The following is a 256,113-nucleotide window of genomic DNA, read 5'->3' as shown; positions in this document are numbered from 1 at the left end:
TTCTTTTCATTTTGCTATTACCATTAAAGAATTTTAAAATTTATTTTTATTGTTTATTGGTACATTTTAGGTATAGATTATGATCACATTCATCACTTGGAATTTGTACTTGTACATGATATATATTGGTTCTTTTTTCCCCATTCCTCTTCCCTCACTTCCACTCCCCTACCCCTCCCTATTTACAAATGACTTTGTTTCCGTTTTTTCCTTCTTTTCTCATCATTTCTTTCTTTCCCTTCTTTCCTTTCCCTTACTCTACCTCCTTATTTCCTCATCCTCTTTGGACCCTTTCTTCTTATTTCACATTACCTATTATACATTTTAGTCCTCATTTACACTCTCAGTTTTTCACACCAGAGAAACTATTTGGCATTTACAAATGTGTGTTCTATTTATTTCACTTAAGTGTATGGCCTCAATTTGCATTCATTTAGCTATAAATGTCTTTAGTTTATCATTTTTTGTGGCTGAGTAGTACTCCATTTCGTAAAAAAAAACACATCTCCTTTATCGAGTCACCACTTGAAGGTCAATACTTAAAAATCAATAGGCTTTCTGTAAACAAACAACAGAATCACTGAGAGAGGAACTGGAGAAACAACTCCTTTCACAATAGCATCCAAAAAAATGAAATACCTAGGAATCAATCTAATAAAGGAAGATCTCTACTCTGAAAATGACAGCACTCTGAAAAAAAGAGATTAAAAAGGGTATCAGAAAATGGAAAGACATCCATTGTTTTTGGGTAGGAAGATCCAGTATAGTGAAAATGGCCATATATTAAAACTTCTATATAGATTGAATGCAATCTTAACTGAAATTCCAACAGCATATTTCACAGACCCTGAGAAAACAATCCAAAAATTCGTTTGGAACCAGAAGAGACCTAGAATAGCAAAAGCAATTCTAGGCAACAAAGACAAGGCAGGGGGAATCACAATCCCCAACTTGAAACTATACTACAAAGCTACTGTGTTAAAACAGTATGGTACTGGCAAAGAAACAGACCTGAAGATCAATGGAACAGATTAGAAGATGCAGAAACAACTCCAGACATACTCAGCTATCTAATCTTTGACAAAGGAGCCAAACACTCTCACTGGAAGAAAGGTAGCCTCTTTAATAAACAGTGCTTGTCAGTTTGTAATTGCTAAAACTTGGCAACAGCCCAATTGCCCATCAAGTAGAGACTGGATAAAGAAGATGTGGGTTTTTAAACATAAAATGGAGTACTACTCAACCATAAAGAAAGAGAAACTAGAGACATTTATAGCTAAATGGATGTACATTGAGGCCATACTGTTAAGTGAAATAAATAGGACAAACGTGTAAATACCGAATAGTTTCTTTGGTATGAAAAACTACAAGTGTAAATAAGGATTGAAATGTATAATTGATGTATGAAATAGGAAGAAAAGCCGGGGATTTAGCTCAGTGGTTCTGTCACTTGTCTCAAAAGTGCAAGGACCTGAGTCTGATCCCCAGTATCAAAACAAAAAAAAAGAAAAGAAAAAAAAAAATAGGAAGAAAAGGTTTAAAGGAGTAGGGGAAGTGGGAGGGGTAGGGGAAAGGAAAGGAGGGAAAGAAAAAAAACATGAGAAAAGAAAAAAATGGAAACAAAGTCTTTGTAAATAGGGAAGAGAGGGCAGGGGAATGGGGAAAAAATAAGAACCAAGATGCATCATGTAAAGATACAAGATCCAAATGATGAATGTAACTCTATTGTATACCTAAAATGTACCAATCTATTTAATTAAAAAAATTTTTTAAATGGTGTTGGAAAAATTGGGTTTCAACTTGCCAAAGACTAAAACTAGACCTATATCTCTCACCATGCACTAAACTAAAATTGAAATGCATCAAAGATCTAAATATTAAAACACAAACACTAAACCTGCTAGAAAATAGGATAAGTAGAATACTTGAAGGCATTGGCGTAGGAAAAGACTTTATGAACAAAACTTCAGTTGCACATCAACTAACTCAAAGAATCAACACCTGGGACCCTATCTTATTAAAAAGCTTCTGCACAGCAAGAGAAACCACCAACAGAGTGAAGAGACAACCCACAATGTGGGAAAAATTTTTTACCAGCTGTTCCTCAAACGAAGGTCTACTATCTAGAATATATAAAGAACTTTAAAAAGTCAGACCTCCCAGATTTAAAGGCCCAATCTAAAAATGGGCACCCTGAGCCAGTCCCAGCACCTGGAGGGAAGCTCCCCCACCACCATCCCAGGCTCCTAGGGCAGAGAAGCTCAGCCAGTCCCAGAACCCAGAAGGAAGCTCCCCCACTGCCATCTCAAGCTCCTAGGGCAGAGAAGCAGAGTCACGTGGGCGCCAGAAGCACACCCCCCCCCCATGGAAATGAGAAGACACATAAACAAGCCTTAAAAACAGACTTCTTGATCACCTACAGCAACCCCAAAGGGAAACGAGATGGAACACTCTGATACTCAACCACCTGGACTCTCTGAACTGGCAACAAAAGAGGGTCTGGGAAAGAAAAATGAAATCAGAAATAATTACTCAGATAACAGCAAAGATGTTGCTCGTGGTGCAAGACATGATTAATAAATCTAGAGAGGACACAGATAAAAAAATAGAGGATCTGAGGAACATGATGGAATCCCAACATAGGAAACAAATGGAATCCATAAAACAGATACAAACAGATTTCCAAGAGATTAAAAACTCCATCAAAAGTCTGTGCAGCAGAATGAACCAATGTGAGGATAGAATTTCACATATAGAAGATAAGACTGCAATTAGTGAGGAGGAAAAGAAAAATTGCTTTAAAACTGTAAAGGAACACGAGAAATCAATCCAGCAGCTGCTAGACGATGCAAAGAAGAATAACATAAGACTGATTGGAGTCAATGAAGAAAGAGGGGAGAGTGCAGATGACATAAAAAAACTCTTCACAGAAGTGATGGCAGAAAACTTCCCAAGGAGGGGAAAAGAACTTGACATACAGATAAGTGAGGCATATAGGACTCCAGCTAGCCTTAATAAAAAAGAATCTACACATAGGCATATAATAGTTAGGATTCCAGAAATCCAACGGAAGAATAAAATTCTACAAGCAGTGAGAGAAAAGAAACAAATCACATACAAAGGAAAGCCCATCAGAGTCACAGCAGACTTCTCAATGCAAACCCTCAAGGCAAGAAGAGCTTGGAGTGATGTATTTCAAGCCCTAAAGGAAAACAGCCTCCAACCCAGATTGATGTACCCTGCAAAACTATCTTTCAAAATGGATGGACAAATAAGATACTTTCATGACAAAGAGCACCTCAGGAACTTCATGAATACCAAACCATCACTCTAAAAAATTTTAGGCAATACCCCAGGAAAAGACAATGAGGATCACAACCCCAGGAAACCCAGCAGAATGAATTCATTGGGCGTGACAAATTAAATGCAAAGCGGGAGAATCCAACGAAAAGAAAAAGTCATGACAAGGCTTTTAAAACTTGACTTCATCTCCTTAATGAGTGTATAATTCAATCTTATTATTGTACTGATTAGTATTTTTCTGATTCTAGAGTTGCACACCATTCCTTGTGCTATACTGGCTATTTATCATCTTCTTACGTCTACCTTTTAATTGGGTTGTCTATTAATGAGCTGTAAGGGTTCTTTATATATTGTGGTCATAGGTTATATGCATTGTAAATATGGTCTGTTTAAGGACTACTTTTCATTTTAATGATGTCATTTCAAGTTCTAAATTTTGATGGAATCGCATTTATCAATATTTTCTTTTATACAACATTTTTTTGTATCTTAGGTAGTTCTTGCCTACCCTGAATTCATAAATATTTTCCCTTATAATTTCTTCTTAAAGTTTTATACTTGTAGGCTTTCTTATTTAGGTTCATAGATCTCTTCAAGTCATTTTCACGTATGGAAAAATAGGGTTGAGGTTAATTTTTTATATACGGATACCAGGTGTTCTAGTGCCATTTGCTGAAAACACTATCTCTTCCTTGGCTCTTGAATTGAGTTTATATTCTATAAAATGCTAATGTTAAATAATCTTTCAAAACTCAGGGGACCATATATGTGTGGCTCTATTTCTAGATTCTCTGTTTTATTCCAATGATCTATACGTCTTTCCTTACACCAACACTGCCTTGATTACTGTAGCTTTAGAAGAAGTCTTAAAATTAGGTACTAAACATCTTCCAACACTGTTTTTGTTTTTGTTTTTGGCTTTTCTAGGTCCTTTGTAGTCCTACATAACTTTTAAATTTCAATATCCAGTTCTTCATTTATAACAAGTATACACAGACCTGAATTTTTATATATACCTTGTGTTTTCTAATCCTGCTAAATTCAAATACAAGTTCTAGGGGCTCCTAGAGATTTCTTAGTATTTTCTCTGTAGATGATCATTTCATCTACATATAAAGATTTTGCTTCTGCCATGCCAATCCTATCCTAATTGTGTCATTTTATTGCCAGACTATTTTGGTGGGGACTAGGTTTCAAAGTTTAATGGACAGATAAAGAGTAAGCATATCTGCCCTTGTTCCCCACCTTAAGGAGAAAGTATTGTATCTTCTCCATTTATATAAGGCATTCTCGCTGGAAATATGCCTTTAATTTGTTGAGAAGTTTCTGTTCTACTTCTAGTCTCCTGATAGCTTTTACCATGAACAACTCTAGAATTTAGTCCAATACTTTTTCTCCAACTAGTGACAGGATCATATGGCTTTTTCCCTTCCTCTGTTTAAATGATGACTTTTAGGGGTGGATCTTCCAATGCTGAACCAACACTGCCATCCCTATAACAAAACCACTTTCTACATCCTGCCAGATCTGACTTCTAATAGTTTGTTTTGTTAAACAAATTTCTATCTATATTCATACTTTTTTCTTCTATTATCTTTATCCAGTTTTAGGATTAGTACAATGTTCAGTTCCTACAATGACGGGAGAAGTGTTCCTTCTTTTTTCTGCTGTAAATGTTTGATATAATTTATCAGTTAAAATGTTTATGAGCTGGCTGTTGTCATATAGGTAGGTTTTCAAGCTAGGAATATACTTTCTTTAATAGGTGCTATTCAAATTTTATATTTCCTCCAGAGTTAGTTTCATTAATTTGTCTTCCAAGGTACTTCTTAGAAGTTGTCAAATTTATTTCAAAAAAGTTTTTTGTAATATGCTTTCTATATCCTTTTAAATTCTGTAAAATCTGTGGTAATGTCTCCTAGATCTTAATATTGTAATTTAAAAAATGTATTACTGATATTGTGTAACAGGAAGAAAAGGTCTAAAAGAGCAGGGAAATTGGGAGCGGTAGGGGAAGGGAAAAAAGAGAAAGGAAAAATTATGAGAAGAGGAAAAAAAATGGAAATAAGGTCTTTGCAAATAGGGAAGGGTGGAGGGGGTGAAGGGAGGGCAAAGGAAGGGGGAAAAAGTAAGAACCAAGAAACTCGTGTAATGGTACAAGATCCCAATGATGAATGTAACTGTATTTTATACCAAAAATGTACCAATAAACTTAATGGGAAAAAAAATAAAATAAGAATAGGCACCTGAGATGAACAGACATTTCTCAGATGAAGTAGTAGAAACACCAAATAAACATATGAAAAATGCTCAACACCACTGGCCATTCGAGAGATGCAGATGAAAACAACGCTGAGATTCCACCTCACTTTAGAAAGAATGGCTTACCAATAACAAATGCTGGTGGGGTTGTGGTGGGGCGGAAGGAACACTTCTCCACTGATGGTGGGAGTGTAGACTGGTGCAACCACTGTGGAGATCAGCCTGGAGATTCCACAGGAAACTAGGATTAGAGGTCCCATTTAACCCAGCTATTCCCTTCCTGGATTTCTTCCCTTTCTTAAAGTAATTCTGCTTAGAGAATGGTTTTCAATTAGTATACTTAAGATAATATTTTAATTTTGATGCTTTACCAAAACCTTTATCTCTTATTGACTAATCTGCATATCTATCATCTATCTATCAAATGCACATCATTTTAAATTTACACAATTATTTCTAGTTTGGATTTTGATTCAGACTACATTTCAAGAAGAGGGAAAGAGAGAAAGATTATATTCATAGCGGGCATAAGGAGACCTGGGTTCTGGTCTTGTTTTTACATTCAACCTCTTGTGTTTCTGTGTCTTTTACAGCCTGGGGTTGATGGCATCCAATGTTCCTTTCAGTTTTAAAGGTTCAAAAGTGATGACTTGCATCTTTCCCTCGATGAATCCAGCACTGCCCCCCGGGAACAAAGGAAATTGAGAGAGTAACCCAGGTACCAGAAGGAGGGAAGAAAGGATGAAATTTGGAGCCAGGGATGGTGGTGTGTGCCTATGATCTCAACATTCTGGAAGGCTAAAGCAGAAGTATCACAAGTCTGAGCCTAGCAAGGGCAACTCAGTGAATAACAGAGACCCAGTCTCTAAACAAACAACCAAATGAAAAGTAGAGCTGAGAAGGGCCAGGGATTTAGCTCAGTGGTTCCGACACCTGCCTCGCAAATGCAAGGTCCCAAGTTTGATCCCCGGTACCAAAAACAAACAAACAAAGTAGAGCTGCAACTATAGCTCAGTAGGAAGGCCCTGAGTTCAAACCCCAATACTGGCCCATACAAAGGATTCAGTAACATTTTCTTGGCCTCGGCTTTCTCAGCTTCCTACTTAAATGATATATGATGTGTAGAGAGTTCCAAGTTCAGAGCTACTCACAGCTTATAGTATATCTGATTCCTTCTCATTCTCAGTGAGTGTTGCACTCAATCTTAAGTATATAGAATCATATCCACAACATACACAGATATCTAAAATATCTAAAGCTTGTTCAGTTTGGGTTGAGTTGTGTCTACAAATAAGCCTTGAGGGTGAATGAAGTGAATTCCAAGGACCTACCAGAAGGAAACAGGACACAGAGTGAAGAATGGTTCTTTCCTGTCTAATTTCAGAGCCAGAAATCTGATCCAGCTTCTGACAGCCACATGCCCATAGTTTGCCACTGGTTCCCTTTCTTCAGACATTTCCTGTCCAGGTCACACACTGATTCTTTTTTCTCAAACACTCCACTTACCTTATTGCTTCCCTAGGTGCTGATTTATAATGCATCCTGTTACTTGTCACATCTCATCTCTATGCTGTTTATTTACTTATTTATCCTTATTGCGTAGATTTAAGGTGTACAGCATGATCTTTTGATATATATGATAAATTAACTTATAGTCAAGCAAATTAACATATCCACTACCTTGCATAATTATCTTGTGTGTGTGTGTGTACAGCAAAGGCACTTAAAATCTGTTCATATGTATTACAAGCATGTACTAATAAAAAGTTCTAAAAATCTATTAGCAACTTTGTAGTACACAATATTTTAAACTATAATCAACATGCTGTACATTAAATATCTAGACTTACCCTATATAGATCAAAGATCTCTGCCTCTACACCTATTCCCTAATTTATCAGTTCTCAGACTTCAGCTGCACGGAACCACCTGAAGGCCTTGCACTGAGTATAGCATATCTTGAGTGATGGACTTGTGCTAGGCCTCTCCTCCAGAGTTTCTCTCACACCAAGACTGGAGTAGAGTCCTAATTTGCATTTCTAACAAGTTGCAATGTAGTGAGAACACAGTTGCCCTGATTCCTTTCCAGGGGAAACAGTTGAGTTTCTCTGACTTGTATCAACTCCACTACTTATCTTTAGGACCTCTTCCAATCTTCTCGACACCTGAACTTCTATTCCTGATCTGGGTTTGTTTGTTTGTTTGTTTTGTGGTATCAATATTTGTGCCATTGAAATTTCCCCTTATTATGTCCTTCAAGTACCCTGTTATCACTGCTATTCTAATTAATCTTTTTCTTGCCAATATAATCTAGCTCTAACTACCAACCCAACCATCTTTTCTCCTGCTGCAAATTTTCCTGAACTTGAACTTGTAATCTTCACCTGCTGTTTTAACTCATTATTCATGATTCCCTTTCAATTTCCAGAAATTTCCCAAGTTGCTCCTCCTGTATAATCTGAAAAGTTAAAAATTATTCTCCTTTTTCCTCATATCCAATGGATTTACTTATCATATAGTAATGGCAATCAATATTTTCTGACTTCCCATTGTATTTCAGGCACATACTATGCACTACATAATTATATACAGAAATAGCTCACGTGAAGATCATCCTTATGTCAATTTTATGAATGAAGTAGTATTACTTTACAGATTAAACATAAATTAGGCTCAGAGAAATGACATATTTCACCCAACAGCCCAAGTGAAGAAACCAGGGTTGGACTTAGTTCTAATTCTTCATCCAATGTGTTTAAATATTTCTGTAGTCTCCCTTTATCCATGGAGGATATGTGCCAAGACCTCAGTGGATGTCTAACACCACAGATAGAATTGAGCCCAAATATACTGTTTTCTCCTATACATACATGCCTATATACAATGAAAAAAGTTATGTGAATGTGGTCTTTTCAAAAGATCTTATTGTACTGTAAATTTTTAAAATTAATTTTATTGGTACTTTTAGGTATACAATACAATGACATTCATCATTGGAAATTTGCACCTTTACGTAATCACTCTTGGTTCTGATTTTTCCCCCATTCTCCTGCCCTCCCTTCAACCCCTCCATCCCTCCCTATTTACAAAGACTTTGTTTCCATTTTTTCGTTTTCTCATATTAATTCCATTCCCTTCTTTCCTTTCCCTTACCCTCCAATTCTCTTCTCCTTTGCCCCTTTTCTTCCTATTTCACATTATCTATTATACCTTTTAGTCCTTATTTACACTTTCAGTTTCTCACACTAGAGAAACTATTCAGTATTTACACGTGTGTCCTATTTATTTCACTTAAGAATATCACCTCAATGTGCATCTATTTAGCTATAAATGTCTCTAATTTCTTATTTTTTATGGTTGAGTAGTACTCCATTTTATTAAAAAAACCCACATTTTCTTCATCCAGTCTCCAGTTGATGGGCAATTGGGCTGCTTCCAAGTGTTAGCTATTACAATTGTGCTGCTATGAACATGGGTGCACATATATCACTGTGGTATGATTCTTTTAATTCTTTGGGGAAAATACCAAGCAGGGGAATAGCTGGGTCAAATGGGACTTCCAGTCCTGGTTCTTTGAGGTATCTCCATACTGATTTCCACAGTGGTTGCACCAGTCTATACTCCCACCAGCAGTGGAACAGGGTTCCTCTTTCCCCACAGCCCCGCCAGCATTTGTTATTGGTTGATTTAATGATAGCAGCCATTCTTTTTGGGGTGAGTTGGAAAATCTCAGCATTGTTTTCATTTGCACCTCTCAAAGGGCCAGTGATATTGAACATTTTTTGTATGTTTATTTGCTATTTCTACTTCTTTGTCTGAGAAATGTCTGTTCATTTCAGATGCCCATTTTTGGATTGGGTCGTTATTTGGGAGGTCTGATTTAATAAATTGTGCTGGGAAAGTTGGGTTTCAACTTGTCAAAGATTAAAACTAGACCTATATCTCTCACCATGCACTAAACTAAAATCAAAATGGATTAAAGATCTAAATATTAAAACAGAAACGCTGATCCAGCTGGAACAGAGGTTAGGTAGAACTCTTGAAGACATTGGTGTAGGAAAAGATTTTATGAACAAAACCTCAGTTGCCCATGAACCAGCACAAACAATCAGCAAGTGGGATCTCTTATTAAAAAGCTTCTGCACAGCAAGAGAAGCCACCAATGGTGTGAAGAGACAGCCCACAATGTGGGAAAAATTTTCCACCTGCTGTTCCTCAGACAAAGGTCTACTATCTAGAATCTATAAAGAACTTAAAAAAATCAGCCTCCCAAATGTATTGTAAATTTCAATCTCAGTATACAATTATTTTTTCCTTTTCTTATTGAAATCTTTCACTTTTTCACTTGATATATTTGACATATCTGAATTGCTAGCACCACTACTATTTTACTTCGGAGATTTATTTATGCAACATAAAGGTTTCTTGAATCTAGACACTGTGTTACTACAACAGTCCATCTGATAAATGAGGCAGGTACTAAGTGACTAACAGGCAGGTAGCATATACAGTGTGGATGCACTGGACAAAGAAACAGTTTATACAGCAGACTGGACAGAGCAGAATTGGGTGAGATTTTATCATGTTATTCAGACTGGTATACAATTTAGAACGTATAAGTTGTTTATTTCTGGGATTTTTTCATTTAAAATTTTTGGACCCCAGTTGATTGCAGGTAACTGAAATCACAAAAAGTGAAACTGCACTCCAGAATAAGCATCAGAATCACTAAGTACTTATGTAATTGCCAAGTTCTGTCTCTAATGCCCTATTCTTAGCTGAGTGTGGTCACAGCCTCAGAATCTGAATTCTTAACAGTACCCCCATCATCAGGTGTTCTGAGAATATACATTTTGAAAAACAGTATTGACATAACTGGCCATGTCCTCTCTTTAACACTTCCCTCTGTTGCTATGATACAATTTTTTTTGGTTCTGTGGGCTCTCTCATTCTGTTGCTCTACATCTCCTGTTTCTTCCTCTGCCCATATCTCTGCCCCTCAGACTGCCCTCCACCTGCTCCTCCCTCTGTTTTCTGTCCCCAGGAGTAGTGCTCCAATTTGGGCAGATGGTTCCCAACCTTACCCTTCTAGTGCCAACCTCCTGGTGGGAGCCATGGAGCAGTATGAAATGATTTTGGAATAGAGATGAGCTTCAGCCCAGGTCCTGGACAAAGCTATGAGGCAGATAACATTGATCCTGTTGCTCATTGCACCACTTTACCCTTGATCTTTCCTATTGCCCATGAGATCTCTGTGCTTTGCAGTTTTCTAATCAAATCAGCTCAGCAAAAGAGCTGATCATTTTACACTGTCACACTAAAGTGTTAATTCTTTTAATCATTTACATTTTTAAAGCCCTTTCTCACTCTGTGGGTTCAACTGTTGTTCATGTATTGAAGACATTTCAAGCTTCACTTAGCAGATAGGGAGAAATTTAAAAGGAAATCCTGACTGAGAAGATAGGAAGGTGAGCAGGTTAGGGAGGAGGTTTTCTCTTCCCCTGACAGTCTTTTGGAGCTTTGACGCAAAAGCAGCTAGAAACACTGCTGGGAGGGCAGGACTTGGCCTTTCTGGTCTCTCACAAACCCCAGGACCCTGGGCAGAGACAAACAATAACTGCAGCTGCTGCAGGCCTGTCCCTAGAAGCACAGAGGATGCGGATAGACTTTAGAGATGGCCATTTGGCTGGCTTCCTGGCACCCCTACCCCCTGCACCCAGAATGGTTGACTCCTTCATCTCAAATCTCAGATTTCTATTATGAGCAGCCAATCCTGACCACCAGCTTACAGAGGCCCCTCTTGGTGATTTTCTTTGTCAGCAGCTGTCTCCCTTCATTGGCTTGATCATAGTTTTAATTATTTTATTTACATATTCTTCCTGTCACTTACCTGGAAAATAAGGCTCAAGAGAGCAGGGACTATGTCTGCCTCCCTCCCAGCTATGCTCATAGAATCATTCTGGTTCATAATAGATAGTAAGTCTTTGTAGCAGGAATGGCTGTGTAGTTATACCTCCCCAACCTGGCACTTACACAGTCCTTGAGAGCAGAACAGTACTACTCTCAGTAGCTAGCCTGGTGCTAAACAACTAAAGGGGCAATAGAGAGCAGCATGTTTGTTTATCTTACTGCTGGATTAGGGTTGGGGAGGGCCTTGGAGGCGACATCAGGAAAAATTGCTAAAAGACTTGGAAAGCAAAATACATTACTGTCTATCCTGTCTAGCACACTACTGAGTTGTCCAGGTTTTCATTGTCTTTGAGCTATTTGACAACTTTGTAAAAAACTGATAGTAATGCAAATGATTCTTGACCATAAAGATGCAAATTAATTTTGTCTGGTGGAGGAGCAATCGATAAATCTGTGCTGGACACATAAACTGGTACACATCAGTATGTGGATGATCCTTGAAGTCATAGGAATGGCTGATAGATTAAGGTACAAAGAATACTTGGTCGTAGCCTACCACACAATAAGAGCCTCAGAAGGCATCTGAGAAGAGGGAAAACTAAGTGTGATGTCATGGAAGCCACGAGAGACAAATGACCTTACTCTTGACCTCTATCACCTCCTTCTCCTATGATCCATTCAGTGGCTGTTTAATTCTTGTCAGCATCCAATAAATAGGACTTATGTTCTTAGCAGAGGATTTTCAAAAGCATACTTCCTTTTCAGCAGTTATGCTACTTAGGATAAGATGCATATAGACATTGTCAAATAAAAAGCAAATTTGACCTTAATAAGAAGAGACTGTTATTTAAAAAAAGATTATTGCAAGGGGGAATGCTGTGACTATAAGATCTGCCAGTGTCTCAAGAACTAGGCACAGGGGATTTCATTTTTATTTTTCCTTCCTTCTTTCCTTAACTTCCCTCCTTCCTATATTAGGAATCAGGATATTAAATTTAAAATCAAGATTTGTAAATTCTTTTGAAAAGTGTATTGCTCCAGCAATTCTGGCCTGTTATATGTCTCCTACATTACTAAACAAAATTCCTGATGACAATGTATGTTACTTAAAAAGTTATTTTTATGAATACAAGCATTACTTTGGATGCTATTCTTTTATGCAGCCTAAACAAAGACTGTCATATAATTTCCATCTCCTAGTTACTGCTGCTCACCTGAACCTATTCAGTCACTTGTGTTTTCTGGTATGTTGAAGTTTTTCCATTTCCTACAACCAGTTGTCATCTCTGGTACCAGGATAAATAGCCAAAGAGAGTTTACTGTCAGAGAATTGTTAATCAAGGCATTATTTAGAGAAATTGCTTACTAGTTGGGTGTGGTGGTGCATGCTTCAAATCCCAGCACTCGGGAGGTTAAGGCAGAATTGCTGTGTGTTCAAGACCAGCCTGGGATAGTGAGTTCAAGACAAGCTGAATTTCACAGCAAGACCCTGTCTCCAAAAAACCTTTAAAAAAAGCAAAAGAAAAAAAAATAGAAATTTCTTACTATTTATGTTGCCTCAACTGACTGCATAATAATGATGACATGTGTCCCTAAGTGCATGCCTTGCTTCATTGGATATTTGCCTTGATCATACAAGCACACTCTCTATGTGGTAAACTTAGTGCTCATAAACTTTAAGATCATATGATTTGGTCAGTTCTTACTTACACCTTATATAAAAGGTTGTTGTTGGTGTTTATTGGTGAAGGTGGGAGGCCTGGGGGGACATTCTCATACTCCTTTTCCTTTGGATGCAAAGTCAGCACAGTTTGGAGTACAGAGTTGAACCCTGTAGTTTAAGCATTTTTGAACTTAAACAAATCCTCTGTATCTGAAGCATTTTTGGTCTTCCAACCTTCAGGATTAAGGCTTCTTTCCTGGTATTTCTATATCCCTCTGGGCTGTCCCTATTACCACTTACTACCACTGTATTGTAATTGTCTGTCCCTGTGTCTGGGTCTGACCTAGAGGTGAATCTTGATGGTGGGGATTATGTCTTTCCCATGACTATAGCCTCAGGCCCAGCCAGCTCTTCAGGAAAGATCCAGAGGCACAGCACCTATCAACCTTCATTATTACAGTGGATCTCTCCCCTTTGCAGTTACTGGATGAGGCATGAAATCTTCATAGCTATAGATATTATGTGACAAAAAATCAGCACATCAGTATTCCAGGGACATTTAGTATTCCTATTTCTGCCTCACATCTTATATGTCCCAGTAAGTGCCTCTCTGTCTTTATAGGCATATGCCACCATGCCCGATTTAGCCATCTATTTTTTAAAACTCAAATAAATGTAATCTATCTTGTTCTAAGCCAGGTAATAGTTTTCCTGGTGGGCATAGGGAAAGTGACTAGAAACAGGGACAAGGCAAGAAACACGGGGGTCTGGAAAAATAATATTCTGCTTCTGATCCTGGTGTTCATTATATGAATGGTTCATTTGCACCTATGCCATATATATATATATATATATATATATATATATATATATATATGAGCAACTTAGTGAAACACTGCCTCAAAATTAAAAATAAAAAGGGTTGGGTAGGGCTGGGGATTTAGCTCAGTGGCACTGCACCTGCCTCGAAAGTGCAAGGTCCTGAGTTCCATCCCCAGTACAAAAAATAAAGGGGGGGAGATGGGGATGCTTCTCAGTGGTATAGCACTCAGTGCCACAAAAACAAAACAAAACAGAAAACCAACACTCCAAAAATTGATAGATAATATTTTATGTATTTACTATGCACAGCATATTATTTTAAAGTATATATACAATGTTGAATGAATAAGTTTAACTAATTAATATTTGTATTACATCATATATTTATCATATTTACTTGCTTTTATTTTTATATAAAGGGGGTCATGTATGTATTCTTTTGCATATGCAATACTCTTTTGCTCAGCATTATGTTTTTGAGATTCAGTCATACTGCTGTGTATATAGTCCTAGGTTGTTCACTTTCATTGATGTACAGAATTCCACTATGCAAATAAACTACAATTTATTGTACTTAACCATTTTTCTAATGTCAATAGACATTTGGATTGCCTTCAGTTTTTTCCTCACAAACAGAGTTGTTATTAGCATTCTTTCAGTGACTGTATATAGAGTTCCCTGCTGAAAATATACTGAGTGGAATATTTGAGGCATAGGATATGTATATTCAGCATTAGTAGGTACTACTGAACACTTTTTTTCCACAAGTAGTTGTACCCTTTATATGCCCACCATCAGCATGTAAAATTTAAAATTATTCTACAGCTTTACCAGTTTTATATCTGTCCCTTTCATTAAGCCATTCTGGTTGGTGTTAATTTGCACTGTGTTCTTAATTTTCATTTCTTAGGTTTCTGCCTTTTATATAATGATTTTTAAAGTTCTTTATATATTTTGATAATTTGTTGGATATATCAGACATTTTTTTCCCTTGTGACAGAACTCAGGACCTTGCGCTTCCAAGGCAGGCAGCAGAACCACTGAGCTAAATCCCCAGCCCCCCTTTTTATTTTCTTAATAAAGTCTTTTGAGGGAACAGAAGTTCTTAATTACTTATTTTTTCCTTTATGGTTAGGTCCTGGTGTGTCCTATTTAAGAAAGTTTTTTCAACTCTAAGAAAGATATTGCGAGGTTGGATGCAGTGGCACACACCTATAATTCCAGCTATTCTGGAGGCTGAGACAGGAGAATTGCAAGTTTGAGGCAAGCCTGGGCAACCTAATGAAACCTCATCTCAAAATGAAAAACAGAAAGGCTAAAGATATTGCATGCACGAGGCCCTTGTTTCAATACCCAATCCTGCAAAAAGAAATTTTTTAAAGAAAGAAATTATGGTGCCATTTTTCTGTTTTCTTTTGTATACTGTTTGGTAGAAATCAGGAGTTTTAAAAACCATATTATCCAGTCGACCCAGACCTGTTTATTTTAGAAAAACCATAATTAACCGGAGGTCATTGATTATGGGACTATATATATATGGATATGTTTCAGGACCATATTTGAGGAGGAGTAAACTGTTAAACTTATTCTCTGAAAAGAATGCCTGTAATCTGATTCTTTCCTGATGTAGCATTTATTACACAGGTACTATGAACCAGACATCATTTTACCTGCATCATTTAACTTTTAATAGGTCTTCATCTTTCAATGATGTTTCAAAGTCTTTGTTATGCTTACAGGATTTGTCTGCTTCATTTAATTTTAAACTTCATCAATATCTATAGATACTATCACTATCTTATTTTATAAATGAGGAAATAAAGTCTCAGAAAAATAATTTGCCCAAAGTCTCCTAGTTCGTGAATGACAAGATCAGATTCCAATGCAGGTCTGGTTGACTTTGAAGTCAGAAAAGTTTTGATGCAGAGGACAACAATAATGTTGTGTTGGAGGGGTGGAGGATGGAAAGGAATGGGGACCCACAAAAGAGATGGAACAGATAAAGAGTGAAGGGGTGGAGAATGCTAGAAGAAAGTATACAACATTATCATTTTGCATGGAAGAAGTATTTTAATCTTTTATATGTTTTGGTATAGTTTCAAATTCCCATCCCAACTCATCATTTCCCCAAGACAATGTCAGTTTTTCACTTACCTCTTTCAGGTTCATCAAGATACTCATCTTCTTTCAGGTCTCTTCAGCTTTGAAAGCATCTTTAACTTCTGTGCACTTTACCCAATATACCCAATGACTCATAACTTCTACCCTCTATTTCTTCAACTCACTCTTTTTTTTTTTGGTACCAGGGATCAAACTCGGGTCCTTGTGCTTGCAAGGCAAGTGACGGAACCACTAAGCTAAATCCCCGGCCCCTTCAACTCACTCTTCAATTAAATTCTTCATTTCCATTGCCAGCACTTCCTGCCAGTTGTTCTGATAAACTTATCTGACAATTTTTCTTCATGAAAAATAGATTCTAATCTTCTAAATGTCAGAAATTACCATAGGCTTTATTGAAAGGCAATAAATAAGGTGTTCAGTAGTATGAACTTTGGAGTCAGTAATAACTGTGTCCCTATTTACTTGCTCATAACTCTGGGAGAATTAATTTCTTTAAGTCTGTTTCCTTATATGTAAAATGGGGACAATAGTACCTAAAAGTTTTGAACTATTATGTGTGCCACACTGTGCTGAGCAATGAGGACTAAAAAAGTAGAGGAAGACAGACACTACTAAATTATTCATATGTACTTATGTAGTTAATTGCTGCAGAAAGTAATATGTGTACCATGGTAATCCTACCCAGTCTGTGAATTACAATGACAATTTGGTCATGAAAGCCTTCTTTCATCTAAGCTCAGGTTTGAAGGATAAAAAGGAATCAGACAAATATGGAGGGGATTCCAGGTGGAGAGAAAAGTAAATCTGAAGAGGCTGAAGTCTTAGCAAATGTTGTGAGAAACACGTGGTTCTGATTATCTACTGATATATAACAAGCCACTACAAAACATTTAATTTAATTTGCTTATGAATCTGCAATCTGGGTGGGTTCAGCAGAGACAGCTCATTTCTACTCTATTTTAAGTCAGCTACAGAAGGAGACAGAAGAGCCAAGCAAGAGCTCTATTGTCTTTTGCAATTTAGTTTTAGATTTTTCTCTCTCTCTTTTTTTTTTTTTGGTACCAGGGATCGAACTCGGTACCTTGCACTTGTGAGGCAGGCAGCAGAACCACTGAGCTAAATCCCTGGCCAGTCTTAGATTTCTCTTGACATTATTTGTACTGTACTCACTGACATTCCTAGCTGGGTCCATAGGTACCAGCTTGCCATGGAGGAGTAGTGTCATAAGAGAGCATGTGTAGGCCTGGGGATTTAGTTCAGTGGTTCCATCACCTGCGCAAGCGCAAGGTCCCAATACCAAAAAAAAAAAAGTGTAATGGGAAATACTGGTGTGATCATTTTTGGAAAATGAAATCTCAAAGATATACAGTATTAGTAGAATAGACATTTATAGTTTGTATTTCAAAAATTACCTGGTATTATTACCTCCATCACCACCCAATTTCCCTCACCACTACCTCATATCTACCATTTGTTGCTTCATTGGAGTTATACAACATTGATGCATGATTACATTTACTTATTCATTGAAATAACACGTTTTACAGATTGTGAACCACAAGTTCATGCCACTTTCTAGGCATTGGCACATGAAAGAAAATATTGTGGTTACTATTCACATAGTCTGTTTTTCTTATTAGTCAACCCTCAAGGTTAAAGAATGGCGTTTATATGTTTATAGCCCTGATAACCATGCGAATCCTTTGCCCAGAGTAGGCACTTAATAAATATTTGTGTGTTTTACTATTGTTGAGCTATAATTGCTAATTTGAAATTTTCTGATCAGGTAGATTTTACACCATTTTCATTGTTTTAAATTCAGATCACGTGATCTATCCCTAGCATGTATTTTCACTCTACTCCTTTTCAGTAGCTGCTCAAAGCAAAAAATAAAAATCTTTGCTTAAATGGACTGTAGTGACAGAAATGAAATTCTTAGAAATGTTGGAACCAGAAGCTACTTCCCACACAATCCATTCGTTGGGGGCGGGGCTCTGGGTCTTCAGGAGAGGCAAGTACCACCCAGTTTTAAACCCTCACTAGGTTTGCACCTCTCTTTCCTTATTTATTTAAAAACAAGGCTCTTAGCAGCACAGAGTTGTTGGAAGAGTAAAATGAAGCAACAGTCAAAAAGATACTAGAGAGGAAAGAAAAATGCTACTAAATGTCTAATATTGGTAGAAAGGAAATTGGATACAAGATACAGATACGTTTAGTTTTATTAGTAATAAAATTAAAGAACAAAGTATATTTTCAAGATATTTGCCAAAAAAGGATTACTTGACAAAATATTTCAATATAGAATAACATTAAACTGTGAAGCTTCCCATTGCTTTAAATTTTTATGCAAACGTTTCTATTGAAGTATAATCCAACTGCATTTGAAATAATTGCATTTGCAGTTATTTAAGTTACAGCTTTTCAAGATCACATTCACTGCGCTGGGTAAAGCAGGATGTATTTACTGTCAAGGATAGGAGCCTTGAACTGAGAAGGATATTATCTACTGTTTAGGGCAAAAGATGTACAATGAATGTGCATTAAGTGCCAAGGTTTTCTGTAAAAAGGGCCTGTTGCAGACGCCAGAGGCATGCCAATTCAATTGAACAAATATTTAATTAGGGTTTGTGATTTCCAAGTCACAGATTGGGTACTGAGGAGGAATCAAAAATGAATTACTGCAGATGCCTGAGGGAGACAAGACCTGAACTCAGTAACCAGAGTGGAAAGCAGAGTGGGCGTCTTGATGCAGAAAAGGCACAATTCAGGGAGAACCTGGTGGAGCTTAATTTAATTTTTCTTCTTGAATTTTTTTTAAAGATTCTATTTTGGATCTCTTTTCACATGTGCCAGGACCCTGGTTGGCAGAGAAACCACGACTCTGTAAAATCTCTCCTACTTCCTGTTCTTTCTTTCTTTACAAATTCGTTGAGTTCTCCTGCCACCGACACTGCATTTAGAACAGTGTCTATTGTGTGGGTGGTGAAACGATGGAAAGTTATTTTTGTTCTAATTATGAGAACTGTTTCACTGGGAGGAGAGGGGAAAGGGAGAAGCTGATCTGAGGCTGAGATGCTGCCTGAGTATGCTCTGAGGAGGCGTTACTAAGGTTACTAGGCAGAACGGCCGGTGATAGGCAGGCAGGCTTTTTCTTCTAAAACAAAGTATATTTTTAAATGACGGGCGTAGGCTGAGCTGGAGGCAGTATCACACGGTACTACTTGGTAGATTCCTTACAGGGGAAAGAATGGAACCCCAGAAAAAGTGTAGAGGTTGCGCTTCATGAAAAGCTACCAGTCTCGGCTTCCCCTTTCGGGCCTTTTCTTCGGCCACCCTTGTTTCCCATAGGTGTCCTGGTTGTAGCACAAAATCGACGTACCCGGGGACGGTGCCTTTTAGGTGTGACACGCGGCCAAGTCCGACCGGAAGTGGCTCCAGGTCGGAGCCCATAGGGAGAGGGACGGAGTGAGCGGCTGACTTAACGGCGGTGACAAGCTGCGCGGCTTTGGCGTAGGGGGTCGGCCTGTAACTCAGGCTTGATCTATGGTCGCTGCAGCTGCAACAACTCACGGGTCGAACTTGGCAGAGCAGGGAGGCACAGAAGGGAAGGGGTGTGTAAGGAAGGCCGCGAGTATATTTGGTGGCGGGAAGAAGGACCTCGAAACTTGTGCCTCCTTCTTGTGGATTGTAAAAAAAAATTTTTCGGTGACAGATTCCGGAAATACTCGGCGTCTCCGTTTTCGAGATTTTCTGACTCTCGTCAGTTTATTTCGTAGCTTGAAGTGAGTGAAAGCTTTTTATTACAACCACTGAGTATGGGACGTATAAAGCTGCCAGCGGAAAAGAAATGGGGGAGTGGGAGCAAGGGCAGGAAGTGGTAGTGCAGGTAAGGGAGCAAGATGATGATGGTGCTCATAGTTAACATTTACAGGGTTTACTGTACCAGCCACTGTTTTAAAACCCTGTAGATGTGGTAAGTCATTTAATCTTTTTATTAGCCTTATTTTATAAATGGGCAAACGGGCCCAGAAAGGATAGGGACATGCCCAAAGAAAGACGAGCGGAAAGTGCAGACCCAGGCTTTGAATTCTGGTAGACTGATTTTAGAACATGTCGCTAAGCTCCACACCATGTTTTTCCTCCATCAACATAGGAAGAAAGGGAGGATGTGGAACCAGTTCATCTTTGAAGGGTGCAAGCCAGGGTAGGGGTTTTTTGTTTTTGTTTTTGTCTGCCTTAGAGTGTGTCCCAAATTCAATGTAATGCTGGAGCCAGGAGTTTCTTTCCAACACAACTGACAACTGAAGTCTTACAGCATTTCTAATAATGCTACTTAAAAAATGAGTTGAAACAAGATAAAATTGACTAAGCCAAAGGGTAAGTTAGTTTACCTTGAATAAATGTAAAAGAAGGTAGAAATCTTTAGATATGTTGAAAAAGGTACCAGGACAGATTTCACTACTTGATAGTGTATCATTCACAAATACTGTAATTCCTATGGATATGGCTAATCATATTCCAGAGGGGCAATTAGGAATAGTTAAAATTGTGGGCATAAGAATCAAGTAGATCAGTTTAGCTGCTTATTTGCTTTATAAAATTGATTTACTTGATTCATGTCCTTGATTTTTTTCATCACTGGAATGGAGATAATAGCTCCTAACTTCAGAATCATAGGCACTGTTTGTAAAGTACTTAGTACAATGTCTGGAACAATATTGGTGATATAGTCATGCATATCTTAATGATAGGGATACATTCTGAGAAATGTGTCATTAGTTTCAACATTGTGTGAACATCATAGAATATACACAGACTTACATGGTATAGTCTACACATCTAGGCTCTATAGAATAGTCTATGGCTCCTATAAACCTTTACAACATGTACTTAACATTGTAGACACTTGTAACACAATGTATTTGTGTACATAAATGTAGAAAAAAATAATAAAAATACTAGGCAATAGGAATTTTTCAGTGCCATTTTAATCTTATGGGACCAAAGATATATATGATTTGCTATTGAATGAAACATCTGTGGGATACATAACTGTACACAGTAACTTATTAATCTGAGTCAAATAAAAGTGAAGCATTGCTGAACCTTGTATGCAGTCACCTTGCAGTTTCTGGGCCTAAGTTTCAAAGGGAAGGCCAGAGTAACCTCCCTTTTTCTTCTAGTGGTAATTAAAGGTCAAAAATGTTGTTGCCTTTTCTGAAGAGTAAGTTTGTTTCAAAATAAGTGAAAGTTTTAGATGGCTGGAAAACCCATGAACAGTAACCTGCCTACCATGCTTCTTTAAAACAATTGTGGCTTTTTAAGATCTCTTGTTTTTTAAAAATTCTGTTCTTGAACAATTGGCAATTTAGATTCTAAACTTAGGTGTTATACTCCTTTGCAGATGTATGGGCATGGAGGCTATGACTCTGATTTTAGTGATGATGAACGTGGTGGAGAATCCAGCAGAAGGAAAAAAAGGTAAGTAATTTTATTGATCTGTATTTCACATTCTTTCTAGATTGTTATGAGGTATAAATAAATAATACTGAACTTTTTTGGATTGTGTTTGTATGTATGTGAAGGCAGCTGCCTTACTGAATTAATTTTTGTTCACTAAACCATAATAAATTGATTCAAAATTAGAGAATAGTTGTGGGAAAAATAAGAAAATAAAGTTTTGTGATGGGAAGAGGTTTATTGAAAGAGAAGGAGGAAAAAGGAAAGAAATTATAGATCTCAGATTTCTCTTTTGCATGTATTCTTCATTCACCTGTTAAGGACTGTGTACTTGGAAATGTCATAGCTCAGAAGGGTCTTGGTTGGTGCTCTCTTCCTAGTACTTGCCTTCAAGGTGAGGTTAGTGTGGAGGATGAGATTGTAATGAAAGATGATTCTTTTTTTTTTTTTTTAAACCATATCTTTTATTGGTACTTTTTAGGTATGCAATATAATGACATTCATCATTGGAAATTTGCACCTTTTCATAAACTCTCTTAGTTCTTATTTTTTCCCCTTCCCCTGCGATTCCTTCAACCCCTCCATCCCTCCCTATTTACAAAGACTTTGTTTCCATTTTTTCATTTTCTCATATTAATTCCATTCCTTTCTTTCCGTTCCCCTACCCCTCCCACTTCCCCTTCCCCTTTGCCCCTTTTCTTCCTATTTCACATTATCTCTTACACCTTTGAGTCCTTATTTACACTTTCAGTTTCTCACACTAGAGAAACTATTTGGTATTTACACATGTGTGTCCTATTTATTTCACCTAAGAGTATCACCTCAATGTGCATCCATTTAGCAATAGATGTCTCTAATTTCTCATTTTTTATGGTTGAGTAGTACTCCATTTTATTAAAAAAACCACATTTTCTTGATCCAGTCTCCAGTTGATGGGCAATTGGGCTGCTTCCAAGTGTTAGCTATTACAACTGTGCTGTTATGAACATGGGTGCACATATATCACTGTGGTATGATTCTTTTAATTCTTTGGGAAAGATCCCCAACAGGGGAATAGCTGGATCAAATGGGACTTCCAGTCCTGGTTCTTTGAGGTATCTCCATATTGAATTCCACAGTGGTTACACCAGTCTATACTCCCACCAGCAGTGGAGCAGTGTTCCTCTTTCCCCACAGCCCCACCAGCATGTGTTATTGGTTGATTTCTTGATAGCAGCCATTCTTTCTGGAGTGAGGTGGAATCTCAGCATTGTTTTCATTTGCATCTCTTGAATGACCAGTGATGTTGAACATTTTTTCATATGTTTATTTGCCATTTCTACTTCTTTGTGTGAGAAATGTCTGTTCATTTCAGATGCCCATTTTTAGAATGGGCCTTTAAATTTGGGAGGTCTGATTTTTTAAATTTCTTTATAGATTTGAGATAGTAGACCTTTGTCAGAGGGACTGCTGGTGAAAATTTTTTCCCACATTGTGGGTTGTCTCTTCACACTGTGGGTGGTTTCTCTTGCTATGCAGAAGCTTTTTAGTAAGAAGAGATACCACTTGTTGATTGTTTGTGCTGGTTCACGGGCAACTGAGGTGTTGTTCATAAAATCTTCTCCTACACCAATGTTTTCAAGAGTTCTACCTAACCTCTGTTCCAGCCGGTTCAGCATTTCTGTTTTAATATTTAGATCTTTAATCCATTTTGATTTTAGTTTAGTCCATGGTGAGAGATATAGATCTAGTTTTAGTCTTTGTCAAGTTGAAACAATTTCTGCAGCACCATTTATTAAAGAGGCTATCTTTCTTCAGGTGAGGCTGTTTGGCTCCTTTGTCAAAGATGAGGTGGCTGAGTGTGTCTGGAGTTGTTTCTGCATCTTGTAATTTGTTCCACTGGTCCTCAGTCTGTTTCTTTGCCAGTACCATGCTGTTTTTATCACAGTAGCTTTGTAGTATAGTTTCAAGTTGGGGGTTGTAATACCCCCTGCCATATCTCTGTTACCTAGAATTGCTTTTGCTATTCTGGGTCTCTTCTTGTTCCAAATGAAGTTTTGGATTGTTTTTTCAAGGTTCATGAAGTATGCTGTTGGGATTTCAATTGAGATTGCATTGAATCTATATAGAAGTTTTGGAAGTATGGTCATTTTCACTATATTGATCCTTCCTACCCAGGAGCAGGGGATGTCTTTCCATTTTCTGATATCATCTTCAGTCTCTTTTTTTCAGAGTCCTATGGTTTTCAGAGAAGAGGTCTTTGATTTCTTTTGTTAGGTTGATTCCTAGGCATTTCAGTTGTTTGGATGCTATTGTGCAAGGAATTGTTTGCCCTAATTCTCTCTCAGTGAGACTGTTGTTCGTTTAGAGGAAAGCTATTGATTTTTGTGTGTTGAGCTTGTATCCAGCTACTTTACTGAATTTGGTTATTAAGTCTAGAAGGCTTTTGGTGGAGTTCTTGGGGTCTTCTATATAGAGTATCATGTCATCTGCAAATAATGACAATTTGACTTCTTCATTTCCTATCTTCCTTTTATTTCTTCCTCTTGTCTAATTGCCATGGCTAATGTTTCCAGAACTATATTGAACAGGAGTGGTGATAGTGGACATCCTTATCTTGCTCCTGATTTTAGTGTGAAGGATTTCAGTTTTTGACCATGTCATATGATACTGGCTGTTGGTTTTTCATAGATGGCTTTGATCAGATTGAGGTAGAGACTGTCTATTCCAGTTTTTTGTAGGGTTTTTATCATAAATGGATGTTGGATTTTGTGGAATGCTTTTTGTGCATCTATTGAGATGATCATATGGTTTTTGTCCTTGGCTCTATTGATATAGTGTATTACATTGATTGATTTGCATATGTTGAACCATCCCTGCATCTCTGGGATGAATCCCACTTGGTCAGGGTGTATGATCTTTTTGATGATCTTCTGCATTCTATTTGCCAGTATCTTAGTAAGTATTTTTACATCTATGTTCATTAGTAAGAATGGCCTATAGGTCTCTTTTTTGGTTGAGTCTTTCTCTGCTTTGGAGATCAAGGTGATGCTTGCTTCCAGGAACGAATTTGGGAGTCTTGCTTCCCTTTCAATTTCATTGAAGAGTTTAAACAGTAGTGGCAGTAGCTCCTCTCTAAATGTCTTGTAGAATTCAGTAGTGAAGCCATCAGGACTTGGGCTTTTCTTAGTTGGTAAGTTTTTAATTATGTTTTCAATGTGATTGATTGATATTGTGTTGTTTAGAATTTTTAGGTCCTCTTCGTTCAACTTTGGTAGTTCATACGTGTATAGGAATCTTTCCATTTCTTCTGTGTTTTCCATGTTATTGGCATATAGGTCCTCGAAGTAGATATTGATGATCCTTTGGATTTCTGCTGGGTTTGCTGTAATTTCAACCTTTTTTATTCCTAATTGCATGGATTTGGGCCTTTTCTTTCCTTTTTCTGATAAGGTTGGCTAGGGGTTTGTCAATTTTGTTTATTCTTTCGAAGAACCAACTCTTGGCTTCATTGATTTTTTTTTTTGTATCATTCTCTTAGTCTCCATTGCATTGATTTCTCCTCTGATCTTTATAATTTCCTCCTTTCTATGGGCATTGGTTTTCTCCTGCTCTTCATTTTCTAGAAGCTTGAGGTTCAGCATCAGGTTGTTTAATTGGGCTCACTCTGTTTCCCAAATATGAGTATTCAGTGCTGTGAATTTCCCTCATAAGACTGCTTTCATTGTGTCCCATAGATTCTGATATGTTGTCTTGTCATTATTTAATTAAAGGACCTGTCTGATTTCTTGCTTAATTTCCTCTGTGACCCATTGGTTATTCAGAAGTGTGTTGTTCAATTTCCATGTGTTTATGAAATATTTTGAGTTTCTTTTGCTATGGATCGCCAATTTCATCTCACTATGGTCTGATAATATACAGGGGATAACTTCAATTCCTTTGCACTTACTTAAATATGTTCTATGAGCGAGTATGTGGTCTATTTTGGAGAATGACCCAGTGTACAGCTGAAAAGAATGTGTATTCTGATTTTGTGGGGTGAAACACTCTGTAAACATCTGTTAATTTCATTTGTACAAGACTTTGATTGAGTTCTAGTATTTCATTGCTTGTTTTTTGTCTAGTTGATCTATCTATTTGTGACAATGGGGTATTGAAGTCCCCTAGTACTATTGTATTAGTGCTTATATGACTTTTCATGTCCGTTAGGATTTGTTTTATATAGTTGAGTACACTAGTGTTCGGTGCATAGATATTTATGATTGTCATCTCTTCCTCTTGGATTGTTCCCTTTACAAGGATGTAGTGTCCTTCTTTGTCTCTCTTAATCAGTGTGGGTTTGAAATCCACTTGGTCTGCAAAGGAGATAGCTACTCCTGATTTTTTTCGATTTCCCATCACATAGAGTATTGTTTTCCCCCCTTTAACTTTGAGTCTATGAGTTTCTTTTTCAATTAAGCTTGTTTCTTTTATGCAGCATATTGTTGGAGTTTGCTTCTTGACCCATTCTGCCAGTCTCTTTGTTTTGATTGGTGAGTTGAGACCATTAACATATAACTGATACGTATTGAGTTATTGTCATGACTTTTTCTTTTTGTTGGATTCTCCCCCTTTTCTTTTAATTTGTTGTCGTGCCCAGTGGATTCATTCTTCTGGGCTTCCTCGGCTTGTGATCCTCATTGTCTTTTCCTAGGATTTTGTCTAAAATTTTTTGAAGTGCTAGTTTGATATGCATGAAGTTCCTAAGGTGCTCTTTGTCACAAAAGGATCTTATCTTACCATCAAATTTGAAAGATAGTTTTGCAGAGTGCATCAGTATGGGTTGGAGGTTGTATTCCTTTAGGGCTTGAAATACATCACTCTAAACTCTTCTTGCCTTGAGGGTTTGTGTTGAGAAATCTGCTGTGATTCTGATGGACTTTCCTTTGTATGTTATTTGTTTCTTTTCTCCAACTGTTTGTAGAACTTTGTTCTTCTGTTGGGTTTCTGGGATTTTAACAATTATATGCCTATGTGTAGATTTTTGTTGATCAAGGCTATTTGGTGTCCTATATGCCTCACTTATCTGTATGTCAAGTTCTTTTCCCCTCTTTGGGAAGTTTTCTGCCATCACTTCTGTGAACAGTTTTTTATGTCATCTGCACTGTCTCCTGTTTCTTCATTGACTCCAATCAGTCTTATGTTATTCTTCTTTGCATCGTCTAGCAGCTGCTGGATTGATTTCTTATGGTCCCTTACAATGTTAAAGAAATTTTTCTTTTCCTGTTCACTAATTGCAATCTTATCTTCTATATCTGAAATTCTGTCTTCACATTGGCTCATTCTGCTGCATAGACTTTCAGTGGAGTTTTTAATCTCCTGGAAATCCATTTGCATCTGTTTTATGGGTTCCATTTGTTTCCTATGTTGGGATTCCATCATGTTCCTCAGTTTCTCTCTAGATTTATTAATCATGTCTTGCACTATGGGCATAATCTGTGCTGTTATGTCAGAAATTATTTCTGATTTCATTTTTTCCAGATTGTCTTTCGTTGCTAGTTCAGGGAGTCCAGGTGGTTGAGTATCAGTGTACCATTTTGTTTCCCTTTGGGGTTGCTATAGGTGATCTGGCAGTCTGGGTCTGAGGCTTATTTATGTGTCTTCTCATTTCAACTGGGGGGGAGGGGTACAGTGCTGCTGGTGCCTGCATGGCTCACCTCCTCTGCACTGAGAGCTGTGACATGCTGATCTGGAATCCTCCTCTGTGCTGGGAGCTGTGGCACATTGACCCGGAAGCCTCCTCTGCGTTGGGAGCTGTGGCATGCTTACCCAGAAGCCTTCTGTGGCCTGGGAGCTGTGGCATGCTGACCCGGAAGCCTCCTCTGTGTTGGGAGCTGTGGCACGTTGACCCGGATGCCTCCTCTGCGCTGAGAGCTCTGGCACATTGACCTGGCAGCCTCCTCTGTACTGGGAGCTGTGGCACACCTACCTGGAATCCTCCTCTGTGCTGGGAGCTGTGGCACGTCTACCTGGAAGCCTTCTCTGCACTGGGAGCTGTGGCACATTGACCCAGAAGCCTCCTCTGTGGTGGGAGCTTTGATATGCCAACCCAGAAGCCTCTTCTGCCCTGGGAGCTGTGTGCAAGATGATTCTTATATTTACATGAATGAACACGTGAAAGAAGAAGACCATGGAAGGCTTTATTGAATTGGAAGGAATAAGAACTGCCTGCACATAAAGGCTGGATATCATGAAGAGGATACATCTTGGCCAAGTTTTATGTTTAGGGTAGAAATTTGATTTTATGCATTAATCAGCAGTTGTTTTTAATTTCACAATGAGAGAGCAATGTAGTATGTTAAAACTCATGCATTTGATTGTTTATCTTCTCTGTTTTATAATTTGGTTTTGTTTTGTTTTTTTTGGTACTGAGCATTGAACCCAGGGCCTTTGCACTGAGCTACATCCCCAGCTCTTTTTATTTTTTAGTTTGAGAGAGAGTCTTGCTAAGTGGCCTAGTTGGGACTTAAACTTATGATCCTCCTGCTTCAGCCTCCCAAGTAGTGGAATTAGATGTGTGTGCTACCCATGCCTGGCTTCATCTTCTCCATTCTATAGGTATTAAATAAAATTAAGGAGGTGTAAAATGTCTCATTAAAAATTAGTGTCTTGGGCTGGGGATTTAGTTCAGTGGCACTGCGCCTGCCTTGCAAGCACAAGGTCCTGAGTTTGATCCCTAGTACCAAAAAAAAAAAAAAAATTAGTTTGTCTTTTGTAAGTTAAGAATTTTGTGGGCTGGAGATGTAGTTCAATGCTTGCCTAGTTCTTTAAAACATGCTTAATTATGAAAATATAAAGAGTTAGGAAACAACCTTTAAGAAAAATTAACTCTAAATAATTTTTCTTTTTAAAATACCAGGAAAATCGAAGACGACTTATTGCTCAAAAAGCCATTTCAGAAAGAAAAACATGGAAAGGTGGCCAGTAAGCAAGTTGCAGCAGAATTGCTGGATAGGTATGGTATTTTGATATAAAGTACTTTCTTTGATTTAAGATGTTTAATAAACTCAGAGACTAGTGGATTTGAGTATATGCATTAAAACATAGACATTTGAATGTGCTTAAGATAAACTTTTCTTTTAAACAGGGAAGAAGCGAAAAATAGAAGGTTTCACCTCATAGCTATGGATGCTGTATCCTTTTTATATTTCTAGATATTTTAAAATCTACTTTGTTATCCTACTTTAAATTTTTATCATAAAATCTTATACATTAAAGTAAATTTATTTTACTAATACATAGTAAGGATTTAGAGGCTAAAATAATAAAACATATTAATAGTATTTTATAAATAAGCTTATTAAGTCTGTGAACCTGGAAATATTTTTTCCAACTTGTTTTTGTCAAGTTTTCATCATTTTCCTTTTGTGTACTTCTCTTAATCTTTAATCTCATTGTAATTTATTCTCATCCTACCTGGATCTTGGCTACTTAGAGTTTCTGTAAAACTTGTATTTAATATTAGATCTGTTTATGGATTGTCCTGACGTCTGCTTTGGCTTTAACTCTCATATGTAACTATAAGCAGTTTATAGTCTGATTACCTGTTGAAGCCATATTTCGACTTGATTTTTCACAAGACTAAGGCTCATGACAGTAGCTATTATTCTGGCCACCCGTATTGCTGCTGGGAATACTGGAGAATGAAAGAGAGACCAAGCAAGACCTGATGTATATCTGAGTATTTATTGCTATGATCTGGATTGAGAGTAGACAATATCAATTTCATCCCCTACCAATAGTCATGTTTCTTTTTTTTTTCCATTAAGTTTATTGGTACATTTTAGGTATGCATTTTGATCACATTGAACATTGGGAATTTTTACCTGTACATGATATATCATGGTTCTTGTTTTTTCTCCATTCCCTTTCCCTCCCTTCCACCCCTCCAACCCTCCCTATTTACAAAAATTTTGTTTCTGTTTTTTTCCTTTTTTATCTGTTTCACTTTTTTATCATTGTAATTTTTTTAAGTTATAGAAGTACCACGATGTTCATAATTATGCCTTTTAGTAGTTTAGCTTGACCATGGATCTCATCTGCCACTTATTCCTTTAGCATTTAAACATCTAGTCTGCTTCTCTGACACCACTGGGGCACTGGGGCATCTCGTTACAGCCTGGTGAGCCTGGAAGTCCGGGCATTTTTTTCTGGGATGGGGGGGGGCACTGTTTTTTTTTCTGGGGTATTTGGAGTAGAATAATTGTCTCAAAGTTACTGGTCTCATTAGGCTGGCTGTTGGTCATTTAGTTAGAGAACAGGCTTTTGTTGAGGCTGTTTAGTATATACTTACTAGCATTTCCAGGTTGCCAATTTCACCTCCTACTCTGAAGTCCCTGTCTGGTATACCTACTTCTTTCCAACTTCCTGAGTCTTTTTATATTTGTTTTTCATATACTGTCCAAGGTTATTAGATGTTAGTATGAAGAATAGGGAGAAGTGTATCTTTGTTCCATCAAGCACCTATTTTTGGACATAAGAAAATTATATTGGAACACAGCCATGCTTACTCATTTACATGTTGTCTATGGTTGCCTTCATGCTAAAATGATACCACTGAACAGTTGCAAGAGACCATATGACCTACAAGGTCCACAGTGTTTCCTATCTGGGCCTTTATAGAAAAAGTCTGCTGACCTTGCTCTAGTAGGGTAAGTGACTTGCCATGGTCAGTTAGTGGTAGTTCAAGAGCTAGAACCAAGATCTCTGGATATCTTGCTTTTTTTTTCCTCTTTCTCTCTCCTCTCTTTCTTCTTCCCCACCCTTTTCTCTCTCTCAGTGTTATTCTGATTAAGTATTTCTATTAGAATACATTGTGATCAATTAAATCACTATATGTCTGAGAGAGAGAGAAGAGTGTGTGTGTGTGTGTGTGTGTGTGTGTGTGTGTGTGTGTGTGACTGAGGATAGAATAGCAGAACAACCTGGGGCACTTTACCACTAAGCTACATTCCCATCCCTTTAAAAATGTTTTTATTTTTAAATTTTGACAAGGTTTCACTAAGTTACCTGGATTGGACTTTTTATGGTTTAGATCTAAAATTTCCCCCCAAAGTCTTTTGTTGGGCGTGGGCCAGGTTGGAGGTGGCAGGTCACTGGGGATGTGACCTGGAAGGGTGTATTCTTCCCCTGTCTCCTCCCTTCTTTCTTTGCTTCTTAGCTGCCATGGGTTGAGCATCTTTCCTTTTCAGTGCCCTTCTACCATAATATTTCTGCCCTGGAGCTAGCCATCCATGGACTTAATCCTGTAAAACCATGAGCCAAAATAAACCTCTCCTTCTTTAGTTGCAGATGTGTGTATTGTATCCCAGTGATGGGAAGGTAACAAGGTGGCTTGAACTTGTGGTCCTCTTGCCATAGCCTCCCTTAGTACTGGGATTACAGTCATATATCATCATTTCCACCTTTGTATCTTTAATGGGATATCGTTATAAACAGTTATAAAAGCTGAGTTTTCTGTTGTATGCATGTTCAGCTCTAGAGTTTAGCACTGAGCTCTCTAAAACAAGTAAAGCATATCTTGTTACACTGTATTGAAAATAAACATGCATGGATTCTTTTAAGTATTAAAAGAAAATATTAAAAATGACATCTGATTCCTTATATTTGCTTTTTTCAAAAGCTTAATATTAGGATTTAATATTATAAAAGTATATCTGCTATTTAAAGGCTTTATCTTTCCTGAAATAGCAACATAATATTTTAAAATAATGAAAGATAAATCCTATTCCTTACCTTTAATTTTAGAAGTCATAACTTCTTTTTCTTACTTTGATTGTTAGAGTGAATGATGGGGTAAAGTTGTTTGCAGTCCAGCAGTAGAATAGGAAGCTCTCTTTCTCCCCTGATGGTGATGTATTTTATCACAAGAGTAATATGTGATTGAAAAATATTCCAAACATTACATTTCACATAGTATGTTTGAAAAAGTGTTCAATAGAAAGTGGAAGTCTTTCTGCTGTACAATCTTTATTCTTAACAATTTGATATATATCCTCCTAGATTTTTTGAATGTATAGGCATGTGTAGTATATATTTGGATATTTAGAAAAGCTGAAATAAACTCATACTATGCTTTTATCTTAGTAATATATCATAACATCAAACAACTTCTAAGCAAATAAAATCCTTAATTTCTTGCGTTTCAGTATCAAAGGCATACAAAGTTTGTAAATGACTATATTTTATACTATGGTGGCAAGAAAGAAGACTTCAGGCGTTTGGGGTAAGTATCATGAAGTTTACATAGAGTGGAAGGGGAAGTGTAGATAACATTTAAGACCTACAGCTACTGTGTCTTTGGATTTTGTCACTGTTCCAGTTTCCTTGTCATATCATAAGGTGGAGAGGCCATCCACAGTCTCTAGCTAAGCCTGTCTTCAGAAATCTCATTTCTTTGGCAACAGGACTCATGTAGCCTCCTCACCTGCTGAGCTAGGTATGACCCTGGCAATAACAGGTTATGTGAGTAATACTCACATGTCTTATTGGCAAGGATCTTTGAAACAATGATATTTTTAGACCTTAATGTTTAGGATTGCTTTTTAAAGGGAGGACAAATGAGAAACCTCATTCCAGAATTTTCTACACATAAAAGTCCTTTCTGTATTTAGGGCTCTTCTATTTCAGCTTTTTTTTTTTTTTTTTTTTTAAATCTTACATGGATTTCTTTATTTTACTTAATTTTCTGAGTTGATAGGGCTCTGTAAAACTTTAGTACTGTCTCATCTTTCCAAATTTATCTCCCCTATCAGGTTAGCTTGTATCCCTCAACAGTCACTTATTCTACCCCTAAACTATATCTTGACAGATAATCTTCAGCACTTTTCCTCCCTTGCTAAGTTTTCCTAGGAAACTAGTAAAATGAGGTAACTCTCCATGTTATTAAAAATTAGATCTCAGTAGACTGGTATTACTCTCTTTTATTAGATTCTGAAACTTATTTAGTGCTTATTCAGGTTTCTCATCCTAGCTTTGGTAACTTAGTACCCTTTGTATAATTGAAACCCTTGCTAGGGATGGATGGATTCTTTTATACATTTAATTTGCTTCTGTAGCAGAACTTTTTATAATTACCTTCTGAAAATATTGAAACATTTTTATAAATATAGGCACACATATATTCACCTAAAAAACTATTAGTGTTATGTATTTTTCAAGTTTTAAAAAAAACTCACACCATTGTTTAACCTCCTAAATTTAACTAATTTTGATTTCATATTAAATTTAACTTGTTTTATTTTCCAGGGAAAATGACAAGACAGACTTAGATGTTATACGAGAAAATCATAGATTCCTATGGAATGAGGAGGATGAAACGGAGATGACTTGGTAATTTTAGCTATCAAGACTTATAATGCATCAGATCCTTTAGTCCTGTCTTTTATGTTTTGTGTTTTCTTATTTGTCACTTATCCAAGGCATTCAGCCCATTCATAGTACAGTTCTGAATTGAAGACATAAAATCATTTTTAGGATTCTTGTTTGGTTCATTTGATAATTTTAGCAGTCATTTAGAAGTCATTTTTAAAAATGACTTCTCATTGTGACTTAGTCTTTAAATAATTACTAGTTTATGACACTGTATATTGTAATATGCTATTATATACTTTAAAAATTTTTTAAATAATCTGGGAAAAATTAATATCTGAAAATGATTTTTAAAATCTAAGATACAAAAGGTAAAAAATGAATAATTCTCCTTCCCATTTCTGATTCAGCCCTTTCCCTCCCTGAGAGAACGATTATTAATAGTTAATATATAGATATTTGGTACACATATAAGTAGTAGATCTTTAAAAACAATAATATTTATATAATAGAAGTTATGTATCTGACATCACTTCCAAGTAGCAAACTGTAGTTGGATTTCTAAACATAATAATACTTACTTTTTTATGGATCTAGGGAGAAGAGACTCGCAAAGAAATATTATGATAAATTATTCAAGGAATATTGCATAGCAGATCTCAGTAGATACAAAGAAAATAAGGTATGGCCTCTAAAAATTTATAGAAGGAAATTCTTATTCAAGCACAGTATTAATTTTTATTATACTATCTGACCTATGTTATTCTTTTAAAGATGCTAATTCTAGCCTTAGTTTTCCTACACCTATAAAGTATCATTTTGATAATTTAACCTGTGCACCATAGCATTTCCAAAAGATCTATGGAACTTATAAAGAGCAAGGGCGTTTTTTTTTTTATGTGAGCGGAAACATGAACAGTCTAAAATTAAACACAAGTGGCTACTGGATCCTGTTTATCCTAACTGAGGTCTAGAGCCTCTAGTGATTATAATGAATCTTTTAACATTGCAGAACAATTTCATGTTTCACAGATGATGTTTGAAATTGATAGAAATTTTTTAATAGATTACATTTATAGAGAAGCAGATGCACATCTGTTACATAACTACAACTATTCTAGTAAAATTAACTTTTCAACCAGTACTAATTAGTAATGGCAGATTTCTAGTCTCACTTTATATATTACTTTAGTTAATATTAAAGTTATTTTTATCTCTAGCTCAGACTTCAGATTTGTAGCTAAGACAGTCATCCAGGAATAGACAGTCTCAGTTGGAAAGATTAGAGGAGGGAATGTTAGATAAATAATATATGTTATGGGTAGTTTATGTTTGTAGTATAGTAAGAAAGACAACCTATTTAAAAAGCTATTTTAAATTCATATCATAAGGGGCCAGGGATTTAGCTCAGTGGTGCCATGCCTGCCTTCCAAGTGCAAGGTCCTCAGTTCGATCCCTGGTACCGGGGGAAAAAAAATTTATGTCATAAGGGTTTCTTTTTTATTTAAACAGTTGATATAGAAGAATTTATTCACTATAGACATATGTTGAGTTGGTCCTCGGTTTTGATTTAATTCACACAGTTAAATGTGATAGATAACTACCACAAATTGTCATTTTCTAAGCTGCATTTGATGCTATAGTGTTGCTGATTGTATCACTTGGGCTAAGGTGTTGTGATTGGTCTAAACAGTTGTCCTTCCTGGTATAATGAAAATGAGATAGCCTCAGTCATTAGAGACTCAAAACCTAAAGACCAGCTATATCTGGAAGACACCTCTGAGAAGCAATCATTCCACAAGGGTTTTAAATACATCAACAAAGATACTTACAATAAACAACTTCAAAATATCAACCCAGGAGCTAAACCAAGGACAGTACCAAAAACAAAAATGAGAAGACATTTAAGCAAGTCACAAACCCAGACTTCCACCCCACAAAAGGCAAATTCTGGGGGAAATGAGGTGCAAAAGTCTAAAAATCAACCACCTGGACACCCTGAACTGATAGCACAGGAAGTAACAAAACAGATGCATGAGGCTCTAGAAAAATTCAAAGCAGAAATAATCTCCCAGATAACTACAGAGATGGTGAGGAGAGTGAAAGACATGATTAGAGGCTCTAGAACAGAAACAGATAAGAAAATAGATGAGATCAGAAACATGCTGGAAGCCATGAATGCCCAGCATAAGAAAAAAATGGAAACCATGATTGCCCAACATAAGAAAGAAATGGAATCCATGAAACAGATTCAAACAGATATTCAGGAGATTAAAAGCTCCATTGAAAGCATGCAGAGCAGATTAAGAGAATCTGAAGAAGAATATCAGATAAAGAAGACAGGATCATGGTTAAGGACCATGAAAACAGAGATTTCTTAAAAATAGTAAGGGATCATGAGAAATCAATCCAACAGCTGCTAGATGATGCAAAGAAGAATAACATAAGACTGATAGGAGTCCATGAAAAAACAGGAGAAAGTACAATTGACATAAAAAAACTGTTCACAGAAGTAATAGTAGAAAACTTCCCAGACAGAGGTGGAGAATTGGACATACAGATAAGTGAGGCATATAGAACTCCAACTAGCCATAATCAAAAAAAATCTACACCTAGACATATAATAGTCAAGATCCCCAAAACCCAACAGAAGAACAAAATCCTACAGGCAGTTAGAGAAAAGAAACAAATCACCTACAAAGGAAAGCCCATCAGAATCACGGCAGATTTCTCAACACAAACCCTCAAATCAAGGAGAGCCTGGAGTGAAGTATTTCAAGCCCTAAAAGAAAATAATTTCCAATCTAGACTGTTGTATCCTGCAAAATTATCTTTCAAAATTGATGGGGAAATTAGATACTTCCACGACAAAGAACACCTGAGAAATTTCATGAACACCAAACCAGCACTCCAAACTATTTTAAGCAATATCCTAGAAAAAGACAATGAAGGTCACAACTCCATGAGGCCCAACAGAGGGAAGCCACCTGGCAGGGTAAGAGGCTAAAGGGAAAGGGGGAAAAATAAGAAATAAAAGAGCCAACAACAGTAAAACATCCTGACAAGGATGAGTCAATATCTATCGATTATAACTATCAACGTTAATGGCCTCAATTCACCGATCAAGAAGGAAAATCCAGCAATATGCTGTATACAAGAAACACATCTAACTCAAAAGTAAATTCATAGACTGAAAGTAAAAGGATAGAAAACAGTTCTCCACATGACAGGAACCCAGAAAAAAGCAGGGGTAGCAATCTTATTTGCAGACAAAGTAGATTTCAAACCAAAACTAATTAAGAGAGACAAAGATGGTCACTACATCCTTGTGAAGGGAACAATCCAAGAGGAAGAGATGACAGTCCTAAATATATATGCACCAAATACGAATGCCCCCAACTGTACAAAGCAAATATTAATGGACATGAAAAATCAAATAAGCACTAATACAGTTGTGGTGGGGGACCTCAACACCCTTCTATCACAGATAGACAGATCATCTAGAAAAAAAATTAGCAATGAAATTCTAGAACTGAACCAAGCTATTGAACAAATGAACTTAATAGATATTTACAAAGTGTTCCTCCCCACAAAATCAGAATGCACATTCTTTTCAGCTGCACATGGGTCATTCTCCAAAATAGACCACATACTAGCTCATAGGACATGTCTAAGTAAATGAAAAAGAGTGCTCGCTTCGGCAACACATATACTAAAATAGTAAATGAAAAAGAATTGAAATTATCCCCTGTATATTATCAGACCATAGTGCAATAAAATTGAAGGTCAATAATGTAAGAAACTGCAAAATCCCCACAAACACATGGAAATTGACTAACACCCTCCTGAACAACCAAAGGGTCACAGAGGAAATTAAAGAAGAAATTAGACAGTTTCTACAAGTAAATGATAATGCCAGTACAACATACAGGAATCTATGGGACACAGTGAAAACAGTTCTACGCTGGAAATTCATAGCAGTGAATGCTCATATTAGGTTAACAGAGAGAACTCAGTTAAATAACCTAATGCAGAACCTCAAGCTCCTAGAAGAAGAAGAGCATAACAAACCCAAAGCTCATACAAGAAAAGAAATTATAAAGATCTGAGCAGAAATCAATGCAATGGAGACTAAGAGAACGATACAAAAAAATTAATGAATCAAAGAGTTGGTTTTTTGAAAGAATAAATAAAATTGATAAACCTTTAGCCAACCTTATCAATAAAAGGAAAGAAAAGGCTCAAATCCATGCAATTAAGAATGAAAAAGGTGAAGTCACAGCAGACCCAGCAGAAATCCAGAGGATCACAAATTTCTACTTTGCGAACCTGTACTCTAATAAAATGGAAAACACAGAAGAAATGGACATATTCCTAGATACATACGAATTGCCAAAGTTATATGAAGAAGATATAGAAATTCTAACACCCCAATAACAATGAGTGAAATTGAAAATGTAAGAAAAAATTTATAAACAAAGAAAAGCCCAGGTCCTGATGGCTTCACTGCGGAATTCTACAAGACATTTAAAGAAGAACTATTGCCTTTACTCTTTAAACTCATCAAGGAAATTGAAAGGGAAGCAAGGCTTCCAAATTCATTCCTGGAAGCAAGTGTTACTTTGATTCCAAAACCAGGGAAAGACCTAACGCAAAACGAGAACCACGTACCAATCTCCCTAATGAACATAGATGCAAAAATCCTCAACATGATACTGGCAAACAGAATACCGAGGGTCATCAAGAATACCATACACCCTGACCAAGTCGGATTTATCCCACGGATGCAAGGATGATTCAACATCCATAAATCAATAAATGTAATACACTGTATTAACAGAGTCAAGGACAAAAATTATATGATCATCTCAATAGATGCAGAAAAGGCATTTGACAAAATCCAACACCCATTCATGATAAAAACACTACAGAAAATTGGAATAGAAGGTCTTTATCTCAACCTGATTAAGGCTATCTATGAAAAACCAACAGCCAACATCATACTAAATGGTCAAAAACTGAGAACTTTCACACTAAAATCAGGAACAAGACACGGATGCCCATGTCACCACTCCTGTTCAATATAGTTCTGGAAACATTAGCCACAGCAATTAGAAAAGAGAAAGAAATAAGAGGAATAAAGATAGGAAAGGAAGAAGTTAAACTGTCATTACTTGCTGATGATATGATACTTTACATAGAAGACCCAAAAAACTCAGTTAAAAGTCTTCTAGACCTAATTGACAGATTCAGTAGAGTAGCTGGATACAAGGTCAACACTCAAAAAACAATAGCCTTCTTATATGCAAATAGCAGACTCATAGAGCAATTTGGGAAATAATTCCTTTTACAATAGCATCTAAAGAAATGAAATATCTAGGAATCAATCTAACAAAGGAAGCAAAAGACCTCTACACTGAAAACTACAGCACTCTGAAAAAGGAGATCAAAAAGGATATAAGAAAATGGAAAGATATCCCTTGTTCCTGGGTAGGAAGAACCAATATAGTGAAAATGGCCATACTTCCAAAACTGATATATAGATTTAATGCAATCCTAATTGATATTCCAATATACTTCACAGAACTAGAGAAAATAAGCCAAACATTCATTTGGAATCAGAAGAAACCTAGAATAGCAAAAGCAATTCTGGGCAACAGAGACATGGCTGGGGGTATCACAATCCCCAACTTGAAACTATACTACAAAGCTACTGTGATAAAAACAGCATGGTACTGGCAAAGAAACAAACCCGAGGATCAGTGGAATAGATTAGAAGATGCAGAAACAATTCCAGACATACTCAGCCACCCCATCTTTGACAAAGGAGCCAACCACCCTCACTTGAGGAAAGATAGCTTATTTAATAAATGGTGTTGGAAAAACTGGATTTCAACCTGCCAAAGATTAAAACTAGACCCATACCTCTCACCATGCACTAAAGTAAGATTGAAGTGGATTAAAGATCTAAATATTAAGCTAGAAACATTAAACTTTCTGGAAGATAAGTTGGGTAGAACTCTTGATGACATTGGCATAGGAAAATACTTTATGAACAAATCCTCAGTAGCACAGGAGCTAGCACAAAGAATCAACAAGTGGGATTTCATCTTATTAAAAAGCTTCTGCACTGCAAGAGAAATCACCAACAGAACTAAGAGACAACCTACAATGTGGGAAAAAATTTTTAGCAGCTGTACCTCAAACAAATGTCTACTATCGAGAATATATAAAGAATTTAAAAAATCAGACCCCCCAAATTCAAATATCCAATTTGAAAATGGGCATCTGAAATGAACAGACATTTCTCAGACAAAGAAGCAAAAGCAGCAAATAAATACATGAAAAATGTTCAATATCACTGGTCATTCAGTATATGCAGATGAAAACAACACTTGAGATTCCACCTCACCCCAAAAAGAATGGCTGCTATCAAGAAATCAACCAATAGCAAATGCTGGCAGGGTTGTGGAGAGAAAGGAACCATTCTCCATTTTTGGTGGGAGTGCAGACTGGTGGAACCACTGTGGAAATCAGTATGGAGATACCTCAAAGAACTAGGACTAGAGGTCCTATTTGACCAAGCTATTCCCCTGCTGGGTAACTTCCCAAAAGAATTAAAAGAATCATACCAGAATGATATATGTGCACCCATGTTTATAGCAGCACCGTTTGTAATAGCTGAAGCTTGGAAACAGCCCAAGTGCCCATCAGCTGGAAACTGGATAAAGAAGATGTGTTTTTTTTAATAAAATGGAGTACTCCTCAGCCATAAAGGATGAGAAACTAGAGACATTTATAGCTAAATGGATGCATATTGAGGCCATACTCTTAAGTGAAATAAATAGGACACACGTGTAAATACCAAATAGTTTCTCTAGTGTGAGAAACTGAAAGTGTAAATAAGGATTAAAATGATTAAAATGAATAATTGATAATTTGAAATAGGAAAAGGTCCAAAGGTGTAGGGGTGGTGGGAGGGGAAGAGGATAGGGAAGAAGGGAAAGGAAAAATTATGAGAACAGAAAAAAAAATGGAAACAAAATCTATGTAAATAGCAAAGGGTGGAGAGAGTGAAGGGTGCACAGGTAATGGGGGAAAAAATAAGAACTAAGATACATCATGTACAGGTACAAACACCCATTGTTAAATGTAAATATATTGTATACCTGAAATGTACCAATAAAAGAAAAGAAGTAAATAGTTGATATAATTTTCTCAGTAGCACCTTTAATATAATATGTATGTTGTTTCTCAATTCTTTTTTTTTTTTGGCACTGGAGATTGAACTCAGGACTTTGCACTTGCGAGGCAGGCAGGGTGCCACTAAGCTAAATCCCTGGCCCTCTCAATTCTTTATAGACAATAGTAATATTCATTTTTGTATAATTGTTTATAAACTCATTCACTTGGTATCTCTCCAAGTGTCATTTGCTTGTGCACTCTAGAACATAGCTTTTATCATTGTGCCAACTAGTTATCACATCTAATCCAGAAAGCACCACAACAGTTGGGAGTTACTTGAGGTTACTACATTGCAAATCAAATATGAAATACTATCTTTAGAGAAATATGAAACAAAGCAGCTTTCTCAACCCTCACTTATTTATGGTTTATTCTTCAGTGTTTATTGACCTGGACTGGATACTGTGGATTAATGCATGGTGACTACCCTTCAGAAAAAGCTGCAGTCTTCTAGCTGAGAGACAAAAGTATACATAAATCAAAATTAAATATTTGAATTTTTCCATTAAAAACACCCAGTCTACTGTTACAAAAGCATATATGCATAAATGAATGGATGTACTTGTTTCAATAAAATTTTATTTATAAAAACAGAAAACAGGCCTGTGTGCCACTGTTTGTTAAACAAACATCTACAGTGTGCTAGTCTCTATTCGGAATGCTTTATATTACATTTTATCACATTTAAACCTCTTTACCCAAAGAAGTAGATACTCATTTTCTATTCTCCAGATGAGGAAACTGAGGCATAAAGAGATTAAATAACTTGCCCAATATTGTGCATCTGTTAAGTGGTGGAGCTAATAAAATAAACCTATATAATCTGACTCCAAATGCTGTACTTCTTTTCATTATAATGTACTGGCTCTTTGCTGTACCATAATCTCTTTATTGTCAGTACCATCAAACAGGATATATTAGTTTTTAACATAGATATCTTGGGCCCTGCCACTTATAACTTTAAGGCATTTTAAAAGTGGAAGAAAGTTGTTCTTAACAGATAGATTCATAGTTATTCAGTGATATTTTCAAGTATCTATAATAAACATGTTGAGAATTAGGTTTATTTTTTTTAGGGTGGTAAATGTCATTATGGTTGACATCATGTTTAGATTTATTTATTATTTAAATTTAGTGTTTTTTGACAGGCATGGTGGTACATGCTTGTAATCCCAGTACCTCAAGAGGCTCAGGCAGCAGGATCATCACAAGTTCAAGGCCACCCTGGGCTATATAGTGAGTTCCAGGCCAGCCTGAACTACATTGCAAGACTTTGTCTCAAAAAACAAAACAAAAGATTTACTTTTAAATTTACTTTGGCATGAATGTAAATTTTTTTTTCTTAGTTTGGATTTAGGTGGCGAGTAGAAAAAGAAGTAATTTCAGGAAAAGGTAATTTTTTAAAATTTCACTTTTACATAGCACACAGCTAATTTTGTTATATTGAATCTAAGACATTGGGTAAGATTATTCCTCCCATATACAATAAATTGTTGTCTAGAAAAGTAAAATTAGAAAAGATGTATTTGTGATACATTATTAGCAAAGGTCAGAATACTTTAATGATCATTACCTTTAGAACATTCAATGGAGGATATGTAGAAAATGTTTAGAGTTAAAGATTTAGCCAAGAATGGTGGGACTTCCCTGTAATCCCAACACTCCAGGAGGCTGATGCAGGAGGCTCACAAGTTCAAACCCAGTTTGAGCAATTTAGCAATTTAGTGAGACCCTGTCTCAAAATAAAAAAATTGCTGGGAATGTAGCTCAGCGTGAAGGCCCTGGGTTCAATCTCTAATACCTGGGTTGTAAGGTGTTTAATAGCAGGAAATAGAAGAATGCTTGGTTCTTTCACTTTCTTTAGTAGTTTTTAGAATAATAAATTGATATTACTGTATTTGAACAAAATCCATATTTTAAAAATAGAAATAATCACTTTAAATCTAATAGAATTTTTGTACAGGCTGGTTCTCATTTTAGGGAATATCTGAGATTGAGCCCACATGTTTAGTTTAGTCAGTAGCAAAGACCAGACATTTGGTTGGCAGTCAGTAAGTGTTTCTTCTATGCATTGATGTAATCTGTTCTTAAAGGTTTTCTGAAAACCATCCCTCTATACTGCCTGTGCTATAGAATTAGTTCTTTATACAATAGTCACATCTTAAATGTTAATATTTCTGAAAACTATATAGTGGCAGTTACGAATAATTTTAAACTTTAAAATCTAAGTTAAACTGAAAATAAAGATTACACTTTTAAATGACTAAACATGTATGCTAGCTGACGTGTTGTATAAATTGGGTATTCTTTGCATTAGGTGTGAAATTAGATATGCAAAGAAACAAGCAAAATTATGAAGTAGTATTTTTTTCTATTAGTTGTAAAAAAAATCAGCACTGAAGGAACTTCAGAGGAGAGGGGAAAAGAACAAATTTAAAGCCATTTTTAACTTTTCTTAGGATTACATTTTAGTTTATGTTTACCTAAAATAACAAGAGGTCCTGAAATGTCTCACAATTTAAAAATTTTGTACTTTTATTGAATGGGATTTTTAGACAAATGTATAGTGCTACCTTTTCAGAAATCAGTGAACATTCTCTAGATTCATATAACTGGGGAGGAGGAATGCTGCCATTTTGTTAATTACAACTTGTTTGTGTTTTACAGCCAAAACTAAATAAGTAGATTTAATAAAGTATTCATTTGGCATAAGTAAAAAGAGACTGATTTAGAAATCAACAGTTTGGATGATAACATTCTAAATTCCTTTTGGTAATTTCTTAACATTTTTATAGAAAAGAATTAACTAGTTTCAAATTTGCTCCTGATGGTGCAAATGATTGTAATGTAAGTTATTGTTTTTCTGTTTGTACAAGTAAAAGTTTGATTTTGACTTTTTATGTCAAATTAAATAATTGTTGAGTAGTTTCTTCTTTTTTCCCTCTTGGATCATCAGTCTTAGTTCTGTTGTTGGAGGTTTTAATATATAATAGACAAGATGATGTCATGTTAGCGTTAGAAACAAGTGATTCTAAAACTTAAGAGTATCAAGTTTGATTATTTATTGTACATTATTTCAAAGTGTTAGAATTTTTGTGTTCTTGGTGCCCCTTTATACTAGCACCTTTAAATCAGTGCCATTATATTAATACTTAAAATATTAATTTTAATATTACAATTAAATATTAAAAGGATTTACCTAGGTATAAGTGCATGTACTTTGGAAAATACATTTCTTATTTCAGGGTTTTAGTGTATAGATGTAATATTCTCACTTTTCAAAATGTAAAATTTCTTAGTAGGAAGTCACTAAAACTATCTAAATATAAATAATGAATTTATCAAGCAAAAATTATGACATTTTTTGTAATAATTCAGCTCTTTGCTTTGATACTTGTATACATATTCACTGAACATTCTATAATTGTGGTCAGTTATTTTTTAATACTACTGACTTTATATAGCTAAGATTTTATATATTTTGAAAGTAAAATTTAGAGCTAATAACAGGCCATATTGATAAATACTGTCAGCTACAATAGCTAATATTCCTTTCCTTTTTGCAGGTCAGTTTTTTTGTGGAAATAAATGTTGTGATACAAAAGAAGGCTTAAAGAGTTGGGAAGTTAATTTTGGTTATATTGAGCATGGTGAAAAGAGAAACGCACTTGTTAAATTAAGTAAGTTGACTTTAGGGGAAATAAGATTAATTTTGTCCAAGTTTATCTAATTTAGAATTGAAACTGTATGAATCATTTAAAACTCAGTATAAAAAATGTTAGCATATTTTCCTGGTTGTGCTCTTAGAGCTTTCCAAAGTTTCAAAGATCTTTTGAACCTAAAGTTTTTATATTCTTAGCATTATAGTGACATTTTGGTAACAGAATTCTAATGTTAAATGTAAGCTGATAATTAGAGAATGAAGATCTTTTTCCATTAACTTGAGTGTGTTACTAAGTTCCATGTCTAAGAGGCAGAGTCTCCGAAAAAGCAGTGTACATCACAGTGCCTAATTTTCTAGACATAATGTTGGAGTATGGATAATAGTAAGTCTACTCTCTTTGAAAGTGAGTAAAGAAAAATTTTAGGAAATTATAACTGTTCTCAGTGTCAGTCTTAACAACTGAGGGATATACTCTGTATCAGTTTATTTTACTATGCATGGTATAAAATCTGTCCTATTATTTTATTTTTTAAAGCTCGTCTTCATTATTTGTCAACTGCTCTTATCCCTCATCATGTAAATGGTCTTCAGCATTCTCTGGGTCCTAAGTAAATGTCCTTTCAGAGTTTTCTGCCCATTTCTTATAGAAGTCACCAGTTTACTCACATGATGTCAATCTGGTTTCTGAATTCTTCTTGGAAGTGCTTATTGGGAAAAAGCCAGTATAGCTAGATTAAAGCAGAAGAAGAGACACCAATCATGGAACTCCTGTCCTTTTGAGAGTTCTTAGAGTACTTTAGAGCACATGACTGTATCTAAATTATTCTTACTGTCCTGTAATACATATTATTACATAGTATTATTATTAGATATCTTTGACTTGACATGTTAATGTTCCCATCAAATAGAACACAGTTAATAAATTCACAATATCATTTTTAAAGTGATATTAAAAGTTTTTCAATTCCTCAAGTATTCTATTATTTTTATTATATATTTATTATACATATACTTTTTCTTTTGAGGCAGGATCTCGCTATTAGTTCAGCCTGGCCTTGAACTTGCTGCAATTTTTTTCCCCTTCTTATGGTAAGGGAAAACAAAGAAAATGAAGATTCATGATATTAAAAGTATAGTTGCAGCACAGTTATTTAAATTCAGCAATTTAATGGTATCTTTTTTTTTCTTTTTAGGGTTATGCCAAGAATGTTCTTTTAAATTAAATTTTCACCACAGGTAAGAATGTCTTTTAAAATGCCACTTTTAATGTTTAGTAATCTTGGACATAGTCATTTACCTGCACTGAGTTTCTAAATGTAGAGTTGGGTAGCATTTGGTATAGGTAACTTAAATGGGAAGTTCTGTTAATTTTTTTTAAAGTAATCCTGACATCTATCTGTCCTCCTCACCAGTCCCAATTTCAGTATTATCACTTTTTCTTATTTCCTAAAGTTAATTGCTTCCCATCCATGATGCTGACCAGCTTGTGAAACTGGCCAGGAAGAGACAAAACTACAGCAGCAAGAAGATAAATTATAAATGGTCTAAAGTTGACTGATGAATTATCAAACACCTTTCATCTTTATTCCATTATACTTTTATTGTATTCCTGTATTTTTAAGAGAAGAATTTCCTATTATTAGTGGTTTAAAGTTTTTATAGCAGTTTCTTAATTGTTTATGTTTTTCAGTGTGTACATAGATATGAATTATGTAAAAGAAAATGAGATTTGTTTTTGTAATTTAAAAAAATGTCTAAATGATAAAACATAGAAAGGATCAAGTAAAACTGATTTATATTTACTAAGTGTATATATGGAACTTGTAAAAATTGTTTGTCTCATATTTTAGGCTTCATTATCTTCCAAAATTATCTTATTATATTAACCTAAAATATTTGCAGACTCATTTAAGTTCCTTATTATGTAAGTTACGTTTAAGAAACTCACTGTTTTAACTGATTGAATTTTTTTGTAAGGTCAGTTGAAAAAATTAATCTTCATTTTGTATTCTTAATGTAAAGGAGAAAGGAAATCAAGTCCGACAAAAGAAAAGCCAAAACCAAAAAAGGCTATGAAAAGTCATCACATAAAAAATTCAGATTGTCTCCAGAAGCTTCCAAGAAGAAAGGTAAAGGTAAAGGGTATTAAGATGTAGTATCTCATCACATTTCTGAATGTGAAATATAATCTGCCATCTCTCAAATGTAGAACTCAGTTGCTGAATGCATTCAGGATTTTGTTTTATAGTGATGGAAAGGAAACTGGTTGAGAATTTAGATATGAATTTATAAGTGATTTGCAGGAGTTTTAATAACTGGCCTGGTGTTGATTCATTTTTGGCAGATAGCATATTATTGTATAATATTGTGAGCAGTGTTATAATTCTTGGCTTTATCCAAGACTTGTTACTCTGGACAAGGCACCATGTATTTTGGAGTAATGTGAATATTTTGTCTCTGCACACCAGTCAAGCATATTGTGGAGAATCAAATAAGAATGCAAAAGGCACTTTGAACACTGTAAAACATCTTTATGGTCATAAGAAAGTATAAAATTATAATGGAATGATTTATATTATAATGATCTGTGTGGATGTTTTTCCATGAGTTTATGAGGTTTTTGAAAAGAGAGACACTGATATATAACTGAGTCCTTAGAACTTAGCGTGGTTCTAAGTACATGTATACTTAGTAAATAATTATCAAGTTCAAATCTGCCAGTCAGCTGCTTACTTTTTCCTTAGCGGTTCTTAGTCTCTCTAAGCCTTGTTTTCTGTTTTTTTATATAGATTTTAAAAAAATTAGTACTTGTTTGTGATACATAATGAATACGTTCATTGTGGGGAGTTGGTACATACACATACAGCGTCTTAGTTCTTTTTTCTTCCCCTTCCTCTCCCTTCTCTTCTCTCTTCCTCCATCCGTAGATCCCCTTCCTATCTACAAAAGGTCTACCTCTTTATTTCCTACTTATTTTATTTAGCTCTTTAAGTTATTTGTACTTTGGGTTTCTCATGTAAGAGAAACCATGCAATATTAAACTCTATCTGATTTATTACACTTAGCATTATGGTCTGAAGGTGCATATGTTTTCTTACAAATGACTCAAATTTATCCTCTTTATGTCTGAGGAATACTACATTGTGTATATATACCACATTTTCTGTATCACCTCTTGATGGACATACAAGCCATTTCCAAGATTTAGTTACTATGAATTGTGCTGCTATAAACATGAATATGCATGTATCACAGTAATGTGATATCATTAGCTCTTTGGGGAAGAGACCCAGAAAAGGTATAGCTGGGTTGAATGGAATTTCTATTTTTATTTTTTGAGACTCTCCGTACTGATTTCCATAGTGATTGTCTTAGTTTACATTCCCACCAACAGTGTGAAAGGGTTCCTTGCTCCCCACAACCTTGCCAGTTTTTGCAGTTTTTTGAGTTTATGACAATAATCACTCTTTCTGGACTAAATGGAATCTCATTGTTTTGATATGCATTTCTCTACACCAGAGATGCTGGACATTTTTTTCCATATACTCATTGGCCTTTTGTACTTCTTTTGAGAACTCTCTGTTCAGTTCAATTGCCCATTTTTAAATTTTTTTTTAGAGAGTCTATTTTTTTGAATCCTATGTACATTCTAGATATTAGTCCTCTGTCCAGGAAGTGGCCAGCAAAATTTTTTCCCATTCTGTCTCTTTACTCTATTGGTTGTTTCCTTTGCTGTGCAGACGCTTTTTAATTTGATATAATCCCCTTTGTTGATTCTTGGTGTTCTTTCTTGTGCAACTGGGATTCTATTCAGAAAGACCTTGCCTACCCCTATGTTTTCAAGGGTTTTACCTATCTTCTAGCAGATTCAGTGTTGCTGTTTTAATATCTAAATCTTTGATGCAATTTGATTTTATTTTAATACAGAGTGAAAGACATGGGTCTAGCTTCAATCTTCTGCATGTGAATAACCAGTTTTCCTAGCACCATTTATTAAAGAGTATATCTTTCCTCCAGCATATGTTTTTGGCCCCTTCATCAAAGGTCAGATGGCTGAATGTGCCTGGGATTCTTTCTATTTCCTTTATTATGGTCCACTGATCAGCATTTCGGTTTTTATTGTGTTGTACCATGCTGTTTTATTGTTGTTATACCATGCTGTTTTTATTGTTGTTGTTGTTGTTTATCACTGTAGCTTTGTAATATAATTTGAAACTAGGATTGTGATGCTTTGCTTTCGTTGTCCAGGGTTGCTTTTATTATTCTGTTGTTTCTGATTTTAGAGGAAAAGCTGTCAGTTTTTCCCTATTTAGTGAGATGTTGGCAATGGGTTTGTTATAAATGACTTTTATGAGTTTGAGATAAGGTTGTTCTATACCTATTTTTTAAGGATTTTTAACATGAGTGGATGTTGGACTTTCCAAAATCTTTTCCTGTATCTGTTGAGATGATCTTGTCATTTTTGTTCTTGCTGCTTTTTGTTTGTTTGTTTTGTTTTGTTTTGAGACAAGGTCTCACGATATAGCTCAGGCTGGCCTTGAACTCACAGTGATTCTCCTGCCTCAGCCTCCTGAGTACTGGGATTATAGGCATGCACCACCATGCCTGGACATTGCTACTTTTTATGTGGTATATATTGATTTATGTATGTTGAACCATCCTTGCATCCCTGGTATAAAGCCACTTTAAGTTTATGATATATGATCTTTTTAATGATTTCTTGCATTTGCCAGTATCGTGAATATTTTTGCATATATGTTCATTAAGGGGATTGGCCTATAATTTTCTTTTTTTGTTAAGCCCTTGTCTGGTTTTGGTATCAAAGTAATGCTAGCTTTCAGGAATAAGTCTGGCAGTACTCCTTCCCTTTCAATTTTATTGAAGAATTTGACGAGTATTGGTGTTAGGTCTTCCCTGAAGTTCTGGTAGAATTCAGTGGCGAATCCATCAGGACCTGGGCTTTTCTTTGTTGGTAGAATTTTTATTTTTATTTTGTTGCTTTTTAACTCAGTTTGTTCTATTTAGAGTTTTTATAGCTTCTTGGTTCAATTTTGGTAATTGATATGTGTCTAGGAATTTTTCCATTTCTTCTAAGTTCTCCAATTTATTGAAATATAATTTTCAAAGTAGTTTCTTACAGCCCTCTGGATTTCAGCAGTTTTAGTGTGATTTCTGTTTTTTATTTCTAATTGAATTGATACAGGTTTTTTCTTTCTTTTTTTTGGTATGTTTGTCTAAGGGTTTATCAGTGTTGTTCATCCTTTTAAAGAACCAACTCTTTGGTTCATTGATCCTTTGTATTGCTTTTTACATCTCAATTTCATTAGTTTCCACTCTGATCTTTATAATGTTTTTCCTTCTGTTAATTTCAGATTTGGAATTCTGTTATTATTCTAGGACAGTGAAGGCAACCTTTTAGAGACAAGTGCCCAAAACTGCAGCCCAAAACTCACTTATTTATCACAAAGTGCCAACACTGCAATTAAACCTGAATACTGAGGTTTTAGTTTAGAAAAAACAACTCATACATTTACATCTTTTGTTTTAAAAGAAAAAAACACAGTAACACAGATGCCATATGTCTGCCACCTAGGATCTTGAGATGCATCATTAGGTTATTTATTTGGGATTCCTCAGTTTTTTTAATGTATGAATTCACAGTTATAAACTCCCCTTTTAGAACTGCTTTCATTGTGTCCCATAGCTTATGGCATGCGTGTTTCCATTGTCATTTGATTCTAGAAACATTTTTATTTCTTCCCTGACTTTCATGATCCATTGATTATTCAGTAATGTATTGTATTCCCCATGTGTTTATGTGATTTCTGTGAGTTTTTTTGCCGTTAATTTCTGGCTTCATTCTGCTATGATCAGTAGTATATAGGGAATTATTTCACTTCTTTTGCATTTAGTTAGGCATGGTTTATGGCCTAAGAGATGTTCTATTTTGGAAAAATTGTATGTGCTCTTGAGAAAAATATGTATTCTGTTGTTGGATGAAACACTCTATACATCTGTTGTCAATTTGTTCAATAGTATGGTTTATCTCTGACATTTTTGTTAATTTTTGTCTGGTTGATCTAATTGTGAAAGTAGGATGTTGGACTCCCCTGCTATGATTGTATTGATGTCTGCTCTTTTTTTGTTTGTTTTTTGTTTTGAGACAGGGTCTCACTATGTTCATTCAGAATTCACTATGTATCCCAGGCTGGCCTTGAACTCATGGGAATAGACCACCACAACCAACTATCCTTTTGTGTCCAATACTTTCATTTTATGAAGCTGGGCATGCCAACATTTAGTACATAGATATTTATAATTATTATCTTTTCCTGTTAAATTGTTCTCTTTACCAGTATGTAGTGGCTGTTTTTGTCTCTTCTGACCAGTTTCTGCTTGAAGTTTTATATGTCTAAAAATAATTAGCTATTCCTGCTTACTTTTGGGCTGCGTTTGCATGGAGTATCATTTTCTATCCTACCACCTTTAGTGTATAAGCTTTCTTTTAGATGAAGTGTGTCTCCTGTAGGCAATTATATGGTTGCATTTTGTTTTTTGATCGACTTTGCCACATTTTTTGTTTTGTTTTGTTTTTGTACCAGGGATTGAACTCGGGACCTTGTGCTTTCAAGGCAGGTGCTGGAACCAAGTTTTTTTTTTTTTTTTTTTTTTTGACTAGGGAGTTAAGACTAATGACATTGAGGTTGCTGGGGCGGTGACTGGGGTGGGCGCTGCCGTGGCCCAGGGGACCAGTGTGGGAGCAGCACTGGCGAAGCAACAGAATGATGGCTGTTTTAGTACTTCGGCTGGAATTCATCCTTTTCAACTTCAAAACTGGAAGCAGAAAGTTAGTCAAACAAAGAAAACAGAATTCATATGCACAGCAGAAAAATTTAAAAATAAAATTATTATAGAGAAAGATAAACACAGTCATTTCTACAACCGAAAAAATGACTTCAGAATTGAGCACAGTATGCTGGAAGAATTGGAAAATAAATTGATTAACAGCAGACTCTAGAAGAAATAAAAAAAGAGTCTATTCAGAATTGGAAAACTAAAAAGCATCAAAAGAGGCAAGAAATTTTCAAGTTAAAAGAGAAGGCAGACAGTATTCCCGTGCTTTTTCATAATAAACCAGAAGATAATCAAAAGCAAAAAGAGGGGGAAAAAAAAAGCAAAAAGAGGAAGAAAGGAAGAAACAGAAGTTGGCAGGTGAAGCTTGGAAAAAACAGAAAAGTACAGAACTGTCAATGAAATATGCTTCTAAGTTAAAAGAAGAGGAAGAGGAAGAGAAAGAGAAAGAGCAGCAAAAAGAATGCCAACGCCAGCTTAAACGAAAATTGCTATTAGAAAGTTACACCTAGCAGAAGAAAGAACAAGAAGAATTTTTGAGGCTTGAAAAAGAGATAAGAGAAAAGTCAGAAAAAAGGAAAACTGTTGCTGATGAAATTTCCAGGTTTCAAGAAAGAGATTTATATAACCTTGAATTGAAAATTCTAGATAGGCAAGCAGAAGAAGAGGAAAAGGCAGAGAAATGAAGATTGGCAAAATTAAAGGAAAAGGTTGAAAATAATGTTAGTAGAGATCCCTCTAGGCTTTACAAATCTACCAAAGTTTGGGAAGAACAAACCAAAAGTATAGGACCAACAGGCTCTGGACCACTTCTACATATCCCACACAGGGCTATTCCAACCTGGAGTCAAGGAGTATAGAGGAAAATATGAGATAATGGAAATACTATCATTTGATGAGAGTACTAGCATATTCAGTAATACCAGGAGAGCATGACTAACCATATTCTTTAAATATCACTAGCTTAGTCAGATTTCTTATTGTGCTGTATGTAAATTGAGAGGTACTGTAAGTTTTATTCTGCATCATTAATGGTTCCTTTTTCTACTAAGAGGGTGTTTAGGGAGGGTATATGTTGGTCTGTTACTGATATAAAAGTTATTTGTATAAATTTATGTTTACAAACATCCATTTAAATACCCAAAGCATTTCAAAGATACTTTGTTTTTGTCATGGCGTAGCAAAATAAATCAAGGCAGTCATAGAGAAGCATTTTTTAAACCAAAATTTTGTAACTTTTGTAATTTGGAAGTAAGTTAGCTTGAATAATAAAATTGTCTTTTTTTTAAGAATTATAAAATAACTTAGTTCTTTTTCTAAGTTCAACATATTGGTACTTTGTCAGTTATTACTTTTTTGTGTAATAAATATTTTGTCTTTGAAAAAAAAAAAGCTAATGACATTGAGAGTTATTATTGTAAGGTGTTTACTGCATTATTTTTCCAGCACTGGGGTTTTTTTTTTCCTTTTGTTTAATTATTGTCACGTTGACATGTATACTTTCCTTTGGGCTTCTAGATGCTGGTGGCCTCTTTGTCCCTCTGTCTAGGGTTCCCTGAGTATTTAGTGTTTAGTGGTCATGTATTTCTTTAGGATTTCTTTTTCATGGAAAATCTTCATTTCCTCATCAAATTTGAAGGCCAGTTTTGCAGGATATAGAAATCTGGGTTGACAATTGTTTTATGGCTTGAAAAACTTTGCTCTAATTTGGCCTTTAAGGTTTGTGCTGAGAAATCTACTGTAATTCTGATAGGTATGCCTTTATAAGTTACTTGCTTCTTTTCTAATAGCTTTTAATATTGTCTCTTTTTGTTGAATTTTTGGAATTTTGATTATGATACATTGTGGAGAAGTTCTTTTCTGGTCACGGCTATTTGGGATTGTTCATGCCTCTTGTATTTGAAAATTAAATTTGGAAAATGTTTTGCTATGATTTCAGTGAATTGTTTATACCTTTTGATTATCTTCTATTTTTTCTTTTATTTCTTTAATTTTGAGGGTTTTTTGAACCATCTAGCAGCTGCTGGATCCAGCTTTCATGGTGTCTTTTGTCATTTTTAGGGTATCATTGACTTTTTGATCTAATAAATCCACCTTGTCTTCAGTTTCTGACATTCTGTCCTTATCTTGGTTGAATCTGCTAACCATGCTTTCTGTTTAACTTTTTATATCTTATATTTCTTGCTGTCTTCTCATAATTTTTAATTCTTTACCAAACTGGTTGTTCATATTTTATATCGTCTTAACTGAGTTTGCTTGTTTCTTCTTTAAGCTTGTCAACAGTTTATTAGTAAAATCATTTATCTGTTTAATAAAATCCTCTTTAAGCTTGCAAAACATCTTACGAAATTGATTATGTGTTTTTTCTTTGAGCCCTTCAAACATTTTGACTATTTGGTTTTTTATTTCTCTGCCTATAACTTCTCAGCTTGATCGTGAGATCGGCTTTTGAGGAGCTGAGGTTTTTGGAAGCATCTTGTTACTTTACTTTCTCCTATTTCTATTATGTTCTATAGGTTGAAGATAATTAAGGTAGAAACACTATCTCTGTAATGGAAATCTCTTTAGCTAGAATCTTTGTCTCTGTGGGATGTCCTTATGTTTGGTTATGTTTTGATGTTCATACCCCTCTTCAGCCTATGCAGTATAATCTTTGAGGGTCTTCTTAGTGTCCAACCTTCTGAAGGGTTGGTCACCAGCCCCAACCAGAAAAGCGAAAAGGGTCTACAGTAATGGTGATGACACAAAGACAGAGTAGATGTTAGCAAACAGCAAAAACTTATTAACAGCAACAACTATGCCACCACTGGCAACAGCAAAGAACTCTTATGAGAACCAATCAAAGCTACAATAGGAAAGAGATTTGCAATAATAAAATGGACACAAAGACAAATCAAGTACTGACATGCAGTCAATATCTACTACATGCAACAACTATACTACCATTACCGATAGAAAAGAATCCAACAATAATAGCTTTTAGTCAACAAAATATCTAAAAAAATTAATAATACTTAATAGTAATAACAACAACAATGGAGAGGAAAGGGAAAAATGAAAGAAGTAAAATTTGAAAAAGAAAGAAAAGGAAGATGAGCAGGAGGAGAGAAAAGTGAGATAAAAATCCAATTAAAGAAGAAGAGTTCATAGAATTAGGTAAAAGTAACATAAAGAAGAAAAGTATAAGAAAAAAATACAGAAAAGAATAAAACAAAGAGCAGAAGAAAGAAAAAGAAAAAAAATCCCCCCAAACCAAAGAGAAATTAGTCCAAAAAATTCCTGTGGTTTGGGTGAATGGTTTCTTTCCAAGACCTGCAGTAGTGGAATCCACTAGGTAAGAGGGAGCGATAATAGATCACAACTAAGACCTATTTTGTTTCCATATCCACTTTTTTTGTGTGTGTATACTGAGTCCTATCCTACCTTTCCTGCTGTAATCCAGGGTTAATCAGTGGTATGGTGTCTTCCTTAGGGCTGTTAGTGTTTGTGCCCCTCTATTGCTGCTCTCTCTAGCTATACAACCTGTGGGCTTGTGAGTGGCCCCCTGGGATGTGGTAACCAACAGAGCCAAGGCTTAACCATGATCATGTTGGGAGATAGGGGAAAGCAAATAGACCAGTGAGCTCAGTGTTGGATGTCGGCAGTGGGGGTGGTATGAGGGTGTCAAACAGTCCACTGGACTTAGTGCCTACGTTTTCAGACCCAGCCCTCTCAGAAAACCATATGTACCTCCTGGCTCCTCACCATAGAGGGCAAGACCATGTGTTTTAAACTGAGCTCTCCACTGCTTAAATTTGTCAGGGGGGTCTATGTCTAGCTCTCACCCTCTCCATGACTGTCTCTTGTGGCCATCTCCCACCCAGTCACTGGTATGTGACTCCAGAAATCCTAAAGTGTAGTTGTCCTATGACTTCTGATTGTTGGAGTAACTAAGTCTTTTTTTTAAATTCATGAATTTTATTGGTACATTTTAGGTATGCGATATGATGACGTTCATCATTGGGAATTTGTACCGTTACATGATATATCATGGTTCTTATTTTTTTCCCCATCCCCCTGCCCTCCCTGCAACCCCTGCACCCCTTCCTATTTACAAAGACTTTGTTTCCAATTTTTCCTTTTCTTAGATTTATTTCTTTCCCTTCTTTCCTTTCCCCTACCCCTCCCACTTCCCCTTCCCCTTTGGACCTTTTCTTCCTATTTCACAATATCTATTAAACATTTTGATCCTTATTTACACTTTCAGTTTCTCATACCAGAGAAGCTATTTGGTATTTACACATGTGTGTCCTATTTATTTCACTTATGAGTATGGCCTCAAGGGGCTGGGGATTTAGCTCAATGGTGCTGCTGCCTGCCTTGCAAGCGAAAGGTCCTGAGTTTGATCCCTGGTACCAAAAAAAAAAAAAAAAAAAAAAAAGAATCGCCTCAGTGTGCATCCATTTTAGCTATAAATGTCTCTAGTTTCTCATCCGCTGTGGCTGTATAGTACTCCATTTTATCAAAAAACCACATCTTAGCACAGTGCTGAGAGCCACCCAGCAGGGAAGAAACTGGGATGACCAGCAAATTGAACATGAGTTCAACAATTATAGGAAACATCTAAGAAGTGAAGAGGTAGAGAAATGCTGTCAATATAAATTATGCGATCAACATGAAGAAATGGTTTTTGTGACTCCCAGTACTAATGTGCACATCAAACTGCTTGGTACAAAACCAGGTGAAAACCTTGCCTGTGGAAAGCCCCTAATTGGTCATTCATAAACAACTGTGCCTATCATAGCTAACACTGGACTCAAAACTTATGAATCATGGATTTGAACAGAAGCTGTCTCACAGTAACAGACATAGGAAAACCTGCACTGATTACCAGTCCTTTCAGAAGCATACAAAGAGAAATCCTGGGAAAAAGCCCTATGAATATAAGCAATATGGAAAACCCTACTCTGATTGGACTGAAGAAGCTTGGTTTTTTTTGTTTATAAGCAGGTAAGAAAGCCCTCAGTACACCCAAGTATCTTCAAATCTGGGAAAGAAATCACAGCAGAGTGAATATCTATATATGTACACAATGTGGGAAAGGTTTTACTTCTCACAGTGATATTTGGAAACATGAAAGAGCCCACACTGGACAAAAATCCTATGTATATAAACACTGTGGGAAATCTTTCACAAATGATGCTTCATTTGGTAATTACGAAAATACTCACATTGGAGAAAAACCCTATGTGTGTAAGCAATGTGGAAAAGCTTTCACCTCTCACTGTTCTTGTCAAAGACATGAACAAACTCACACTGGGGAGAAACCTTGTGTATGTATGCAATGTGTCAAAGCTTTCAGCCAACACAGTCATTGTGGAACACATGAAAAAATTCATACTGGGGAGAAATCCTATGTATGTAAGCAATGTGGGAAAGCTTTCATCTCTCACTGTTCTTGTCAAAGACATGAACAAACTCACACTGGGGAGAAACCCTATGTGTGTATGCAACATGGGAAAGATTTCAGGCAACACAGTTATTGTCAAATACATGAAAAAATTCATACTGGGGAGAAACCCCATGTATGTAAGCAGTGTGGGGAAAGCTTTTAGCACATGTAGTGATTGTCAGAAAGATCAAAGAACTCACACTGGGGAGAAACCCCATGTATGTAAGCAATTTGGGAAAGCCTTCAGACAACACAATCATTGTTGAATACATGCAAAAATTACTGGGGAGAAACCCTAAGTATGTAAGCAATGTGGAAAAGCTTTCAGCACACATGGTGATTGTCAAAAACATGACAACTCACACCGGGGAGAAACCCTGTGTGTGTAAGCAATGTGGAAAAATTTTCAGCACACATGATGATTGTCAAAAATATGGAAGAGCTCACAATGTGGAGAACCCCTATGTATGTTAGCAGCGTGGGAAAGCTTTCAGCATACCTAATTGTTAAAGACATGACCAAACTTACACTGCGGTGGGGGTGGGGGTGGGGAGGTATTTAAGCACTGTGGAAAACCTTTCAGTACATACATAGTTGTCAAATACATGAAAGGAATCACACAATTTAGAAATCCTGTTTATGTGAGCTATATGGAAAAGTCTTCAGTTACTCTAGCAATCAACATAGACATTAAATTAAGAAAAAAAATTAAAGAAAATTTTGTATATATATATATATATATATATATATATAGTGACTTGCACAGACATGAAAGGACAGTGTAGAGAAGCCATTTCTTTGTATGCAATATAAAAAATCTTGCAGTACATAAGTTACCATTATATACCTAAGGAAATTCATAGACGAGAGAATCTGAGCATATATGGACAGTGTGGGAAATGTTTTCTTTTTCTCAGTGTATTCAAGTACATAAAAGTCTTCACATGAGAAGGCATATGTATGCAATAAATGTGGAAAACAATTAAAAAAAAAAACCCACATCTTCTTTATCCATCTCCAGTTGTTGAGCAATTGGGCTGTTTCCAAGTTTTAGCTATTACAAACTGGGCTGCCATGAACGTGGGTGCACATATATCACTGTGGTATGATTCTTGTAATTTTTCTGGGAAGATAACCAGCAGGGGAATAGCCAGGTCAAATGGGACCTCTAGTCCTAGTTTTCTGAGGTATCTCCATACTGATTTCCACAGTGGTTGCATCAGTCTACACTCCCACCAGCAGTGGAGAATGATTCCTTTTTGCCCACAGCCCCACCAGCGTTTGTTATTGGTTGATTTCTTGGGGTGAGTGGAATCTCAGGGTTGTTTTCATTTGGATCTCTTGAATGACCAGTAATGTTGGACATTTTTTCCTATGTTTATTTGCTATTTTGACTTCTTTGTCTGAGAAATGCCTGTTCATTTCAGATGCCCATTTTTGGATTGGGCCTTTAAATTTGGGAGGTCTGATTTTTTTTAGTTCTTCATATATTCTAGATAGTAGACCTTTGTCTGAAGAAAAGCTCGTAAAAATTTTTTCCCAAATTATGGGTTGTCTTTTCATGCTGTTGGTGGTTTCTCTTGCTGTGCAGAAGCTTTTTAATAAGATGAGATCCCTCTTGTTGATTGTTTGTGGTAGTTCATGTGTGACTGTGGTTTTGTTTATGAAATCTTTTCCTACACCAGTGTCTTCAAGAGTTCTCCCTACCCTGTATTCCAGCCCATTTAGTGTTTCTGTTTTAATATTTAGGTCTTTGATCCATTTCGATTTTAGTTTAGTGCATGGTGAGAGATACACATCTAGTTTTAATCTTTGGCAAGTTGAAAGCCAATTTTTCCAGTACCATTTATTAAAAAGGCTATCTTTCCTCCAGTGAGGGTGTTTGGCTCCTTTGTTAAAGATGAGGTAGCTGAGTATGTCTGGCATTGTTTCTGCATCTTCTAATCTGTTCCACTGGCCCTCAGGTCTGTTTCTTTGCCAGTACCATGCTGTTTTTATCACAATAGCTTTGTAGCATAGTTTCAAGTTTGGGCTTGTGATACCCCCTACCTTGTCTTTGTTGACTAGAATTGCCTTTGCTATTCTAGGTCTCTTCTTGTTCCAAATAGATTTTTGGATTGTTTTCTCAAGTTCTGTGAAGTATGCTGTTTTAATTTAAGTTGGGATTGCATTGAATCAATATAGCAGTTTTAGAAGTATGGCCATTTTCACTATATTGGTTCTTCCTACCCAGGAACAAAAGGGATATCTTTCCATTTTCTGATATCCTCTTTAATCTCTTTTTTCAGAGTACTATAGTTTTCAGAGTAGAGGTCTTCGATTTCTTTTGTCAGGTTGATTCCTGGGTATTTCTTTTTTTTGGATGCCATTGTGAAAGGATTCTCCAGTTCCTCTCTCAGTGAGTCTGTTGTTCGTGTACAGGAAGGTTATTGATTTTTTAAAATTCTTTTATTGGTACATTTTAGGTATACATTTACATTTATCATTGGGTGCTTGTACCTGTACATGATATATTTTAGTTCTTATTTTTCCCCCATTACCAGTGCACCTTTCACCCCCTGGTTATTGATTTTTGTGTGTTGACCTTGTATCAAGCTAATCTACTGAATTTGTTTATTAAGTCTAGAAGACTTTTGGTAGATTTCTTTGGGTCTTCTATATAGAGTATCATGTCATCTGCAAATAATGGCAGTTTAACTTCTTTGTTTCCTATCTTTATTCCTTTTATTTCTTTCTCTTGTGTAATTGCTGTGGCTAACGTTTCCAAAACTATATTGAACAAGAGTGGTGAGAGTGGACATCCTTGCCTTGTTCCTGATTTTAGCATGAAGGATTTCAGTTTTGACCATTTAAGTAACTGAGTCTTAAACAACCCCTTCCCCAAATGGCTCCTGATTAATCACTCCCAAGTATGGCAGGTGCTTCAGTGGATTTCTTCTGCAACTCTACCTTGCCTTGCAGAAGGAGGTACTTTCAGAGTAAAATCCCACACTGTATTTGTAGTTTACAGTAACTGTGAGCTTTTTGAAGGGCTGAAGCTGCTGGTCTGTTTTTTTATCGTGGGGTTATCTGGGCTTCCCTTGTGTTTGCTAAGCCAGGTCTTTTCCCTAGAAATAGACCAGAATAAGCATTTCAGACTGCTTCATTCTTTTCTGTGCATTATCTTCATTTTCTCCAGTTTCTCTGTGGTTTCTAGTTTTTCAGTTGCCTTTTTCTTGTTTCCCTTTCTTTTCACTAGTTATTGTTTTTTAGATATCTAGACTTCAGGTCCTGCAGAGATTGTGATATGCTACTGGCCTTTACTCTGTCATTTTCTTTTCTGAGCCTCATTTTCTTCATGTGTAAAATGGTCATGATATTAGTAACTGTCTCAGGATTATTCAGAGATTGAAATGAGATACTCATTAAGCAGTTTGCATAGTACATTTCATATAATTAGCTATTATGCCTGTTACTTCCAGTTGCTTTTTTAATCCCATGTAGTAGAGTCAAATTGGCTGTAACTTACAGTCAATCAGACTTAAAACTAGGTAGGTAATGCTAGATTGAATTAGATTCAACCCAATATTAATACACTATTTGGACAGGAGAGGGCTCCCTTGCTCCAGCTATGAAAATCATTAGCTGTGTTGTGTTCACATGAATTTTTTTCTTCTTCCATATTAACATGTTATTATGTAGATAAAGTTAAAATAAATTGAAATATATGGTATTACCAAGGTTTTAGACTTATAAAATTGATAGATGATGAGAAGAATATATTGTTATTCTGGTGTTTATTGAGAGTTGGCATTTGAGGAAGAGTGCCTTTTTGTCTCTGTCATAATCATGTTCCAACTCTAAAGTAAATTTTAACTGATAAATGTGAACATCTCATTTGAGTTTTAGAATTTTTTATTCTGATATGCTAATAAAATATTTACTGTACAATTTGAGAATTTTCTTGCATTATATAATATGGTTGCATTTGTATCACACCTATTTTACTATAGTTATGTGATATTATTGATGTTAGCATAAACATGATACCATTTATACCAATTACTATGATACCATACCACTACATATTCCAAATTAAAGAAGAGTAAATCTCTACTTTGTAAAGGAATATTTAGTACCTTCAAAATAGAAGATTAGGTGGCTAGATACTCAGCATCAGGCTAGATACTCAGCATCATTGAGTTTGACTTTAAAGATTATATATGTACATGTAATCTTCCTTTATTTATTTTTCTCTTTTGTGGTACTTGGGATCGAACCCACGGGTACTTTATCACTGAACTATATCCCAAGTGTTTTTTATTTTTTCTTTGAGACAGACTCATTAAGTTGCCCAGGCTGTCCTTGAACTTGGAATCCTTCTGCCTTAGTCTCCTGAATAGCTGAGATTACTGGCATGAGTCCAAGTTTGAGGCCAGCTTGTACAATTTAGTGAGACCTTCTCTCAAAATAAAATTTTAAAAAGGTCTGGGCGTATAGTTCAGTGGTAGAGTGCTTACTTAGCCAAGCCCTGGGTTTAATCTCAGTATTGTTAAAAAAAAAAAAAAAAGGGAAGAAAGAAAAGAAAAATTAGTAAACTTAGGAAAACAGTGTAGAACTTTTTAGCATCATCTTATCTGAGATCAAATGGAACTGACTTTAATGTGATTCTTTCTGTTAGACTGCCTGAATCTGGCCCAAAATTATATAGTAATGAATAAATGCTTAATATTACTGCAGTATTGGAGCACTGATACTCCTCCTCAACTAATCTTATTGTCTTGATTTTATTTCTCTTTTTGGCTTCTCCTCAGCTTCTTTTGCCAGCCGCCCCTCCTTAGCTTTACATGTAGGTGGTTAGAGTTCCTCAGAGCTCTTACCTAGATATCTCTTTTTTTCTCCCTAGGTAATCCCATCTACTTCTAGGTTTTTAGGTTGCCATTATTGAAAATGTTAAATAAGTGAACAGGATAGCTGGTTGTTAGATGGCTGACCAAATGAATAGAGAGGAAAAAAATAAGACAAATCAATAGCTTCCTTGAGGACCTGTCTGTCTTGGCAGAAAGTTCAAAATCTTACCCTTCTCACTATTATCCTTTCCCAAAGCCTGCTTCTTTCTTCAGGGGACATTTTATCTCAGTTCCTCAAGTAGAACCTTCCTTCATGTCACCCTTCATCCTACTCCCCTAAACAAGATTAGATCCCTATTACACATTCTAATAGCACCCCACACGTCTCCATTACAAATACATAAAACTTTGAAATAATTTATTTTCTGTATGGAAAGGGACTTTGTGATTTAATTTATTATCTCCAATTCCTAACAAAGCATTTCCTCCACAAAGGAGACATTTAGGTGAGTGAGTGAATCAGTGAGTTCAACCTGTTACTCAGAGTTGAAAGGAACTTTAGAGATGAGTCCTAGAATCATGATTTAAAGGAGATTCTATAATTTTGCTTTTCAAAGTAGAGTCCTCTGGCCAGAGCATTGTCACCAGTTGGGAACTTGTTAGAAAAATACAACCTTAGACCCCTTCAGATATACTGGCAGTTTCCCAGGATGATTCAAACACACAATAAAGTTTGTGAGAAGCACTGCTATCTATCATGTGGTTGTTTTGCTTTTGCTTTGGTACTACCAGGGAAAAGGAGCCCACTACTATCCATAGTTGTTCTTACTGGTAGGTTTCTTTTAACATTTAGCCCAAACTTAAAACTTCCTCCCTTTGGTTCTAATTTTGTTCTTCAGCCTCCAGAGTAAACCTAATCTACTTATTTTTAGCTATAGACCTTTGAGTATTTGGAAGCAGGGATAATGTTCATCATATTAGAATATGCCAAGGAAAAACATTTCTTGTGTGCTTAACCTGTAGTTCTTGTATTCATTTTGGCCTTTAAAGGGCGATTGAGTTTGGCTTATGAGACCTCCTATCTGAGTATATTAAAATAATTGTTTTTCTTCATTTGTTACCTTTCCTTTTTTGCTTATTAGCCTTCAGAACCTTCAGAAGCATTCCCCTGAGATCTTATTGCAGGAGACTGTATAGTGGTGATTTTCAGATTTTTACGTTAATATGTCTTGATGCTTTTCTCTATTTCCCTTAATAACCATTGTAGAATTGAAAATTTGTGTTTTATGACATAATTATATGTTTTATCATCTGTAGATAACTGGAAAAGGTCATATTGTCACCTATACATGACCTCGGAAAAAATATTGTGGAAAATGAATATTAGTAAACTGCTTTCATATATTGAGCATCTCCACAAGTAGAAGAAATTATTGCTTAAAGCTGGGTGTGGTGACACACACCTGTAATCTCAACACTTGGAAGGTTGGGGCAAGAGCATCACTGTGAGTTTGAGAGCATCCTGGACCACATAGTGAGTTCAAGGCCAGCCTTAATTACAGAGTGAGACCCTGTCTCAAAAAACAAAACAAAAAGCAACAAAAAGATTATTGCTTATATTGTAATCTGTGAGAGGTTTTTCTTGTCAATATGAGCTTTCTTTTTATAGGCCCCATTTTTTAAGTTTTATGCTATCTATTCCACGGTATAGGAAAGCATGAGATATGATTCTTCCCTAAAAAGAACTACTATTTTAATTGGAGAAATATGACTAAGGAACTTAAAAGATTGGAAAACAGTGAGATGCTTATCTGTAAATAAACTAGACTGTTGGGAAGAATTATACTTGTAGCTCAAACTGTCACACCACCTCAAGATAATACTTAATAAAGTAATGCTATTTCCTTTTCAGGACATTCATCTTCAAAGAAATCAGAAGATTCTGTAAATAGTAAGTATCAAGTGTTTTTTTGAGATTCAAGGTATTTGCAATTTGGATTTCTCATAAATTGTATCTCAATTTGATGTGAATTATTTTTGTTTTTGTATTTCCTGGGAAAAATCATAGTAACAATGCCAAAAGTGAATATTTATTTTCCAAGAACATTTGAAAGGTTTTTTTTGGTACTGGAGATCGAACTCAGGACCTTGCTCTTGTGAGGCAGGCAGCGGAACCACTGAGCTAATTCCCCAGCCCTTGAAAGTTTTTTATTTTAAGTATAGAGAGCATTAAAAAATTTTTCAGTAAATATATTTTTTAAGTAAATGTAATTGAAACAAATTTTATTTTCACATTATAAACTGTGAAGGAAGAGAAATAGAGGTTAAGGTTGGAATGGAAAGTGAATGGGTTAAAATTTAAGGGAGGTTGCTTATATTGCATGAACCTTGAATGATAGGTGATTGTGATTGAATGGAGTGTATGGTTTGTGCATGGAAAGGAGGATCTTGACAGCTGGTTGCTGCTGGTTAGTATTTTAAGTAGATTTATAGTTTTCACCAGTTTGAATCAAAACAGATTGGATTTCACTGAAAACAGTGATATCTCATTTTATGAACTTAACTTGTTTTATGATTTGGGGGAAGATGGCTGTTTGTATTTGTATAGGGAAGATGGCTGTGGTTCTGTTTGTGAAGGGAAATAAAATTTTGCTAGACACTTTTGTTTGCAAACAGAAGCATTTGTGAACTGAAGTATTACTGTATTTGCTATAAATTTTATTTTTCTCCTGCAATATTACAAAAAACTCTCAATAACTTTTAAAATACATATGAGATTTTAAGGTAAAAATCATAATAATGGCAAAATAAGGTAAATAACAATGTAAAGATAAAGGTGAAATTAATACAGACAAATACATGCCAAAAAGTTTTTCATGATTGTAAGATATATCACAGATTTGTCATTGTGATGACAAATAGGTTCTTTCTATGGTAACTGATAGATTCTTCCTGTCAGCCAGACCAAATAGCAATACCATGAGTAGAATGATTCACAGTACCTGTAAGATAACAGAGACCTCAGGATTCAGCTTTTTCATGACAGTTTTGAGAGAAGAACCTCCTGTGGGTTTATGAAAGGGGATGTCCATTTGTGGTGATTATAGGCACCATGCTATATATTAGATCTCCTGAGAACTAGAGAATTTAATTGTAGAAGGTCAAATAATTAATGGCAGAGTTAGGATGAACACAAGTTTATAATTCCAAAATTTGTGCTCTCTACCATCTACTGTGCCTCAGTAAAGCAAATGAAATGAAGGTCCACTCTTTATACCCTAATTTTGGCAGGTACATTAAATAGATCCACATTAAATGATTTGATCCATCTGTGTCTCACTTCTGTTATAAAGTAGGTATAAAGAGACTTACTTTGTTGGATTATTAGTTATCAGAATCATGAGAAAACACATACTCAGAAAGTATGTGCCTGACACAAAGGAAGTCCTTGATAATCTGTAGCTATTATTGTTGTTTTATCACAAAAAAGACCAAACATTAAACAGAATCTGTGTTTGTTCTCTAGAATTCATCAGATGTAAGTCTGTAAACATCTGATCTATCCATTTTTTCATGATTATTGGAGACATTTGACATCTCTTCAGTGAGCAAGTTTTTAGATATCATATAATATCCACAAAAACCAAGATGATAGACCTCCTTTCATTATTTAAAGCACAAGGAGAAAATTATATGCAGTTTTAGGTACCACACTGTAAAGGGAACACTGAAGAATTGAAGCAGGTCAAGAAGAAAACAACCAAATTCTTGAAGAGCACTTGAAATGGTATCATAGAAAGAGTGTTGGCTGAACTGCAGGTATTTAGCTTAGAGGAAAGTGAAAGGATAAGAGAAGAGGTGGGGAGGTAGACCTGGAAACTAGATATTTGGAAGGCTGCTACTACGCAGAAGACTTATTTTTTTTATATCATGCTAGTGAGTTTTCGTAAAAAGCACAGAGGACTTTTATTCTCACATTAGTTTGAGAACTGTTGATTCCAGTGGTGTCTGTCATTGAGCAGGAATCTTCTTCCTAAGATGCTATAATTTTATCATTATTTGTTTATAGATAATTAGAAGTACAACACATACCTCTCCATTTTCCCCCATTTTTGTTAAAATCAGTGTCACAACAGATTAATTGAAGACTAAAGTTCAGACACACACATTGATTCAGAGATCAAGGTCCAGCAGGTGAAAGACTAGAACCACCAGGGCAAATCAACACTTTTATTTTTGTGTGGTGCTGAATGAACTAAAGGACATGCTGTACTGAAAGGCTAAATTTGTGTTAAAGTAATAATTCCAGTATTAACTTTTAGAATTATCTCAATATGATTGTCTTTGATTTATTCTTCTTTTTGGTCATACAACAGTTATTCAAGTTAAGATTTTTGTAGAAAACAGTGCCTCAAGAACAGTTCTTTTTTAGACAAATGGTTATTATTGGAGAGGAATTATTTGTTAATATAATTACTTTGTGGAATATGGTTTCATTACCCAATAATACATTTTCCAGTATTTAATATTTTTAGTTGACTAATACAGTTCATTTGAAACATGTCTGTTTTTAAATTTTCAAGATGGAAATATTTTTGTTATTTTTACTGATTTTAAAGTTAAGCTATATTCATTTTCTTAGTAGAAGCAATTTGGAAATGTTTAAAAGTAGAAAGCAAAAGTATCCAAGGCTCACAGGTAATATAATCAAATTAAATTTGGTTGGTCTTGACCCAGAAGGAAGCTCCCTGCCTCCATCCCAGGCTCCTAGGGCAGTGAAGCTCAGCCGGTCCCAGCACCTGGAAGGAAGCTCCCCCGCTGCCATCCCAGGCTCCTAGGGCCAAGAAGGTGAGCGGGTCCCAGCACCCTGAAGGAAACTCCCCGCCTCCAACCCAGGCTCCTAGGGCAGTGAAGCTCAGCCAGTCCCAGCACCCGGAAGGAAGCTCCCTGCCTCCATCACAGGCTCCTAGGGCAGTGAAGCTCAGCTGGTCCCAGCACCCGGAAGGAAGCTCCCCTGCTGCCATCCCAAGCTCCTAGGGCATAGAAGTTGAGCCGCGTGGGCACCAGAAGCACCCCCCCCCGCCACGGAAATGAGAAGACACATAAACAAGCCTCAAAAACAGACTTCCAGATCACCTACAGCAACCCCAAAGGGAAATGAGATGGAACACTCTGATACTCAACTACCTGAACTACTCTCTCAACTGGCAACAAAAGAAGATCTGGGAAAAATGAAATCAGAAATAATTACTCAGATAACAGCAAAGATTGTGCCCATAGTACAAGATATGATTCATAAATCTAGAGAGGACACAGATAAAAAAATAGAGGATCTAAGGAACATGATGGAATCCCAACATAGGAAACAAATGGAATCCATGAAACAGATACAAACAGATTTCCAAGAGATTAAAAACTCCATCGAAAGTCTGCGCAGCAGAATGAACCAATGTGAGGATACAATTTCACATATAGAAGGTAAGATTGCAATTAGTGAGGAGGAAAAGAAAAATTGCTTTAAAATTGTAAGGGAACATGAGAATTCAATCCAGCAGCTGCTAGACGATGCAAAGAAGAATAACATAAGACTGATTGAAGTCAATGAAGAAAGAGGAGAGAGTGCAGATGACATAAAAAAAACTCTTCACAGAAGTGATGGCAGAAAACTTCCCAAGGAGGGGAGAAGAACTTGACATACAGATAAGTGAGGCATATAGGACTCCAGCTAACCTTAATCAAAAAGAATCTACACATAGGCATATAATGGTTAGGATTCCAGAAATCCAACAGAAGAACAAAGTTCTACAAGCAGTGAGAGAAAAGAAACAAATCACATACAAAGGAAAGCCCATCAGAATCACAGCAGACTTCTCAATGCAAACCCTCAAGGCAAGAAGAGCTTGGAGTGATGTATTTCAAGCCCTAAAGGAAAACAGCCTCCAACCCAGATTGATGTACCCTGCAAAACTATCTTTCAAAATTGATGGAGAAATAAAATGCTTTCATGATAAAGAGCACCTCAGGAACTTCATGAATACCAAACCAGCACTCCAAAAAATTTTAGACAATACCCTAGGAAAAGACAGTGAGGATCACAACCCCAGGAAACCCAGCGGAATGAATCCATTGGGCGTGACAAATTAAATGCAAAGGGGGAGAATCCAACGAAAAGAAAAAGTCATGACAAGGCTTTTAAAACTTTTGACTTCATCTCCCTAATGAGTGTATAATTCAGCTTATTATTGTACTGATTAGTATTTTTCTGATTCTAGAATTGCACACCATTCCTTGTGCTATACTGGCTATTTATCATCTTCTTATGTCTACATTTTAATTGGGTTGTCTATTAATGAAGTGTAAGAGTTCTTTATATATTCTGGTCATAGGTTATATGCATTGTAAATATGGTCTGTTTAAGGACTACTTTTCATTTTAATGATGTCATTTAAAGTTCTAAATTTTGATGGAATCTCATTTATCAATTTTTTTCTTTTATACATCATTTTTTTGTATCCTAGGTAGTTCTTGCCTACCCTAAATTCATAAATATTTTCCCTTATAATTTCTTCTTAAAGTTTTATACTTGTAGGCTTTCTTATTTCGGTTCATAGATCCCTTCAAGTCATTTTCATTTATGGAAAAAAAGGGTTGAGGTTAATTTATATACGGATACCAGGTGTTCTAGTGCCGTTTGCTGAACACACTATCTCTTCCTTGGCTCTTGAATTGAGTTTATATTCTATAAAATGCTAATGTTAAATAATCTTTCAAAACTCAGGTGACCACATATGTGTGGTTCTATTTCTAGATTCTCTGTTTTATTCCAATGATCTATATGTCTTTCCTTACACCAACACTGCCTTGATTACTGTAGCTTTAGAGGAAGTCTTAAAAGTAGGTACTAACATCTTCCAACACTGTTTTTTTTTTTAAAAAAACAAACTTTTCTAGGTCCTTTGTACTCCTACATAACTTTTAAATTTCAATATCCAATTCTTCATTTATAGCAAGTATATATAGACCTGAATTTTTATATATACCTTGTGTTTTCTAATCCTGCTAAATTCAAATATAAGTTCTAGGGGCTCCTAGAGATTTCTTAGTATTTTCTCTGTAGATGATCATTTCATCTACATATAAAGATTTTGCTTCTACCCTGCCTATCCTATCCTACTTGTGTCACTTTATTGCCAGATTACTTTAGTTTGGGCCTATCTTTCAAAGTTTAATAGACAAATGAAGAGTAAGCATATCTGCCCTTGTTCCCCACCTTAAGGAGAAAGTATTGTATCTTCTCCATTCATATAAGGTATTTTTGCTGGAAGTATGGAGTACACGTCTTTGATCTGTTGAGAAGGTTCTGTTCTACCTCTAGTCTCCTGATAGCTTTTACCATGAACAGCTCTAGAATTTAGTCCAATACTCTTCCTCCAACTAGTGACAGGATCATGTATGGCTTTCTCCTTTCCTCTGTTAAAATGATGACTTTTGGGGGTGGATCTTCCAATGCTGAACCAACACTGCCATCCCTATAACAAAACCACTTTCTACATCCTGCCAGATCTGACTTCCAAGAGTTTGTTTTGTTAAACAAATTTTTATCTATGTTCATACGTTTTTCTTCTATTATCTTTATCCAGTTTTAGGATTAGCACAATGTTGAGTTCCTAAAATGAGGGGAGAAGTGTTCCTTCTTTTTTCTGCTTTAATTGTTTGATATAATTTATCAGTTAAAATGTTTATGAGCCTGTTGTTGTCATATAGGTAGGTTTTCAAGCTAGGAATATACTTTCTTTAATAGGTGCTATTCAAATTTTATATTTCCTCCAGAGTTAGTTTCATTAATTTGTCTTCTAAGTTACTTCTTAGAAGTTGTCAAATTTATTTCAAAACAGATTTTTGTAATATGCTTTCTATATCCTTTTAAATTCTGTAAAATCTGTGGTAATGTCTCCTAGATCTTAATATTGTAATTTTAAAAAATGTATTACTGATATTGTGTAACAGGAAGAAAAGGTCTAAAAGAGCAGGGGAATTGAGAGGGGTAGGGGAAGGGAAAAAAGGGAAAGGAAAAAATATGAGAAGAGGAAAAAAATGGAAACAAAGTCTTTGTAAATAGGGAAGGGTGGAGGGGGTGAAAGGAGGGCAAGGGAAGGGGAAAAAAAATAAGAACCAAGAGACTCATGTAATGGTACAAAATCCCAATGATGAATGTAACTGTATTTTATACCTAAAATGTATCAATAAAGTTAATGGGGAAAAAAAAATTTGGTTGGTCTTTATAATCCAGTGTTGCATTATATAAATTTACATGTATAAAACATAGTGTTTTAACATAAATTGGATTCTACTGGGCAAACTTTGTGTAACTTTTTAAAAATTTGATGTAGCATGGACATTTTCCTCTGGCAATACCTATAGATAGGTTAAGGTTTTTAAAAAACAGTCGTGTATAGTATTCATTTAATCAGTCATCACTGATTAGTGGGGAATTTGGTTTTCTTTTGTTAGTATACAGTCTGCATCTTTGTACATATATATCTGAGGTACTTATTTAAGTAAATAATGAAATTCTTAAAAGCAGCATTGCTGGTCACAGCACCTGTACCTTCTTATCTATAGTGCCAGATTTTCCTCAAGAAAAAGGGTTATAGCATTTTTACTTTGAACAATGTATGAGAATGGCTGTTTCTTCAGTGAAACAGGCTTCTTCTAATTAATGTAATAAATATCAGTTTGATAAAATGTCTGACATGTCTATATAATTTGATTGGCTAGTCTTAACAGAGTAGCTCAGTTCTTAAAGTACTGATCCTAACATAAATATACTCTGTACAAAAATCTTAGCTGAAATATCCGTTGTGTGACCAAGAAAAAGAATAACTAAATTTAAGAATTAATATTGGAATTGTTACTTTAAGTTAGCTTAGACAAGTTTTTCATAAGACATTCAATTCATGGTTTTTTGCTGAGGCTCAGATATTTCTCCAATTACTTCTTTTTAAAAGAATTTATAATATTTGGAAGAGTGAATTAAATTTCCAGAAAACCATAAAAATTGAAGCTGAATTGCAGTTAAGTCCAAAGTTAATTGCATTGGTGAGTAAAATGTGTTTTAAATATAACACATTATTTACAATTTTCTTTTAAATGAACAGAAATCTCTGATGAGGAAGAAAGTGCTTCAGAATCTGAGCTTTGGAAGGGTCCACTACCAGAAACAGATGAAAAATCACAGTAAGTGCTGCTACTAGAAGAAAAAATAGAACTTTTTTAATCAATTTAGATAGCTATGATCACAGAGCTTCTTGATAACAATTAATGAAAAAATTTAACATCATGAATGTCTCTTTAGGGCTAAGGACTACCTTGTCTGATAAGATGAGAGTTTATTTCCAGCTATTTTTGTGGCCATAAACAGCTAATGTGTCCAGCTTCCTTGGGTTGAATAAATCTTTCATCAGCTCACCTTAACAAATGACCCTTTGGTCCTTGTTTGGATTCCTTCAGAGAGAGCTCTTTACTAGCTTCCTGGACAGTCTGGTTCCATTATAACTGTGATTATCATAAACCCGTACTGAGGAGACCCTTGAATATTAGTACAGGTGTGTAAATGTCCTTGCCAACACCCACCTTAGGGCCCAAAAAACCTGTAAATCAGTGCACTACTAAGATTTGGGAGAGGAAATACTCTCTGGGTATGGACTGAAATGTTATCAGTTCTTGCCATATACTGGATATTTACCCTTTGAACCTTATCTGTTAAAAGAGGATAAAATACCTACCACATAGAGTTTATTGTGAAGATTAAATGAAATGAAGAAGGTAAATCATGTGATAATATACCTACAAATAAATATAATAAGTGCACAATACATTTTAGTCCCATTTATCAGTCTGTAATCGTATTGGTTCATAATAGAAAGAGACCTGTTGAATCAATTTTGATTTTTTTTTTTTGGTACTGGGGATCAAACTCAGGACCTTGTGCTTGCAAGGCAGATGGCCGCACCACTGAGCTAAATCCCCAGCCCAATTATGATTTCTTAATTAAACTGATTATAAGATATTTTGGTAATTATATGGTATGTTTTCAGTACAATAAAACCAGATATGTTATAAAGAAGTGTTTTTAAAAAAGATTACTTTTTCTCTTTTTTGTGATCCTAGCCTTTTATTTTAGCCAAATAAAGAATTGCCAAAAGTGTGCTTATTATAGATAAGATTATATTAAAAGCTGTTGCGTTAAATAAAATATTGCTGTTCAATTTAAACTACTAACTCCCAGCGATTTACTGAGCACTTCCCCTTGAGGAGCTGACTGAGAATGACAGAAGTCTTAGACTCAACTTACCTTTTTAGGCAATAAAGATACATGAGTAAATCCCATGAAGGATTTTCATAGCACAAAACTCTCTGTGTTTATCTCTTTTGACATTAAGTACTGAGCATCTAAGTCTATATAGAGATGCTACTGATTTCATATATGTATGTTCTTACTACTGTTTTTTAAATCTTAATGCATTTTGCTGTCATGATAGTGAAAAAGTAGCATATGGATAATACTAAGTTGCAGATAGTTCCTTAATGTATTTGATTTTGTAATTTTTTTCTTAAATTTGAACATAATGACTTGTGTTCTTAGTTATTTAAAACAAATGATAGAGTAAGGAGATTGGTAGGCTAATTTTTATTATCCATCTTAATTCTCTATTCCCAGAAGAAAAATAATTGTGTATTCATTTAATCCTTACAACAGTTCTATGAGGGAATGTAAATTATCTTCCTTTTATAGGTGAGGAAATTGAGTATAGAGAGTGACTTGCTCACACAGCTAATAAGTGACAGAGCTTGGCTTTATACTGTCTAACTTAAAACCTTGTGTTATTTCCAGTCTCATGCTGGCTCCCAGCACTAACACTTATTTAATACTTTACACTTTTCACAAATATTTTGATACATTATAATCAAATTAATATCTCCTTTCAGAATTCTAGTCTTTAAAACATTCACTGCTAAAATGTGCAATAAATTTACTGTTTTCAGAATAATAAAATACTGAAGCCTAAGCAGATTTTCCCTATCCTAGGAATAAGGCTTGTGTTTTTTGCTTATAGTTTATTTTTTATTCATTTCTTGAGTGGACTGTAGTTTGAAATGAGAATGAACAGAGGAAGTATAAACCCCCCAAATAAAGAGAAGTAATGATATTTCACAAAGTACTTCAAAGCAAAATCTTAGGTAATACATTTTAGAAGTGCCTAATCAATTAATTTTAATCAATCTGAAAATTATGATTACTCTAGAAACTAAGAATTGTTTAATGACAAAATCATAGAAATATATATTGTTATAAGATAATCAGCCAGTAGGTTGAATTAAAATATTTTATTTTTATGAATTTCATGTCACCTAATAATTTTTTACTTTCCTGATTTTAATTAATATATATACTTTTTCTTTTAAATAGGGAAGAAGAATTTGATGAATATTTTCAGGATTTGTTTCTGTGAGACAGGAGAGAAAAACCTGCATTCCTTTAGTGTGAAAGCTCATTTTGAAATTTCATAAAGGTTTTACCTGCAAGTTGCAGCTAGAGTGGTTGGTCTTTGGGAATAAAAATTTAGCCACTCTCAGGATGTCAGATGCTTCAGAAGTTTATTAGTTATGTAAGAGACACATTTTCCTGTCCCTTTCAGTTGCTTATCTATAAGTGTTTCATCTCTAGCCCCTCAATATATAGTATGCTATTTTAAATGAGATTTAAACATGGGATGATTATCATAATAAACTGCAAACTAAATAACTGAGTGTCTTTTTTATTTTTTTTTGTACTGGGAATTGAACTCAGAGCCTTGCGCTTGCCAGGCAGGCACTATGCCACTAAGCTACATCCTTGGCTCCCGAGAATCCTATTTTAAAATACAGCAGTGCCTAGGTTTAGGAACACATTTGTTCATGAACAGTTCAGTTTGCAAACAAGCATTTGGCAAAATTTTGCTTCCATGCTCAAATTCCACATTGGGTGGTGAACACAACTGTAGCCATCTTCCCCACATGAACATGAACGTGCCCATCTTCCCCAGAATTGTGGAACAAATTAAGTTCTTGAACTGAGGTGACCACTGTAGTTACTATCAGAGAATTTCCCTCCATTAAACAGTTGTGGTTTTTTTGTTTTTTGGTACCGAGGACCAAAGTCAGGTCCTTGCGCTTGCACAACAGGCAGCGAAACCACTGAGCTAAATCCCTGGCCCAAACAGTTGTTATTAATTCTACATATATTTAATCAGGCTTCTGTTATGTATGAAGCATTGTGCTATATAAAGGAACTATCTAGGAAATAATTCTGCAATAATTTTGAAGCTTTTATCAAAAAACAGAGTTTATTAATGTTAAACATCATGTGGAAGTCCCCTCATTTCCTGAAGCTGTTTTTTATCTTTACCACTTATAGTGAATAAAGAGAATCTTGTATTTCTGAGGAAAACTGAAGAATCCAAAGCAAAATTGATATCAGTTTTGGAATATATATAAACATGATTAGTTTAAACATTAATTCTAGATTCCGTTTGCACACTTTTTCTTGGTATAGTCAGTGGTGGTCAGTGGACCCTTGGTCTAAAAGGTTTACACTTAACACCTTCTCTAAAGCAAAGTTCTATATTGGCAGACTGGCAGTGGTGGCACATTGCTACTCTCAATTTCAGGTAACTGGGGAGAGGAGGTTTTTTGAGTTGATCTTGGGGTCAAAAACTACATAAAACTAATAGAATAATTTCTTATGTAGTTCCTAAAATAATAGTGATCCTAGAAGTGAAGTCTCAAAATTATTTGAAGTAATAGAAATAAAGTGCTTAAAAAGACCTCTACACTGAAAACTACAGCACTCTAAAAAAGGAGATCAAGGAGGATATAAGAAAATGAAAAATAAGGGGGCCGGGGATTTAGCTCAGTGGTTTGGCCACCTGCTGTGCAAGCGCAAGGGCCTGAGTTCGATCCCTGGTACCAAGAAAAAAAAAAAAAAAAAAGGAAAGACATCCCTTGTTCCTGGGTAGGAAGAACCAATATAGTGAAAATGGCCATACTTCCAAAAATGCTATATAGATTTAATGCAATGGTGATTGAAATTCCAACAATATACTTCACAGAACTTAGAAATAAATTTCACAAAAATTTATTTGGAACCAGAAGAGACCTAGAATAGCAAAAGCAATTCTAGGGAACAGAGACATGGCTGGGGGTATCACAATCCCCAACTTGAAACTATACTACAAAGCTACTGTGATAAAAACAGCATGGTACTGGCAAAGAAACAGATCCAAGGATCAGTGGAATAGATTAGAAGGTGGAGAAACAACTCCAGACATACTCAGCTACCTCATCTTTGATAAAGGAGCCAGCCACCCTCATTGGAGGAAAGATAGCCTATTTAATAAATGGTATTGGAAAAACTGGATTTCAACCTGCCAAAGATTAAAACTAGACCCATACCTATCACCATGCACTAAACTAAGATCGAAGTGGATTAAAGATCTAAATATTAAGACAGAAACACTAAACTTTCTGGAAGATAAGTTAGGTAGAACTCTTGAAGACATTGGCGTAGGAAAAGACTTTATGAACAAAACCTCAGTAGCATGGGAAGTAGCACAAAGAATCAACAAGTGGGATCTCATCTTATTAAAAAGCTTCAGGGCCGGGATTTAGCTCAGTGGTTTCTCCGCCTGCCGTGCAAGCGCAAGGACCCAAGTTCGATCCCCGGTACCAAAAAAAAAAAAAAAAAGGAAGAAATAGGGGCCGGGGGTTTAGCTCAGTGGTTTCACCGCCTGCTGCACAAGCGCAAGGACCCGAGTTCGATCCCCAGTACCAAAAAAATAAAATAAAATAAAAAGCTTCCGCACTGCAAGATAAACTAACAACAGAGCTAAAAGACAACCTACAATGTGGGAAAAAAATTTTAGCAGCTGTGTCTCGGACAAAGGTCTACTATATAGAATATATAAAGAACTGAAAAAAATCAGACCCCCAAATTAAAAAACCCAATTCAAACATGGGCATCTGAAATGAACAGACATTTCTCAGACAAAGAAGTAAAAGCAGCAAATCAATATATGAAAAAATGTTCAACATCACGGGTCATTCGAGATGCAGATGAAAACAACACTGAGAGTCTACCTCAACGCAGAAAGAATGGCTGCTATCAAGAAATCAACCAATAACAAATGCTGATGGTGTGGGGAGAAAGGAACCCTTCCCCATTGTTGGTGGGAGTGCAGACTCGTGCAACCACTGTGGAAATCATTATGGAGATACCTCAAAGAACTAGGCTTAGAGGACCCATTTGACCCAGCTATTCCCTTGCTGGGTATCTTCCCAAAAGAATTAAAAGAATCATACCACAGCGATATATGTGCACCCATGTTTATAGCGGCACAGTTTGTAATAGCTAAAGCTTGGAAATAGCCCAAGTGCCCATCAACTGGAAACTGGATAAAGAAGATGTGTTTTTTTTTTTAATAAAATGGAGTACTACTCAGCCATAAAGAATGAGAAACTAGAGACATTTATAGCTAAATGGATGCATATTGAGGCCATACTCCTAAGTGAAATAAATAGGACACACATGTGTAAGTACTGAATAGTTTCAGTGTAAATAAGAATTAAAATGATTAAAATGAATAATTGATAATTTGAAATAGGAAGAAAAGGTCCAAAGGGGTAGGGGAAGTGGGAGGGGTAGGGGAAAGGAAAGGAGGGAAAGGAAAAATTATGAGAAAAGAAAAAAAATGGAAACAAATTCTGTGTAAATGGGGAAGGGTTGGGGGGGGTGAAGGGCACACAGGTAATGGGGAGAAAATAAGAACCAAGATACATCATGTTCAGGTACAAGTACCCAATGATAAATGTAAACAAATTGTATACCTAAAATGTACCAATAAAAGAATTTAAGGGAAAAAGAAAGAAAGAAAGAAAGAAAGTGCTTATATCACTAGCCAAGATGATGATTTACCATTCCTAATTTATATTTGTTTGTTATAACATTCATTCAAAATATCATTCACTTATATTTACTGAGTGGTTACCTTGTGCCAGCCATTACTGTGGGTGCCAAGATGAAGTTGTGAACAAGACAGGCAAAAATCCCCCCTCTTGAACTTTACATTCTAATGTGAAAGGGAAAAATAACTTGTAAAAGTATTAGCAAATGGTGATTTATGTCTTGGCTGTTCACAATTGATCATTACGTTGTATAAAACAAGAATACTTGAGGTTCATAGATCTTAAATTTATTATAATTTAGATATTTTTGACAAAAAACTAGCAAAATATATGGAATTTATTAATGTTTATTCTGTTTTCTAATTTTGTGATTACAGATAAGTAAAAGAAGAAAATATGAATTTCTCTGATACTCAAACAGACATACACCATGTAATGGAAGTCATTGTTCGCTCTCCTTTGTTCTCTCTCTCCTGAGGGATAAACCTAGACACAGTGTTGGCAAACCTTTTAGAGCTTTCAGTGATAACAAACAGCCTGCTGTGGCACAAGCCTTAGGTTTGCTTCATAAGTGCTCTACTACTAAGCTTCATCCCCAGGCCTATTTTTTTTGTTTTTTTGAAATAAGAACTTACTAAGTTGCAAGGCTAGCCTCAATTTTATGATCCTCCTGTCTAACCCTCTGGAGTAGCTGAGATTACAAGTGTGCGCCACCATAGTTAGTTTCTTAGTTTCTCATCACAATTTAATATTTAGAATGTCTGCTGAATACTTCTGTTAGTAATTTTTTTAAAGTAGTCTAGGTAGAAGTCTTTCCAGGCTGCTTTTGATAAGTGAAGTTTCTGCATAGTCAAGGGCCGGGGCTCAGTGGTTTTGCTGCCTGCCGCACAAGCTCAAGGACCTGAGTTCGATCCCCAGTACCAAAACAAAACAAAAAAATCCTCTGCATAGCCAAATCATGCCTTCTAATGATGCAGAATATTTATGCACTGATTTAGCTTGCATTGGGTTATCCTTGTAGTGTCTTATAAACTGATAATTCTTCCTATGAGAATAGTTCTTAGAGTTAAAAATTGTATTTATGCATAACATTAATTGATTTTAGACTTTAAAGGGGGAGCATAAGACAATGATATTGTTTTTACAAGCTGCCCAGAGGGGTATGGTCTCCATCATTCCATTATCAAGGGTAAAATGTAAAGAGATAATAAGCAGTTCTGAAGGAATAAGATTAAATATCTTTTTTTCTCATTTTCTATACTGTATTTATATACCTCAATATATTCTACAATGTATTTAACATGTGGATGAGAGATTTTTAGTTCAGAAAGTAGTTTGTGGTATGAATCACAAAGACAAATGTTGTGGGCTAAATACCTCCCTCACCTCTCAATCATATGTTGAAATCCTAATCCTCTGTGCCACATAGGGCCATTAATGAAGTATTGAAAATGAGGTCATATGAGTGGGCCCTGATCCAACAGGACTGGTGTCCTTACAAGAATGAAACTAGTACACAGAGGAACAACCATGTGAGGACACAGCGAAAGTGGCCATTTATAAACCAAGTTGAGCAGTTTCACAAGAAACCAACCCTGTCAGCACCTCGATCTTGAAATTCTGGGTTCTAGCCTCCACAGTTGTGAGAAAATAAATTTTTGTTGTTTTTAATCTGCCCAGTCTATGGTACTTTTCTATAGCCCTAGCAAATAAATATAATTAATAACTTTTAAAAATTTGTGACTAGTTGTAGGATTAAGTTTTTTAAAAATTGGCACCAAAAACACACTTATTTTTGTCTTAACACTTTTGTTGAACTTTATTTTACCCTCAGAGTTTTCAAGTCAGCAGTATATATTCTCTTTGGTAGTCATGGTAATTTTTCTAAAGATTCTCTTAATAGTTGCTGAGTGAAATTTACTGAAGTTCTTTTGAATGTTTTCTGTTTCACTTCAAAACTAAGATAATATTTGAAATTTAGACCAGTTGGATTATATTACAACATTAAACATGTTTTGAACTTTTTGTCATCACCACCACCTCCTGAATCTTGGGCAGCTAGTTTAAAAGAAAGCAGAGAGAAAAGCAATATTATTAGGAGTCAGTATAAAGGTAGTGTTTTTACTCTAATACTCTCATTGTCACCTTTTAGCCTAATTAGTAAATGAACCTATGGGAAGTACTAAGGGTTTGACCATTCAAAAGCAAATTTTTATTCACAATTCTTTTATTTTTAAAAATATGTGGTTAGAAAATTAACAACTCAGTGTCTCACTGAGACAATACAATATAATGTTCTTAGTTCCCAGAGAATTCTCTAGTAGGAAAAAATTCAGAAGTAAATATGCAAATAAAGGGTAGATCTCTATCCATTATACTGGAAAATTAAAATGTCAGGAGCCACTTAAAGAACTGATGTTTTCATTGTAAATTTGTGATAAAGGTAAAATTTGGTAGTACTTTATTAGTAGTACCCTTGATCTTACATGCACAGTAAAAATCACTTGCTGACATGCATGTCAGATCTTACACTGTCCTATTTGAACCCCTACACTAACTTTGGAAGACTGAAATTCTTAGGTAGGCCTCAGATGGCATGATCTGGCAGCTGGCCACACTACCAGCTTCATCTGGTCTTGTGGCCCCATTGCTCTCTAGACTCCAGTTCTATCAGTTTTAAAATTCTTCAGTTACACCAAGCTTGTTCCCACTTCAACATCTTTTTTGCATATTCTGTTTTTTCCCTTCCTCCTCTACCCTTGCTCCTTTTGTGTGGGTCAGAGGTTACTGTCTTGAGACGGTAGCACAGACATCCCTCAGGAAAGCTCTTCACATCCCCCACATACACACCAGGCTTCAGTGCTTTCCCTGTCACAGATCATCAATTATGCATTGATTGTTTAATATCTAGCTCCCTGTTCAGATAGTAAACTCTTGAAGGTGAAGTTCCCCCTCTTCTTCAAGGGCTTGCCCAACAGGCATTTTATAGAACCTCCACGCATTGGAATACACCAGTAAATGGGTATCCAGGAGTCTGAAAGTGCTGTTTTTATTCTAGTGAAGGACATCCTTAACTTTGTTAATGAAAATGTTCTTATTTTCTATGAATTGATTTGAAGCCCACCAAACACTATAGAACCATCTAAAAGAAATATATCTTCTTTCCAGGCCTTCCCAGAGATGATTTCTTTGTCAATAAGAATTCCTTACAAAACTTTTAGAGTGCTAAACTTCGAAGAAAAAATTATCATTCCACTTTTAAGATCACATTTCAGTCATTTAATGAACACATAGTTGATCAAGAGGCATTTTAACAGGCCTCCTGAAAACAATGTTAAACCCAGTGCATGACTGGGGTAGAAATTTCAGGCCAGAAAAAATAGTACTATGTGGAGACATTTAGGGAACAAGCAAAATCTTGCAGTATCCTTCATGTCACTTCAATTAGCTGGCCAGCTTTACTGTAGTACTTCTTTAAGGTGGATATCCCTAAGACTTTCTTATTATATAGAGAAGAATATTAAGCTCAGAGATGTTAAGCAAGTTGCCCAGAATCTTACAGCTAATGCAGAATGTTGGGCTAAAGCTATATTCTCACTTATCCTTGATCCTACAGATTGGACAATTTCATACCCTAAAACCACTAATTAATTTTTTATAATTAGCAGTCTGCACCTGTTTGCATTTGATTTTTTATGCTTTTGTCATGCAATATTTAGTCATTCCTACTTCTGGCTACTTACACAGAGTGAAAGCAATTCCACTTAACTTTTTCCATTTATTTTTCCTTCCTGCTTTTTCGCCTCCTCTTGCATTATCTTCACCTTTTCATCATACTTATCAGCTAGAGATTTCCATTCCATTCGGTTATTCTGAAGACCATTCAGCATAGGTGTGGTTTCTTTGTTAAACCGTGAGAACTCCTAGAGAGAATTTGAGGTCAGAAACTACTTTAATCATACAGTTGATACTCAGTATTTTTCATATACAAAAAAGGTGCTATAAGGTATGGTGTGCTCAAATCTGCTGTTGAGCAGAACTCAGTGCCTACAGTTTGAGAAATACAGGTGCTTTCTCCTACCTGCCTAATTAGGTCTGTTTGAGTGGCTTACCTCTGAGCTCTCACACCTTTTATTCTACCCAGAATGAGATTAGGTCAAGCCTCAAAGTACTGTGGAAAAACAATGACACCTCTATAATGGCTTTCCCAATGATTACAGTTTGAAAGAAACATAATCATCTAAATGATTATATAGTTCACATCTTGAAGGTTTTATCCCCAGTGCAGCAGTGTTGAGAAATGAGGCCTTTTGCGGGGGGGGGGGGGGGGGGGGTCGGTCATGAGAGCTCTGACTTCATGAATGGATTAATCCATTTAAGAATTCATAATTTAATGAATTATTGGAAAGTGCTGGAAACTTGTCAATCAGGAGTCTAGTTGGAGGAAGTAGGTCATTGGGGGTGTGCCTTTGAAGGGTATATTTTATCCCCACCCCACTTCCTCCCTCTCTCACTTTGATTCCTGGCCACAATGAAATGAGAAGTTATGCTCTTTCAGTGGTCTCTCTGCCATAATGTTCTGCTTTGCTACAGCCCAAAAACAATGAAGCAAAGTGAACATGGACTGAAACCATGAGCTGAAACAAGTAAATTTTTTTTCTCAGGTATTTTGTCACAGGAGTGGACATCTAACACACTTACCGTACATACAAAAGTACAAACAAAATCAATAAATCCAACTTGAAGTTTAGGTAGTTCATCTTTTTTGTTTCTGTCCATCATAGGCTAGAACAAGAAAGAAATCTTTTTAAGATGCTTTTCCAAGAATAAGTGAACAAAATACACTGATTCGTATTGCTAATTTTTAATAAGTAGTGCATTCTTTGTTAAGGTCTTTACAATAGGTTGTTGCTGCAGCACTGTTCTCTCCAGATCTCCTTGTTCCCAAAATTCATTTGCAACCAGAAATGCTACCTGCAAAGAAGAAAGGTTTGGTTCACTAGAGAACTTGTATTTTCTTAGTATGAGTGACATTTAAGGGAAGAGTTTACAGTCAATGCTTGAGTAACATCAAACCAGATGCTCTTAAGTTTTAAAAAGATACCATTCACAGATTAGACTGAAATGGAAAAGGGGGACTATTTCTTTTTACTTCAGTGTTCAAATTCCAAGAGTGTCCATCTGCTATTTGTATTGCTACCAATTCTCAGCCATAAAGAGGGGTAATGGAGAGATGCTTATCTTCAAGCTCCAATCTTTCCCAAGTCCTCCTTTGTCCTTCACATTTAGTTTGTGTAAGCATCCAGCATGTACAAAAATTGGTATATATCTTTACTTGATTACATACAGTGCAAGAATATTCAAGATTCTTTCATTTAAAACAATCACGTTCGATGCCTTACATTGACATGAATCAGATTTGGCAAGAAGGGAAAGATGAAATTAACTTCTTCCTTACAAATACTCACAGGCTAGTGAAGACAGACATGAGCCAATGTGGTAAGTCACAGACTGAGGGGAGGGGAGGAAAGGTAAGTTTCATGAATAACAGAGGATACATTTATGCTATATTATCAAGAGTGAGTAGCAGTTTGCCAGGTAAAGAGAACAGGCAGGCCCTGTGCAGGGGTAAATGGAATGTCTAGAGCTTGTGTTAATAAGGCTAGAGTGTGCAGCAGTGACATAGGAAAGAGTGATAGGAACATCCTTGGGAGTGTAAGTTACAGACAAGTAGTGATAGGCCCTGTGTACTGTGCTGGAAAGTTTGAACTTGATTATCCAGGCCAAAGGTTTTTATTCCTGGAGCACTAGGGTTCCTCTCAAGTGTACCAGAGGCCCAAGAGGATGGAGGCCAAGAGAGATTAAAGCTAAAGTAGCTTTTCTTTTTTTCTCTTTCACAAAGTTATTTTTGAACAACTTTTGTGGGGACAGGGAATGGACTTTGTTTCTTTAAAAAGGTTGGAAATATCTGGCAATGGGGAATTTAGAAGGTTTTTAAGTAGTGGTGTGACAGAGGAGAGTTCTGCAAATAATCCCAGCAGCAATCAGAGATTGCTGGGATTGAGAGGCTGGGGAGTTTAGAGGAGATGAATGAGGAGGCCACCACCAGAGTTCTGATCAAAGCCTGGGGAAAAGTCTTAACCAAGCCCATGACAAACATGGTAGATGGAAATGGTTTTGAGACTGAGATGAGCTCAAGTGAGTCCCCAGGTTTCCTGCTTAGGTGATAGCAAAGATAAGGACACAGGAGCTTGACCAGACATGGCAAGCTGACTAAGCATTTGGTTTTAGACTTGATGGTGATGGATTTCAGAGCATGCTACCCCCAAATATTTTAAACTGAAAGAATTTGAGGAACTGCAGAAGCAGGAAGGTGACTCTACCTTTCCCCCTAGCTGTTCCCCCGTGAAGCAAGTCATAGAACCTAGGAATTACTGTTTGACTTTACCCCAAAGCCAATCAAAAGGGCCTCATCCAAGAGGTGCCCCCCTCTATACCTGCAGGAAAGAAGCCAAGCAGAGATGCCGAAAATAATCTGAAAAATAGGCTCTGCTAAGTTTCCCGAATTACTGTTAGTCATAACTCTTTGTCCAATTCTATTTCTCTATGACTGTCCACTTCTTCATCAAGCCCAGCATATAATATACAAGTTTAACTGCTTCTTAGGGTTTTCATTTCCTTATGAAACCGCCCATGTACAACCGAATACAGTTGTGTGCTTTTTTCCTGTTAGTATGTCTTTTGTTAAAAGGGGCCAGAGCCATGAATTTAGGAAGGGTAGGAGAAAGGTATTTTTCCTCCACTGCTGTGGGCTCCATTTATTTTGTGTTTACAGACACAATCCAGGTTTACAGTTGAACATGGTAATTCTGGGCTGTCTTCTGCTTAAGGTTTCCCCTGAAGTTTTAGAAGGAAAAATGGAAGCTTCTTTCTTCCAATTAGTAAGAGGGTAAGTTGTCAAATGTTGCCTCAGAGGTGCTCCCCAAGGTGACAGAGGTACAACCTTAACCTGAACCTCAGTGAGTGCTTTCCAGTAACTGGCAGCACACTGAAGAAGAGATGGGAGCAAAGCCAGCCATAACAGAGGAAAGCACACGTATTCTATTTTTTTGTTTTTGTTTTTAATTTTTGGTTATGGGGATCGAACTCTGGACCTTGCGCTTGCGATGCAGGTGGCAGAAGCACACATATTCTGATGTAGCACATCTATTAAAACACTCATGCATCTCCAAATAATTTTGCATACATTTTTACAGCCTATTCAATGGTAAGGGACTCTTTCAAGAAAGCTGCTTTTCCCCTTCCCTCCTTCCCTCCCTCCCTCCTTCCCTCCTTCCCTCCTTCCTTCCTTCGTCCCTTCCTTCCTTCCTTATCATTATTAGGAATTGAATCCAGGGTCTTTGCACTGAGCTACATCCCTCCCCCTTTTGGAGACAGGTTCTTGCTAAGTCACTAAGTTGCCCAGACTGGTCTTGAACTTCCAGTCCTTCTGCCTCAGCTTCCCAGAATGCTGGGATGATAGGCATGTGCCAGTTTCCTCTATTTTACCTTATTCTAGGGCCTGATGAAGTGATCTGTTGTCTCACTGACACTTATGATTTGTCAGAATAGGGTTCTGAGGTCATGAGAGATCTTCACATGGACTTTTACATGGGATTTAGACATCATCTCAGAGTGTGGCAGAAAAGAAAATGCAATGGGACTTGCCTGACTTTGTACCTCCCAGGGTTTGGATATAGCAGATGGGTCACATGCAGTCATCATCATTGCCCTTAGGAAGAAAAGAAAAATTGTTAAAATAGAAAGAAATACAAAAGATGTTGTTGTTTTTGATACCAGGGATCAAACTCAGGACCTTGCACTTGTGCAGCAGGCGCCAGAACCACTGAGCTAAATCCCCGGCCCCCAAAAGATGTTGTTTTTGCTAAAAGAGAAACACAATTTGGACTACTCACATGATAACCTCTTTTTTGGTTGGATCAATGGTTACATATTTGATGGCCTCCTCTTCAGTTTGCATTTGTTCACAAGCATCAACAAGTTTTTGAAACATGGTTCTCTTCCTAGGAAAAATATTGTTATGCTACAATTTTCTCATATAAAAGCAGATGAAAAATATCTTAACTATGTACTTTTCATATTTTATATTCCCACTTTGCTTTGGGACATTAACATAGCAGTCGAGGCTAGGAGATGGGAATAGCCAATGGCTAACTTTGGCATGAGAAAGGCCTGAGGCAGAAAAGGCACAAACCATAAAGAGGCAAACATAAGTAAGTTTCAAAACTTAAAACTAAAAATTACAAATGAGAAAGGAGATCATAATATAAACATAAAGGCCACAGATTGTGATAAGATAACAGCACATATAACCAACACAAATTTAGAACCCAAAATATATGGATGTTTGGTCTGACTGATAATCAAGACAAATTTGAACAATAGATACCATCTCACGGTCAATAGGTTAGTAGAATAAGCTTTAAATGTGCATGTATTACAGATGTGAGATCACAAGAATTTTGTTCACTCCTAGTGGGAAGGTAAGTTGGCACAACTACAAGAGTACAGTTTTGCAAAGTGGTACAGTGTTGAACAAATGCAAATCATGCAGCATTCTTATCTGCATTTGAAAGACTGGAAATAATCTAAACATCCATGCCTAAAGGAATGAGTAAATTAATTTTAATATATTTAACAGCTGAATAGTCTATACAGTTGAAACACATGAATTAGCTTTTTACTTATAACCAAGGGTAAACCTGTAAAACAATGTTGCATGAAAAAAAGCAGATTTCAGAAATCTGTCTGTAAATACTGTCTGTATGTACAGACAGTATGATATGATATACAAAAAATTTAAAAGACACTTAACAGTGCCATATAAAAAATATGAGTGGAAAAGATGAATACACATCAACATCAGATGGTGATATCTTTGTGAGAAGGGAAAGAAATTCCATAGTGGAATAAGAGTAGAGTACCTTAATCTCATCACTCACTCTTTTTCCTCCTTAAAAAATGAGATCAGAGGCAAATGTAGCAAAATTGAACATTGATTGAACCTGAGTATTTAATAGCTATTTTAAAAGAAAGATCAGAAAAGCATAATTTGAAAATGCTCGTCATTGAATATTTGGATCTTATTAATTATCTCACCTTGTTGTAATCATTGTTCACCAAGCAACTTTATATTTCACATACAAGAAAATGTGTGGATACTTGGAATATCTGGCCTCCTTGGTAATATCATAAATAGGCAGGCACACAACTTAGTTTTGTAGGTTTGACCCATGTGTGTCAGAATCATCAAGATCATTCAGCTTCCATGCTCTGGCAGGATCAAATTTCTGAACTTGAAACACTGCATGCCCCATTCTGGTCCAGGGTGTACTCACCAAGAGAAAAAGCCACCATATGAAATTTTTGACCTCACTCTTCTGATAATGAACAAATGAATTTCTTAATTCAAACTTCTGATAAAAAGCTATACAGATGAGGGACTTAAGTTTTTAAATATGTTTTCTGATGTATGGTAAATTTACTTCCAGGCCTCTACGTTGAGGATATTCTCATTGATAATCCGAAAAAACCACCAAACTTGTGTGCATCTGTGTGAATAAATGCCCTTTAACCTTAATGCAGCAGATAATTCATGGAAGCAGAACCACACATTGTGTGGGCCTCCTTTTGTATAGTCAGGTACTTACTTGAAATACAAAGCCAAGTCAGTTGCTATTATTGCAACCTCAAAGAGATGAATAGCTGTATCAAACTGCTGCTTATTTAGGTTCTGGAAGATGTTTAAACTCTGTAAGATGAAAATAAATCCACAATAAAGTGCAATCATTAATTTACCTTTGGTTCAAAAAATATACCAACCAAACTATGCTTAAGGAGAAGAAAATCTAGGCCTTGCAACGCTTGTTTTCAGCTTTTATGCCATAGATTGAGTAAACCCCTCTATGTATAGTAAGGTAATTTAAACTATAAAAATAGACAGAGTTAGCAAATATTAAGGTCATCAGTGTCTAAGAGTAAATAACATCTTTTTGAAGTAAATGCTATTAGTGTTTTCTACCAACAATATTAAAAATAGAGTAAAAATTTGCTTTAATTGAGGCACTTTAAGAAAGAATTTCTGTCAGATGTCCAGATATTAAACATGTTGAGTTATCTACCAGGTAATTTTAGAATGATCATAAAAGCCATTGGTCTTTCAGAAACTGGAAATTATACTAGTACTCATGTATGTGTAGAAAAAATAATGAAGCTCATCCATGTTGTCCTTTAAATATTTTCTTGAAATAATATTTTACAAAGGCTTACCTAGACCTTTCTTCAGAGTTTATTAATAATTAATAGTTTCCTCCCATATATATCAGCTTCATTTCTTAGTGTTCTGGGAAACCAGGATATAAAACTGGGAATGGTTGTTAAAAGCCCTGACATTCCAAATAGGCCATTTTAGTAATACAGACCAAAGAACAGATATAATGAAATCAATAATGCCAAAACAAAGTAAAATTCCACTGGAAGAAAGAGGACATAGTTATCCTATCCAGACATAGAAGTAGCACAATATAGAAAATAATCCTGGACTAAACAGTTCTTATTGCCTACTAGATTTAAGTGCTTTATGAATACTCTTAGTGCCCTTACAACAAACCACAGCACAGAGAGGTCAAATAACTTGCTTAGGTTAAGCAGCTAGAACAGGGCAGAACCAGTATCTGAACAAATGGAGCCTGCCCACAGAGTTTGTGCTCTCAGTCTCTACACTACACTGCCTCCCAACAAGGAGCCCAACCCAAGTTCCTGGCTTTGCTACTTTGCTTCCTGGACCCTGCCCTCAACTCCTGTGTTCTGTTTTCTCAAATGGGGTTGATAACAGCCGCTCTGCCTAACTGCCTAGCACTAAGTCAACACTTAAAGATAGGATCTGTGAAGCACCGACTCAAATGAAACTGTAATGGGAATGCATTTCAAAAATCCAAATTGCTATAAAATTGAATTATTGCCCTGTCATTATTAGTTATATAAAATATTGAGGCTACCACTAGGTTAGAAAAGAACTGCAAACCCCAAAACCAAATATGGCTCTTGGTCATTGTAAGAGATTGAAGTATTAGAAAGCAGTAACTAGACAAGAACTTGTTTATATACTACATTATACAAAATACAAAGCTTCACTTACATTGTCTTTTTTATAACACCTTCTAGGACAAGAAAAATGGTATTTTATGAAGCATATGTAAATAAAAGAAAGGGAATTTGTGACCACACCTCTTCAAGACATTCACAGAAGGGGACTTCAGGAAGTGCTTCAGAAAGGGGCAAAGACAGTGGGACAGGTGTGTTCAAAGTAGGAAGGAGGATTTTGAGGGGGATTCGTGGCAAGGTGTTTTTTTAAAAATTGTAATAAATTTTGAAAAATGTAAACATTAAAAAAATATAAAATAAAAGAAAGGAAAGCTGTGCATTGCTTTATTAATACAATAAGTTAATGACAGTGAGTATAGTTACCCTTAAGATTAATTAAAGCTATGACTATCGAACTCTCCAAATTACAATAAATGAAAAGGATAAATTGTCTGGTTAAAAACAATTTCTTACTTGGGACAGTTCACAGCAACCCCATTGAGCATATAATCCAGAATCTCTGTAACAAATCTTCTGGATCAAGTTATTTTTCACCCTGGTCTGCATTGGCCAAGGAAGGCAAAAGGAAATGGGGCATTTGACATTTTAATCCCTTTAACCTGCCCTGGCCGTACACTTGATCTTAGCCAAAGGCCGAGAAGTGATTGTCCTGGCTTTAGATTGATGGTGGCCTACCCTTTGGACTGATGGTCACTGGTATGGCTTGTGTCTACATGTCCCCCCCCGACACACACACACAAAATTCCTCATGCCGTCATCAGTGCGGCTTTTTCAGAGGTGGCTGAATCTAGAGTGTGTTATTGATTCATTGTGCAATAGGGATTGAGGGTGTTAAGATTAAAGGTGGGTGATTACTAAATCAGTCCACCGATTGGTTTGGCACCACCTAATCCTGGTAGCCAGGATAAAATATAAGGTGCAGAAAGAGGCTTGTTTTGTCTGTTGTTTGCTTTGCTACCTTCTGCGTGCCATGAACTGTTTCTACTCTGCAATGCCTGTCTGCAATGCCACCCTGCCTTGGAGCCAGACGGTTATGGACTGAAACCTCTATAAACTGTGAGCTAAATAAAACTTTCCCCCTTTAGCTTTGGCTGTCAGGTATTTTATCTCAGCAATGAGGAAAGTAACTAAGACATTTATCTAGTGGCACATTTATAGAAGTGAGTCACTGCCTTTATGTGTTCACTGAGGTACATTGCTATGCTCCCAAAATAATGTGCATCACAGGATTATTCAGCCACATATTTCACAGATTTTTAACTTTTTCTCTCTTTTGGTACTTGGGATTAAATTCAGCGCCTCACAGATGGTAAGCAAATACTCTACCATTGAGCTGTATCTTTGGCCTTTCAATAATATTTAAAACCAACCTTGATTTCTGTAATAAAAATAAATTGGAGTGAGGGCAGCTAGGAATGCAGAAAAATGTCTTAAATTTTTAGGTAAATAGGTTGTTATAACATATGGAATCATTTTAAAAAGCCATACAGACTGATGAATACAAAGAAACAATCCCTTAGGACAGAAATATCATTGCCTCTGCCAAATGTCATATTGTACAGAGCGCATAATCTACAACCATTGACCAAAGCAATCAATATTTATTATGCAACAGTTATTCTAGTGCATATCACTTATATTTGTAAACATGGACATCTGTTGCTATTTGAGAAATATACATGTGTGTGAAAGAAAAAGCCATCTAGAGAGGTAGAGAAATAAGACTAACATTGTTGCACTTCATTTAAGTCATGCCTTTTCACAATTCAACACAATAAAACAGCTGGTTTACATTAAACAAAAATGGTTTATATTCAACTTTTTAGTACTGCTTCCTTTCTATGTGACATAGTGCACCTGAATTTCACTCCTATCTTTTCCTTCTCATTCATTTTCACTTTCATCTAAAAACATGTACAAGTCTCCTAATTTAAAAAGCTTTTCTCAGTTTTACATTCTTTTATATATACAGTTTTTTTACCTGAGTTTCTTAAAAGAAAACCTTTGAATTGTTTTTAAGTTTGTGGATATAAATTCATGTAAAAGATCTTGTTTCTGTTTTTGGATTGGATTTGGATTGAGCTAGAATACTCTTGGCCAAACAGTGGCCGTTGTCTAATAAATGTTTGTGTATCATTGCATACATTTGGGATATATATATATAGGCTTTACCATGCTTTACCTAATTTTTCTTATTTCTCCATTAGCCTTTATTTTCTTTTTCTTTAACATTGTATGTATTTTGGGAAACTCCATTAAATCCTCTTGGAACAAATTTAGGACTAAACATACACATAAAGCTGGGGTTCTTTTGGATTGTTGGTTTAAAGACAAACAGACTCAGTGATGCTTTAATTAGAACAAGATTTCTCCAGTTGTGCACCACACAACGTCAAGGTAAGTCTGTCCCTCTGAGACTGCACAACACCACGAACAACAGCAGAAGAGGAGTAGGTGGAAAGCTGTGCCAACAGACATTGTACTGACTCCACTACTGGGTCTCCTAGGGTAAAGAGAATCACATGGGGAAGCAGACAGCGATGACCTGATCCCAATACAGAAAGCCTGAGGATCACAGGCTTTGCACAGTTTGAGCTTTGCCAACTCTGAAAAATCAAAATCAAAGAGGTGTGTTCCACAAATAAAAGAAATAGCACTGGTGAGAGATTATTTAAGACAACAAAGTGAAAGCTAAGGATTTTTCCAGCTCATTGCTGCCCTCCCCCCACAGTATTCTTCAGCAGTTGTCTGGCTCCATTCAAGGATGAGTAATTTCCAAAAGGGAACAAGAATATAATCATTTATATAAAGACCACAAAACATGCGCTGGGGATTTAGCTCAGTGGTGCAGTGCCTGCCTGCCTGTCAAGCACAAGGTCCTGAGTTTGATTTCCAGTAGTGAAAAAAAAAAAGACCACAAAACATGAAATAATCTATAGATTCAGAGCAATTCCAAACAAAATACCAGTAAGTCTGAGTATATGTGTTTGTAAATTGATTCTAAAATTCACATGGAAATGAAAAAGTTCAAAGGGTACTAGACCAATAAAAGTTGAATTAAGAATAAACAATAGGACATTATAAAGCAAAATATGAATTTTATAAGTATGTATGATACATACCTTATAAAACAGAGGTGAAAATGTGGGAAAAGTATAAATATCCTAATTGTTTTGTATTTCATAGCAGGAAGTTAAAAGACAACATAAAGTTAAAACTATAGTTTAAAAATAAATGCTTAAATGCTATAGATTTTTGTAAGTTTTCATGGTCATTTTAGAAGAGTCTTTGAGAATTAACAACTCATAATAATGACATAATTATGTAAAGTTCTACAAATCCTTCCATTTCAAACTATGTTTTCTGTTAAACTCAAGTGAATTGTTTAATGCTTTTGCCATTCATTCATTCCTTCATTCATCCATTCATTCATTCATTCATCCATTCATTCATTTTGGAGTTTTAGGAATTGAACCCAAAACTTTGAACCTAGGCAACTGCTCTACTACTGAGCTACATTCTCAGCCATTGCTTTTTATTCAAGATAGATGGAATTCTAATGAGCAATGAAAAGGAACGAATCACCAACATGGACAAATATCAAAATTAAGATTCAGTATGAATGAAGCCAGTACAAAAGAATGCTTCTAGTATGGTTGCACTTCGCAGAATCTAGGAAATGCAAACCAATCTATAGGAACACAAAACGTTTCAGTAGTTGTCTGGGGCTGGGGGTGAAGAGGAGCATACATTGCAAGGGGCATGAGTGATCAGTCATTTAGAAATGGTCTGTATATTGGTAGTAATGGTACTTTCCCAAGTGTATAAAATGATAAAAACTCCTGGAATTTTGCACTTTAAAAGGATTCAATACATACATCTGACTTTGTAATGTTGATTTAAAAACGTAGCTCTGACTCCAAAAATAGCTTTATAATGTGATCTTATTTTTCAAAATACTTTTTGTCTCCATTCTATCTGTGGATATGCACAGGGTGACTGCAATGAAGTTCTCTGAATGTTAATGAAATAGCTCTTGCTGTCTGGTAGGATTTGAAGCCTCCTTCTTTTTTTTTTTTTGAAGCCTCCTTCTTTCTATATTTGTCTATGAAATTTCCCTATTACTTGAATTTTTTAGTGAGTATATGTAATTCTTAAAACAATCTTGTCATTAACTTTAAAATATGTAAGTATGTAGCATTCCATTTTTCCCAAGTGCACCCAAACATGGCAGGGGGCTTTGTTCCCAGTTCCTTTCCAGGCAAGCCAATCCCTCCATGCTCAGCTGGTCTCAAGAGCTCACAGAGAGTCTATTTTTGTTCTTCTCTCTTAAAATGGTAATACAAATATGAATTCTTTGTTGCACACCAAAACAGATGGAAATGGTTTTAATTCATTCTGCTTGGGGATTGCAGGTGAGTGGAAGCCAGAGAAAGCACAGGCAGTTCTAATCTTCAGTGCAGTGCTTGCAACACCCACAAAAGAAGCATGTTCTTGCTTGTTAGTGGCTGTACACAAAGTATTTCATTTTTCTTCACTACTTCTTTGAATAACATGAGACAAGCTGATAGGGTATGTAAGAAAAAACACAAATATAATTATATGGTTTGTAAATAGATGTTCTAAATGACAATAGCATTCTGTTGTTCTATTGCTGAGCAATTTATTTGGCTTTATAATATGAAAATTAAAATGTCTGAGTAATGCTCAGAAATGCCAAAGTACTGGATAAATCCCAAGGATTTCTCTTATTTAAAGAAATGTAGTAAGTATATTTTTGTTATGGAATAAAAGAATAAAAGAACTACACTGCCTCCTCAAAATGTACAAAGCATATCTGATGGCTAAAAATGTCTTTTTTTAATGTTCAATTTGCTCATAAGCGAACTGACTGCATTGCCTAGCAACTCTATTGACAAGGCTTTAAATGTCTGCAATTAGCAGGCAAATAGAATTGTAGAGAAGTCCTTGAAAAGATGGTATGGATTACTGAGAGGCAATATTCCTTTTTAGAAAAAATAACAAGTCTTTGAATAGCCATCAAAGCCAGTTTAGACTGCAATGTAAATAAAATAAAAAATTGAGATGGAAAACTGTAACTCTGTTGTAAACTGTCAAAGTCCAGAAGAGAAAACACACAGATACTAGGAGCCTTCCCATGATATACATTTAGTTATTTTGCTGCAGTTTTCAAATGTATTTTGCTTCCATAAGTATGTGTATAATTAAATGGTAGACTATATATATATAATACATATATTTTTTATATATATATATATATATTTTTTTTTTTTTGGCAGTACCAGGGATCAAACTCAGAACCTTGTGCTTGCCAGGCAGGCAGGACACCACTGAGCTACATCTCTGGCCCTGGTAGATAATATTTGATGCTGCCTCAATGTGGTATTACAGAAACAGTAACGTGTTAAAAAAATTCTTACTCAGAAACCAAAGATTGTCCTACAAGTAAATTAGGCAATAACAATAAATTCAGCAATGACAATTTTCTCTTTCCTTCCTGAATTACTTTCAGTTCTACTCCTTTTAATTTTCATGGAACAGATATTATCTATGTTGTGAATTCTGCTATTGGGAGAGATTCTGTTGGCACATCAGACAGAATGGAGGCCTGATTCAAATGCAGATTTCCAAGCCCCGACTCTAAGGCACCTGCTCAGTAATTGGGAAATGAAGCCTTGGGTCTATGTTTTTAAGAGCACTCTCCTCCCTGATAAACTGATGATTCTATAGCGGTTAGTCCAGTACCCATGTCTGAGGACTGTCATCTTGGAATCACACAGATGCTATGGCTTGAATATGGTTTGTCCCCTCTGAAACTGATGTTGAAGCATGATTCTCAAAGTGAGGGTTTTGAGTGGTGTTTAGGGCTTTAAGAAGGGATCAGATAGATCATTAAGAGGGATTAATACCTATCTGAGAGTGGGTTCATTCTCACAAGCAGGTTGTTAAAAAGCAAGACAGACCCTTGCGTTTTGTGTCTTCCGCATATACCCCCTTGCTTTCCACCATTAGGCCCTCGGCAGAAGCTGAGCAGATGTCACTGCTAGATATTGGACTTTCCAGCCTTCAGAACCATGACCCCAAATAAAACTCTATTATTTAAAAATTATCCAGTTTCAGGTATTTTGTTACAGTAACAGTAAACAGACTAAGACTCAAGGTTAGTGCTTTGCCAAGAGCATTGCAGATTGAGCAAAGCTACAGCAGGGTTAGCATGGACATGGTGTTGGGTGCTCATCAGCCATATGTTATTAAAGCTGCTCAAGTTATTTTTTTCTTTCTACTTTTTTTCCTAGTTACTCTGCCTTACAAGATGTTCCCAATTGGCTGTGTGGATCAACTTGGCTTTTCATTAATAGAAGAATTTAATGTTTTGTACAGTGTCGAACATATTTCTGTATGTGCCCTCTCTGAGATGGTAATGAAAATTTATTACTGAAGGTGAGAAAAGCCCCACCCTCTAGATGATGTGTTTATCCTAAGTAATTCTAAACAAATTCTCTACCTGTGACAAGACAATATTCCCCTGAATCCTGGCTTGTAACTTTCATAAGAAAATGTTATTAGATTACATCTATGATTCATTCACATGCCTCTATATACTCCTTAAATAAAACTGATAAATAAGAATGATCACCCCCTGTGTTTGGGTCAGTAGTATACAATATTGTCCAGTCATAATGAATTCTACAAGTTTAAAGCTACGTCTTGCCTAAAGCCATCTCTAACCTTTCCATCTTCTCCAGTGAATGTGTTCTCTCCCTTTGGGACTCCAGAGAATGACTCAGTGCCTCTCTGATAGTAGGAGTTTGCTTCTGTCTTATGCCCCGACCCATCCTCATCTCCACTACCAAAGCCTGACTTTCTCTGAGGTACACACCATACTCTACAGTGTGTTGTTCTTCATGAAAGAAGAAAAGCAATGGTCACATAGCCTGCTTTCCCTGTTAATTTAACTTTCTATGGTCCCTTTTCTCCTCTGTCTCAGCTACTTCTAGCTTGGTAGTTCAAAAATACTGTAATCTAGTAACTTTTGTTAATCAACTTAGATAAGAGATACATGGCCAACGCTATAACCTAGGGCTGCCCCCTTTCCAAACACTTTCTGTGGGTTAATGCTGGAACTCACAAGCTACCCAAGAGAAGGGCTCACATACCTCATCCTTCAGGAGAGTCTTACTGTACTCCAGGTGGTGTCTCTCCAAAATAGAAGTCCCATGAAGCTTAGCTAGTAGAGATGTTGATCTAGGAGGAAAAGGATGTACTACAACTTCAGCTCTTTAAAATTTACACATAATCCATACAATACAGAATCTTTACTATCTCAGGATTCTTCTTCTTCTTTTTTTTGTACCGCTAAATATGGTTATCTTTATTTTCTTTTTCCTTGCCCAGCCCTATCTAAACATAAAATAAAACTACAGGACTGAAATTAACAATCCATTAAAATCAGCAATAAGTTATGAAGATCATAAAGCTTTTTAAAAGTGATTAGGGGTAGTTAAATTATTTAAAGTATACAAAGTCCAAAATGTCCCCACCAATGTCTCTGAAATCATCAAAATTATATATTAAAAATGTTGTTTTAGATTTAAAGGTGAGAATATGCTATTTTAAGGATAAAAATACATTTTTTGAATGCATAAATGATTGTTTACACTAGGAAATTTGATTCCTCCTTAAGTTCCTTGAAGTTTATGGTAATGGATTATGACTTACAAGAGAGATAGCAAACCTATGGAAGTCTATAGATTATCTGCATACAAAGTGTTCATTAAGAATTCTCAGAAACCAAGAAGAAAATCACTATAAAGTAACGTTTCACTTTTCCCCCAAGTTAGTGACATGAATGTAAACTTTCCCATTCATTAAGGGTTAAACTCACCCAGAGGCACCCTGATTTCTTCAAAGCTTCCTATCCCAGGAATGGGAGGCTACACTGAAAATATAAAGGAAGATAGAATAAAAGGTAGAAAGATGCTAAGGGCAAAGGTCTACACATGGGACGAATTTGTCATGGAAACATGGAATAAATAATTTTAAGGAAGGAAAAACTCAGAAACATAGATGACTGCCTTAGAAGTTTCACTTTACTTTATAGAGAGCAGAACTTCAGAGACAGGAGGAGCCATTGGAAGGATGTAGAAAACCAAACACAAAGGTAGATGAAAAATTAGACCATGTCTGATGAATATAACAATCATAATTTTAACAAATATGTAAATACCTACTGTTTGTCAATATTGGAGGTTTTTAAAAACTGAATCAAATTTAATTCCAGTTAGAAGAGAGTGCAATATGTAATTCTTTTTAGGTTTAAAATGATGCTTGAGGGCCGGGGATTTAGCTCAGTAGTTCTGCTGCCTGCCTCACAAGCGGAAGGACCTGAGTTCGATCCCTGGTACCAAAAAAAAAACACCAAAAAAACCCCCCAAAATAAAATAAAATGATGCTTCATCATCATTTTAACAAATCTTCGAATACCTACACTGTTCAGTCAGCATTGGATTTTTTTTTTTCAGTACTGAGGATCGAACTTAGGATCTTGCGCTTGCAAGGCAGGCTCAGTGCCACTGAGCTAAATCCCTGGCCCCAGCATTGCATATTTTTTCAGAAGTATTTATTTCTTTTTTTTGGTACGGGGGATCGAACCCAGGACCTTGAGCTTGAGAGGCAGGCGCCCGAAACACTGCCCCCGCATTGGATATTTTAAAAAAAAATGAATCAAGCTCAATTCTTTTAAGAAGGGAGTGAAATACTTAATTCCTTTCAAGTTTAAAAACATTCGTCAAATATGTAATTGGGAAACGAGATATTCACCCAGTCTCTAAATAATGCTTCACAAATTACTCATGAAAGAGAAAATACTCCTTTCATAAAGAGATCTTATAGAATCTTCCAGTAATAGTTTTACATAACTTCATAGCTAATGGACAAAATTATATCATGGCCTCCTGGTGGGATGCCCTGAGAAAGACACAAGATCATCTATAGAGAATTTCTGCCAGAAACATTTTCCTTGAATTTATTAATCAAAAAACATTTGCTGGAATTTACCTCAGTGGTTCCACCACCTGCTTTGCAAGTGCAAGGACTAGAGTTCAATCCTGCGTACTGAAAAAAAAAAAAAAAAGAAAAAAAAAGAAAAGAAAGAAAGAAAAAAAAGAAAAAGAGAAGAAAAAAAGAAGCAATTGAATAGAGGGCCAGGGATTTAGCTCAGTGGTTCCAGTGCCTGCCTCACAAGCTCAAGGTCCTGAGTTCGATCCCCAGTACCCCCTCTCCCCAAAAGAAACAATTGGATAAATCCAAATAGAGGGACATTCTGCAGAATAATTGGCCCAGGTTCTTCAAAAACATCAACATCCTGAAAAAACACAAAAAGATTGAGGAACTACTCCAGACTAAAGGAGACTAAAGATACTTGACAGGAAAATACAATGTGTGATCCTTGATTATATGCTGAATCAGAGGGGAAAAACAGATATAAATGACATTATTAGGATAATGGGAAAAGTTTAAGAAAACATTCTATGTTAGATAATAGTACTGTGTCAGTGTTAAATTTCCTAAAGGTAGTCACTAAATTGTATTTATATGGATGTATGTACATTCCCTTATTCTATGGAAGTATGTGTTGAAGTGTTTAGGAATGAAATGTCACATTGTCTGCAACTGACTCACATACAGTTCGGTAAAAAAAAGTTAAACATACACATTCATATGTACATGTATGGGAAGGAAGAATAAATTTGGTAAAGTGTTTTCTTAGAAAAAATAATTTTTGGAGAAGTTATTAAAGATTTCAGTGGGATCTGGAGGGAAAAAAGAAAAGCACAACAACTGTTAATAATGTTCTATATTTAGAATTCTGGCAACAGTAAGCTTGAAGAGTTGAAAATAGTTTAGACTTGACACTGCTGAAGCATTCATCAGGGAAATAACCAGAGGAAAGAACCTCATGCAAGAGAGGTGACAGTGTGATTTGATTATTTAACTTATCAGGTTTTCTTGACTTTCCAAGAATAACTTTTTGAGGAAGGGACGAGGCTAGTGCAAAAACACTCAGGGATCTTTTAACCTAGATGAGTAACATCTCAATTTCCTTCCGGAATTTGAGAATGTGTGTGGAGCAGGGAGACCACCATCTGTATTCCCTGGGGAATTTTGATCTGGGGCCGAGGTGGGTGAAGGCTGTGTACAAGCAACTATTATCTTAAAATTTAAGTAGTAGAAAATGGTGCAATTTGTGGATGAGAAAACAGTGAGATTTGTCTCTGAAATCTTTTAAACCAGTGATTTCTGAGGACTTACAGAATAATCACTAGAAAGAGCAGGAAAGGTGTGGAAAGAGCAAACACCAAGGCTGTATTCTGAGCACTTCTGTGAGAGCAGCCCGGGGCCGCCTGTGTTGGGGCTTCAGCAAGGCATCTGAAAGGGGACCTTTTCAGCCTTCCATACCATTTCGAATACTGGATGTATCTACTCAGTATTCTCTCAAATAGCTGGAAAGCAGAGCCCAGAGAGTGTTGCTTTGTCGATTAATTGATTGTCTGGAAGTAGGTTTCCAGCTCTGTGCCCCAGAGCTCTGCGCTTGCTCACTTTTAACAACCTCTCCAATAAACATTGACAGAAACAATGACTATCTAATTTTTGGATGACAAAAACTGCATAAAACTCCAATCATTCTTAGGCTGACAAGAGTATAACTTAAGTGGAGATTTTGACTAAGAGTAGAATAAAGAATAAAACTATAAACATGAAATTTAATTAGGATTAAATACGAAATACTTTAAGCCATTTCTGGATTATTGTGCCAAATTCTAAGACCTACATTTAAAGAATGACACAAAAACACTGGAGTGGGTTCAGAAAAGAATGGCAAAATTACATGTTAGAAACTGTTATTTAAAAATAATTTAAAACAGCTTCAACCTGAAAAAGAGAATATTTTGGGAAGATAGACATGATTATTCTGTTTAATATACAAAGGAATACCATGTGTGGGAGAAATTACATCTATTCAAGAGATCCAGAGAGCTGAACTATGAGAAACAGAAACCGAAGAGACCGATTTCAGTTTAGTATCATGGGGAAAATTCAGCTATTAGAATCACCCCAAAATAGAATGTGATCTAGTGTGAAAGCCTTGTGATCAAGTGGATTTGCCACTGTGGAAAATAATCAAATACAGATTAGAGGACAAAGGAAGGCTTACATTGGATGAAAGAGTGAAATGAATTCTAAAATTCCTCATAGTTTTTTCTGATAACTAGTGATAAGATGAAGAAGACCAAAAGACCAGAGAACTAAAATAAAGTAAACAGTGAAATGGGGTTGAGAGGGATAAAGAAATCTACAAACATAAAACCAGAATACAGAAAGCAAACTGGCTAGAAAAATAAAGAGAACACAAAAACTTGAGGAAATAATACAAATTTGAAACTGGCAAAAGTTTTAGGGTGTTGTCAGAGGACATAGTCTAAGGTTGGAAGGTAAAGTTGGAAGCCAGAACCTAGGAGGTCAGACATTTGGAGACAAGTAATCTGACCAAAGGCCACAAGGTTAAGCCAGCTGTGTTCCTACAGCTTCAGGTCACTCCACAGATTACCTCATTGGTACCATCACTGTGAGAAGAATAATCCAGTACTATTCAACCTCTTTATTAATCACACTTGCCAATATAATGTCTTAATACATTTAAGGATTCCTGAGCAATTCTTTCAACACAATATGGATACATAAAGAGTCTTGGCAAGGATAGTTGTTGAAGGACAATGTGCAAAAAGACTGATCCCAGGAGCTTGGAGGAGCTGCTGGAAGTAGACCATGTTAATTCTGAAGAACACAGACCTATCCCAGTTTGTAGTCAGGAAGCCTTTCCATCACCTTTATATGCGTGATCTTATTTAATCTTTACATGTTCCCTATGTCCAGCTTATAAAACAAAAATGACTTACAAACACTTTTGACTCCACAGTGCCAAGCCAATGCAGAGGTGTGGAGTGTGGCTGCATTCTTCCTGCAAACCTAGAGGTGAGCCATCACATTTGATCCTGCTTCTTCCTGTCAGTGAAGTTTGAGCTTGTTTCCTCAGTGGTAAAAGTGAGGGATAATAGTGCCTCCTGTGTGAATGTGTTGTGAAGTTTAAATGAGGTAATGTTATTAACTAGGTCTCCAGCATATAAGTGAGGCTTAATAAATATTAGCTCTTTTGGAACTGAATGAGCTAGTGCACTGCTGATTGGGAGGGAGGAAGAGAACTCCAATGACTGCCGAGAGACTTATGTTCAAGAGGACCGAGTGGCCACTGCGGGCTGGACCTTCCTGAGATGAAGACACACCTTGCCCAAGCCTCAGTGGAGATACTCTTTTAAGGTAATTGTTGAAGGCAGAAAGTCACTGTGAACAAAGTGCTTTTAATTCATTGAATACATTTTTCTTAAGCAATTACTATGTAAGTTTTACATCTATAATTTCATTTGCTTCTCATGATAATCTTTGAGAGGTCAATATTATACCTAGTTTATATCTAAGCAACTTAATTTTAAATAGAGATTAAGGAAATAGTTGGACTCCACAAACCCCATAGTCAAAAAGCCTTTTATCTCCAAAATAGCTTCATTGCCTCTGGAGAGGAGCAAGCCATGTGTCAGAAGTAAGCATGACGGTGGCTGAGACAGATCAAACATCCCAAAAAACATTCTCAATGGGCTGGGCTGGCCATGAGCACTGCTGATGAATTTTGAAGAATGCCAGTGATATCATAATAGTCATAATAATACCTAATAGTGATTAACAGCTAAGAGCTTATCATGAGTGAGGGCTTTATATACATCATCTCATTTAATCTTTACAACAGCCTTACATGTTCGATTCCATTATTATAGTTCCTGTATTTCAGATAAAGAAATTGAGCCTTAGAACGTTTAAATAACTTGTGAGCTCGTTCCCCACAGAGCACCACCAAGTGGACAAGGCCGGCTGAGTCAGAGAACCCAGCAGTCTTCCCAGTCTCACCTGGAGCAGGGCTATATGGGTCCACCTCAGGGTGGAAAGCTAAGCATAGGGGAGAACTGAAGCCAAAACATCAGCCCCTTATCACTGCCCAATGCATCATGTCTGGATTTTCAAGGCAACACTACAAAACAGGCATCTTTGAAGACTTTTTTACTTCCAGGGTGTTGTGTTTTAATGTGCTCTCCAAATTTCATGTGTTGGAAGCTTTGTCCCCATTGTGGAAACTTTGAGAATTAGGACCTTTGGGAGGTGCCTGAGTCCCGAGTGCTCTCTCCTCAGCTGTGTGCTAATGGGTCATCAAGGGAATTGTTTGTTATAAAGACCAGCTCTCTCTGGCAAGCTTCCTCTGCAGCACCATGCATTGTCCTGTGCTGTTATGTTGTAGGATGAAGACCCTCACCAGATGTTGAGGCTATGCTTTTGGACTTCCCAGCCTCCCAACCATGAGCTAAATAAACCTCCATTCTGTTAAAAAAAAAAAAAAGAAAGAAAGAAAGAAAGTTTAAATAACTTGTGATTCCCAAATCTCTCTGACCCTGATATAACATCCTTATTACTGCACTTCTTCTCTTGGGGCAAGAGAGGATGATAGCACTGATATTAAGGTGGGCCTACTAAAGAAGGGTTTAACAGAATCCAGAGGACCAAAAAGGAAGAAGTGTTCTCTAGCCTGAGCTGGGAATAGCCCCCGGGTGTACAGTAGTGTAAGCCTAGGATTAATACACCTTAGTATTTGAATTCAATACCTCAATTAAGCAAAGTTGTAAGAAGAAAAGGTGAAGGCATATATGAATGAGACAGAGCCCATTTGGAAATGGAAACAAAAGGGAAAATGGAATGCAGGCACCTAGGGAGAAAGAGCAGGTGTTGTCATAAGGGCTGAGGCTTGCTCAAGAGGGAACAGAATATAACTCTGAAATCTACAAACATGGTGAAGAAAAACTGACTAGGTTAAGGGACAGGAAATTATTTTTTCTCCCTTTGGGCATCTTCAAACATTCACCAGTACATGCCAGCACTGCTTTATGTTCACTTACTTCATTTGGTACAAATTATTGGTGCCTCTGTGGTCAATGTCATGGCAGAAAGCAGCAGCAACCATGGCAAAAGCTTCAAGATCAGTGTAGTATTTCTTTAGTCTTCCTGTCTAAAAATAGAGAATGATACATATTTACGTGGGTTTATAAACATCTATTCCCGGTGCAGCAAGACCTGCCTGCAGTGAAGGGGACCCATTATGTTTTTACTACAAGTTGGATTTTCTCTTGTGAATTTTGTAGCATTTTGTGCAATTCCAAAACCTAGCAAGTGATGGAAATTTTCTTTAAGAGGCAAATAAATGATTGTCTAAGTGATAATCCAAGTGCCCAGGGATACCCATGTCATCTTTAGGGGATGAGGATTGTGCTTGTGAATTTCAAAATGACAGATCTGAAATGATGGACCATATCCATTTGTCACCATGCTCAAGTGGGAAATGTGCAGATTTCCAGTGATTTCCAGCATGCCGTACTTACCATCAGCAAGGTAAACATGGTCTGCCCCACGTTGAATCCATGCCGCCAGTTGTGGTAAGTGATGGACCGGTACCCCTTCCTCACTGTGTACATCCATCTGGTAAGAACCTGTTACCCAAAGACGACAACACCATTCAGACTTTGGAACAGAACTCTAAAGGTTAGAAGTCTGTGACAATCTTATCTAAAAAGATGTGTCAGTCTTGTTGACAGAGTTTAAGCTGATGTATTTACAAAGTTAATGATAATTTAAAATCCAAACTGAGTTAATCTTTTGAGCCACAGAAAACATTAGTGAAGTACAGCAATGGAATCAAACAGCATTTTAAGTGAAATATCATCTGACCTCTACAGGTACTTTGAATTTCTCCACCACATTTATTTCAAAAAACAGTTGTAGTCCACATTTAATCAATTCATGCTCAGTAAAGGGAAAGTCACTGAAGTGGAATTCATATAGGTCTACTGCCTTTGGATCCGGCAAGTCCTCTTTCTATTGAAAAGACAGATTGTTTCAGAATACATTTATTTTTTCCCTTTACACTCACATACCCAACACTGAAGTAAAAAATTACGATAAAAGAATACCATAGACAAGTTACTGAGCCAATATATGTCAGACACCGGGTTATACAGTTTGCATAGATTACCCTCAAAACAAACATACAAAATTATCCCCATTTTACAGGTGGTTAAGTTGAGACTCAGCCGTATTTAAGCAAAATGATGGTTTCTGATCCTCTGGTTCCTGTGCCTGGGTTGGCCCCTCACATTCCTGTCCCTTCCCCATGGAGGCTCCCAGGGCCCTCCCATGCTCCTGTCTCTTGGTACCTACATATGTCCTCCACATTATGGATAAAGCAATCCCTCAAATATGCACTCCCATGTGGAGAGACAGACAATGCAATAAGCACAACTCTTAACAGTCAGAGTTATGGGGTAGGGGTGCCCTGTGCCACAAAGCCTTCCTGCTGGAGGCTTTCGCAGACTCACTGTTCTCTGAGGGTTATTTAATGAACAAAGGTAAATTACTCTGGCTGCATTGCAGGTTCAGTCATGCCAAAGTATAAATGTGCATTTTAGCAGGAAACAAAGTACAAATTTCTCAGAATTATGATTCGCAGTCCCCATTTACAGACACAGGCAAACCCATAAAATACTACTGTAATACAGAAACCACAGATTTTGAAGAACCACAGTTTTTCAGGTTGTGATACAGAGACTGGTAGAAACAGTGACTTCTTATTGTTCTTATACATGGGCATTCTGGCTCCCATCGAAGATTTTTTCCTCTTTGTAGGAATCATGCAGCTGAGGTCTGGTGGTGTACAGGAAGTGGCTACAGGCCATGAGGCTGCAAAGTGACCACACTCCAGCCTGCTTCCAGCCTGGCTGGCCTCATCTACTCCCAGAGGGGTTGCATGAACTCTGATCAGGTTATTTTCCAGGTCCCAGAATGCAGGCTGATCACAGTTTTGTCCTGCACCTATGCCAGGCCTCCCAAGTAGTTTTTGTCACTTCTCACCTCTACTCCAGCCACTTTCAACCACTCAGGTTTTCCTGAGACAACACACTGTCTTGAGTCTGAGTAGGGCAGTGGCCTTGGTTATGTTTTTCTCTCCCTAATCCACAAAGGGCTTTGTGAACCAGATCATAATATCTTTTGCCCTCAGCACCTAACATTGTCTCTTGTAGTATGGTGTGTTTCAATAATTAATGAATGAAGAAACTGAATAAAGAATGAATGAGCTGCTTCACTCAGAATTCCTCTCCAAATCTATGGTTGGGGAAATGTTAGCTGCAGGAGCCTCTGTAAGTGCCCAAATGTCCTAGGGAGTATGAAGGCACTGGTCACCGCCCCTACCTGAGTCAGAGCACTGTTACTCTGGCCCTTCCCAGCACAGATGCATGGAAGCCTTGTCATGCCTCAAAAAGAGAGCTGAGCCTCCCTGGGGCCTACAGTTAAAGGGTGAATGTGGAGAAAGAATCAGGGTGAGTGGAGATGGACACATAAGAATATGTTTGAGAAAAGATGCCAGTATAATTCTAGAGAGCTCTTCTGGTTTATTTAAATTTCTAAATTTTATGCAGCAATGATTTAGAATTAGCTCAGCATAGCTTTTACATTCAAAATATGCTGTTTTTGGTAAGTCTATGGTACTCTGCCTATTTATTGATTCTGCCACATAAGGTTCTTCCTTCTCTACAAAGGTAGCTAGAGAATTTCTAGTGTCATGCTTGTCAATGCAATCTTATTTCACAAGAAGATGCATATTTGAGGACAGGTAAGGAGGGAAGAAGTTTCCTTTTCTGGGCCAGGAATGAGAGGTGGCACTCAGAGGCTGAGCCCAGGAAAGTTGGAGAAAGAGAGGACATCTCAGGTAACACAAAAATATGGACGGGGTGAGGAACTGGTCCCTCAACAGGAGTCAAAGGCCAGTGGTCTATGGCGGGAGAGCAAAGGGCTAGTATGGGAGGAGAGAGCCTATACAATAGATAGGGGGCAGGTAATTTGGTGTGACGCCAGTTAGAACTCTTGTATCATGAATTGGATAGGGGCAGTGGCAAACAAGATGAAGTAGATTACAGGAAATTAGATGTGATATTACCTCAATTTCCATCACAGAATTTTGGCCTCAAATCTTGGTAAATATCCCAGAAGTTCATGAGATCACAGAAGAGCTGCACTCTAGAAACAGGTGTTCCACCCCAATAGTAAGGGCAAAGACCACTGCCAACAAAATCTCAAACCAGTTTTCATCTATCAGAAGAAAGTCTAGTCCTCTTTGTAGAAAGATAATAGCACTCAGAGCCCTCACAAGTTTTTATTTATAAATTTTAAAATTACAAAGCAGGTTTTAAAACAAGATCAAAGGACTGAAAGCCACATTTAAAAATAGACAATAAAACCCACACTTGAGGTGATTCAGGTATTAAGAGGGGTACTTTAAAGTAATTATGACCAACAGATTTTTAAAAATAGAAAGAAAAATAGTCAAAATAGATAAAGTGATGAAAAATTTAAACAGAGCTCAAACTAAAAAAAAAGAATCAAATGTACATTCTAGAACTGAAAGAAACAGTCTCTAAAATTAAAAATTTATTGAGTGTGTTTAATTGTAGACTGGAAGCAACAAAAGACAAGACTAGGGAACTGGAAGAGAAGTTCATTTCAACCAGAAATAATAGAAGTCACCTAATGACCACACACACACAAAAAAGCACCGAGTCTCTCCAAACGCCAGAAAAGAAGCTGGAGATGGCAGATGGTCATTGTGCCTTGCAGTGGTCTACGTTCTAGTGTCACTTTGGCATGTCCTCTGGGCAGCCATGGTACGAGCTAAAATAAACTATGCTGTGATATCCCTAGATTCTGTACCTGAGGTTCCTCATGCAGGAGCCTGGTTTAGCTTGTTAACTTAATTGTAGGGAACACAGAAGAAAGAAAAGCAGGAAATCAAAAGATCAGGATTTAGCAAAGATCTCCTATGTTTTTGGCCTTGAGAAGTGTCAAGATAAAGGAAACATAATATTTATTGAAAACTGAGAAAGCATGTTCTAATATATTTTATTAAAAAGGCATCAGAGAGAGAAGAAAAACACTTACCAAAATTTTAACAAGCTGTTTTTCTTCACAGTCTTCAATTACATCTATATTTAACTTCTCTTTAAATTTCTAAAATGTAAAAGCAGTTGAGGTGTGAAATGCCTATGAAGATTTCTGATATATTAAAATCAGATAAGATATATTTAAAATGTCCTATAAAAAAGTCCATGATAAATACATATTCTTTATACAAAAACCTTATTATGAACAATTCTATTCAAGAAATAATCAAATATTATTGATTTCTCTAGTCTCCCAAAGTGTAACAGTAGTCATCACAAAAAGAACAGCAAAAAGGAGGTGTGGATTATGTGTATGTAGGTAATAAAGAAAAAAAAATGAGTGGTTTACATCTGTTTTTCTAGTAGCTGATAGCAATTTCTCATGATTCCTCTATACTTTCTCATCTTTAATATCTCAGACTCTCAAATCAAGTATGTTTTAACTCTCAATCTTCCCACCCAGCAAAACCAAAACCAATCAAACAAAACAAAATCCTTCCACAAAACTACACACATTTTAAAAGCTAGGGAAATGCAAGGAATAGAGATAGTGGGTATGGGATAGTTTCCCTTCTTTGTGGTAACCAGAATGCTGAGCAAAAATCCACCAACTCCTCCATCATCCATGTCTTGATCATGTGACTTTCTTTCATAAATGATAAATTAAGTAACTGTAATGTGAGCAAAGATTTGAAATGTGCTTCAACAGTTGGGCTTCCTTTCTGCACTTCTGTCACTAGTGTGAGAAGAGCACTTATCAAGCAGTGGCTAGTCCACAGAAGAAAAGAGACCCAAAGAGAAATCCAAACTCACAGCTTAGAGCCACACTCAGTCAAGGTAAAAGAAAGCCTAGTCAACTCCCAAATGAGGAGTGAGAGATAGATGTTTATTATGTTATGGTTGTTTTTAGACAGCATTGTATAAAAATAGCTGACTGCTACACTGCTCTTCCTGGAAATATTTTTTTCCTTGTTAATATACTTAAATTTAGATGTTAAATTTAGAGCTGCTTCAGCTCTTTAGACCCAGGAACTGTTTTCAACCAAGCACCATTTCAACCAAGCAATATGGACACCAGTAAAGGTTTGTGTACACTGAGCCATTGAGCTCCACTTTTCACCTCTTCTTCTCTGTCTTCCTTTCTTTATCACAGGCTAAATCTCTTCTCATTTGTCAGACTCCTGGGTAATTAGGTGGTTTCCAGAAGCTAACATTCACATCACCTAATGTCCAACAGACTGAATTCACCACTTACCAAAACAGACTTAATTTCATCAGCAGAGGCTTTGATCTGGTTCATAAGCATTTCCTGAGCAATGTCTTTTCTGTTTTCTAGCTTATTCATTTTCTCATAGGTGTCAGTATTTAGAAGAGACCATCCAAGAAATTGTGTGAGAGTCTGAAATATATAAAAAGTGATTCAGATTCTCTACAGTTGGAGGAAAATTGATTTGGGGGCACATCTGCATGCTTTCCTGTGAGTCAGCCTCTATTCTACCATCAAGACCCCAGTTCTTTATTTTATTTTATTTATTTATTTTTTTGGTACCAGGGATTGAACTCGGGTCCTTGTGCTTGTGAGGCAGGTGGTGGAACCACTGAGCTAAATCTCCAGCCCAAAGAAAGTTTTTTTTTTGGTACTGTGAGACCTAACTAACTCCATTTTAAAATTCGACTCCATCTTGGAATAAGACAGTAAAGTGGCCTTGACATAAATTCCACTTCACTGAAGTCAACTATTCCCCTAGTCTCCTTTGTGCCCATAAACTAATGATAAAATGTCCTTGCTGTGAGACAACAGATAAAAAAAGGACACAGCTCCTAACTCAATCCTCTGTCTGCCCAGAAAACAGACGCTCCCGGGCCCATTATCTATAGAACATTCTGTCAATGTGCTGATTGTTCCTTTTTCCCATAAAATCTACATGTAGCCACCCCTCAACCCCCCCCCATGTACACCCCATACTTGCTAAATATCAACCAATCATGTAACTGCTAAATGGAAAATCCCCAAACCTTGCTATAGCCACAATAAAAACCCTGCTGATTTGGAATTCGGGGCTCTCAATCCTGATCCGCTGCGTCGGTGACAGTTGAGTGCCCCTGCTCGAGCTTGAATAAACGACCCTCGTGTGTTTACATCGGAATCAGCTCCTTGGTGGTCTTTGGGGACTTCGCGATCTGGGCACAACAGTACCAGGGATCGAACTCAGGACCTGGCACTTGTGAGGCAGGCACAGTGCTTGTGAGGCAGGCACAGCACCACTGAGCTAAAACCCTGGCCCCCAGTTCTTTATTTTAATATAAGAAAAACCACATGAGCTTATTACGCTAGACAATAAACTCTGCTAACCCCTTGCTTTTCAAAGTGCCATGTACTATGAGTCTCCTATTGCAGGGGAGAAATTACAAACACCAGTAGAATAAAACAGGACCTAAAAATTAGACAGAAGGCTAAATGAGATGAAAATGAGAATGAGAGTGAATAGTAAGGAGGAGGAGAAGAAAAAAGACAGAAATATTCTTTCCTGTTTTTCTAGAATTAGAAAGCTTTTGGGTTAGGCTACATTTCAACCTTTAATAAAAAATGTTGCAGTATGAAGAACTCAGGAAATCGAAACGACAAAACAACATTTTGGTTACAACCATGTGTGACTCATGTCTTAATTGCCCTTCAAAATATCATTTCAGAATAACAAATAATTATGCATCCTCCATTATTTCATGAATTTTCCTTGCCTCCATTATTTTATTATTATGCTTACCTCAGTAATGTGTTCATCATGCTCATCAAAGGGTTTTCCATCCTTTCTGTTGTAAAATGTAGCTACTCCCACAATATCTTCTTTCTTGTTGACAATAGGCAGGGACAATACATTTTTAATAACCCAACCAGTTTCATCTACAGGTCCTTTCTACAAACAATAAGAAAATAACTTAGTTTATTTCAGTTTTTTACTTTTAATTTGAAATAGTTATAGATTCATAAGGTGTTGCAAGAAAATGTATAGAGAAGTCTCATGTACCTAGTTTCTGCCAGTGGTAACATCTTGTGTAACTATAGTACAAAATCAAAACTAGATAACAGTATACAATCTACAGAGCTTATTTAGATTTCATCATCTTTACTTATTTATTTTTGGTACCGGGGATCGAACTCGCAGGTGGCAGAACCACTGAGCTAAAACCCCGGCCTAGATTTCATCATCTTTATATGTACACACACATACATATGTGTGTGTATATATTTGTATTTATAGTTCTACACAAGCTTATCCATGTATTGATTTTCAACCACTATTAGCATCAAGAATACAGAATTATTTCCTTACCACATGACATCCTTGAGTAGTCACTACCCTACCACCCACCATTTAGTTTAAGTAAATATTTCAGTGCTACATGTGCAATTTCCATTTTGTGTCAGAACATGACTATGACTGTACAACCATTATAAATGCTCTATGGCATCCAATCAGGTATAGTAGAACTAAAACCAAATGTCTGTTCTGACAACTCTAACCTTCTCCCTTTGTTCCCCAGCTCCAGGGATGGAAAGAGCCTCTAAACCCTATATAACTTCACTGTTGCCTTTTCACTTTTTTATGGCCTGAAATGCCTATTTAGCTAATTTATTATATTAAATTCTCTCTGTTGAAATATTTAATGTGGTTCTGTTTTCCTGACTGGTCCATCAAGACAGTCTTTTGTTTTATGGTACATTGGGTTTAGTAAATGTCTGTAAAGCCTTGTTGATGTGCCAAGGACCTGGCTAGTTGTTGGGGTTACAAAGGTGAATAAATAATAGACCCCACCCTCAGCCTACTTGCAATTAGTGGGGGAGGATGCAAGCATAAAAGTTCAAGACTGTTTCTCAAAGTGTGGCTCAAGGACCACATGCAACAGGTTCTCTTTAACATGTATATAGTCTCTGGGCATGCATTTTAAATCATTTCTCTAGGGAATTCTGATATCTTTCATGTATGAGAAGTACCTATGGCATCTGCAGAGCATGTGGCTAAGGCAAAGGGAACCATGCACTCACCACACCATACTGGTTGGTTCTTTAAGCCCCTTGTGACTTATTAAACATCCTTAGAGGCCTTTGTTAAGTTTTAGCCCTCACACGAAGCCTTCTTTAACTTTTCTAACTCATACGGAAATTTTCTTTTTCAATAGTCCAATAGCACTTATTTCCTGGATCATACAATTTAGCATCTAGATATTTTCTAAATGCTTTAAAATTGTTGATTTTGGTCTCTGAGTCTGTCTTTTAGTTATCAAAGGGCAAGCATTATTGCTTAAACTACTAAATTTCACATAAAGGGTGGCACTGTGCTAAGATATAATAGTAAACAAATACTATGTAAACAAATAATACAAGTAAGTTGTTTATTCTTTATCACTAATCTTTATAATTGAAATGAAAAGCAGAGAAAGCTAAACTTCAATTTGTATGCCCTAATGGTCAAAACTTTGGAAAATAAGATGCAGTATATAGTGTTCTCCAAGTCTTCAAGCTTGGAAAACTCTGAGAAATATTTATATACTTATACCATTGTATGGATCAGGGACAAAATCATTAACGGAAAATATATCCTGCATGTGTGCAAAATAACTTCACAACCTTAAGTACCTATTATGTTTCTTGAAGCTTTCAAAATAAAAAAAGCTTCATCGACTCCTTATTGATGTTTTTTGCTTTGTTTTTATTTTCAAAATGGGAGTCTCGCTCTGTTGCCCAGGCCAGTCCTGAATTTGTGCTGGACTCAAGTGATCCTCCTACCTTAGCCTCCTGAGTGCTGAGACTACACTTGCCATCTGCAGTGTTTTAGTAAATATTTAGCAGGGGATTTAGCTCAGTGGAGCCGCTGCCTGCCTTGCAAGCACAAGGTCCTGAGTTCGATTCCCGGTACCAAAAATAAAAAACTAAACAAATATTTATTTGCCACCTGTTTTTTTCATGCATTTTCTCATTAATTAGAGCTTTTGACAGCAAAGTGACAGAAGGAATCTGAGATTTAAGAAAAAATAGTAGGATAAAAATCTAAAACTGAGAAAATTCTATGTACTTTTCTTCTATGAAATTAGATCATTTTAATTGATTTTAAAGGAAGAATCCCTTAGTACATGTTAAGGAATAGTGTGGTAGAACACTCGTTCCCTGAAGATGTCTGCATCTTCATTCCTGGAACCTGTAAATATGATACCCTAACATTCCAACAGAGAATTAAAGTACCAATTAGAATTAAACTAACCTTGAGACAGGGATATTACCCTGGATTTTCCAGATGGACCCAAAGTAATTAAAAGGATTCTTTAAAGTAATAAGGGAGGATGGAGTCAAAATCAGAGAAAGAGATATGATGACACAGCAAAGGCAGAACGATCAGATTGCTCAAGCTTTGAAGACAAAGGAGCCATAAGCCAAAGAATAGGGGTAACCTCTAGGAGGGGGAGGAGGCAAGGAGGCAACTTCTCCTCTAGAGCCTTCCAAAAGGGACATAGTCCTGCCAATACCTTGATTTTAGCTCAATACGACCCATTTTGTGTTTCTGACCTACAGAACTGCAGGATAGTATTTTTTTGTGTTTTTTTAAGCCATTGAGTGGTAATCTGTTACACCAGCAATAGGAATCAAATACAGTGTGTCCCAAAAAGCATTATTTGAGAACCATGGCCTTTGCAAGTTTATCCTGACAGTAGCTCATTTTAGATTATTGGCTTGTTTATCAAACTTATCAGGTGCAAAAGGGAACAGTGAAAAGTGGTAGGGCATGAGCAGGTAGAGAACAAATATGGGAAAAGGAGGGGGTTGTTTAGGGAGAATGTCCTCCCCACCCTGGGGAGGAACAATGGACAGGTGATGCCTGTGAGGAAAAAAGGGAGGGAGACTCAGGGGGCTGAGAAGGCTGCTACATAGAGCTGCAGTTCTGGCCTGGGCTAAAGAGAAGGGGCAGAATGCAGGCGTAGCGGCTTAGACCACAGTGCAGTTCTAGAGTAGTCTGCAGGGCTGTCAGAGATTCCTGGCCAATGTTGCCTGTCAGGAGAGTCTGATTATCCCCTGGAATGGGCCTATATTACCATTTCTACCATGCTCAGTCACTGGCTGGAAGCAGCCTGGGGAGGGCCAGCCTCAGACCCAATGTGCGGATGGCCTGTGGAGCACAGCGGCAGCCAGATGGCTGGAGCTCTGAGGAGCCCCCTTCTGCGGGTGCCACACTGTTCCCTGGGAACTGAGAAATCACCATGGACTAGAGGTCTGTCGTACCTTGGGGAGTCCTGGGCCTCAGGGAAATCCCCAGCCTCCTCTTGGGGTCGTCAAGAAGGCTGCCCCTCTGTGTGTCTGCTCCTGCAGTAGCTGTGGTGTGGGATGGCAGGAAGCATGGCCCCTCAGGCTTTAATGAGCACTTGGTTCACCTGGGCCAGGTCTGTCCCTCTGCCTGTGTAGATAACACTGCTCAGCGTTCCCCTAGCACTGTTCCCCTTTTCTTGCTGTGCATTCTACTCTGGAAATCACTTTCCATAGACATAAACCTCAGGGCTGGGCACAGTGTGGTCACAAGTAAGCCTCAGTTGCAGGGAGGAAGAAATGAGAGCCAATACAACCATATGGTGTTTGTGTGTATCCATGTCAGTAAGTAGAGGGATGGCAAGCAGATCCTGGGAACCTTCCATATCACTGAGCAAGGAGTGTGACTTGCTGAGGTGCACCACTCACACAGCAAGGCTGACTTTTCCATCTAGCCATAAATGGATCTGGGGGGCAGGGAAGGGGGAAGCAGAGACAGAAACAAAGAGAAATAGGAAGACAAGCAACTACCGGTGCCCATCAGAGAGGGCATTCTCCACGTGTGACTAGGATTAAGACTAACTAGATGTTTGTTAAATGCAGGACACAGAGCAACTAGTGCCAGCAAGCAGAAAGAAGCTGCGGAGGCAATGCCAGCTTATCCTCCACAGTACAGTGGGAATGGTGGTGGATGGAACAGGTGGAGGATGGGCGGGGTGGCAAGTAAGAAGAAAGGATGTGTAGGGGCAGGATAGTAAAGGTGACAGCCTTTTGGTGAATTACGTGAAATTGGAAAGAGAAGAAATGAGCCCCCAAGTCCTGTAGCCAAATCCAAGCAGAAAGTCATTGTCTTAGTCTACTTTCTGCTGCTATAATAGAATAGACTGGGTAAATTATGAAGAAAAGAAATTTTCAGTTCTCAAAGTTCTGGAGGCTGGGAAGCCCAGGATCGTGACACCATGACCTTGTGAGGGCCTTCTCACTGTCTCACAATATAGCAAAGAGCATCCCGTGATGAGATGACAAGAGGTGAGCTTGGGTCTCTTTCCTTTTCTTATGAAGCCATCTTGGGGACAACAATCTCATGATCTTATCTAACCCTAATTACCTCCCAGAGGCCCATCAACATATGAATTTGGGGATTCAGTTTCCAACGCATGAACTTTTGGGGACACACTCAAACCACAGCAGCTGTGACAGCCAGGTCAGCAAACCCAGGGCGACTGGGTCAGTGGCTTGTCTGTGGTGAGCCGAGGTGGACTCTTTGGGAACTGGGTCTCTGAATGTTAGGAGAGAAAGATAAAATGCAGGAACTAATAAAAATATTTTCCTTTGCTGATTAGAGTTGTAATTAGAGGCAGGGAAGGATTGTTGAGAAAGCAGCCAGCAGGGCTGGATTCAGGTCATAGGATGTATCCAGCCAACTGTTCATGCAAAGCACATTTATTGAACTTCAATGATGTTCTAGGCTCTGTTGTTGCCACTAGAGGACCAGATGTGGGAGAGAATGGAGGAGTGGTGGGCATCCCTGTCTCCTCTCATATCCTTCTCTCCAGCTCCTTTTTCTTTCATTGAAGAATCTGCCACTTGGTGACTACTCGTCCAGCCAGAGTGAGTGGGGCATGGGCCCTTGGTCTGGCTGTAGGCCATATCTGACCATATGGAAGCCTCTGGGGACTGAGGAAAGGAGAGAGTGTTTACTTCCCACTCCAGCCCTGAAAGATGAGGCTTGGTTGAGGGCACAGTTACCTGGAATGTGAAGTATTCGTCTGCAGGGGCATTTAGCATGTTACATATCTGTAAGCAAGAGGAGACAAGAGTCCTGAAATATCTTGTAGTGGAGTCATTTAAACCCACAAAGGAGAATAAGACAGAGTGCATCAGGAGTGAGGGTTTCTGACACGATTCTTAACTGCTTATGGCAAAATTATCCACACTGGACTTCGGCTCGGCCACACTTGCTAACAACTCATTGAAGTTAGCTTCTCTTCTGCTTCGTCACTGAGTGTCAGTAAGCACCATCTCTGCTCCTTTCAGCTTTCAACCAATTCCTTTCAAATTCTAAAACACTAGCTGTTTAGGCCCAGGGGAGGAGAAACCTGAACAGAAAGGCCATTCTTCTGGGGCAGGTGTGAGCTGTGATGCTAGGATTGGTCTTCTTTTCCTCCTAAGTGGGATCCAAGGAAGAAGAAGGTGGCTTAGAGGAAGAAGGAAAGAGCCAGGCAGCCTTTCAGTTGCACCAAAGTAAGGATTCACTGGGGAGATATCACTTCAACTACTGAAATTCAGAAGCCATTGCTCACATCCATAAGGAGAAGCAGTCATTCCATTTTTACTCATTCTAACTTACTTGTAATTTAAGTTATTTCCACAAATGGATCTTAATAAAAGAGTATCTTTCTTTCTACCAGCGTTATAGTAGAAACTTAAAACCACAGAATTTTAAGGCTGAAAGGGCATCAATGATTAAGTTTAAGCTTCCTCATTTAAAGATGAAGAAATAAAAATCCAAAGAGGCTAAGTGATGTGTTCAAATTCATGGGAGCAAATCTTATCTCCAGAAGAACCAGCAGAATTGGCTCTCTTGGGCAGGGGTTGGGAGAACCCTAGTTTGTCTTTGTTGCCCATCTGCATAGTGTAAATACTCCCATCATGCAGTGTTTAAGTTGCCAATAGTTCTTAAAAATCTAACAATCTTGTTAGTCAATTTGAGTGGGCTCCTTACCTACCACAACGAACCCTCTTAACCCCATGGCCCCAAGATAAATTCTTTCTAAGAATACTTGAACCACATCAACTATTTTTGTATTATTCTTACAAAGAAAATGTGAAAATATTTCAAAGTTTTTGTGAGCATTTATAACCTAAAAATTTAAGGAATAATTTGTGCCATTCATTAATTTTATAAACTAACTTGAATGTATTACATTATTTTATGGGCAGATCATCCATCAAATGTGGTTTAAAGAGGTAAAAAAAAAGAAAAAAAGCTCATTTCTCTTTTCTGACCTTTCTGTTAACAATACATGTTTCATCCTATGTTTGGGCCCCAAGAGAATATTTAGAATTGAGTGAAGATCTTAGAAGCCCAAGCCCACAGAAGTTCTCGCCCTATTATCTGTTCATCTCTCTCTTTCTCATGTGTCAAAAATTAATCAAGGTACTAGAGATAGAATTAAACTTAGAATGAATCATAGCATTGACTATAAAAGCATGTCTGAAGTATGTATGGCTACAGAATAAGATGAGGGATGGATGAATCTTTTTCACATTGACTAAATATTTTTATACAGAGTTTCAGAGTCTCCAGTTAATCTGTATTCAACTGCCAAATCTCTTCTCCCTTATGTCCTGTTCTAAAGGAAGTGATCATCTCACCTTTCCTGGTGCTTTCTCACTTTGTCAGTTGTATCTATATTTTTGTTAATAAGAGTTTCATGCCATATTATTTAGAATTTATATTTGTCCAATAACTTACAAATCCATTTTCAGCAACATATGTTGGCAGCCCACTAATGAGTGTCCAGTGGTCTGCAGGAGGTGTCCTTGAGGAAGATTAGAAGAAAGAAAATTATTGCTGTATAGAGAAATGATTGTGTGCAAAAATAAAATGGCAACTCCTGTGGCTACTTCATGACAATACTCACGGAATCACTTTGATCTCGTTTCCATGTAAAATATGATCAATTATTTTATAAAAGATTATTTCCTAAGAGACAAGGAGATTATAAGCATAGTATTATTTCCCAAAGGAAATGCTTTTCATTGAAGAATCCATACTTTATTTAAAATCACACAGGACCTGATTTCCTAGTCACATTTTCCTGCATAATTTACATAAATTATGCAGAATTACATAATTACTACTACTCACATCCTAGCTACAAACTAACGACAAAATCAGAAATATTGACTATGTTCATTTAGGTGGAACTAAATTTCATTTTTAAAAAAGTTAAATTCACACAAACAGCTTTTGGGGAAATATTTGGCTACCAAATCACCAGCTTTTCTGTTTCTACTCTTAACTGATCCCTTTTTCTTCTCCAGAAAGACTTGATGTGATATAACTTCATGAGAACAAATCAAGTAATTTCTCAATTGCAATCAATTGTATATCATGAACAATAAGCTCTCAAACTTTTCCAGCACTGGCTTATCTGAACAGATGCATGAGAGGCAGGGTTCAACTTGTGAAAGCTGGAAGGGAATTGGCAACTGGCCTTTCTACATCAGGGGCAGATGAAAAGCCTGAGGCGGGACCCTCTCCATCTCAATAACTTCTCTTTCTTGTGTGGTGAGAAAACAGTGGTGGGTAAATAGAGAAGGTTCTAGTCCCATGAAACTTTCAGTCAAGGGTGAAAGTATAGTCATACCTTGGTACTCATGCTAAAACCAATGAGTATCAAACAAATTTTCCCATGAGAAATAATGTATTTCTTAATTAGCCCGCTGCAGACAGGCAGGTCTGTGGACTCGGTCCCGAGGTTGCCTGTCCCGCGGAAAACACCGAATCAACCCGCGCCCCGGCGCAATCCACTGCCCCCGCCCTGCGCTCCTTTGGCCTCTTCTCCGTACAGCTACCTGGTTCCACACAACAAAGACACAGAGGACACCGGACCACCAGACCACTGTACTGGAGCTAATCAAGTTCTCAGCATTTAAAGAATTCCTGCCCAGAGGCAGGGGCTTCTGAGCTGCCCGCCCACTGCTCCTGGTCCAGAGGAAGGGGCTTCCAGGCCGCCAAACATCCCACCGCTCCAGGCCCAGAGGAAAGGGCTTTTGGGCCACCATCCCTAATGCCGCTCACGGCCCTTGGCCCACCTCTCCCAGCTCAGAGGAGGTGAGCCGGACGTCAACAGCACCCCCCTTCCCCCCCCAGTCGAAATGAGAAAACACGTAAATAAATCTCAAAACCAGACTTCCAGATCACCTACAGCAACCCCAAAGGGAAATGAGATGAAACACTCTGATACTCAACCACCTGGACCCACTGAACTGGCAACAAAAGGGGATCTGGAAAAAATGAAATCAGAAATAATTTCTCAGAAATAATTTCTCAGATAACAGGAGAAATTGTGCTCCTAGTGCAAGACATGATTAATAAATCTAGAGAGGAGCTGAGGAACATGATGGAATCCCAACATAAGAAACAAGTGGAATCCATAAAACAGATGCAAATAGATTTCTGGGAGAAGAAAAACTCCATTGAAAGTCTACACAGCAGAATGAGCCAATGTGAGGATACAATTTCAGATATAGAAGATAGGATTGCAATTAGTGACCAGGAAAAGAAAAATTGTTTCAAAATTGTAAGGGAACATGAGAAATCAATCCAGGAGCTGCTAGATGATGCAAAGAATAATAACATAAGAATCATTGGAGTCAATGAAGAAACAGGAGAGAGTGCAGATGACATAAAAAACTCTTCACAGAAGTAATGGCAGAAAAGTTCCCAAGCAGGGGAAAAGAACTTGACGTACAGATAAGTGAAGCATATAGGACTCCAAACAACCTTGATCAAAAAAAATCTACACATAGGCATATAATTTTTAAGATTTCAGAAACTTAACAGAAGAACAACGTTCTACAAGCAGTCAGAGAAAAGAAACAAATCACATACAAAGGAAAGCCCATCAGAATCACAGCAGACTTCTCAACACAAACCATCAAGGCAAGAAGAGCTTGGAGTGACATATTGCAAGCCCTAAAAGAAAACAGCCTCCAACCCAGATTGATGTACCCTGCAAAACTATCTTTCAAAATGGATGGAGAAATAAGATACTTTCATGACAAAGACCACCTTAGGAACTTTGTGAATACCAAACCAGCACTCCAAAGAATTTTACACAATATCCTAGGAACAGACATTGAGGATCACAACCCCAGGAAGCAAAACAGACTGAACCCATCTGGCATGACAAGAAATTAAATGGAAACGGGGAGAACCTAACAAAAAGAAAAAGTCATGGCAATGATAAGTCAATATGTTTCAGTTATAACCATCAACGTTAATGGTCTCAATTCACCAATCAAAAGAAATAGACTGGCAGAATGGGTCAAGAAGCAAAATCCAACAATGTGCTGCATACAAGAAACACATTTAATTCAAAAGGAAACTCATAGACTGAAAGTTAAAGGGTGGAAAACAATATTGCATGTGACAGGAACCCGAAAAAAAGCAGGAGTAACTATCCTCTTTGCAGATTAAGTAGATTTCAAACCAACACGGATTAAGAGAGACAAAGAAGGACATTACATTCTTGTAAAGGGAATAATCCAAGAGGAAGAGGTGACAATCATAAATATCTATGCACCAAACACTAATACACCCAACTATATAAAACAAATACTAACGGACATGAAAAGTCATATGTGCACTAATACAATTGTAGTGGGGGACCTCAACACCCCACTGTCACAAATAGATAGGTTAACTAGACAAAAAATAAGCATCGAAATACTACAACACAAGCGAACTCTTGAACAAATGGACTTAACAGATGTTTACAGAGTCTTCCACCCCACAAAATCAGAATACACATTCTTCTCAGCTGCACATGGGTCATTCTCAAAAATAGACCACATACTCACACATAGAACATATTTAAGTAAGTGCAAAGGAATTGAAGTTATCCCCTGTATATTATCAGACCATAGTGTAATGAAATTGGAGATCCAAAGCAAAAGAAACTCCAAAAATTTCAAAAACGCATGGAAATTGAACAACATACTTCTGAATAAACAATGGGTCACAGAGGAAATTAAAGAAGAAATCAGACAGTTCCTTGAATTAAATGACAATGACAATAAAACATATTGGAATCTATGGGACACAATGAAAGGAGTCTGATGAGGGAAATTCATAGCAGTGAATATGCATATTAGGAAGGCAGAATGAGCCCAATTAAACAACCTGATGCTGAACCTCAAACTTCTAGAAAAAGAAGAGCAGGACAAACCCATAGCCCATATAAGGGAGGAAATTATAAAGATCAGAGGAGAAATCAATGCAATAGAGACTAAGAGAATGATACAAAAAAAATCAATGAAGCCAAGAGTTGGTTCTTTGAAAGAATCAACAAAATTGACAAACCCTTAGCCCACCTTATCAGAAAAAGGAAAGAAAAGGCCCAAATCCATGCAATTAGGAATGAAAAGGGTGAAATGACAACAGACCGAGCAGAAATCCAGAGGCTCATCAATACCTACTTTGAGAACCTATATGTCAATAAGATGGAAAACACAGAAGAAATGGACAGATTCCTAGATACATATGAATTACCAAAGTTTAATGAAGAAGACCTAAAAATTCTAAACAACCCAATATCAACCAATGAAATTGAAAACATAATTTAAAACTTAACAACTAAGAAAATCCCAGGCCCTGATGGCTTCACTGCTGAATTCTACAAGACATTTAGAGAGGAACTACTGCCACTATTGTTTAAACTCTTCAATAAAATTGAAAGGTAAGCAATACTCCCAAATTCATTCCTGGAAGCAAGCATCACCTTGATCCCCAAAGCAGAGAAAGACCCAACCAAAAAGGAGAACTATAGGGCAATCTCACTAATGAACATAGATGCAAAAATCCTTAAAAAGATACTGGCAAATAGAATGCAGAAGATCATCAAGAAGATCATACACCCTGATCAAGTGGGATTCATCCCAGGGATGCAGGGATGGTTCAATATATGAAAATCAATCAATGTAATACACTTTATCAATAGAGCCAAGGATAAAAACCATATGATTATCTCCATAGATGCAGAAAAAGCATTTGACAAAATCCAACATGCATTTATGATAAAAACCCTGCAAAAAATTGGAATAGATGATCTCTACCTCAAATTGATAAAAGCCATCTATGAAAAACCAACAGCCAATATCATACTAAATGGTCAAAAACTGAAATCCATCACACTAAAATCAGGAACAAGACAAGGATGTCCACTATCACCACTCTTGTTCAATATAGTTTTGAAAACAATGGCCACGGCAATTAGACAAGAGAAAGAAATAAAAGGAATAAAAATAGGAAATGAAGAAGTTAAATTGTCATTATTTGCAGATGACATACTCTATATAGAAGACCCCAAGAACTCTACCAAAAGTCTTCTAGATTTAATAACCAAATTCAGTAAAGTAGCTGGCTACAAGGTCAACACACAAAAATCAATAGCTTTCCTCTACACAAACAACATACTCACTGAGAGAGAAATAGGGCAAACAATTCCTTTCACAATAACGTCCAAAAAACTGAAACACCTAGGAATCATCCTAACAAAAGAAATCAAAGACCTCTTCTCTGAAAACTATGGCACTCTGAAAAGAGAGATTGAAGGTGATATCAGAAAATGGACAGACATCCCCTGCTCCTGGGTAGGAAGGATTAATATAGTGAAAATGGCCATACTTCCAAAACTGCTATATAGATTCAATGCAATCCCAATTGAAATCCCAGCAGCATACTTCACAGACCTTGAGAAAACAATCCAGAAATTCATTTGGAACAAGAAGAGATCCAGAATAACAAAAGCAATTCTAGGTAACAGAGGCATGGCAGGGGGTATCACAATCCCCAACCTGCAACTCTACTACAAAGCTACTGTGATAAAAACAGCATGGTACTGGCAAAGAAACAGACCTGAGGACTAGTGGAACAGATTAGAAGATGCAGAAACAATGCCAGACACATTCAGCCATCTCATCTTCGATAAAGGAGCCAAACACCCTCACTGGAGGAAAGATAGCCTCTTTAATAAATGGTGCTGGAAAAATTGGGTTTCAACTTGCCAAAGATTAAAACTAAACCTCTATCTCTCACCATGCACTAAACTAAAATCAAAATGGATTAAATATCTAAATATTAAAGTAGAAACTCTGAACCAGTTGGAACAGAGGTTAGGTAGAACTCTTGAAGACATCAGTGCAGGAAAAGATTTTATGAACAAAATCTCAGTTGCCTGTGAACTAGCACAAACAATCAACAAGTAGGATCTCTTCTTATTAAAAGGCTTCTGCACAGCAAGAGAAACCACCAGCAGTGTGAAGAGAAAACCCACAATGTGGGAAAAAATCTTCACCTGCTCTTCCTCAGACAAAGGTCTACTATCTCGAATCTATAAAGAACTTAAAAAGATCAGACCTCCCAAATTTAAAGACCCAATCTGAAAATGGGCATCTGAAATGAACAGACATTTCTCAAACAAAGAAGTAGAAATAGCAAATAAATACATGAAAAAATGTTCAACATCACTGGTCATTTGAGAGATGCAAATGAAAACAATGCTGAGATTCCACTTCACTCCAGAAAGAATGGCTGCTATCATGGAATCAACCAATAACAAATGCTGGCGGGGCTGTGGGGAAAGAGGAACCCTGCTCCACTGCTGGTGGGAGTGTAGACTGGTGCAAGCACTGTGGAAATCAGTATGGAGATACCTCAAAGAACTAGGACTGGAAGTCCCATTTGACCCCACTCTTCCACTGCTGGTTATCTTCCCCAAAGAATTAAAAGAATCACACCACAGTGATATATGTGCACGCATGTTCATAGCAGCACAGTTTGTAATAGCTAAAACTTGGAAACAGCCCAAATGCTCATTAACTGGAGACTGGGTCAAGAAAATGTGTATTTTTAATAAAATGGAGTACTACTCAGCCATAAAAAATGAGAAATTAGAGACATTTATAGCTAAGTGCAGGCACATTGAGACAATACTCTTAAGTGAAATAAACAGGACACACATGTATAAATACCGAATAGTTTCTCTGGTGTGAGAAACTGAAAGTGTAAATAAGGACTAAAATGTATAATGGATAATGTGAAATAGGAAGAAAAGGGGCAAAGGGGAAGGAAGTGGGAGGGGTCAGGGAAAGGAAAGAAGGGAATGGAATTAATATGAGAAAATGGAAAAATAGGAACAAAATCTTTGTAAATAGGGAGGACTGGAGGGGTTGAAGGGAGGGCTGGGCAAGGGTGAAAAATAAGAACCAAGAGAGACTATGTAAAGGTGCAAATTTCCAACGATGAATGTCATTATATTGTATACCTGAAATGTACCAATGATTAGAATGAATAATCGATAATGCAAAATAGGAAGAAAAGGTCCAAAGGGGTAGGGGTAGTGGGAGGGGCAGGGGAAAGGAAAGAAGGGAAAGGAAAAATGGAAAAAATGGAAATAAAGTCTTTGTAAATAGGGAAGGGTGGAGGGGGTGAAGGGAGGGCTAGGAATGGGGTTAAAAATAAGAACCAAGATGCATTATGTAAAGGTACAAGTTCCCAATGAGAAATGTAATTGTATTGTATACCTACAATGTAACAATGAAAGAATTTAAGAAAAAAAACAACGTATTTCTTTCCATTTTTTCTTCAATTCTCTCTTTTTGGGAAGGGAAGATCAAGATTTGGAGGTAGCAGGGGAGATGGACAGAGAAGGGGACAAAAAAAAAGATGTGTTATGTACATGTACAAACTTCTCAATGTAAATGTAATCATGCACTGTGAACATGTACTCGTCATAAAAAATGCAAAATTTAAAAAGAAATAATGTATTTATAAATAACTCATGAAAGTTTCCCATAACTTTCACATTTTACTGAGTAAATATTAGTCTTTTGCTGAGTTAATAATATAAGCCTTTTAGTCTTAGTGGTATCACTGAACTTTTTTGGGGACCCATGAATAGCACTTAAAATGCATATAAGTGTAAAACAGTCACAACAACTCTGCATTGTGAGTTACCATGAGATTGATGCCAGCGCTGGATGCTGAAACATTTTTTCTTATCAAAATGCAATGAACACCAGGCTTGATGAGCTCTAAAGTTGAGGAGTACTGAAGTATGACTGTAAATCTAACCCAGGCCTTCCCTGGAGATCCCAATCCAGCACAACTGAAGGGCCCTGGGCCTTTCTTTAAAAAGTTATGCAGATACCTAACATGTCCCTCCCTGTTGAGAACCACTGGTAGACAACATCCTGGCTTTAGGCAGAAGGAAACAGAGTTTAAGCAATAAGTTAGGGCAAGAGTCACCCAGTTTGCTGGAGCAGAGCCAGGACTTGATCCTCAAACTCCTTGTTCATTATTTTTTCTACTGCTCCAGGCTTCCACAGAAACTTACAAGAAGAAAATCCAGACCTTCCCAGGCCTCTTAATTTTAGCACCTGATAACATACACTGACAGCATCAAGGATGATTTTTGCATTTACCCTGCCATCTGGCGTCTTTGGACCTTTGTAAGCCTCCACTTCTCCAAACTTGATTGGCCATTCATCGTAGAATTCCTGGAGGCAATCATATTAAGCATTACTAAACAAACTATCAATGACCTACTGTATCTTATTTGACTTGTATGTTTGTATAGTTTATGTTAATTGATAGATATAGTTATGGAATTTTAGGCCAGTAACACTGCTTGTGAACTTGTCATTGTGGACAAGAGGCTTAACTTTTGCCATCTATAAAATGGAAAATTTAAGCTAGTGGGTTGTTGTGAGGATTAAATGAAAAATATATATGAAATACCTACCCTGGCATAAAAAGTACTCAATGTATAGCAGTTCTTTCACAAACAACTAAACTAGATCCAGGTAAGGTAAGAGACTTGGCAAAGGTCACTCAGAGCAGCTAAAAATATCAGTTTCTTTACCCAGCATCCATTCTCCTCCTTCTTTCCAGTACAACCTGATTTTATGTGCGTATCAGGTGGTAACCTGTCCATGGGAGATGGGTGCTTCATGGCCTATAAGTGGTCTAGTTGAAGTGCCTGGATTAAATGAAGGGCAAATATGTGGCCCATACTGGCCAGTGAAGAAGTAAAAGTCTGCTGAGGATGATTAGAGAAAGGTATTCCTCCAGTGAAAGATGATGAAAGTGACATTTGGAGAAAATATCTCCCAATTTGTCATGTCTGTGTACCATGCTTTGAGCTGTGTCATGTTCCCATAAGATGAGACCTCCCAACATGCTACAGGCAGCAAAAATCTTTCCAGGAAAAAATAGAAGGCACCTGAGACTTTGATGACTGTGCTAAGTTCTAAATGAGCCGTTCCTAGAACAGCCCTCTCTTGGAACTGTCATTTTGTTAAAAGCTGGATCTGATTCCTTGTAGCCAAAAGCCTTCTAACCAGTATACTTGGCTAGAAAGTCCCAGAGCCAGGCTCAGAACCCATCTCTAGTGAGTGATATCTGGTCTATGGTTGTCCACTTAAAACAAGTGGACAAATACTCTGGAAAAATAACTACCAATAACATGGGCAGTAAAAAAATAAATAAATAATACAGTATCAGTTATATTGAACTGCCAGACTTCCAACAGAATTAAACAAAATAAAGAACAAGTATTATATTGTAGTAGTAACTATTTCATATTTCTACTTTTAAATAATTTTAAACTTTTCAGAATACAAAAAAGTCAGTGATAATGATAGTATCATTTATTATGTACTTACTATATGCTAGATACTTTATATATGTTATCTCAAATCTTCACACTTGATAAAAAAAGCCTTTATTTTTTCAGATAAGAAAACCAAGAATTGGGAAGTTAAAAAAAAAAACTTGCTGAAAAGAAGAAAACAGAACTAACACTACTTGACTTCAAAACTTTCTATAAAGTTATAGTGATCAAGACAGTATGATATTGAGAAACAAATAGGTCAATGGAGGAGATTAGAGAGCCAGAAATAGACCCACACAAATATAAACAACTGATCTTTGGAAAGGAGCAAAGGACATTGAGAAAGGCTAGTTAGTCTTTTCAAGAAAGTGTACTGGGACAGTTGGACATCTACGTGCCAAAAAAAAAAAAAAAAAAAAACCTACGTGCAGACCTTATATCTGTCATTAAAAATAACTCAAATCATGGGCCTAAATGTAAAACACAAAATTATAAACATTCTAGAAGATGACATGGGAGAAAAGCTAGGCAAAAGACTTTCTAGATACAATGTCAAAAGCATAACCCATAAAAGAAAAAAATTGAAAAATTGGACATTATTAAAGTTAAAAACCTGTGCTCTGCTGATAAGAGAGCTAAGTTACTGATAAGAGAATGAAAAGCCACAGACTAAGAGAAAATATTTTCCAAACACAGATTCAATAAGAGCCTTGTATCCAAAATGTGTAAAGAATTCTTTTTTTTTTTTGAGATGGGGTCTTTTCATATTGCCCAATGTGCTCTTGAACTCCTGCATTCAAGTGATCCTTCAGTCTCAGTTTCCTAGTGCTGGGGTTACAGTTGCATGCCACCATACATTACCACACCCAGCTGCAAAGAACTCTTAAAACTGAATTATAAGAAAACAAACAACCCAATTAAAAATGAGGAAAAGAAGCTACTCAAATGGCAAGTGAGCCTATGAAAAGATGTTCAACCTCATATGCTATTAGGGGATTACAAATTAAAACAAACATGATCTCTCACCACCTCTATTAGAATTGCTAAACCCCAAAATACTGATACCACCAGCTGCTGGTGAGAAGGCAAGCAAGAACTCTCATCATTACTGGTTTCTACACAAAATGACAGTCATTTGGGATGACACTCTAGCAGTGTTTTAGAATGATAAACATAGTCTCACCATATGATCCAGAAATTTGCCTTTTTGGTATTTGCCCAGGTGAGTTGAAAACTAATGCATACACAAAAACCTACACACAGTGTTTATGGCAGATTGCTTCAAACTAGAATCAACTAAGATGTGTTTCAATAGATGAAATGAGAAACAGCTATACAGTGGAGTGTTATGATGACAAAAGAAATGAGCTGCACTCAAGATGTGTAATCATCCCTTGAAAGCGCAAGGTCCTGAGTTCAATCCCCAGTACCAAAAAAAAAGATGTGTAATCAGCCTAAGTATTTATCAAAGGATGAATGGACAAATAAAATGTGAAATATATATACTATGTATGTATGTTTGATATTATTCAGCCTTTAAAAAGAGGCAAATCCTGTCATTTGTGACAACATGGATAAACCTGGAGAACATTATACTAAATGGTACAGAAAGACAATTATTGCATGATTTCACTTACATGTGAAATCTTAAAAAAGCCAAACTTACAGAAGTAGAGAGAATAGTGGTTACCAAAGGCTGGTGGGGGATGACGAACAGGAAGAATAGAAGTTTCCCAAATGCTACAATATTTCAGTTAGATAGGAGGAACATGCTTTCAAGATTTATTGCATAAAAAGATGAATAATGTATATTTTAAAGCTTCTAAAAATGTTCTAAATATTTTCACTATAGAAAACAAGTATGTGAGGTGGTATATATCATCTTGATATACTAATCACCTCACAATGTATACATATATCAAAATGTCACATAAATATCTGAAATTATTTGTTGCTCATAATTTCAAATTTTTTAAGAAAAAAATTTCAAAACTGAGTTATGGAGACACCAAAAGATATGGAGGAAACTTAAATGCACATTATTAAGAGAAAGAAATGAGTCTGAAAAGTTATATAGTATATGATTCTAATTGTATAATATTCTAGAAAAGGCAAAATATAAAAGCAGTAAAAAGAATGGGTGCCAAGGTTTGGAGAGGGAGGAAGAGGGTTAAATAAGTGGAAATCAGGATTTTTAGGAACTAAAACTATTCTGTCTGGTATTTTCACAGCAGACATATGACATTATGCATTTTTCCAATCTATAGAATTGTACCAAACAGAATATACTGTAATGTAAATGGTGAACTTTAGTTAATAATAATGTATCGATATTTGTTCATCAACTGGGACAAGTTTACCACACTAATACAAGACACAACAACAGGGAAAACTGGTGGAGGGAAGGTGAAGGGTGAGTATATTTATGGGAACTTTGTACTTTCTGCTCAATTTTTAAATAAAACAGATATAAAAATTAAGGATTATCAGTTAATTTTTAAAATAAAAAAACTTAATGAAGACACAAATAAGGAGTTGAAATGTCAAAATTCAAGCCTATACCACTTTCACTCTCAAATGCACATTGTATCAACCTTTCTTGACATTGGTTCTTAGGATTTATCATAACTGATTAATTACACAGTATATCTATTTTTCATTGGATCATGTTTCATGTCACAGTACTTTATAGGTGATTTTGGGGGAGACAAGATGTATGGAACAATGAGGACCTTCTCTTTAGTCATGTCCAGCAGTCCAATGGCATATATTGTTCGCAGTTCAGATATGTTCTAACTGTGTACAGCACTTTATGAAACTGTCTCTCAACATCTGTGAGCTCTTCAAATACTTTATTGGCTGACCACATAAGGATCTGAAAGTAGATATTAAAAAGAAAACAGAACAAAATACTATGGAGAGGTAGAGTATTTTCTCAAATAAAAGGAGGTATATCAAATAAACAATACATACGTGAATTAAATAGACTAAATACATATCATTAGACAATGCAATACTATGTTTGAGCATGTATATATCCAACTACTACTCAGATTCTTTAAGTAGGATTATAAGTAGACTTTTGCAAGACCATGGGTTTATGAAGGGAGTGAAGCCATAATTAGTCTCCATGTCCAGATGTTTTGGATTCAAAGGAAAAGTGCTCTCAAGTTGGATGTAGAGATAGTTCTTGGGACGAGGGTCCAGTATTGGTGACCCATTGGCTCCTACTGGCCGTTGTGGATAGAAAGCCACATGACTTCTTCATATATCCAGAGCTAGTCAGAGGTAATCTGTTCTGGAGAGTTAGAATGGGAAGGGACTACCTACTCCTACATTGTAAAGATGAGTAAACTGAGACTCCAGGCTCAAGTATCCTGGCCATAAATATTGTTCTTTACCCTCTGCCTCATAGAAACAATGAACCTCAGAGCAACGATTTGCTCTTAAAACTAATAGTTTTGCCATGACCCATGAACTGCTAAGAGAGCACTTCATATGAGAACTAATGACTATTTAATAGCCTCAACCAGTCATATGAAGTAGGTATTAAAATTTTCATCACTATCTTGTAGATGAAGAAAGCAAGGCCACTGAAGATTTAGACAAGAAAAAGCCCAAAAAAGTTGTACATACAGATGGAGGGTTGAGTGGGAGGGGAGAGGAGACCATGAGAAGACACCAAAGATTGAAGTTTGGGGATCTGCTTCCTGGAGCTTCAGTCCCCAAGAGGAATGAGAGGGGTCTGGGCCTAGGTCAGCATGGAGTGACTGATGTCACTTTGTCTTTACCTGACTTCTTCTGGACTCAACTTTGTACAGGTAGTTGATATGCTGAAGCCTTAGGATGACAGAAACAAAATTGAGGTATTTGGAAAAGACCTACAAATGACAGAGAAGAAGAAACTATAGTTTTAACACCATTCTCTTGGTTATACAACAGAATGTCCTGCCCCTCTGACAGGATGCCCAGGGTCAGCATTACCTCTTCATCCTGTTTGGAAAACTCTGATGCATTTACTTTGTTTACTACCATAACCACAGCAAGAACCTCCTTGCCCATCACGATTGGAGTTGCCAGCAGGTTCCTTGTGACATACCCAGTCTTTTTGTCCATAAAGTCAGAAAAATGCTTGTTCTGAAAAACATATTCACATATTTGCCAGAACATCACAGAATCATGGAGCAGCAGGTCTAAGACATTCCCTCTAATCCAAAGTGTACCAATATATAACCAAGGCCCCAGCATGAGGATGCCGAAAAATTGGTGCCCCCCCGCCACACTCATCATTCTATGACTGTGTAGATCAAAACTGCTCATTTCAGAATAAGCAGTTCCTCTGAGCTGTGGGTTGTCCAAGTTAGTCTGAGGTTGGGTCGGGAGGAAGCAGTGGTATCACAACCTAGTGGAAAGTGAGGCGCTGAGAAGGGGAGGGGATGGGTAGTACTGCCACGGACAATAAAGAAAACGTGTAGAGAACAAGCTGGTGTCACACATATCCTTCTTGAATTGCAAAACTACAACATGCACTTGAGACCAGTCAACTCACATGTGATGTATAAAAAATTATTACGCTCTCAATCTTCCAGTTCACCTATTTAAGGAAATCAGTGTTAAGTGCGTGGTATGTCTCCTTCTATGTCTTTTGCTATGCTTGGACAAAGGTTTTCTTTTCTGTTTTTTATAAAATTTACTTTTCTGATTTTATACTTTCATTATGTAAAAACATCTTATAGACTTTGCTCCAGAGAAACTCAGATGAAAATGAGCTCATCTCCTGGAGTATTGTACAGTAGCCCACATTATCCTTGCTCTGAGATCATGATTCAGGCTGTTTATAGTTTTCCCTGCCACAGACAGTGACAACTGAACTAATAATTCTTGATTTTGTTTTTATGTTATAGATTACCAGAGAAGAAACTCTTTGGCTATGTCAATAGGTTATATGGAATTTTTTTTTTTTATACCAGGGATCGAACTTGGGTCCTTGCACTTGCACAGCAGGCAGCCAAACCACTGAGCTAAATCCCTGGCCAATATGCAATTTTTATTTTAAAAAATCATGTTTATGAAAGCTTGACATTCTTACTTCCATTGTATGAGAAGACCACCCTCTTGCCAACATCAGATACTTACCAGTTTCCTATTCTCTCTGTCTCTCTCTCTCCCTGTCTCTCTCTTTTTCCCTCAAACAGATAATCTTCCCAGATACAGACCTTCTTCTATAGTATATGCAGGAGATGATTCTAATACCCTGGCTGTGGTAAGAGCTGAGTGATGAGTCTGGAGAAGCTGCCATTTCCCTATTAGCTGCCGTGTCAGAGACTTTCGCTCTAGATGGATGGACACCTACCTTCCCTTGAGCTCTGATGTTCTCTTTCAGCCTGGGTCTTTTTCAATTAGTGATGAATTTTCAGCCTAACTCCGAGACTCACTGACTAAAATTAAAGTGACATTCTTTTCATAAGTTATACTATTTTCATTTCATTTATTGATGATGCTTCTAAAAGCAGCACAAATCTTGAAGGCTGGATTCTGTTTCATTTCCCAAGGTAAAAGTATGAGCACCCACTTCCCTGTAATTTCCAGGCCAGAATCTCCACCAGGAATAAGGGTTGTTTGGTTACTAGGCACAAGCCCAGCTCTGCTCCAAAATCCCCTGCAGATAAATCAGATACCAAGACCTTACATCAGAGCCACCAAATCCTACACTCCTAAGGTGGAATCTGTATTCTAAAATGTTTCATAAATTGGCAGAAATCTGTTTTTTAATCCTGTTATTCAACCTAATACATGAATTGCTCCTGTGGAAGACACCTGGAGATGGGATCATTCACAAGGCAAAAGTGATATTCAAGGAATCAGATGCAGCCCTTCACCCAGATCTCTCTCATTCCCTTCTCAAAGCAGACACACCTAAAACACCTATTTTGGGGGAGGCAATATTGAATAATGGTGAAGAAGATTCTGGCATCAGACTTCTGTGGCTGAAACCAGGCCCCAATCCTAGGTGTATCACTTACCCTCTGTGTCCTTGTTTTCTAACATAAAAATGGAGAGAATGATCCTATCTACTAACTAGAGTCTATGATGTGATGAAAGAACAACAGACTATGGGTAGAGCATTCAGAAAATTGTTTGACACATAGGAGATATTTGCTTAATACTAGGAAAAGAAACTTAGGTCTGTTTGGGACCCTCCTTCATAAAAAGCAGTTCTCTTTTTCAGTTACCGTTTTGCTTCCAGTCCTAGATTTTTAAACCACTTCTAGTCACTGAAGAAATTAGATGTCCTTAGCAAGACATAGACTTCCTGTGCCCAGAAGCATGCTGTACCCCATGCCACGAATTGCTGCATTTCTTTCCTGATTTATCTGCTACTTCTCTCTTTGTGCCTTGAAGCATCTTCACCCTTCAGCCAGATGTCTTTAGACTTTTTTAGATTCCTTCTCTAATCCACTGCTTCCCTAGGCCAATTTTCATACTGCTTTCCTCTTGCTCTATTATCCATTGCAGATTGTGATTATCTTCATTTAGGCAGCAGTCCTGGGCACTAAAAGAATAAATGAAATACCAAAAACCTGTACCACAGGATGCAGTTAGGCACCATTTCATACCAACACATTTTACTCTGCAACTTCAAAACTTGTTGCCATTTTATTCTGGACTCTAAACAAATGATATGTTCTTAAGTTCCATTGGATGTTTTGGGAAAATGGCTTGTAAGTTTCAAATTTTAATACTTGGTTTTTTATGCATGTGAAACTCTTGAATAAACCACCCATCAAATTACCAGGTAGGAGAAAGAAGGCTTCCTAGTTTTTATTTTCACTTGCACAAACAGTTCTCAGAGAAGTTTCCTTGAGTAAATCCTGTGTTCCTGATTCCCAGATTCTTTAGATGATCTTTTTCCAAAGAAGTTCCTGAAGGCAATTAAGGAACGTTGTCTAGAGCAGCAGAATGCTGATCCCTCCTGATCTTAGTGCAGCTAAATCCTGATTAAACACCATTAACCCTTGGGATCAAGAAGCAGAAAGAGAAAAAGGAAGGAAAAGAGAGGGGGGAGGAAAGAGATCTGTAAACACCTGGTTAATTATTAAAAATGTCAACCTTCTCTTATGGCTTTCTTCTAAACCATAGCCAGATTCAGGACCACCCACACTGTTAATGAAAGCTTTTCCAATAAAAAAGCAATAATTAGCTTGAAGAGGATATTTGTGTTTCCTGTTGTTAAGTTTTCCAGCCTTTAATCTGTTTTTTTTTTTTTTTTTTTTTTGGTACCGGTGATCGAATTCAGGACCTTGCGCTTGGGAGGCAGGCAGTGGCACCACTGAACTAAATCCCTGGCGCTAATCTGTTTTAAAACAGGCAGTAATCATTGACTTTTTTGATCATCTACACCAAGCTCCCAAACTCCTACAGCGTGATAATCATATCAGAACCACCACTAACTGAGCATCTATTTTGAGTCAGGCTCTTTACGTACATTTAATCTACACATTTGATTATCTTCATTATTCAGGGGTGGAAATTCAATCCACACAGAATTACTAAGCCTCAGACTTGGGTCTGTACCCAGTTCTTTCTGATGGTAAAGAACTTGTGCTACATCATGTGGCTTCCCTGATACGACCTTCATGAACCCTCAAGGTTGGGAGCATCTGGTATATTTGTGGAATATTCTTGTCTGCTGTCTTTATCCCACCTGCACCCCCACTGCTAATCAAAGGAAAGTCATGTGTGGTTAGTGGTGTGGGATAAAGAGGGAGGCATTGAAGAACTGGGTTATTGTTCCAGACCTGACACATCCTGCCTACTTAACCTTAAGTAGATCCTTACTGCATAGATGGAAATACAAATAATGATCCTTATCTCCTTTGTCAGAATCAAATAAGATTATGAATATGAAAATACTTTATAAATTACCAAGTGCTATGGAAAAGTGAAGAATGAATCCAAAATTTCACCTAAAACATTGCTTTCCACCTCTTTCTGGTTGCAGATTTTCTCTCAGTGCCTAAATCATGGTGAAGCAGGGCAAGTGGAAAGGCAGTGGCCAGAGTTAGAAGGTGCCCTCTCAACCCACATGTACCATGGACTCTGGGGGAGAGGCAACTCTGTGACCTCAACTTCCCATCTGCCATAGGAGATTTGGGCTAAGGCACACCAATCCTCCCCACCTCTAATATTCCACAGTTGATTTGAAAGTCACCCATTTCTCCTGTGTCTACTCACACAATAGACCTGTTTCTTTCAACACTGGCTGCATATTAGAATCACCTAATGAACTTTAAAAATAATAATGCCCATGTCCCACCCTCAACTCTGGTCTACTGACTGTTTTAAACATTGATATTTTTTAAAGGGCCACCCACTTGATTTTTAAAGTACAGAGCAGAAAAGCACTACTCCAGCAGAAGAAACGCTTAGAAGCAGCAGAAATGGAGAGTAAATAGAACTTTTGTCCTCCCTCAAGTGGGCATCTGTCTTCAATATTCACTTCCCACCCAGAACAACAAGAATCCACAGACAGGAGAGCTTCCCACACCAGGAACTGCCCTTTCCATACAACATGCCCACCATGGACAGCAACAGGCCAACGTTGCCTCATCTTTTAAGGTGCTTCAGTCTATTATTTTCCTCTCAACATGGAGAACTGAGCTCATTAAAGCATTACAGCAGAAATCATTTTACCCATCTCTCCTTTTAAAAATTCTCAGAAACAATTTGTTTGAATGTCAGTATCTTAAGTTTGCTGTCCTAGTCAATTCAGAAGTGGGCTCAGTTGGAGACTGAAGAAGTATATTCCCATGAGAGAAACTCAGGGTGTGAGGACACAGTCTAGAGCTGGGACTAAGAGAAGATATTTTTCCCACAGTACTGGGAATTGAACCCAGGAGCTTTGTACTGAACTACATCCTCAGTCCCTTTTATAATTTTTTTTTTTTTTGAGACAGAGTCTTGCTAAGTTACTAAGTTCCCCAGGTGGGGCCTGAACCTGTGATCTTCCTGCTTCAGCCTCCTAGAGTGCTGGGAATGCAGGTGTATGCCACTATGCCCAGGTAAGAGAAGCTTGTTTTTAAGAGCACCCATCAGTTTAGTCACTGGAAGCAGCTGCATACATCTCAAAAAGCAAATGTAAACTGGTTCAAACTCTTGGAAGGGTGCAATCCTAAAGAAGCAAGACAATAAGGGCCTGAGAGGTGTTCCTTGCACCTGAGAGGTGTCCTAAAGTTGTCTGCCCAGTGGTGCTAATATTTAACAAAGTTCTCCTCCAGGGTCTGTGCAGCCTCCTCCTGTAATCAGCTTTAGGAGGTATAGAAGGGATTATCCTCTTCCCTCTCCAGTTGCCCTCATTACATACTGACCATAGACCCTTGCACAACAAGAATTTCCTGGCTGCTCCTTTCCATTCAATTCTGCCTCATCACTATTCGTTTCTCCCTTTCTGTTGATAGTGAATCATAGTTATGGAACTTGGGTGTAGAGAAAGGATTTCCAGGAAGAAATCCTGGGATGGTACCCATGATCGTTGCTGGGTGAAGGGATTATGAATGATTAGTATTTTATAATTTTTTCTAAAATGAATATATTGCAGTAGTAAGAGAAAAAGAGTTATTTTTCTGTTTCTATAAGGGATATAACAATGTCTTATATGACTACAGTATGCTTTCGGTCTTCAAGAGGGTCCGAGTATCCATTTACATGATTGGAATTCATTCCTGATAGATCTGAGTTACATAGCAGGAGTCAGCTGCACTCAACTATCACTAGGTTCACATTTGTAATGATCTAAGTCAAATATCTGAACTTTCAAACAATGTAAGTTTTTCCTTTTTGTATATTTGGTCCATAGGTAAAACTCAGTCTATGAGCCAACCTATCTCAAAGAACTACACATCCTCTGAGGGTTGTGAATCAGAGGCATGAAGGCAGTTCCCCAGCCTTGATATTGGGCTTGTTGGCTGATCTCCAACTGGGCTGACCAGCTTGGCTGGTGGTTCAAAAGGAAAATACTCAAAGCAATGGAAGAGTTAGGGAAAGGAATGTTAGAGAACACACCAGTCGCAGGTAGAATTGCCTGATCAAATGTCAAACATCACACAGGGTATACCTATACTAAGAAACACTATTCATTGTTCATCTGAGATTCAAGTTTAACTGGGCAACTTGCATTTTTATTTGGTAAATCTGGCACAGCAAACCCTGGGTGCTCTTCTGCCCCACTACTCACCCTTCTCACATTTTAGCCATGAATGCCACATGAATGGTGCCATCTTTTTCTCAATGATTCCTTCCTAGACCCCCCCCCCAAGACCCATGTCCCTCTATCAGAGGGCTACCTACCTTTTTCACATCAGGGACATTAAGGGCTTTCTTTGTGTGAGCAACCCAACCCACTATCCCGATGTCCAGTGGAAACACAACTTCTCTGTCAGGGACCACCAGGTTGTCCTCAAACTTGGAGGATGTGGTGACATCCAGCAGCCTGGAGACTATCTCTGGAGTGCCGTTACGGGCACGGCATACGAACATGCTGCAGCGGTTAGCCTGCAGCAGCTGGGCTAGCCTTTGTAGGGCCTTGTGTGCCACCAGCTCAGTGCTGCTTGCTTCCTCCTGCACAGACCACAGCAGTTCCAGGCACAAGGCTGACTCCTCCACCTGTGTCAACTCAGGGAATGTCATGCTGGGCATAACCATGGTCTGGCTGTTCTTGAAGATTTCCCCCAGCGCCTCAACATGAAGCTTCTTGTAAAAGTACTCCTTGGCAAATCGAGGATTCTCCTCAAGGTATTTCTCCACAGCATCTTGGCTGATCTCACCCATGGTGTGGCTTGCTTTGTTGTTGAGAAAGGAAGACCCTCAGAGTGCTACCTGAGGCAGAGGACAAGAAAGAAATACATACTGGTCAAAATTACTGAGGAAAGCCTAGGCAGTACTTTGTAAGGCCACCAAAGGCAGAGCAGGAATGTTGCTTTGCAGAGCTCTAAAACTACCTGTAATTCTGGGGATGTGACAGAAGGCTCTGGATTATGGTGGGATTCGGAAAGCAGAGGATTAAAGAGTTCTTCAGGACACTAAGTCCCTGAATGTTATTAGACCCTAAGTCCTCAGAGGATCCTCAGAGCATCCTAGATCAGCCAGGCAACTGTCAGGTAGAAGTATCTATCCCAGAAAAATAACTGAACTGCTGCTGGCCACAACAAAGAAGAATCACTGACACATCCCTTAATTACATTACATTAGCATCGACTAGCAATTTGAATTGTTCTTGTATGATAAATATTGGAAATGTTTAGATCTTGGAAATGCTTAGGTTTTTTGTTTGTCTATATAGGAACTTAAAACATTGTGGGGAAATGAAAGGGCTTAGTATCAACACAGCATAAAAGTCCTTTTTTAAGAGTCTTAAAAGCAACTCAGGTTGCTTGGTCTACTCTTTTTGTAAATCCTTCCCCTCTCAATCATTCTCACTTTAGAAGCTTAACCTCCAAGGTGTTTTAAAGTAAGAAATCTTGGGCTTATTGTGTCTACACAGCAAAACATTTGCCTCCGAACCAAGCCTAATCAAGCCACAGATTGAACAATAACTCTTGTCAAGAGACATGATGACAAAGAGTGAACCATGTAGTTAACTGTGTTTTCCTAATAAGCACATCAGTTTGGATTTTATTTTTAATAGTAGTAGCTGGACATCATATGTTTTTGTGACAAGGTACGGTCTATTAAATCTACTGGTCAATAGCTATCTCATCTGTTGCTAGGATCTTTAACATCTCAGAGGCTACTGGCATGGAAAGAGCACTTACTGCTACTTAGTTTTGTTTAATGTTCAGTTTATTAAGCTTTTACATCTATTAAGTACATTTGCCCAAATATTTAAACACTATCATGGATCTAATAAGTCAAAATATGCATTTTATGAGCCAATTGTTTTGAATATTTAAGTGCTAACTTCAAACTTAGTGGAGGTCTTTTAAGGATTTCAATAAAATTACAAATCTAAGAAGACAAATTCTCTTAAGTGAAAGACACAACATATTACAGTGACTCTAAAAATCATTACATTTACATTTAAGTTTGCTTAAAAAAGAATATTCTCTAACTTAATTCTGTAAACTTGAAGTTTCACTTTGCTAGAATATTAATATTCTTGTTTTTGTTTTTGTTTTTTTTGGTACCTGGGATCGAACTCAGGACCTTGCGCTTGTGAGGCAGGCTGCGGAACCACTGAGCTAAATCCCAGGCCCTAGAATATTAATATTCTTAATAGCCACAAAAGAAAAGGTTGTAGAGGGTTCAGGTTCTAGGTCCTGAATTGAGAGACTATTAATTGGAATATGGTTTTCATAGGAGAATGACACTGAAGTTTGCATTAGTTGAGTTACCTTACTTCTTAAGACTGAGGTTCATCTGCTACCTCAAAGTATCTTGTGAAATGCCAACTAATGTCACACTCAAGTCTAATCTCAGGGAAGTCTTCCACCGATGACTATTCACTACTTTATAACATCCTTATAGCATCTCATTATAATTAGAATAATGAAAAGGTATATTTTCCAGGGGAAGGAGTTGAATCAACCAAGTCACCCCTCCACAAGACTATCATCATCTTCTAACACAGTTTGAAGAACTTTTTTTTACCTAGTTATTTTGTGTAACTATTGGCAGTTCCTACTTCTTCCAAGTTTGTAGTATACTCACAATACTCTAATTCCATCCTTCCCTTTCTAAACAGAGAAAGAAACACATATCTGTATTGCATGTCAGGAATTGGTTTGGATTAATAGGAATTTGTTTCCTTATAGGAAAAAATATGTTAATATTCTCCTACTTATAAAAATGAAAATTAATTTGAAAAAGAAGCACTCTATTATAGTCACCTTTATTTTATTTCTATAACTGCCTGTGTTAACTTTTTACTCAATGTTATAACATATGTCTTGATGCCCAATTATAAGCAAGCCGCCATAGTAGCTACTGCAGTAGAGATTCATGTTCCCCTTATAAGAATCTTCTTCCTTCCTACATGAGAAGACTCCTCTCCAATCCTTCCTCTAGAAGAGCCACATAGCTAATTTTAGCCAATGGGCTATAGGCAGAAATGCCACTTCCAGCTAGGAATAACAAATTGCCACTGTGAGACTCTTTACCTATGTTCCCCATGCTGCCATGTTATTTACTGGTGTAACCCAGAGTGAGGATGTCACAGAACAGAGTCCCTACTGATCTGCGCTGGACAGGTAGCATGAATGAGAAATAAACCTGTTTTGTTTTCAGAGGGTTGTCTGTTACTGCAGCATAGTTGAATAAATTCTGATGATTACACTTTTTTTAAAGGTTTCAAAACATTTATTGCTGACTCACTAGTGCAATCACAGTAACAAGATTCCCGATTAAGCATATTCAGCTGTCCAGCCAATGGTATTTTTTAAGCTTAATATGGTAATGTAACCTCAACCATGATAAAGAATGTATCATTTTGTGGCTCCAGGGAGAGAAATATGCTGCATCTCATGTTCAATTCTTTACAGTTCCAGCTTGGTCCTCCTCCAGTGTCTCCTCTTGGAGCTGTACCTGATTTTATTACCAGTCTTCATCCGAATCCACTGAGGAATGGGACAATTCTGCTTTTGCTTCTTGGCCAGGAATTGCTTGATTCTGAAAGTCTTGTGAGAAGACATGGTTAGTCTCGGAGGCAAGCACATGCATGCGATGGCGGACAGAAGCAGAAGAGTCAATATTACACTTTTAATGTAGGGGACACTGAGCGGGGAACAAGGCTTGGTCCTTGCTTTACTAGTGGTATATAGCTAAGGAAGTGAGACTGGTACATAAAAAGCCATAAGTTATAGAATAGACCATGATAAATGCAGAAGTAGGAACATACATGTGGCTCTGTAAGCTCACAACAGGCAACACATCTAGAGTAGGTAGAGACAGGGTAGAGGTTGAGCATGGTCCAGGTAGTATTAACAGAGCGAGGGTGTTTGGTGTAGGGTACCAGGTTGAAAAGTGAGAGATTCGTTGAAAAGATAGATTGGGTCTCAAAGGCTAGACTGAAGATTTTGAATCCTGTAAGTTTTTTTTTTTTGTACTGGGGATTGAACTTGGGACCTTGCACTTGTGAGGCAGGCATCAAAACCACTGAGCTAAATCCCCATGAATCCTATAAGTTTCTGAGGAGGGAAATAATATTACTGGCATTTCCTTTTCAAATTTAACATAGTACTACTGAAAAAGATAAATTGGAAAAAGGAAACATTGGACATTGGGATACAGAAGAAGAAGGTACACAGTAATTCCACTTTATTCATAATTTTACTTCTCAAGGTTTCAGTTACCTGCAATCAACCTTATGCCAAATATATTAAATGAAAAATTCCAAAAATAAATAACTCATAAGCTTTACATAACCTTTATTTTAGCACACTACACTGCTATAACTGTTCTATTTTATTTTTAGTTATTGTTGTATGTACAGGAAATATATCTATTTATAGGGTTTAGTACTATCTATGGTTTCAGGCATTTGAAGACCATCTTAAAATATATTCTCTGCCAGTAAGGGATGCTTATTACATCGGATTCCACTATCTCAAATATCATAAAAAATGTAGATAAGTATTGTCCCTATAGTTCTGATATATTATTAATTTACCTTATAAAATAAAGAAGGCACATTATTAATGCAGTTGCAAGGATACTTATCAAAAGTATGTTTATAAAACATTAGAAATAGCCTAGATATTCAATAATAAGAGGTTGAGTAAGTAAATATTATATCCACAGGATAGAAAACTATATACCTAATGATAACAATTTATTCTTATGAACAAATATTTATGATCTACAGTTAATTACAAACTAGCATAGCAGTATGATTCATTAGTACACACACACACACACACACACACACACACACACTCACAGGTATATAAACCAAAATGTAATTGTAATTATTCCAAAATGATGAGATTTAAGACATGAATTTTTTCTTTTCTTTTCCTTTCTTTCTTACCTGATTTTCTAAAGAATTTACAATGAGCATATATAATTTATGTAATGAAGGAATTCATAAACAAAGTTTTAGGGCTATTTCTGTCATCTATGGTTGAGTTACTTGGTCATGAAAAAGGAAGGCATAAATGTGAGACACAACCCAGTCCAGCAATTGACAGGACCAGGCCATTGATTAGTTAGAAAAACAAGCCAGAAAGAGGAGAATGCTGAGAACTGAATGTGTCTCCTCTAAATCCATGATGAAATTCTACTCCCTCATGGTATTAGGAGGTGGGGCCTTTGGGAGGTGATGGAGCTGGAGTCTTCATGAATGGGATCAGAGAGGATACAAGGAGAAAATGCAATTTGCATTCAGGAAGAGGAAGAGGGAACTGACCAGAACCCAACCATGCTGGCACCCTGATGTCAAATTTTCAGACTCCAGAACTGTCAGGAATAAATTTCTGTTGTTTATAAGCCACCCAAGTGGCACCCAGTGCCAGTTTCTTTTTGCTGCTTGAACTGAGACAAATGACATTTTATCAAGCAAAGATTGTAAATGGGGTACACTGGAATCCTGCCTTTTAGCACACACAGAAACATTCTTTCTTTTCTCCTTGTCTTGACTGAGCCTCATTATTTCCACTGCCCTTCCTCCTCAGGGCCGCTCTTTGCAAAGCTTCTGGCAGGAACTTTGCATTTTTATTGGCTGTTTATGCCTAGACACTCAAAAAAAATCAAGTTAGGAAAATATCGTATTTTAAAGTTAAAAATTATCAAACATAATTTAAATAGATTTTAACATACAAAATAATTTTTGACTTTACAAAACTTCCCTGCTTAATTTTTATGTCATCACTTTTAGTTGATTTAAAGCACAGATTTTTGTTTTGTTTTGTTTTAAATACAGTATTAACTAGTATGGAGAATGAGGAAAAAAAAGGCAAGATCTTAGATGCTATAGACTGTTAATCAATTCATTTGGATAAAACATCTCTGAAATGACAACTAAGTCAATGTGAAAACTCTATTCTATTTACATAGGTACTTTTTAGAAATATAAGCTGCATGGTAATGATGATAAGAGTGCTATAAGAATAGTTAAGTCAAAATAATATACACTTTACTCCCAAAACACTGACATAGACTATCTCATTGAATTCTTGCAATAATCTTATAAAATTGATGATATTATTATTATTATTATTATTATTATTATAAGGGAGAAGTTGAAGCACAGAGGGATTAAGAACTTTTCCAAAGTCTCATATAACACAGCTGGTAATCAGAATTTACCCTAAAACAACCAGCTTAACATGACAAGGTTTAAAAGTGCACTTCATAAAAGCTATGTATAGGAATACACAAAGACCTATTCTTAAGGAATTTAAAATCTGGACAAATATCCTAAAACATTACAAACTAAAACAAAAGTTAAATAAAAGCCATAGGAAACACTTCAAAAAATCTACAGATGTACCAAAGGATAGTTTAAGTTCCTTAAACTTTCTGTTTAACACACTGACATTTTTTAGAAGTATTCTATACAAATGAGCACAGGTAATAGTTTCATCTTTGTACAACTTTCCATTACATTTAACTCTTTTTACAGAAAGCTATGTTTATACAATAGCCACAAATACGCACATGAGAATGAAGCACCAACACGAAGCCAACGACAATGTCAAGGGTTAACTGATCATCACTCTTCAGCTCGGCCTTGGCCAGATTCTCAGTTCCTGCCAGAGTCATCACGGAAAGGGACTCCTGTAGGCAGGGATTCTGGGCACATCCTGGCAGGCCTTTCATCTGCACAGAGCTCTCAAGACAGCTGTGTGTATGAACCCAGCTGATAGGCATGACAAGTATGTCAGAGACAATTCAGTAGGTGGGGCCTGTACTATCTTTAACTAAATAGATGAGGTTGACTAATGGCTTTACAACTACTGAAAAACCCTTATTGAGAAAATTACTTTGACTCTTTATACTTGAAAACATTGAGCAACTAATCTTTTAATTTTCAACCATTTTGGCATCATTTAAATGTAGGTGGAAGATAAATGCTGCCCAATTTCCTTGTTTTTCATTTTTCTTGATCTCTCAGTCAGGATGTGGATGTAAATGTCATTTTGTGCAAAATGGAGTGGTTGGAAATACTTAATTTGTTTTGGGGAACTAAGGTAAATATATTACATTAATTCTTTTAATCATAGTAAAACATTTCCAGTATTTTCTAGGAGTTAGTGACTTGTTTGCTGCTGGTAATGTTAACATTAACTTCTGTTACAGGTAATTCCTCAAATCTCAATAGTTTAACCAAGTGAAAGTTTATTTTCTCATTAACATAAATTCAGTCACCAAAGTGGCCCAGACTGTTAGGGACTCTGCTAACAACAATGAGAGAAGAAAAGAGAGAAAAGAACATGGACGATCGGACACACAGCTTTTATGGATCTTTTCTGGGAATGACATAATGTATAGCACATTCCATTACTAGAATTTAAACCTGTGGCCTTATCAAGCTTTGAGAAGAGGGGACAGAGGAGGAAAAGGCTGGCAGTTATAGTCCCCAATTTTACACCATGAAAGGGGGATGCAAATTTTTTGGCAAAAGAACAAGTAGGCACTTTCCTCCAAGTGCTAAATCCTGAGAAAGTGTAACTGGAAAGGGCAACACCTGACCAGGTCTTTTTAAATAAATGTTTTATGAAGCATCCACAAGTGATTAATTTCAGAAAAATATTAAATTAATATCTGCTGTTTCAGTATCTGGGGTACCAAGATGAATGAAAAATGATCTCTCCTTAAGTGTGGCAAGGAAATGAACTTTGTGTGCATTATATGCCAGCTATATGGTGGAACTTAAAACCTCATTTTATTTATAGAAAAAAAATAAGGAAAATATTTGGAAAGAAAATATTTGTTTTATTTTCTGATTAAACATATTCCCTGTAGAAAAATTGAAAAACACAAAAAGGCACAAAGAAAAACAATCTTTAAACATATCACATAGAGCTAACCACTGAACTATTTTCTATGCATGCACATTTGAAAAGTTATTTTATGAGGATAAATTTCAAAGCATTGATTAAAAACATCAGTTGACCTAAATTCATGCATTTGTAATCATGAAGAAATATGGGAGAGAATGCCAAAATAAATTGTTTTTCTTTGCTGGTGTCTGAAACAACAAGGTTCATGATGTTTCATTAAAAGAGAAAAGAGGAGAAGGCAGGGGAGGGAGAGGGTAAGAAAGAGGAGGGGAGAGGAAGGAAAGGGAGGGTAGGTTATATCAACCTCTTTAAATACCTAACAAGTAAATACATGTTGCTGCAAAAACCATCACCATAAAAATCCATTGAAATCCCCTGCATTTATTCAACATACAGCATGGCAAGAACCACCAGAATGTATTCTAGAGAAGTGGTTCACTGGGCCAGAGAATATTAGAACTTTTCTACCCAAAGGCAATTGGGCTAAGCCAGGAACTCTCTATACTGGAGCACTTGGTGCAGAAATGGGAAGACTTCTACTCTGGAATGCTAAAGAAGCATGACAAACATTGGATGGGAGGTAGACAGGTGCCTGGAAGTCCTTCCGCACCCAGGGAGCACAGGTACACCCCAAACATAAGGCCAAACACATGGTTCCTGCAGGAGGGGTTCTGGAGTGTATTCTCTTCGAGTTGTTTGGTATTGCAGTCAGCCCTCCTTATTCACAGGTTCTACATCCAGACTCAACCAACATTGGTCAAAAATATTTGAAGAAGAAAATCCAGAAAGAGACAAAAAGCAAAATTTGAATTTTCTGCATCCCAAGCATGAGGTTGATTCCATGTGAATGAAGTGGTGTAATGTGCAGGTGCACCCTGCTATGGCCTCCCATCATTCCAGGGTACTCTGTCTCTCACCAGCACTGATAGTCTGAATATTTTTGCCTTGAGTCTTGCTTACATGTTATGTAGTTATGCCTATGGTGGCTACACCTCTACTAATCTTTCTCTTGTCATTATTTCCTAAGCAATATTGTTTACACAGCAATAAACCACAATACTGAACATGAATAGACTTTTGTTTCTGTCATTCCCTAAATGATAAAGTTTAACAACTATTTACATAGCATTGTGTGAGATATTAAGCCACTTAGAGATGAATCGAAATATACAAAGAATGTAGGTAGGTTATATGCAAATATTACACCATTTTACATAAGGGACTTGAGTATCAGTGGAATTTAGTATCTACAGGGGGCTGGGCACCAATCTCCTATGGATACTGAGGAACAACTATAAAACAAAACTACCCCCACAAGATTTGGTAAGCTTGGTAGTCAGAAACAGGCTTTGCTAACTCTGGGAAGACAGCTGGGGCTTACAGTACTAGAGAGGAAGGTGGAAAGTTGAAGCTGGGAACCAGGGAGTAATATCCAAAAAGTTACAGTAAGTTGAAGGGAGCCACAGATATCTTTTTTGGGGGGGCGGGGTATAAGGCTGGTCTGGGAACCAACCTATTTATTTATTTTGCATTCCTTTTTCTCCCACCTACTCTTACTTCAGGTGCAGCAAAATGTTCCAGATTCATCTGTTTCTTCGCACTTGAGTCATGGAGATACAACTAATATTGTATGGAAGGAATCCTTAAGGAAAGATTTCTTAGGCCAGGATTTAGCTCAGTGGTTTCGCCGCCTGCTGCGCAAGCGCAAACCCGAGTTCGATCCCCGGTACCAAAAAAAAAAAAAGAAAAAAGAAAAGATTTCTTTGCCCCATCATTAATTCTCATCTGGTCAAAATCTGAGTCTTGACTGCTTTGATGAGATTAGTGGAACTCTTTAACTTTGGAAAGAGGAAAAAACTATGGTGAGTACCTTGTGTCACGATGTAGGTAAAACACTAGTTAACAGCTTTTCGACTTAATTGTCCACCGTCATTATAGAATATTGGTCACTCTCATCCTTTGTCCATTCCTCTACCAATTCATTTGGCTGTTTCAAAAACAAAATAAAATGTTTCCAATATGGCTCTGAAATAAAATGTATCATGAATAATCCCTAGATGTGTTTCAGTGGTGTTAGGGAACTGCGGCAAAGTAAGTAGGCAATCAACCACACAACCACCCAGGCTGCTAAAATATTTCCTGTCCTGACCAGAGTTGCGTTTCTAGAGAATATTTAACAGGGGGCGTTTTAAGGCTTCTAAATGTTGAAACTAAAGAACAAATATTGACGCAGAGGACACCACAACTCGCCTCAAAGAGTAAAATACATCCTTTATGAAAAGGAAAAACCATTTGGCCAAAACACTCCAAAACCCCTGTGTAAGTGTCCCTTAGAAGGTGGAGGGGCCAGTTTGGCACAGCCAGGGTCTCGGCACTAAGGCACCAGGCAACATCACAGGGCCCCACTTGCTGTGAGGACACAGGTTTTCCTACCAGGCCCACTTGAGCCTCCCGCCAGGGCAACTGGGCCCGGAGGCCACCCCCAGCCGCCAGCTGCTGGCACGAGGGCTGGGTAACCGGGCCAGGGCTTGGCTCCGCGGCTGGTTGCCGCCGGAGAGTTCGGCCACCCTGCGCGGCAGCCCCACCAGTCCGTGGCGGCCCAAGGGGACCCTCCCAGCGCCCGGGCGGCGGTGAGTCAGGGAGCATTATGCAAGCGCTGGCCTGGCCGCCCCCCGCGCCTCCCCTAGGTCATTCACCCCGCGCGGTTACGAAAGCGCGACCCCCTCCCCCCGGAGCTATAAAGCGCGGGGCTGCCGGCGGGCGTTCGCCTCCCTCGCTCCACGCGCGCCCGGACGCGGCGGCCAGGCTTGCGCGCGTCTCTCGTGGTGAGCGGCGGCCGGGCGGGCCTCGGGGCGGTGTGCGGGGCGCGGCGGGCAGGGTGGTCCCGTGGCCCGGCGTTCACTGCAGCGCGTTTCCCGCAGGGCGGACTCCTGGACGAGATGGAGTGGGTGTGGGCGCTCCTGCTGCTGGCGGCTGTGGGCAGCGGACGCACCGAGCGCGATTGCAGGGTGAGCAGCTTCCGAGTCAAGGAGAACTTCGACAAGGCTCGCGTAGGTATCCTCCCGGGGCCCAGGTTCCCGCTGCCCCCAACTCCCTGTGGCTGGCCCTCCACCCCAGACGCCAAACCCCCGCTCGCTGTCATTCCTTGCGCAGTTCTCTGGGATCTGGTACGCCATAGCTAAGAAAGACCCCGAGGGTCTCTTTTTGCAAGACAACATCATCGCCGAGTTCTCCGTGGACGAGAAAGGCCACATGAGCGCCACGGCCAAGGGCCGAGTGCGTCTGTTAAGGTCAGTGGGCTCCGTGTTCCGAGTCCCTGGGCCCTTGTCTGGCTGAGTGCCAAACACTGGGGAAGGAGGGGAGGACCCAAGGTGAAAAGGAGCTAGGAAGCCCTTTTCCTGGTTTGGCTCAGAATCTCTTGGCTTTTGCAGTAATTGGGAAGTGTGCGCAGACATGGTGGGCACCTTCACAGACACCGAAGACCCTGCCAAATTCAAGATGAAGTACTGGGGTGTAGCCTCCTTTCTCCAGAAAGGAAGTGAGTAGTCAGCGCATCGGGACCTTTTAGGGGAGAGGAGGCGTACCTGGCCACATCAGTGTGTTTCTTCTGTAGTGGCAACCTCGGGAAGAACAGCTGTGGGAAGGTCTGTAAGTGGCAGAAGCCCTCAGCCCCGCCTGAAGTTAGGGTGTCGGGAATGGGAGCAGCAGGCGCCCCCTGTCCCACAGTTCCAGAAACTTGGCTGAAGCTCGAGGACCCTTGAACTTGCCAGGGGCCACTTTCCCACGCAGTCACTGTGTCAGGTGTGTAACCTGCTGCATACTGACCCTCTCATCTCCCCACATCACCACTCCGGCTGAATCTGCATTTCTTCCGATTGGGCTGAATCCCTGAGACAGCTTGACTGCCTGGGCCCCAGTGGAGGCTGACGTTCCCACACCCCATCCAGAGAGGGAAGGAGCAATGTGCAGAGTGGCTCCTTACCAAGGGCCCTGCCTGCCAATACTAAGATTCTGAGCCAGGGACCATGTTCAGCATGACAGTGACCACTTTTCCCACAGCACTGAAACTCTGGGGTGGGATTTGGAAACCCAGTAGAGCATCCTGAAACTTGGCCTAATCATGAGAACTTTCGTCTCCATATGCTTTCTAGCCAGCATCCCCATTTCTCAAATCTGGAGTCTTCTCTGGGTAGCTAGAAAATAATGCAGGTCAGGGAAGACTTATCATGGGATCTTAGAGAGGGAGGGTTAACCCTAGGGAGAGGTGGTCTCCTTACAGATGAATAAGCTGAACCCCAGAGAAGGTAGTGCTTTGTCCAGTCACATTAGGAGAGCCAGTGTCAGAAACCACAGTTCTAACGCCAAGGTCTGGGTTGTGTGGCCCTGAACTGCAGTCTCCAAGTATAGACCCTAGGGCCGTTCAGGGGGACTCTCTTCAATTGTGATCCAGGAGACAAATATCATTTGTGTAGCTTACTGCTCTACATGAGACACACATCGTTTGTCTTATTCTAAAGTCATGTGTTAGATGAAATGGCATTTTTTTCAAGTTATGTTTTTGATATTGATTTACACCATACAAAGGAATTGCTACACTACAAGGGGGAGAAGTTTTTAATCAGTAGGAGTAATAAATTATTTCAAATAGTGTGGTAAAACTTCCCAAAGTGATTCATTTAGAGTAAAAGATACATTTTTTCTTTGATACCGGGGATCAAACTCTGGACCTTGCACTTTCCAGGCAGGTGGGAGAACTACTGAGCTAAATCCCCAGCCCTTAAGATACATTTTTTTCTGATAATGAACTATAAAAACTAATACAAAAGGGCACAAAGTTAGTAATTTCTAGAAAACACAATTCACATCCTGGCAACAATTTTGGAGTGCAGATTTCTTTAAAAAGCTACTAGCTAGCTGTTTGGACCATGAATGGAGATAACACTTTTCACAGGTGGATACTCTTATATCCAAGGGTCAGGATCCTGGGATGCTTATGATAATACAGTGGTCCCATAACCAAAGCAGAGGTGACTTCATCCAGAGATGAAAAGACTGCCTAGATTCCCAGGAGCCCATGGTTAGGGCAAAGCCAGCAACAGCCCTGTAGCTTCCATTCCTGGTCCATATGCTAAATAACTTTGTGGTCACTGCTGAGCAGTCATTTGTCTGGGATGTCCCCAAGCCTCAGAAGCCCGGGAGGTGCAGAGGTGGCTCATTCTTCTTCCTGGCAGGTCCAGAGTGAGCTGCAGAAGGGTTCTTCACACCCTTCATGTATGATAACCCTCTTGCAGGGCCTGGGTTTGGGCTGAACCCCATTCTCAGTAGGGATTCTAGAGGTTCTCAGAGAATCACACCTAGAAGCCACTTAGCGTGAATGGTAGAGATGGCCTTACGGCCTCAGATGCTGGGCATCCAGTTCCTGCCTTCCTCCAACATGGAGTGAGCACTGCAATGGCAGATTATCCCTTGCTTCGGGACTGGGGTGTGAGATGGAGACACAGAAGCTTTTTGTTCCCTGTCTCCTGTTCCCCCCATTTACCAAGTGTCTTGAGACACTGTGGCGTAGAGGTTAAACTTGTAGACTATCGAGCCACAATTCCCCTGCCTAAATCTCACTTCTGCCCTGCTCTTTATGATCCTGGGTGAATTATTTAGTTTCTGAGTACCTCAGTTTCCTCATTTGTAAAATAGAGAGGAATAGTGTACATTTTGGATCAATGTGAGAAATATTTGAGAAAACATTTGGAAGTCCATACAGTGACTGGCACATAACTTAGTGCTCAGGAGGTCCCAGCCACAGTTACATGTCAACAAGAAGGTTAAATTAGGTAGAAACGTGGCACTTTGATTTGAATATAAGATATTTGGATAAATCTGAACACTTTTTTTCTCTGTGACAAATGACTTATACATTCCCAATAACCTTACTTCCCACCCTGCCTATGGGAATAATTTTTACCACCTTCACTTTTACTTACTTTCTATTGCTTACATTTCAGCTTGAGGAATAAATATGATTTGCCTTCTTCAAGGGTTGGGCTCTGCCTCTGCTGAGAGTTGTGAAGAAGACAAGCTGTAAGAGGGAGTATCTGATGCCAGATAGTGGTTTCTTGTGCTCCTGAGGCCAAAACTGCCTTGCCAGCTCAGATGAGCAGCTCAGTGAGCAGTGTTCCTAAGCAGGTATTAGAATGGAGCCAGAGAAGCTATGTGGTCAGTGGCTTCCTCTAGCAGATCCTGGCAGGAGAGCAGTGGGTGAATGAGACAGGTAGGAACTAGCTGCTACATATCATCAACAAAGATATCTCCTGGTGTTGGGGCTAACATAAGTTTTTGACCATCAGCTATTAGACAGACGCAGATGCTAGAGAGTGAATGGTAATGATAGGAGTGAAAAGGTTTGTTTGTTGGTTTTGATGGGGTCATATCTTTAGTGGTCCTTTGGAAAGATGCTCTGTCATTTATTGTCAGGGAAAGAGGGAATCATTGATGTGAATGAGGTGTCCTCCAAGTCAGAACTGTTTTCTCTAAAGAAGAGTGAAATCTTTTCTCATTTTCCCAGTTTTATAAAAGCTGTCAGAAGTCTCTGTAGGCTCCTGATTCCTAAGGAAATGCAGCCAACTCCAAGAATCCACAGATAGTGAGTTGCCCAAGCCCCTGGGCCCACTGAGGGCAAGGTGTTGGTTGACGCTATGGCTTTGTGGCTCACAGATGACGACCACTGGATCATCGACACAGACTATAACACGTTTGCTCTGCAGTACTCCTGCCGCCTGCTCAATCTCGATGGCACCTGTGCCGATAGCTACTCCTTTGTATTCTCCCGCAACCCTAATGGCCTGACCCCGGAGGCACGGAAGCTGGTACGGCAGCGGCAGGAGGAGCTGTGCCTGGAGAGGCAGTATCAGTGGATCGAACACAATGGTGAGTCGTGCTTCCCGATGGCTCTGGAGCCTGGGCCAGCCCAGGAATGTGCACATCTGCACACTAGAGAAACCAGAGAGTCCAAGAAGCCACCCTTCTAGGCCCAAGTTTTGGTCCTCTTGGCTCGGTCTTTTCCTGGGCTTATCCTAGGCTAGTGTAGGAGTGATCAAAGACCCTTTGCCAAAAACCTGACAATTAAGTGAAATGCCAGGGGACACACTTATCCATTTATTCTACCTCGGGCCAGTTTGCTCTTGGCTCCACTGCCCCACAAAACCATCTCGACCAAATTAATATTTGCGGGAATTAAGTGTCATCCATGAAGAACAGGGTAGCAAATGTGGTCACTGATATAAAAACATAAGTAGAAACCAACATAGTGAGTTCAATAGAGAATGGTAGTAATAAACATTGTTTATTCTCTATGAAACCAAATAATTGTTAAATTAACAATTTTGGGGAGATTTCTTGGGACAACCATAGCATCTTTTTATGGTATTATCTTTGTCTTATCTTGATTTAAGAACCAGGAACATGGTGGAGAAAAGTGTGCTTTTTGAATTAACACTCACTTATTCCTATGGGAAACTGGGTTTCAAAACCAAACAGGTCATGCTACAATAGACAAAAAAAGGCGGGGAAACTGAACATTTTTGTTAGGCACCTGACTGACCCTCTACACCAAACAGATATGAACTCAGACTGTGGAACTCAGACTGGGTCACCCTGGTAGGCAGCTCACATGTAGGGCTGGTAAAGGATTTTGTTGCTGCCAAACACCCCACTAAGTCCTTCACCTGCATTGCCTCAGTTAATCCTCAGAAATACCTTGTGAAGTAGATACTCTTATTATCCACATTCCACAGATGAGAAAATGGAGGCTAAGATTAAAAACATTGCCCGAGGTCTCCAATAGATAGCTTCATTGAATGCAAACTCAGATTTTTGTGACTCTGAAGTCTTGTGGTACCATGTGGCGACATATGACATAGGACATGGTGAACACTATAAGACTGCCAATAGTAGGGCTGAGGTTAGGCTGACTCAGCCCTCATGTCCTGAAATAGGAGGATGAATCCCCACCACTGCAAAGTGCAGCAAGACAAAAATGAAAGATGCACTGTTCACACAGCAGGTCCTGTGCTGTCAGCCCACTGCCGCTGGGGAATTTAAAGGGTTTCAGAAAGAGCCTTGAGGGCGTTTATGAGTTACAGCTACATCTAACTTTGAGGGTTTGCATTTGCTATGAATTTGAATTGAAGAAACATATGAATGAAGCCAGGCTCTAAGGCCACCATGGTATTTGTTATCTGTATAAGCCCTGGGTCCATCTTCTTGTCATTAATGGGTTTGCTTTCTGTATTTCAGGTTACTGTCAAAGCACATCGGAAAGAAATTTTTTGTAGCAACATCAAGGATGTAAAGTTTCATTTGAAAACTTCCACTTAACTCTCAATCTTTATCTCTATTTATCTTGAGAGTTTAGTTTGCCCACCTCTCCTTATCTTCCCTGGGTGAACATAAAACCTTCAGTACACATAAAAATGTATGTGGGAAGGAGAGAATTTGTTCACATCAAATGTATGTCCTACTGAAGTTTTCTGAGGGACTATTTGAGGGTTGGGATTCCAAACTTTGATTTATTAAAATATAGTCACCAGCTTCCTATGATTTGAATTTTATTTGTATTCATGGGCTGAAGGTGGGAGTGTATTTTTATATACCATGAGGGCATTCTTTCCTCCTGTTCTCTGGGACTTTTGGCCAGTTGTCATGCCTCATCTGCATTATTAAAAACTGTGGCTTCTCTCAACTTCCTGAAAAAGGGTTTCCCCATTAACCCAGAAAGCCTCAATCACCACCTTGGCCAAAAAGAGAGTGTGGCCAGGCCACACCAGCAAGCCCAAGGCTGTCAGCCCTGGGCCTTGAGTAGGCAGTGCAGTGGGCTCAGCCCTGGCTGGGCGTGAGAGGCTGAGATGCATGGGTCAGGATGAGCACTAGTAAGCAACCCCATCCTTCGCTGTCTCTAGTATGTGGGGAAGGCAGCCTTAGGTTTCTCTGGGGAAGTTGGGAGATGGGGCCCTAGAAGCCAGGTCTAGAGGAAAGAACACAATGCCCCTATTTGGAGTGGGCAGGGATTTTAAGTCTAAATCCAGCTCACATATTAGTGTGATGGGGGCTGGAAATGTGACTTCTCTGAGCCCCACATTTCTCTCTTGAAATGTGGGAAAACAACACCTGCCTGAGGGTGATTCAATGAGACACCCTCTTAGCCTATGTAGGAGCTGTCCAACACTGCCAGTTTGATGTCTGTAAAGGGCACTGGGAGGTGTAGGGTTAGGTCCTCACCCCATGTGCCTTAGTCTCCACCAAAAGTAGAGGAGACAGGTGGGAAAACTCTGCCTTTCGCTCTCATGGAGCAGCAGGCTCAGAGCCTCTCTCCTTGGCTTCAATCTGACGATCCCAAAGACAGAAAATATCCATGCATCTCTTCAAAAAGGAGCTTTAATTTACCGTATCAATTAGCTAAAGGTGAAGAAAGCCTCCTTGACCTCTTTTGTCCCTAAACTCATGTTCATCACCTTATCTCAGAAGCAAGCTGCTCCAGAATCTTCATGAATGATAGTAGCTACTGGGACTGACTGATTTGTTGAGCACCTACTAAGTGACAGGACCTGTGTGTTCTTATCATCGACCCAATATCCAAATGTTGGCATTGTCTCTATGCTCAGTCTTTGACTCTCTTCCTGCTTTCCATTCTCTCCAAGGGTATTTCATAAAACCATAGATCTCTAAACACCATCTCTATCTCCTAACAATGTTGTGTTTCCAGGCCCATCCTCCACATCTCTGTACCTTTTCCATTTGGATGTCTCACTGGGATTTTAACTTATTTTCTCCAAATGAAACTCTTGGCCCTTTCACTGGGCCCCCCCCCGCCCCGCCCACTTCTCTCCCAGTCTTCCCCATCCAACCATTGTCAGGCTAAAAAGCTAGAGCCATCCTGGAATCCTCTTTCCCTCAATTCTACATCCTTCCCATCAATAAATTATTTTGCGCCACCTTCCCAAAGTATATTCCAAGATCATTTCTCACAGTCCTTCATTAATGTCACCCAATTCCAAGAAGCCCACCAACTTTTTGTATTTAAGCAGCTACCTAACTGGTCTCTATTTTCATTCTTGCTTCTCAAAGTACATTGCTTGCATAGTAGCCAGAGTTATATTTAAAGTCATTCATCAGGGGTCATCAGTCTGCAGCTGCAAACTCCAGTGGTGCCCATTCAACACTGAATAACCTTATGGTGGCCTAGACCTGGAGCTTCTCTGGCATGCACTGATGGGCTCTAACAGGGCACCCTTCCATCCCAGCATCAGGGAGTGTGTGCAGTACAGAGAGGGCTCAGTCAGTAGTTAGTTTTTGCTTGAGTCACACCATTCTTCATTCTGACCAATAAGCAAGCCTCTGCACCAGCATCTGTCTCTCCTCCCTCCCCTGGATCCATACAGCTGGCTGGCTCTTCCTTGCAATTCACCTTTCAACTCCTGTCACTCCTCAGAAAGGTCTTCCTATACCCTTCCCACCCCATCAAAATGACCATCACTCCCACAGCATCCTCTACTACTTCAGGGGGTGCTTTTTCACTTTGTTTAGTATGTGGCTCCCATTCTGACAAGAACATAAGCTACCTAAGAGCAGGACCATGGCCATCTGCTTCATGACTGCAATCCCAGAACCAAGGACACTGGCCACAGCAGGTTCTTCAGAGTCTTCTGATGGGTGGATCCATGATGGTCATCTCCTTAGGAGACTTTTTGGAGTCTTCCTGCCTTCTTTCTGATTTCATGACTCAGCTTCTCCTGAGAAGGTCCATGGCATTTTTAATAAATGGCAAAAAATCATCCTTAATTGTTCCTAGAAAATGTCTCAAGCCCAAAATAGAGGCCTAGAGTGACCATGACCCTTTAATGGAGCAATCTGAGTCCTCACTCTGTTTCAAGACTCAATCTAAAAACCATAAGGGGTGGCTTTATATGTAGGGGATGTGATTCCTGAACAGCTATAAAAAACAATTTATTAACTTCAATTATATTACAAACACTGAAAAGTTCATATTAAAAGGAACCCCTAGTAGATCTTTTTATAAAAGAAAAATATTTTTATACTGAATAATCATCACTTAATTTGCCCATGCTGTAGATGTGCATTTGCATAGGTTATATTTTCCCAAAGCAGGGTACACTGGGGGATGGTTCTGGAAATTAATTTGTTTTAAATACACACTGTGGGTCACCAGAGAATCTTCCCAGAAAAGAGAAAAAAAACCACCTTAACTAGCTAGAAATAATGGACAGATCATTTCTTCTGACAGACGTGTCTGTAAAAATGGCTCCCTTTTCTGGGAGCAAGAAGCAGCAAAAAATTTTCCTCCATTCATTCCTAAACAGTGACATGTTGTAGAGGATGGGGTTTAGGGCTGAGTTGGCAAATGTGAAGGCCATCACCCAGAAGAAAAGGGAAGGCCAGATGACCAGGTCTTGCCTGAAGTTCTGAATCAAGATGAGAATGATGATGATGATGATGGGGCTCCACATGATGAAAAAAGAGATCATGAGCAGGAAAAGAGTGCGGAAGAGACGAAAGTCCTGCTTTGACACGAGGATCTGGTGGCTCTCTGAGTAGGCCAAGCTCATGGTGAGCCTCTTCCGTGATGCCTTTGTGATCTGCAGGAAATCCAAACAGAACAAGAGCCACAGGTTACTGCCTTTGTCAGGGAGTTTTAAGTTAGGAGCCTGGGAATTGGAATCCGCCATTCTTCTGCACCGGGGACATCTGTCTTTGGAACTTTCTGTGGAAAGAGCTGCCTTCTCAGAGGCCTAGCCTGTTTTCCACACTTGGCATGTGCTGGAAAAACAAAACTACCTACATTGTAAAAAGGGAATGAGGGGAGTGAAAAGCCTGAATTGACTGGTCTAGAGGAGGGACACGTGCTCAGAAGCACATCTTCCTTGTTATTGTTTTTTAAAGAGGCAAGTAAGTGTATACAAGCAATATGTACACAAGGTACAAACTCAAATGATAGACACCAAGGGGGATCAAATGAAAATACAAAGTCTCTTCTCTAGCCTTCTGTGCCCTCCATTTCTATTCCATAGAGGAGGCCAAAGTGAATGTTTTCACGGGAGACCTAAAAATATCCCAGCCCCACACACATAGGAAAAATTGTAGCTATGGGATCGTGGGCCTCTGTACTTGTGCTTTTGAATCAGATGAGACCACTCCATGCATGGTACTTCCTTTTTACACAGCAGTCTACCGTGATGCTCACACTGTGCCACCACAGAGAGGTGGCACCTTGTTCATGCTATCTTGTTAGTGCTGTGCTACAGTTTATCCAGGATCCCATTGATGGGCACTGTATTTACTTAGCTCTGTTTGTTTGCTTGGTTGAAGTGGCTGCACCCTACTCTTCCTCTCCTTTTCTTACCAGTTGCTGAGTGGGGGAGAGGCCATGGGAGATGGCAGAATCATGTGGCAAGGCCAGGCACAAGGGGAGCATCAGAGCCCCAAACTAGGTTCCTCTCCTTCTGCAGAGACAGGAGAAAGTGGATCTGGATCTTGCCTATTGGCCCCTGAGTTGGGGCTATGGAAGGGAGATGAGATTCAAGGCCACTGCTTTGCTAAGGCAGCTGCTGCCATGGTCAGCTAAGAAATGAAGCCAAGTCTGACTGAAGGGCCACCAATGCTTGTAGGGATGGATGCTGCCTGGAAGCAATTTCCTCACCAGCAGGGCCTGCTGACACAACCATGAACTGCCTGGAAATCAGAGACAATGGCCAACAGGAAGGGACAAGCTCCTCACATGGGCGATCATGTGAGTTCCTTGTCCTTGAGGGAGGTCAGAGGCACAGGCAGGATAGCCTGTCCTTCTCCTGCATGCCCCTCCTAATTCTGGCACAAACCTACCTACACTGCAGGCAGAGTAAGCTTTGAAGTGGCTAATGAGACTGACATTTTAAAATAAGCAGGTACAATCAAAAAGGGACTGGAATGTTCTGGAGTCAGACATAAATGTCATTGAACGTGCCTTTTCTCAGCAAGAAAGACAACCTGGTTAGAGCAATCTTGGTGACATTTATTGAATCCTGGTGACATTTGGTATTTGTGCCCCAGATGAGAGGTGGTGATTGTGGAAGAAGCATCCTCATGCATATCTTTGCACACCCAGGTGAGTGTATCAGCTGAATAACTTCCTCCCAGTGGGAATGCTGGGATCTCTAACCTTTTGCTTTAATGAGCAGGGTCATTATAGCAGAGGGATTGTGGGCAGTGGAGACAATCTTGGTTACATAGATTTAAGAGGGGTTTTGAATTCTTCTTTCAGGGGCTCTTGTAGGTATCACTCCCTGGTTCTCCTGTCCAACCTGGTCAGTTAGGAAATCTTGCTCTGTGTCAGAGAGAGTTTTTAGTTGTGAGTGGGCAGCCTTGGACACAGAAATGGCCCATTTACTGACCAGACTAAAATAAAGTTTTCCGTGCATTCTCCTCCCACCCATATCTCACATCAAAACAGTATGTGTGAGCCATAGAACAGCTTCATAACATCTTAGAACCAGAGTGCTATAGCTAGATGGGGCTGTGCATCCATTGAAGCAGCACTCCTCAGGTGTTTCTATGCCTAGAAGCAACTAGCACAACCTTGTTTTGATGTGGATTCTAAGCCAGCATGGTGGCACAAACCTGTAATCCCAGCAGCACTCTGAGAGGCTGAGGCAAAAGGATCTCAACTTCAAACCCAACCTGTGCACCATAGTGAGTTAGCAATACTGTATCATGAAATGAAATGAAATAAAGGAAGGCTGAGGATGTAGCTCACTGTGAAAGCTGAGGATGTAGCTCACTGTGAAAGCCCTAAATTCCAACCCCAGTGCTACAAAAAAGATAGATTCTGACTCAGCAGGTCTGGGCTCAGCTGAGATTCTGCATTTCTAACAAGCTCTTATAGTATACCCACTGCTGCTACTCTTGCCAGTCCAAAGACCATACTTTGAGTAGCCAGTGAGGAAACAGCCCTCTAAGAGATGGTTGGTTGAGCTAAAACCATTGAAAACAGGAGCTTTTCAAGTGTGCAAGTGTTCAGTGAGCAAATTCCCCAGGAGGCCGTGTCTGTGAAAAAGAAGAAGCGCTGCCATTTAAGTGTGACTCCTCAGTGCAGGGTGGTGAGAATGTCTGAGTGAGTGACCACTGGGATGTCTGGAAAGAGTCCAGTGCTCAGGCTCTGGAGGTCCTGGGGAGACAGACACCCAGTGTCCTACCTACATGCCTAATTCTAATCCTCCTCTGGGCACAGCCAGAGGGGAGAAAGCCTGGCTGTCTCCATCATTCTCCCAGCTTCTGTGATGCCAAGAGGTGGGGAGTGGTGTTGCTGGTGGTAGGGTAGGGCCTGGGTGTGAACAGCTAGCCTGGAATGCCACATATGCTGTATCCAGGAGTCTGACATGCCTCTGTGATCTCTGCCTTAGAGAAAAGCCAATTGAGAACATTCTTACCAGGCTACTGGGCCTTGCTCACTTCCACTTGCTTAGTCTGGCTTGTGTCCTGCTTTTCCTGCAGGAAGAACCTGATGAGCACACAAAGGTGCTTCATCATCTTGAGACTGGCCACGCTGTTAGCCCTGGGCTGGCTCCAGGGCCCATTCCCCTAGGAGTCCTAAATCTCAAGAGGGGAAGTAATTGGAAGTTAATTATCATCATTCATAATATGCCTAAGTTAACTCCAAGATTAGAATGTCTTAAACTGTTCTTAGAACTTTTCTAATTCTGCAATTAAAGGTAACTGTTTATCCCATGATTACACTTGATGTTTTCTCCCTTGTATAGCAGTTTAAGTCTGCCTGTTGATGATGGAAACTAGGACAGCAGGTCCTGAGTGAACAGCTCCCCAACACCAGGAATTAGGACCCCTGAGCTTTCCTGAGGGTTCTTCTCTTGAGGGCATCAAACTATCTGTTGTTTCATCAATTGTCACATTTAATCTTCACAACTCCTCTTTGCCATTTGTACCACTGTTATTCCTGCTTCATAGATCAGCAGATTCTCAGGAAATTTAAGTTGCTTGTTGAAGTTCACTCCATGGATAATAAATGGTGACAGCCCCATCTGTGAAAATTCACCTTGGCATAGTTAACGATTAGCCATATCATAAAAAGCTAAAAAGGTTGCCATGCTATTCAGCCCTCTCCTCTGCTCCCCTGCTCTGCAGATTGGGGTTGTTCAGCAGACATCATCCACCATCTCGGACTCCAATGTAGAGGTCATATTGGCACATCCAAGACTAAAGCTTCTATAGCATCAAAGTGAGAACTTGCATTCTGGTGACAACTGGTTAACCCTATGGACCCTACCTTGCTTGACAGATGTGGGAGAGGGACAACTGGGCAGGGTGGCAGGTGGGCGGCTTCAGGGGAAATGGCACTGCCCCTGAGTGGGTGTCCTAGGCCTGAGTGCAGCCTGGTGGGCACATAAGAGCTGATACCAGCAGCAGTTTCGTCCCTCATGCTGCCCACTTTTTCCAGCCAAGAAAAACAGCAAAGAGTCCCTGGTGTAGTATGTTATAAATATTTTTTAATAAATGAGGTTGATCAGAGCCCAACATTTACTGAGCACTTACTATGTCCCAGGCCCTTACCTGCAACTTGATTTACCTTTTTATACCCTCCCAGGATTCTATGACATAGGTACTTGGAGATTTCCATTTTATAGAGGAGGATGCTGAAGCTCTAAGAGCCAGGGAATTTGCCTAACAGGACCCTGCTGAAAACTTGCAGTGCTGGGCTTTAAACTTGCAGACTCCTGCCCATTCTCTTAATCTTGAACTAGTTCCTTCCCATACTTCACTATCTCCATCAATAAAAATCCTTCTCCTCAGCCTTTAACTCTAAGCTCTAATGCCAGACACTTTCAGGAGCCGTCCTGTTTCATCTGCCAGCTGGCATGCTTCAGTGTGCTACTCCAGGTATTCACGCAACACCTGCTGCATGTACTATGTGGTTAATGTCCATGCATCGCTCTTGCTTCCAACCTGAACTGGACTGTAGGCTCCCTGAAGCAAGACTTTCATTTACATTCTGTGGCTCAGGGCTCTAACAGGTGTCTGACAATGACTGTGACAGACAGCAGGCTGTCTCATGACCAGGCACATAAGAGGTTTGGTCTATTTAGCACTGGCAGATGCTACCATTTCTTTCTCTCCACAGTTCCCACAATTTGCAGAGTAAGGAGGAAAATGGGGCATATAATTAAACATGGCTCTTTCCCCACTCACCTTCCCACACTAGATGTCAAGGCTAGTCAACATTTGTCCAGGATTTCAAATGTCTCTATGATTGGGTGGAATGCTTAATGTGCTTTTAAATTAAACTACATGTTTGGCTAACTTCTGAGGGTTAACTCTAATCTCCAAACAACCTTCTGGAGTTACCTCATTTTTGGAACTAAATGGAGGCTCTGAGAGGTGAAGCAACTTGCTCTATTCTCATGGTCAAGTGAGGGATGGGTACTACACAGAGACACTGGATCTGGCCTCCAGCATGGCACACAGGAGGGAGGACTGTGAGTGTGGCTCCATGGACACTGGGCACGCAATAAAATGCAGATGTCTAATTGGGTCCATCCTTACACATTCTGATTCTGTGAGTCTGAGAAGGATAGAGATCTGCACTTTTCCTAAACTCCCCCAAGTGATTCAAGCTCACTGGAATGTAAGAGTTTATCTAGGATCACAGGCTTGGTTTGGAGTTTTCTCCGAAGTCCTCTAAAAGAGTCCCTTTAAAACTGTCCTTTTAGGACTGGCTGCCTTTACATCCCCATGAGCTTCTGAAGACCAGGAGGGAAACCTCTCCCTACCCCATGTCCCTTTTGCCACATCATGCCACTGAACCAGGGCTGCTGTCAAATGCAAGCAGGTGGAGGAGGCTCCCACCGACAGAGGTGAGGCTTCTGAAGGTTGGGTCAGTCAGCGATCTCCCAGTTAGAATCATCAGACCAGAGACTCCATCTTTCTGAAAGGTTCACCTTCCTTTCCTTGACTGGTGGGCAGTTGCTCAGAGCTGGAGAATGAGGGGCAGGCAAGAAAGAAGGGCTTGGTATTCACAGCCCAATGCCTTCATATTTAGCTGAAACCAATTTTGTTTCTTAGTTTTGTTTCTCTTGTTTCTCTGAGACAGTCTGAGGGTTTTCCAACTGCAAACCATACACTCACTGGCTCATTCAGCATATATTTATTGAGCCCCTATTATGTGCTAAGCATTTGTATAGGGTCTGAACACCCAGCAATAAGCAAGGGACCCCTGCCCACACTGCACTTCCATTCTGGTGTATACAAGGCAAAGGGAGGGGAAACAGTAAACATATGTGGTTACAAAGGGTAGAGGCATCCTGGCTAGTCATGGCAATGGTTGCTAGGGGATGATGTAAGCCAAACCTCAAACAGCTAACATTGACAGCCTGATAGAAGGCACTTAGGAGTTACTCAGAGCCATTCTCTTGGGAAAATTGTCACTTGGAAAAAGCCACTGAAAATGTATGGCATGTATGAGTCACAAAGAAAGAGGAAGCTGGGAAGGCAGAGGGCAAATATGGCCACTAGCCAGAGCACATGAAGCAGCTCCTGAAGGGTAATGGGAGGGGACAAGCCAAGATGAAGCCTGCTCTGAACCTTTGCCCAGGTCAGAACCAGTAATGAAGTTAAGAGCACAGTTCCCAAAGGTAGTTCCAAGGAGTATCATCCAAAGGGATGCTTTGTGGGAAAAGGGGAAGTAGGTGATCAGATTTAGCAGTGGTGCCTGCCTGGTCTATCCCTGTGTTGAAGATTCCCAAGGTATAATAAAGGCTCTGAAGTCCTGCAACAAAAATCCCAGTATTTCTGACTCCTATGACCAAAATCCCTCCTAACATCTACCATCACACAGAGCTCTGCTGAGCATTCTAGATACTGTCTTAGAACAACAGATGATCACAGTGACACAAGATGGGGACTTCTTAGGCCCAGAGATGACAGGACCTAGGTTAGGGTGGTAGAGACACGGCTGGTGGGGATGGGTGGGGGCTATCGTTCTGTGTCCTCTGAACATGGCTAATGAACAGTGGTGGGTTTTACAGATCATGCTTTTGACAGGAAAAGCTTGGGCAGAAAAGCTGGTTCAGTGCCTCTGTGTTCTGTCTACCTTCAGGAGAGAGGAGAGGCAAACTCCAACGCCCTGCCCAGATGCTGCATCCACCTGGAGGCAGCTTGCCCACTCCTGAATGACCCATCTGGCAAACTCACAGGTGCCAAGGGAAGACAAATGTCATAGTCCTCCTGGGAAATGGGCAATCAGTTTTGCCAGTAGAGTAGAAAGTAATTTTTCAACAGTCTCCTATTTGTATTAACATTGTGATTTTTAAAAACATCATATTTTATTTTATTTTATTTCATTAAACAATCTACCAAGGCCTATTTGGCACCAATGGAAAGACAAGCCTGGTTTAGTTAAGTCACTTCACATGGTAATAAAGCCTGGTCTGGAACCCCAGTGTCTTAAGACTTTCTCCAGTGATTTTCCCACTGCTCAAGAAGAGAAGGCCCTGTAGCCCCTGTTGGTGTAATCATTTAACAAATACTGAGCACCTACCGTGAACAAGCTAACCTGTGTTCTAGGCATGGGGACACAGCAATGGATAAAACAAAATATCTGCCCTCATGGAGCTTGCCTCTAGAGGGCAGGATAGATGATACTCAAATGAATGCACATCAGTGGAATATAACAGGGCTTATAAGTACTTCAGGAAGAAATAAATCACGGTAATGAATTAGAGAAAGACAAGGAGCATTTCTGAGGAAGGTGTTTTTGAGTAAGGACCTAAAACAAGTGGGTCATGGGACATGCAGCAATCAAGGGAAGAGAGATCAAGAGAAGAAATGACAGGTTCAAAGGCCTTGAGATAGCAATGTGTTGGCAAGTATGAGGAGCAGTCCCCAGGCCAACCTGGACAAGAGAGGGGGAAGAAATGAGGTTATGGGAACAGGCAAGGAGAGATCACATAGGACTTTTGGAGAGGGTTTTTATTTTACTGCCTTTGTGAGGGAAGTAACAGGATCTAAATTATATTTTTGACTCATTAATCTGTGCACCATTTCACAGCTGTGAGTCATGTAGACTTTTTGTTTCATCCAGGAGCTGACCTGGGGTCTCTGTGTGTGGAAGTGGGGTGGTGGGAACAGGCGGTTGTGAGTTTAGACACACAGTTCTTGGAGAGTGGCACACTGCAGTCAGAGGCAAGAGAAGAGGACCTTGCCTGATCATCGGGTCTCCCCAAGCCTTTCCAGGTGGTCCTTGAGAATAAGGTGGGCATGGGCAGGAAATCATTTCTCCCTCGTAGGAGGTTTGTAAGTGAGGCATCATGAACAAGGGGCATACTAGAGCCTCTGGGACTCTATGGGACTCAGGAGTGCACCCCACAGAGGGGGCTCAGATGCTGCTGCCCCTCCCAGCCAGCCTTGATCAGTGTCAGCTCCTTGTTCTTGCTGCCTCCAAACCTTGGCCTGCTGTTTCTTCTCGTGAAAACGTCAGCGTGGCGATTTCCCAGCATTCTCAGAGAGAAGGGCTGGGAGAACAGCCTGGCCTACCAAGTAATGACAGCAGACTTTACTTATCTCCTGCTGCGGCCAGGCAGACACTAAATGTCCCAGCTGCAGAGACTCTCACATGCTTCCCAACAACTTCACACTCCCACTATTATGACTGCCATTTTGCTAAGAGAGTGTAAATAATTTACCCAAAACCACACAGCAAGTGTGACTCAAAGCCAGGTTCTTGAAGTAGCCCTTTCAAGTCTCCATGCCTGTCTTTGTGGCCTTTTTGCCCCGCTCCTTTACCCTTTATGCACATGCAGCCTGTCACAGTGGGCAGTGTTTTCACACGGGCTGCACACCACTCTTCCTTGTTCCAGAGTTTCCTCCTTTAAATGCCAGTAGCCTTTGTCCGTCTGCCCTCTTAGAGAATGTACACATCCGTGTCCCTCCCTACCCCTCACCAGTACTTCACAGAGAGCAGACTCTTCATGAATGTTTGAGGATTTAAAGTGTTGAGATTCTGGGGCCAGACTGCTTGAGTTCAGACTGCCACTTATGAACTATGTGACCTTGGGTAAATTACATAACTTCTTGGTGCCTGGGTTTTCTCATCTGTAATTCTTTGTAGGACTAAATGAATTAATCCTTTGTACATGTTAAACACTACAGAAAGAGTTCTTACATAAATTTTTATTCATTCTATATTTCTCTTCCCCTTTCCCTCATGGCCTTCCTTTTAATAATAATTGTGCACATTTTTATAATATTAAATATGCCAGGCCCCTCTGTCAAGCACTTTCCAGGCCTTAACTCTGGGCTTGATCTGTCTCACACACTCACACTCGAGTAAGGCCCAGGTCTTTTTAGGGTTCACAGTTACCTGGTAGGGAGGATTGTAGGGTGTGACCTGGGAGGCCATCTCTCACAGAAGCAGCGATTAGTGGTCCTGGATGGATGTTGGCCTGGCTTTGGGCTCTGAACATCTAAAAGGGTTACAGATCCTCAGGTACAGAAAAAGGGCCATAAAAGTGGCCAGATGGTGAGCAGGACATTTCCATTTCAATAAGTTTATTTATCAGATAATCCACATGTGCCATGAAACCAAGATTCATCAAGTGCACCACCTCCAAGAGATGCAAAGGCTTTGGAGGAACCCTTTTAACATGCACCTAAATACAAGTACATAGTGTTTGCTGGGCCGCTACCCTCCACACAGATGAGCTACCAGAAGAGGCAGGAAGCAGAGGCAGGCTCTTTTTCTTCATGTCCCGGCATGTATTTGTTTGAGGGTAGACATCATTTCCTAAGTCAGGAGACATTTGAAATGTACCTTCCTGGGGTGCAAAGAGGGAGGGCAGTGAGAGGAGGAGCTGCCGGCAACACTGCCTTTCTTGATGTGGCAGCAGCTTTTATGAATGTGTGCAATTCGTGAGCAGAACACATAAACTGGGTGTGCTTTTCTATTAGTATATTATACTTCAATAAAGTCTTAAAAAGTGTATATTCTTGATTATTATTGTGTTTGTGTTAGGGAAACAATGGGCAACCCAAAAGTCCGTAAGATAAATTATATGATATTTGAATGATGGAAAGCCATTACAAATAGAGACATAAGGAACTAATATGGAAAGATGTTATGGTATAATACAAAGGGAAAAAAGGAAGTTATGGAGCAGATAGCATGATCTTATAACTGAAAAGAACAATGAACAGTGCCAACAGCTAATTGGCCAATTTAACCTACAATTTCATGTGGTTCATCAAATACACATACACAGTATATTATGATACATATGACATATGTAACTATACAGGAAATATAACCTGCCAACATGTACTTGAGCTGTTACATGGAGGAGAGTAGATTTTCAGTTTCTCTGCTACATAGTTCTGTCCCTGTTTTGAATTTAATTTTTTATAATGAGCTTGTATCACTTTAGTAATGAGAAAAAATTGATAAGGACATAATTTATTTAGAAAAAACAAACAAACAAATAGTCACCCCTGAGTGTTGCAGAAGGGGTGGCTCTGGTCAGCGAATCAAGAGTAGACAGGCATGACGCTAAGATGTCTTCCAACCTGGAAATTCTAAGTTTGCACTGGAAGTGCCTGAGCCTTAGTGAAGTTCAGTGCAGCTCTTGGATCAAACATACCTGCAAAATTTTGGAGTAACTGATCACAATGAGCAGCCCCGGGACCAGGAAGTTCAGGGTAACAAAAGACACATCCCATGAGATTTCTCCAGCGACGCTGGGCCAAACCAGGGTGCAAATCAGGATTTCCTAGTTAGAGAAAAGAAAAGAACTTTGTTAGATGCTGGCTGCATCTTTGGCCTACAGCTCAGTTCTAGCTGGCGGTCACCTGGCACTGCTATGCTGTTGTACTGCACAAATGGTGTGAATCCCCCACCCCTGCCCGCCACAGCCCCCTTACAGAGCATGTGCCTCTGACCCTCTGAGGAGCCATAATTACTGTTCCCATTCTCCAGAGGACGCACTGACCCTCAGAGCCACAGGCTGGAAAGAGCTAGAGGCTGTTCCCAGGGGTGGGCCTTTCCACTTCCCCAGGGTGAGATTAAGTGAGATAAATTGGACACACATGTTTGAGTATCACATAGTTTCTCTTGTGTGGAAAAACCAAAAGCACAAATAAAGATCAAAATGGAGGATAGATATGGGGAAGTAGGAGAAAATGTTCAAATGGGAAGGGGAATAAGGAAGAGGGGAGGGGAAAGAGAAAGAAGGGAAAAGGAAAAAAGAGAATAGAAAGGGAAAAAATGGAAATGAAGCTTTTGTAAATGGGAAGGGAAGAAGGGTTGGAGGGAGGGAAGGGGAATGGTGAAAAAAAAGAAGGATCAAGATATACTATGTACAGGTACAATTCCCTATGATGAATGTGATCATTATCTATATTTAAAAAAACCCAATAAAATTTTTTTTTAAAAAAAGAGAAAATTGACCCAAGAAAGGTTGCACAGGTTGGAGGTGATGTGCTACACACAAGCATATAGCAACAGGATCAAGGTTTTTGTACAGTCATACAGTACTTTGTATGCAACAGGGTCTGTGCTAAAGCATTAAATGTCTATTTGGGAAGAGAAGGCATTCAAGTGTCTAAAATGTGTCAAAACCAGGCACAGTGGAATGCACCTGTATTTCCAGCTACTTGGGAGCCTGAAGCAGGAAGATCACCTGAGCCCAGGAGTTTGGGGACAGCCTCAGCAATGTAGCAAGACTCCCTTTCAAAAAAACAAAGAAAACAAATGACAACAACAAACCTAAAACAAATCAAGTGTGTCAAGCTGCATCAAAGAACCTGACAATCTCTTGCTCCATGCTGGTCTGGTGCCTAGACCTGGGGCCTTTGACCTTGTGTATCTTTTTCCCAGAGGAACCCAGAAGAACCGCAAAGCAAAAAATCAGCCCCAGCTCTCAGCTCCAGATGAAAACCCCTGGAATATGGCAGAAGAACGTGAAGGTTTGTAGCCTTACAGCAGCACTACTCTGTGTTGATTTAAATGTTTAACACGAACTACAGAACTGCAATACCAGGTGGGGGCCTTCTTGGACAGTTACCAAGAGCTGCTGCAACAATTTCTTCCAGCAAATAAATATGTCAAAGAAAACAAACATACGTATCTCCCTTTGTGTGACTGTTTTTCCCCACACACCAAACTTCCTGTATGCACTTGACTATAGGAACAAAGCTATTTGGAAAATAAGCTGTCCTGAATATTTCTAGATATGTAGAACAGATTTTTAAGAGCATATGCAAGTAAAAAGACCACATTATTGTGGGGTACTGTGGTGTACAACTGTAATCCTAGCTACTGGGGAAGTTGAGATAGGAGAATCATAAATTCGAGGCCAGCTTAGGAAACTTAGAAAGACCTTGTCTCAAAACAAAATTTAAAAAGGGAAGGATATAGTACAGTTCTCCCTAGCTCCAATCTCTAGTACCACAAAGCAAAAAAAAGAACACATTATTGATTTTTGGTGGGCAGTGCAGCTAAACAAATGCCATAACACCTTCATCCATTCATTCTTTTGACCAATATTATACATACCAGGCAGAAGCAAAGAAATTTTAACATTTACCAACCTATATCATAATTAGTTGTTCAAGCTTAAAATGCAATCAACTAGTTATTCATCTTCCTAAATAGTATTAACAGTAAATAACAGCATCTAATATGCATGAAACATTTACTATGCACTAGGAATTGCTTTGCACATATTATGTCATTAATGCTCACAATAAATCTATTGAAATGCACATTATTACTTTTCCCATTTCACAGAGGAGGAAACTAAGGTTTAAATTCCTGGATCAACAGTCTAACATACTAAAAGTGTGTTTTGTTTTTTTTAAAGTGTGGTTTTTAATCACAATATTTTCCCCAACATTGTCCCTTTGCAGTTACAAAGGACTTCAGGGACCTAGCAAAGCTCATCCCAAAGTAAGACAAATGGAAAAGAATATTTGGATCACATATGTATTTTAAAAAGGGAAATGAGAATGTTGCTTTCATTTCTTGTTTGTTAATAAGTTGCAAACAAACTAGGCTTGCTTGCTTATTTACTTATTTAAGTAGAGACACTCCTTGTTTAACAACCAAATTATGTTCCTGCAACTAGGTCATTATATCAATTGGTCCCTAAATGAGGAATGGTATACAGTATGTACATGACAACATTCAGAACAAAGAAATAGTCAAAGGAAACTCCAACTTGATGATTTTGCTTTTATTTGCATAAGTCCTCCATGTAGTACTGTAATATATAGCAGAACATAAAATTTCAGTACTGTACTATACAGTACAATCAGCAAGATGTACTGGACAAAAATAAAGACACTGAAGGTCTATAAACAAGATGTACAGAACTGTACCAAAAAAAGACAGGTTTTAAGTCTGAGCAGCAGGTTGTAAGTCCAAACAGCACACCTCAGTTGTAAGCCCAAACAGGCGTTAAACAGGTAGGTTGTTAAACAAGAAATATCTGTAATGGGGATTGGACTCAGGGCCTCTGCACTGAGCTACATCCCCAGCCCTTTCTATTTTCTTATTTTGAGACAGGTTCTTACTAAGTTACTAAGTTGTCCGGGCTGAGCTTGAACTTGTGATCCTCTGTCTCAGCCTCCCAGAGCACTGGGATTATAGGAGTATACCTAGATGTTCTAAAAATTTGTTCCTCTGCCCTCACCATCCACACCTGACCGGAGAAGGCTTATTACATTTTTCTACATTTTGGTGTTTGGAAAGAAGCTTGTGTCTCTTGAGGATCTTTTGAATACTGGCAGCAAGTTCACTGCTGCTCTTTAGGCAATCCACACAGCCTCCACTGTGGGCCAGACCTCTGCCCACCACAGACACTTCATATCAGCACACTGAGAGCAACAGATGTGGACAGAAGTGCTGAAGCACTCATCAGAAGAAAGGGTTCCAGTCTTAAATGTGACTTAGTCTCTAATTCCTACACTAGTAATGGAAAAAATATGTATAGGGAGAATAAAAAACATTGACCTCAAAGCTATTTCTTAAAACTCCTTAGGGACTTCAGGTCTTTCTAAAACCCTTCTCCAGGGTATCTGCCAGGCTGAATAAGACTGTAGAAAACTGTGTAGTGATAGAGTACAGCAAGATGTTATCTCTACATTTGGGGAAAAAAAAAAATCAGGTCCCTAAGCTATGTCTGTATGAAAGCTGATAGAATCAAACTAGAGTTGCTTATGTCAACCCCAACAAAAATACATAAATAAATAAAACTGAGAGATTATGAAGGAGGGCACCTTCTGCATATCTTCTATATGCTTGATAAGAAGAACGATTGCAAAGATTCTGCCAGAACCACAACCTTGCACAAAGGCCACCACAATATTACACAAAAGTATTTCTGAGAGGATGTTGGCCCAGCAACTGTCTAATCTTGGCTGATGCCATGCTTGTTATGGCTTCTTGTAGCCAAAGATTATTATTTCAAAATAATTTATGCAATCCTCCTCATTTTGCCTATAAAAACTTCCATTTGCCTCAACTTCCATAACCACATAGTTTAACATGGCACACATGTTCCCATTGCAAAGTCCATTCCCAAAGAATCCCAGCATGTCAAAAATATGTGTATGTGTGAAGGAATATGCATACACACAGAAAAAGACTGGAAGGTTTCACTAGAGAAAGCTAAAGGTATTTGCTTGTGAGAAGGGCTCTATTCTTTCATCTTCTCTGAATTTTCTAAATTTTCAATGGCATTCCTATATTTTTTATAAAAGAAAAACAGAGTGATAAAAGTTTGCTTTTAGGAAAATGATTGAACACATAACTCAGATCACCATGATAGTTGAATATACCTAACTAGATATTTTCAATATAGACATGGCACCTGTCCCAAGAAACTTCCCAAATTCCATTAAAGAAGATGCTCTCTCCTTTTTATTTGTGGCTCCCACTCCAGACAGGCCGTGTTATAAGGAAATAAGATAAAAACTCTGAACAGGCCCCATCAGGAGCTAAGAGGCAGTAAGTCTGGCCTGGGTGGCCCAAGTGATGGCTTGATTTGCTCTTTAAAGGGCATTATGTAGTATTGGTGATTAAATGCAGTGTCTGTACTCATTAGAAAAAAACAAAACAAAACAGGCCCTATGACCACAGTTAGAGAGGTGAGTTAGTATCACACTTATATTTCTGTGGGAGAAAGTCCATCTGTCAAGTCATTCTTTTTCTAGGTATTCTACAGGTTCTGATTTGTCGAGAAGCTGGGCAGCATGTCAAATCCAAAAGGTAGGAGTCGTAGTGGTATTATATTCTCTGTATTTGCTCTGCACATTTGAAACGTTTCCTGATTTTTAAAAAGTAAATTTGTAAAACAAAAGTGCTAGGCCTGCCTGGTTACTGAAATACTGAAGTGGAACTGGCAGTGTCAACAAGTGTTTTTTAATTCTTTGGCTTCATCACTGTTGACTCCAGGCACAGTGGCTCTACCACTGTGAGGCCAGTGTGCATGAGCAAGGCTCTGGCCTGCTCTCCAGAGGCCACAGGGCAGTTGCTTAGGAATGCTGCATCCAGAAGGAAGGGCGGCTTCAGCCAGGGGACAGAAGGCAGAGTTCTGGGGTTAGGAACAAAGGGATGAAGGTGGAAGCTAGGCCCAGTGAAGGACTAAGTGTGACTTTCATCTGCCCCATCCCAATCTCTGCCTCTCCCTTGCCAGCTCATCCAGCTCATTTTCAAGGCTTCCTTTAGCAGAAGATTCTTCCACCTGCTTTTTAACTTCCTAGTGCTCTCTTGAATCACAGACTCACCCACTGTCTTGAGGACATCTCTGTAGGAGGCATGGTAAGCTTTGTCTATCCCACTTTCCTGGTTCATACTCACCAAGTCAGGGCACACAGCTGCCATTCTCCATGCTGCTAGAAACCTGTGGACTGGCCCTCTGCTCCTCCCCATCAGAAGAAACCTGAGGTTTCCTTAATTGCTATCCAACCCACTCACCCCTCTCATTCTCCCCTGATCCCTTCCAGGTAGTCATCTCCTCACCAGGTAAGCTCACATTTCCTAAAGGGGAGCCACCACCACTTTGCACAAGCCCAGCCCATGTCCCTTTGCAGGGCTCAGAGTGTCAGTCATTGCTCCCTTGCTTCTACATGGGCTCTTTCCCCTGCCTGTAATGCCCCTCCATTCCTCCATGTCCTTGTCTTACTTACTTCCTCTTACCTCCACACCTAGTCTTCAGAAAGGAGCCTGCCTTTTCTCAGTACTCTACCAAAGGCAAGGGCAGAAGAGAAGCCTGTCTTATTCAAGGCAACAGCACAACACCTAGAATTATGCCAGGCATACATTAGGTGCTCAGTAAAAAACCACCCAATGAAGGTATTTCCTGAGGATCAGGAAATCCATTAACAGGCACTGCCCAAGTGCTGACCCCTCCCCACACGGTGGAACCATTTTCACATGCTGCCTGGTTCCTGTTATTTTCCTAAAAGCTTTTTTAATGATTCTTCCTGCAGTGCCCCAGTGAACTCTTTGGTAAATCATTTTCCTTGCCCTACCTCTTTAAACAAAACAGAAAATTGCAAGGTTATTTTAAACAATGAGGAATCCTCCTTAGAGATCTATTCTTCTATTGACTTTTGGACAGAGAAAAGAAAACATCAACTCAAGAGATGGACTTACTTTGTTATATTTTAAAAGCATTCTCTAACATTTATTAACAAAGGCAAGCAAACTGCTTATGTTCTCAGACAATCCACACTCAGGAGAGACAATCACAACAGGGGCCTGGTACGAAATCAAGAAAGCATGGAGCTGAGGAAGTGTGAATTCAGGGAGATGACACCCAGAGGAGCCAGAGTTGGGACACATTCTGGAATTATCCTCTGCCTGCTGTGACTTTGAGCATTTCCTCTTTCAGAAAATAAACGTAAGAACACCTACTTGTGGAATTACTATGGACTATGAAATTAGGCCAGGGTCTGGAACCTCCTGTATGCTTAGGAGATACATTTGCATGGCTTATGGCAGGGTTAAGAGGGGAGGGGTGCTCAGTAAATGTTTGTAGAATGAATGGGCAGCACATGCTGGCTGTGGTGGATGGTCTTCCCCACCCACCAGTGTGGGTCACCACCTGGCCAGGGCCCCAGCACATACAGGCAGGCATCCGGTTGGAACAGCTGAGCTGACTTGGCCAAGATGTCAGTGTTGCTAAGATGTGTCCCTCTTAAAATGGGAGCCTATTGTTTTATAGCAATCAGAAGAATTATGTTGTTTGAAGAATGTTTAAAATGTTTATAAGATAAGGAAAACTAACAATAGCTAGCAATTCTCAAGCACTTAACTGTCTATGTGCCAGGTTTCTTGAACATGAGTCCCTATGGCAATGCTATACAGTTGATACTGCTCTTGGGCCCATTTTGCAAAGAAGGAAAGTGAGGTGTAGAGAGATGGGACAGCTTGTCCTCTGTCACACAGTTCCTCAGTGGTCAGAGATGGGCCCAGAACATTTGATTTCAAAGTCCACAATGCCAAAAGGTCTAATGTTTCTAGCATAGCTACCATCTCATCCTCCCTTCAGTGAAATCTAGAGTTTGGGCACCAGGTACGGGTAGGCACATTCAGCCCAAGTGCACAAAGGTCATTATGTCTCTGTTTCAGGACTGTCTCAGATGAGCAGGAAGCTCTAAGGAGCATTGTTTTCCTTTCCAGTATTCCTTGGGGGGAAGGAACCCCTAGTTTGGGATTAGTTGGGCCCTCAGCATACGATTCAGAAAGAAAAATATCCCCCATCCAAAACCTCCACATGTAATGTCCAACTGAGAAAGGACAGGCAGGATCTATGAGGACTGAGAAAATGCACTTTTGTGAATTTTAAATATGAGACTCAGCTCAATCTAAGCCAGTTCCTTCTCTGTCCTTTTTTACTACCTGCTCCCCACCCTCTTTCATTTGTTTCAACATATTTATTCAGCTGCTGAGCCTATAAAGAGGGATGTTTCCTACACACTCAAACAACCCTTGAGGACCTATGGAGTTTCTGTTTGCTGCCTTAGCAGGAATAGAGAAAATACAGTAGTTTCCCTCACCCCTTATTTTCAGGGATTACCAAGACCCTTGGTAGATCTTTGAAACCATAGGTACTGAATCCTATACATGGTGTGATTGAAAATTATGGTGAATGTTTAAATTTTAAAAATATTATAGCAAAAGACACATTGCCATTAATGCCCCTCAAAATACTCCCCCTCATTTTGATCACATTTATCCCATCATTCTTGCCACTTTCTGAAGCAGTTTTGAAAGCTCTCTTTGGTGATATCCTGAATTGTGCTGTTGCAGCTGCCTCTATGTCTTGAATCCATTCAAAACACTTACTTTTCATGGACATTTTGACTCTGGGGAAGAGACAGAAATCACTTGGTGCCTGAACCAGTGAATAAGCTGGTTGAGGACACACTAATGTTTTTACAAACCTGCCTTTCCCTTGGATGGCACTCAGCAGCAACATTCAAGTTATTTTTGAAGATATTTAGGAGGAATTGATAGCAATATGTAAATGTAAAGAGGGATTAATGGCAATGCGTCTTTTTATTGTAATAAATGATTTTAAAATATTCACCATTTATTTTGATCACACCTCATATATGCTTTTTCCTTTATATACATCCCTGTGATAAAGTTTAATATATTAACCAAGCACGTAAGTGAATCGTGATGCATTAATAATAAAATAGAACAATTATAACAATATACTGTAATAAAACTATTTAAAGCAGGAATTTTTTTATTTCTGCAATTCTCCATTTAATATTACCAGACCTTGGTTGTTCAGGAGTAACCAAAACGGCTGGTAACTCAAACTGTAGGAAGTAAGACTTTGGGAGAGAACACTGTACACTGTAACTCAGAGACTAACATGGCGGGGAGTTGCAGACAGGTCAGAGAGAAGTCAGGGAAAAGGAAGAGCCAGAAAGCAGCATCCTACTTTTTTCATTACAAGATCCCCCCATCCCACTTGTACTGATTTCAATCAACAGGGTTCCTGCAGGTAACTACCCTGGTCCCAACCTTCTGTAGCATACTTCCCAGCATTTACTCCCAGTGGCTTTGCCTAAATCCCTCACCAAATGTACTTAAAACCAAGCAGGTGTTTCTTCACTGAAATGAAAAGAATCTGTGTGGCCCCCAGCAGCACAGATCTCCTTAGAAGCACCCTGGAGTATAACTCTGGCCATCCCAGAAAGGCTGTGGAGGGCTCTGACTGCGCACTACCAGGGGTAGAGTACAGGGCAGCCAAGACACGGAAGGAAAGTCTCCACTCTATGCAAAGGCTTTCTTGCTCAATCACCAGGGTCCCCGTTAACACACAGTTGGAGTCACGGTTTTGTCTGGGAGGAGGCCCGTTAAGGAGGTGTATGTCCAAAACTAACAGAGAGGGTACAAAATACACATATGGAAATTTAAGACACTCTTAGGATATGTTGTATTAATTCTTTAATTCTTCCACCTCATTTTTTCTTTAAGAATGAGAAATCTCTCAAGCTCTGTGAAAGATGTAGAGATATCATAACAGAGAAAGAATAACTAAAAGCAAACAAACACCGAAGGCAGAATCCTAGTCCAGACTACTGGTTTGAAGTTAGGCCTGGGCTTCCATTTATTCTAGAAACATCTACAAGCCTCTTGTACGGGGCCCACTTTGTCACCCAGGTGTGTCTGAATTAAGGACAGTCTGCTGGGTGAGCTAGATTCTTAGGTCTCTGAAGGCCACCAGTACCCTCTAGCTCAGCTAATCTTGGCTCTCCTGGCCCCTCTGAGGTGGCATGGCCACAGGTTTACACATTGTTTGATCAAGTGCCACAGGCCTGATACAGTTTCTTCTTGTTAGTCATTCAAAGCCATAACCAAACAAGCACCTCCAAAATGTACACACAAGAAATAAACAATTAGAAACAGACTTTCAGGTTTGATTTATGTTAAGTTAAAAAAAAAAATGCTTGTTAAGGATGCAGCCTCCATCCATCCTACCCCCAAATAAAAGGCCTGTGTGTGATAGGTCTGGGGAAGTCCTTAGCGAAGCCCCCCTCTGTGTGCAGCCCTGGAGGGTCACACACCCAGAGCATCCCTAGTCTGACTGTGTTGTCTCCACCATGAGGCTTCCCAGGTGACCTCTCTGCCCAGCTCCCTGATCACCACAACCTTTCTTTGGGACTGCAGTTCTTGTTTTCATCCAGCCTGCTCTGGGTGCCCCACTTCCCTGCCTAGGACCTGGGATGAGAGTTTGTGGCCCAGACCAGAAAAAAACCCAATAACCCAAGTGGGAAAAGAGAGAGAGAGGTGAGAACCCAGCCTCTGGCAGACCCTTCTGAAGGCTGAGCCAGGAGCCAGGACTTGCACCACGCACGGACCTCATCCTTTCCCTCTCCACAAGGTGCAGGAGCGAACCCACTGGGTAGACAGCCAGACCTGCTGGCCTCTGTCCTCCACAGCATCTGTCAGGTAGATCTCCATGAGCTAACAAACCCTGCAGCTGCGGGGCGGGCCGCAATGTGAACAGACCTGCACCGGGAATCCCTGACTGGACTGCGGGACTCCAAGTGACCCAAGCCAGTGAAGCACCGTGGAGAGAATATTTCTTAGAACATGGGTCCTTCCACGGACCTAGTGACAACTGTGGTCCCACTGACCAAAACAAAGGCTTTGGCCCAGCCCCTGGAAGTACATAACAACAGTTCAGGGGTCTGGGAAACCTGAAAATCCCTTGTCCAAGGCTCCCTGGGTAAGATCCCATAGTCTAATCTTCCCTTGCAGTCTTGCAGTTGGAAAAGCAGGATCCCGGAGGGGAGAGGAAGTTTCTAGCCTGTTAAAGACGGTATTGATCTGGGTCCCCTGAGTCTCCCATACCCCTTCTCTAGGCCACCTGCAAATTCCTTCGAAAGCCTTCAGGCTTTCAAAGAGCCATCCTAACCCTTCCTGAACCCAACTCCTCCTGGATCTAAGGATGAGCTACTCTGGAGCAGTTCCTGTTCTGTGTGCCTCAGCTTCTTTATCTGTAAAGTGGATGTGACAATAACAGCAGAGTAACACCGGCAAGAAAGCAGAATTCAATACAAAGCCATTAGTTATCTCTCACTCCCACAGAAGTTCTATTGGCTCCTACCCTCCCCGTTATTAAACGCATAATCGTCACTGCACTTTGCAAGAATTTGGGGGACTCTTCTTACAGCGTTTGGGAGGCGGTTTAGGTACCTACACCACAGGGTTGTCATTGAAATTTAAGAAATGAAACTTCACTGCGCTTGGGTACAGAGTCTGACACAACAGTTAATTGCAGCAAATGGCTTATCGCTGTTGTTAAGCATTATCCTCCCAACTCACCGCCTCCATCAGAATCTGCCCGGCCATAGCGGGAGCTCACCTGGTCGGCGCAGGGGAACCGCTGCGGGACAGCGTGGAAGAAGATGCAGAGGGGCAGCGAGGTGACCGCAGAGTAGCCCCAGATGAAAGCCAGCAGCGCCGCCTGAGCTCGCGGCCCCGGACCGCGCACGCCGCGCTGCAGGCGCACGATGCACACCATGCGCTCCAGGCTGACCGCAGCCAGCGTGAGGATGGTGACGCTGCCGCTCAGGGTCATCATGTAGAAGAGCAGGTGGCAGGCGACGGGGCCCAGCAGCCAGGCCTCGGTCCAGCGCACGACTAGCACCAGCGGGATGGCACTGGTGAAGAGCAGGTCCGCGCAGAAGAGGTTGAGCACCAGGCTAGCCGTGGCGCCGCGACGCCGTCGGCGCGCCACCAGCACCAGGGAGCTCACGTTGCCCAGCAGCGACACCACAAAGATGAACGCCAGCGCAGTGGTCTCCACGGTGCTCAGCAGCACCCGGTGGTCGCTCTTGACGTCGGAGAAGAAGGGAAAGCGCGTGCGGTTGGCTTGCTCCAGGCTGCGCAGGGAGCTGGTGCTCGCCGTCTGCGCGCACTCGGGGGACATGCCGGGCGCAGGACCGCCAGCACCGGTCTGCGAGCGCGCTCATCTGGGAGGTGACAGAGTGCCAAGGCGGGGAAAGAGGAGGGAGGTGGTTGCGACATCTCCCCTCTGGCCCTCCTCCTGCCAGAGGAGAGCCGGGGCTGGGCACAGGGAGATGCGTCTGGAGCGTGGCGGAACGAGGCAGTGGCGGGCAACGCGGGTGGCAAACACCCTGACTGGGCTGGGAGGCGGCGGAAGCCTCGAGCGTTTGGACAGTTTGAGAGCTCCCAAGGGGCCGCAAAGCCCCACCTAGAGAATCTCCTGAAACTATCCCCGGGGTGGGAGTGGGGGGGCTCCCCAGCTTTCTCTATCTTCCAGGGACACCGGGTGTGTGAAGCCCCTTTATCCATTAATTTAGTTAAAATTGATTGAAGTGTTAAAGCTGAACTTTGAGGATTGTTTTGGCCTTTGTCATTCAGACTTCATTAAGAAAGCCCCACAGGTTGGGGGTAAATCCCAGAGTAACTTGTAATGGCCCACATTTATTGGGGGGAAGGGGGTATCATTACTTAGAAACATGTAACTTTGGGTGGATTAATCTCTCTCTGTGCTCCAGGACTTTTGTCTCTAAAATAGAAATAATAATACTACCTCACTGATTATAAGATCACAAAGAAAGTTTAGTACAACACTCAGCACATAGTAATTATTCATTAAATGTTAACCAAGTACTAGCTACTATAGTTAAAATGCTTGTAAATTTTGCATTAAGAACAATAGAAAGTGTCTTGTTGTAGAAAGGATGGCCCTTCAAATTTTTTGATACACACCCAGTATGTGGAGCACTGGGCAAATGAGCCCTATTACAGAAGAGGACACTGAGGTGCAGCAAGAGTGACTCGTCTAAGGTGGCCCAGGTTAGCAATACAAGCCATGTCACCTGCTTCTGCCCCACATGCTTCTGCCACACCACTGCTGTCTGGTTTTCTGTTCTAGGAAATGTGGAAGGGAGAAAATGAAAAGTGTGCTGTAACCCAAGATCCAGCAACCACTTCCCCTCCCAGAACCCTCCCACGGCCCTCACCTCTCTCCCCTTTGCCATACTCCCACTTGCCCATTCTGTCTCCTTATTGTCTCTGAGAATTTATGAGGGGTTGGGTGTGCCAATCTGGGGTGCTGGCCAGGAGGGAGGGTGTGATACATTAGTGTGTATGCTTAACACTGTGTCATATGGGTCTGAATAGACAATGTGAGCAGAATATATGTTACTGGAGAGATGCTCAGATTAAACCTTGACTAGGCTCAAAGTTGACTAGGCTTAAACAAACCTTAACTGTTGGTTTCCTAAACACCAGGAAACTTGGTTTCCTAACAAGGGGCAAAAGATATAAAAAAGACAAACAGGATTTCTGGCAACTGTCTGACTGAGGTGAAGGAATGTTTGGGTTTTGTTTTTTTCGTTTTTGTTTTTTTGGAAAAGTAGAGCTGTAGGAGGAGAGAGAAAGGGAGAGAGGGGGAAGGAAGGAGGGAGAGAAAGCAAGAGGGAGGGAGGAAGACAGACAGATGGACAGACAGAGAGGAAGCGCTTCTACTATCACAGGCTGATGTGACAGTAACAGAAACAACTAGGGTAGTATGACTGGACTAGAAGGCCTTCTCTATCGTTACCCTCCAGGGTTCTACCAGTGGCAAAATAACGTGTGCAGAGACTCCTACACTTTTTGTATTCACATCACTTTCTTGATGGCCCTAGGCCAAATGGATTACATGACAGTTTCTCTTTTTAAGTGGCTGGATCCAAATGACTTAATAAGACTTATGTCACCATAGTAGCCATCTTGGAAAATAATACATATAAATTGGAAAACATGTGTTGATTTATTTATAAAACACAATGATTCTGCATAGCTTTTCAAAACTGGAAGTCAGAGGTGGATACAAGGTCAACACTCAAAAATCAATAGCTTCTCTTAGATAATAGACTCACTGAGAGAGAAATTAAGGAAACAATCCCTTTCACAGTAGCATCCAAAAAAATGAAATATCTAGGAATCAGTTTAACAAAAGAAGCAAAAGACCTCTACATTGAGAACTACAGCACTCTGAAAAAAGAGATCAAAGAGGATATAAGAAAATGGAGAGACATCCCCTGTTCCTGGGTAGGAAGAACCAATATAGTGAAAATGGCCATACTTCCAAAACTGCTATACAGATTTAATGCAATCCCGATTGAAATCCTAACAGCATATTTCACAGAACTAGAAAAAACAATCCAAGAGTTCACGCGGAACCAGAAGAGACCTAGAATAGCAAAAGCAATTCTAGGCAATAGAGACATGGCAGGGGGGTATCACAATCCCCAACTTGAAACTGTACTACAAAGCCACTGTGATAAAAACAGCATGGTACTGGCAAAGAAACAGACCCAAGGATCAGTGAAATAGATTAGAAGATGAAGAAACAACTCCAGACATACTCAGCTACCTCATCTTTGACAAAGGAGCCAACCATCCTCACTGGAGGAAAGATAGCCTCTTTAAATAAATGGTGTTGGAAAAACTGGATTGCAACCTGCCAAAGATTAAAATTAGACCCACACCTATCACCATGCACTAAACTAAGATCAAAGTGGATTAAAGATCTAAATATTAAAACAGAAACACTGAACTTGCTGGTAGATAAGTTAGGTAGAACTCTTGAAAACATTGGCATAGGAAAGGACTTTATGAACAAATCCTCAATAGCACGAGAATTAGCACAAAGAATCAACAACTGGGATCTCATGTTATTAAAAAGCTTCTGCACTGCAAGAGAAACCACCAACAGAGCTAAAAGACAACCTACAATGTGGGGAAAAAATTTTTACCAGCTGCTCCTCAGACAAAGGTCTACTATCTAGAATATATAAAGAACTAAAAAAAATCAGAATCCCTAAATATAAAGACCCAGTTTAAAAATGGGCATCTGAAATGAACAGGCATTTCTCAGGCAAAGAAGTAAAAGCAGCAAATCAACATATGATAAAATGTTCAACATCGCTGGTCATCTGAGAAATGTAGATGAAAACAACTCTGAGATTCCACCTCACACCAGAAAGAATGGCTGCTATTAAGAAATCATCTAATAACAAATGCTGGCAGTGGTGTGGGGAGAAAGAAACCCTTCTCCATTGTTGGTGGGAGTGCAGACTGGTGCAACCACTGTGGAAATCAATATGCAGATATCTCAAACAACTAGGATTGGAAGTCCCATTTGACCCAGCTATTCCTCTATTGGGTATCTTCCCAAAAGAATTAAAAGAATCATACCACAGTGATATATGCTCATGCATATTTACAGTGGCACAGTTTGTCATAGCTAAAACTTGGAAACAGCCCAATTGTCCGTCAACTGGAGACTGGATAAAGAAGATGTGGGTTTTTTTTTTAATAAAAAGGAGTACTACTCAGCCATAAAGAATGAGAAACTGCAGACATTTGTAGCTAAGTGAATGCACATTGATTGAGGCTATACTCTTAAGTGAAATAAATAGGATACACATGTAAATACTGAATAGTTTCTCTGGTGTGAAAAACTAAATGTGTAAATAAGAATCAAAATGTATAATTAATATCGTGAAATAGGAAGAAAAGGTCTAAAGGAGTAGGTGAAGTGGGAGGGGTAGGGGGAAGGAAAGAAGAGAAAAAAAATATGAGAAAAGGAAAAACATGGAAACAAAGTCTTTGTAAATAGGGAATGATGGAGGGGGTGAAGGGAGGTTAGGGGAATGGGAAAAAAATAAGAACCAAGACACATGTAAAGGTACAAGATCCCAGTGCTGAATGTAACTGTATTGTATACCTAAAATGTACCAATAAGCTAAATGGAAAACACAACAAAACAAAACACTGGAAGTCACATTGGGCGCCACCATGCTCTTTTCCTGCTCCATCATAATTTTGTGTACTATCTACTTTTAATCACAATAATATATCCAAAATATAATCACAATAATATATCTAAAAATATGATGTCTTGACTCTAATGTTGAAACTGTGGATTGGCTAGAGCTAGTAGTCTGTGAGGAATCCAACAGATAATGAACAGTACTGTCTCCTTTGGGCACCTGAGCACATACGGTAGTGGTAGCTAAGAACATAGGTTTAGCTGGGATCAAAATCTTGGTTGTACAATTCACTTTGTGATCTTGGGGTTCTCTGTCTTCCCAATACGAAAAACAGATGATAACAGTACTACCTTATAGGGTTTAAGGGCTTAAATGAAGTTCCCACACATGGAGCACTTGGCAAAATAATCATTGAGTAGACGCTTAAGACACTGTGAGTCCAGCTGTGTTCAACGTTGTATATGCACTGACCACACATCCTAATTTGGTCATTAATTATTATTACCATGTGCCTTTGCCTCTTCCACTCTTAGAGACAAGGATCCACCAAGTATAAATATGGACTGTCTGGTTTCTGAGCTAAAGGGAAGTGCAGCATTGTGGGATGGTTTCTGTTCCTCTTTATTTTATATTTTCAACCAAACTGGGTCAAGGGGTGTCTAGGAGAGTCTTTTTTTGTGTATAATTTTCTTATTTTTCTCCTGGAAATTTTTTATATAAAAGTTTGTAAGAAATGCTTCCTGGCTCATTGCTTCCTTTCCAAACCTTTCTGTAAGAGATCTATCTGTGTGGTGCTCCCTCTTCTCTCTCTCTCTCTCTCTCTCTCTCTCTCTCTCTCTCTCTCTCTCTCTCTATCTCTCCTTGCAAAATCAGGATCTATTACAGAGTGTAATGCAAAGGCTATTCATCCTTAGGTAAAGATTTTAAGCCTATCTGCTCCCCACATCTTCTCCTCAAGGTGGGACCCAAGACCTCCAGGCCCCATTGCCCTGAGTATTCACAGCTGGGTAGACACTCTAGCCAGCCCACAGTGCCCAGAAGAGGGCCTTACACTCTGAAGAAGGTTCATCATGCCCCTGAGATTTGTTGTAGACAAGGTTCTAAGGGATTGTTATGGTTTAGATCTAGGGTGTTCCCCAAATGCCACATGTATTTAGAAGGTGAATGGATCATGGGAATGTGACCTAGAAGGGTCTGTCTCCCTCCCTGGCTCCTCCCTTTGCTCTCTGGCTCCTGGCTGCCATGATATGAACAACTTTCCTCTTCCAGACCCTTCCACCATGCCATTCTACCTTAGAACCAGACAAGTATGGTCTGAATCCTGTAAAGACGTGAGCCAAAATAAATCTCTCATCCTTTAAGTTGTGGGTGTCAAGTATTTCGCCCTAGCAATGAGAAAGTGACTAAAACAGTGGCATTTCAGACCAAGGGAAGAGCAATAGCAGAGGTGAGGAGACTCAGGCAAGCACAGCACATCTTGGAAAGGGTATGTGTCTTGTGTGCCTCAGCCTGTGTCATCTCTAGCGTCCATATCATGCCTTACAGCCAAAGAAAGAAGTCCAGGTAGAAATGAAAATGAAAAAGCTGAACCTGAGTGGCCCAAGTGATCATCTGCTTGTTTGTGAATTATTCACACACAAGGGGCCCAGGGCAGGGATCACACAATGTTTACTTTAAATAAGATCCAATGGCTGGGCCACAGCTAGCACATGCAATGCTCTCTAGCAATTAGAAAAAGTGCCCACTCTGAACAGACCAGTGACCAGGCAAGGGGTGACCAGGCACCCCTTCCTCGGCTGCTATAGCCAAGGCTATGGGTAGAGCATGCAGTCTAGAGGGCTTTAAGACCCTGTGCCCAGGCCTCAGGCCTTTGGTGTCCTTTGCAGGGTGCAACCTATACACAGTGGTGCCAGATGGCTCTGCCTTCTGGTTTGTGGTTTAACAGGCAGCAATTCCTCTTCTTGTAGCCTCTCCTTGCCTCTTGCTGGTGGTTTCTACTCAAGATCTGAAATCTCATCTCATACCCGATCGTAACAGGAGCACCAATGAGAAAAAGGCTCTTGTGTGTGTCCCACGGAATAAGCTCATTTGCCTGGGAATTTCCTCAAGCTCATTGTTGTGAGTCTTTTGCCTGAGGAGATGAAGAAAGGAGAGCAAGGGCCAACCTTATAGCAACTGTGAAGACAGAGACTCCACAGGGGACAGCCAGCTATAGCCACTGCCAGTGGAGTCCTAGTGGGGCTAAACTGTTCTGTCCAGACACATAAAGGGTCAGAGGTAAGTGGAAGGGGCCCCTGCTGCCCGAAGGAGGTGTTAGGAGTCAGTAAGTCAAGGAGGGGTCAACCTCCAGGTCTCAGGTGACTCTGGGGGAGAAGGAAGAGTAAGAAGTAGGGCGCCTGGCAGGGTGAGGAGGGAAAATAAAAATAGCCACAGTAGTAATGATAATGGTATTAATAACAATCAGTCATCTACCTGGTAATGACTGTGTGTTCCAGGCACTATTTTAAGTATTTACTTGAATTAACTGATTCGATCTTTAGTAAAATCCTAAAGGTAGTGTTGTTGTTATATCATGTGGGTGCTAATTTTTTTATATGCCTCCTCTCAAAAGTTGGAGCTTAACCACCAAAAGACTTCTAGACTTAATTGACATATTCAGTAGAGTAGCTGGATACAAGGTCAACACTCAAAAAACAATAGCCTTCTTGTACACAAATAACAGACCAATTGAGAGAGAAATTAGGGAAACAATTCCTTTTACAATAGCATCCAAAAAAATGAAATATCTAGGAATCAGTCTAACAAAGGAAGCAAAAGACCTCTACACTGAAAACTACAGTACTCTGAAAAAAGAGATCAAAGAGGATACAAGAAAATTGAAAGACATCCCTTGCTCCTGGGTAGGAAGAACCAATATAGTGAAAATGGCCATACTTCCAAAACTACTATATAGATTCAATGCAATGCCAATTGAAATTCCAACAATATACTTCACAGAACTAGAGAAAACAATCCAAAAATTCATTTGGAACCAGAAGAGACCTAGAATAGCTAAAGCAATTCTAAGCAACAGAGACATGGCAGGGGGTATCACAATCCCCAACTTGAAACTATACTACAAAGCTACTGTGACAAAATCAGCATGGTACTGGCAAAGGAACAGACCTGAGGATCAGTGGAATAGATTAGAGATGCAGAAACAACTCCAGACATGCTCAGCCACCTTATCTTTGACAAAGGAGACAACCACCATCACTGGAGGAAAGATAGCCTATTTAATAAATGGTGTTGGAAAAACTGGATTTCAACCTGCCAAAGATTGAAACTAGACCCATACCTATCACCATGCACTAAACTAAGATCAAAGTGGATTAAAGATCTAAATATTAAGACAGAAACACTAAACTTGCTGGAAGATAAGTTAGGTAGAACTCTTGAAAACATTGGCATAGGAAAAGACTTTATGAACAAAACCTCAGCAGCATGGGAACTAGCACAAAGAATCAACAACTGGGATATCATCTTATTAAAAAGCTCCTGCACTGCAAAAGAAACCACCAGCAGAGCTAACAGACAACCTACAATATGGGAAAAAATTTTTAGCAGCTGTACCTCAGACAAAGGACTACTATCTAGAATATATAAAGAATTGAAAAAAAACCAGACCCCCCAAATTCAAAGACCCAATTCAAAAATGGGCATCTGAAATGAACAGACATTTCTCAGACAAGGAAGTAAAAGCAGCAAACAAATATATGAAAAAATGTTCAACATCACTCGTCATTCGAGAGATGCAGATGAAAACAACACTGAGATTCCATCTCATCCCAGGAAGAATGGCTGCTATCAAGAAATCAACAAATAACAAATGCTGGCAGGGTTGTGGGGAGAAAGGAACCCTTCTCCATTGCTGGTGGGAGTGCAGACTGGTGAAACCACTGTGGAAGTCAGTGTGGAGATACCTCAAAGAACTAGGACTAGAGGTCCCATTTGACCCCGCTATTCCACTGCTGGGGATCTTCCCAAAAGAATTAAAAGTATCATACTACAGTGATATATGTGCACTCATGTTCATAGCAGCACAGTTTGTAATAGCTACAGCTTGGAAGAAGCCCAAGTGCCCATCAACTGGAAACTAGATAAAGAAAATGTGGTTTTTTAATAAAATGGAGTACTACTCAGCCATAAAGAATGAAAAACTAGAGTCATTTATAGCTAAATGGATGCATATCAAGACCATACTCTTAAGTGAAATAAATAGGACACACATGTGTAAATACTGAATAGTTTCACTAGTGTGAGAAACTGATAGTGTAAACAAGGGTTAAAATGATTAAAATGAATAATTGATAATTTGAAATAGGAAAAAAGGTCCGAAGACGAAGGAGTTAAGGGAGGGGAAGGGGAAAGAAAAAGAGGGAAAGGAAAAACTATGAGAAAAGAAAAAAAAATGGAAATGAAATCTATGTAAATAGGGAAGGGCAGAGGGGGTGAAGGGTGCACAGGTAATGGGGAAAAAAAAATAAGAACCAAGATATATAATGCACAGTTACAAACACCCAATGATAAATGTAAACGAATTGTATACCTAAAATGTACCAATAAAAGAACTAAAAAAAAAAAAGTTGTAGCTTAATTTGAAAAAAGAGAATGGCTGAAACTTGAAATTAGTTATGTATTTCAGGAAATAGCAGTATGTATACGTATGTCCATGAATATAACTGATTATTAATTATCAACAAATTAAAAGAACTGGCTTTTAAGTGAGACTGATGAAATAAAAACTCTGTCTTTGGAAAAAAAACAGTGGCCCTTTATTTTTCTCTCCTGGACAGTGAAAGGGACTTACCAGGTTTCTGCTCACTAACAGAATGCAGCAGAAGTGATGTCATGTGATTTCAAAGACGAGGCAATAAGAAGGATATAGCTTCTGTCTGATTTTTTTTTTTCTGCTATTGCTTGCTTGAAGTAAAAGGAAGTAAAGTAAAAGGAGACTGCAGTGTTGTGAAAACAGTGAAGCAGCCTACCTGGGGAGAAACTGAGCCTTCCTATTAGCAGCACCAACGTTTCAGACACATGTGTGAACTTTCTTGGCAGCTGATCTTCCAGCTCAATGAAACCCTCAGATGACTGCAGCCAACGTCCAACTGAACCTCACAGGAAGACTCGCTGTCCAGCTAACTCCTGAACACTTGGCCAAAGAAATTGGGATATTAAATGTGCATTGTTGGATTAAGTCACTAGGATTCAGGGCAATTTGTTTCACAGCAGTAGGTAACTAAAGCAAGTTGAAACTTTATCCTCATTTCACAGATGTGGAAATTAAGGTGCAGAGGAGTTATGAAATTTGTCTAAGGGTCTTGGTAAGTGTGACTTGAAACCAAGAAGTTTGGCTCCAAGGTCATGCTTTTTGTTTTTCCTCCCAAAGTCATGCTCTTAACCACCAGGGAACCTGTCAAGACTCAGAATCGTAAGACAAATGTTGTGGTGAGGAAGTAGTGCTCAGAGGTTGGAGCAATGATTCCTGAAGCTTGACTGCCCTTGAGTCCTGCCTGCTTCCATCACCTGGACTTCCTGTCTAAACCAGAGCTTTTCCAAGGCATTCAGTTTCCCCTTGAATTGACCAGGATTAATTAGTTCCTGTTGCTTGTCACCAAGAAGCCTAATCAAGAGAAGAAGTTTTGACACCCCCCTCCCCTCATGTTTTAAAGAGTATTTTAGTGAGGGCCAGCTCACTAAAGAGCAAGAGCTCTTTCTTTCTGTTATTTTCATGATTGCCTTCTACTCTCCCAAGGAAAGGTGTCATCAAAGATTCAACACACAAGCTTTTGAACTCAGAAAGGAAAGTGACTTGGGGATGATCTGGCTCCACTTCATGGCAGTTTTCTCTGTGGATCCCTCTTGGCTTTGATCCACACTGGATGGTGTAGTAAGGAATGTGGTTTGTTCGACACATGCCACTGGAGCACATCCTGTGCACCGCCAGGCACCAGGCCCAGCCCTAAAAATGGGAAGATGAAAGGTGAGTGATCCCAACAGAAGCCCAAAACAGCCTTCTACAGTCAAGACAAGGCTGCACCGAAATTCTGCATGTCCCAAGGAGACCGTCAGCCAAGGTCTTACACAGTCTCACGCAATTCTACTTGCATTATGGTTTTCTTTTCTTGGCTTCTTTATTCATTCTGTTTCTGATTACAAAATGTAAGAAGTAACTCAGAAGAAATAAATTTATCTGTTATTCTATCATGCAGAGATGACCTTGTGAGATTTTGCTGTATAACTTTCCAGTGTGTGTGTGTGTGTGTGTGTGTGTGTGTGTGTGTGTGTGTCTGTGTTTATGTATGTGTGCATTGGGGGCTGCCTACATGCATATGAGTAATTTTACAAAATGGAGGTTGGGGTGCACACACTATTTTTTTTTTTTTTCAGTACCGAGGATTGAACTCTGGTCCTTCCACTTGAGGAAGCAGGCGGCGGAACCACTGAGCTAAATCCCCAGCCCCTACACACACTATTTTTAATATGCTGCTATGGCTAGCATGTGACCCCCAAAAGTTCATGTATTGGATTAATTTTTGGTTCATTTCCCCAAATTTATATGTTGATGGTATTTTGAAGTAGGGCCTTTGGGAGGTGATTAGGATTTAATGAGATTCTGAAAGTTGGCTCCCATCATGGCTGTGGTAGATTTATAAGAGGAAGACCCAAGTGAGAGTCGTGTTCTGTCTCATCATGTGAAGTCGTCCACCATGTTCCGAGGCAGCAAGACAGTCCTAGTCAGAGGTTAGCACCTATAACTGTGAGCTAAACAAATTTGTATTCTTTATAAGTTACCTGGTCAGGTATTTTGGCATAGCAGCAGAAAATGAACTAAGACATGCACACTTAAAAGGCTTTTTACACACAGAATATTATTCTATTCTATCCTGAAGTTCCCTCTATGCACATAGCTGTCCCGTAACATATTTAACCCATCTCTTATTGCCCATAGCTTGGCTGCAAGGTAGAAGGACACAGCTGCATGCCGCACAAACCTTCCAGTGGTAGCTCCTGGAGCCAGCTTGTTTACTACACTTTTGTCTGGCCTAAAATAAAATAAGAAAAATACACATCTGGTATTTTTCCCTAAGGCGAACCACATGCACTTTCAATTGCAAGATTATGTCCTGACTTTTAAAAAATGTTTTCTTTCAAGTGTAAATAAGGACTAAATGTATAATAGGCAATGTGAAATAGGAAGAAAAGGGGCAAAGGGGAAGGAAGTGGGAGGGCTAGGGGAAAGGATAGAAGGGAATGGGATTAATATGAGAAAATGGAAAAATAGGAACCAAATCTTTGTAAATAGGGAGGAATGGAGGGGTTGAAGGGAGGGCTGGGCAAGGGTGAAAAATAAGAACCAAGAGAGACTATGTAAAGGTGCAAATTTCCAACGATGAATGTCATTATACTGTATACCTGAAATGTACCAATGATTAGAATGAATAATCGATAATGCAAAATAGGAAGAAAAGGTCCAAAGGGGTAGGGGTAGTGGGAGGGGCAGGGGAAAGGAAAGAAGGGAAAGGAAAAATGATGAGAAGTGGAAAAAATGGAAATAAAGTCTTTGTAAATAGGGAAAGGTGGAGGGTGTGAAGGGAGGGCTAGGAATGGGGAAAAAATAAGAACCAAGATGCATTATATAAAGGTACAATTCCCAATGAGAAATGCAATTGTGTTGTATACCTACAATGTACCAATAAAAGAATTTAATAAAAAAAATGTTTTCTTTCAGGATAAAGTGTTTGTGGCAGTCTTTAAGGGAAAAGGAAACAAGGAAGGATGGAGGAAGAAAGAAAGGAGGGAAAGGAAGGGAAGGGAAGGGAGGGGAGAGGAGGGGAAGGGAAAAAATAAAGGGAGAACGTGTGGTGCATGCCTGTAATTCCAGCACTCTAGGAGAGTGAGGCAGAAATATCACAAGTTTGAGTCCAGCCTGTGCCATTTAGCAACTTAGTGAGACCCTGTCTCAGAAATGAAAATGTAAAAAGGCCTGGTGGAGGCCTTGGGTTCAATCTTCAGTAACACACACACACACACACACACACACACACTCACTCACAAAGAACACTACATAAAAAATTAACATTTCTATATGAGTGACTGAGATTTATAATAGAAAAAAATGACCCTGACCTGTGAATTCCTGAAGGTCAGGGACAATGGCTGAGGCCTCCAAGAGAGGTCAGTCAAGGTATAATAGCCTCACACATGGCAATAATAAGGACACACATGTCTACAAGAAAGGACTTCAGAATTTTAAAGCCCTTTCAGATTCATGCTCTACTTCTGAGGACAGCTCTCCATTGCAGGTAGGACAGGCCCCCATTTTACAAGTGGCGCACAGAAGGGCTCAGTGTGATTGGTGGTAATGGCACAACTTACATGGCTTTCCAGGCCCAAAGCAAGTAGACTCAGGTTCCTAACTTTCAACCCCATGACCTTGGAGTGGCTCTTCTCTGAGCTCAGCTTTGTGGACATGCTGGGTCCCACACAGGGTATAGATGTACAGCTGCAGAACTGAACCTGATAGGACATTCTGGAATTTCCCTCTATGAATTACAAAGCTCTTACACACTTAAGTGGACAGAAACCCAGGCCCGAGGGTCTCTGCCTTTCTGCTCATCTCTGTCACTGCCTGTGGAGATATGGTTGAAGGGAGCATCCTGAGTCACAAGCTAGCAATGAACATTTGCAGGAAATGCCAGATAATTTGCATGGTGGTCTCTTTAGTGTGATCCCTGGTTCTGGAGCTGACTGGTTACATTCTCTAGGCAAGGGATGTCACTTTGCTAGACTTCTGTTTTGTCATCTGTAAAATGGGGACAACAATACCTTCACAGGCTTGTGTAAAGATAATATAAGATGAAAATCAAGAAGGGCTTAAGAAATGTTAAGGTTGTGGTTTTTCTTTCTTTTTTTTTTTAGCATCTGACACAGCACATGTTGTAAAATATTTTTAACAGTTGAATATTAAATAGATGAAAGGGACAATTGGGAGTTTTTCTGTGCCTTTCAGGGGTCTTTCTTTATCTACAGCATGGCCCTTGAGAGTTATGAGTGGAGATGGACAGGAACAAGGAGACAAGGAGAGCCACCACCATACTGCTGCTCTCCCTACCTCACTCCTACTCCTCCAAGGAAAGACTGAAAATTAAAGAGCAGGACTAGAAGGAATGGTACACAGGAGAAGCAAATTTTGAGGAAAAGGATAATTTGTTTTAGGACATATTCCAAACATGGGTTTCTTCCTGTCCAAAAGATAGAGGTCCCAAAAGAAGGAGACATGTCAGGGGGAAGGGAAGTCCACAGAGGACCCTAACCACCAAGGCTGGGACCCTGTGATTCAGCCTGGCCTCTGCCCTGACTCTGGCTGTTTCCTCTGAGTCCTGTGTGTGCAACAGCCAGTGGCTGCTGGGCAGCCTCCTAGGAAGGCTCCAGAGGCTACTGAAATCTGCTGGAGGTTTGGGAGCGTGGGGGCCACCAGAGCCTGGGAATGTGGAATACTGTGAAGTCAGGAGCTGTGTGCCCTGAGCACAGCCATTGCCCTCAGGGGCCTCAACTGGCTCCCTCACAAATGAGTATTTGGAACAAAATAAGCTCTAGAAGACCTGCCAGCCAGAATCTGGTGTCTACACTGCCCCCTGGTGGCATTCAATTACAGTGCCCATAGTCTCTCAAACCTCAGGTATCCTTCCTCCTACTCATCTCTCCAACGTGCCAGTCTTCTGTCATCTATCTTTCCTACTAAAAATCACTGATAGGTGCCCTGCAAGTTGTTTAGAGCACTATATAAAACACAATAGTGTTTTTTTTTCACTAGCAAATATTCCTAAATGGTTTTGGATGAAATGTAATGAGACGTGGTCAGGGATAGTAGCTGAGTCTCCTGGCAGACTCAGAGAAGATTGCATAAAGGACCTGGTAGTTCAACAGACAAGCACTAAGGAAAGTGGGAAATGAAATTGGGAAATGCAGATCTCCTTGGGCCAGGGCAGGTGCAAACATAAGCAATACTTCCCAGGCATGAAAACCACTAGTAGAGAAAGTGTAGACCAGAGAAAGCTGAAGAAGAGGAGACTCATTTCCCACCCATAGTTTTACCTTTTCCAGGTCTCAGGGGCTGCTGAAAGGCATGGCCACCTGGTCAATATCCTGCTTCCTGGGCTTTTCCAAGGAATGAACCCATTTGGGGCATTTTCTCAAGTTTCTCCTCCAAACAAGATTTCATCTGGGATAAGACCAAAAGCCAAAGCTTTTAAAAAAAAATTACTCTGTGTGCTCACTTCGGCAACACATATACTAAAAAAAAATTACTCTGTCTTTGTGCTTTAGGTTTGATAGTTGAATTCATCTTTGAGACATTAAAAAGCCAGGATAAAACAGAAAAATAATATTCTGTGGGTAAAAAATCCTTTTAAGGTACATGTCTTAGTTCATTTTCTGTTGCTATAACAAAATACCTGAGACCAAGTAACTTATAAAGAATACAAGTTTATTTAGCTCGCAGCTATGGGTGCTAATTTCTGATCAGGACCATCTTGCTGCCTCAGAACATATAAATGTGGGGAAATGAACCAAAATTTCATCCAACATATGGGTCTAAATTTGGGATGAGGTGTCTGATTTTTTAAAGTTCTTTTTTATTTTAGATGTTAATCTTTTGTCTGAGGACTAGCTGGTAAAAATTTTTTTCACAATCTGTGGGCTGTCTCTCCACTCTGTTGGTGGTTTCTTTTGCTGTGCAAAAGCTGTTTAATTTGATATTATCCCAGTTGTTGATTCTTTGTAGTATTTCCTGTGTGATTGGGGTTTTGTTCATAAAGTCTTTGCCTACACCTGTGTCTTCAAGAGTTTTACCTATCCTACCTTCCAATAGATTGTTTCTGTTGTTACATTACATCTTTGATCCACTTCAATTTCGTTCAGTGCATGGTGAGAGATATGGGTCTAGGTTCAGTCTTCAGCATGTGGAAAGCCAATTTCCCCAGCACCTTTCGTTAAAGAGGCTATCTTTCTTCCAGTGAAGATGTTTGGGCTTTTTGTCAAAGATAAGGTAGCTGAGTGTGGTTGTAGTTGTTTCTGCATCTTCTATTCTGTTTTATCAATCTTTGCGTCTGTTTCTTTCCCAGTACCATGATGTTTTAATCACAGTAGCCTTGTAGTATAACTTCAAATTGGGAATTGTGATGCCCCCTGCCTTACCCTTGCTGTTCAGAATTGGTTTTGTTATTCTAGGTCTCTTCTGGTTCCATATGAATGTTAGGATTGTTTTATCTAGTTCTGTGAGGTATATTGTTGGTATTTTGATTGGGGTTGCTTTAAGTTTATATAACAGTTTGGGAAGAATGATCATTTTCACTGTATTGGTTCTGCCTATCCACAAGCAGCAAATGTCTTTCCATTTTCAGATCTCCTCTTAGCTCTCTAAAAATACTGTAGTTTTCAATGTAAAGGTCTTTCACTTCCTTTGTTAGATCAATTCCTAAGTATTTCATTTTTCTTGCTACTACTGTGAAAGGTAGTTATATCCCTGATTTTTCTCTCAGTGAGTTTATTATTCATGCACAGGAATGTTATTGATTTTTTGAGTGTTGATTTTGTATCCTGCTACACTACTGAATTTGGTTATTAATTCTAGGAGTCTTTTGGTGGAGTTTTTGGGGTTTTCTATGTAGTGTTATGTCATCCACTGATAATGATAATTTAAATTCTTCCTTTTCTATCTATATTCCTTCAATTTTTTTCCTCTAGTCTAATTTTCTGGATAATGTTTCTAGAACTATATTGAACAGGACATCCTTGTCTTGTTCCTAATTTTAGAGTGAAGGCCTTCCATTTTTGACCATTTAGTATAACTTTGGCTATTGATTTGACATAGATGGCTTTAATCAGGTTGAGATAAAGGTCTTCTATTTCAATTTTCTTTAGTTTTTTTTTTTTAATCATGAATGGGTGTTGAGATGATCATGGGGTTTTTGTCCTTGGTTCTGTTAATGTGTCGTATTGAGTTTATTGATTTGCATATATTGAGCCATCCCTGCATCCTTGGGCAGACAGGAGGGAAAGAAAGAAGGAGAAAACAAAATCAAGAACAAAACAAAAATACTAAAAACAATGTTTCCACTCACAAAAAATGTCTTTAAAAAGATCAAAAGCAAAACAAAGAAAGAAGAAGCAGAAGAAGAGGAAGAGGAAGAGGAAGAAGAAGAGGAGAAGGAGGAAGAGGAGGAGGAAATTTCTCTGTGATTCCAAACCTGTGGTTATCTTCTTGGATCTACAGTTTTGTTGCAGTGTCTACTCTTGCTGGTAGACAAGGAAGGAAGTCAGAGCCCAGATCTGTGCTGGATAATCCCAGCAAACCCACAGTAGGATTAGGGTGTTGTGCTAGTTCTGAGACTTTCAAATCCACAGAAATTCAGGTTGAACCTGGCCTCTAGTTGTGGGGTTGGAGCCTGAGTCATTTTTGCCAGCTTGACCATGGATATCTTCCATGGTTGTCCCTCACCCAGTCACTGTGGGAGTTTAACATGGAGCCCTGAGATAAAGCCATCTCCTGGCTGCTCCGAATCCCAGGTTCAGCTGCCTCCTCCCTAAAATGGCCTCCGACAAGGTCCACAGCAGACATTTGCACTGGAGTCACTCACCACCTGTTATAGTACACAGCATCCACTATTCCAGTCCACTAGTGAGTTTCTCCCTGAAGACCTCTGTGGTTGCCTGTTTTCCCTGTGTCTCTGTAAATTTGATGTTCCTTCTCTTGCCATGAGCCAGGAGCCAGGGAGAAAGTGCAGACTGACCCCTCCTTTTTCTGCATTGTGGTCTGTCTCTTCAATTTCTCTGTAAGCTCCAATTTTCCTTTCAGATCCTTTTTGGGTTACAGGGATCTACCTCCCTCTTTCTTTTCTTCCCTAAGTTTTTATTTTCCAGTGTCTGGATTCCAAACATTGGAGAAGTCAATTTATTGCTGCTTACCACTCTGCCATCTTCCTGGAAGTGTCAAGAGAGGTTTATTTTGGCTCACAGTTTCAGTGGGTTTAGTCTATGGTTGACTGGCTTCAAGTCAGAAATGGTAGGGTGGAAGGGCCTGAGTGAAGGAAAGCTGCTCACATCATGGCAATCAGGAAGCAGAGAGATAAAGGAGGAGACAGGGAAGAGACTATATTTTTCCAAGTCACACTCCCACTGACCTATCCCTTCCAACCAGGTCCTACCTCCAAATGTGAGATTTTTGGAGACATTTTCGATCTAAACTATGACAGCCTTCTTGTGCTAATGTCTTGTCCACCCTCAAACCTGTTGGCCTGGTTTCATCAGACTCCTGACTCCCTGGAACCAACAACCAGCCTTAACTGAGGATGTGCTGAGTAGGGACACTATATCCCTCTTGCTACAGCATATGGAAGAATGAGACTCTGAGGCCTGCCTAACTTTCTCCTAATGTACTTTCACCTGCCCCAGACTGGGTTGTAAAATTGGCTGTTTCTTTCTTGCCAACCACTTCACCTCCCTTTCTTTCTCCTCTCTTGAAATTCCTGCTATTGCTAACTATTGTTAACAAATTGGCTCAGTTTTCCCTTGGGCCTAGTATCACCTGATAGTTAAGAAGGGCCCCAAGAGGGTACATACACGTGTGTGCATTAATGTATATGTGTGAAGACAGCATGAGGTTGGTGACTTCCCTACCATAAATTCTGGAATTTTATCTCCTTGATGAACTCATTAACAGTGCTTTCTCTTTTCTCATAACTTGCATTATAGGTGTCTGTGCCCTATATTTTAATATGTGGAGAAGCCTTTTTCTCTTCACCCTTTTCTTTCTCTTTCTTTCTTTCTCTCTTTCTTTTCTTCCTTCTTTTCATTCTTTCTTTCATTTACACAGGAGAGGATGAAATTTTATGAATTCAGCTTTTTCTAGCTCCTTAGAAATAATAGGTAGTATTTACTGACCACTCACTATGTGACAAGCACTTCTGACTTATGTAAGTCTCATAACAATTCTGTGCAAGAGGTGAGCATTATTATTATTAACCTCATTTTGCAGGAGAAAACTGAGGCTATGGAGTATAGCTGTCAGGAATCTCTTGTTTACAACTTCCAGGGACTCAACTTAAATTCCAACAAAAACAAAAAAGAAAGGGAGAAGGAAGAAGGGGAGGAGGAGAAAAATAAGGAAAAAAGAAATGTTTGGCTCAGTAATTAAAAATTCCAGGGTAGATCTACATTAGGCACACCTGAACCCAAGTATCCAAACATTTTGGCAGGGCATCTATCTGCCCCCCTCACCCAACCCTTTTTTCTGAATTGGCCTTGTGTCAGGCACTCCTTCCTCTCCTAGTGGAAGCTAAGAGTCTGCAGCTGCTGTGGCCTGCTTCCTGCCAACTCTTTTCTAATACCGTTGGCAGAATTCCCAAGAATGGCTCTTGCTGGAGACCTGAGGTCACAGGCATGTCTGCAATCTGGATTGAGGCTGAAGGTGAGCAGATTCCATAGAGAAGAGTATGAGTGTTGAGACCCAAAGACAGGAAAAGGGATTCTAGATGGGCTAAAGCAACATGAAGATGAAGACAGGTGATGAAGTGGCACAGGAAGTGATCTCTCCAAATCCAAAGCCAGGTATGATCTCAAGGTCTACTGTGACTCCATCAGAGGTCCATGAATGGCTCAGGAGATCTGTCTCCCATTCTGGGTTTGTCATTAATGAGTTAAAGTGATCTTACAGATTCTCACTTTTCCCATTGGCATAATAGAACAATACCTGTCCTATCTCCTTCACTGAATTATTGTAGAAATTAAACAGGCTTTGAATTAAAAAGCACTTTGAAGAGTCAAATTTAAGATACTGTATTATTCCTATGTACCTTCCATTTTGTTTGTTGAAATACTCTTTAAATCCTTTGCATTTTCCTAATTTTTTATTTTCCTTTTAAAAAACTCACCACACTATAGTCCCAGCACTTGGAAGGCTGAGGCAGGCAGATTGCCATGAGTTTGAGGCCAGCCTGGGCTACACAGTGAGTTCAAGGCCAGCCTGAACTATATAGCAAGACCCTGTCACAAAAACAAACAACACAAAACAACAAAAACCCATTACAAAAGTAATATTTGCTAATACAATTTGAAAACATGAAAAAGAAAAAAGTAAAATAAAAAACCATTCAGAATCTTACCACTCTGATATGATTATTAGCATTTTGATATTATTTCTCATCACTTCTGTGTGGATGGCCCTGTATGTGGGCGTTTAATAAAACTAAGAAGATATATCAAAACCTGCTTTTTCTTTATAAATAATGTTGCAATAATTTAATATTTTAAAAAGTCATTTAATCACTGAATATTTTTTATAACATCAACTTAAGGGCAGCATAATCTATTGTTTAGCAAACTCCTCTTATTAGACATTTAATTATTTCTAATTTTTCCTTATTAGCAAAAATCTTACATAAAATTTTCTAGAGATGGATTTCAGAGTTAAAGATTTTCCACAATTCCAAATCTTTTGGTATCTACTGCACACCTGGAAAGTACCATAGCCTTGTGAGCAGATGTGTGCCTCAACACACATCCATACCTCACATACATATTTAAGTCGGTATAATCATGTGTTAAAACTCATACAACAGTAACATGCCTTTTCTTTTTAAATTTAGATCTATGGTTGCTTCCCTTTAATTACTTTGTGCTGATAGAGACCAAGCCTTCTTCTTACTTCAATGAAAGTACCAGAGAGTTCTGAGCCTTAGCAGTGGGGGTATTTTATAAAGTTTGCAAGGCCAGAAGACCAAATTTGTATTCTGTGTCCTCATTTTGAAACTGTGACTTTTGGTGAATCAGAGTGTCCATATTTATAAATCAGAGGTCTAGTCCTGACCCTGGCCTTCATATCTCAAATAAAAGTAGAGGTGATTTTGGGAGCCTGGGGCAAGAGGATTGCAAATTCAAGTCCCACCTGGGCAACTTAGTTGGACTCTGCCTCAAAATAAAAAATAATTTTAAGAAAGGGCTGGAGGCATAGCTCATTGTGAAGGCCCTGGGTTCAATACCCAGTAATCCCTCCCCATCAAAAAGTAGAAGTGAACGTACTTTCTAACAGGTAAGGTCCTGAGCTCCTTGAGGGATGCTGTGCATTTTGTTTATCTGGTTTAGCCTACAGTGGTAGTCAATCTCCAACAATGGGCATTATGACACTTACCTATGTGTAGTCCTCTCCCCTGGAATCTAGTCTGGTCCTGTGTCCCATTTTCAAGTAACAGAATGCAGTGCAAGTGGCAGTTCATGTCTTCCTAACCTATACCATTAACACTATCTGGCTTAAACTCCAGGAGGGACCCACCAAGCCAAGCCCCATGAATTCACAAAACTACAAGAGGTAATAATACGTTTTTTAAGCCAGTGAATTTTGGAATGTGTTGTTACACAGTAATGGATAAGCAAGACACTTGCCAAATTTGTTTCTAGTACCCCAAATCTGTGAACAATTTCAACTTTAATGATTAAAAGTTGTTGCCTTTGGAGCTATACAGCCTGGTTTTCAATTTTCCCTACCATTTCATTAGTAGCTCAATGACCTTGGGTAAAGTATTGAGTTATCTGAGCCTTACTGTACTGGTAAATAAAATGGGCACAAAAATAATACTTGCCTCTAAACCTTTTGAAGACATAAGCATAGGCAAGGACTTTCTGAACAGACCCCGACTCCACAAGAAATAGTACCAAGCATCAACAAATGGGATTATTTCAAATTAAAAAGCTCTGCACAGCAAAGGCACAACCAACTGAGTAAAGAAACAAACTACAGAATGGGAAAAAATTTGCCAGCTATTCCTTGGCCAGAGGACTAATATCTAGAATATATAAAGAACTCAAAAGAATTAGACCCCCTAGAGTGAAAGACCCAATCAAAAAATGTGCAACTGAAATGAACATTTTTCAGAAGTACAAATGGCCAATAAATACATGAAAAAATGTTCGACATCACTGGCCACTTGAAAAACGCAAATTAAAACAGCACTGAGATTTAATCTCACTCCAGAAAGAACAGCTATCATCAAGAAATCAACCAATAACAAATGCTGGTGAATCTGCAGGGAAAAAGAAACCCTTTTTCATTGTTGGTGGGAGTGTAAACTAGTACAACCACTATGGAAGTCAGTATGGAGATATTTCAAAAAACTAAAACTAGAAATTCCATTTGACCCAGCTAGTTCCCTTCCAGGCAGATATCTGAAAGACTTAAAGACATCATATTACAGTGATACATGAGTGGCCATGTTTATAGCAGCACAATTCACAATAGCTAAATCTTGGAAGTGGCTTTTGTTATTAACAGATGAACGGATAAAGAAAATATGGTATTTATACACAATGGAATAGTATTCTGGAATTAAAAAGGATAAACTTGAGTCATTTTTAGGTAAATGGAAGATCATAATGTTAAGTGCAATAAATTACATAACCATAAATATCACATGGTTTCTTTTATATGACAAATCCAAAATATAAAGAGCAAAGTAAAAGATAGACAATAGGAAGTAGTGAAATAGATCTTTAGTATATGAGAAGAGAACCAAGATATACAGGGAGTGAGGAGGGAGAGAGGGGAGATGGGGTTTTTAAAAAAGGAATTATGATGGGCCGAGGATTTAGCTTAGTGACACCGCACCTGCCTTGCAAGTGCGAGGTCCTGAGTTTGATCCCCACTACAAAAAAAAAGGGAATTGTGATGTATTGTGTATAGTAGCAAGTGTCCATAAGGAGCATGATCCCTATGTACTACAAACACATATCAAAAAAGGAAAGAAAAAATGGGTCCAAGAGATGAAGGGAGAGGAGGGGGAGGGGATGAAAAAAGGATTAAGATGTGTCATATACATGTACCAACTCCTTAAGATGAATATAATCATTACGTACTTCAAACACACTAGTAAAAACAACCCCTGCCTCATGGCACTGCTGAGAGTTAGATAATGCATATAGGGTGCTTAGCACAATATTGTCAGAGTTAGTCCTCAGTTCATTTCAGCCACAATGGTGATGCTAATCCTTGCTAAAACACATCTCATTATGGCTTCTTTAATTAAATTTCTTAAAAGAGTATAGATCACACTGTCTTATATTTTTACCCCTTGCCTCAGTCACCACCACAGTGATGCCTTCTCCAGGCACAGAAGAGACTCTCAACATTTTCATTCTTCGAGACATAGTTTCAGTTAAATTCTCAGTCACACAATTTAAGTTATTTTAAGTGGATTTCCAAAATGTCAGTTTCCTTAATGAAATGTTTTACTTAAGCTGATGTCATTGCTCAAATATTTATAGCCACATTCCTAAGATAGCTTTATGGTCTCTTTTGCTCCCATGTTTGTTTATTTATTTATTTTTTTGGTACTGGGGATCAAACTCGGGTCCTTCCGCTTGCACAGCAGGCAGCGAAACCACTGAGCTAAATCCCCGGCCCCTCCCATGTTTGTTTAAAGGTTGAATCATAGTTCTTGCTCCTCAATGATTCTACTCGAAATCCTAAATATAAAAGCCAGCCATTTCTTAGACACAATGGTTGAGATCATTATTTCTAAAAGACCTTTATTCACATCCTCTAAAAGCATCTATTGAGCATCTACCACACACCAGACCCTTGTCTAGGCTTTAGAGAAAGGAAGAGGACACAACTTTTGACCTTAAGAAGCTTACAGTCTGTGGGGTGAGTGTGGGGAGTGACAGAAAATGAAAGGTAGATGTAATTCTGACAGAAATGGGATGTGGAAGGAGTCACAAGAGGCCACAGAGTCCAGCAGAGGAGACCCTTCTCTGCTACATCTTTAGCTAGGCTTCCTGGTCTGAGGGAGAAACGGGTGGAAATGAGATGGGGACAGATTTCCACCCAGCAGCCATTCCAAGCCTCTTTGTTCCCGACATCTAGGGGTGGCCATGTGCTGCATCCGGTGCACTGTGTCCATCATTCTGTTTCCTTCCCTTGAGTGGTTGCTGTCATAGCCACCTTTGCGGTAGATGGGGCCATGGGACCAAGTTCTGACCAACAGGAGTGTGAACACAAGTGTGTCAATTTATTATAGGTAGCTAAATTAGATAGAAATTACTATATAGTCAGGGAAGTGCTGGGCTTTCAAGGAAATCAACAAAAAAATAAAGACATCAGAACTGTGACTGGAAGCGCATCTGAAGAAGGCCAGGCCTCAAGATAAAGATGCCATGTCCAGGTCTACCTGCTTCCCTAAAGAATAAATAACTTGAGATTATATTGTAATTAGCACCACTTGGTACAGTAAGTCCAGGTAGGCATCAGTCTCCCAGGTGGGTGACCAGAACATCTGGACCCATTCTTTCCCAAAAATGCCTTTATTCTTTCCATGTACCCTTGCTGCATGACTTGTTTCCCTATTGGATCAATATTAGCTAAGCTATACTTTTTATTTTTTGTACTGGGAACCAGCTAAGCTATACATAATACTTTAAGTTGACTGTAGTTTGACCCACAATGTACTCACATTGTGACTTTGCTGTATAAATTACCCCTGACAAAGAGCCTCAGTGGCAACCCACTTTCAAGACCCCTCCTGTTTTTCAAGAGCCATCTCTCAATAAACCTTTCCTACTCATAGCCTCCGTTGTCCCTTGGAATTCATTCTTCGATATTCAGGGGACCTTAACTCAGCACATCTGACATCTAGCATATTGGAAGGTATATTTCTCCTATATCAACTTTTGGTTTGGAGGTTTTTTTCTCTCTCTCCGCCTACTTCAGTGACCTCAGAGGCTACATAGTCCAGATGGCATAACTACAAAATGAAGGAGGGCCACCAGCCCACAAAGATTGTGAGGGAAACAAAAATAAAAACTACATATATTGTGTTAAGTCACTAAGATTTAAGGACTTGTTACCAAAGCCTAACCTGGCCCATCCTAATACATTATACATAGTTCTAGTTGTGAAGTTTCTGTATACATATTTCCATTTCCTATAAATGGACTTTCCATTAAAAAGACAGAAGCATTAAAGAGTACTCATTCATAAGCCTGGCTAGCTATCTTGTTGGTTTTGAAGAAAAATCTTAAATTGCAATGTTTGAAACTATAGCATCCCTAAAGTGAGGATGAGCAGGGAACCAACAGAATTACAGAGATGAGAGCCCAAGAACCAAAACATTTGTGAAATAGCAGACCTAAATGAGGATTCACTGATTTCATACTTCTTTAAAAAAAAAAAGAATGTCTTGTTGGTTTAAGTCTTTCCTGTTATTCGCCTTTGAACGCGTCTTTGCTGATACTCCAGTTGCAAATGAGGAGGAGGAATGTGGTTATGATGGACCAGTAAAATGAGTTCCTGGGACAACTCATGTTCTCTCCACTCCCATCTACACTATAGTCACTGCTGAAAAATAAAAAATAATCCTGGACACTATTTCCTATATGCAGCACACTTTTGGTGGCTTTAAGGTGACAGAAGGGTGGGAGTACAATGTAGAACTAAGAGCTAAGATCCTAAAGGGAGAACTTGGATTCACACACTAACTCTGCCACTCTTTTTTGTCACTTTGAACAGTGACTTAAGCTCTCCAAACACAGCTTTCTCATCTGTAAAAGGGAACAATTATAGAATCTTTAATATAACAATACTGTAAGAATGAGATGACACATAAGAAGTGTCTAACATATCTGGAACATTAACACACTTAATACACAGGGGCCCCTGAAATAAATTGGATTTTGATTTCCATAACATCCTTTGATAGCTGGGGCAGGCATTGCTAGTCCTATTTTGGAGCTGAGGAAATGGAAGTGTAGAGAAAGTATAGAGAGGTTAAGTGACTTCTTCAATGTTAGAACCAGAGTTTCAGCCTGGGGTGGTGGTTCTCATGTCCAAGTTCTTTCCACAGTAACATTGCCAAAGATGTAAAACAAAAGAAAATTTAAAACCTGAAGTGCTTCCTTTTTGATTTAGAACAAGAGAATCATTTCCATAAAATTCACTCCTTTAAGAGAATTATGTCACATGTAGCATCACATGGTTAAATTCATTAACAGATTTAAATTTAATCAACAAATGTTACAGTTATAATGATAAATGTTATATTTTGGAAGGTTTTTTATTAATACTCTCCCCCTCCATTTACCCCTCACCTTATAAAAATCAAGTGAAAAGGTACACCTTCACCGTCCATGCAAGACAGCACATGTGCTATTCTGTATAATTTGTGAATCAAACAGCAAAGTGGCTTTTTTCCAAGTTTTTTTCTTCTTAATGATCAAAATCTTTGTCTCCTCTGATAGAGCAAGTTTGCTTTCTTTACCTTTGAGGCTACGTAACTGTCAACCTCAAGTTACTCAGGAAATGGAGAACACCTTTCACTGGATTGCAACCTGGGCCCATAATAGTACTGCACTTCCTTGCAGCCTCAGACTTTACATCAGAAAGTGACGAATATACCAATGGCCAAGTTTTCTTTCAGCTCTGCTTAAGAATTCACTTGCAACATACACTGTTAAAATTTGAATCTAAGAAAACAAATCAATCATTACCTCATTTGAAGTCTGTCCTCTCTGTCTTGGGCGACTGTTGTCACTGTGCTGTCGCTGATCTACCTTAATGTCTGCCTAGTCATAGCTCTGTTGAAGGCATGCTCTGCCTTTCTCTCCTCATCTCTAGAGCTTGCACAGCATCTTGCCTGCTGTACACAGGTTAAATACTTCTGACTCAAATGATGAGATCAATGCTTGGTATATTCTAACCAAGTATTTGGGTGGATTTCTTCAGGAAATGTTAGTCAGTTTTTCATCACTAGAGAAAATACCAGAGATAATCAACTTATACAGAGAGGTTTATTTCAGCTGTTTTCAGAGATTTTAGTCCATGATCTGAAATTTTTCAGACTGGGGTTAGGTAGGACATCATAGCATGCAGCATATAGTGGAGGAAAGCTGCTTACTTCATGGCCAAAAAGTGAAAAAAGAGAGAAAGACCAGGGTCCCCTTTGAAGACCTCCCACTAGGCCTCACCTTTTAAAGTTTCCACACTTCCCAACAGTGCCACTCTGGGGGAGCATACCTTTAACATATGGGCCTTTAGGGACATTCCAGATGCAAACCTCCTGTAACACTTATTAGAATGTATTAGTGGGAGATGTGCTGGAGTTAATACAGTGAGTCAGGCAGGCAAGATAAAGGTCATCACCAGATGCTAGTGTGGTGTGTGTGTGTGTGTGTGTGTGTGTGTATGCTATTCTACCTCTGGTTGCTTGGTTTGGGTGACACTATGCTCACTCTGAAGTTTCCTACCTATTTCCCGACCATGAGATACTACCCCTGGCTTAGTCCTCTCTGTATTCTGTGCAAACCCCTCACTTGGTTCTGACCTTACCTTTGTTTGGCTGTTACTTCTAGACAGCAGATGGGAGACTCCCTTTGGGCTATTTTCCACTCAACCATCCAAAGCCAAAATATCATCAGAATCTAAAGTAGAGAGCACAAAGAATAAGAAAAAGAAAACCAGCCTATAAACCACTAGACTTGCCATAGGAAAACAAACCACTAGGGATGTTGGAAATGAGTACTGTGGCTGAAATCATGGCACACAGGCCAAGATGGTAGGGGCTCTAACAACTGGTGCCCTGGAGAGCTCAGGCTCTCTGGCACTCCTGCAAGCTCACTGTGTAACCTCAGGAAAGTCACTCCTCTCTCTGGGACTCCACTGTATCCCTAAGTCAGGGTTGGATTCGATTCACAGTTCCCTATCTGGTAATACACCAGAATGTTCTAACATAATCATCAGATATTCTGATGGAGGAGATGTGGAGGTCAAGAATCATTTCCAAGAACCCACAAGGGTGAGGGGATTTCCTAGACAAAACACACTGGTCTTGCAGTCAATTCCCTTGCAGCCTTGTCATTCCCTCCATTGTTAGCTCGGGGGAGCAGAAGATGACCAGGGAATGCAGGTAATCAGCCAGCTTTGTCCAAGAACTGTAGCCCTTAGAAGCAGCCAGATGGTAAATGGAAGGGAAAGGTCAGAGAGGGTCATATTCTCCATGTCACCCAGATAACACCTGTTCAGTGCAGCTGGAAGCAGGGACACCTCAGTGCTAGGAGAGCAGGCAACGACTGAGAGCACTCCTTGGGTTTTCGCTCCATCTCTCAGACTGAGCAAGTCACTCTTTCTTCTCTCCCATTCAGGCACCCCAAAGATCATAAACTAGAAGTATGTTTTGGCCCACACTGTTAAAATTAGTTTCTGACATTTAAAAATTGGGAGATTTCTTATTTAAGAATTCCAGGTTTCTCTTGGAAAATCTGAAAGATCAGCCACACTGTACTCCTTGTCCTTGGACACAGGCTAGAGCTGGGCAGCTCTTCCAGCCTCACAGCCAGGAGTTGGCCTGCCTGACTCATTTAAGTTACAAACCAGGCCCCTGTCAGGGGAGGTGCCCCTCACTTTCAAAAGTATTCTAGGATAAACCAGAACTGTAGAAGATGGGATGTGGCCTGCCTTGAGGGTTAGGGAGTTGGCTCTGGGCCTGAAGTTTTTCACCTACATGGAAAGATATTAAGTCAGTGGCACGGAACTCACTGTTAGGTTTATGGCAAAGTTGTTCACCCTTATATTACATGGTTTCGTCTCGTGAAGGTACACTGAAGAAATTAATTTCTTCAGTCTGGTTCTTTGAGTTTTCAATAAAAATATAAATATCACCTACCTTGTGGCCCAGCAATTCCACTTCTAAGTGTTTCCTTAAGAGAAATGAAAACAGGTCCACAAAAGTATTTGTGTAAGGGACTAGAGTATAGCTCAGTGGTAGAGTGCTTGCCTAGTGTGTATGAGGCTCTGGTTTCCATTCCCTGTGCCATAAAAAAACAAAAAAGCAAAACAAAAAACTTGTATATGAAACAATACACATCCTCCTCAACCAAGAATGGAATACCAAATTATGGTGTATTTATACAATGAAATATTATTCAGCTATTAAAAAAACCAAATTACTTATACACACAACATAGAAGAGTCTCCAAGCACTGATGATTCAAAGAAGCCAAAGACAAATATATAATTCCACTTACATAAATGTCAAGAACATGTAAAACTAATCTATGGCAATAGAAATCAGATTGTCTCTGAGGAGATTCTCAACTAGAAAAAGAATGAAATAAACTTCCAGGGATGATAATAGAAATGATCTAAAACTGTATTTGGCAGACGATTACAAAGATGTATATATTTGTCAAAACTCCTTAATTTGTACAATTTATTGTGTAAAATATTCAAAAAGAAAGCAATAAAAAGAAAGAATCTTGGCACAGCAGACTCAGTATTTGCTGGTAGGGAATACTGTAACACTGAAAAAGAGAAACAGACTCTCTAGTTGAGACACACTGAGCTGAGTTTATATCCCTTCTTTGCCATTCATTAGTGGTAACTGTGGGCAAATTGTTTAATCTCCGTAAATCCTAGCTTTCTCATTTGAAAAACAGCTGCTTCTAGCACTTTTTTTTCACAGAATTGCAATGAAAAGCTAGTGAGTACAGGTAGATTAAATATCTAGCACATTCTGGTACACAGTTTAGACTCCCACACCCAAACACACCCCGAGGGTAGGTGCTTATTTGCTGTGAAAAAAGATGGACAAGAGAAGAAAACTTGGTCTTTAATTATGAGAACCTTAAAAATTTTCAAGTCTGAGAGATACCCTTTATTGAGATACCCTTTATTTCAGTAAATGAGGTAGGAAAGAATTCTTCCTATTCTAAACTACCTACTGTTAATCAGAAATGTATAAAAGCCCCTGTATGTGGAGAGAGCTTCATGGCAGAAGTGTCCAATTTTCTTGATATTTTTCCAAAGTATATTTTTGATACTGGTACTGGGATGTTGGTGGCTGAAGTGGGCAGGGAAAGCACCTAACTCTAGCCCTCTAGTGAATCATAGAAAGTGAGGCTCTTGAAACAAACTCTAGATCACCCTTCATTTCCAGTAATCAGACTCTGGGGTTGTCAGGCTGAGCTTCTTTTATGGTTGTGTCCTAGCCAGTCGTCCCACCCCTTGATCCACACAGACAGAGACCAAAGGCCTGGCCTCTGCTTCTGACTTCACTACCCAGTCAATGACCAAGGCATTTTCCATGTCCACAGACTAGAAATAATATCTGGTCTACTTAAAAACTGCAAGGGGAACAACTTCCTTATGGCATATAATGAAATACTTATGGTATAATTAAATACTGTGGTCTTCAAAATAACAAGAATCATCTGGCTAAAGATCTATCTTTAGTTCTATCTCTTGTCCAGCTATGGCTGAAGATATTGTGAACCTGGGATTATTAACAATAAAGGAAAAATTTTATTTCCATAATAGATCTGTATAATTTCCAAGGTCAAAAGACCTCCAAGTATATGACTGAGCATGTTTATTATTTTGCCTTTATAATGAATAAGTAAAAAAAATCATCTTTATTGATCAAGAATTGGTGTCTTCAACAGAGATGCCTACAAGCATTTATCTAGTCCTTTTGCCACCGTCACAGAGTTGCTGGTCCTCCTATTTCCTCAACTACATTATCATCTTACAATATATGTTAATCTGGAACCTCCAACACTCCTCCTCTTGGGGTAGAAACCTTAGAATAGCTACTACATATACATATATACTAGATACAGTAAAAGTTATTAAATAATTTTATTTTTTCTCTTTTATATTGTTAACAGTAGCCCAGTGTTAAGCATAGTGAAAATCTGAATTTAAAAAACTTTTTTTATACAAAGCATATATAAAAATATCTATTCAGAAAACAAATATTTAATAATTACATTGCCCAGATGTAGGAGTGCCAAAAATAATAAAAAAACAAAATATCTGCAAATCAAAGAAGGCTAGATGGTTTTCAATTTTAGCCATTTTAGCTAACCAATGTGTGCTAATGAAATTTAGGTTAAAAGTTAAAGCCAGACACTATGAGAGAAAACATTGCATGTGGCTACTAAGAGTATTTCTCATGCAGAATTAGTTTTTCTCTTAGCATATAGCTGGGTTTATAGTTTCAACAGCAAGCAGCAATAAAGATTATAAAAATTCCCAACATTTCTATTAACTGGTGTAAAATAGCCAGGAAAAAAATGAACCCATGGTCATTAAAATTAGAACTGTTGCTACACTAGCATCTTAGATAAAAATGTCAACACAATTAATTACTTTTGATTTTTAAAAAACCCACATAATACAAAATATTTGCTTGCTGGTACAACAGATTTAACCCACAAGCAACAACCTGAACTACCTTTTCTTTATCAAGTACTTTAACCATGCAAAACATTAGTAGTCTCAGTACAAACTGCTCACCACATTCTGTCACTGCAGCCTGATGATGAGCAATACCGTGGAGGTATCACTGCCAAGGAAAATGCAAAGCAGCTAAAAAATACAACGATTCATTCACACGCCAGAGTGTCAAAGGCAGATAGGCAGCTTCTTAAGCCAGAGGTGGGAAATGTAATTGGAAATATCCATGAGCAAACAGAAGATAGAGTATGAAATCTTTTGGCATAAAAACAAAGAATAACCATTTTGCTACTCTGAACAGTACTCTACATGGACAAGCAGATCTCGATGCTCAGTGGCTGGATACTGTGCGTTGCATTTGGGGCATTCCACCAGGCTTTTGTTTAGTGCAGCAGTGGGACTTCTTGGTGAGGCAACTTTAACTTTGTTTGCAGTCTCTCCTTGGAAAGTGACTAATGGCTCTGTGAAGGGAAACTCATGAAGTTGCTTCTGAAAAATAAATTTTCATCAAATACCATTTGTACATCAGACCCATTGTTCACCAATTTTAACTGTTTCATAAATTCCTTAGCTGCTTCGGTGCTAGCAGACATTTTTTTTTTAATCTCTACTCATCAATATTTTGGTAGTAACATATGAGGTGGTTATAAATTACTGAGATAATTACTATAATTACTCAAATTGCCCAGGAAAGTATCAACTTGGGAGTTCATGTAGACGGGTTTTATTAAGAGACTTGGAGTAAGATGTAAAGGGCAAGCCTGTGTGCTAGGCTCACTAAATTTGTTAGTTTTGTAAAACAGGGGCATCTTCAGCAATAAAAAACTACATAGAATTAAGAATTGTAACAGATCAAACAGATTATACACAGAAATGGGTAAGATATTGTATAATACTTTTGAGGCTTTCCTTTTTCATGCTTTCTCCTGAATAACTTAGAATAATCAAGAAAGCTCAAAAATAGGTATTTTACAACACCTATGAGGACAACGTACAATAGGAACATAAATAAAAGCACAGAAAAACTGCAAATTCTTTTATATCCTCTGGCTTCCTATATTTTGAAAATGATCATTAACAGAAATGATTCTAACCTTTAATTTCAAATATTATAAATCAGTGGAGGGAAACCTATGGCATGTGTGCCACAGCAGGCTGTTATCACTGAAAGCTCTAAAAGGTTCACTATCACTGCTATAAACGGTCAAAATCAATGGCATACTAAATAGAGCCAGATTTATATTTTGTTTCTTTTATTCATATAGAAATTACAAATTACTTTATTTATTTATTTATTTATTTATTTAGACAGGCTCTTGCTTGACCTCACAATCTTCCTGTCTAAGCCTTCCAAGTGCTGGAATTATAGGTGTGTGCCACTGTGCTCGGTGAAGTTATATTTACAACATTTCACCATCTCCAAATATTTTGCAGTCCTAGGACAATATGGGACAAACACACACATACACATACTAACAGACTTAGTCTAAAAACTTATGAATAAAATAAAAATAGCTAAAAAATTACTTCCTCATAGAAACTGTTTTATTTAAAAGGTTTATCATTTAAAAGACTGTTTTCAGAGCAACTCAAAAATATGCTTAACTCATAATATACTTTAAGAGCCTATTAACAATAATAACCCACTATCCCTAAAACAGCCAACAACTTCTCTCTCATTCTCTCATCCTCAGGTCAGGATTCTCTATCGCCCTCTCTCACCTTTCTCACCCCTCTCTCCTAAACCTGGTGCTGTTTAATACCTCAAGAATCATAATATCTGGGACGAGTGGGGAATGATCGCAGATACAGATGCAATTATTACCAAGAGGTACATAATGTCCCTCTTTCTGAACTCTGAATTGATGCTCTAAAGGAAGATGCTTGAAGCTAGGCAGGGGACTGCCTACTGATTTGGAGTAAAGCTAGCTGCTCTTTAAGCTGTATCATCATGGTTTGGGAACTGATTTGACGTATAAATGCAAAGATGGCAGAAAAAGAAAGAAGAAGGAAAGTTTTAGGTTAGTCATTCCAAACTCACCAAGGATTCTAGCTGTGTTATTTGACTTCTTGCTTTCCGAAGTTCCTTAAGAATTACATGCAATTGGTGCTGCATATCTTGGCGGCCAAGTTTTTCATTTTCAAAGTCTAAAGTACATGACTGCATCTGGAAAATACCCAGAACAAGACAAGTGGTAGTGTGCCTAGTTCTCTTGACTTGATCTTTTTTATTGGCACAAGATTTGTATCATCATAACAAGAATTTACCTGAGCACAGGAAGATGTTAATAAATGGAATTTATGGTGAGGACTCAGTATATCCAAGAAGCAAACCCAAGGGGAATGAAGAGTAATTTAGGAAGTTGCTGCTGGAAATAGTCTTCCCTAATCCTCTTTTTTGTGGGAGAGAGAGGAAGAAGGGAAAGATGTGGCTACTACCCAGTTTAGAATATACTAAGACTCTGCTGTGTGTTCTGAGAATAAATGGTGTCTCTCTCTGAGTTCTGCTTGAAGGTGTAAGATTGCTCTATTCAGAGAACTTGTTTGGCTAGAATGGAAACTACAGCCACTGGGGAAGAACAAAATTTGCCAAGGCCAAGAAAACTGCCATCACACCCCAAATAATCTCATTTAGTGTAAGACAGTACCAGGAACATATGAATAGTACAGTTTTTTGAAATGTGCTTTATTAAAGCCTTTTCAGGACACTTTTTACAACTTTCAAATAGTTCTCCATAGAACAGTGTAAACACAAGAAAAAAGTTCATTTTCTAATAGACCAAAGTGAATTTAGACGCAACTCCAGCAAATACCTGTTGTTCCAACAGAGCCACTCTTGTTTCTTCCCCTTGCTGCTTTAACAGAGACATGTAAAGAAACTGGACCTGTGGAATGCAAAGAGACCCAGAGTTGTCTCACTTGGCCCTTCTTCCCTCAACATGGGCTGCATGACACGCTTACCACACAAGTCACATCTCTAATCAGGGCAGCACCTGCAAGGCGGGTGACTCACCCTAGACAGCTCCATCCACAAGCAAGAGAGCAAAACTTCCGTGTGAGCTCTCTAAGCCAACCGACTGACCATCCACAAACAGCACTGAGCTCTGAAGTGGTCACACTCCCTTTTCTGGAGCTTCTGACTTCTGCTATCCTTTCAGACAGGGATAACAAAGTGGGCGGTGCCTCACCTCCCTAGCTGCAGAGTTGGAGCAAAGTAATCATTTCTGCTTGATCTTTCCCAAAAGCAATAAAGAAGATCTCTCAACTTCTGGAGGAGTTGAAAAATTATCCTTATAACAGTAGCAATAACTAACATTGATATTTATTTGGTTTTCAAAGCATTTTCACAGATCCTCAATTGACCCTGCATTACAAAAGCCTGATGAGGGAAGGAAAGGCTATTATTTATTTAACCAGCAAATAATAACTTTTGAGTCACAGAAGGCAGGTGATTTGCCTAAGGCTATACATCCTGAGCTGGAGACCAGGTGTGGACTCTATGCTGCCAAGAAAAATTTAAATTAATGATTATTTTATCAAAGTAGTATTCAGTTATTCAGTTCTAATAATCTTAATTTAGTAACATCAACATTACTAAGGCATCCTAGCTGAAAGCTGTGAGTGTAATGAGAATATGGAAGGTGCTGTGTGAATTCAATGGAGCACATCATCAGCACAGTAAAGATGCCAGCCTAGAAACCAGCCTGGATTCCTCACTTTCTTTTAGCTTCTCACACGTACCTACTTTCTTCTCTCTCAGAACCCTTATATATGCATATTTTTCTCCTGGAAAGGAATTTCCACAGAAAGTTACCTTGCTGGTTCCTTCTTGTCATCAAGTCTTTGTTCAAATACCATCTCTTCTCAGAGGCCTCCACGAGCCCCTAATTTCTCTACCACATCACCCTGTTTTATTTTTTTTCATTTATTCAATTGTTTAGGTAGTTCTTTATAGGCTATAAACTCTCACAAGAGGTCAGAAATTTGTTTTGTTCCTTGCTATCCCCCTAATGGTTAAAATAGTCCCTGGTCCGGGCAAGGGCTCCATGAAAACTACATTCTGAACTATGGAGAACTTGAGTGGATCTGCTTACCTGAGATGAAAGCTCTTCAGATCGCTTCCTCTCTTCTTCGAGTTTTCCCCTGGCAATACTATTCTCTTCCTTGAGTCTTTCTATTCTCTCTGTTTTATGTCTGTCATCTTCCAGATGTTGTAGTTCTGCCTCTCTTTGTGAGCACAACAACTGATTTAAATCTTGAACTTCTTTCTGAGCTTCTTCATATTTTTTTCGAAATTCATTAAGTTCTAAACTCAACTGAGTTATGGTTTGTCTTTCAACCTCAAGATCTTTTTTGGCATTTGCCAAGAGGTGGCTGTAATATTTTTGCTTCTCTTCTTGAACATCACCTATGACAAATAATATTATGGCAAAACTCATTTTATGAAATTTTATTTTATGAAATTGATGGTATTCATGAGAAGGTAAACTTTAAACATGTTTCTTTAAATGAAACCAAACCACTATTTTAGCTTACAAAATGAAGACTGGGGGTGGTGGAAGTATGACTGATATGTGGTAGATTAAGAAACAGAAGTTTGGGCTGGGGATTTAGTTCAGTGGTTTCACCGCCTGCTGCACAAGTGCAAGGACCCGAGCTTGATCCCCGGTACCAAAAAAAGAAAGAAACAGAAGTTTGGGCACATTACTGAAGTCATAAAACACACAAAAGAACAAAAAACAATCATATAACTACTTTGTGGGAAGAGAAAGTTACTGATTTCTAAAGATGAATCAGAAAATAGGGACACAGCTCATAATTTATAGATATGGAGATAATTATCAAAATCAAAGGCAGAAGTATAATTGGATAGGATAGGAAGAGCAGGCTTTTCTGTACTATTATTAATAAGTACTTATGTTACTTTGAGAAAAATGAAGGGAAGGAAAAGGGAAAGAAGGGGGTAAGAGAGAAATAGTACTGTATTACCAAAGAAAAAAGTTAGACTTAGCCTATAATGAAAATTTTATTTTAATGTGTAGTAACTCTGTCCCTTTAGGGATAAACAGCTTTGAAGTATCTCTAGAGACATTCTCTTCACATTTCTTTTTAGCATTAGCTTTGTTTTAAATAGTCAAGCATGAAACTGCAAGATGATGAGGAGAGCTCCCCTCAGTTTAGCTTTCTTTTTATAGAATTCAAGGCATTTTTCCCCTTAGGGCTGCTAGTCTTTTAAGCAGTGCTTTGCTTGGAGGTTTCTCATTTTTGCCCAGTTTGTCACTTAGAACTGCTAAACCCATTTCTTCATCTGTAAAATGTGCCTACTGACCTGAACTCTGCCTGTTCCACCTCTTAAAATTGTCAAACTCAACCAAGATCAATGTTACGGAAACTGCAAAGCACTAGACCCAAAGATAGCAGTATGAGTAGGAAACATCATCTCAAGTTCATGATGAGATTCAAATGACTGAAGAATCATCTATAAAATTCTTAGCCAGATATGGTAGTGTGTACCTGTAATCCCAGCTACTCAGGAGGCTGAAGCAGGAGGATCACAAGTCCTGCCTATAATATGTATTGAGACCCTGTCTCAAAATAAAAAGCAAAACAAATGAAAAACCCAAAACATGTATTCTTTCTCCTGGGGTTGATATGAGTAAGTGTTGAAAGGAAGAAAAGTAAAAAGATAAGTGATAACAAGGCCAGCTCTGGCGGAAATAACAGTGAGGCAGGCCTTTAAAGGAGAGGAAGGACATAGGTGGAGGAAATATAGTGATGACCCTCTAATCTGTGACTTGTGCCTTGCTTGTATCTGAAAACAGGAAATGAAACGGACTTGCAAAATGGTATTTCTTATTTCAAGATTAAAAGATTTCCTCTTATTTTACTTTCTAACACATCTATAAAAATCTAAATGTGATGAATCACACCTTTGGGGAAATGTTACTCCTATCCCAAAAGAACATTTTTGTACCAGTCAGTACCTTCTGATTCAGCCTTTTCTGTCTGCTGTGGGAGTGAAGGAGCAGATGTTTCCATTTTCTTTTCCAGCTCAAAGATCTTTGCTAACAGTCCCCTAACGAAGACCTCTCGCTGCTGATCATACACAAGCCACTGCTGATTTTTCTCCAGAGCCTTGCAGAGATGAAGGGAAAAAAAAAATCAACAGTATAATAAAACCAAAAATCTTAAAATCAACAAGGAAGTCTAAGTGATGTCTTTTCCAACACATCAAGACTAATGGCTCACAGAATAATTATGGGCAACCATTGTACATCACACATCTTTAGAATACATAGAGTGTGACAAAGTCATAGTTTATGTGGGATTGGGTTTGCTTGTTTGCTGCCTCCTACAGAAAACTTGCTTTGTGTCTGTGTAGATGTCACTCTGTAAACTAGAATGCTTTTGTGGCAGGCATGGAAATGAGCTGCTCAGATCCCACTTTAGGAAAGAGCCCTTCTCAGCTGTAGGTAGCTGCTCCTGCTGTTACTGCCTTCAAATCTCTCCACCTTTGGGGACTGAGCTGCCTGGCCTCAGCCAACGGCAATGCAGAGACAAGCAATTTCCACTGCGTGTGAGACTCCACTCTGGAGCAGTCTGCTCTAAAGTTCCCGGTGGGGATGACACAGACCTTGTCCCCCTGACATTCCACACTTTTTTCTTTCAGTTGTAGCTACCCAATAAACCATTTGCATTCCTAATTCCATCTCAGTATGTACTTGCAGAACAACCAAACTTAAATTGCTAGATGTTATTCCTTTCAGTAAGTAGCCCAACACATTCAAGTTAGAAGCTAGAAAAGAGGCTTGGTGGTGCAAGTCTGTAATCCCAGCACTCAGAAGGCTGAGTCAGGAGTCAAGGCCAGCCTAGGCTACATAGTAAATTCAAGGCCAGTCTGGACTACACAGTGAGACCCTGTCTCAAAGACAAAACAAAGACAAACAAGCACGGTAGAGAAGAAGACAAAGTCTGTTAATGTAAAGAATAAAAAGATTTAAAAATTCTTATATAACACCAACATACAATGAGATTACGACTTCATTCTGCCTTCTAATCTAGTTGTTCAGCCCATGAGGATGGCGCTGTTTCCCTCTTCTACATACCTGAGAGGCCAGGGAAGTAAGTTCCAATGACTATTTCTGCAGAGGGCATATTCCTCTAAACCTGATGTCATTCATAGGCATGACGTGCGCCCTGGGCCCTACACTCCTTCACAATGGCCAAGCTCCTCAGTACTGAGCCTCAGCCCCTGATGCCCACTCTGTGGCCTGTCTACCCTGGAGGAAGCCTGTGAGAGCAATGATACACTACTGGATCTTAAGTGAGCCCAGACTGTTTTGAATTTTTTAAAAAATGCCCATTTATTTTTTTCGCTCAACAATAGAAACCCTCAGTTGGAAGGTGATTTCCCATCTCAGTGGAGATGCAGGCCATCACAACAAGCTTAAGGTCAATTACACAATGACTGCTCTATGACTTGGGGGAAAATAGTTATTCCAAACTAGTTCAGTTTAACCTCTTCCTCAGTTCCCTAAAGGCTACACTGCTTGTTTAGCCATTTTAAAAATTCTTCATTGCATGTATTAAGTGCTTCCATACCAATGGCCACCTGATAAATGTTGATGAAAAATGGTGACAAATGGAGCAGAAAACAATGGCTGCAAGGATCAGGGAGCGCTGAAGAGGACCTTTTGCCCCAGGTGAAGTTGGAGAGCATTTAGAGAAGGAAAGAGAAGCTATAAAATAATCTAGCAGCTTTGCACACCCAGTAGAACAATAAACTTAGAGTAGTTCAAAAAGAATCAAACACCTAATAGACCTAACTGAGATGTATTAGTTACTGATCAAGCCATACATGAGAATGTAATATAAACCCCTTTGTAATGGAACTGTGATAACTATTTCTATAATCTTACAACTGTTTAATATGTAGTTCTTGTGTCATAATTTGTCCCAAATCTGTTTTACTTTACTATTATCAAGTTCACATGGCAATCATGATGTGTAATTTCAGATCTTTCAGGATGTAAAGAGATGATACAAACACAGGGTTCTTGACAAGAATGTTGCCTGGTATAATTTTAAGGAAATAAAACATATACAATGGAATGCATGTCCAGAAGTGTTCAATTCTTTTAAAACCACCCTGCATTTGTTGTAGGAATACCAAAAAAGGAGTGGTTGCCCTCCTCCACAAGCTGGGTCTCACTCTAAAGAGGTAAAGTGGGATAAGTAGTTAGTACTACTTATTCCCCCCAAAGAACATCAGCTTTGTACAGCAGGGACAGAAACAGATTCATTTATATCCCATGGGACATACCAGGGCTTGTAGTAAGTTGTATCTCAAAGACCTGTAACAATTCCACAGACTTCATTTTTCAAGATTTCAGATTAATAAGTATCGGAGAATTACACAGATCACCCTTTCAATCTTAAAGCTATCACGCACAGACAAAATTCTTCTATTTTAATTTCAATCTGAAAATAGAATATAGTATTTCCTTTGATGAGAGCCTAGACCTCTAGCTACAGCATGAACAGCTAAGAAACTTTAAGATTTTGGTTGTGCATTAGGATATCTACTTTCTAGTGAGAGCATCCACCCTTTAAAAACACAGGCAGCTGAGCCTAATACCCCTAAAGGGCTATATATATGGAAATTCTTAGGTCTAGAGAGTTTCTCCAAGTTTTGTGAGACTCTACAAGCACCCTACAAACTCACAAGCAAAGCTTCTCAGTATGAGGCTTATAGGATTTTCAGTGTCTATTTTCTGTAGAGTTAGGAGATAGATTAAGAAGGTAGATACAGCTTCTGGATTCAAAGACAGTTCAGAGCCCTGTAGCCACTGGTTCAGATACTCTGCTCTCTGCACTCATCAGGAAACAATAACAGTGTGGCTTAACAGTTCATTTATCAAGGTAAACATATCATACATGCACTCTGAATAATATCCTCAATAAAGTTTCATGGATGACTATCTTCATTGACATAACTGTATTTAAAGAGTCTGTCTCTCTTAATCTTTTTTTTTTTTTTCGGTACCGGGGATCGAACTCGGGTCCTTGTGCTTGCGGAGCAGGCGGTGGCACCACTGAGCTATGTCTCTCTGAATCTTAAGTGATAGATCTGCAGTTGTTTGATGTACTTCCTTTCAACTTTTCTATGTTTGAAATTTACCATAATGAAAGCTGGGAAAAAAATAGCCTCAAAGAAATATGAATAATCACATCTTGACTTCATTGTGATCTTAGTATAGCTGAGCAGATTGCTAAAATTCATGGCCTATTTCACAGTAGGGTGCATAGTGATTATCTCAATCAGATCCACCACTATCCCCAGTGAGGTTCTTGTTCATTCTCGAAGCATCTTTAAAGAAAGATTCACAAGGATGTTGGGTTTGTGCTCAGATTTAGTTGGTAAGAGAGACAGCATTGTAGGACTCAAAGAACACGTGTATATCCAAATACAGTACCTATAAATTATAATGTGTTAGATGCCTAAACACCTAATTTATACCAAATTTTGCATTTTCCCATATTTAAGAAGTGCTTTAAAACAAGTAATTTAATATTGGGTGGTAAGTGATTTTTTTTTTTCTTTTAAAAGAAATCACGGATACTTTTCTGAAATCTGAGAAAGAAAAATATATGTTAGTTTAAGATTTAAAAGGTAATATTATAAAAGGCCATGGCAATGTTACTTCAAAAACACATTTTTTCCTGTCTTCCCACTGACTATACATCTGTTCTTTTTCCTTTGTAATAGCATCAATAAATAGATTGGATACCTATCAATAAACAGACACTATTAATTTTGAATCTTTAGAGTGATGGCATTAGTTATTTCTTCTAGCTTTGTGTCATGTAAACATTTGTGAGGCATGCATTTGACATTGTCATCCAAGTTATCAAAAAAATGCAAAACGGACAAAAGTACTAAAGTCCTATAGAATGCTGCTAATGTTTTCCCTCCTGTTTTGATAGGGATCCACTAAGTATTCTCTGGGTAAAAGTCCAATTGTAGAATAAAATGTTAGCTAAGGGCCAGGTGTGGTGGTGCATGCCTGTAATCCCAGCACTTGGGAGGCTGAGGTAGGAAGATTGCCATAAGTTTGAGGACAGCCTAGGCTACATAGTGAGTTCAAGGCCAGCCTAGACTATATAGTGAAACCCTATCTCAAAAAAAAAGTTAGCCATTATATATATATATATATATATATATATATACATACATACATATATATATATTATACTGGAAGAATAAAAAAAAGTGGGTCAATTAATAACTATCATGTCCGTGTTAAATTTACTGAGGTTGCTCTCTGAGCTGTAGTCATGTAAGAGATTATCCTCACCCTTAGGAAAGATACACTGAAGTATGTAGAGTTAAAAGGCTGTGGACATGTACAACTCACTCTCCAATAGCACAGAAAAAATTAATGTGTGTAAAGGGTATAAGAGAGAAAAAGAATGCAAAATGGAACAAATGTTAATAATGATTCAATTTTGGTAAAGGGCATATGGACGTTATTAGTACCATTCTCATTCTTGGAATTTTTCTGTTAATTTGATTTTTTTCCAGGTTAAAAAAATAAAATTCTACTTATCTTTCCCAAATTCTATGTTTACAAATCAGATTTTTAAAAATTAAGAGCAAGAAATGCCTATTAAACTACCTTTTAGCTATTTGGCTTGATCTAGTCTGTGCTAAAATAATTCTTAAATACTAAAAGTACTGATACTTGGCCATGTTTGCAGCATTAACAACTCCAGGTACTTCTTTCAAAATGTCAGTCAGATCTGAGGAGTGACATAATTAGGCCTTAAGAAAGGTATACATAGGTTTTTAGGGGTTTTAAAAATATATATACAAATGGGGATTTTTAAAGTAAGTGGGCAAGGCTTCTCGGGAAGTTTTCTGGGAACCTTGAAGAGGGTGATGGGACCAGAACTGGTAAGATCTCAAAAGCCAAATCATGTTCCAGTGCCAGTATGGGGACTGAGGAGCCAGATGTGTCTTTCCCTAAGTCCTCTAAATACAACTTTCTCCCTGGACTCAGATTTACTGAGATCTAGAAAATAAAAGCAGAGTCAAACCACCTCTGGCTCCTCATACATAAGTTAATGGTGCTCTGACCAGTGTAGTTCCCGACCAGCACTAGTAGCAGTGTGACCTGGGGGCTTGCTGGAAATGCAGAGTCTCAGGCTCCATCCAAGACTGTCAAATCAGATCTGCACTTTAAGAAGATTCCCCAGATTCACACACTGAGTCTGAAACCATTTGAAGGTGAGCTGGATTAAATTTTACTGCATTTGACTAAAATTCTTTCTACGGTAACCAACAGAGAAGCAGAGTGTGATCCTTAAATAAGCCAGGAAGATAAAACAGAACAAAAAGAAGATTGGGCATAAAAGTGTAATATTTCAAAGTTAATTCTACAGAAAGAATGGTTATTATCTAAAAATAATTTTAGCTATTTGAAGCAGTTAGCCCTCAAAAGCCTAAAAATTATGTATGACTTTAAGACAACAGCATCTACTTTGAGGTTCTTTTCTACAAGAGACACTAATGAAACTCAAGAAACTTCCTAAGATTCCATTCATTCTTTCAAATGTTCTAGATACTGGGGAGACAGCAATGAACTAAATATGAAAAACCTCTCCCCTCATATAACTTCTCATAATGGAAGAGGACAATAAACAAGAGAAATAAGTAAAATAGACTATAAATTTAACAGTAATATCTGATGAAGGGGGAAAAAGCAGGAAAGAGGAATAGGAATTGTCTGAGAGCTATAATTTTAGATGGAGTAGGTAGGGAATCCCTTGTTCTTGCCACCCTCCAAGCAAGTGACACTTACGTAAATAACTGAGTACCGTTTGGGAGTCATGAAGGTATCTGCAGGAGCAGTGTCCCAGGCACAGGGAACACAAAGAGAAAAGGTGATGTCTTTAATAAGCAGCTGGAAAGCCAGCATGGTAAAGGGGAAAACAGGAGGTGTGTAGGGCAAATTATCCATAAATATATACATCTAACACATACTAACATACATAAAACAATGAAGTGTAGTGTAATATACAACACAAAACCCCTATTTTAATAATTTTTTAAAAAATCATGTTGCATCTTTACTTCCACTACCTCTACATAAATCACTTTGATAAAGGTAATGTTACACCTGGACATAGATGCTCAAGAGATCTAGATTCTTCTCTTAAAGATCAAATAGACCTCAAGAGACACTTGATAGATAGCGTAAAGTAAGCATCTTAAGAGCATGCTTATCAGTGTAAAGGCCAGTGAGATTTCTGTCATCAAAATTCCTACCTACTGACTTGGTTAAATCAAGAACTTTCCACTGTAATCTAATACAAAAATTTGAAAAAATATATGGTGAATAGCAGTTTTGAATCTGAGTCATTCAATTCCCAACCAAATCTACCTATCCACCTAAGTCTTAAGTTTGAAATAATACAGCTTTACCATATATCTAAAATAACCTCATTCAAAGATTTCAAACTAAAGGGTAAATGTTGTATGGATAAACAAAAAGTGAAAAACTATAAATGAAATTACATTACAATAAAAATAACTGGACAAATTAGCATTAGTGAACAAGAGACTCTGTTGAGGTATCTGGTAGGTGGTTTTCTAGGGCTTTCTGGACAACAGAGACCATGGTTTGAGGAAATGGTCCTCTTGAACGCCTGGGAAGAGACTTACACAATGATCACAAACCACTCAATTCTCCTATCTCATCACTAGATTTTTTTGTTTCTCAAGTCATAGCGCTAATGCTGCCAATTTCCATGACATTTAAGAATAAACTAGTCCTCTTTACTTATAATGTAAGAAAAAATAAACTTACATCTTTCAGCTGTATTTCCAACTCATGAGCATTACTCATTGATGAGCTTGCAGCCACAGCCTGTAAATAACCAGTATTAGTTAATACCATACATTTAACAGTAAAAGTTTCCGTATGATATTTAATTCCTTAAAAATACAAAATGTTCTCAGGAAAATCCCCAAATCCAGATCTGGTACAGGGGATAGCTACCAGAGGATCACTATCAGAATTAAGATCCCCTGAAAGCTTCCTAAACAAACTGGAAGCTCTTGAGATTTCAGATCTGAGATTCTGAGATCATCTGGACCCAGGATCACCAGAATAGCCTTTAGTATACAAGAAGAGCCTAGTGGTTTTTAACTAAAAGGAGCCAAACCAAACAACTGGGCTATTTCAATGAAATCTGGAAAATATAAACTATAAAACAAAAGATAAAAAGGGTTTTTTCCTAGAATTATATTTTATATAGTATAAGTTCAGTATCTACCTAAAACTGCTTGGACCAGAAGTGTTTTGTATTTCAGAGTTTGGAATATCTGCATGTATATAATGAGATCTCTTGCAGATGGGACTCAACTCTAAAGACACAATTCATTTACATTTCCTATTTTAGAGCATTTGGATTAGGATGCTCAACTGGTAAAGCATTAGTTCATAAAGATTATATGGAACTCAAACCATAATTTCTCTCCTTTTTTCTTCGTTTTTCTCATGGGAAAAAAAAGGGACATAAATACCTATGTCCAGGCTAGCCAACAAACTCAAAAACAGCTATTTTTCAGATTTTATTAAAATCAGCTATACGGAAAGAGATTTATGTGACTAAGGAAGCCCAAAATACTTTTTTTTCTCCAAAGACTCTCTATTTACTCAAGCTAATATACAGCCCTTTCAATTTAGTCCTCCAGATAGAAAGTATGGCAGAGTTTTCACTAAACACCACCCTCCTCCTGATCCCCTCCTCCTCAGATATGCTGTGGACAGTTTCCTAGTTTTCTCTGTAGGCAGTGGAGCCATGTGCCTGACTTCTGTCTAATGTGAGAAGTAACATATACCAGTCCCAGGCCTGACTCCAAAGCCCTCCTAGGCAGTTAGTTCTCGACATGCTTTCTGTCTCACATCTGTACATAGGGCATCTAGTGAAGACTCCACCTTAAAGGATGGTGGAGCTTCCAGAAGGAAGTGCCCTGGGTCTCTGACTCTGTAGAGCAATGTTTCCTCCACCCAACCAGCACCAGTCTGTGACCTGAGGAAAAACCAACAGTTCTTGTGTTAAGATGCTGAGATTTTAAGGTAGTTTGTTACAGCAGTTGATCATGCAATGAGCAAAGATCAACGCTGGGTAATCTACAAAAATAGAAGAATATATCTTTAAAAATAGTAATTTTTACTAAGATTTGTAGTTCACATTAAAAGTGGAGAAACTAACCCTTGAACTTCAAAGAAAGATTTTAGTTAACCACTGGGATCTGACTGTAATGTTTTATGATTTCAGCTCTATGGAAATTCTCTAGAAAATCTTTGCCTCTTTGAACTCATCTGTAGAAATACTTAACTTGCCTATCTATGGAAATACCTGTAAATGTACAGATATGATCACTGTGCCTACCCCAAAGGGGACAAAAAGCATAAAGATACCACTAACAGCACTAAGATAGTATATTTGGAAGGCTCAGATTATCTTCTATAGGTGGTGTTTGTGGCTGGGTTAGTATTATTCAAATGTCCAAATATCCAACAGAATCAAAGGTTGATCAATAAATAACCATTTACAGAGTATTTAGTATGTGCCAGACATTATGCTAGGCCACTTACAAATATTATCACATTTAGTCATAAGTATTCTTATCCAGATTTTACTAATGTGGAAACTGAGGTTCAGGAAAAAAGGTCTGGTGAACTCTAGCATTGTCTCTAAGGCTGGAGTTAAAGAATCCACAGTTACACAGCTATCAAGTGGCAAAACCAAGACCTGGACCCAGATCTATCTTTTACTTCCAAAGCTATGCACTCTGCTACACTAGTGTCTCTCAAATAAAAGAGGGGGGAAATGCACGTACAGCTAGGAAAAGTATACTTGATATTATGATTATGTATTCCAAATATAAAAAACCCAAAAAGCCTAGTGTCCTCATGATACAAATGAGAAACAGGAGTTCAACAAATCGTGCCTATTGTAGATATAAAGTAGACTCTGCCTTCTGAATAGTCTTCTGGGTAAAACAATGGAGTAGGATTAGAGGGAACCACATTAATTATTTTTGCTTGTGGAGAAGGGACTGGGAAAAAAAAAGTAAGTGGCCTGTAAGTTTACTATTCTGACTCATTTGGTAAACATGCTTTGACAAACTCATTCACCACAAGAATTATAAATTGTGTTAGAAAGAAAAAAATCTCAGTTTGAATAAACTATTAGCACCTGTGATAAATGAAGTGTACTGGCTTGGTTTTCAAATTCACGAAGTCTTGCCATTGCAGCAGACAACTGTTTCTTCAATGAATCTGTCTCTTCAGATAAGGATTTCAACAACTGTTCCATCCTGTCACCTTCCTTCGTTTTCTCTTCCAACTGTTCAAGCAAGGCAGTGGTACTGTATCGAGCCTTTAGCTGGTCTCTGAGTCGCTGTATTTCTTTTTCCTTCTCTGTGAGGTGATAAACATTCTTCTCCCTTTCATATTGAAGAACTTGAATTTTCTAGATATAAACTAAGATGAATCTCAGAACAAAGCCAAGCCAAACATCCAGCTAAACAATATACTTCAAAAAGCATTTATGGAGTGTTTATTTGATATCATGTTGGTTTTATGATACCTCGGCCTAAAAGATGAAGCCAACTTCTACAATCAGCCAGCTCAGAGAAAGAGAAGCCAATATATTAATGTTATACTCAACTCACATGCATACATCCACATTGAATGGTCAGAGACACAGAGAAAGGAGAAACCATCTTTATTAAAGGCAAAGACAGAAAGCTAAAGAAGTGTGGCTCTCATGAGTATTTGAGACTCTGTCCTCCATCATACTGGATCTTATAAACCTAAAGGCTAAAAGTGAGTCCCACAAGACATACATACATGTTCTTTAGTGAGCTCAAACCAACAGAGATTAAAATGTACAGAACATCACAGCAGGAAAAAGATGCATTCATTAACCTGCTTCTTGTTAATAAATGATTTGGTATGGCATATGGAAGGTAATCTTTACAGGAGTGTTTAACATTTTTTCCAAGATTTGCAAGGTAAGTACATACTGCTTGTTACACTACTGCTGGGGTAAGGGAAAAAAGCCAAGAGAAAGACGATAGTAATAATCATTAGGCTAACAGAGTCAAAACAATATAAGCTAAGTCTTGCATTTAGGGAAGAAAAAAAGTAGTTGTACAAATAATCATGGAGAAATTAAAGTTTAGGTGAATGACTGTTAATATGAAAAATGAAAAGGGGATTTTAGTTGGCCACAAGCTTAAATCAAATCAGTAGTAGAATATGGATACAAAACCACAGAATTTGCGGAGCAGTATTCACTTTTGGGTGCACAACTTAGGAGGAATAAAAGACAAACCACAAAGTGCTGAGGATGAGATGCCAGAGAAGCTAAAGAATATCAGGTTTACAACAGGAAGCAAGATTTCCTCAAATATCTGAGAAACTGTCAGTTTGAATGAGAAAGCCTTGTTCTCTGTAGCTCAGTGGGCACAATTAGAATAAATGGGCAGAAGCTATAAAAGTTTAGTTTTGATCAGTTATAAAGGCTCAAAGCACGCAGTGGTTGTGGAAGGTGGAATGAACTAGAAAGATATCTCTCAGAAAATCTGTGAGATTCCTTTAACAGATTGCAAAATAACTTTTATGTCTATGAATTGATGATGATTGTTCATTTCTCAATGCTTAAATATTTCAATTCACGTTGTTTAAAGCTAAATCATTCAGCTTTATGATGTTCCTATAGATGGAATTTAAGGAAATCTAATGATAATACTCTTTATGAACAATAAAAGCATTTTTGCAAAACCAAACTTATATTTGAAACTTTTAAATCCTTCCAGTTCTAATAAGTTACTAATTTCTTTACTATCTATACTATAACAAACTATAAATCAGGGAATCTGAAAGTTTAACAGCATGCAAAATACTAATATATATAATTATTTTACCTCAAAAAGCCTGAAAACACAGATTACTTGGAAAGCAGCCAATATGCATGATAAAATGAGGTTTTTTGTTTTTTTTAAACATTTATAAGGACACACACACACCTGAGATGGTTACACCCTGAGATGGTTACAAGAAAATCTGACCACTATTTCCCCTCAGAAATGGACAGAGGATTTAAGATATTTTAAGTGATTAGATATAATTTTTGACATTTAGTGAAGTAACAGAAAAACTGTATTATATAATCATTAGCTAAATACTTTCTTCTCCTCTACATTAAAAAAGAGGTTTAAGAATAATGGCACACAGCTGGGCGTGTTGATGCACGCCTGTAATCCCAGCACTCAGGAGGCTGAGGCAGGAGGATCACCATGAGTTCAAGGCCAGCCTGGGCTACATAGTGAGTTCAAGGCCAGCCTGAACTATACAGAGAGGCTCTGTTTAAAACAAACAAACAAACAAACAAACAAAAGAAATATAGCACAGTATCTTTAAAGTACACCTCAATGAACATTATAGTATTCCAAGAAGCACAGAAATAGGACACTTTTAAGTTATGCAGTAAACTAAAAAAAAAAAACAGTGAAAATGGTAAATTAGTATGTTTTAGGATCTTAAATACAGCATGTTGTGGTTTGAACGTGTCCTCTCAAATTCCCTTAATCCTTACTGCAGCAATGCTGGAAGAGGGGACCTAGTAAGAAGCGACTGCCTCATAAGGGAGGAGCCCTCATGAGTGGGTTGATGTGATTTATCAGGAGATTGGGTCAGTTATCATGAGTGGGCTATTATAAAAGTGAATGTAGCCCCTGTGTTTTCTCTCTCTCTCTCCCTCCCTCCCTCCCTCTCTTCCTTTCTCATTCTCTACCTCATGTGTATGCTTGCCCTTCCACCATGCTGTGATGCAGCATGAAGACCCTCACCAGAAGCAGCAGCCTCCAGAATCAAAGCTAAATATCCTTTCTTTTTAAATTAGCCAGTCTGAGGCATTGTTACAGCAATAAAAACCAGACTAAGACATGCCATAGCAGAATTTATCGATAATGTTCAAGTAATGAAGCTAAAGTTATCAAAAAGTACAGGAGGAATGATAAATTAGATTATTGTTTTAAATAACTGAAAAACAGACTATAGTACTGCACTGAAGGTACAGAAGTATTAATCAAGATGTATTTTTTTTTCTTTCCTTCCTCTTCCACTGCCTTTCTTTCTTTTTTAGTACTAGGGATCTAACCCAGGGGTATTCTACCACTAAGCTATATCCCCAGCCTTTTAAATCTTGAGAGAGTCTTGTTAAATTGCGTAGGCTCGCTTCAAACTTAAAATCCTCCTGCCTCAGCCTCCAAAGCAGCTGAAATTACAGCTGTGCACCACCACACCTCACTAAGATGTATTTATTTCTGAAAAAAACTTAATATCTGGTAACCTTAAAACACATACTCAATTTTATTTAAAAAGTGAGAGAAGTTAGCAGTGACTAAAGTATATCTAAAGGCTGGCAAAGTCAAAGTAGGAATTTAGGATTCCAAGTTTAAATTTAACTTCCCCAAGTAATGAACTAGATAGGACAAGGATAATGACAAGAGTAAGAAGCAGGATCAAGAAATTTAGCACATTGTCTTCTAAGAAAGCTTACTTCAATTTAAAGGGTTAAAGATCATTTACCTCCAAAAGTCTGTGTCTGTCTTTTTCAGTAAGTTTTCCTTTTCCACTTGTGAGTTCATCCACTGCTCCTTTCAGTTTCTCTAATGCAGTTTCTGATTTGGTATTACTAGGCTTTGATCCCCACTTACTCTTCATTAAATCTTTAGAACTTCTGGAAGACATCTCTGAAATGATCTGTAAAAATAAAAATCAACTATTTTAAATCTGAGTTTAAAACTTTAAATCTCAGGTTTGAAATGGGCCTAATAACCGATTCTGCTCTACATAGAACTGGTACATTCAGTGGGTTACACAAGAAAGATCAAGGAAGGCTTCTGGTGCACTGTAATAACTCCTTAAAGAATCTCAAGTGGAGCGAGGCATGGTCCTCTGTATCCCAGATACACAGGAGGCTGAAGCAGGAAGATCAAAAGTTCAAGACCAGCATGAGCAACTTAGCAAAACCCTGTCTCAAAATAAAAAGGTATGGGGGTGTAGCTCAGTGTCCCTGGGTTCAATCCCCAGTACCATAAAAGAACAAAAATCTCAGGAGGTGGATACATGAGTAGTATTTGCTTTTGAGAAGTACGTCAACTTGCATTATGTTTTGTGCATAGTTCTGTATGTGTATTATAGTTTAGTAAAAATTTTTTGTTTAAAATACAACAGAGCAATCTCCAACTATTAAATAAAATCTGAAAGAAGTAGGTCACAATCAAGGATATATCTTATCCAAGAATAAAAAGCTGGTGGTAAATAATCTGAGTATCGGCATCAAAATTCATTAACAAATATAATGGTATATCCTCTGTTTTAGAAGATACGCCTAATTCAGCTCAATCTTAATAGTCATTTGAGAGAAGACAGAGGAAATAAGGAAAATCCAAGATGAGATATTTGGAGGAAAACAACCACAATATACAGGGGATTGGGGAATGAAAAGAAGTTTTAAAAAGAGGCCAAATTAAATAAGGAGAAGGTTACTACCTGCTAACAGTACTCGATGACAGTTTAGAAGCAAGTATATAACAAAAACTAGAAGGTATATAGTGAAATGTACTGTACATAATAAATAAAATAGAAAATTGTATATAAAAGTAGCTCTCATTAGAGAAGCCAAAAAAGCATTTTTCCACTTTGCATCCGGAGATAAAACGATAGTGGTGTGATTAAAAAATCTAGATGGTATGAGACCACTAATGCATTCATACTATTTACCAAGAACCCTGATAGGTGCTGTTTAACAAAAAACAAACAAAACTGTAATCCTAGCTACTTGGGAGGCTGGGGCAGGGGAATCACAAGTTCAAGGCCATCCTGGACACCTTAGCAAGAGTGTGGAAGAATAAAATATAAAAGATATGGGGTGTAACTCAGCGGAAGAGTGCTTGCCTAGCACGCTGAAGGCCCAGGTTTGATCCCCAGTATGGACACACACACACACACACATACACACACAAACACACACACAGGGGTTGACATGTTCCTTGACATTTTAAGGAGCTTTCAGTGTAGTAGAAGAGGCAAGCAGTAACACGAAAACAGATTTGTGGGTTCTCAAATTGTAATAAATACCCTATAGGAAATAAACAGAGTAGTGATAAAGACACCAGTGAAAACAGGACAATTACTTAAGGTGGTGGGGAGTGACTTGTAAGGTTGTCCTGTGTGCAATCAGAAAGCTTTAAAAATATTAGAACTGTGTAGACTGAGTTGAACAAACCATGTATCAAAAGTTTGGTCCCGGATTTTTGCCTATTATAAGGTCAAAGATTAAGGTAGCTAGTAAATCTACCTTAAGGCAAATGCAAGGTGTCTCTGGAATCTGTTGCATAGGAAGTGCAGTCTCTTTTTCTTTTGTACCGGGGATCGAACTTGGGTCCTTGCGCTTGCAGGTGGCGGAACCACTGAGCTAAATCCCCGGCCCAGGAAGTTCCTTCTTAATGCTTGGTTGGTTTCACACTGTGGAGCTGATATACTGGGTTGACAAGACAGTACCAAGTTGCTGAGACAGACAAAACAGTGGAAATATAGATCAGCAGAACTTGAAATAAATCAGGGCATTTGCTTCTAAACCTTTAGAAACGCCTGTGGTGAAAGACTGTTTCCATCCTCTGGCCCAACACCTAGTCCTACCAACCTCCTTTCCCTGTATTTGTTATTCTAGAGGGTTCCCCTGGTCAGACCTTCCCAGTGGCATCTTCAAGAAGCCTTCCCTCTGTGAACTTTAAGAAGGGATACAATGCCCCTCCGATCTCGTAATAAATTATAACGGCCCCCAACCTTTTATTTTTTTTCCGGTCAGCCAACGATTGTTTTAGAGGCTGTACTAAGTTTTCTATAATTCGCAGCGCTGAGAAAGCATCTGTTGATTGGTTGAAGTGACTCAAGTCAAGGTGGACAGAGGCAATCAAAGGAGCATTCCAATCCCGTAAACTGCACAGGGCGTCTACCACGGGTGTATTCCACAAGGAGCGGCAAGTTACGTTACCCTTCACCTAAGAGCTCATGTGGGCAGAGACAGGAAAAAACAAACTGCAAAAAGAGGCGATTGTATTCTCATCTCTAAAATGAAGACGTTGGTAGAAGGGATATGAAATAACGCATGCTAATGGACAAAAGACGTACTAACGAAAGACTTCATCCAAATCACTTGGCCTCTCTCTAAGTAGGTAATAATACGCACCGCAAAGTCAAAAGAAGGAACTGAAGAGACAACGGTGGAAAAGCGCCCAGCCGGGTACCAGGCACGAAGCGAGCGTCAGGGAAAGGGGCATGAGACTGAGTCCGGCGGCCGCGCCCAGCCCACCGAGTCCGCGTCGCGCGTGTTCCGGTCCGGTCCCGCCCGGGTGCAGCCGCCACTGGACGCCCGGTCGCCACCCTCCGCGGCCGCTGCGCCTGGCCGCCAGTCGGCAAGAAGGTGAAGCTCTGCACTCGCGTCGCCTCTCCACACCCTCCGGGGCGGACGCCCCTTCCGGGAGTTTGAATCCCGCGCCTGAGGGGCGGGGCACGTCCCTGCCGCCGGGGCGCAGCTGTCGGATTGGCTGAGGCTTCTTTACCATTAGGGGCGGGGCCATGGTTGGGGGGCGGGGCGGGACGGGTTTGGGCCTGGCCTGGGACCTGACCGAGGAGGGAAACGGCTCCCTTCGGGTAGGCCACCCATTCGGTCGTGGTGTTTCCTCGCGGACTCAGACATTACTACTGTATTCTTAATGTGATAAATCCGGTAACGCTGAACGGAAAGTAACTCATTTTATGTCCTTGAGCATAATTCACCCCTCTGAGGACCATTTTCTCTCTGTCCGGTGTAAAATGAGGCTCATCCACCCCTGGGAGAACTGGCTTCCGCCGGGGGCTTCCTCCCTGTCTGCCCCTTCCGCTGAGCCTTCAAACTGCCAAAAACCTGGGGTGGGGCGACGGGAAATGTAACGAGGGCGGGCTGATGGGCACAACCAGATTGAATGCTGAGATTTTGAACCCCAGAGCTCCAGAGCATAGCTTCAGATAGCGTTAGCTCCCTGCGGCCTGATTATCTGTGGGTCAAGTGGATTTGTTAGCTGCCTTGACAACGAATTTTGTTGCAGAGAAGAAGCACAGAAAGTGTTTGGCAGGGTCTGCCTTTATCTCCTGGACTGAGCATAAATTCCCCGGGAAATTAAAACGTAGATAAGCAATGGCAAATCATCCTAAGAAAGCTGGGATATATACCAGCTAAATTCTAGATTAGGACTACATATTTGAGTTTAGCTCCTGACTGCTTCTTAACCTTGTGTAACCTTGGGTACATTCTTTCACCCCTCTGAGCTCTTGTTTTCTGATCTGCAAAATGATGCAAGTGCTCTCTACCTCGTAGTGTAGTTATGAGAAGTAAATGAGAGAATTAATGTAAAGTGCTTAGCATTTAGTAAATGCTCCACTGATATTAGCAATTATTTTTAAAGGGCAACAAACTCTTGTGTTACTGAAAAGAATGAATGAAAAAATCAAGAAGTAAATTTTATAGATTAAAATTAAAATGCCAGACATCTGGTACCCACTTCCAAGGAGCTCATTTTTCTAGTGGGAAAGTAAATAGTCTTGGTTCCATTCATAATTGTTATATTAAAATATCAGATGAGATTAGGGTAGAAGAAAGTCTGCAAAAGTTAAATCAGAGTGTGAACATCATTCATTGCCCAGAGTTGACCTGAGGGTAAAATTAATTTCCAGAAAAATTTACAAAGATGAGAAAGAAAGAGAGAGAGAGAAATCTTGATCATCTTAGAGCTAAATGGCAGGAACATGTAGAATGGAAGAGGGGGAGAAGGACTGGAGGGCGGATACCCAACAGCTGGCCAGCAGGGGCCTGGTGACCCACCCACTGGGCCAGACCCTCCAATTCCACAGGATCTTCTTTTTTGTCAGAATCTTCCTTTGTAAGTAGGGACCCTGAAGAAGAGGAGCAGACAGGAGGCTCCTTGGACTGGGAGGCTTGTTCAATTTTGTAATTACTATTGTCAGACCCGACAAATCAATGTTTGCCCTTCACAGATAGGTGCTGCCAGCCATAATGTTGTGGGGACCTGCTGGTTCCTGTAAGGCCTCACAAGGTGGCAGTACTTCAATGTTGACAGTTCACTCAGGGATATGCTAGGACGAGGATTCAAAATTCATCTTTATTCATGGAAAGAGAGAAATGGAATAGCTGAGTAGACTAGGTATTTATCTCAGCAGGTAAGCTCATTTTTTCCACAGTAGGAAAGTGTTCTTGGGAAACCAAAACAGTATCAAAAGGCTGCTGCCTGAGTTTAGAGTTATTAAATGGAAATAAGGAGGCTGTTGTGATTAAGAGTTCCTGTCACCTTGAAGGGTGACATCTTCCAAAGAGATGCTGATGAAAACATGGCTTCACCAGTTAACAGACCTGCATATCCAATAGAACTTTCTGCAACAATGGAAAGCTTCCTCCAGCTCTATCCAATATGGTAGCACTAACCACATATGGCTGAATGCTTGAAATGTGGCCACTGTGATTGAGGGCCTGAGTTTTAAATTTTATTTAAGTTCCTTTTAAAACCTGATTGTTGGTTCAGTTATTAGGAAACATTTTAAGTATGTTAGGGACAACCTGAGTACCCACACTTAATTTTTCAATTGTAAATTTTATGAAATCTAAATATAGATCAAGTATTTCTGATGAAAATTTTGTGTCCAAATCGATGTGTGATATACACAGCAGATTTCAGTGACTTGGTATAAAAAAGAATATAAAATGTTGTACTAATGTGAACATGCACATTATATGTAATCATAATATCTTGGATGTATTTAATAAAATATATTAAAATCAATCTCCCTATTATGTTTCACTTTTCTAATGTGACTGCTAGAAAATTCAAAGTGATAAATGTTGCTCATGTTGCATTTCTGTTGAACAGCACTGGTATGTACACAGTAAAGTTTCTTTAAATGCAGAGCATTTTTTTTCTAGGTTTATTTGGGAAAAATAAACCTAGAAGGGGTGTAGCTCAGTGGCTGAGCATTTTTCTAGCATTCATGAGGCACTGCATTCAATCCCTAGCACCATACCAACACAGAGAATATATATTGGTACTGTACTTTGTTAGAGAAGGTCATATTCGTTCCCTTTATTTTTAGCTCCTTCAAGTGTTTTGCATAATGACAACATGATGTTACCAAATGTTATGAAATACTTTATTTCCTTCTGTCTCCCACATGAACTCAGTCACTGCCAATCACTGTTTTAAAGAAATGAAATTCAAATATACTATCTACAGTTGAATCTCCATATTCATGGGTTCCATATCTATGAATTTAACCAACTGAGGATCAAAAATATTTGAAGAAAAAAATGCATTTGTACTGAACATGTATAGACTTTTTCCTTTGTGCATATTCTCTAAACAATACAGTATAATAACTATTTCCATAGTATTAACATTGTTTTAGGTATAAGTAATCTAGAGATGATTTACAGGAGGATATGCATTGGTTATGTAGAAATACTGCTCAATTTTATAGTAGGATTTGAGAGACCATGGATTTGGGTATTTGAGGTGGGTCTTGGAACCAATTCTCCCCACAAATAATTGTTACTTTAAAATAGTGTTTACCACTGTGCAAAACCTTGTAATTAAGCTACTTAAAATACCATTTTAGTTCTAAAAGCATTTTAGGTATCAATTGAAATAATTCTTGAATGAGTATTTCAGCAAACAGATTTTAACAATGGACAACCATCCATGTGTGCTCCCATTTGAAAATTGCTGCTAGGTAATATGTATCTAAGGTTCTATAAAACTGGGATTGGAATAAGATGTTAAGAATCCATCTTCCACTAAATTCTCTTTGCTCCTCTTGTCTAGAGCTTTTTTTCTAATTCTCCCCTCTTTTTCTCCACATATTTTTTTTCTTTCTGCATCCCTTTTGTCCCAGTGTTCCAGGGGCAGGCCTAAGGCCATTCACAGAGTTTAACTCAGAAGTTTACTTAATGAGAGAGGTGGGGAATCATGAAACAGAAATATGCAATCTCAGCTGATGTGAAGCTGGACATGGAGTTGGACTCAGAAGACACTGCATTTGAATCCTGGCCCAAGATTTTAATTCTTCTGGGATCGAGCTTCTTCAGCCACAAAAGTGTGCACAGGAATCCTAGCTCCCAGCATTGCTGAAAACATTAAATGGCTGATGAGCCATGGGAAAGCCATGTGCAGCATATAGTTTCCACTATTTGGGGAGTTCCATCTGGGCAGAACAACTCTGGCTTATTCTCTGCTATAAAGCCCCAGTACCTAACTCATGGTCTGGCTCAAAAATTTGTTGAACAAAGGAGCACATTATTTATGAATAAATGGTTGTTGTTTTGGGGTTTGTTTGTTTGTTTGTTTGGTTGGTTGGTTGGTTTTTTGAAATAGAGTCACACTAAGTAGTTCAGGCTGGTCTTGAACTCACTATGTAGCCCAGGCTGGCCTTTAACTCTCAGGGATTCTCCTGCCTCAGCCTCCCAAGTTCTGGGAGTACAGGTGCGCATCACAACACCCAACTCTGCTAGTGTACTTTTCCAGTTTTTTCAAAAGGAACTATTTTGACTGGCAGCCTCTGAGGACCTCTCCCTTTCCATAAATACCACATGCACTAGTTCCTGACACTCTCTTTGCCTGTCATAAAGCTCCCCCTTTCCTGTTCTTAATGAAATACAACTCATAGCTGCTCCTGGAGCCTGAGTTTCAACCCTCTTTATATTCCTCCAGAGATCTCCCTCAGGTCCTGGTGACAGAAGCTCTGACTCCAGGCCACATCCTTCAGGGGTCATGTTTCCTAACCCTTGTCTATAAGTCACTACTTTCCAAGTATCCTAAACTTCTTCTCCTCTTGTATTTATTCCTGAGGATGAAGGTGATGTTTATTCCATGACACAACCATTGCAGTTGTACAGAGTTCTGGTCCTATGTGCTTATGTGACAACTTACCTCTTTCTCTCCCACCTCTGTTCATTCAGGATCAGGTAAATTGGTGCCAAATAGAAGACTCCAGGAAATGCTAGAGATTGGGAGTGAGTCCTTGTCAGGGCTTACTTAACAATTTGACAGGATCCTACCTTTGGATATATTTCATCAAATATAATTAAATATATCTTAGGCTACATTTAAAATAATATTTTTACTGTAAAACTTTGACAGGATTTTAAATAATTATATTGTTGAAATTTTGAATCATTTATGATGAGCTAAGATTTCTTAGCAGTTATCACGCACATTCAAAACTTCTTTCTTAGTGCAAAAATCTAATTGTAACTTAAATGAAATCAACATTGTATAAATACAAAAAACCCTCACTATTCATGGAGCAGACCTTCCTGCTGTTATGGTTTGGGTCTAGATGTCCCTCCAAAGCCTCATGTGGTCATCGGCTGGATCTAGAGTGTGTAAAGCTGGAATTGATTCATGATGCAATGCTAGGCTCAAAGTCACTAGGATAAGAATGTGAGTGCTGCCTACCCTAAGTAGTTTGGATAGAATAAAAGGGACATGGAGATGCTGTTAAACCTTCTTGTTACCTTTGCTGCTTTGTGTTTGCCATGTTGTTTCTCCTCTGTGATGTTTGTTTGCCATCCCAGCCGCGAGCCAGCTGATTATGGACTGAAACATCTATGAACTGTAAGCCAAAAAACCCCAAGCCTTTTAACTTTGGGTGTCGAGTATTTTGTCTCAGCATGAGAGAAAAGTAACTAACACACCTGCTTTGTTCTTGTCATAGATTTTTTTTCAAAAAATAGACAATTTTTAGTGCAGTTGTAGGTTCACTGCAAAATTGAGTAAGAAGAAAGTTTCTCATATATATCCCTTCCCATCCCCAAGCATCCTCCACCACAGCAGCATATTTACTACAATTGATGGACAAACATTAACACATTATCACCCAAAGTCCATAGTTTACATTAGAGTTCACTCTTGGTATTATACATTCTAGAAATTTGGACAAACGTAGATAAAAAATATCATAGTTTCAGTGTTCTGAAAATCCTCTGTTCTACATATTTGTCCCCACAGCCTTGGCAATACTGATCTTTGTATTGTCCCATAGTTTTGCCTTTTCTAGAAGGTCATATAGTTGCAATCATACAGTATGTAGCATTTTTCAAATTGACTTGTTTCCCTTAATAATATGTCTTCAAGATTCCTCCATGTTTTCTTATGGCTTGATAGCTTATTTCTTTTTAGTATTGAATAATATCCCATTTTCTGGATTTATCACAGTTTATTCATTCACTCCTCTGTGACATTTATTAGGAAGTGTTCTTGGGAAGGAGTTTTTCCTGTGAAAGGGAAGGGATTATCACTCACAACCAAAGCCTTTTCCCCACAAGTGAAGGCCCTGTAGTGACTATGCTAGTGACTAAGTATGCCTATCGCAATTATATATCCACTTACTAGAGAAATGATCACCACATGTGTCTGTGGAACAGTAGATCCACTGTGAGCCAAACCTAGGCCAACACTCTTATTTAATACAGGCCCCCACTTGCTCCCATTTTGTTGTTGTTGTTCTTTTGGTACCAGGGATCGAACTCAGGACCTTGTGCTAGTGAGGCAGGTGGTGGTACCACTGAGCTAAATCCCCAGCCCCCATTTGCTCCCATTTTAATGAGAAGGGTCATGAAGTTTTAGGTCTCTGAGTGTCAATATCAACTTGAGTCTTGTATCCAAAAATCTTCAAAATGTTTCTGTGTTCCCCTTCTCCACTGTACAGTTACCCAAGTAAATGGCCATAAGTCCCTTCGAGGAAGAACCAGAGAAGTCATTATCATGTACACTTGCTATGGAGATAGAAGGCCTTCCTCCTGGGAATCTGACCATAAGTCAGTGGGTTCCATGTCAGTGGCTGGCTCAAATCTGGAAACTAAGCAAAGGATTAGAATTTTTGTAGGAGTAGCTGTCCTCAGTCTTCTAATTTATTTGGATTATGTTGACTAAGCAGGACTCTCGTTTGCTGTTCACATATTTTTTCTGGGTACTGTGTTAATTGCCTCCATAACTCTATGTGTGTTAGACTTGCTGCTACTCCAACCTGGATATTTATCATGATAATTGCTCTTACAGTTATGTACTGTTCCTCTACCCTCTTATTCTGGAGTTTTACCATTCCCATTGCTATTAGTGCAGTTCTGTATCAGACTCTCTGACCTCAGCCCAGGTCTATACTCAGTAAACTTGTCAGTGAAGCTGGTTGTTACGGCTTGTATCTAGACCTCCCACCAAAGCCTCATATGCTTATAAATGGGGCTTTTCAGAGGTGGCTAGATCTAGGGTGTGTGAATATGAATTACAGGTATGTGGTACTGGATTAGTCCACTAGTTAGTTTAGCACAGTTTGGGGCTGTAATTAATGGGAAGGCCCACCCTTGATGAAGGTGGAACCATCCAAAAAGCCTGTAGCCTGGATGGTATCAAAGTCCAGAAGGCTCACTGCTTGCTGCTTCCTGCCTGCCCTACCATGGACTGTTTCTCCTCTGCCATACCCCTCTGCCATGCCACCTTGCCTTGGAGCCAGCTGACTATAAACTGAAACTTCTACAAATTGTGAGTTAAAATAAAATCTTTCCTCTTTTAACTTGTGGGTGTTGAATTTTTTGTCCAGCAATGAGGAAGTAACCAAGACACTGGTACACCTCCACCAGCCTGTTTTCTATTACCTCAGTAGATAGAATACAGTTGTCTGGTGGTCTTTCTGTCTTTCATAGTATACCTATTCCATCAACCCATTTTATTAGGCATTTTAAATCTTACTTTCCACTGCCTGACAGAGAAATCCACGTATTTCTTCCCAAGTTGAGGTGGCTATTACTTTTTTCCATGCTTCTGGGAGCTATCCTACAGTGTACTCAGAACATCTCTAGGGGCCTTGCAGCATGTGAAATCCAGAATCTTGAGAGAGTATGCCTGTATCCACAAACTCTCTTTTATCCAAATTTATGTCTGTGTTGTCCCTCGATCCAGCATACATAGAATCCACTCCTAAAGCTCCTGCCAGTATGCCCTAGCTGTGTCCTGAAGTGTGTTTAGGTTGTTATTCTCTCCTGTCTTCAGGAGACCTAGTACATCCCCAGCAGAGGTATGCTGGGACTAACCCTAGTTATTACCCTAGTAAACAGGAGGGGAAGTGAAAGCAGATCCTGAGGGAAGAGCAAGTTGTCTTGCAGGAGAGAAGGATGTGAATCATCCCTGAGCAAGGTGAAGGGCTGCTAATCAGGGGGAGCATGCCACTTCTGAAAGGTCAGAGGCCTCAGGGGAATCTGGGAATTTAAGATTTTCAAGGACATCAGCCAGATATCCCCATCCCATATCTCAGAGTTCTATTCTTTCCCAAGTAGGACCTTGACCTTGTCATGGTTGGGAGTTCAATCTTCTTTGGAGCTTTTTTTTGGAACCGGGGATTGAACTCGGAACCTTGTGCTTGTGAGGTCATGACTAAGTTTTGATGCCAGTCTTGAGCTTTCACCACCTCTCTACTGCAGGAGAGGAAGCCTTCTGGCCTTCATTCTTAGATTCTGGTTGCTGGTTAATCATCCTTAGTCTTCTGTTATTCTTTTCCAGGATGTCAACTGAGTTTAGCACTAGCCACTCAAATCTAAAGCCTTAGCATTACTATTTCCTCCATATTTCTTTGTTTTAACCACTTTCCCATTGCTGGGGCAAAACACCTGACATTCTCAACTTAAAGGAGGAAAGGTTTATTTTGGCTCATGGTTTCAGGTTATGGTCATCTGGCTCCAATGCAAAAACAGGAAGGCAGAAGTAAAGGTGCTCAACCCATGACAGCCAAGAAACAGAGAAAGGAGGGAAAAACCAGGGGAAAGAAAGACCTGTCCAGGTCACAGCCTCAGTGAACCACCTCCCACCAAGCCTCACCTCCTAATAGACTATTTAACTACTGAACTCATTAGTGGATGAATCTACTGATGAGTGTAGCACCCTCATAATCCAAACACGTGAGAATTGAGGGGGATATTCTAGATCTAAACCATAACATGCCTGATATATTGTGACAGCTAATGTATTCTCTTCCATTAGAATACCAGCTCAGCTCATTGGTGACACTTTTTACTATAGTACTGTGCCATGGATTTTCAGGATCCATCTACCACCAGTGATGGGGTCTCCATTGCCAGCTGGGTGGTAGGTGGTCAAGCCCTAAGTCCCATGTGAGGATCTGGTTTTTTGAGTCACTCTTGACACCAACTGTGACAGGGAAAATTCTGAGACAAGTATACAGGACATTTCTTAGGAAGTATTCTTGAGGTTGATGCCATAGAAGGGAGGAGAAGGAAACTGTTTGCAGTGATGCAGTCCTATCACTGGGCTCTGCTGACCTCATGGGGAGCCCAGGGTCCAGTGTGGCCTTGTTGATTGTCATCACTTGGGACAAGAGGCCAAGCCTTTATACCCCTGCATTACTTAGTTGTGGAAGGTAGGCTGCTCCTGGAGAGAAACATGATTCTTCAGTGTGGGAAATTAGAAAAAAAAAAAGCTGACAGTTGAGGGGCATTTTCTGGCAGTAGCTGGGGCAATAAGTTCTTCATTCCTGGAGTGGGATGTGGGTGATGCACTGCAGCATATACCATGCTCTCACATCCTACTAAAGCCAGTCCCAGGGCCATGTCTGTCAACTATGGGGTGATCAACTATGGGGTGATCAACAATGTGCTGATCATAGAAAAACACTGTAAGTCATTATAAGTCATGGGGCAATAGGTGAAGAGAGAGGCAGGAGAGCTACAGGAAAAGCCAGAGAACAACAGAGCAATGCTTTCAAATATTGGGAGAAAATGCTTTTGAATTTGGGAGTTTGAACCAACAAAACTGTCAGTTAAATATGAGAATATAATAAAGCTAGTCAGACAGGGACCAGCTATGCTTCAGCAATACAAGAAAGGGGAAGACAGTATCACAAATAATAGAGAGGCCAAGGGAATACAGAATGGGGGAAAAGAAGCTATAGGACAGCAGCCATGCAGTAGCTCCATAACAAATCCATCCCAGTTGGAGCCATTGAGAAGACTCTGGAAATGCTTTCATCATGAAGGTAAAATCCCAATATGTTTGAAAATTTATATAATTTGTTTAAAAAGGGGAGGAAGGAAGAATGGAAAAGGAAAAGAAAGGAAAGAAGAAATAAGGTGTGGTGGTACACACTTGGAATACTAGCCACTTGGGAGGCTGAGGAAGGAGGATCACAAACTCAAAGTCAGTGTAGGCAATTTAGTGAGACCCTGTCTCAAAATAAAAAGCACTAGAGATATAATATAGTGGTAAAACACTTCTGGATTTCTACTCAAAAAAAAGAAAGAAAGATATGAAGCATATCATAGTATATTTCACGGTTCCACTTGATTTAATAAAGTTTATCATATATCTACATGGGAGAGATGGGGTACACATGTGATAGCTGAGAAGGGGTGAAAGAAAGTGAAATCTTCATTTTTCTTGTTAGAAACCAAATGGATGAGCCTGAAACAGAAAAACAGAGACATAGAAATAAATGTGTTACTTGGCGATAAATACCAAATAATCAGATAAAGAGTTTAAAGTGGGGACCTCTAAGAGTGGAAATGCTGTAAGGAAAATACTGGAGGTAATGAGAGGGGAATATTGATTTTGTAATAGCCTGGTAGGTTTCTTTAGTTTTTTTTTCAGCACTGGAGATCAAATCTAGGGGCACTTTGCCATTGAGTTACACCCTTAGCCCTTTTTATTTTGAGACATGGTCTGACTGTATTGTCCAGAAAGGCCTTGAACTCTTGATTCTCCTATCTCTGCCTCCTGAGAAAGGGAGGCATGTGACACTGACCCCAGTGGATTTCTTTTTTTTTTTTTTTGGTGCCGGGGATCGAACTTGGGTCCTTGCACTTGCGCAGCAGGTGGCGAAACCACTGAGCTAAATCCCTGGCCCTGGATTTCTTGATTCTTCAAAACAAATAGAGGTATAGCTTTTATAGAACAGGAACTTATCAGAAAAAAACATTTCAAATTCATAAATTCTTGAAAAAAATAGAAAAAGGAGCAGCATATCTCAACTCATTTTATGATTTTAGCATAGCCATCAATACCAAAGCCTGACAAAAGGAGAAAGAGAAGTGATCTTGGTCTTATACATAATCATAGTTGCAAAAGCCATAGATAATATTTATCCATACTAGCAATCCAAATTTTGCAATATGAAAGTACAAGATATGTTAATCAAGTTAGGCTTAAACCAAGAATGCAAGGTTAGTTTAATATTAGGAAATGAATGTAATTCACCACATTAAGTGTAAAAATCATATAACCATCCCAATAAACTAAAACCATCTGATAAAATTATTATAAAAATATTATTATAAAAAGTGTTAGCAAGCTGGGAATAAATCTTTAATCTTAGACTAATTATGGAAAACCTAAAGTAAACATGCTTAGTGGTGAAATACAGAAATCTTTCCCTTTGAATCATGAAAAAAGTAGGAATGCCTGCTTTTACTATCCCTAGTCAATACTGTAATGAAAAGTCTAATCAAAATAGAAATATAAAGGAAAATAGAGTAAGCATGAGAATTAGAAAGGAACACAGCAGGCATTATTTGCTGATTATATAATTGTCAGGAGAGAAAATCTATAATAATTTACTACTGATTACACTGTCACTAGCAGTTATAAGACTTCCTGCTGCTCTACACTTGTTTTGTTTTTGTTTTTTCTTGAGACAGAATCTTGCCCCAAAATCCAGGCTGACATTGAACACTTGATCTTCCTGCCTCAGCCTCCTGAGTGCTGGGATTATAGACAAGTAACACCATACCCAGCTCTATATTCTCATCACAGTTGAGAGTGTTGAATTTTTACATATTAGCCCAGTGACAGCATTTTAGAGACCAAGTGCCCAAATTTTAACCCAAAACCCACTTATTTATCGCAAAGTACCAACACTGCAATTAAACTCGAATACTGAGGTTTTAGTTTAGAAAAACCAACTCATACATTAACATCTTTTGTCATAAAAGAAAAACACAGTAACAGATCTTTCAGTGGTACAAACAGCTTTCTATTGCAAGGTAAAAGTTTGCATTTGGCATGCTTCTGCACAATTCATGTGATCTTTGCTGTTGTTTGCATGATGATAATTGGTCAAACCTTGGCTGGGGTGACTGGGCTTGTGTGCTGACAGAGGGGCTCTGTGTGCTCACTGGGGCACACATGCCATAGGTTCACCACCACTGTGTTAACCTATCTGGTGAGTATGTAATAGTATCTCTTTGGAAATGCAATTTGCATTTTTCTGATTATTAACGCATTCTTGCCAGCATGCACTATTGGTACATGCATGGCTGATCTGTTGAGTGGCTGGTACCACCAAATGGAACTGTTTCATGCTGACCAATGGGACAGCCATGCTTGTATAACTAGTTGTTCAGGGCTGCCTAGCAGAGAGACATATGAATTATGCCTCATCCTAAATGTGTTAATGAGGTTGAGTACCTTTTCATTTACATTTCCCAATGTAAAATGACCTGTTCAAATCTTATATATTTTCCCATTGAGTTCTTAGTGAGTTTTTCTTTCTTTTTTTTTTTTTTTTTTTACTAATTTGCTGGAGTTGTTTACGTGTTCTAAATACTAGTCCTCTGTAGCTTATGATTTTAATATAACTAAATTTGGCTATATTTCCTTTATGATTAGCATACTTTTTTTCTATTTAGAAATCCTTTTCTGGGCCTGGGATTTAGCTCAGTGGTTCCGCTACCTGCCTCACAAGTGCAACATCCCAAGTTCGATGCCCAGTACCCCCCCCCCCAAAAAATGAAATCCTTTTCTACCTTGATGTCATAAAAATGTTCTTCTATTTATCTTCTAATTTTTTTATCTTACTCATTTACATTTAAAATCTAACTGTAATTTTAATGTATCACGTAAGGTCAGAGGTCATGTTTCATTTCTCTCACATGAACAGGTAAAATGCAAATTAAAACTCCGATGAGATACTACAATATATTCACTAGATGGGCAAATATATAAAATCTAACACTGCTAAGTGTAACAAGAATGTAGGGATACAGGAAGTCTCACATACTCTTGATAAAAGTGCAAATTTTTCTTTTGTATTAAATTCTTTTATTGGTACATTGTAGGTATACAACACAATTACATTTCTCATTGGGAATTGTACCTTTATATAATGCATCTTGGTTCTTATTTTTTCCCCATTCCTAGCCCTCCCTTCACACCCTCCACCCTTCCCTATTTACAAAGACTTTATTTCCATTTTTTCCATTTCTTATCATTTTTTCCTTTCCCTTCTTTCCTTTCCCTTCTTTCCTTTCCCCTGCCCCTCCCACTACCCCTACCCCTTTGGACCTTTTCTTCCTATTTTACATTATCGATTATTCATTCTAATCATTGGTACATTTTAGGTATACAATATAATGACATTCATCATTGGAAATTGGCACCTTTACATAGTCTCTCTTGGTTCTTATTTTTCACCCTTGCCCAGCCCTCCCTTCAACCCCTCCATTCCTCCCTATTTACAAAGATTTTGTTCCTATTTTTCCATTTTCTCGTATTAATCCCATTCCCTTCTATCCTTTCCCCTAGCCCTCCCACTTCCTTCCCCTTTGCCCCTTTTCTTGCTATTTCACATTACCTATTATACATTTAGTCCTTATTTACACTTTCAGTTTCTCACACCAGAGAAACTATTTGGTATTTACACATGTATGTCCTGTTTATTTCACTTAAGAGTATCGCCTCAATGTGCATCCTCTTAGCTATAAATGTCTCTAATTTCTCATTTTTTATGGCTGAGTAGTACTCCATTTTATAAAAAAACCACATTTTCTTGATCCAGTCTCCAGTTGATGGGCATTTGGGCTGTTTCCAAGTTTTAGCTATTACAAACTGTGCTGCTATGAACATGGGTCCACATATATCACTGTGGCATGATTCTTTTAATTCTTTGGGGAAGATCCCCAGCAGTGGAATAGCTGGGTCAAATGGGACTTCCAGTCCTAGTTCTTTGAGGTGTCTCCATACTGATTTCCACAGTGCTTGCACCAGTGTACACTCCCACCAGCAGTGGAGCAGGGTTCCTCTTTCCCCTCAGCCCTGCCAGCATTTGTTATTGGTTGATTTCATGATAGCAGCCATTCTTTCTGGAGTGAGGTGAAATCTCAGCCTTGTTTTCATTTGCATCTCTCAAAAGACCAGTGATGTTGAACAGTTTTTCATGTATTTATTTACTATTTCTACTTCTTTGTCTGAGAAATGTCTGTTCATTTCAGATGCCCATTTTTGGATTGGGTCTTTAAATTTGGGAAGTCTGATCTTTTTAAGTTCTTTATAGATTCGAGATAGTAGACCTTTGTCTGAGGAAGAGCAGGTGAAGATTTTTTCCCACATTGTGGATTGTCTCTTCACACTGTTGGTGGTTTCTCTTGCTGTGCAGAAGCTTCTTAATAAGAAGAGATCCCATTTGGTGATTGTTTGGCTAGTTCATGGGCAACTGAGGTTTTGTTCATAAAATGTTTTCCTACACCGATGTCTTCAAGGGTTCTACCTAAACTCTGTTCCAACTGGTTCAGAGTTTCTATTTTAATATTTAGATCTTTGATCCATTTTGATTTTAGTTTAGTGCATGGTGAGAGATATAGGTCTAGTTTTAATCTTTGGCAAGTTGAAGCCCAATTTTTCCAGCACCATTTATTAAAGAGGCTATCTTTCCTCCAGTGAGGGTGTTTGGCTCCTTTGTCGAAGATGAAATGGCTGAGTGTGTCTGGTGTTGTTTCTGCATCTTCTAATCTGTTCCACTGGTCCTCAGGTCTGTTTCTTTGCCAGTACCATGCTGTTTTTATCACAGTAGCTTTGTAGTATAGTTGCAGGTTGGGGATTGTGATACCCCCTGCCATGTCTCTGTTACCTAGAATTGCTTTTGCTATTCTGGGTCTCTTCTTGTTCCAAATGAATTTCTGGATTGTTTTCTCGAGGTCTATGAAGCATGCTGCTGGGATCTCAATTGGAATTGCATTAAATCTATATAGCAGTTTTGGAAGTATGGCCATTTTCACTATATTAATCCTTCCTACCCAGGAGCAGGGGATGTCTGTCCATTTTCTGATACCATCTTCAATCTCTCTTTTCAGAGTGCCATACTTTTCAGAGAAGAGGTCTTTGATTTCTTTCGTTAGGATGATTCCTAGGTATTTCAGTTCTTTGGATGCTATTGTGAAAGGAATTATTTGCCCTATTTCTCTCTCAGTGAGTCTGTCATTGGTGTAGAGGAAAGCTATTGATTTTTGTGTGTTGACCTTGTAACCAGCTACTTGACTGAATTTGGTTATTAAGTCTAGAAGACTTTTGGTGGAGTTCTTGGGGTCTTCTATATAGAGTATCATGTCATCTGCAAATAATGACAATTTGACTTCTTCATTACCTATCTTTATTCCTTTTATTTCTTTCTCTTGTCTAATTGCCGTGGCTAATGTTTCCAGAACTATATTGAACAAGAGTGGTGATAGTGGACATCCTTGTCTTGTTCCTGATTTTAGTGTGAAGGATTTCAGTTTTTGACCATTTAGTATGATATTGGCTGTTGGTTTTTCATAGATGGCTTCTATCAATTTGAGGTAGAGACCATCTATTCCAATTTTTTGTAGGGTTTTTATCATAAATGCATGTTGGATTTTGTCAAATGCTTTTTCTGCGTCTATGGAGATAATCATATGGTTTTTGTCCTTGGCTCTATTGATATAGTGTATTACATTGATTGATTTGTGTATGTTGAACCATCCCTGCATCTTTGGGATGAATCCCACTTGATCAGGCTGTATGATCTTCTTGATGACCTTCTGCATTCTGTTTGCCATTATCTTATTAAGGATTTTTGCATCTATGTTCATTAGTGAGATTGGCCTATAGTTCTCTTTTTTGGTTGGGTCTTTCTCTGCTTTGGGGATCAAGGTGATGCTTGCTTTCAGGAATGAATTTGGGAGAATTGCTTCCCTTTCAATTTCACTGAAGAGTTTAAACCATAGTGGCAGCAGTTCCTCTCTAAATGTCTTGTAGAATTCAGCAGTGAAGCCATCAGGACCTGGGCTTTTCTTAGTTGATAAGTTTTTAATTACATTTTCAATTTCATTGGTTGATATTGGGTTGTTCAGAATTTTTAGGTCTTCTTCGTTCAACTTTGGTAATTCATATGTATCTAGGAATCTGTCCATTTCTTCTGTGTTTTCCATCTTATTGGTGTATAGGTTCTGGAAGTAGGTATTGATGATCCTCTGGATTTCGGCTGGGTCTGTTGTCATTTCACCCTTTTCATTCCTAATTGCATGGATTTGGGCCTTTTCTTTCCTTTTTCTGATAAGGTTGGCTAAGGGTTTGTCAATTTTGTTGATTCTTTCAAAGAACCAACTCTTTGCTTCATTGATTTTTTGTATCATTCTCTTAGTCTCCATTGCATTCATTTCTCCTCTGATATTTATAATTTCCTCCCTTGTATGAGCTCTGGGGTGGTCCTGCTCTTCTTTTTCTAGAAGCTTGAGGTTCAGCATCAGGTTGTTTAATTGGGCTCGTTCTGTTTTCCTAATATGGGTATTCACTGCTATGAATTTCCCTCGTAAAACTGCTTTCATTGTGTCCCATAGATTCCAATATGTTGTATTGTCATTGTCATTTAATTGAAGGACCTGTCTGATTTCTTGTTTAATTTCCTCTGTGACCCATTGGTTATTCAGAAGTGTGTTGTTCAATTTCCAAGTGTTTATGAAATTTTTTGAGTTTCTTTTGCTATGGATCTCCAATTCCATCGCACTATGGTCTGATAATATGCAGGGGATAACTTCAATTCCTTTGCACTTACTTAAATATGTTCTATGTGTGAGTATGTGGTCTATTTTTGAGAATGACCCATGTGCAGCTGAGAAGAATGTGTATTCTGATTTTGTGGGGTGGAAGACTCTGTAAACATCTGTTAAGTTCATTTGTTCAAGAGTTCGATTGAGTTCTAGTATTTCATTACTTATTTTTAGTCTAGTTGATCTATGTATTTGTGACAGTGGGGTGTTGAGGTCCCCCACTACAATTGTATTAGTGCACATATGACTTTTCATGTCCGTTAGTATTTGTTTTATATAGTTGGGCGCACTCGTGTTTGGTGCATAGATATTTATGATTGTCATCTCTTCCTCTTGGATTCTTCCCTTTACAAGGATGTAGTGTCCTTCTTTGTCTATCTTAATCAGTGTTGGTTTGAAATCTACTTGATCTGCAGAGAGGATAGCTACTCCTGCTTTTTTGGGGGTTCCTGTTGCATGGAGTATTGTTTTCCACCCTTTAACTTTCAGTCTATGAGTTTCCTTTTGAATTAAGTGTGTTTCTTTTATGCAGCACATTGTTGGATTTTGCTTCTTGACCCATTCTGCCAGTCTATTTCTTTTGATTGGTGAATTGAGACCATTAATGTTGATGGTTATAACTGAAATGTATTGACTTATCATTGCCATGACTTTTTCTTTTTGTTGGGTTCTCCCCCTTTCCATTTAATTTCTTGTCATGCCAGATGGGTTCATTCTGCTTTGCATCCTGGGGTTGTGATCCTCAATGTCTGTTCCTAGGATATTGTGTAAAATTCTTTGGAGTGCTGATTTGGTATTCATGAAGTTCCTAAGGTGCTCTTTGTCATGAAAGTATCTTATTTCTCCATCCATTTTGAAAGATAGTTTTGCAGGGTACATCAATCTGGGTTGGAGGCTGTGTTCTTTTAGGACTTGGAATATGTCACTCCAAGCTCTTCTTGCCTTGATGGTTTGTGTTGAGAAGTCTGCTGTGATTCTGATGGGCTTTCCTTTGTATGTGATTTGTTTCTTTTCTCTCACTGCTTGTAGAACTTTGTTCTTCTGTTGTGTTTCTGGAACCTTAATAAGTATATGCCTATGTGTAGATTATTTTTGATCAAGGCTATTTGGAGTCCTATATGCCTCACTTATCTGTATGTCAAGCTCTTTTTCCCTGCTTGGGAAGTTTTCTGCCGTTATTTCTGTGAAGAGATTTTTTATGTCATCTGCACTCTCTCCTGTTTCTTCATTGAGCCCAATCAGTCTTATGTTATTATTCTTTGCATCATCTAGCAGCTGCTGGATTGATTTCTCATGTTCCCTTATAATTTTGAAGCAATTTTTATTTTCCTGGTCACTAATTGCAATCTTATCTTCTCTATCTGAAATTCTGTCCTCACTTTGGCTCATTCTGCTGTGTAGACTTTCAGTGGAGTTTTTCATGGCCTGGAAATCTATTTGCATCTGTTTTATGGATTCCATTTGTTTCTTATGTTGGGATTCCATCATGTTCCTGAGCTCCTCTCTAGATTTATTAATCATGTCTTGCACTAGGGGCACAATTTCTCCTGTTATCTGAGAAATTATTTCTGATTTCCTTTTTTCCAGATCCCCTTTTGTTGCCAGTTCAGTGCATCCAGGTGGTTGAGTATCAGAGTGTTCCATCTCATTTCCCTTTGGGGTTGCTGTAGGTGATCTGGAAGTCTGGTTTTGAGACTTATTTACGTGTTTTCTCATTTCGACTGGGGCGGGTGGCTGTTAGCGCCTGCATGGATTACCTCCACTGAGCTGGGAGAGGTGGGACAGGGGCCAGGAGCAGCAGTAGGGATGGTGACCCAAAAGCCCTTTCCCATGGGCTGGGAGCAGCCGGAGGGATGGTGGCCGGGAAACCCCTTCCTCTGGACCAGGAGCAGTGGGATGGTGGCTCAGAAGCCCCTACCTCTGGGCCGGGAACAGTGGGACTCAGTACCTTGGTCTGGTGTCCTCTGCGTCTTTGTAGTTTGGAATCAGGTGGCTGCCTGTCTGCAGCGGGGTGATTCCGTGTCTTCCACGCCACTCAGGACCTCGGTCGGGCGTGCACAGACCTGCCTGTCTGCAGCGGGCTGATTCGGCGTGTGTTCCGTGCGACTGGGGACCTCGGTAGGGTGTCAAAAGTGCAAATTTTACAACACTGTGAAACACAATTTTGAATTACCTAGTAAGGGTGAAGAAATCCAAGCATTCTTTAGCAATCCCACCCACAGGTTAGATCCTAAATACACTCATGCACATGGGTATCAGTAAACATATACAAGAATGTCCAAAGTACTGTTTGTACAAATAGTAGCCCCAAATCTCTAACCATTCAAATGTCCTGCATAAGCAGAATGAATTAATAAAATGTTTCATATTCATTCCATATTATGCCAGATAGCAAAAAGAGTGAATGAATGGGAGCTTCATGAATAATTTCACAAGTTTATAGTTCTGAGAAAAGCTAAACACAAAAGAATTCATCCTATATGATATCATTCCTATAAAAATCATAATATATCAAATAATTCATAATATATCATATATGTATATATAAATATGTGTATGCATAAAGTTCATAATATATATTTTTTAAGGTCTCAAAGCAAACCTAAACTATTTTTGGCAACAAAAAGCAAGGAAATTATTATCATAAAAATCAGGTAGACCAAGAGAGCTCCCCCCCCCGTCCCCGTCCCACCATGGACCAGATGGAGCTGCACCACCAACCCTTGACCAACTCTGCATCTATGAATTCCTTTCTCTGGCTGTGGCCACCTACCAACTCCAAGCTGACTCTCTGTATTATTTCCCCTTGCACAGAGTCACCAACCAACTGACTGACCTTATTGTGAACAAGGCCAATGCCTGGGGACAGAAGAGGAGATGACACAATAAGCCACCTTATGGTCAGGACCATCTGCCAATTCCAAGCTGGCTCTACATTTTGCTTCCTCTTGGCACTGGGCAGCAGAGACACAGACTGACCCGATCCTGGACAATGCCTGAAGAGAGAATGTATTCCTGGAGGGCCAGCAGCCACAGGGAGAAAGTATGGACTGGCCAGGAGTTTTAGGGATTCCAGTGTTACCCTCTCAAAGTGATTGAATGAGAGACAACCATGAGACAGCCACAGAGAGGGTTAGGGTTAGACATAAATCCTCTGAGAAGTTTAAGCTCAGGCTGAGAAGGAATGGGCCCTGGCCTCTGTAATGAGAAACCAGGCCTGACAAATGATAACAATAAATCCAACAATCTGCTTGAACCACTACTTCACAACCCATATCCAGCAAAGACCAGAGAACTGATTGCTTTCCCATCTACCAACATGTGCAAGGTTATGACTCAGCTTGGACAGTTACCACAGGCTGGGGTGAACAGAAGAGGGGGACTCTGATGCAGGGAGGGAACCTCACAAACCCACAGTCCTTAAAGCTAGGTAGAGAAAATTGTGACTTGCTGGATTCCAAGACTGCAGATCCTGGAAAGAAACCACTCATTCAAAAACACAAAGGATTTTTTTCTCAATCTATTAAAAATGTTTTAATTTTTTATTATTTCTCTCTTTACATCATCAATTTTGGGGGGATATGATTGGGGTTTTCTCCCTTTTCTCTCTTTTTTCTTTTCCCCTTTTAACTTTTGCTGTTTCTTCTTATCTTTATATCCTGTATTTTGCTCTCTGTTTTTTATTTTTTTTCATTGGTTCATTTCTACTTCTGCTTTCCCAATTATTTACCCAATTATTAGAAAGGATAACACAAGCAACAAAACAGATCGATAAAGCACTTAGCAAGCTCAAAGAAGCTATAACTAAACAGATAATGGGTCCAATGCAAAAAAAAAATCAGGATATCTACAGAAGACACTAATAAAAAACTAGCTGAGCTAAACAAAATGATATAAAACATGAATGACCAGCATGAAAGAGTTGGAGTCTATAAAAAGGTACCAAACAGAAATTCAGGAGATTAAAAATTCTTTTGAAATTTTGGGCCACAGTGGTGACCAATGTGAGTGTCAGACTAGAAGGCAGGGATGTTGTTGTTGATGACCAATTTTCTTTTTTTTTGAGACAGGGCCTCACTATGTAGTTCATGCTGGCCTTGAACTTGCTATGTAACCAAGGCTGGCCTGGAACTTGCTGTGATCTTCCTACCTCAGCCTCCTAAGTGCTGGGATTACAAGTGTGCACTATCACACCCGATTGTTGGTGACCAATAAATGAGAGAAATCTAAAAAACAATGAAAGCCATAAAAAATGGATCCAACACCTGCTAGATGATGCAAAGAAGACTAAGATTAGCTAGAATTAGTGAAAAAGCAGAAGATAGAACAAAGGACATAAAAATCCTGTTTACAGAAATAATAGCAAAAAACTTTCCAAGTATGGGAAATTAATTTAACATATAGATAAGCAAGGCATATAGAACCCCAAATAGCCACAATCAGAAAAGGTCTTCTGCATGACACATCATAGTCAAAATTCTAGAACAGAACAGTTCAAGAACAGAATCTTAAAAGTTGTTAGAAAAAAGTAATGAATCACTTATAAAGTTAAATGCATTAGAATTATAACATATTCTTCAGTACAAACCTTAAAGGCCAGGAGAGCTTGGAGTGAAGAAGTGTTTCAAGTCCTAAAAGAAAACAACTTCCAATGCAGTCTGACACATCCTGCAAAACTATCGTTCAAAATTGATGGAGAAATAAGATATTTCCATGATAAATAACACCTACAGAAATTCATGATCACCAAACCAGCACTCCAAAAAATTCTCAAAGATATTTTAGAAAGAGACAACGAAGCTAACAATGATAAAAGCTCTAATAGAATGAATATACCAGGTAGGATGAGTAAATTAAGTAGAAAGAAAAGAAAGGAAATCAGTAGCAGAAAAATAATGCAATGACAGGAATAAGTCTATACCAATCAGTGATAACTCTAGTGTGAATAGTCTCCATTTTCCTGTCAAAAGATTGGAAAAATGAACCAAGAAACAAATTTTTTAAAAGTACTGTACAATGCTCCCTAATGAATATTGATGCAAAAATCCTCAACAAGATACTGGCAAACAGAATACAAAGGGTCATCAAGAAGATCAGACACCCTGACCAAGTCGGATTTATCCCAGGGATGCAAAGGTGGTTCAACATTCTTAAATCAATAATGGTAATACACTATATTAACAGAATCAAGGACAAAAGCCATATGATCATCTCAATAGATGCAGAAAAGGCATTTGACAAAATCCAACACCTATTCATGACAAAAACGCTACAGAAAATTGGAATAGAAGGTCTTTATCGCAACCTGATTAAGCCTATCTATGAAAAACCAACAGTCAACATCATACTAAGTGGTCAAAAACTGAAAACTTTCACGCTAAAATCAGGAACAAGACAAGGATGCCCACTATCACCACTCCTGTTCAATATAGTTCTGGAAACATTAGCCACAGCAATTGGAAAAGAGAAAGAAATAAAAGGAATAAAGATAGGAAATGAAGAAGTTAAACTGTCCTTATTTGCTGGTGATATGATACTTTACATAGAAGACCCAAAAACTCTACCAAAAGACTTCTAGACTTAATTGACAGATTCAGTAGAGTAGCTGGATATAAGGTCAATACTCAAAAAAACAATAGCCTTCTTATACACAAATAGCAGACTCACTGAGAGAGAAATTAGGGAAACAATTCCTTTTACAATAGCATACAAAAAAAAATGAAATATCTAGGAATCAGTCTAACAAAGGAAGCAAAAGAACTCTACACTGAAAATTACAGCACTTTGAAAAAGGCGATTGAGGAGGATATAAGAAAATGGAAAGACATCCCTTGTTCCTGGGTAGGAAGAACCAATATAGTGAAAATGGCCATACTTCCAAAACTATTATATAGGTTTAAATGCAATCCTGATTGGAATTCCAACAACATATTTCACAGAACTAGAGAAAACAATCCAAAAATTCATTTGGAACCAGAAGAGACCTAGAATAGCAAAAGCAATTCTAGGCAGCAGAGACATGGCAGGGGGTATCACAATCCCCAACTTGAAACTATACTACAAAGCTACTGTGATAAACACAGCATGGTACTGGCAAAGAAACAGACCTGAGGATCAGTGGAATAGATTAGAAGATGCAGAAACAACTCCAGACATACTCAGCCACCTCATCTTTGACAAAGGAGCCAACCACCCTCATTGGAGGAAAGATAGCCTATTTAATAAATGGTGTTGGAAAAACTGCATTTCAACCTGCCAAGGATTAAAACTAGACCCATACCTATCACCATGCACTAAATTAAGATTGAAGTGGATTAAAGATTTAAATATTAAGACAGAAACACTAAATTTTCTGGAAGATAAGTTAGGTAGAACTCTTGAAGACATTGACATAGGAAAAGATTTTATGAACAAAACCTCAGTGGCATGGGAACTTGCACCAAGAATCAACAACTGGGATCTTATCTTATTAAAAAGCTTCTGCACTGCAAGAGAAACCACCAACAGAACTAAGAGAGAACCTACAATGTGGGAAAAAATTTTCAGCAACTGTACCTCAGACAAAGGACTACTATCTAGAATATATAAAGATGTGAAAAAAATCAGACCCCCCAACTTCAAAGACCCAATTCAAAAATGGGCATCTGAAATGAACAGACATTTCTCAGACAAAGAAGTAAAAGCAGCAAATAAATATATGAAAAAATTTTCAACATCACTGGTTATTCGAGAGATACAGATGAAATCAACATTGAGATTCCACCTCAGCCCACAAAGAATGGTTGCTATCAAGAAATCATCCAATAACAAATGCTGAAGAGGGTGTGGAGAGAAAGTAACCCTTCTCCATTGTTGGTGGGAGTGCAGACTGGTGCAACCACTGTGGAAATCAGTATGGAGATAACTCAAAGAATTAGGCTTAGAGGTCCCCTTTGACTCAGCTATCCCCCTGCTGGGTTTCTTCCCAAAAGAATTAAAAGAATCATACCACAGCGATATATGTGCACCCATGTTTATAGTGGCACAGTTCATAATAGTGAAAGCGTGGAAACAGCCCAAGTGTGCATCAAGTGGAAACTGGATAAAGAAGATGTGGGTTTTTTATGAAATGGAGTACTACTCAGCCATAAAGAATGAGAAACTAGAGACATTTATAGCTAAATGGATACATATTGAGGCCATCCTCTTAAGTGAAATAAATAGGACACATGTGCAAATACCAAATAGTTTCTCTAGTGTGAGAAACTGAAAGTGTAATTAAGGATACACACGGATGAAATGGCCTAATAACATATTTCTCAGATTGTTTCCATCGTGTGTCATACGACTGTATCAAAATTTAAATTAGGGAGAAGCTTGTCTTATGTGGAGTCTACTAGCTAACTGGAGTTTTTTTCCAGACCACTATTTGTTCAGTGTTGGTTTTGGGGATCTTTCTGAAGCAAATCACATCCTCTGGTGTCTTGTTGGTGCTTGAGATGCTTTTTTTAAGTTATATGGAAAAATGTTTAAGTGTTTTTCACTTTTGTTTTGGTTGAGTTCTATTGTATTTGAATATTATTATAGGGTTTTTTCCCTTGCATTGTTCTTCTTTGAATGGTTTTAATTTTTGTGTGTGTGTTTGATAATATAGTTATTTTAAAAAATTTTTTAAAAATACTGTACAGTGGACTCTTGACTTATGAACTCAATTTGTTTGTGAGGGCTGATTGTAACTCAAGTTATTCTATTGAAGTCTCAGGCTCCTCTACACATCCTTCAAAGTGTCTCTCCTGCACACAGGAAGATCTCAATGTCCTTAGAGAGATATGGGCCCAGGATTTATCAATTAACTTCACACAGGAAAGGATGTTATAATGTTTCTTCCAGAACCCTTTAAAGGTTAAATCTGTATTTGAGACCATCTGGAAGCACAAGCAGCCTGCATTCAAGTCATAACTCAAGATTTTGTTAGTAAAATTCCAGTTGTAACCTAAGTTGTTCATATGTCAGACTGGTCCACTGTATACAAGAAACACATTTAGCCTGAAAAGAAATTCATAGACTAAAAATCAAAGGATGGAAAACAATAGGGCTGGGGATTGAGCTCAGTGGTTCCACCGCCTGCCTTGCAAGCATAAGATCCTGAGTTTGATCCCTGGTACCAAAAAAAGAATGAAAAGAAAAGAAAACAATATTCTATGCCATGTGAACCCCCAAAAAGCAGCTCTAGTATCTTTTTGTCAGATAAGGTGGACTTCAAGCCAAAACTGATCAGAAGAGGCAAAGAATGTCGCTGATGGAGACCACCCTGAGAGAGCTACAAATTCATAAATTAGCTTTTCACATTAAAAGTGTGAGTCTGCCTATTAGCCCACAGTGGCCTGCCTGAAGAGCCAGCAGTTGGTGTGTGGGAAAGGAACTACTCCCCACACCGCTAGTTGCAGCAGAGGTCTCAATGATCTGTGATGCTGTGACATATCGACTGGCAAAACAATAGTGCAGCTAAGGGCAGCATGACTCATACTTAAAACTTCTATAGGGTAGAAATTAATCTATGGGAAAAATTTCCCATTAATCTATGAGTTGTTCCTACTAGAATGTTTTATTCCCTTGTTTCTAGGAACCTGCTTGCATCAGTGCGCTCCACTCCACTGTTCCCTGCATTGCCCCTTACCCTTTCTAGAAGCTGTGTGTTCTATAAACAGTGGCAAGCTCCAGGAGACAGTGTCTTAGCCTGATAAGAGCTTTGACCCTCTTGCTCCCCTCATTTATGCAGTAATGATCTTATCCTGCTGTCATACCCCCGGTCAGGTGATTGGAAGTTTGCACAGCTTCCAATAGGTTACTACATATTGTTTAGGGAAAAATTCAACAGAAAGAGATAACAATTATTAACCTGTATGCACCAAAGAACAGCACTCCCTGCTGCACAAAACAAGTACTACTGTATATAAAAGATCAGATAAGCATAGACACAATTATAGCGGGGGACATCTATACTCCACTGTTACAAATAGACTGATCAACTAGACAAAAAAACAACAAATATCAGAGTTGAACAAAACTTTTTAAAAAAAGATTTAATATCTACAGAGTGTTCCATCCAACAACAAGAGAATACACACTCTTCTCAGTACAACATGGAACTCTCTCTAAAATATACCACACACTAGCCCTTTAAGCATGCTTATGTAAGTGCAAAATAATCAAAATTATACAATGCATATTATCAGATCATAGTGCAATGAAAGTAGAAATCAATGGCAAAAGAAAACACAGAAATTATGTAAATACATGAAAATTAAACAAGATACTCTTGATTAATCAATGAGTTACAAAAAAATCAAGGAGGAAATAAAATAGTTCCTAGAAGTAAACAACAAAGCCAGTAAAACATACTAGAACTTATGGGACACAAAGAAAGTGGTCCTAAGAGGAAAAGTTGTAGATGTGAATGCCCATATCAGAAAAACAGAGTGAGCTCAAGTAAATAACATGACAATGTACCTCAAGGTCCTAGAAAAACAAGAACAGTCCAAAACTAAAGCTGGTACAAGGAAGGAAATTATAAAGATCAGAGCAGAAATCAATGAAATTGAGACTAAAAAATACAAAAAGTTAATGAATCAATGAGCTGGTTGTTTGAAAGAATAAACAAAATAGACAAACCCTTAGCCAATCTTAACCCCCACCACCACCAAAAGGAAGAAAAACCCCAAATCAATGAAATTAGAAATGAAAAAGTGAAATCACAACAGACACTGTCAAAACCCAGATTTTCAGCAACTACTTTGTAAACCTGTACACCAATAAGTTGGAGAAGTCAGAAGAAAAGTATAGATTCCTAGCTACACATGAATTACCAAAACTGAACCAATAAGATATAAAAACCCTGAATAATCCAACAATAGACAATGAAATTGAACCAGTAATAATAAAAAAAATACCCTACCAACTAAGAAAAGCCCAGGTCTGGATGGATTCACTAGTGAATTCTACAAGCACTTCGGGGAAGATCTAATACTGCTCAAGTGAAATTGAAAGAGAAGAAGATCATTCCTGGAAGCTAACCCTGATTCCAAAACCAGATAAGGATCTATCCAAAAAAGGGAACTATAGGCCAATCTCTTTAATGGATATAGAAGCAAAAATCCTCAGCAAGATACTGGCAAACAGAATGCAATGAATCATCAAAAAGATCATAAATAATGACCAAGTATCCTTCACTCCAAGGATGCAAAGATGATTCAATACACAAAATAAATGTAACAGATGACATAAATAGAAACAAGGATAAAAATCACATCATTATCTCAATAGATGCAGAAAAAGCCTTTAGCAAAATCCAACACCCACTCCTAATAAAAACACTGAAGAAAACAGGTATAAAAGGACATTATCTCAATCTGATAAAAACCATGTATAACAAACCTACTGTTAAAGTCATACTAAATGGGGGGGAAACTGAAACCTTTCTCTAAAATCAGGAACCAGGCAAGAATGTCCACTATCACCACTCTTGTTCAACATAGTACTCAAAACAATAGCAAGATCAGTTAGGCAAGAAAAAGAAATAAAAGTGATATGTAAAGGAAAGGAAAAACTCAAATTATCATTATTTGCAGATGACGTGATCCTTCTCATAAAAGACCCCAAAAACTCAACCAAAAGACTCCTACAATTAATAACTAAGTTCAGCAATATAGCAGGATATAAAACAACATGCAAAAATCAATAGCTTTCCTGTACACCAATAACAAACTCATTGAGAAAGAAATTAAGAAAAAAATCCGTTTATAATAGCACCAACAAAAATTGCACACTTAGGAGTTAACCTAACCAAGAAAGTGAAAAACTTCCACAATGAAAACTACAGTACTATTAAAAAGGAGATTGAAGGGCTGGGGATTTAGCTCAGTGGTTCTGCCACCTACCTCACAAGCCCAAGGACCTGCATTCAATCCCTGGTACCAAAAGAAAAAAAAAAAGAGAGAGAGATTGAAGAGGACATCTGAATATGGAAAGATCTATCCTGATCCTAGATAGATAATCAAAATGGCCATACTTCCAAAACTGATATACAGATTTAACACAATACCAATCAAAATACCAACAGCATTCTTCACAAACTGGACAAAACAACCTTAAAATTCATATGGAACTAGAAGAGACCCATCATGGCAAAAACAATCCTGGATAACAGGAACAAAGTGGAGCATATCACAATCCTGGATTTGAAGTTATATTAAGCTACAGTGATAAGAACAGCATGGCACTGGTGCAAAAAGAGACATGTGAGTCAATGGAACAGAACACAGAATGCAGAAACAACCACAAGCACATTCACCTATATTTGAGCTTTGACAAAGGGCCCAAAAACATACCAGAGGAAACGTAGCATCTTTAATACACGATGCCGGGAAAATTGGCTATTCATATGCAGAAGACTGAATCTAATCACTGGACATAGTGGCTCAAGCCTGTAATCCCAGTGCTTAGGAGGCTGAGGCAGAAGGATCCTTGTGAGGCCTCATAGTGAGTTCCAGGCCAGCCTGAACTACATAGTGTGACCCTGTCTCCAGAAATAAAACAAAACTAAGCTAAATGATTCAATCTCAACTTCTATCTCTCACCATGTACTAAACTAAAATCAAAATGGATCAAAGATCCAAATATTAAAACAAGAACACTTAATCTGTTGAATGATAGAATAGGTAAAGGTCTTGAAATCAAAGGCATAGGAAAAGATTTTCTGAATAGAACTCTGTAGGCACAGGAAAGAGTCAACAAAAGAGATCATATCAAATTTAAAAGCTTCTGCACAACAAAAGAAACATTCGACAGAGTGAAGAAACTGGGAAAAAAAATTTTCCAGCTATTCCTCAGTCAGAAGAGTAATATCTAAAATGTATGAAGAATTCAAAAGAATTAGACACCCCAAATAAAAGACCAAATCAAATAATGGGCAAGTGAAATAAATAAACACTTCACAAAAGCACAAATGGCCAGTAAATACATTAAGAAATGTTCAGCACTGCTGGCTATTAGAGGAATGCAAATTAAACAACACTGAGATTTCATCTTGCCCCACAAAGAATGGCTCTCATCAAGAAATCAAGTAATAACAAATGCTGGTGAAGCTGTGGGGAGGGTTGAAACAGGAACCCTTCTATGCTGTTGGGATGTAAACTAGTACAACCACTATGGAAATTACTATGGAGATTCCTCACAAAACCAAAAAATAGGAATTCTTTTCACCAGCTATTTCCCTTCTAGGTATCTTCTTGAATGAGTTAAAGAATGACAAGATATTACAGTGATACATGCATAGACATGTTTATAGCAGCCACAGTTTATAATAGCTAAATCTTGGTAGCAGCCTATATGTCCATCAACAGATGAATGGATAAAGAAATTGTGGTATTTACACACCATGGAGTACTACTGTGCCATAAAGAAGGATAAACTTCAGTCATTCTAGAAAAACGGATGCAACTTGAGACCATAAAATTGAGTGGAATAAAATAGACACATGGCTTATCTCATGGTTTCTCTTAAATGAGAAACCTAAAATATAAATAAAGATCAAAATAAAAGATAGATACCAGGAGGTAGGAAAATAGACCTTTCTCAAACAGGAAGGGGCTCAAGAGAGGGAGAGAACAGGGAAGGAAGGGGTTGAAAGAGAATTAAGATATGTTATATACACGTACCAACTCCCTGCAAGAAGTTTAATCATTATGCACTGCATGTACTATTACAAAAAATAAAAGTATGTGTAATTTACTGAATATGGTGTGTGTGCTAGGCCTAATGTGACATTTATCTTATAACAAACCTGTGTCTGTATTATGGACAAGGAACCAGAGGCAGGGAGTGGTTAAGAAACTTGCTAAAGCGATGAAGCTGCTGCTCACATTCAGATCTGGTGGACTATTAACCTGGGGCCTCCTCGTCTGCTCTTTGCCGCGGGGTTACTCACTCTACATGCTCAG

General features: G+C 38.6%; 5 protein-coding genes, 1 long non-coding RNA gene and 3 pseudogenes across 27 annotated transcripts; 4 read left to right on the top strand and 5 right to left on the bottom strand.

The window, feature by feature from the left end:
* The first annotated feature begins 19,477 nt into the window (after positions 1–19,477).
* On the top strand, positions 19,478–104,667 carry LOC101703188 (protein FRA10AC1 homolog). Of its 15 annotated transcripts, none has more exons than XR_015440365.1 (17): positions 19,485–19,967; positions 21,486–21,562; positions 28,419–28,514; positions 28,647–28,692; positions 31,708–31,784; positions 32,807–32,890; positions 33,467–33,551; positions 41,461–41,506; positions 43,681–43,794; positions 44,972–45,014; positions 45,801–45,907; positions 62,803–62,841; positions 70,049–70,127; positions 87,117–87,247; positions 93,374–93,518; positions 99,055–99,110; positions 101,566–104,667. XR_015440365.1 is itself a non-coding variant. In XM_087184932.1 (17 exons), exons 3-16 carry the CDS (start codon positions 21,486–21,488, stop codon positions 93,514–93,516), a joined length of 1,167 nt encoding a protein of 388 aa, XP_087041058.1. In that variant the 5' UTR covers positions 19,485–19,863; positions 20,235–20,285; the 3' UTR covers positions 93,517–93,518; positions 99,055–104,667. The 15 variants fall into 15 exon arrangements, 12 of the variants coding, with proteins under 12 accessions (XP_087041059.1, XP_087041061.1, XP_087041058.1 ...); XM_087184932.1 differs by adding an exon at positions 20,235–20,285 and having other exon boundaries at positions 19,485–19,863; positions 99,055–104,667; XM_087184931.1 differs by adding an exon at positions 20,013–20,054 and having other exon boundaries at positions 19,485–19,863; positions 99,055–104,667.
* Positions 49,716–72,696, top strand: LOC147825661 (coiled-coil domain-containing protein 112 pseudogene; annotated as a pseudogene). The gene is made up of 5 exons (XR_015440219.1): positions 49,716–49,736; positions 50,458–50,625; positions 50,787–62,841; positions 70,049–70,127; positions 72,361–72,696. The product of XR_015440219.1 is annotated as a coiled-coil domain-containing protein 112 pseudogene (transcript).
* LOC147825660 (uncharacterized) lies at positions 54,440–72,696 on the top strand (annotated as a pseudogene). The gene is made up of 4 exons (XR_015440218.1): positions 54,440–54,499; positions 55,095–62,841; positions 70,049–70,127; positions 72,361–72,696. The product of XR_015440218.1 is annotated as an uncharacterized LOC147825660 (transcript).
* Pde6c (phosphodiesterase 6C) lies at positions 73,172–144,391 on the bottom strand. Its single transcript, XM_087184939.1, is given in 24 exon segments — positions 73,172–77,951; positions 79,663–79,816; positions 80,595–80,678; positions 80,793–80,863; positions 83,597–83,664; positions 83,849–83,956; positions 85,604–85,704; positions 94,235–94,322; positions 101,132–101,241; positions 101,612–101,719; positions 101,958–102,104; positions 105,219–105,287; positions 106,476–106,619; positions 107,986–108,135; positions 113,262–113,309; positions 114,991–115,057; positions 115,160–115,221; positions 122,730–122,804; positions 126,652–126,687; positions 126,690–126,794; positions 127,711–127,800; positions 127,904–128,056; positions 134,267–134,794; positions 140,570–144,391. Coding segments are annotated over 23 exon segments (2,580 nt in total). The 5' UTR covers positions 134,747–134,794; positions 140,570–144,391; the 3' UTR covers positions 73,172–77,889.
* On the bottom strand, positions 134,748–140,570 carry LOC110347776 (large ribosomal subunit protein eL39 pseudogene; annotated as a pseudogene).
* A 144-nt stretch (positions 144,392–144,535) lies between the features above and the next one.
* Rbp4 (retinol binding protein 4) lies at positions 144,536–150,504 on the top strand. Its single transcript, XM_013069860.3, has 6 exons — positions 144,536–144,740; positions 144,837–144,965; positions 145,069–145,205; positions 145,347–145,453; positions 148,624–148,836; positions 150,205–150,504. Exons 2-6 carry the CDS (start codon positions 144,855–144,857, stop codon positions 150,240–150,242), a joined length of 606 nt encoding a protein of 201 aa, XP_012925314.1. The 5' UTR covers positions 144,536–144,740; positions 144,837–144,854; the 3' UTR covers positions 150,243–150,504.
* Positions 149,233–175,099, bottom strand: Ffar4 (free fatty acid receptor 4). Its single transcript, XM_004838524.3, has 3 exons — positions 174,357–175,099; positions 163,602–163,730; positions 149,233–153,560 (listed from the first exon to the last, which is right to left on the bottom strand). Exons 1-3 carry the CDS (start codon positions 174,921–174,923, stop codon positions 153,171–153,173), a joined length of 1,086 nt encoding a protein of 361 aa, XP_004838581.1. The 5' UTR covers positions 174,924–175,099; the 3' UTR covers positions 149,233–153,170.
* A 29,157-nt stretch (positions 175,100–204,256) lies between these two features.
* Positions 204,257–226,743, bottom strand: Cep55 (centrosomal protein 55). 6 transcript variants are annotated; one of them, XM_021253060.2, is made up of 10 exons: positions 226,442–226,743; positions 225,551–225,760; positions 223,777–223,950; positions 220,376–220,651; positions 217,975–218,034; positions 211,087–211,237; positions 209,197–209,510; positions 207,916–207,987; positions 207,144–207,269; positions 204,257–205,563 (listed from the first exon to the last, which is right to left on the bottom strand). In XM_021253060.2, exons 2-10 carry the CDS (start codon positions 225,587–225,589, stop codon positions 205,555–205,557), a joined length of 1,221 nt encoding a protein of 406 aa, XP_021108719.1. In that variant the 5' UTR covers positions 225,590–225,760; positions 226,442–226,743; the 3' UTR covers positions 204,257–205,554. The 6 variants fall into 6 exon arrangements, with proteins under 6 accessions (XP_021108719.1, XP_021108714.1, XP_021108716.1 ...); XM_021253055.2 differs by having other exon boundaries at positions 204,257–205,591; positions 226,442–226,742; XM_021253057.2 differs by having other exon boundaries at positions 204,257–205,591; positions 225,551–225,733; positions 226,442–226,742.
* Positions 226,744–236,623: 9,880 nt separating this feature from the next.
* On the bottom strand, positions 236,624–245,342 carry LOC147825659 (uncharacterized). The gene is made up of 2 exons (XR_015440211.1): positions 245,085–245,342; positions 236,624–236,762 (listed from the first exon to the last, which is right to left on the bottom strand). It is a non-coding gene; the product is annotated as an uncharacterized LOC147825659 (long non-coding RNA).
* Between the last annotated feature and the right edge of the window lie 10,771 nt (positions 245,343–256,113).

The sequence above is a fragment of the Heterocephalus glaber genome, unplaced genomic scaffold (assembly GCF_053883595.1).
Source record: "Heterocephalus glaber isolate CG9 unplaced genomic scaffold, H.glaber_assembly_v1.0 deba00001497, whole genome shotgun sequence".
Taxonomy (NCBI): Eukaryota; Metazoa; Chordata; class Mammalia; order Rodentia; family Bathyergidae; genus Heterocephalus; species Heterocephalus glaber.
Note: the sequence above shows the minus strand (reverse complement) of the source record. Positions and strands in the feature narration are given on the sequence as shown.

Bases quoted from the DNA above. Each gene is read 5' to 3' on its own strand.
- LOC101703188 (XM_087184928.1), top strand. From the start codon at position 19,929: ATGGGGGAGTGGGAGCAAGGGCAGGAAGTGGTAGTGCAG. The intron at 21,563-28,418 runs GTAAGTAATTTT...TTAAAATACCAG, and splicing joins TCCAGCAGAAGGAAAAAAAG to GAAAATCGAAGACGACTTAT. The intron at 33,552-41,460 runs GTATGGCCTCTA...TTTTTTTCTTAG, and splicing joins GTAGATACAAAGAAAATAAG to TTTGGATTTAGGTGGCGAGT.
- Rbp4 (XM_013069860.3), top strand. From the start codon at position 144,855: ATGGAGTGGGTGTGGGCGCTCCTGCTGCTGGCGGCTGTGGGCAGCGGA. The intron at 145,206-145,346 runs GTCAGTGGGCTC...TGGCTTTTGCAG, and splicing joins GGCCGAGTGCGTCTGTTAAG to TAATTGGGAAGTGTGCGCAG. The intron at 148,837-150,204 runs GTGAGTCGTGCT...TCTGTATTTCAG, and splicing joins TCAGTGGATCGAACACAATG to GTTACTGTCAAAGCACATCG.
- Ffar4 (XM_004838524.3), bottom strand. From the start codon at position 174,923: ATGTCCCCCGAGTGCGCGCAGACGGCGAGCACCAGCTCCCTGCGCAGC. The intron at 163,731-174,356 runs GTGAGCTCCCGC...TTCTCTAACTAG, and splicing joins GGTTCCCCTGCGCCGACCAG to GAAATCCTGATTTGCACCCT. The intron at 153,561-163,601 runs GTATGTTTGATC...GATTTCCTGCAG, and splicing joins GTTACTCCAAAATTTTGCAG to ATCACAAAGGCATCACGGAA.
- Cep55 (XM_021253055.2), bottom strand. From the start codon at position 225,589: ATGCAACAGATTCCAGAGACACCTTGCATTTGCCTTAAG. The intron at 223,951-225,550 runs GTAGATTTACTA...TTATTTTTACAG, and splicing joins CACCTTGCATTTGCCTTAAG to ATCATTTCAGAGATGTCTTC. The intron at 207,988-209,196 runs GTAAGCAGATCC...TGCATTCCACAG, and splicing joins CTGAAGAGCTTTCATCTCAG to GTCCAGTTTCTTTACATGTC.